Source organism: Oenanthe melanoleuca, chromosome 14 (genome assembly GCF_029582105.1).
Source record: "Oenanthe melanoleuca isolate GR-GAL-2019-014 chromosome 14, OMel1.0, whole genome shotgun sequence".
NCBI lineage: Eukaryota > Metazoa > Chordata > Aves > Passeriformes > Muscicapidae > Oenanthe > Oenanthe melanoleuca.
In genome coordinates, this window is record NC_079348.1 from 9,625,899 (window position 1) to 9,839,881 (window position 213,983).

At 38.0% G+C, this 213,983-nt stretch overlaps 6 protein-coding genes and 1 long non-coding RNA gene across 23 annotated transcripts; 3 read left to right on the forward strand and 4 right to left on the reverse strand.

The window, feature by feature from the left end:
- Positions 1-31,978: 31,978 nt before the first annotated feature.
- PARN (poly(A)-specific ribonuclease) lies at positions 31,979-76,481 on the reverse strand. Of its 4 annotated transcripts, none has more exons than XM_056503778.1 (24): positions 76,396-76,481; positions 76,034-76,111; positions 75,096-75,175; positions 74,679-74,746; positions 74,503-74,584; positions 73,783-73,843; positions 72,998-73,163; positions 72,720-72,785; positions 72,094-72,132; positions 70,206-70,248; positions 69,505-69,585; positions 67,652-67,708; positions 66,727-66,804; positions 65,696-65,739; positions 65,166-65,208; positions 63,659-63,734; positions 62,425-62,535; positions 62,270-62,339; positions 56,837-56,892; positions 53,701-53,787; positions 49,312-49,386; positions 40,705-40,894; positions 34,415-34,608; positions 31,979-32,879 (listed from the first exon to the last, which is right to left on the reverse strand). In XM_056503778.1, exons 1-24 carry the CDS (start codon positions 76,412-76,414, stop codon positions 32,827-32,829), a joined length of 1,917 nt encoding a protein of 638 aa, XP_056359753.1. In that variant the 5' UTR covers positions 76,415-76,481; the 3' UTR covers positions 31,979-32,826. The 4 variants fall into 4 exon arrangements, with proteins under 4 accessions (XP_056359753.1, XP_056359752.1, XP_056359755.1 ...); XM_056503777.1 differs by having other exon boundaries at positions 31,979-33,871; XM_056503780.1 differs by having other exon boundaries at positions 76,409-76,477.
- A 29-nt stretch (positions 76,482-76,510) lies between these two features.
- On the forward strand, positions 76,511-85,993 carry BFAR (bifunctional apoptosis regulator). 7 transcript variants are annotated; one of them, XM_056503784.1, is made up of 8 exons: positions 76,511-76,992; positions 80,327-80,654; positions 81,472-81,670; positions 81,992-82,161; positions 82,754-82,898; positions 83,119-83,289; positions 83,730-83,932; positions 84,795-85,993. In XM_056503784.1, exons 2-8 carry the CDS (start codon positions 80,392-80,394, stop codon positions 84,985-84,987), a joined length of 1,344 nt encoding a protein of 447 aa, XP_056359759.1. In that variant the 5' UTR covers positions 76,511-76,992; positions 80,327-80,391; the 3' UTR covers positions 84,988-85,993. The 7 variants fall into 7 exon arrangements, with proteins under 7 accessions (XP_056359759.1, XP_056359760.1, XP_056359761.1 ...); XM_056503785.1 differs by having other exon boundaries at positions 76,512-76,839; XM_056503786.1 differs by having other exon boundaries at positions 76,519-76,992; positions 80,380-80,654.
- An 851-nt stretch (positions 85,994-86,844) lies between these two features.
- PLA2G10 (phospholipase A2 group X) lies at positions 86,845-97,131 on the reverse strand. The gene is made up of 4 exons (XM_056503788.1): positions 96,263-97,131; positions 91,137-91,302; positions 89,637-89,743; positions 86,845-87,183 (listed from the first exon to the last, which is right to left on the reverse strand). The coding sequence occupies exons 1-4, from the start codon at positions 96,303-96,305 to the stop codon at positions 87,038-87,040; spliced, it is 462 nt and encodes a 153-aa protein (XP_056359763.1). The 5' UTR covers positions 96,306-97,131; the 3' UTR covers positions 86,845-87,037.
- A 6,799-nt stretch (positions 97,132-103,930) lies between these two features.
- On the reverse strand, positions 103,931-115,178 carry LOC130259478 (uncharacterized). Of its 2 annotated transcripts, XR_008841644.1 has the most exons (5): positions 115,119-115,178; positions 113,436-113,587; positions 112,653-112,751; positions 107,576-107,685; positions 103,931-104,171 (listed from the first exon to the last, which is right to left on the reverse strand). It is a non-coding gene; the product is annotated as an uncharacterized LOC130259478 (long non-coding RNA). The 2 variants fall into 2 exon arrangements; XR_008841643.1 differs by lacking the exons at positions 107,576-107,685; positions 115,119-115,178.
- A 371-nt stretch (positions 115,179-115,549) lies between these two features.
- On the forward strand, positions 115,550-142,605 carry ZC3H7A (zinc finger CCCH-type containing 7A). 2 transcript variants are annotated; one of them, XM_056503790.1, is made up of 24 exons: positions 115,728-115,761; positions 116,691-116,726; positions 121,912-122,015; positions 123,202-123,241; positions 124,006-124,203; positions 124,737-124,895; positions 127,109-127,189; positions 127,276-127,317; positions 128,108-128,135; positions 128,436-128,716; positions 130,426-130,633; positions 131,594-131,658; positions 132,323-132,515; positions 134,164-134,325; positions 134,938-135,134; positions 135,372-135,469; positions 136,456-136,637; positions 137,169-137,245; positions 137,788-137,921; positions 138,305-138,410; positions 138,855-138,963; positions 139,811-139,944; positions 140,257-140,420; positions 141,686-142,605. In XM_056503790.1, the coding sequence occupies exons 3-24, from the start codon at positions 121,948-121,950 to the stop codon at positions 141,873-141,875; spliced, it is 2,916 nt and encodes a 971-aa protein (XP_056359765.1). In that variant the 5' UTR covers positions 115,728-115,761; positions 116,691-116,726; positions 121,912-121,947; the 3' UTR covers positions 141,876-142,605. The 2 variants fall into 2 exon arrangements, with proteins under 2 accessions (XP_056359764.1, XP_056359765.1); XM_056503789.1 differs by lacking the exons at positions 116,691-116,726; positions 121,912-122,015 and having other exon boundaries at positions 115,550-115,761.
- Positions 142,606-143,926: 1,321 nt separating this feature from the next.
- On the forward strand, positions 143,927-169,771 carry TXNDC11 (thioredoxin domain containing 11). Of its 3 annotated transcripts, none has more exons than XM_056503725.1 (12): positions 143,927-144,158; positions 148,496-148,712; positions 149,441-149,538; positions 151,395-151,524; positions 156,799-156,892; positions 158,028-158,140; positions 159,095-159,295; positions 160,965-161,748; positions 164,045-164,190; positions 164,769-164,878; positions 166,308-166,388; positions 169,050-169,771. In XM_056503725.1, the coding sequence occupies exons 1-12, from the start codon at positions 144,013-144,015 to the stop codon at positions 169,675-169,677; spliced, it is 2,748 nt and encodes a 915-aa protein (XP_056359700.1). In that variant the 5' UTR covers positions 143,927-144,012; the 3' UTR covers positions 169,678-169,771. The 3 variants fall into 3 exon arrangements, with proteins under 3 accessions (XP_056359700.1, XP_056359702.1, XP_056359701.1); XM_056503727.1 differs by lacking the exon at positions 143,927-144,158 and adding an exon at positions 148,095-148,210; XM_056503726.1 differs by lacking the exons at positions 143,927-144,158; positions 151,395-151,524 and having other exon boundaries at positions 148,629-148,712.
- On the reverse strand, positions 162,417-178,388 carry SNN (stannin). 4 transcript variants are annotated; one of them, XR_008841633.1, is made up of 6 exons: positions 178,291-178,388; positions 177,299-177,419; positions 168,319-172,386; positions 167,866-168,044; positions 165,986-166,075; positions 162,417-163,104 (listed from the first exon to the last, which is right to left on the reverse strand). XR_008841633.1 is itself a non-coding variant. In XM_056503728.1 (3 exons), exon 3 carries the CDS (start codon positions 172,307-172,309, stop codon positions 172,046-172,048), a length of 264 nt encoding a protein of 87 aa, XP_056359703.1. In that variant the 5' UTR covers positions 172,310-173,127; positions 177,299-177,419; positions 178,291-178,364; the 3' UTR covers positions 171,948-172,045. The 4 variants fall into 4 exon arrangements, 1 of the variants encoding a protein (XP_056359703.1); XR_008841632.1 differs by lacking the exon at positions 167,866-168,044; XR_008841634.1 differs by lacking the exon at positions 167,866-168,044 and having other exon boundaries at positions 168,319-168,409; positions 178,291-178,364.
- Positions 178,389-213,983: the final 35,595 nt, after the last annotated feature.

Here is a 213,983-nt window from a genome sequence, read left to right on the forward strand (position 1 = left end):
AGAAAATATTTTTACAATAGCAGCGATTAAGCCTAAAAGTAAAAGGAGAAAGCCCTGAAAGGAAATCAGAAGTGAGTCAAAATCATTACTGGTTACTCTCATATTTGTCATCCAAAGTGAGTCAAAATCAGCAAGTGTTACTCTCACATTTATCATTATATAAACTGTAGTGTAAGAATGCAGTCAAGAGGAAAAGAAGAAATGATGAAAAGAGAAAATCCATCTTTAATATTCTTTCTAAAGAAAGAATATTTGAGAAGAGTACTGAAATTTGAGAAGAGTACTACTAAAAGTAGCATTAAATAGAAAATTTTTCTTTAAAGCATTCAAATGAGTGAAAAAGAACTAAAACCAGTGGAATAACATTCCAGTTTTCCAGACAAATCCTTTGAAATCAAACTCAGATACTCTATGTAGATATTTAAAATTTTTTAAAATGCATAAAAATATTATAAAGGTTCAGTACAGCCCTTTTTTGAGGCATAATTCAGTGACATACTTGAACAAGTGAGTAGCTGAACATGAGTCTTGTTTCCAAGGACTTGCATAATTTAGCACCCAGGTTCAGGAAATGACTCTAGGTAATACCAGCCTGATTCAATCAACTATTTGAAGGCACAGGGTACTGAGCATTGAATTTAATGTTTGCTATGTCTGTAATCAGATAAAAAGAATCTTGCTCAAGAATGAAGGTGTCTCTGCAGAAAAAGAAATATTCTCTAGTTCTTGCAACTGTTTTCCTGACAGGATACAGCATACAGAAATTGGGCAGAAAATCTAGCATCTGTGGGTAGAGATTTATGTCATCCCTGTCTTAAAATCATTATTTGTTAGGGATAAGCCCAAGCCACTTAAGGAAGAGCTACACAGAGATAATCAACACTTCTGGTAAAAAACTTCACTGTATTTTTTCCAGACTTAGTGAAAAATATTGCAAAGTCTTATAAGCACTTCATAGAATCATGCAAAAATTTAAATTAAAATTTTTGGATACCGTTGTGCTGAGTGTTTAGAGGAGAAGTTTAAAGTTTTCCAGAAGCTGTACTGTTTGATTCCTTACTCTTTTTGTCCTGTTCCTCACTACCTCTGAAAGTATTTTGGGGAGTTTTGTATGCAAGGGTACAAATGTGCAGAAACTGTTTCACAATTCATGTTAAAAAAACCTTAACTGTAAAGCTATGCTTTCAACAAAACACAGCATAACCTTAAGAAAGTACTGCCCTACTTTCTGATTTGTAGACCTCAAAAAAGGAATTTCAATATTTTACTTTGGCACTGGGGCAAAATTTCTTCCTAAGACCAAAAACAATTTTTAAAATTACCTTATCTTGGTACTCACTCCAGTCCTAGAAACTGCAGAACCAGAAACTGTTTCAAGATGTGATAATGTACATGATGCAGATCAGTAACAGGAGCCACATTCAATTACTGTTCTACAATGGCATTAAGTAATCAGAAAGGACAACAGAAAAGAAACATTTCCAATGCTGCTTTTTTCCTTTGGATGAAATGAGCTCGTGTAGAGTTACAAAAATGAACTAAAATTATAAGGCCAGAGTACAGGCATGGCATGCTGCTAAGAAGAATCTGTTTCTATCATCCATATGCTGTAAAAACACAAAAATAATGATGTATCTGAGCAAAAAGACTTTTTATTTATGAAGAGAAAATTATTAATAAAACTATTTTGAGATAGCATTAAAAGAAACAGTAAAAAAAAAAAGGTAAGTATATAATCTCACAAAAAGCAAGATTGTTTTGAATGCTAGACAGGTATACAAATGTTTTCCTAAAACTTCTATCAGTTACTATTAAGTGTGTCATTCTTTGTGGTTCATCTTTGCCCAGAGAGCTCCATCATTGATCCACTGCAGATTGTTGATTAAATCTTCATATTGTCTGTGTATGACTATATTAAGGTATAATATATATATTATATATTAAGGTATAGAAAAGTAAAGATACACAGGGCTTACACCATCTTTCTTTGCAGTCAGCATTTACTTCACTTATTTGTGTTGTTTAGTCTCTCAAAGGGACAAGGGAAGGAGAACAATAGATTTTCTCTGAAAAATTCTGCTCATAATATATGATATCTACTTCCAAGTATTAAATTCCACTTAATATATGCAGTGATCAATAGATATGAACTTCATGGGGCAGTGGGGTATTAAGGCTACAGCAATAAAACTCTACCATAAGTCATAAGGACTGCTGGTGGCTGTTCTCTTTCTACCCTACGGGTTTTCTCTTGCTTGATGTACCAATAGATTTACATTATAAACCTGATTTTTTCTTATGCATGTAATTATATTTTAATATATAAGTTCAGCAATGACAATTGCATCAGTTTAACATTCAATATCTATCTCTTATTCATGATCTTCATTTATCTACCTTATTTATTATTAGATAATGCATATGTATATGCACTGGATTCTTACCACATTACATTAGTGCTTATGATTTAAAAGCAAATTACTTATTTTTTTCTTCATACAAAGAATGCAGCATGTTATTTTATGTACCATAGGAGAAAACTGCTAAAGAAGAAATGAAGCAGGGGAACAGAAAAATAAAGTGAGAAATGAAATCCAAGTTTCTAATGCAGCAATGTAATGCCAAGAAACTGCTCCAGAGAAAATGACTAACTGCCAGCTTTTCTACCTGTTGCCAAGAAAATGTTGCTGTGTTCACTGATCCTGTAATTAAACTGAGTATGTTCTGAAACAACTGCTTCTGAATTGTGCCCTCTTCTGTGAAGGGGGAGGGAGCTTCATTCCTATAATACACCAATAGAAAGATGGTTCTTCTCTAAAAAATTAGGTAGAAGAGCAAGCTTGGTTTAATCATATACACACATTCTGTAAAGAAATAAAAAATTGGAAAGAGAAATCTTATTGCCTACAGACCTTTGGAGGGAAGCACAGAACAGTAATTTGCATTGTTCAAAATACTTATGTGCAGGGCAAAAAGTTTTAATAGCAATCCTTTAATGTCCTGTAAAAACAGCAGTCTTCCTGGCTTCTGCTGTATTATCCACATTTTAAAATGTGAGCTATTAATTGTAGTGTTTTGTAGCAATTTCTTGTTAGGATTTTTAATATTTAAATAATTGCAATTACTCATGCTAGTCAAGGTATTTGTATACAAGTATGTCAATAAACCAGATCATACCAGTATACTTCTGTTGCCATATTTTATCTTGTTCAGCCCAATGTTGGTTAATCAAGATTTCATAAAGGCTGACTATATTCTCTTCACTTCTACTATGGTCCTTTGGGATCTTCTGGTAAAGCTTTATGGTACTTTGCACAGCTTTTCTGCATTCCTTATGCTTTTACACCTGATGAGTTAATGAAATGTTGGCTTTTCTTAGCTGAGTCATTCTTTGCTCTGAGGCTGGCTGTGCTAGGCAGTACAGTGGCTCTCTCAGACATTTGTCACAGAACAGCTGGGGTTGGAAGGGATCTCTGGGGATCATGCAGTCCAACCCCCCTGCTGAAGCAGGTCCACCTAGAGCAGATTGCATAGGATCACATCTTTATTGGATCAAGAAATGTCTGGATCACCTAATAAAAGTGTCAGAAAGCCCTTGCTTCCAAAACAGTTCCCAGTCCTCTTCCCCACAGACAGCAACAGCAACTGTCCGAATGTGCAGGCTGATAAGTTCACTCTAGACCAAGAGCTGGGCACAGCTAGCACCCACACTCTGCTTCGTTTGCAACAGAATTGCTTTGTTTTAATTCTGTTGGCTTGTTTAGTTGATGAGTAACAGATCAGAGTCATTCACGATACAGAAAACTCTGCTACTAATCTACTCCAAACCAAAACTCAGAAGTAGAGCCAGGTCACTCTTACTTGCCTGGCTTGCATCAGTCCTGCTCTCTCTTGCTGATATCAGCACTATCCACTGACCTCAGTGGATATGAATACGCCCAGGTGATCCATTACTGATCATTGCTTCTAGTCCTGACACCAGCTAATTAATTCTTGTCCTTTTAAGCCAAGCTTTGGACAGTTTAGCAGAGAATGAACAGCTAGCTGGTGCTGATTCATAATCACCTGTTATTTCTCAAGCTGTCAGCATTGATTCCAAATACGTCTCTTCACATTTTCACTGCTGAGCAGTTCCACTTACTATGCACCAAAAAGCAAGAGGTTTCCACAGTTGATAAGATTATGAGTACTTTTCACTACTAAATGTACAGCAAGAGTAACACAAAACATATGTTTCTATTTTGACTTGCTTCAAGAAAGGCCCGAAGATGGACGCACTTATATTACACCTGTTCAAAGGAGACCACAATCTGTAAATATTGGGTTTCCAGCAGCCTCTCCAGTTGCCATCAGGAGAGCTAATAAAGCTGGCTAGCAGGCAGAGCTCAGCTTCTGGGAGCTATCGCTTGTTACAGTGCTCCCACTCTCCATTTTTGTCTGTCCTCATGCCTGCCCTGCCAGCAGGGCTCACTGCACACTCCCAGGGATATGTGGGAGAAGCCACCATCTCTGTAGAGGTGACATTACCAGCACAAAGCACCTTGTGTGAGATGTGACATCTCACAACTTGCACAAGGTTCTTAATCACAGAATTTGGAGAGGGAGTCTGGCACATAGCCCTGAATGTTGCCAATGTATGATCTAGATTGCATTTCCCTAGATGTTTTATGAGAATGTTATTTAAAACATTTTTCAAAATAGTTATTAAAATTAAAATATACAGCTGCCTGTCCCTCATTCACAAGAGCTGCTATCCTGTCGTAGAGGGAAATCAAACTTGGTTTGTTGTTCACAAATCCATCCTGTTACTTACTTCCTGCTTCTGGATGACAGCAAATTATTTTTCTTAGTTTGTACTTAAATTTCTTATATTTATACTTAGTGAAAGAGAAATGAGTTGGATTACTGAATAAAAGTAGTATTTGCAGTAAAGTTACAGGAAAATTCACCTGTTCTTTATAGTCTGCAATAGTAAAAGATGTCTAATTTGATCAAGCACTTAAATGGCTTTGTTTCTTAATTTTTCCGCTTAACCTTATATTGTCTTTACTACCCTTTACAACTCCAACAGGATAATGCTGTAGCAGCTTTGTGTTCTGCTGTCTCCTTCCTTTTAGACCATCCCCACAAAATTCAATTTCATATATCCTATTACTAACCATTTTTAAAACTTCCACTTTGTTAACAAATACATTATTGATGGCATTATTATTAAAATATGTTGTTAATATTGCTAATCTTCAAAATGGTTTAAAACCCCACAATCAGTTCATGCCTAAAATCCTTTGCTGTAATATTGGCATGTGAAAACTCTCTTTCTATTCCAATGTAGAGAAGGAAAACCTTTACAGCTGCACATGGATTTAAGAAATGAAAGAAATAACATCTTGAATTTTTTGTTTATGACATGTTTTGATAATTCAGTGAAGCTTTGCAACAGGTGAAACTGTCTTTGAGATTGAAGGCCACACCAAGCTCTTACAGAGCCATGAAGACATTAAATCATCTTTATGTGAGGCGGATTGCATACTTGCCATTGTTTTGCTGGTCTTATGAGATAAAATTAATTTCCAGGGAGTTTTGGATTTCTTTTTAACATCAATCTACAAACTATAAAAACTAAAAGTGGTTTTTCTCTATGGATGTTTATTTTATGTATCACCACATGCACCATTTGGGATATAATAGTAAAAAGTGCTTTTTATGTACTCAAATGCATTCGTTTATAGGAAAAGATTTGACACTTAGTGTATTGGTTAGTTCAGTTGCTTACTTAACTGCACTGATTGCAAAATGCTGAACTCAAACCAGCTCACACAGGATTTGTTTTAATTTATCTCTGTTGGAAGAAATAAAACATATAATTTAATCCAAATTCCAAAACTGTGCTCTGATTTTTACTAGTACATGCCATTTGAAATGTATTAATAATGCCAAAAAATGAAACAGTCAATGTTCTTCTATTTATTCTTCATGAATCATTTTCTCATTTTGGGAATCAGGCTCTGAAGTGCTGGCAATTGCAATAGTCTGAGCCATAAGTTTTTGAAAGCTATTCCTTAATATAGATCTTGATTACCTTTGTGGGTGGTGTTTCTTTGTACCTACATGAAAAAAAAAATTGTCATGACTCGGTTTTTTATGCCTCACCTACAAATCCTTTATTCTTACTAAAGGTTCAGATAGAAGGCTGTGTTTTTCTCCCTAGATCTCCTGATAAATACGACAAATTCATTTCATCTGTTTAGAAAGATGAATAGGCTTCAATTATGAGAAAGTAATATTGGCATACAATTTTGCTGGGCCTGAATTGTGAGGGATTAACTACTACATTTATAAAAATTTCTGGGCTATTACAGTAAACACTTCTTTGCTCAATGGATTTAGATGACAATTTACTAAGTAAATCTGCAGGCTCGTTCAATTACATTTTAGAGTGAATTTAGAGTGAAGCAAGGATGTGGAATTCTTTCTGGACAGTGCAAAAGAAAAAGTATTTTCTTTTATTAGTTTCTACCATGTATGCATATGTTACACAGGCTTTCCAAAAAGCATAAAATACTAATTGGAAAACTTTCTCTCATTTAGTGCTTTCTATCATTTTAAGAAAACAAGGCAGCAGAAGCAGGACCATGATTTGGGGAAACTGATCTTTTGTAGATATGCCAATAAAATTTTTCATCTAAATCTCCACTGTCTGTACAGTCTGGGGAAAGATGGAAAGCAGAAAAGCAGCCTTCCAGAAGTGACTTCTTTACAGGAAAATAAACACTGGCCTTTCCCTGGGAACTGACTCTTCAGGAACTCTACAGTAACTAACTGAGACTAAACAGCCAATATTTTAAAAAGTGGAGTGAGAACATTGTTACAGAAGAGATAGAAATTTAATCTCTGAGTTAAGCAAGGATGAGAACAATCAGTTTAGAGTAATTACCTGGGAACTGGTCCATCAGAAATGGATGTTTAAATAATGCTGGTTTTTGGTGTTTTGTTGTGGTTTTGTTTTGTGTTTTTTTTTTAAATAGGCGATTCCCTAGAACCAATCCTGCAGAACTACAGACAGATGCAAATCAAATGTAAGCCTACAGGCAGTAGGCCAATTTGTATGGTGTAGCATATCATGCAGCATTGAAGACTATAAGGGCAACAACATTGCTACTACGGAAATCTTTTTGTAAGCATAACAGTAGCAAAAGTTATTTTAAACTAACATTTAATCTTCAAACTTGCAGTTAAATGCAGCATTCATCTGAATGTATGTAGGGCAGTCATTTCACCTCCCTCCAAAAGTCATAAAGATACATAAAGAATGTATCTTGACTTACCAAAACAATTGCTGAGAAGTTTAGACTCACATTCTTCAAAAGCGAGAAATATTCCTTAACCTTAACATTAAAACTTTTTCATTAGGAAAATATATATGAAGAACCTAGGATATATACATGCCACTGTACAACTCTGATTTATATAAATAAATGCAACCAGAATTATTTGGAACAGTAATACCATGTTTTCACAGTGCAAAGCTTATGCCCAATAGTTTAGAAATCTCACATTAGTACTGTAAAACATGCAAATGGCACTGCTCATCATTACAGCCATATTCTTAGTCTCATTTGGTCTGCTGCCTTCAAACTCTGCATAGTCTTAAAGAGCAATTTTCATGATCTAAGTTCCTCTGAGAATGGCACTTCCTTTCTAGTGCTTTGCACTTTAGGGCTACAGTTGTTTGGCTTTAAATCACAAAGCTAAGTGTCTGAAATACTCTATGTCATTATTTTATCAATAAAGCTTATCAAAGTCTATATGCCATGAAGCCAGCATATCTGCTTTTAAGCACCAATATATCTCTGAAGCCTTAGGTGTTATTTCTAGAAATTACATGTCTGCATGATAACACTATTTTAAGAGGCACCACCTTCTCAAGGTAGCCCCAGTATGATTCAAGAAAATAATTGTGATTACTTATATATGCACACTAAAGGGTACCCAACTACCCTAACCTTGTCCAGCTGTGTCCATTTAAACAAGTTTCTTTTCAGCTTTCAGACAACACTGCCACTCGCCTCTTGATATTACCTTCCTGCTTTTGTAAACTTCTGACACCTTTTTTCCATTCTGTTTTCCTCTCAACAAGAGCAGCTCCTTCAGTCTGTTTAATAAAAGGAGAATGCTGTGACTGCTGAGCTTAACAGTATCCTCAGAAACATCAATTTCAAGGACTTTTATATGTTAATTTGATAATATACTCATTTTTAAACATATTGCACAGATTCAAGGACAAATAAGATTTCTATTAAGATAATGGATTGAACTACATGATGTGAAAATTGCAAACAGTAGGGAAGGAGCAATAATGGCAACTGGCCATCATTAGACAATGTAGAGTCAACAAAGAGGTAGGGATCGAGTGCCTGTTCAGAGACATATGCCCTTGAAGTACAGAAAGCCACAAAATAATAATAGGACAGGTAAAGAAACAGGGCAGATAAACAGGCCTGTGGCAGAAGAGCAAAAGTTACCTCATGGCATTTAGCACGGCATTTATTTCAAATTAGCCTAGATTTGTCAAGGGGCATAAAACCTGAGATTATGTAGTACTTCAGTCCTGGAAGCCTTCTGCACCCAAAAGCTTCATTTCCTCCTGAACTATGCAGGTTGGTTTAAACAACACAATTATTTGCCTAAGAACAGGATAAGCTACAGGGCACAGATCAGCTTGTGTAGCAGCTCATGTTTCTGACATTTCCTAGTGCCAAGCAAGTGCCTGGGAATCACCTTCATAAAGGTGTAAAACCCTTCCTGCTGCTCTGAGCATTCAGGATAGAAAAATGTGTCAAAAATCATCCTTTAATATGCAAATGCTAGTTTGCTGAAAACATAAGATAATAAAAGCATATGATTCACAATTGCTCCAGGTGTTCTTTGGATTACTGGGAGTAACTTGAACTGGTTTTTTAAGCAGCAAGTCAGTATTTCTCAGTAAGCATTCCTGATTAGAGTCATGGATTTGTTTTATGGTTTTTTAAAACTTTTTTGACCTTTTCTATCTGGGACAACATATTTGTCTTTCGTGAGCTTCCAAGGATGAAAGTTTTATTCCTTTTTTTCTTTCTCCCAATTCTTGTGTGAGTAGGACAAATTCTTTGGGAATGAATAGAAGCTATTTGGCCTGCAAAACTTATCCTTTTTTGGTTCTATCTTTCTCCCATGATGTCATGCAGTTATTTTTCTGAATGACTTCAATGTGTTTGCCTCAACAAGTCTGCTATTTTATAAGTATTATTGTACTTTTCACCTTTTTAAGAGGAAAGTTCCACCTTTTCATTAAAAAACCCCTCAAAACCTACAACAAAAAGTCCCAAACAAGAGCACCTTTTTCTTTTCTTTTTTTCCCCTTTTTGTTCATCATAATATCTGGGAATTGTAAGGGATATATAAGATGGTAAGTACAACATGTGTCCTGGAAATACCAACTCCTGCTACAATTTCTGTATTGAGAATCTCTGATAACATCAAGCTGACTGTAAATAATTAGTAGGACTCACATAATTTTAAACTTACAGTTTTCAATCTGTTATTGTTAATGCCTCTCTACTGCATTCTAATATTTAATTATGATAATGATGAAAGTATATTACATTTGATACAATTATATTAGTAGGAATTTTTAAAATATTCCATCCCGCTCCCTTAAAAAAATTAATAAAATTTCCTAAAAGAAGGGATTCAATAGAAAGGAAATTATAAAAGAATTATAAAGATTTCTGTAAAAGATTTCTATGGTAACTGAAAATATATAGATATCTCCCTCTCATCTGGCTTCAGAAGTAGAAGGGACAAATTCCAGGTTGCTAAAATGGAATTTGTCAATGTAGAATTTGGAGCAGCTAAGTCGGATAGCAAATCTGAATCTGATAAAAGATAATTTGTGACACTGACTACCTTTCCTGCCTAGCTTTTTGCTAAAACAAATTTGTATAATCTGATTGTTGGCCCATCAGTGCTAACATAAGTACAAAGTATTTCCTGAGAAGCTGAGGAAATTACTGTGCTCCTAGCGCAGCATTTTTTTATTACTAGTGAGAATTTATAACAGGACCTTGTCTCCCAAGAGTACACTGGACTTAAGTGGCTACTGTGTACACATTCTGGTATTTTAGGGTGGATACAGTCAGAAAAATCCCAGCCAGGTGCCCCAGAATGTGTGCCAGCAGCAGTTCTGACCTAGGGGGCAGAGGTATCCTTTCCACTGCACTTCCTGGCGTGGCTGTTCCTCAAGAGGAGATGACACTCACAGAGGGGACTCGGACACTTGCATGGCCATGGGCTACAGCATTGTGGAAAAGAACTCCCCTGGGAAGAGCATCAATGACTGCACAAATCTGTCCTGAATATCTCTGATGTACCCTGTAACATTGCTTCAAAGATGGCACATGATATTTACATAGTATTTAAAACCCCACAAATATTCAGGTGCTGTTTGCTTATTTCCCCTTTATCCACTCAAGTCCCTGAGATACCACAGCTGTTCAAAGATTCATTTTCATGTCTTAAAAATAAATTCAAAAACACACATATTCACCCATTTTTTTTTGTTGTTTCTCACCTTCTGAAAGGCTTATGAAACTAAAATATAACTATTATGAATTTTAATCTATTTTGAGATATATTCTTCTATACAATTGATCACTGACAAAATTACATACCTTTGCAAAGTCCTTTAACTAGCTTCTAGGTTTGATCAATTTGAAATAAAACCATCTGAATTACACACTCCACAAAATCCTGAGTAATTTCAGAAGTTTTAAACAAGACTTCTAATTTTATTTCCATAGTCCCAAATCCCCTGTACAAAATAATGCCCTTCGGTTAGAACCTCTGCTTTCTGAAACTCTTTATAGGCCTTTAGTGTGTGCTGTGCCTTTATTTGTATTATCTCACAGTGAGTGCACTTATAATACAGCAGGTAAAGGTAATGGGGAGCTGGTAATGAAACATGAGAAATAAAATCTTTGTGCTTCTCTCCTGTTCTTCAATACCTCTCTAGCAAAAGCCCAGAAGAAATCCACATTAGAAAGCCACATAGAAAAGCTGTCAAGGATTCAGTAGGCAAAAAAAGAACCAGAAAACCCAGTCATACAAATATTTGCACTATGGGAATGTGGTGAGTCTTTCTCTCTCTGGTTATCAAGATAAATTATGTTGTAACTGCCATTTCTCTCATTCTCCAAGTTTTCAATGAAGCTCAGCTGGTTAAAACCTAACCTTTCCAATCAAATCTCAGACTGTGGTCTCCATGAGTCTGGAGTTGCTCTATGAAATAAGTGCAATTGTTTTAGGGGGGATTTTTTGGGTGGGGTTTTTTTTTGTTTGCTTTTGCTTGTTTGTTTTTTAATTCATGCACTTTCGTTGCTACTCCTGCAAAAAAGAAAACATCCCATTCTCCAAGGGAAAACATAAGGAATGGAATTCAACACTTACACAATTTTTATTCATTTGCTTTTGGCAGCAATGCATGGGATTGTCTCTGTATTTCTTTTTTCACTAAACAGAGACATTCTGCTTTAGATTTTCTGCATATTTAAAATACAATTGTCGTCCTCACTACCATAAACTACCATTAACACACAAAAAAAATGCTTAGTTTCTTATTGAAATATATATCAAGCTGTTTGAATATTTGTATTGTGGAGCAGGGAGATCATGGAATAATTATTTGCTAACTGGAATGTTTAAAAAAAAAGCAAAAGCAAAGAAACCCTTCATTTTCTGTCTCATTAGTTGTATTTTTCTTATAGACTGCCCATACAGATCAGCTGATATAAACGACAAATTGTTAACTTCTTTTAAGGTAACATTATGTAAAAGTAATTTCCTATTTTTAAATTATAAATAATCTTGATGTTTTCAGGAAATGCACTGCTACTGAAAAGATGCTTTAAAAAAGGGTGGATTTAATAAACAGGATGCAAAGGATGCAGCAAACTCACTGAAGTTTAATCGTGGCACTGACTTATCAGAAAGCCAGTTATCCAAAATATTTTGAGTTACTAGAAAAATAGAATTTTCCCAAGACTGACAGGAACTGAGAAGCTTTTTAGCTCAGCTGGAGCGTGTTCTTGGCAGACAAGCCTAATATTGAGGAGCAGTCTAGAATCCCTGTACAAGCTTTGCAAAGATTCAATTGGCTCTGGAGAAAAAGTCAAAATAACTGTTTACATGTAGATTATTTAATTCTAAATATTACGTTTATGTCAATAAAAATGAAAGCATAAAATAAGAAGTCCCTGGAGTTAAAAGGAAGTTATTTTTGGGACCTTATTCTCTCCTTTGTGGCACTTGACATACATATTCACTTGTGTGCAAACTGTGTGTAAATTAAACAAGGATTTTGTACTTAGTATTTCTAACAATATTTTGCATTAATTTTTGACTGGATAAGCACAAAGTGAGCAAGCTCCACATGTAGTTTTACATGTGCACTTATGTGTGCTTATGAGATGACTGGAATTTTGTTGCTTGAGATTTATTTCACTGCACAGTTTTGTATGAATGATGAATTCTTCCAGCTCTCAGTTTAAGATATGAGCATCTAGACTGCTTAGTCATAGTGCAGTCAGGAGCCCAATATTTAAACAGACTAATCATAAAAAATTAGTCACCAAAAATCTTAATTAAAGATGATAAAGGCTTGAGAAAGACATAAAACTGATGTTCCCAGTGAATTATTTATTTTAGAAAATGCTTTTCTCGAGCACCTGGATTCTTAGAGAAATGCTAGATTACTTACAATTTCTGTAAAATTAAAATCATTACCCTTCATACTTATTTAATAACTACTACAAGGAATGACAGGAGATACAGAGAGAAGAATTAATGCTAAATCCTTGAAAATAATTACTTTATACAGCTACCAGTAACTCATATAAGGTGGTTCATTCTGTAAAGATAAATCTTTAACTCACAAAGACAAAGCAAGTTCAGAACTTTTGCAATTCAGTAGTTTTGCAGAATTCCTTGGACAGAACACATCCTTTAAACCATTATAATCAGATTTAACTGTCATGTCTCTTAACTCTCTTAGCAGCAGGTGAAAAGGTTGAGTAACTGCAACACTTTGTAACCTTTAACTGCTGGTAATATCAAATAAGGCCAGCCTTTCACATACCATTTTTCATGCTAGCCACATCCAAAATTTAGGTTCATAACCTTTTACGCTAATTCGTCAGGATAAAATTTGTGGGGGAGTGGGGGGCTGGGGAGTGGGGGGAGAATCTATAGTTCAGTGCTGAGCAAGTGAAATGAAGCCAGTATTTGTTAAATTTTAACACATAGATCCATGACCTGCAATGACCACAAAGCCAACATTCCTTTGGTTCTGCAGCCCTGGAATGGGATAGCTGAGCTGCAGAGCTGACAGAAGATTTGAACTCTGGAATCAAGAAATTCACCTATCTGGGTTGCCCAGCTGTGGTCCAACACTTCAGAGACAGTTGTGATAAGTCTTAAGATGTCAGCCCTTTTACTAACCTTTTATTATCCTCAAGCCCCAGTAAATGGAACTGCCTTCCTGAGACAGTTGTGACAGGTCTCAGTGTGATCTGTGAGGGGACAGTGTATCCAACAGCTCATCGGAGCTCATATGCACATGCTTCAAGTGGAGAGAGGTTATGGAAATAATCTGGAATAAAATTATCAAAGATTTCACTATTTAAATATAGCAAGCAGAGATCATACTAGGAGTTATGTCCAAAAGGGTTAACACTTGGTTAAATATTTAGATTTTTCACAGAAATAACAAAAAGCACATGCTCAACAGGCAGGTCATTTTCCTGCCAACATCAAATCTCAATTCCAAGCCTTTGGGTTATTCCAGAATTTCAAAGCATAACGTTGCCAGACCTTTGTTTTTCAATATTGACAGTACAGAGCACATGTCCCTAGCTTACTTTAAAAAAATTCTGAAGTTTACCATGTTGGTTTTCTAAGTTGTTTCTTCAGATTTTGTGTGTTTCTTTGTTTTAAGGATTGCTTTGATATTCATAGTTACCCTCTATCACAGGTGGATATTGGGTACAGCAGTGTAACTTCTAGGAGTAATCACTTAGAATTTGTAGACATTTGGACTGAGTGCCAAAACATTAATTCTTCAGAATCTGAAGATTAAAATTTCTTTAAATTATATTCTTCATATGCAAGAAATATATTTAACTTTACAAGATACAAGCAGACATAATATAATGTAAACTGATATAAACTCAGAACACTTAAAATTGTCTCCTAATAATTATTCCTTCTCAGTGCTTTTTCAATTTCTAAGGAGTTTTTAAGACAACGAATTTTAGTTAATAAGTTCATATGTCCACTAGTCTGGGAAAATCTAAGTAAAGAAATTTAATTTGAAAATGCTCAGCATGACAGAGAAAGTGGGGAGGATGGAGCTAATACAATGCAATTCCTTGGGCACTAACATTAGGGGCTTCCCTTGTCTCTGGTCACACATTCTTACTCCCTCACCCCAAACCTGCATGTCCTGACATGATGCTGGTCAGAAAGACCCTGCTCATCTTTTTAAGTGAGCTCAAGGAGTGAAGCAAGCAAGATGTTATCCTCACAAAAAGGGAATTATTTTCTGCCAGCTCACTTCCCTGAACGGGTATAACAGTGAGGTAGGAATATGAAGCCAGGATCAAGACAACCATTCCTGTCTGGACATTTATTGTATGCAAGTCAAAAATAATAGATAATGTTATTTGAAACAACAGCAGGAGGAAAAAAATGTGGCTTTTGAAGCCACAACTTCTGAAGCTAAAATTATGCTTCCAAACTTCTAGCCTTCTACATGTCTATTAGTTATTCTCATGTTTCTGATTCGTTACCAGTCTGAGATTCTTTTGCTCAGAGAAGTACTGGTTATATCTTAAGATCTATATAAAGCAGTTGCTGGCTTTGTAAATCACCTTTTTACTTAGAAGTTATGTGGTGTGATAATTCTCACTTTTCATATTTTATTCCACTATAATACCTCTTACATACTCTGCTCATAAGCAGAGAGGTGAATAAGTAATGCATGAAATAGAGAGTGCCCCAGTACAGCTTGTAGGTTAAATACTCAGAACTGTTAAGAAACTACCTTTGAAAAAGCATCTGTGCCGACATGGGAAATCTATCTGTGTACAAAGTAGGAATTGTGGTTGCGGTTATGAAACTGCTGTATCATTAAATACCTCAGAGGATGTGAAATCAGCCATATGCTGTCAGGACTGAGTCATCCATGTCTCAGACATGGGCCTGTGGAAAATGTCCCACCCTGGCAGCTCCCAGTTAAGAGGGAACATAAAAGGACAATGGGGTGTCTGAGCCAGACGGCAAAAAATTCACCCAAACTCTTCCTGCAAGCCAGGTCTTAAGCTATAGATTTCCCCCAAATTGAAAGGAAGATCAACAGCTACAACCAGACCTTAAAATATAAAGCATTTGAGTAATGCTGTGAATCACAGAAAGAAAGAAAACTTGTGCATGAAGGAACACTGAGGTGTGCTTTGCTAACTGAGGGCCAGCCAAATGAGAAGGAAACTGGCTTCAGAACTGTGACACAGACATGTATGCAACATAATTTAGCAAAGTTATGCACAGAAGTGGATGGCACAGAGTGCACAGACTATGCCCAAAACAACATTAGAACCGATGAAGGGAAGTATACACAGTATATCCAGTGTTTTCTCAGCTGTATGATAGACGCCAGTTAATACAAAGAATCATTGATTTAATGAAAATTTTACAACTGTCCTTGTCTCCTTCAACTATCACATCTTTCTAAGAGGTGAACTATAAACCCTGAGTGCACAAAAAGGGGGCAAAAGGAAAAGCTGTGCTTAATCTTTCAGAGAATACAGCAACACAGCTGTCAGTGCTCATCTTTGGGGCTGGGGCACACGTGCAAGCAAAGTCTCACATTTACCAAGGAATAGAAGACAAATAATCTAACTGGAAAGTGAACCAGCGAGAAATCTGCTTTCCACTTAGATCAAACAAAGCTCAAAGGTATATAGCCTTCAAGAGAAAGAATGGAAACAAAGCAATCTGATCCATTTCCAGCTGACTGGACATTATGAAGCCTGTGACAAGCCTGTTTCTTCTCACTATTGCATCAGTTGAAATTTGCAGGTCAGTTGTCAAATATTCACTTTCAATAAAAGTTAACATAATTGTGATTACTTTAGGAAACCTTCCATGCAGTCATACCTATAAATGGCTCTTCACTACAGAGATGCTCTTCATTAAATAACTTTTACACAATTTGAGCTCTTACTTGTCTATTCTTACTATGATTTTAGCCAAATGCCAGAGGAATATTTCCTTCCTGAGACAAGTGCTTGTTCCCAATTAAATCTATATTCTCCCCTATATTGTAAAATTAGACCCAAGCTACTAAACTGGAACTTCAAACCATTTGTAGATATACCAAAAATAGGATCAAGACAACATTCAGAGTTGTTTTCTTGACATTACAGGTAATTAATTCTGTTCTTGGCTTCTTTACTCATAAGAACAACTTATTTGTAAGACAGCAGTTTGCATTTTTAGTGTTTTCAAAGCCTCTTCATTATTATGTATTTCTTATTTGTTTGTAGAAAAAATGTATGAGAGTGCATTGTGATTGTCTTCTTTTTTTCTGGGTGGAGAACCACAAGCAAGAGCTTTGGAAATCACACATTAGCACAACATTCAAGTCAAACCATGTCCAAACAGCTCTGGCTGCCTGCACTTCAAAGCCCTGGCAAAGCCCCACACAGTGTTCTTCCAAGGTTTGCTCGATTGCCATAGTGGTGAATCATGACCATAAAAGAAGCTGTGTGAATGTTGGTTGGGTTTTTTCTCTCCATACAGGAAACAATAAAACATTAATAAAGAAGTGAGGTCAAGAGAGAACTATAGAACTGTTCTTCAGTGAGATCTAAATGGACAATTTTTTTCCCACCTGGGACACCCAGTCAAAACATTTGTTATTGAAGATCTCACTGTGACTCACATTTTAAAATTCCAGATACAGATTTAACTCACTCCTAACTTTGACAAACCGTGACAAACAAACATTTTATATCAATAAATCTGACAGAGTTGGGTGTAAGTCACACCAGAGCATTCTAGCTTGTTTTGGGTTTATTACTCAGAAAAAAATTAAAGTATGGCAAAATTTGTGTCACTTAGCTCATAGAAAATTTAATGTTTTGCAAAATTAGACATCAAAGCTAATGAAGGAAGCATTAATATATATTACGAATTTGCACTACCACTAATTCTGATACACAGATTATGAAATGTTTGTCTTTGCTTTTGAAAGGCATTTCAAGTTTAATAAAAGATCTGCATGTCCTCAAAAAAATATGCTCACCTGTCCAAACTTTCAAAAGCAAACCAATTTTTCAACTGTATGGAAAATCTTGCAAAGTCTTGCTTAGTACAATACTTCTCCAGAAATATTTCCTCTATGGTATTTCAATTTTTTTTCTTGCAGATACAAGCCTGATTTATTATTTCAGCTATATAAAGGAACACACTTATTTCAGTGTAGGATAGGATATGCACTATAAAATCTTTATATGAAAGAAATACTTTTTAAAAGAAAAAATGATTATGTAAAGCACATGTTCATCTAATTACAAATAAATAATTATATAATTCAAATAGTTAAGACCTGTAAGTAGAACTCTTAATAGTTCAGAATGCATTCTAATTTATTATCTCTTTATTAGTATCTACTAGAGAAAACATTTGAATTGGAGGCTTGAATCTCAAGGGAGAAGAACATGGAAAAGCAAAGCTAAGTGAAATATGAAGTTCAGATATCTTTTGGAACTCCATACTCATGTAGAAAATAGTCCTTCACTTCAGGATGTCAAAGTCAACATCGGAGATCATTCACTGAATTACCACTTTTGTATACCAAAAGCACACAGCAACAGTACAACAGCAGTTGCTGTGTACTGACTTTGAAAAAATCTGTCTTTAAGGACAAGCAGCCAAGTTTGAAAATAGCAGGAAATTTAAGACTTCTGTACAACATTAAATATCACTCATTCAACTGTCAGTCCTACTCAAAAACCCGGTTTCATTTAATAATTTTTAAAGTAAGCATTAAGCTAATAAACAGCTTTCAATAGACAAATTTTACAGCTTTGACTTTTGTCTAAATTAAGAATATTGAAATTTAAATAACATTAAAAAGTAAAAGTAAAGCTGTAACATTTCAAATAAAAGACTTCTTATTTCCAGTGATCATTTATCCGTCTGAAATGTGTTTGCTGTTGACGGGGCTGATGAGAGCCAACTGGATTCAGCATTAATTTACAATTGTTTCAAACATACATAATACAGAACATTATGCCAAATTCAGATGAGAACAGTAAAGCTCCTTTACAAAATAAAGCTATGTTTAACAATTTCCATTAAGTTGGTTTTTGGCACCAGAAAGATTCCTATGACCCAATTTCCACCTGCCTATTGGCTTTATATACCATCCAAAATAAAGTACCAAATGGGAAACTGCTAAGTAAAAGGTAACAAAACATGAGGTTTTTAACAGCTTGCCATGTGTATGACATTATATCTCCAGTTAACTTATGAAAAGTAATTATGGGTTAGGAAAGTGATGGAGACTGTGAACATTACAGTTCTTTAGGGATATGTGAGTTAGGAGACCAACTGATTGATGTTCCGAAAATTTATAGCAACAAACAAATAATCACAAAAACTGATTAGAGTTACTATATAAATCCTCATATTTTTATATCCTGTATCTGGATTTCATCTAATTATGAATAGAAGAGTCAACAATGCAATACCAGGTAATGCAGACACAAATATTACATTCCAAGTCCTAGATCTTTTTTAAACAGATGGCTTCCTAATGGTCTTGTTTATTGATATAAAATTCCACTTGAGCTTTTCAGGGGAAGTTTGTTTAACTGAACCCTATTTAATGATTTCTTATTGTATATGTACAAAATATTTCAAGCCAATGCACAGTAAGTTAGGAGATTTCATGCTGCAAATGTAACAACATTGGCAAGTGCAACAATGGCAAATTTACAACATTTCAAATAGAAAATATCCCCAGGAGGTAAAACTTACATCTTAAAATTCTGTGAGGAAACACACTTGCAACTGCCCCTTATGTGCAGGCTTTCAAAAAACTTTATCTCAACTTCTTTCAGCCTCCCAAGAAATGTCAGTAATCAAATCCATTCAAGCCACTTCAATTGCACCTGTTGGCACAAGGCTTGAACTCTAACTTGTCTGAAGTTGATTTGGTTACCAAATTTCATTCAAATTAAGAATATTATGTCCACTAGGACTCCACAAACTTTTAATCAGAAGTGTTAATTATATTATTTCTTATATATTATTATTATATTATTTATATTATATTATTATATTATTTACAAATATATTATTATTATTTACAAAGGTGATTTTCTGTTGCAGCAATCTAAGAATGCAACTTGGAAAAAAGCCAGTTGAAGGTCAGGAAGCTATAAATGCTAAAGTTAATTTGCACAAAAGTCCCTCTCATTACTGCATGCATTCAGCATTGATATCACAGCAAAATATTTTTAAACTTTACACTATAAATTTAAAAAAAAATTATAAGTGACTTATGTACAGTTCAACTTGGCTAAATTCTTTAGGGGATAATCAAGTTCAAGCTTGGGGTGCTTTTATTACAGAGTTAGATACTGCACTTTGCAGGCATTGTATACATTACATGAAGAGTTATATACTAAGCAAATTAAAAATATTTTTATAGTCTATTACCTTTCTTTGTGAGCCCCAGAGACTTCTTCTCCATGCTCAAAGAACTCTCTCTGCATAAATAATGCATTTTATGAGTTTCTACTCTGCGTGGTTTTTAAATCCCAGACACTTTCAAGCCACCTTCATAAGCCCTCTCCTGGAGATATCTGGCTCACCAGCAATGTGCTAGCTGGCAGAATGTATATGACCTTTTAAAAAAGCAACATTTCGTTTTTGCTTAGATGTCCTAATAAGTCCAAACACAGCACAAGAGAAAACACTGTATTGGAATAAAACAAAAGAAAGACTTTGTTAAAAGTAAAAAAATAACAAACTTGAATGTGAAATTAATGTTAAAATTTTCACTCAAGAAATAAAACTATATGGATACAAAGAGAGTTGAAATAAAAACTAAATTGAAGCATGCTTTCTTCTTTGCTATGCTCAGTCCTCCACACAAACTCAAAAGCAAAAAAAATTATTAGATTATTGAAATACACAAACAAAAATTCAAATTCAACTCACTCCCATTTGAAATACAGACAGAGCATTACAAATAAGTGGCCTGAAAATTAGAGTCCTGGTTTGCCTGTTACGGAAGAGGCACTGAACTGAAATTAGTGTGTCTCACAGCACTGACCACAGGCAACAGGATAAACCCTTCTCTTTGTGCTTACATGATGCTTAAACTGCACCAGGAAAATGTTTGAAGAGAACTGTAGCAGATACTAAATGTCACTGGAAAGTATTTTTGTGTATTTATTCAAGGAATTTAAAAAAAAACAACCTTGTGCCTTTTCCTACAAATATCAAGATGAAAAGGCTATGTTGTCCCACAGACCTCAATTTCTACACAAACACACAAATATTATCTAAGAAAACATGGACTATGATTTCGAAGAACAGCTATTCTAATTGTTCTTTTACTTCATTTCCCCTGCCTCCTCCTAGTACTGCATTATTCCTGTGTAGCATTCAAGCTGCATCAAAAAACAGCTTCTGTGTAGCAGTGTAACTGCCCAGGTTAGGTTTACAATGAATATTTATCTGTGAGACCTTGGGCACGATTTCAATGCCTACTGTTGTGAAGACATCTCAAAAAGTAAGAATTTGTCTTTTTTTTTGCCTAAGGCAACTGCTCAAAACAAACTTCTCTAAGAAATGTCTTACACAGTAATTAACATCCAAATTCACAAAGCCTTAGTACACATTGTTCAAACTAATGTCCTCACCCAATGAACACACATTTCCAACTCCATGCTCTGAGCTGGGATTTTACAATACCAGGAAAAGCTGCAGTTCAGGTCTTTTCAGGACAAGAAGGCAGTGTGGGGCAGGGAGCGAGATCACTGCATAAACGAAGACTCTATAAAACAACACTATCCCTATGCATCGAACTCGAATACAGAATAACACAGCTTAGTTAAATAACACTGTTTAGTTAAAACACTGCAGAGGCAGAGGGAAGGGGAAAGGACCAAGACACAAAAACATGGTATTTCTCATATTTTCTGCAGACAGATCCTGGAAGGGTTCCAGAAAGGACAAATGAGACAGAATATCTTTAGGTGTGTATGGTCATATTGGTAAAATGAAATTGAATAAAACTGTTATACTTGATTTTGTCAAACATTTTATAATAGATGTAAAACAAGTTAATTCACCATGCATTGCTTTCATGGAAAAAAAATTACATAATCCTGAGTAAATAAGTACAAAATTAATTTAAGCAATGATTCTTTTAATATGCAATAATGCCTCACATGAAAATAAAATATACTTATGGAGCTTAACTGAATTCAATCTCAGAGTAACATTAGATACATAAATATCACTTCCATTTTACAGATGGAGAAACCAGAGACACAGAAGGGTTAAAGTGTGCTGCCCAACAGCACCCTAAAATCTGGTGGCTAAGCTGACGGTGACAAAAATCAGATTATCCAGCGCCATCCTACCAGGGAAAAAAATTATCTGTCTCATAAATAACAGAGCAGCTCAGAAGTGTTTCTCCACTTTGCCAACATTGTGGATAAATGTTGGCAGTGCAAATGTGTGGAATTTGGCATAGAGCCTCTTTCCTTACAATGTGTCATTCATCCTCATTTTTAGCAATTCAGTGGCTGTTCCTTTTAGGTGGCTATTAACAGGAAGAATAACAGAACAAAACCAGACAATAGAACACATTTATATTACACTAATTAAACAGAAGTAGAACAACCTCTAGTAAATTTGTAACATTAAAACAGCTCTACAATAACCATCAGATTAAGTGTTTGAGCTTTTCTTGCCTTGGGATCTATTGAAATATTAATTTTTCTGGTTTGATTTTGTAAGAAAAATGTGAAATTAATTGTGACATGATTTTATAGTAAACTAAAAGAAGTGCCAGTAAAATTGACAGAGCAATTACTCTATCTAGAGCTAGCAAAGACAGGAAATAGTGTACAGATTCCCCTTACAATGCTCTAAAACTACACAGCTTCCCTGAAAAACTACCCTCAACTAAAATCTTCAGCTGAATACAATATTAAATTCACATTTACAAATCACTTTAAACCTCTGCAGGTTGATTCAGTGTGAAATCTCCCAGCTATAGTTACTTACATACAGTTCCAAAAATTAAGGATTTCTGTCTTTTGAGAATAAGATTACGTCACAAGAACAAAAAGCACTGTGAAAGCAAGAACTCCCTTGAATTGTATGTTATTCTACAACAAGTTTGAAAATACATCTGTGAACTGTTCTAGTTGTCTGCCACTGTATAACCCTCAAAAGAGCAGGGGAAATACAAATAAACTAAAAGAGAAGAAAAATTCATTATTCATGTTTGTTATAAAATATCAGTTAAGTTCATGTAAAAACAAAGATAAAAATGTTTGCAGATTCCCACCATTTCTGTGTTAAACTTGTGATAAACATCCCAGGGTGGAATAGAGACAAATCACTCTATGAAGAATTGCTTTAGTTTCAGACAAATGATTTCTAGAGGCTTTTTAGCTTCCAAGATCAGTATTCTGTAGAATATTCAGTAGCACGTATGGCATAAGAATTGGGCATTGTACAAGGAAACTCATGCAGCTGCTCAAACTCCAAGCCTTGCATTTGTAGCTCCCACTCAACTCAGTGCTAAAAGGAGAAAAACTCTTCCAGAGCATGAAAGGTGCGAGACAGTTGCAGCCACGTGAGAGTGAGCCGGATCACAGAAGCACATGAACTGGCATGTCTGAGTATGACTAAGTGCCAAGCAGTTCTACAGTGATTTAAACAGGGCTCAAACTTCAGGAAATGAAGGGGGAGTAGGGGACCGTGCTTTTGAATGTGGCATAATATTATTTAATCACTAAGCCATTACCTTCTTCTAATGAAACATAAGTAAAGCACTCATGATTTTAAACTCAACTATGTCAATTCTACAGTTATTCTTCTGTTAGGATTTTTTTTGAATTGTATAAAGGCTGTTAAGTCCCTGTGTTGGTTTTATTATTAAGCAGACACTGTGTATCTATGATTATGGATGCTTTAACTTATTTATATTACCCATTTTTTCCATTCCAATTTCCAGTACTAATTTCAGTTACGTAAAACCCAGCCAGAGCATGCTAAAATGGATCCACTCACCCAGAGGAATCACTGGCAGAGTTCAGATCTTCTCTCAGGACCATTCATACAGATTTCTACTCCACAGAAAAAAGTCTAGAGTACGGCAGCACTCTCAGTTTGTTATCGACAATAATAACTCTGTGCTGCTTACACTAAAAGCTTTGAAAATTCAGTGTGATGAGGATTTTTTTTTAGTCTGAATGTGGATAGTAGGGCTTAGTAGGGCTCTCCTAATCTATGGAGTAAACACTCCATAGATTCAGAATACACAAAGCAAGAGCAGCAATGAAAAAATATATAAAAATCACAAATCCCACAGATTTTTCTGATCTACTGCAAGTACTTATATTTACATCTCACTACAGTAAATATTTTTACTTTCTGTTTTTCTACATTAGATTACATTAAACTTGACAATACAACTCACTTCTCCTTAGAGGAAACAAAAACCATCTGACCTTTTTGCCAGATTGAACTCTATGTGAGATACAAATACATTTCAGCATTAAGAAAAAAGGACAAACCCCCAAGTTTCCTGAACATGAGTGAACTGGCACTTATATTACTCAGAACACTAGACAAGTGTCAGCTTCCTGCTGCTTTTTCCCAGAAGTTTCTACAGTTGGACTGTTAGCAAATATAACTCCAGTCAGATTTATAGGCCAGAAAAATCACTTACTCCATTCTGTTTCCCACAGTACTGAGATGCCAATGCTTGGCCATATTCTTCCTGTGCATATCATATACACATCTGCACTCATCACATACTTCCATCTAGAGCTACACAACATATTTTTGTATCTTATTTTTAGAATGTGCCTTGCAATATAACCAAGACTTCCCCAAACCAGGATGGAATAGAATTGAATAGCCTCTTCAAAGACTGCCCAGACAAACTTGTCTTCTTACAGTGATGTCTTTCTCAGCAAAATCTACTCACAGTCTTAGTAATTATCTATAAATTGAAAAAAATCAGCAGAAAGAGGAAAAACTTAAAGTTTATACAGCATCTTCCAGCTGTCTCAAAGAAACATACACATAGTAAAGCTACTAGGAATGCTCGATAAGAAAATATTTCTCACCTTTATAAACTAAAATTAAATTATTAAATGAGGTGCCAATGTTCTTCTTAAGGATGTAAAAAGAATCAAGTAAAGGAATTTGGACAATACAAACCATTTGTTCATTTTTCTGTGTCTATTTAACTATATGTTTGTGTTTTGTCTGCTAACATAAAATAGGTTCTTGTAAAGATTTGTGATGTAAATTCCATAGTATTGTCATTTAATAGAAGAGTTGTGCAAACAAGTAGTAGCAACCTTAGAGCTTGCTACACTATTAATGCATTTTAAACAGTAGTGTCAGTGACTATGAATTAATTGTCCCTAATAAGGACAAGACACATAAAGTTTTCCCCAGTGTGAAACATCTGTATCCTGTGGTCCAGCTGAGTACTCAACGCTTGCAGGCAGTGATGTTGATAGAGTTGCACACTATTCAACAAGACAGGAAAACAATTTTACCTTTTTCCACTCTAGTGTCACATTTGTCAAAGGGCATCCTTGCATGAAATTTTACCTGCACAATACTTTTCAGTTCTGTTAAGAAACATTAAACGTGAAGACACAAGCAAGAGTTCAACAAGTAATTAACTTCTTACTTTTACTGATAACCTCTGTTCATTTTCTTTCAGCAACTGTAGGATTTTTTTGGTTTTGGGTTAGTTCTTCAGCCTCCAAGCAAAACTCTTGGTAGTGGTTTTGGTTCATCAATTTGAAATTTCCCAGCCAATGCACAAAGTTATGTTGTGGGTTTTAGCATTAGCCACATTGCCAGTGCACCTACTAGAATTATTTACTCATTTCCCCTGTGAGATAGAATTAGTAGGAAGGCGGTATTACCTCCTAAGAGGCTGCAAGGGAAAGAGAGCTTTCCCGGGGTTTTTCATCTTTACATGTGTTTCACAAAGGGGCATAAACTCTTCCACTGGTGTAACAATGTGTCAGTATTAAAAACCAGACACTGATTGGTCTTTGTCAGGTTCAAAGGAGGCTGCCCAGGTTTCAGCAGGTAAAAATTCCAGGAAATCTTTACATACCATCACATTCTTGCACTTTTCTGTAGCTTTTATCGTGTTTGACAATGCACAGTTCTCAGGCTGTCAGATGAGCTGCTTGTCAGTGCCCCCAGCCTTCCTGCTTGCAGGAATCCCTTTGCACTGGTGGCAGCACAGCTGAACATAATCCTTGCAGTACATTCAACAGCATCATGCCAAAATATTCATTTTATCTTCAACTTCACATAAATATTCTGCACATGGAAATGTCGTGCTCTACCCATGAAACACTGAGATTATACAGGTTGCCTGAGTCACACAACAGCCTGCGAGAGGTAGAGAGACTGCAATTTCAAACACAGTGATAATTTCAGTTCTTGCAGAGAGAAACAACATGAAACCTATTTGTCAAAATGAGTAATGGAGCATATTATAATGGAGTAATAAATAGTGATTACAGTTCACAAATCTATCTTAAACTGTGTGACTATGTTTGAAATTGTACTCCATGTTCAATTCACAGCAGAACTTTTATCCCAATAATTTATTCTGTTTATTAAATAGAAAGGTAAAATACACACAAGCAAAACTCTGTGTAATGAAAACATTCACAAGTTTTTCAAAGTTTTTTTACAGCATTTCTAAATGCTGTGTTCATGTGTGTGCTTGCTTTTCAAAAACGTATTCAAGAAACAAGAAAGTGTTTGGTTTATTTAACATAAGTGAGCATTTCATATATAGAAATAGATAAGAATGTGATAGCCACTTTTAAATTTGTTATGCATTACCTTAAACTGTTGAAGGGATGGAAGGCATAATATAGTATCTTTATCAAATAAAGTATCTTTATTTGAGAAATTGGAATTCAGAACTTATCACAATTCTTCTCTTGTCTGAAGAACATTTGCTCCTGTAGAAGCAAAACAGAACTTTCCAAATTCCTTATATGAACTGAGAAAACATCTACACTAGATTGAAAAGCATCTACTGACAGAAAATCTGTTTCACCAAAATACATCGGCCTGAGTGGCTGTTTTGGCAAGCCAGAATAAGAAAGTCTGTGTGCTTTTTAAGATGCTGGGTGCATTTTAACACGCACAAAAGCTTCTAGCTCTTGTTCATAACACACATACCCTAAGATTAGGCATCATGTACACACAAAAAAAACCCCAGACAAGGTCCCTTCAAATACGAGTTTGCACATTCAGCAAGTCTCTGAAAACTGCCAGACTATACTGGGAATCCTCTCAGGACAATTTCTTCAGAAAATGCTACTTTTTACTGTCGCTTATCAGGCCTATTTTATATGTTGGGAGTAGCAATTTCAGATGCATGTCTTTTACAGATTACTTCCAAGGCAAAAAACAGCTCCACCTGCTAATATTTGAGTGCTACTAGTATGGAAATACATTAAATTGAGAATCATTCTATTCTTTAGACTTCTTAGAAATCCAACAGTTTTGTATAGCTGCTGCTATGATTTTTTTCAGGATAAACTACATTAATTTAGATTTTAGTATGAGTTAGTACTCATATGGAATTACTTTATTGCTACTGTCATCATGTTTCAAAATATCTTCCAGATTGGTTGTAAGAAAAAGAGGTATTTGCTAAAACTATCAGTCTAAAACATTTTCATATTTCATTTATATTTAGTCTAATTCTTCTAGCTCTTTCTTCAAAAAGCAAAAAGAAGGCATAAAAATGCCAAAAAGTGATTCTGCCACTGAATCTCCATTTTACTTTAACACATCCTCATCCCAAATTTCATATTAGACATTAATTAAAGGAACAATTTGATGCTAAATTCCTGTTCTTGAACATGATTAAAAGCAAAGGTGTGAGTCTCAAAAATTCCTGAGGGTAATTGCAAATATCCATTTGAAATTACTATTAAGTTATTATAAACACTTTAGAACACCTTTGAGCTGCACCCTCTACAAGACAGAAGAATTTACTTCAATTAAGAAACATGAATGAAGTACTAAAAATATAGTGATCTCTTCTATAAGAATAGAATGAGAATGTTTTGCTTTTTTGCTCACCTCCTAAAATTTGCCAGCTCCCATTAACTTCTTCACAGACTCATCATTTAGTACCATCATCTTTGAATGTTTTAGTAACAATTACTGTAAATTCCCAGGGGAGTATGACACAACCCAGCAAAAAGGGTTATTAGTCTATGGGTGAGGGAGTCCAGTAATACTGAGGGGAAATTTTCTGGCAAATCATCTCTTTGCAACACTGCATTATTCACTGAAGACAACATGCTCAGCACAGGAACAAACAACTGAACTATTATTTTCACTTTCAGCAGTTCTACAGCATTGCAGCAAGTTTCTAATGGTAACTGGCAGCTTCTCAACAGCACATCAAAAATCAGATAACTGAAATTAAATCTAGCATATGAGAGAATTGAAAAGAAAGTTTGAAGCGTAGACCTTTTCTAAACTGAATAGAGGGTCAATTTTAAATTACCGTGGTATTGTTAGCAAACATGTATCATTTATTGCAAATGAGGCAACCAAATTCCCCTAATGCAAAAATTTCAAATGGTAGAGACACATGCATATGCTAGGAGCAGACTGATTTTTGAAGTAAGAAGCATCCTACAATTAAGCCACCTAACATCTAATAAAAAAAAAAAACACAAAAAACCCCACCCCTGAATATATACATGAACTATACATGTTCAGTCATCTTTAAACATTTTAAGTTTATAATCCTATTTGAAAGAAATATTCAAAGTTATAATACATATTTAGAATCAAATAAAATAGCCATTCTTACCTCAGTAACAGTGCAAAGATTTTTAAGGCTTATAAAAGGAATTGAAAATTTCAAAACGTTTTTTTGAAGCAATTATCTTTAATATAATTGTATTTTCAGTCATTTGATGGGTTGAAAACAGGTCACAGATTAGGGTTCAAGTGGCTCAGCACAGCCACAACCTCAGACTTTCAAGTTCAGCTACGTATCACTACCAACCCCATCACTCAGGGTCACTCTGGTAATAAACAACAACATGGTTTGCAAAACTTGCAGACTGTAGACTTCTCATGTACAAATACAAATATCAGCTCTTTTAAGAAATAATATGAGTGCAGGGAAATCTAACTTGTCCCAGTTTGGCTGAATGTTTTCTATACTGCATTGCTGAATAGATGGGCTCCATACAAGTTTACCCTGAGCTGGGACTGACTTGTGATCTGCTATAGCGCTCATGGAAGCACATGGCTGCCAATAATTACTCTGATGGAAAAAAAAATTAAAAATGAGCTTCCTGTATGCCTATTAAAGCAAAAAGAACATCCTAAATATGAATACATTGGCCCTATAAAACTCAGTCTAACTCACCATCTATTGCTCCTCATCCAATGAACGTGGCAGTATATCTGTAAAGCACACATGGAGTGTTAGTTTAGTGTAAGTTTAAAGCTATAACAGTACAATACAAACAAGCAAATGTTTATTCATTTACTAAATGTACTGTTGAGTAACTCGAGGAATCTTCCTCAATGTACACATCTGCTCAGCTGGCAGTAGTCTAAACAGTCAGAAGCCAAGAACTTTTGACTGTCAGGAGTCTTCTTTATGCTCTGACGCTGAATTGCAGAGGACATTTTTGTCTGTATTGAATTTACTATAATTTAAAGACAGCGAACATATCCAGGGTACCAGACATTTTCTGGGCACCATGACAGAACTCAAAAGTTTAAAGAAAGAAAGAATTACAACATTTGGTTTTTCCCACAATCAACAGAAGTTTTAGCTTTCTGTCTCTCTCTTGGTTTTACCACTGGTTCCATAATAAAATTTTGGTCTCCACCTAAACCATCTGAAGCTTTTAACTTTATGCTCCAAACCATAAGCTCAAATCTGAGACCAAGAATAGATTGTTTCACTCATCTTAATTTTTCTGCAGTAATCTTAATTTCATATAAAATTCATTCAGTCTCTTACCTGTCCCCATTCATATCCATGCTTTAGGGACACTCACACTCTTCCCTCAGTCTACACTACACAATTATCTCTTTTGCTTGTTTACCAGCAACTTCCTATATCCTGTGCTGCAATCCTGGGCATTTTGACTTGTTAACACTTCTCGCCCATAAATACTGGAGGTTAATTTGAAAATTATTATTTCAAATGCAGTTTTAGTGTGCTTCTTGAGGTGAGCAATTAAGTACTCCATCACCACAAATAAATTATCACTGTGAAGTCTATGCTCAGCCAAATAAGCCCATTCTCATTCCTATGCAGTGGCAGGGTTTCAGCTCACCTACCTCACCTTACTGCTGAGCCAGACCTCTCTCCACATGTTTCTCCACACCATTTCATCAGACTCCCATGCTCAGGCCTACACTTCCAAGTGCCCTTTTTTTTTTTAAACACTTCTTACAAAACTCCCTCATTTTCTCAGGGCAATTCCTCAATTCCTTCAACACCTACTTCCAGCACTTCTATACCTTGTTGCTTGTTGCTTCCTACACCTTCCTCAGCGTCCCCTCAGCTCGGTCCCCTCAGAGCCGGCGGTGAGGACTGGCCGCTCCTGCCCCTGCCCCAAGCAGGAACGGGGGGGACCCACCGCCACAGCAATGCTGTGCATGGCTGCTGAGGGGAATGCTCCACGTCAGCACTACCGACCAAGGCCTTCCTTGCTCCTTCAGGCAGCCGCAGAACACAAGCACAACCCTCCGAGCTGGAGCCCCCAGCCCCACACGGCCGGCGGGGAGGGGAAGGGCGCTCCCGCCCTGAGGGGTGCGAAGCAGCCGAGGGCGAGGCGCCGGGACAACGCTCCAGGACACACGGGGGAGGCTCGGGGCTGTCCGGGGCACGGCCAGGAGCCGGAGTCGACGATCCTCAGGATATTCTGTGATTCACTGACCTCTGGATTCAGGAACAGCACAAACGCCAGCGACCAGGAAGCCCCAGAGCCATCACATCTAGTGATGACAGCTTTGCTTTCCCAAAACAAATTCTATGCACATATTTTAAACATACATTATGAAATAAATGTGGATCTAATTTAAGTTACATTCTTTCCCTCCTAGAATTAATGATTTCATTTAAGGCACAGGGAAGCGGACCAAACCCCACACAACAGAGCTATGGTGCAGGATGAGTGGCGTCAGTCCCTGCCTCGGACAGCACTAGCCGGCCCTGACCTCTAACACTCACCCACCCAAATTTAGTGTGAGAACTATTACAGCTCCATCCAGCAGAGTTTAGTACCTTACCCAGGTTTCAACTGCTAAAATCAAACACATATAAAGACTAGAGCATGCAAGAACCCTGCTTTCTTAAGTGATATTAATTACTGATAGAGATCAATAATATCCAGCTTCTCAAAATGACGCCTGAGAGGAGGTGCATAGAAATAGTGGGTAGAGCTGTTAACCTTTGTAGTGTAGGGAAGTATGTATGCAGACTACTCTGAAGAAACAAGTTTTAAGGGATTGTATTGTAATATAATTAAGACTTGTATTTTCCCTGCAGGTACATAAGCATTGCTGCTCAAGAGTAAAGAAGATCCTGGTAGCATCAGGGTACAGACTCCAGATGGATTCTCTATGACAGCATGGCTCTGTGTGTCTCTTGAGCAGCTAATTCCTAGCCCCTTAACCTGTACTTCTGACATTTCCTTCAAATGCTTCTCTAGCCTTCATGTCTCCAGCTCTGTCCCAAATCATGCTATGCCAGTTCTTTAGGATATACAGTTAATAACTGTATATTAATAACTCACTCTAACAGGAACACCATGTGATTTACCTGGATCACCTCAACAAGAGATGAATACTCCATACCACTGTTATTAGGTGTAGCACATATTCTGAGAACTAAATTCACAACTGGTTTGGAAGTCAAGATCAAAATGATTTAAGTATTTAGTCCTAAGGTCATGAGTCTTTGGGAAGAAAAGTGCCTGGATCCTCGAGAGCAGAAGAGTTCAGTTACTAATTTTCCCTTGCATCACCAATAGCAACTCTTCTTTCCCACATTTTAGTGTGAGAATGTGATGATAGAGCTGCCATTAAACAATTTAATTATAGTCCTTCTGGGAGTACTCTAAGGTTAGAAATGCAATATTTCATAATTAATATCTTGAAATTATTTTTCCCTTTGCAATGCAAGCTCACAATAATTTAAAAACCCATGAATTTTTACATACCTTCAAACAGGCTATTCCATGTTTAAATGACAAATTACATCCTAGTGTAGTAAATACAATATGGAGAAGCCTTCTTAATATTCTACTCTTCCACAGATATGGTTCTGAACTTGCTGATTTGTAAAATTCTTTTGTTTTCACCTCTCCAAGGGAAACACATACAATTTAAATCTTATGACAATAGGCTTGCTTTTCTTGGTTACATTTCACAAATATCTTGAAAACAGTCCATGGAATAAAGGGGCTGCTCACAGGATGACAAAAAAATATTATATTACGAAGAAGGGAAAAGAAACCCCAACTTTCACTCACACCATTTCAGATGCTAATAAATAAAAACAAACCAGTTCCTAAGAAAATGTCTTTAATTTTCATGGTATGGAAATACATATTTTGGTTTTATTTCCATGATACAAAAATTTAAATATCAAACATTTTCTGAAATCTACCAATGCAGATCCTTTTTTAAACAAATAAAGGGCTGGTGCAGTTAGCAGGTTTATCACAGGTACCAAAAAACATTTTTTACAAAGTCAGGATTTAAAAGTGGAAACAACAGATGTGAAAACAAAGAAAAACTACCTCCCACCAGGAAATTAATGTTTGAGAAACTTTAAAGTTACAGTTTTTTGAAAGGATAAGGTATGTGTAAGGCTGATATTTAGATGAATACCACCTGCACTGGGGGTGGGGGTAGAAAACAGAAATTCAAAAAATGTTCCCAGATAACGTAAGAGGTAGAAAGCAGTATGTGAAATTGCAGTTCTACCTATTTCCAGAATGCTGACAGCATACTGATGCTGCCTGAAAAAATAGCTAAATATTAGGAGCACTGTGGTAACTCTCCAAGCAAAGGAAACAGCCTAGCACAAAATCACAGAGTGCCAGTTCTTGTACAGTTCACAGCCAGCATGCCAAAGGAGGTGACCAAATGACACGGAGTCTTGCTTCTTAAACCTAACATCAGTTACAACAGCAAGGGTTTCACAGGATCAACGACAAGTCATATACTAGGTGATATACACACAAGTAAAACTGACAGTGATTGTTCAAGAAACAGTTTAAAATAATTAAACTGATTTTCAGGACACATACTGCTTTGTTAACACCACTTTATTTAAATAAAGTATGGCTTCCAAGAGGTGTATTCTTTCAACTGCTTTCAATCAATTCCACTTGTTAAGGCAGTTGTCTCCTACCATGTTTCAGGGACCTCAAAAATTCCAGTGGAGCTAGTTGTGAGGCTTCCTAGAAGACAGAATCATGGAATAAAAATTACGTCAAGATTTTTTTTCTGTTGTTGTTCCTTCACAGGATATTAAGACATATTTTCTTATAGAGGGAGGCTCTAGATACATTACTTGCAAGTCAATATTTACCTAGAGGAACCAAGAGACTTTTTTATGAATAGGTACTTACAAAAAATGTAAAAAGGGAAAAAATAAAGGTTAATTTCAGGTTTCTTACAAAAATGGTAAATACTGTATTTTAACCCTAGTAATTAGGTAATTTTGGTTTTGCAATTACTAGGATGATAAAGTTAAATACTATTTTCCCAAGTGTTATTTTTTTTTGGTGTGTTAAGACAGGGAAGAGTATTTCCATCCCAAATTAATTGGAGAATAAAGATGAATCACTAATACCAATAACACATATTCCCATAATGCCAAATACAGAACCTTTTTATACTCTGAATCACTGTAGACACTCTTGTCATTTCGCATATGCTTGCAGGCCCCAACTGCCCTACTGAATAAAAAGAAGAAAACAATTCCCAAGCACAGCTTTTGAACTAGCTAAGAAAGATTTTACTCTACCAAGTCAGGAAAAAGGATGCCTGGTATACAATACCACTTTCTGGATAAAAGCTGCTATAGTGCAGTTATTGAAATGAAGCTTTAATTATGAATATTGGAATATACTTCAATGCAGGCAGTGCTACAGATGACTAATATGGTATGGTCATCTGGATCAAATTAAGATATGATTTAATTTTTATTACAGACCAATTTCTGCAAGAAATTACTAATACACATTGAAACAGAATCAACAAGAAACAGATCAATAAAAATAAAATCTTTTAATGTTTAAATTCATGTGATCTAAGGTTAGTTATTTACTTTTTTATTGCAGTACAAGCTGCAATAACTCACAAAACAGCAAAAATTACAAGGTGAAACATCATCATCTGATTGTAACCTGCCTGCATTTAGGCAGATGTTCAGGTCCAAGTATCTTGGCTAAAAAAAAAAAATAGGTATTAAAATCTGAAAAACTTCACAGCAACCCTAAGTGAAAATTCTTCAGCTAAACAAAGCACAATAAAGGATATGGTAACAAATACCACATAGAACATTGCATGTATTAATGCATACAAAACAGAGTGCTTTCAATTTTGCTTATGATATGCAAAACACATTGAGTAACCCTAACTACAAAGTCACATTAAAAAAAATTAAGAATACCCAAAAAAATATTAAAAAAGCTTTATTTTAAGGAAGAAAGTACGCAAAAGTAATAAATCAACTACATTCCAATTCCTTTGGTTGGTGTCAGTTCTTTGCTTTTAACTGGAGTTGGTTGGGGTGTTCTTCACTTTTCGATGTTTTGGTTTGTTTGATGAGTTTTTTTACAATTTTTATATGATGCAGTCTTCTGTTTCAAGAAGAACTTGGAATGTAATGGAGTAAATTACTGATAGAAATGAAGATTTTTAGGAATGAATTTCAGTTCTGTTCAGACCTAGCAAATTTTCAAACCATGCGCATGAACATTCCACTTACCTGCTGGAACTTGTTCTGTCTTGATCTTCTTCAACTTTTTGGGTCTCTTCTTACCATCTGGAAGGGAATCTGCACAGGAGTCTGTCTGATCATTTTCTGGATTTTGGCCTTCTCCCTCTTCCATATCATCAGAACCAGTTTCTTCCTCAATAGGACTCATGCTTCTCTTTCCCACTGTGCTGGTACCTGTAAAACTGGAACAGAGAAGAAAGATGATTATGAAAAATCAGGAGTAACTATTACATAGGTACACATTGTTGTACATCTATTAAATGCATATGAAGGCAAAAAAATAAACTGTCATCAGTGGTGCACCATAAAATTATATTATCTGAAAGTTCTGGCTTAACTATAAAATTACATAAATTTGCTATCTAATCCAACCTTATGTAAATAATTCTTTGTACTATTGATGTCTCAGACTTAGCTGCTATTCTGATGAGATCACTCATCTGAAATGCAATTAAATTAGTTCTCTATCCCTGCACAGTTTTACATTTTATTCTCATAGTTATGTAAGCTCTTTAAAGCACTATCAATAAATACCAAATCATGCACAACTGAAGCCTCAAAACCACATCTTGAAATTGAAGGAATCTACATGGTAACTTCACCTCTCTCCTGGAACTACAGGTAGTTATAAAAGCATTTCTGCAGAAAGGTAGAGAAAACCATCAAGCTCCATACATAAACTTTAAATCCAGCTTTCAAGCGCAGAGTCGTATTATTCATGGGGCCAGTAAAATAAAAAGCACAAAAACCTGCACACTCATTTCATTAGCAGCATTTGAATGAAGTCTGACTAACACAGTATAAAGATGAACTCAGAGCTCCACTCCATTCAGTGCACTCTGAAGTAAACTTGTGTAGGCTTTCATTCCACTGAAATGCTCTTGCTAAATTTCCTTAAAAGTCAAATGACAATATTAAAATCAAATTAGCATGAGTATAAAAGAGAATGCAGTAGCAAAGGGGCTAATTAAAAACTAGTACCCATAATGAACTTCTAGATATGTAAACACCAGCTACTTAAATGTCTAATATAATCATTTTAGAACAACCAATTTTGAAAAGGGTAGTTTTAGGTTTATGGACTTTTATTTTTAATTAGAATGCAGTTCTTTTAATTAGAACTACACAACATGGCTGTATGCACCTAAGCCATGTTCTACTTTGTGAATTAAATAAATATTAATACTAAGTTATAAAACAAAGCTTTACAAGGTTCTTTTTTTCTTTTTAATCAATAGCAGTGAATTACAGTGTTTCAATAAGGTTTCTGCTAAAGGAAGACTGTTACATTTTGCAGTATAGTTTTGGCTTTGAAATGGAATTTTTTCAGCTGAACATTTTGCAACTTAAAACAGAGTCTGTCTGGGATGTCCAAAGGCAATAAACAAAGATGAAACATGATTACATCTCATGCTCTTACTTCCACTTTAGGAGCACAAACACCATTTACTTTGATGAATAGCTGGTTTTTCCTCCAAACATTCACACACAGAAGGCCTTTTTGCATGATTTCTTACAAATCATCATTTTGAATCATACCACAACCACCACCAATAAAAAGCTGGATAGAACTGTTAATCCTATGTACACACTTCAACACTGCAAAACAGGCAAAAACTAGGGTTATAAGGAAAAAACTCTAGGGAAGGAGGAGCATTTAGGAAATGAAAACTACTATTTTTTAAAAATATAGTTTAGAAAAGCTTGTAAGAATTCTACTTTGGGGAAAGCCATTCTGAAAAATACATTAGGAAGAAAAAACTCAGGAGCCATAAATTATGATCCCAGGATTTCTTCAGCACTTGGCTCTCAGAAAGGAACTTGCACTCACTGTAGTAAGAAGAACACTTCTTGAATCTCTTACGGCTGAATTTAATTTTTTCCAACTTAAGACTGCTGTAAAGTTATTGCAAATAAAGAGAAACAAGTTCTTGACCTTCAGTGTACATTTAGCTAGGTACCAAAGAACAACATAAAAATTAATTATAGGCCTTATGGTCCTCCTGCAGATATCTTAAGGGGGAAAAAATCTCCACCACTAGAAAGTGGCAGCACAAAATATAAAATAAATATATTTTATAATGAAGAACCATTGTCTTCCTTTCTCCCAAAATTATTAATTTTATTTTATATTAATTCATTGATTGCACGGCTTCTAGAGGGGAAAGGGTTAATTTTTTTATGTCTTGTACTTTTTTAACATTAAGAAAGATTAAAGGTTACAGTAACATTATTTATGCGCTTAGCAGTAAATGAGTGTGTTTGCATTTATGAGTTAGGTCACTACTCAAATCCAGTTTTCTAATTATAAGTGTTATTTTGGATGTGTCCACATATCTGCCTCAACTTCTTCATTCAGCTGAGGAACAACTGAACAAAGTTAAAGATTCAAACACAATAATAGCCTTCAGTCATTCATTGTCCAGCGCAGACAGACTTCTTTTATGGTCCTTATGACCATTTAGAGACACAGATTTACACCATCCTCTAACCACATAACACCTGGATTTCAAAACACACCTGGTACAACAGCTATCCAGGCAGTAACTCCATCTATTTTCTAGAGAATATATTTCAAGAGGTACTAAATAGCAGCAACTCAACTAGTACCATGGTAATTAAATTGAAAGAATCAGCAAGTGGAAGGGAACAAAAGGTAGGAAAACAATTATGACGATGCAGCATTAACATTTTCTGTTTTGGAAAACAAGTTTTAGAAGAAACATTTCATCAAAACCAGGCATTTGGAACCGACCTGGATATATGAGGACCTACAATTTAAAATAAATTTAATTTACACAAAAACGAAAGTTCTCTTGACAAATGAAATAACATTGAGGGGTGGGAGTAGACACTGATCCATCATAAAAATCAGTCATTTCAGCTAAAGAGCAAGTGAAATCACCCAAAATAGCACTACAATGAAGGAACACTATAATAATTTTCTTGCAATATTTGTTATCTATACCCTTAATACCTCAGCTTTTGCCAATTCTTACTCTTTAGTGGGTAATAAACCACTATAAAAAAAACATTTCTGTAATAAATAAAAAAAAAGAATCATCAGTAGAAACACTTGCACATTTCAAAAATTAGATAATCTTTGGCAAAATGAAGACATTCAAGGAAGTGGTGCCACAAACAGTACCCTGACTCAACAGAAGATGCAGCACTCATAGTTTTAGGCAGAATATCTGTAAGGCAAAGCGATGTATCCTTTGTTTGTACTTCATACAAGTGTTTTGCCATTGTCCTTATTCTATTTTATTATTTCCAGATGATGATCAGGAGAATAAGTAAGTACTAATAGAGCAGGGTACCTAGTTTTCCATAGAGCATACCCTATTTGACTTTTCCTGCTATGGTTTAACAGTATTTTGCTAAGGAAAAGCTCTTAAAGCCATGCATTTAACAGTCATGGCAGAGCTGGCAGGCAGTCATTTGCTAAGCACAACACAGCCAGTTCCATCTGTTTCCTAAGTGTGTTCTGAATAGCAACATATTTGGACAAGGGGATCTTATTTACTACTTGAAGTTTTGTCAAATGCAGCAGTTTTTCTTCTACTTTTCCATCTTAAATTAATAATTAGGCATATTTCCATTGAAATAAATTTTTATATTTAACAGTAGTATTAGATTGTATTAATTATAAATAATTTTACCTCGTGACTGCTATTAATACTATTAAACTTCTGAATTTTCTGAAGAGAAGCTCCTCTACAATACAGGACTACAGTTTTATCAACATGACAAGAATTAAAGAACCTTTGTTACATATTTTTAATATGTAACATTTAATATTATTAATCTGTCAATTTAAGACAGAAGTTCCTTACAAGAAATACTCAACAACTTCCTTACAGAATGAAAAAGTAGCCAGGACACATTGTCATCATGGAGACAAACAGCTATCCTGCAGCTGTGCTCCTTGGCAGAAGCTGATACAGCAAGCTTATTAAATAATAAATAAATAAAGGATGTAGTAACATGAAGCTATTATAAGGGATCAGCTGCTGGATACATCACAGTATTGAGAGCTCAGCTAGATATGACTTCAACTAATCTGGACAAATATACCTGCACACATAAATACTTGTCCTGATTGTTCATATAAATATTGATATGATATTTTATAGCAAAATTATTGTATACAATATATAAAAATATTTTTATATCTTTAGATAAAAATATTTTTATATACCATTGGGGAAAAAAGAAGTGTTCGTCTTGAGTGAAATGAAAGACCATGGTTTGGAGTTCCACATTCTATCTAACTATATAACACTTCAGAGGAAGCATTTACAAAATATAAAGTGACAAAAGAATTAAATATAACTAGTAACAAATAAAAACAAATGCAGAAAAACATGTCAAAATGCATGAAAGGGAATTTGGGACAGAACCAAATCACTTTATTAGTGACATAATAAGAGAACAAAAAATTATGTAACATCAATTACAAGAGATCTGTCAACAAAATAAAGGCTGCTGTCCAAGGCTATCTGATCATAGATAGCCTGATACTGATCATGTGAAAGCAAAAAGCTACTTCTTGTAGAATTTTACTACACAAGATTTAAAAAAATATATTAAAATATTTCAAAGAGAGTGAGTGCTTAGACAAAAAACTCATTGGAGTATGTCAAACTTTTACGGAAAGAATTCACTGAAGATTTTGTTCAGCAATTTTCCAAATTACACATTTGTGCTGGATCTTAAATTTCTTTGCAAGACAACAGCAAATCAGCTTTCTCCATTTCCTGTTCTTTACGAGCTGCCACGGTTCTGCCTGGACCCTGTGAGGTACCCAAACTCCAACATTCATTGAGAGGAGACACTTCCTCTGGCAGAAACAAAACTAAGTGTTTCTTTACAGCAATCTCAAGGTGTAGTAAGTATTTCCAGACTATTTAATATTCTTCCACCTTAGTTATAGAGTCAAGCCTTAGGGATGTGCAGGCTGGTGCCAGGACAATCCTTAAAGCTCCTCATCTCTTCACAGCATGGACTCCCCAGGATTCCTGAGTACAACGGTTCAATTAAACTAACTTCATTTGATACAGACTGTATCATTGGCTTCCTCCATATGTTTTTTTGAATCAAACTTGTCGATAACACATTTAGAATTCCCACCGTGACAAAAGCCATGAACATGTGACAGCTTGCCAAAATACACACCTGCAAAATCATAATGTCATGAGAAGATCAAAACAAGCTTAGCAAATTTGTTACATGACAGATGAACACTTACAGAAAGATATAATGAGAACTAGAACTCAATGCAGCATTTCCAAGAAAGATAAAGCAGAAATACCTCAGCACTGGTTTTATGACCACTAAATTTGGTTTGTGTAAACATGGGGCAGAGAGGAAAAGGAGAGAAAATCCCCAAAAACAAACCAAAACATCTACTTAGATAAATGTAACGTACACACTCCACTCAAACTTATTTTCATACAGAATTGATAGAACTGAGGGGACAGTGCAGGAGAAGGGAGAGTGAAGAATGGCAATGACTTGATAGTTTATTTATACAATTATATTAACACTAAAAACTCTTCACAAGCTCAGCTACACAGACTAAGAAAGAAGCTGCCTGTTACCATAATATCCAAAACCTGTCATTAATATCAGTAAGTAAATATGGAACAAGAAATACACACAGCAACATAGGAAACATACAGTACCAGAACCACAAGCAGCATGTCCTGATTTAATTTTGTCCTTAAATAATGAACTAAAGCCCTTTTCAAGTTTTATACTGAAAGCTTAAAGCCATGAAAGTATCATCACTTGCCATCCTATTTCTGAAGCATAAGGACAACTTCAACAGGACTGCTTTCGAAGGGAGTTGATACCCTTCTTTGTGGCATTATTATCACCATGGAAAGTCAGCCCAAAACCAACATGGTCTTTACAAGGATATAGGATGACAACTAAGTGTCCACATGACAAAAGCCATTCACAAGTATCATATGAATAAAGAAACTAATTTTTAAATTCTGGTTATAAGAAATGGTGCTACTACATCAAGCTCAGAAGCTGTGATGTCACCTGCCCTCAAGATCCCAGCATTTAAAAATCTGTCTGATCACATTTGTGAAATTCCCTCTGTTCCGTCACCTGTCATCTTGTGACAGCTGATGTACCACTACTGATTTATATGCAAAGAGATACATACAGAAAAATGTCCTGAATTAGTAAAGAGCTACCTGAGAATTGCTGGATTTTGGATAGAAATGCAGTAAGAATATGAGCTAGCAGCGCAGACATCTCACCTGTTAACACAGTAGTATCGACTCTGGGAAACATAAGGTGTGCACTGGGTTTTTAACCTCTTCCTCTCCATCTCCTTCCAACTATCTTCTGTACATTTTCTCTTGGCCTGTTTTTCTTCATGTTTTTTCTCCACATACTCTGCATATGTCTGGATCCTATAACTTTCAGCATACCGGCTGGTGTTTACAGCTGTGGAGAAGAAGAATGATATTATATACAAAACACTTAAATGACAGCATGCCCTCTACTGAAATAGCTTATTTTGAAAAGCAAAAGGCTGCACGCTATTTGTTCTGTTCATAAAACAATTTCTAGTTTCTTTGTTAGCAATTATAAAAACAAACCAAAAAAACCTGCCATATTTTCCAGAAGTCACAGTGTCTGAACTAGATGCTCAAAGCCCTTCTCAAAGTCAGACTTTGTGCAAAAAGAGTTAAATCTACTTAAGACATTTCTTTTAAATTAGAAACGATCAATTCTTCAGTCACAACCCTCTTCCAGATTGCTTGTTGGCAAGAAAAGACTTCCTGGATTTTTTCCTTTTTAGTCTCATTACTTAACCCAGCAGGTTTATTTTGCAAGTCTGCCAGGAAAAGACGACATTTGCAAAGCCTTTGCCAAAACTCTGTTTGATTGCTGTGAAACATAAGCTTATTTGAGCTGCATTTTTGGTTGCACAAGATATCCATGGAAGAAGCACTTAACTAATAGCCAGCTGTTCCATCCTTGTATCTTTCTAATGTCTGATCTCCCTTTAACAAAAAAAAAAACCAAAAAACTTCAAGTTCAAGGTAAAAAGATTTCTGTCATTGCAAAATTAGAAGCACTTTGAAACTAAAGAAAAAATTTTCACTGCTCCACTGAGTAACAATTTAACAACATTCCTTCAAGTCCCAGCATCTTCACAGCTCTCAGCCTTTAGTCTGTGAGCCAAGCTCTGGCCTGACGCCATCCCTGTAACAGATGAATCAGCAAATTAAACTGACTGTCAACTGGTGTCTTCTGCTGCTTTCAGCCTAACTCTCTGAAAGAAAGTATTGTAAACCAACCAGTAAACCAGTTTAAATGTAAACAAAACAAACCTCCCCCCACCACCCCGCCCAACCTCAGATTGTTTTTCTGCATATTTTAAAATACCACAATTGTGGTGGAGACAAAATGATTTTATTATGTACTTCCAATTCTTTAGAGCAATTTCAAATGCATATCCCACTTCTGGATTCTAGCTGAGCTGTTTTAAATACAGGTATTCTGAGCTACCTCTGGTGCAAGCACTAGAGATGGAAAGCTCCAACATCAAATTTCAGAAAAGGTGAAGAAGATGAGTGGATGTGTTTTTTTCTCCTCTTTCAGAATGGATCATCCATTCTGTATATTTGCTGTGTAACACTGAAATGAAATTCTATAATACCTGCCATGGTATATAGATGCTGCTGTTGCAACGTACATAAAACCAAGCAAGAGTGCTGAGTATTTCATTTTAATCCCAAGTACAGATAGCAATAGTTATGACTAACAGCCCCATGAGATTGTTGCACTAATCAACAAGTGTCAGACATACCTCCTTTCACCCCCCTTACATTTGTTTTGAACTGCAAAGTTACAGGATCTGTTTGTACAAATTAGGACAATATTTATTGCCCATGAAGTTATGGGGCAGGCATCATGAATGAATTAATAAGGCTCACTGGAGCTTACTGCATGCCAGCCAACATTCCTTGGGGTAAAATTTGTTTAGTTAAACTCAAGCATGTTTTCACTTGCTAAAATCAAGCACAGAGTAACCATGGATCATCTGATACATACTCATTTGTTAAAACACAATAACACTATTTGTTTTGCTACAAGCTGTGAACCAAAGTTACGGGTCTGCCATTTAATTCCCTGACAAACTCAGCCGTTTTTTAAGAAAGAAAAGCAAATCATTTGAAGCCTAAAGATAATCCTAAAATAAATCTCTGTAAGAGTCAGTATTTTTGTACAAAGACAACTCTGCTTTCTTGAAATAAGGCACATATTTTACAGCAATCCATTCATATGACACAAACACACACAAATACACACATATATGTATATATATACATATATAGCACATATATTTAATATAAAATGTTACATGCTAATAAAATGCTTCATCACTGAAAAACTGAAACGAAGGCATTTGGAGAAGTCTAAGGAGCCACAGACATGAAACAATCTTGCATGGTCTTGAATTGAAGAGCAGCTCCCTCCTGTAAGAGTTTAACACATTTTCTCTGATGCTTTTTTGGTGAACGCTGTCCATATTGCCAAACAAAGCAAATACAATTAGGTCATTCTGCACTCCCAATAGAAGAAATGCACTGCTAGAATCCTCTGTGAATTCTAAAAAACTGAAGAGAACTCAGAGGGGCTATTTACTTATTTCTTTAAATTTTAAGAAATGAGACAAATCTTTCTGTGAGAAACTTGACCTAGTAACCAACACCACACAGCTGCATTTCACATTAATTGCAGCCTTAAAGTTTTAGACTCATAGCAGAATAATAGTAATTATTTTAGGAAAAGCATTTCTAGAGGATGGCACCTTCCCTTGTTATAAGGCAAGGCATCCAACAGGCTGACTGTCACTGAGTGATCCAAGAGGAAAGTGTACAAAGATACTCTTTTGCCAAGTCCTTGCTTTTATTCAGAGCAACATTCTGACAGATGGCCACTGACAATATCAAGCCTCTTAATAAAAAGACATAATAAATATGTTGGTGAACGGTGTAGGCAAAAGAAAAGCCACAGTATATAAATACAATGAACACACAGAGCTATACAGATTAATGCTCAATACTAAACACTTAAGCTTATGAAACACTGAAGTAAAATTTCACCTGTGAAGCCTTTATAAGTGACCTCTGTATCAATGCTGCATTAATCTTATCTGATCATGTTCTACTTGAAACATGGGACCACTGCCTCAGCCAGAGCAACAGTGTGCAATTAGTGAGTAGCTAAGTCAGTATTTTGTTTTACTCTCAATACTCACCGTATGGTTCCACAGCCTTACTTATTGACTACTAGGGCTATTTATGCCACATTAACAACCCAGAAGTTTGCCATGATCCCAAAAGTGCACATGCATAGTCCAGTATTTCAAAGTAAAACTCAGGAGTGGAAGCAACAGTGCTGTGTGCCTATTTCATCAACAGAAAGCAGAAGACTCAACATCCAAAATTAGAGGGCATCTTTTAAATTAACCTAAATTGAATTAAATTGTCCTCTACAGAACATTCAAGGCTGCATTCTTCCACAGCAAACGTACAAACATATTCCCAGAGAAGCCATAAATCCCAAAGAAACAGTTCATGATCACATAACCATGGGCATTATCAAGGCGTAAGCAGAAATCAACTATATTTTGTTAAATATTAGCGAAATTGTCAATGTAACATCAATGGCACTTTTTCGTAGCCTATATACAGTTTTCAGTCTTTCAAGCATACCTGGACAATTTCTACTGCAAGGCATCAAAATGTTAACACACATGACTAATTAGTTGGATTGGACCAGAGTATACTTGATAAGAGCAGCTATCTGCAGGCTGTACCCAAACTGATAACACCAATTTGTATATGGTGCCGCCCATCCCTTTGTTTCCCTCTCCAGAATCAGCTTAAGATAGAAGGTGCCTATACAGGCTCTAAATAAAAGAGCACTGTACAAAGTTTGGCCTCTCTCAGTGTCTGCAGAGCAAGGAGCAGTATCAAAGCAGGGACACAGCAGCTCTTCACCTTGCAAAGGAGGATGGCAAGTTAGAGAGCAAATCAAAATGAGGTTTGATCCTCCATGTTAGAGAACAGGGCAAAATGGACAGATGATCTGAAAGAATATGGTTTTACAGAAGGAAGATAAAGTGCTAAGTACAAGGCATGACAAAGAAAGAGGAAGGATCCTTGTTGCATCTAAGGTGTTGCTTGGGGTGAAATCAGCAGGAAAGGCCTTTGCAGGGTTTACAAAGATGTTTATTTCAGCCACGCATGGATTCAGGGTTCTGAGAATAAAGGCAAAGATTCATCTGAGGGTCTAGGTTTAATACATGGGCTCAGCAGGGTGGGGAGAGCATCAGGGACCAATTATCAAAAGACACAGGGGGTGCTACCAGGGAAGGGCTAAAACAAAGAACCAACGGGGAATTAGGGTGAGAGTAACTGAAAGGTTAACGGACAGGGAGAAGGCCAAGGCTTAACTCAGGGAACAGAACAGGGGTTACATTTCTTAGTTAGGAAAACTTTTCTGGGTCTCTACAGATCCTTATGCAAAGCTTAAACTTAAAATATTTTCCTAAACAAACAGAGATGATAGTGTAAGTCCACTGAGACATTTCATGCTATGCACATATATGTAGGTAGTTATAAAGGATTTTAACTCCCTTACAGATGAAGTTATCCAACTACTGAAAGAATCCAAGCTACCCTTCTTTTCAGACCAGCAACCTGAACAGTCAAAATTGGATGACAACATTCAAGGAAACCATGAAAAAAGAGCTTAACATGGATCCAAAGCATTAAGTAAGGCATTACAAAGTTAACTGCACAGAATAGTTGAAGGAGAGAAGTGGCTGAAAACACTTCAGGTTATACCAATTTATTAATCAAAATAAAATACTGGGTTTGTTTGACAAGCTGAAGTCTCTCCAATTTCCCCCCACCATTTCCAGACTATCTGGATGAAGTCTAGACCCTTGTAAGTCATAGGATCATTGAAACAGCACCTATTCCATACTAATCTCTCCAAATGGAAAGCCAACTTTACAAATACACAAAGCTGAACAGCACCCCAAGGCAAACTTATCTAGCAATCCAAAAATCTTAAGAGCTAGAAGTTATATGCCAAAAGTTAGTTCTGGAATTTCTTCTGTTCATCAGCTCTAACAGTGCAGAGTGTTTATCTTTTGCCACACACGTAACAAATATGTGCTCCACGTTTGACAGAAATGCTGATGCCACTTGCACTGACTGCAACTTGGCAGCAGAGAGTTTTGTCTCCCACATGTCCAACTAAAAGAATACCAACCATTTAATAAATACTTATTAATTACCTACTTTGAACAGCAAATCCCAGCAGAACATAGACTGTGTTTATTGTCCATTACAGTTTTCAGGTGCTTTCAGCCTGGAAATCAGTTTACAGACAGCATATTGCAAAAAATTAAGACAAATCAGAGCCATCTAAACCACCAATTTCATAAACCTGTTATTTGCTCTAAGATGACATTGTGGCAGCCCAACAGTAAGTGACACAGATCCCACTGGAAGCCAAGAACCTTCCCCTGGTAAGGGTCAGGTCCAGCTTGCACCGACAAGCACAGCAGAGTGACTATGCAACTGTTCCCTAGCATCTGTCCTGCTGCAGCTTCCATTTCAAGCTATAGAGAGCAATATGATTTTATACAAGAACAAGCTTTTCTTCTCATAATAAATCTGAGAGACTGCCAATGTGTGAGTCGCCTGAATACCCAAATAAAGTGAAGATTCTTGGACATTATCATAAGCAGCAAAATGAGAAGTTTAAGGCATTTGACTCGTTTCCCAAGGTTTCTGGTTTGTGTGTTTTAAAGCATGCCATATTCACTTGGAAAGTTAGGAGCAGCTCCAAAATCGACTATAAAAATGCTGCCCTTTTCCCTACTTAGTTTTTCAGATGAAATAAAGTAGAAGAGGAAACAAGTCTTTGTATATTATGCAAAGATTTATAGGTCCTTCAGGATAACACTTCAACAATTAAAACATTGGAATGCATGTTCTCCCTGGCAACATAAACACTACTGATTACCATGAGAAATTTGAAGAGCTGCTTATCAGCTAAATTCACCTAATCAAATATATACCTTACAAACAGAAAATCTTATGGGCCAATGTTTTATCAATCAGTTTTGGACTAGGTTTTTATGGTTATCATCCATGATATTACCTAACTCAGGCACACAGTTTTAAAGAGCACTGGGGGATGAAGAGGTATATTTTATTTATATTTATACATATTCAAAATGGATTTTTGAATCAGTGAGAAATCAGGATGCTGTTGAACAAGTTTTTAGCCCATTTCAAATTCTGAAGCCAGTAGAGTCAGAAACAACAAAAACAGCACAGCATAGCAGCAACAGCTTATGCAAAGTGCCACATTTTGAGAGATCCGTCATTTGTAAAGGTTAAGCATGATAATTAATTACTTGAAATATGAAAGACACCTATCACAATTTCAATACTACCCTTAGATAAGTTACACAAAACCAGCCATCTAGACAAATTGTATTTCAAGTTGTCTTGTAACACCTATGAAGCTGAACAAAATTAAAAGGCACTGGAGCTAAATTGTTAAGGAACCAGGCAGATCCATCAGCTGGTTATGTTGAGAATGTGCATCAAGGGAGATTGGCAGATCCCTCTTTAAATGATCTGCTGTTCAAGTCTCTAACTTCATCTTAGTTCAGCCAAATACTCAGTATTTGAACCACTACAGCAACAGAAAAATAAAGAAACCTCCCAGATATGAACAGGGTTTCAAAATCTGATAGATCCAAATCAATTAACACTCCATGCAGATAATCACAAAACTAGTCCCATTTTAATCACTTTCACAAACAATTTCCTTATTAAAAAGGTGCAAAGCAAATCTGGACAATTTAACAGTACTTAAACTCCTTTGTAATGGAAATCTGAACACTTTAGGGGAAACTTCCATACACTTTTCATGTCCTTGATCCATTTACGTCCCATAGATGTTCTTGTTGCACTTGTGTTTTATTAACTATATGTGTGTCTTAGTACCAGCTCAAAGTCAGAACTCCCTCTAAGAGGTAGGCATAGAAGTATACCTGTAGCAACATCTTGCCTTGTATTCATATTGCTTCACAACCCTCTAAGGATGTGAAAAACAACAACTTTAAGCAATTTTACAGTAAAAATCACACAATTTTTGTAATTGAGGTTGCTTTAGTTTATCAGCTTGGTTGGCTGATTGCTTTCAGTATATGAATTTCTACTAACCAGCTTTCATAAAAATCTATGAAACACTATAATCACCTGAGCTTTCAAACAAATAACATGTTTTCTAGTATGTAGGCCACAGAACAAGCCTCCCTGTTTGTGAAAGCAAAAAAAAGACACAGAGCAGTGCCAGAAAGATGGAGTTTCAATATTCTGCAGACATTCAGTTCTTTCCAAAATATGTAGTTGCTATAACAAAAACAATCAAACTGAACAATAACAACAAAAAGTAGTGGTGATAATGTACACGCCAAGCATTTAGACAATGGGTAAGCAACTGAGGTGGCAGCAGTGGGGAATTTACTGTAGCAGCATCTAGGAAGGCTTTGTTTGACATAATTCTTTATCTGGAACTTCTCATTAGAAGTTATTTCATTCTTATATCTATATCTATCTATCTATAGGTAAAGAAACAATGGCTCTCGCTGCTATGGAGCAATTGCTGTAAGGAGGCTGCTGGGGAGTCCTCAAAATCCTCTGCAGAGTTATGAATATATGAGGAATTATAATAAACACTCCCAGGATGTTAACAAGGAATTAGAGAGATGCACTGATTATATATCCAGACCCTGAAAGCTTCTTTATTTGAGCTTAGTAAGGATAGATCATGGTAAATTCAATGGCATTTTCTAATCTGTTTTATTTCTTTTTAGAACTTAATTGTGGGAATTCTGCCTGGATAGCTCTTAAGTGCAACAAGATTATAGCCAGTTAATCAGAAGTGCTACAGATACTGCTGCTCTCACTGGCTCCACAGCATTTGATGCAAGTGTTTCAGTAAATGGGGATGACACTAACAGAACATATCCCAAATTAACATCTATAATGGCTACTTCCAGCCACTCTTCCCTGAATTAAGGGTATGGCTCAATACTCAAATATGTGCCCAAAAGAACTTGAGAAACCACTAAGATATTGTGGATTCAACTACAGCCAATCAAAAATCTTTTAAAAAGCCCACCCCAAAACACAAATAAAACCACCCCAAAACAATATAAAATCCCCAAACCATAAACAAACTCAATTCAAAATCCAACACACCAAGAAGACTGTTTTCCCACATAACAGCAATATTTTCAAATTTCAAATAAAAATTTAAAAATTTAGGTCTGGAGAGACTGCATATTGTTCACACACAGACACATTAGCAGTCTAGGCTCTTTGGACACTATTATTTTGCATATGTTCTACAATGCTTCTCACTGCATTTTTTTCTTGCAAATATAAGCCAAACTAAATGTGTATCAGTCCAATAGGTATTTGGAGGCAAAGGCCACAAAAGTTTTTGATAGCTATACTCTGGGCAAAGTAACAGTAAACAGCCTCAATAAATACTGCACCAAGCGAAGAACCAGCATTACTCTACCTACAGGTCTAGGTACTTAGAGGATATCACAGAATGAAACATAAAACTCCCAAAGAAGTCCAGTCTGAGCTTGCCTTTCCTGCCACATGTGCTGCTGCTATGGAAGACCAGTTCCTCCAAGAAAGTCAGTGGTTTTGCTATTAGAATCACAGACCCTGCTGGCTCAGAGCATTTTGCGGGAGTCAGTTAAATCTTAATGCTGAAGCAAATCCAGCAACACTTACCTATTTGTACTTGCTCTGGCTGGCTCAATGATACAAAGGCTGATGTGTCATCAATCCACGAAACCTGAATGTTACCTAGAAAAAGCAAAATAAATTATTATGACTATTTTTATTCTAGACTCAGTCACAGAGTTTTATCCAATATGCCATGACATAAAAGGCCAACAAAGAGTAACTGCACCTGAGCAGGCTTTTGTCCACTGTACAGGTGTGTAGTTCACACCCAGTTGCACAAGGGCCTGGAACTGTTCAGAAAGTCAGGGCTGCATGAGCATCCTGTACACCCCCAGACCCTCACATCCTCCCTTCAAGGCTTCTATATGAGTCTACAAAATAAATTGAAGTGATTTTCTGGGAATTTCAGCCCTTCACTCAAATAAATAACAGCTCTTTGAATGATGATAAATTCTAGTCGAAGGGGATAGGATTGATCACATCACTGGAGAACTCCACTGTTGTGACACAAAATTTTCGAACTCTGGTTTGAATCCCACTACACATTTCCTGGATGTGATATAAAAACTTAATTTGAGTCAATATGAGGACAAATGCACAAAATCATGGACCTCATTTGGAAGCTGTTACAATAGAACAGTGACTGGAAATAAGTTCCTCTATTCATCAAGCAGTTAGTGCATTTTCTATGTGAATGGCTTAAAATGTCACATTAGCACTAAAAGAGCACATAATCAAGCAAAAGCAGAGGAAAGGATTCCCATTCCAGACACAAGGTCTTATTATAGTCTGAAATCCATTTACATCTCCTGTCCTTATCTAAGTGCTTTATTGTTAGTACAATTCAGATATTCAAAATTGGTGCCATTTTTTTTACGTAGACTATGATATCAAGTTATATATAATGTTAAACCAGCATTTAACCTTCAGACATTACAAGGGCAAAAATGGTGATGCAAAAAGGCTTAAACTACATTTATTCTCAGTTGTTTAATCTATTGAAATCTAATTTAGTCTACAGGTTACAAGGTTATAGAAGTCTCTTCTGAAATTCAGCCAGATTATAAACAGATTTTCTAATTATAAACAAACAAAAAAAAAGCCTAGATAGATTTCATTTGCATGCTATACATTTGAATAGTCAGCTATTTAGGAGTTTAAATTATAATAGTTTTGATCATTGCCAAAAACATAATTAGTTCAGTATGGTTTCTGATATCTCCCTGTACTGAAGGGCTAAGGCCTTTTACGATGAGCCTACACCACAAAGTTAGAATTTCTTTATACATTTTTCAGGGCACATAAATTCAATTTCTAATAATTCTGTCTTTGAAAAACACAGAACTTCGCTGTCTATGAGTAAAAGCTCTTTGGTGTAGGGAGAACACCCTTTTGGCAGGACACTAACATCTCACAACACAAAAAAAGCCCAAGCTGACACATTAGTGCAGCTCAGAACTGTAATGAATTTGGTAGGACTATAACATGGATTTGCCTTTAAAGAACAGAAATTACTGTACAAATTCATACTGCTCTACATGCATTGACAAGACTTTGCTCTAAAACAATTCATGTATCAAGTTCTCCATTTCTGCATTACTAATTACAAAATTTTCTAAACAATCATTTCAGACATCTGAGACCATATTCTGTTGTAACTCTGGAACACAGAAATGCTGTCCAGATTGTGTTCCTTTCCTATATATACAGTTAATTACTTTCAATCTACCTAAGCAGACTGAAAGATAGATCAGAAAGAAAAATTGTCCTGAATATCTTGCAATTGTGCCCTCAGTATAAAATAAGAAAGACGATCAGTGATAGACAAAAAAAATGTCCTGAAGGAATTCAGCTACTATTCAAATGGACTTCAGTGTTCATATTTTCACTAAGTGGTAAATGAAAATAAATTAATAAAAATCCAACCTATTGATGGCACATTATTTCAGTATCAGATCCTTATTTATTGTTACAGAAAGACTGCTGCACTCTATGTGACTTCTGACTTTGTATTTTTGGCTAATAAAGGGTTTCAATACCTGCCAACATATGTTGCTTTTATACTCGATTTACACATTTTAAATACAGAATTTAAATAAAGTCAAAACATTAAACAGCAGTTACTGAGTTCCAACCTGAAGTGAACTGGAACAAATGCTCTTATGCAACTCTCCATGCTTAAGAGATGCTCTCTTCAGACTATGCCACATTTCATCATAATTAAGAAGTAAGAATTTAGGAGAGAAGATTAATAAATTAAATCATTCAGCAGTACGGCTAAGTACTCAGTAAATATTGTGCATTTCAAAAGTATGTTGAAATGCAAATAAAGATCTGGAAAGTAAATGCAGCTGCAGTACAATATTTAGCAATCACCAGAGCCCTGTGCCAGCTCACTGCAAGGCAGTGCAGATAAGCCATGGACAGCAATGTAATCGAACACAAGCTCTAGAGAAATAAAGCAGGAAATTTCTCTCTCTGCACTTCTAGAATACATCAAGTCTTCAACACTCCGAAGAATGCCACTGGTGGACTATGACATGAAGGTGCAAGTAACATGTATTTCTTCTATGAAGAAATTTGAAAATTCCCCATATATCAGCTCAAACATGCAAACAAGATTAAATCCACAGAATAAAATGATACTGATTGATTACGTCATTGAAACATTCTCCTTTTTATACTGTTCTTACACATTTCCTACACGACTTTTATTGGAAAGTATAAGTTTTAATCAAAAGCCCAAAGACATTAGTCTAAGTAGAACTTAAGGCTCTACACTAAAGTGGTATTCTAGAAAATCCTGTTTTAATGACTTTGTATTTCACATCAGCATGACCAACTAAACAATGCAAATTTAAGAATCTAAAGTGTTCTGTGAGACTGCACAGTGCTGCAAGTACTTGTACAGTGAAACTACATTCACCCCTGAGACTATAAAAACATCTTGCATGAACAGGTGTCCACTTGGTATGCAGGAAGTCCTGAAGGATTTCAGAATCATGAACACCCTTTCTAGAGTAGCAAATGTAAACGAGTTCCAAGTGTGACACTGCAGCCCTTTCAGCTGTCTCACCATATTTCATTAGCTTCATGGAAGATTATAACTCTGCTTCAATTAATTCTAAATTTTTTTTTTCTGTAAAATTCGACTAATAATGTTTGATTTCAAGACACTTTGCTCTAACTGATGTAATAGATTAGGATAATTCGTGTCTGTTACTGCCTTTTTTTTTTAAGCTTTTGGCAGATCACTCAACGTCACCACTCTGCCCCTATCCACTTACAACTGGAAATGCATGGGTACTTCTGTATTCCAGAATTTTGGAAGTAATAATCTGCAGTTTGTTTTGAGATACCATGGCAAAAATACTTAAATAATATATGGATTTATTATCGAACCTGGAGTTTGTAAATCTTAGTATGAAAACATGCAGCTCTAAAGCCCGGAGAAGTGTGGGAATTGTCAATTCCCAAAGCGAGCACGGAGCGGGGTGTGAGCGCGCCCCCTGGCGGCGGCGGCGGCCCCACGCACGGAACGCGACACCGGGAGCTGCGAGTTAAAACCTGCTGGGAACTGAGTCTGAGCCACGGGCCTTACCCCAGAGTGAGGGTTAAAAACTGCTGGGAACTGAGTCTGAGCCACAGGCCTTACCCTGGACAGCAGCACTAAGAGCACGCTGTCATTTCTACTTTCTTGTGTTCTGTTTCCCAGTCAGGGTTACTAAATCCTATCCACTACGCTGACCCTTGCTGCATGAAGATCGAACACTCACAAGGAACTGAGGGCATCTGATACAGCTCCAGAGACCCTGCACAGACAGAGGACCAAGCCACAAGAGACAAGGAGAAAACCATCAATTAGTTCAGCTGTCCAAGTACCAACATTTTATATTTCTCCTTAGAGCCACTACTGGTCCTTGGTTATTAATTACCCTTTTTGCTGTTTCTTCTCACTTGGATGGTGTTCACAATCTGGAAATCAAATTGGTTGTTTTCAAGCTTGCTTGCTTGCCTAGACTCATATGCTGGAGTTTGGCTTTACACAGACTGCAGGATAAACCTTGTTCCTAAAGCCTCAATCTGCCTCACACCAACCCCCATTCCCTTTATCCACCTATATAAACGCTTACATCCTTTCACAAGAGGTTGCAAATAAAAGGATAAAAGACCCACAATATTCAACAAGCACCAAGTAAAGATTTTTAAGTGCAGTTAATAAGAACAGTAATTTTCAACACATCATTACAAAGACCACAGGACATCATTCAAAAATTACAAAAAAAGATTCATCAATACCTAAACTAGGAATAAGTCTACACCCATAAACTAAAAATAACAAAACAAACCAGAAATTTAACCTGCTAATAAGAACAACAACAACAAAAAAAAACAAACAAAAAAAAAACCATGAAGACAAACTATATCACTTACCAAAGGCACTGAAAAGTTGGTATAGGTCACTAGTCTTCCACTCTTTGGGAAAAGTAACATGAAGAACATGATCTCGTTTGGGCTGCACTACAAAACAAAAATCCTTTTGTTAAATTAAGAGTCACTGCTAGTATATTTAAAATATCCTAAAAGAGTCATCTAATGTAGTCATGTAGCTTTTTTCTTTCTTTTTTAAATAAAGAAACAGGGCAAGATTTAGGAAACTACAACACATACAGTAAGAATGTGCCTGCACTTAGGCATGAAAGATACTAAATTCCTGCTAGTTCATCTATTTAAGAAATTGAAAGAGCATTTCCTGCAGTGGGAAATGCCCATAAATGTAGTCCTTCCCATCCCTTACACCAAACCAAGTTGAAAGACAGGAGGGGGGAAATATCAGCCTCTTCATGCTCTACCTTTAAAAAATGCAATGGCTCAATTTTTGGCAGTTTTCTGTTAATAAAAAACTTCCTGTGAAACAATGTTCAACTCAGTTTTCATATATTAGATGAAAGCTAGAATACACACACTGAATTTTTATTATTACTAAAAATTATACCAAGAAAAAAAGACAGCTCATCAAGGCTTATATCTAAAGAAGTGCAGAAGTCTTTAGTGCATACTGAAAGTGATTTTAAGATTTGTGAATTTGAGAGAGAGAATCCAAATCAAACTCATGGAAAGGCAAGATACAGCAGAAATTATCACTATATATCTTACTTTTGCACACTTCTACCTGAAGTTCCTTTCACTAGAGATGTGAGCTTTTATAACCTGTGAATTCCTATCATATTTTTAAAAGAAACAAGTGAAACACTGTAATTTCAGAGGCAAAGCTACTGAAATATTTTACATTTTTCTATGAAACTATTTGCAGATTATTAATTAAGCCTTTCCACGGGTATCTGCACAGATCTATTTTCTACTGTAGGACACATTGCTATATACAGGTGTATATGAGCACTGAGAGCTCAGTCAGGCTAGACAGAGAACCAAGTAGTTAAGGAAAACAATCCCTTCATGAGCACAGGTAAAATCCTGTTCCCTAGATCTGCTATTTAAACAAAAAGTACACAATATTTTTTAAGGATTAAAATTCAATTTTTTTTCCACTATACAAGTCCAACACCAAGACTCCACAAGCAACAGAAGATCAATTCATTGCTGTACAGCATACTGAACAGAGAGCAACTCAAAGTTTGATTATTTGTAATGCAGTAGTAGAAAATCATAGCATGAAGAATTCCAATTTCAGATATTATAGTCCTTTTATATTGATTAGAGAAAACAAACAATTCTTAACCTTCTTGTATCTGTTTATTCTTAAATTCACAGTGAACCTGCTGTTAAAATCTCTAACTTCTCCCTATTCGGGTGAAAAGTATTTGATTTTCTTCTGTTTTGCAGTCATTTTGTGCAGCAACTTCATTCTTTTAAATTACTTTTTAGCACACAGTAACAAAAGATGATGAAAGCCAACTCACTATTCAATATTATTTAACTTAGCACACGTTACTGAAATCTATTATTTCAGAAAAAATAGCACAAACTTGCTATTTCACTACCTGACAAACAGAAACATGCAACTCACAACAGTCACGCAGTCAGCTGCGCCTCATCTCTTTTTTAAAAATACAGACTCCGAGTGCACCTCCCACAGAAACCTAGCTGTACTCTTTAGGTGGCTTTGCTTCTCTGCAAAACAGTCCCCCACAGACAAGCACCAGAGAGCTTCCTCAATCTACACTGATGTTTACATCTCAGAACAGCAACAAAAGTGGCTAAAACATGCCACTCCTGCAATGCTTTCTGTTTTGAGGCTTAGAAAGCCTCCTTGGCTCAGGTTCTCCTGGAACATCTGCATCAGTCTGTTCTACAGGAGTGGCTTTCAGATAAAAGAGACAGACTTTCAGAGGCAGACTCTTTTTTGGCAACCCTTCTTGGCAAAGTATCAAAACAATCCTGTAAGTTGGCCAGCAAGTGGAAGTAGCATCTTTACAAATTAGTAGCTTTGGCACTCTCTCAATGACCCAAAGTATTTACCCATTCTTCCACTCAGTATCAAACAGTTGGGGAAGGAAGATGCAATGTAATTAGATTACCATTCCAGCAGAGCCAGAGCTCAGTGATCTGACCACCTAACTGAATTTAAAATTAAATATATGCCCTTACAGCATGTATTTTCCTTTCCAACAGCTACTTCCATCTCTCTAGAACTGCATTCTGTTACTATTACACTGGCATCTAATAGAGTCACACTCCAGTTTGAGCATTCCAATGCAAGGAGTGGAAAATGTGTCCACATCAGTGCTGCTTCCAAATGAGTGTAATTTCCAAGACACTGTGTATCTGACTCCTCAATATCAAATTAACCTTTTATCTAATCAAGAACCAGACTGACCTCCAGGGCTTCACACTTTCCTAAGTCAAGAAGGCATCAGTGGGAACTCTCATCCAAAGTTTTCCCCCTTATAATGAAACATCCCACAACAGTAAGGACATTTACTTTAGTAAAATCTATTTTCATTTAAATATATTATCAACTAATTACAGCTCTAGGTCTGGAAACTGAAATAACCAGAAAGGTAAAAATGTTTTAAGTAATATTTTTCCATTATCATAATCCCATGTGGCAAAAGAATCCTGACATTTAGGCTGAAGTTAAGGAGAGGTACTATTGCACTCACCTGAGAAACAAAGTGGCCACAAGATTTTTCAGAACCATTTGCTATTCACTAGTTTGCATTCTGTATTTACTGCTCGGGTGAGGGGACAGTGTTAAGATCCCTCTTTTTATGATGATATGGTACATAAGAATAGTAACCCAAAATAACAATAAAGCTGTTAATTTCAAACTCTCTCATTTAGTAACATTAAATTAATTTGTTCTCATCAGCCCCCTTTATAATGCAGATTATCTGGTCAAAGTTGAAGAATTTATGGGTTTACTATGTTGTTAAAGGAAAACAAGGGAGCAGATACACTTTAAATCATTTTGTAAGTTGCTAACCTAAACATAGCTGATAGATATGCTGATATCCTTGCTTTGGATACACATAATTAATCTTTACACTTCCTCCTCCAGGAAGTTTGTCAGAATGGTACTAAGATTACAATAAAAAGAGCTACTTACAGTCTGGTCCTTCCAAATTGAGATATGGTATGTCCATTACTCTCATAAGAAATAGCCTAGAAGTAAAATGGAAACCATTAGCAAATTTCTGCCTGAAGCCCTTTTGCTTTTTATAGTTTACGCATTTTTTCTGAGGAATCAGAATTAACCATCCTAAACTTATCTCAAGGTATGTTAAAACAGACAGATCCTCTAAACACAATCTCTTATCTAACAACCAGATTCAAAAGTTACTTGGCATCATGCCAGGAATTTTACTTATTCAAGAAAACAAGGCAAAAAAGGCCCAAATTGTTACTGCTGAAAACAATAAAGAAGTGAGAAAGAAAGATTTAACAAGTGGCAATTCTGTGCAGTAAGAGCCCCTTGCACAGTGGGTAGTTCAAATGCTGCCATCAGTCTAAATACACATAAATCTCCCAATTTTCTGAGCACTTCAACATGCTTTACATAGAATGGATCTTAAAACCCTAAAACTGCAAAAGCCATCATGACTTCTTTGGAGATAACTGGAATGAGTCTTTTCCTCTTTAAGATGTAACTGAAGAGTTTCTCAAAACAGTCAAGAAATGCTTCCAATAAAAGCTCTTATTCAGCTCTGAAAACTATTTCCTTCCAAAGACAGCTTAAAATCCTGTCATAGGTATAAGTGCCACATTGATGTTACAGAACATTTGCTGTGTATAGTGTTCATTAAAAAGCTTCTAAAATGCTTATCAGATTGCAGTTACAACATTCAACTAAGATGTAAATAGTTGAGTTTTTTTCAGTGTACAGGCTCATCTGTAATTGCCTAGAGATTCTTTGCGTCATACCACACTCACTTGCAGTTCCTAAGAGTTTCAATATCATGCCCTTATGATTCCCTGTATCACTGATAAGTCTACTGGAATGCAGTTGTTAACTTGATTTTGCTACAAATAAGAGAAAGAAAAAAACCCAAACACTGAGGTAAAATATACTGTATGGAAGGTTCACATGTGAGCCACAGGGTGTGAGAACTGGAACCAGTTGTGCCACACACTGTCCCACAAAATTTATCTTCTGAGTCTCAGGTAAGGTACAGTCTAATATGAACTGCATCCTCCTGAACAGTGCAGAACCTAAAAGGAGCTTTATCAATAAAAATTACAAACATCTGCATCAATTACCTTCAGAAACTTCACCCATTCCAGCACAGGACTGAGTAATGAAGACATTCTGCAAGGAAGCCAGAGTTTCTTTCTATGTTTAACCTTAGGTGCCGCACTCCTGTGGACTTGGCTTCAGTACAGCTGTCTGTCTAAACTGGACAGGAGTGGCTCCACCCAGAAAACAAGGAAGCACACCTCAGGTGTGTTACAGAAGTAACTGCATCTTGTAGCACTAATTTACACTACATGGATTATAAACACTGAATTCCAACATAATCATAATTAAGTATCCATAAGTATGGTTCTAAGATTCCTCATCTATCTGTAGAACATTTAAATTAATAAGGCTTTTCTGGATGACAGCATGAACTCTGTATTAAATTAGCTCGATTCATGAAGTTGTGAAAATCAGTGTCATGGCTACATTTCTTTAACAGCTAAACAGACCAAGCAAAAAAAAAAAAAAGTTATTTCCTACACTGTTTAGGGACTACAGCCAGATCACACAGTCAGAGGACAGAGATCCATTTCTCAAGAAGAACTTAGAGGTATTTTGAAGAAGCTACTTGGAAGACAATCGTTTCTGTGGCAAGTCAAATAAAATGAGGAGAGGAAGGCTATCATTGTGCCAGTCACAAACATGCATAAACAGTCTCAAGGAATCAACACTGCTCCTCTGCACTGAGCTAGGATGAAAGTTTTCACAGCTGTGTGGTGAACTGTGCAGAGAAACCGATCCAGCTGAAAAAAGAAAAGGCATTTTTTCAATCCCAGCTCAGTTTCCCAGTCCAGGTCAGTGACTACTTCAGCCACACGTGGCTGCACGAACAAGAACAGCAACTGTTTACACCTACACTGTGAGTGGGAAGTTACTGGTCAACTTGAACAACAGCCCACCGATCTCCTTTTGCAGTAATTTTGCAAAGAAAAGTAAATTAATATAGAAAAGCTGAAGGATTTCCAATACATGCTAGAGAACATAGCTCCCTATGAGAAACTTTCTACTAATATAGGACAAACCCAAGTGATTTGCGTGCATTTTGTTTTCTGATATCCATTCTACAAAAAAAAAATTCTAAGCTAATTTCTACAGGCCATGATGCTATTCAGCTCAATAAAACACGGTGTTCTCATTTCTCTACACCTCTTCCAGCCCCTGCCTCCAGCTACATCAAAAGCATAAAAAGCATTCAAACAAACCAAGGTGATACAAAAGAACATTGTCATTAAAAGTTTGTGAGGGGGTTGTGGGTGGGGGCAGGAAGATATGGAAGAACTGTTGCCCTAAATAAAAAAATTTCAAACCAATTGGAAAGTGTGAGAGACAATAACAGCATCCAAATTATACACACAAGAGTTTAGATACTGCAATAAAGAGTCCCATCATCTCAACTCATAAATGTTCATTGGGGATTACTCACAGCAGACAAACAGATTTTTCAAAGATGTTGTATATACAATAAAGATTACAGAAATGCATCTCTGGAATTCCTAGCTTATTGAGTTGTTTATCATATAACTTATTGCATTATGCCTAAAAGAGCCAAACAACCCTAAGGGAATGTCTGTTTTTAATCGGTTCCACTCTCACAAAAGCCCTAAAACTAAAGATTTTTACCTATGTTCATCATTAACCTATATCCTCACCATCACTCTTGAAAAGCCAGCCAGGAAGTTCCATAACTTTGCTGATATAATGAAACACTTTTTTCAAGAGTAATTTTGATGTATTACCTTCACTTGAAATCCAGTTTCATAAAAATCAAAGCTTGATTTTTTAGATTTTAAATTTACTAATTTAAATCATATTATTTATAAGCCCATGCAAACAGGAAACATTTCCAAAATCCTAGCAATGACATTAAAGTTTAAACACTAAACTGTATTTAAGTATATTATCATCTAATATACAGAGATCTTGTAATTAGGGCTTTATAAGCCACCCAAAGAATCATGGTCCATTTTAAAGAACATTTTCAAGACTATCTGGATAATAGTTCAAACTAAGAACATTGCTTCAAATAGCTGCCTTATAATTAACTCCTCTTGTCAGCTTCTTTCAGGAAAAATTTGTGACAAGGTATATACCATGTGTTTAGCTTACTGTTTGCATGTTGTAGTTTGTGTTTTGCTTGAAGAACATGACTACAGCACAAAGGAAAAGGTTTCCTTGTTCTGACTGCTGCCCACAGGATCAGGTAGAACTTCTGGAGGAAGGAGGAAGAGAGATTTTTTTCTTCCCAGCAGGAAGAGAGGATGCTCAGCTAGGGAAAGATTCTAGACCACAAACTAGAGACAAGCAGCTGTAGCAGGAAGCTGGCTAACAGCCTAGAGCATACCTGCCAAAAAGCCCCAGATGCAACACACTCACTAAGGGACCTTTAGGGAACTCTGAACTGCAGAGCCCTGGATATACTACAGGTGCTAAAAACACCACGTGCTGCAGAGACCTGCAAGGACTGAATGAACAGAGTAAACGACTTAATTCATTTAAACACCTCACAGCTCTGACTTCTGACATGTACCTAAACCTTCTTTAAAAAAAACCTTATTCTGGTTTGTTAGTTTGCATTATATGAGAAAGAAAACTAACTTTAGAAATACAAGCCTTGGCCTGTTCACTGTAAGGAAAAGGTGAGACAGTCTCACCTCTAAGCTCTGACTTAGGTGATGTGGCAGATGTTAGTTAGAATATGGCAAAGCTTTTAAAATCATGTGAAAGTAAGACATGGCAAGTCTTCCAAGTCTCCATGATTTAAAAATAATATATAGCTTTTCTGAACCAAGAAGGTACAAGTTCTGAATAATGGCAGAATGGATAAATGGATTATTTTCTGGCAAACAGTAATTTTCAGTTCTTGCTTAAAAAAGAAAAAAGGCAGCTGCTCTCCCTACAACTTATTAACTCTTCCTTACAGTCAGGCAGTGTTAACCCTGAAGCCAGAACAGACGTAGAAGGCTTCCTCTCACTCACTCTCACAGCACCAAAATGTCACTCCTAGAGGAACATCACATTTCAAGGACACAATTAATTTGAAAAGCTTGAATTTAATGTACTATTGTGACAGCTCTAGAAGCTGTTGTTTGTACTTGTTGCAAATATGCGTCTCTAGAAAGAATTTTGGTTACCGATTGAAAAATTAAACTGCTCAATTGGCACCTACTACTTGGCATGTGTATGTTGGTGTTTCTGAACACACCCTAGTGACAAATCCCATCTTAAAATGAAATTGTTGAAATTGTGCTGATCAAGTCTATCTTCACCTTCATCTTCAAATCAAGCAGTCACTGTGGGTCCATGTTTCATCTAGGTAATATTTGTAACATCTGCTAAAATATATAGACTTACTGCCTCGCCTGTCTCAGCAACAAGAGAATCACATAACTGCTGTCACTATAATAATGTCATTTTCAGAACAATGAAAGGTGAAAGCCACTGATCACAATGATTTCCTCATTTATGTGAGCGATCTGAAGCTAAAATAATTAATTTTGCCAACTCTTATATTACAGGTTTGAAAGGATGGAATTTCTCCCGAATTTAAACAGATAGAATAAGCACTAGAATATTTTTAATTTCAACTCCTTTTCCTTTATGTGACAGACTGCAGCATCTTGAGAAGTTTCTGAAGGTAAAACCTACAGATTAATTATGTAAAGGATCAACTCTGTGCATAAAGTATTCTAGATTCTCCAAGTCTTACTTCGATTTGTTTAAGGATTTTGCATGAAGATCCAATTCAAAAGCAAAATACTGCTCATAGCATCATCCCATAAATCATACATGTATATTTCTTACACCATCTTAAAAATGGGTTACCCGACAATGTTACTACCAACGCTTCGTGTTATTTGGACTGACATTACCATAGGGATATTTTAGTTTTTCCAAACTGCTGAGCACAGTCAGTTTTCACTATCCCCAGTTATTGAGCGTCCTACAACATAAAGAACACTTGACCAGTTTTTCTTCAGTTCCACTACTCCCAAAGCTTACTCCAGAAATTATTTTCTAAATTGTAAATATACCCTCAACAGTGGCATGGGCAAGGCCATTAAAGCAGTCCAGGTACTCTTCTAAGTGTCCTTTCCCAGGTCAGCAGGAAGTAAACCATCCTCCTCAAAAGAAAAGGTATTTACTTCATAGCCTCTCCAGCATAACCAGCATGAATCAGAAAGCAAAAAAACTTTGAGTTTAAAGAAGAATGTAGTTAGCTATTGATTCCAAGGCTAGAGGTAGACCTGCTAAAGCTGGTGTTGTACTCCCAAGTTTTAGCAGGTTTTTTATACAACTACTTACTTGTTAAAAAAAGGTTCAATGAGTTTTGATCTAGCAGACACATGGTTTTTCGGAGGACTGAGGAATGAACCTGATGAATGAAGAATAAATTCAGTATGTAATAAGCAGCTACAGACAGCACCAGGGAGAAGGTTTGGAAAAGACTTCACACGTACCTAGGAAATTAGCCATGGAAATGAAGCACAGTCCAGTAATGTAAGCATCATATCCTGCTTCATGGAGCTGTTCAGATGCTGTATCATAACTTGGAAATCCTTCTGCACTTTCTGAGGGAAAAAGACACTTATAACCACATTATCAGAGAAGATAAAGATAGTCCTGTATGCTTACCCACAGGCTTATTTTGTCAGAGCATAATATCATTTGGGGAAGTTTATACAACTTTCAGAATCTTTGAATTTTCTTAAGTTCTTAAAAAAGCAGTTTTGTTTGGCCTTTTTAAATAAGTAAAGGTGCATAAGATGTAAAGTCTTTCCTAGTAAAAAGCCCTTAATCCCCAGACTTAAAATGGAGTATTAATTGTAAGACAATGACAGTGGAATCCCTCACAAAGAGAATGTTTTTTCTGACTTGCATTTAAGACAACAGACAGTTAGTCTAATTGAAAGCTTACTATCAGCCTGTTTACCAGCCATCTAATTGACATACGGTCAAATTTTTCAAGATATTTAAATGAAGACTAAACTAAGTGATTTAAGGATGTCTTTATTGACAGATACATTTGGTGTTTATGGTCTGCACATTTCAGCAATATAAAAAAGTACTTCTCATCTTGATTTTGATCAAGCATTGAAAATTTCCCTTTCAACATACTCCTCTCTTCAGTATTGCTCTCCTTTTTCTAAATCAGCAGCTTAAGAAAAATTCCAGAATCCTGAGTTAAGCTTGCCCTTTGATTAGATATTCTTGTGCTCATCTCAAAGCAAAAAAAAACCTTTTTCTTACTAAAAGAAACTTTAGTAATTTCTAGAACACAGATGACTGATCACTACTGTAAGTTTTCTTGGTTTTGTTTGTCCAAGTGCCTCTTGGAGTGCTCTGGCTTTAATCTGAAGGACAACCACCAAATCAAAGTTTAAAAAAATTTCAAATTAATCCCCAAAAAAATGAACCTAGAAGAAAAAAAAATCCATAATTAGAAGAGGATGAAACTGCTGTTCACTGAACATATCCATTCTTTTACTGGCTGGATTCCTATTAAGTTCTAGGTATACTTCTAAATGTAATTGCATGTATGTACAGTGCCCTCATTTAAAGTCCCTTCATCAAAACACTAAGTATTAGCAGGGGAATTTATGTTTCAGACCAAGAACAAAAATAATAAAAAATAATTTTGTTTCCTTAGAAAAAGGAAAATATTTTTAAAAGAGCATTTTGATATATCCTTACCAACTTTAGGAGGGCTGAATGGAGCCTCTTTTAAACGCTTTTCCAGTTCTGCAAGTGATGTATTATTAATGATCTCCTGCAAGAAAAGCCACCATTAATTGCCAATGCCAAGCACATCCCTGGAAACTGAAATCAAATAGGATCAAAGGAGTATTTACTGCTGCCACCTTGTGTTCTCTAAGGATTTACACATAGCCCGATTTCAAACTAATGTACCAGAGGTGTGCCAAGAAAAATTTCAGTTACCTTGCCTCACTTGCATGATAATGAGTCATAAGAATTTATTAATACTGCTCAGAATTATTGAGAGATTATACAAAAGTAATATTTCTATTTGAATCTGGTTTCATGCGGGGTACGTGTGGCAAGGAAAAAGGCAGCACAAACAGCACGGTAAATATTCTAAATATTGATCATAATGGTTAAAGGCACTCAAGGTGAGTATTGAAATGTGCTTGCTGACTGGACATTCTTGAATAGTTTTACAAGTGTGAATACTGACGATTTAAAGTAATACAGAGTCAGTGGAAGAAGCCGAACAATCAGAAAGTTGCTCCTATACTTCAACTAAGTTGAGCAGCATCAGTGAATCTACTGATTAATTATATGCATAAAATAAAAAGTCACAAAAATGCATTACAGATTAATTCCTCACTGGAGTTCTTAATAAAATATATGTTGTCAATCAGTACAATGGAAACATGCAGAATCAACAGCCAGAGAAAGCAAAACATCCACACAATCTTTAAGTCTTAAAGTTGTCTGAGATCTATGAGAACCAGATTTCCTTTGGTTCTCAATCAAGCTTAGCTGTTTTCTGCAGACTGAAAAGTTATCAAGAACTAAGTACAATGAACAAGCTCAACTGATTAATTTGGCATCCCAAAGCAGGACTTCATAACAACAGCCTAAAACCCCAAGCATCTGCTGTAGAATTACAAATATCAACATAGCTGTACCAAGCATAAAATCAGAATGCCAAAGCCTCTATTTCAGAATGCCAAAGCCTCTATTCTTACCACAGCAGTGTGCAACACAAATCTGACAATATACAAGTATACAGTATACTATACTATAGCATACAATACTATACAATACAAGTATATTTAACAGCACTTCTTTATGTTATGCTCTGGAGCCCCAGAGCTATGCACAAAGAGAGATGCTGCTTCCACAGCATGTTCTTTAATTAGTTCAAAGGCACATGGGAAAACAAGAGCTTATGAACACTTATCTCAATACCTCTTTAGAGGAATAAAACTCATGCTGTAAGAGATTTTAAAAGAAACCTGTAATTTTTTTTCCTCCTGCTGACTACCCACTGAGCAAAGGCCACAGGAGAACCTAATGATGATAAAACATTTTTCCAGACAAATCTAAGTCAGCATTCATAATACTCTAATGCTTTTAATATACAAGTAGCTTCCAGATCCTATTTGTTCATGAACAAATTTATCTCTTTTTATCTCTTCATATATCTTCAAATCATTCTGCAACATTAATTTACCTTAAAAGGTTGTGTACTTGCCATCAGTTTAGTATCCAGTAACCTAGAAACAAAACAAGAGCTAAATAGATTGAAACAGAAGAATGCCCCTTTTGCCAAATTCTCAAAAAGTGTTTTAATGTATTAGCTGGGAAACAGCAGATACATCCTACTGAAAATTACTGTTGGATTTGGAACAGCCAAAACATCCCTTGGCTTTGTTCAGCACAAAAAACGACAGCAACCAAGGAACAGCAAGAGATGCAAACAACTAATAACATATAAATCTTGTTCCAAATGAAGTGTAGATTCAAAACACCAAACATCATGCGAAACCCAGGCGAGAAGCAAGGGTGCATCTTTTGCTAAGAAGTGAACCAATAGAACTGCTTTTCTGAAAAAAAGCTGCTCAAAATTACTTTAAAAATTGTATTTATCTAACTTGATTCCAAATTCTTCTCCAGTAACAGCCAGGGTAGAGGGCTAGGACAAAAAATATCAGCTTGCTAAAACTACACTGAAATGATTGAAAGTTTGAACTAAGAACTTACCGGGGAAAGACACATGATGTTACTTCTTTGAACTCACTTAGGTCCTAATTTAACATTAACCAGAAGATAAAATCCAAGTCAGTGAACTGTTTACAGTCTCAGGAGGACAGAGAGCAGTAGCTACAATTATCCAAACAGCCTCTAAAAGTGAGCTACAGTAAATGAATTCTCACTGTAAGAGATGTATTTGTCTTACTACCATAGACACCACCTGCAATTACACACAACTACAGAGTACATACCTCTGATTTGTCTGTCATTAGTAATGAAATGTTCTGTCACTGCCAACACCTTATCCTATTTTATAACCTAGGCTACTTCTGATTCCAGCCTAGCTAACAGTTCTTAAGTGTTTCCAGCATTTAGTATTTCAATGAAACATAAGCTGTCACACCAGGTATGCAGTGACTGCCTACATGTTTAGATTTGCTAAGGGTTAAAAATACAGGAACTACTGACAATTGCTTACATTCCAGCACCATCCAAACCAGTCCCAAATTTCTCTTTCCCACCTTATGATCAAGACTTTCACCAAACACCCATAAGCCCTTTAAGACTGCAAATAACAATGTCATGTGAACCATCCTTCCAATGAGACTTTTGCCTTCCTTTGACAACGTTTTTGGTGCCGATATACTGCTTAATTTAACTAAATTGTCCAGTCCTGAACTGTTAGGCTGCCCTGCTGCAGTCAAAGTGTGCTCCCTCAAATTATTCTGACATTGCACCTCTTCACCACAGCGAACATCACCCTGCTACAAGACTGCTTATCATTTTATTAAGTGTACTATATAATTTAAAAACACACATTCCCATTTTGTAAACTATAAAGGGGAAAATGCCATGTAATTGAGATGAAGCTCCACACCAATATCTTGTAACATGTCAGTCGTCAAATATACTTAATATATGCAAAAACCCAATTCTATCTGATTTGAACATTTTAAAAATGCAATGGAGAACAATAAGACTAAAAGACAAATACATTAAGGCATTTATTTAATCATCTGAACACTAAAAAGATTACTTACATCAGGTAGGGGACAATAGAACTGATGTATGGTGTGCATAACATCCAGCAGCATGTTGTGCCCAATAACAAGCTTGCCCTGTGAAAATAACATTCAATATCTGTTACACTTCCAGGCCCGGCCACAGCAAAGGGAATCTGTGAAATCTCCTATCCCGGATGCCAGTCAAGAGCATCTAGGAACAAATGCTCATGAAATCTCCCCATTTACTCTCTGCCTGCCCCACACACTCCTTGGTTCTCTCAGAGCAGCCACTCCTGTTTCCTCAACTCCCACCCATTTAACACAGACTTTCACAGCAGCTTCATATGTTGAGAAGATGCACAAGAACAGCTACTTACAACTTGGTTTCTAAATGTAATCTATTTAAGATTGAAGTCAAAGCATTTCTCAGTTCATTACCTCTTAATTTACTTATACAACAGCACACAATATATTCCTTATGGTTATAATATACAATAGTTATTAAGGGTATGGTCTGACTCCTCACAGTGCAAAATCTTTCATGCCAAATGTTGTAAAAGCAAGCTCCTTGAAAAAGCTCCAGCAGTTTTTTAAATAACTTTGATTCATCTGACATTACAACAGTTCTCCTTTGAGAGCCTTTAACTGCCAGGGAAAAAAAAGGAAAAAAACCCCACAGTGTTTTCAGAATAGAGAAAATAAGCCACCAAAGCTTAAGAGCCCTAAGAAATTGCTAATCTTGACTCTTACAGATAGGAAGATTCTTCACATGATTCTTCAGTTTGAGCTTACTTAACTTACTACACTCAACTACTGTAAAACATGAAGCAATATAAAGTTAAAATGTCACTTTAACTTGTATTTCATCTTCTCTTCCAAAATGGAACAGCAAATAAATTCTTTCTTTGAATTATTTATTTTTTCTTATGACAAAGGTATGTTAAAAATCACATTAACTTACAGAATTAGCAATGGCATGAACAACTCTGGAAAATCCTACAGCATCATTCAATTCTTCCTGTAAGCAAAGATTATGACATTAGTGAGACAAAAATACAAATACGGCCAAAACTGTAGCTGCAAGCTGCCAGATGCCCCTGGTTTGCCTCAATCTTTTTCTCAGACATAGCCAAGAACAGACCACAAAGGAAATGTCAATATTTGGAAGACACAAGAGATCAAAGCAGGATGCTTCTCACAGAATTCCCATTTTATATGTAGCTCTAGCTCACTGTCAAGTAGGAGTCTCAAGCTACTGTCCTGGGTTGTCCCTGGCCAGAAGCCAAGCAGCCACTCTGCCCTTTGCTCACTCCCCTCACCCAAAATTCAAAGACAGACAATAAGATTTGTGGATAAGGAAAATGACAGCCCATCCCCTCCAGCCGCCCTGCTTTTGGGGGAGGGTGGGAGAGAAAGCCTTGACACTGTGCAACTGCTGTTCAGCAGTAAACAAAACACATGGATGGTATCACTGTATGGTGTTTTAGCCACAAAGCAAATCACAGCAAAATACAGGCTGCTACCCCAACCAGAGCAGTAACACCTGCAGTCAGTTCATCCTCAGCACATGACCTCCAATAGTGCTCAGCAGCTATGACACTGCAAACAGCTCAGAAGGTATAAAAATTAACCTTCAGCTGTACTTTTTACATATATTGTTATACATGCAACAGGTTGAATCCTTATTGTCACTCTTATTAAATCAGACTGTACTTTTATGCTAACACAGACTGGGGAAGAAATACTCTTCATTATTTATATAACAAAATCAAGGAGAAACATTAAAATATGTGACTCACATTATATAACTGTAGTTGTATAAACTGACTTTTGATTAATTTGGAGGGTTCTGCCTATAGCAAAACCAGTTCTGTAACAGATTTTTCTTTTTCAGGTCTAGGGGAGCAATTTCTGCCTTGTTTTATTATCTGTCTTTATTCAACCAGAACTAAAATTCAGTAAAAACATTCACTGTCACTTTAGTTCAGCTCTGAACACTGCTAGTCAAAGCAAGTAATACCCCCACTAAAAACACTTCAGAAAATCCTACTGTACTAGTAAATTGTTCCTGACCTGCCTTCTGGAAAAAGATGTCACATGAGTTAATGTCTCTTCAGATATTTCTTTCCCTCCTAAGAGGCTTTCTGCATAGAAGTATTATTTGCTCTACCCAAACTGACTTTATCTTGATACATCAAAGGACAAATCACAACAGTTTGATCAGGAACCCCCACAATTCAAGTTTTATGACCTCCTGAAATTTGCATCACTCAGTAAGCAAAATACAAAGCTCAATAAACAGTGAGAGTGCCTGAACACACCAGGTGTGACCTCCTGGTCAGCTTGTTACCACAGCAGCAGTGGTTCTATCGAGCAGTGACACGTTCATTGTACAGGACACTAACTCGGACAATCAAGAGCCAGCAAGATTTGTAAGAGAAGGAGAGATTGTGAATCCAAACCATGTAACAACTTGCTCAAGAATTTCTGCAAAAAACTGATATTTCCTCTTACTAGGCCACACTTCTGTGACAGCAGAGATTCGCATAAGGAGGTAGTCACTACTCCAGAATACTCATTCAGTATTCCACAAATTCTGATTTAAAAAAAAAAATTAGAGTGCTTTGCAACTCCTTTTGCTCTGTTGCAAAGCCTAAGTTACCTGGTAGAATTTAGAACATCAAATTCAGCCAGCCACAGCAAATCAAAGGTAAATAATACCAAATCCTATCCTGCATTTTTGCATTGCTGAGTGAAGTCAGAGATTCTCACCCTTCCTCTCTCACATAAGCAAATCAAATTGAATTTATTTACCTGTTCTTTTGCTTGTTTCTGCTGCTCTCTTCTTTTTCGTTCCTCTTCGTCTACCTTAGTAATTGCAATGTATCTCTCCTTCTAAAACAAAAAGAGTACTTGGAGGAATGATTCTGAGAAGTTCAGATTTTAGGTTGCTGCAAGTTTTTGTAAATTTACATTGTAAAGAAAACTGTCATACCTCAGCAGTAGTTATTTGGCAACACAACTGTTTCTATTGTAAGGCATCACATTATCACCAACTCCCAGGAGCTTTAGAAGACTGTATTTGATTCATCTACCAAACCTAATTTTTCCTAAACTCACTTTTACTTTGTAAAAAATGTTATCAGCATTTCCTTGTAAATAGTTTGTTTCAAATACATTTTGAAGCAGAGATCTGTGCTAGGAAGTGAGGACACAGCACTTAATGCTGATGTTTCTCCTCTAAGCTCACAACCTGCTTTTCACTAATACTCAACATCAAATCCACTGTATTTTAAAATACCTTTTAGTATCTGTTTAAAGAGTAACATTAAGCCACACAAATACATGCCCACACTCCTTATGTTGGTCAGATATAAAGTTATTCCATTTAAAATGCTTTGCATTTGCATAACAAAGCTCAAGTTAGATCTAAAAATCAGAAGAGATGGTGAAATTGAGAAATTCAATTTCCTTTTAACAGAACAAATGTTAAAGGCAGTAACAATTCTAGTTACCTTATCTGACTCTAGAGTTTCCACGTGGATACCTTTTGGATATCTACATCAAAACAAATGGAAAGTAAATATTAATAGCTATTCACTTGGCCTTTAGCATATTGAAACCACAACAGTAATTTAGTAATTTCATTTTTATTTATTTCTGTAAGTCTTAGGTGTAGAAGAACTATTACAAATTTCTTTTTAATTTTAATAATGCAAAATTTGAAGCAATAGGCTAGTTTAACTGGCCTCCTTACATTACCTAACAGTAACTAGCAGTTACACAATTTCCCATGCTATGGTTGTGGAATCTGTAAGTCCTTATTATAGTGATATTAAGTAAACATCATTTAGGTATTTCATCACAATCTAGAATCTTTGCTTTCAAGAAATCCAAAACAATAATGCTAGTAAGAATGCTCCCATTTACTTGCAGTCCCAAGCTTCTCTGAAGACTGTAGGTCTTCACTACATCACTTATTTGAGGATTTATTAACAATCCTGAACTTTCTGCTAGCAGTAGATTTTAATAGGAATTATTAACTCAAATGTCATCACCTCTGCTACAGGGTTGCATCACACCACCACGATCACATTTAATTTCCAAAATAACACCATACACAGAGCCATAATCCAACTGATAGCAAAAGTAAGAGAATATTGCCTTTGCCTGCTTAACCAGTAACAATTACTCTCAAAATCTCATAATAATAAACTAACCATAACTGTGCCACCACTGCAGAATCAGCAAGTTTCCTTGTCCTCTAGCTACTCCTAAAATTAGTACCAGACAGCACACTCCAAACACTGTTGTGTCCTTTCCACCCTGACTCCTCACACAGTTTTGAGCCTCCATCTCACTTACAAGCTGCCTCATGCCACAAACCTTGGATGCATCAAAACACTGATGCACAAGAGAATACTTCAATAGAGAAAACGACCTGTGAAGAGGTGAGGACACAAGGGCAATCAATAACTTCACTCTTTTATTTTAATTAGCTCCATGCCACCTTCACAGCTTGGCTTTCTCTCTCCAATACACACACAGCGTACACAGATGTACTCACGTAAAGCAACACCCTGAATGTTAAAAAAACACAACTCAAGAAAACATTCTTCCACCCACTCAGAGAAGATGGAAAGGTAAGTCTCAGATAAACATAAAACTACATGCTGCATGAAGCTATAGATATTCTATAGATATGTTAAAAATAACACTGAAAAATTGTTGAAAACATGTCTGCTTTTTTTCAGATTAGTTCCTGAGCTCACTTGAGCTTCCATTTTCTAGAGACAAGTTTTATCTGCTTCCAGTGTAAGTAACAGAGTGCCAGACTCAGTGCTTCAAAACTGAATTAACTTAACACACAAAAAAAGACTTGTGTATTTTCAACATCTTACTACTGCACTCAGAACAATGAAAATCTTACTCCAAAGCCTTAGAGTTTCTCCTAAGGCCTTAAGGGATATATTTACACAATATACTAAGTTATCACATATGCTTATGCTCGGCATCCAACAGAAAACTGTAGCCATACTAGTACCTACTACAGAACTACTATTTTTTTTCACATAAAGCCCACAATCTGTATAAGCACATGCACTTTCTTTCACTAAAAACCTAGTATACTACATTTGTTACATAATTCTAGGCTCTGCTTTTCTATTCAGAGATTTTACACAGGAATGATGAAACAAATACTAAGCTTCAATATCTAAATTAATCATCACAAATAAGTAATGTAATTCATCTTCAGAACATTAAACATTACAAAAGTCTTCTTTTAAGAGGAAAAAAAAAGTCTAAATCAATCACCCCAAGGTTAAGTAAATCAGATCTTACCCAGATTTCTCATCAAAAGTACTAAAAATATACAGTAAAGCAGTATTACCAGTAACTTACTTCCAGCTCAAGGTCTGATAAATTAATTTCCTTTGAAATCTAAAACAAAAGAAACTTGTGTTACTAATAATCCTTTTACAGAGTGTCTCCTAGCAATGATTTCCAGTTTAAGCTGACTCTAAGGGTTCTTTTGTAGAAAGATTTTTTAAAGAGTCACTGCTAGCAGAATGGTAGACTAGGAAGAGATTTACTGAATTCTGACACTCAGCTGCCAAACTGTAAAGGCATTTACACTATACTTTACAGTTACCCATGCATCTTCTCATCAGAGAGTATTCTGTAGTCATCATCCCTCCATATAGATACAGTGATGGTACTTTATCCAGTGCATCTCCAAGGCTTATGGATCAGTTCAGCAGTAGCAAAATGCAGCTCACACGTACAAGACATTTCTTGGCTACACTTAAATATTTTGCTACTACATGCAGAAGTTACAGCTCAAAATAAAATTACAACACCCGTATATACATCACCACATTTTCTCAACATTCAAAAATTAGTCAAACATAGACTTTGCTTCAGTTAACCCAGTCTTCCCTGGCACTCCCCTAATTCTGTATGACCAAAAAAAAAAAAAAAAAAAAAAAAAAAAAAAATTTAGATGAGATGCAATTTCAGAAACTGACCCTGTACATGGCTCCAGTTCCAAACTTTCACTTTCTTCATTCTTTAATAAGTCTTCTATCTGTTCCCTGGAAGAAACAGATTATTTGCCTCTATATCCACTATTTTGTTTTTTGGAAGTTTACAGCTCTCTCCAAAAGACAAGAAAATGCTTCATAACAAAAAGAGCAGCATTTTACAAACAGTGAATTAATAGCAATGGTCTCAATATATGAAAATACCAGTACTGTTCACATTTTAGTTTTAACAACATCAGAGGATATTAAACAGTGTTACTTACACTACTTTCTCAACAAATTTTTTCTGATCTTCAGGAATTGTTACAGGGCACTTTGTGGAATTAGGAGAAATGTATGACAGAGATCCTGCACCATTGGCTTGAGAACGTTTTTCATCATACTGTTCCCTTAGCTGTCTCTCTTCTTCCTGATTTAAATATGGAATTCCTAACAAAAATTAAAAAGTAAAAGCTCATAATAATTAGAGACAAATTAGGGATGCGTAGGTATTCAAGCACTTGCCTCTGTTACACCCCTGCAGGCTGAAAGCAAACCCTTCCTTTCAGTGAAATACTGTAGATGTGTGTCTGTCCAGCACTACAGCACTACACTGTCCTCTGCACAGGGCAGAAGCTCCAGCACTGCAGAGCCTGAGATCACAACCACAGAAGTACTGAGCACTTCTGTCCCTGCTCTGTGCATCACGAGTCACAGACTGCAGCAGCCCCAACCACAAGTACACTGGGATCCCTTTCCTACACATTGCTGCTGATGTATTACCACACCTTGTTACTCTCCCTATTCATGCTTTGCCTCCACACAAAAAAATCCAACCAAGCTCTCATTAGTTACTGGGAATTGCATTCTGCTGAACTACACAATGAATTCTTGGAAAAGGAGTTACCATCAGCACAACAGTAGACTGGATAAGAATAATTCAACTTCATTATGTGTTAAGACAGTATCATGGATGGCAGCCTTTTTTCTTTTTGCAGAAAACAATGAAAGGTGTCATGATAAATTTTGCAGACATTGAAAGAATTGAAAAAAAACCATAACAACTCACCGTTGCGAAAAACTTTATTAAAATCAAATCCTTGGTTTGCTAAAAAATCTATACTTGAACTCTGCAACAAGAGAAAAAGGCTTTACAATTGATAAAAGTGGCTGTGGCATAAAAGATCAGTTAAGTTATTTTCACACTTTTTAAGAAATTATACAAAGTCCAAAGCCAAGAACAACCAAGTCTGTGACCCTAAAGAAGCCACTGAGAGTTTAGGCTATGCTACTTTTCTTGTTGATTTTTCAACTTCCATAAGGTACAAGAACAACTAATATGGTAACAGATAAAGATGAAAGAACAGACTATGTGGAGAGAAGAAACTGAAGAAAGCAAGATGTGGTTCAGGAGAACAAATCTGAGACCAGAAAAATGTTGGCAACAGCCTGGGAAGCAGTGAAAGTGAGATAAGCAGATGAGAATAAAGGATTAAAAAAAGCAAGGAAACTGGAAGTTCAATGAGAAAGGTGAAAAAAATAGAATCATCTTGCCAAGTTTGGAACATTATCTCAAATTCCAGAAACCACATAATGTAATGCATGACAAGATGTAAAAACTGAAGTCAAGGATATTCCCTTAAAGCTCATTTTTGGGATTGCTCTTAACTGATGCTTATTTATGTTAAAAAAAAACCCCAACCCAGAAACTTATATTTTTCTACCTTTTAAGCTGAAGTTTGTTTCAGGTATACTTTAACCAAGTAAAATTAAATTGTTTTCTACTAACCTGACAGACAAACTTGACATCTGGTGAATTTCTATTAAAGGGTTTTGGAAAAATATAGAAGTTAAATGACTTCATTATGTACCTGTAGAAAAGATGAGTTACATGTCAATACAGCTTATCAGTATTACTTCAGAAAATTCTCAGTTAAGAAAACAAGAAATAAGAGAATAACGTACTTTTCTTCTGTGTCATCATATTTAAAAGTGCAAAGGCCAAACTGAAAGAGCAAAAAATCCATGGAATGCTGAAAAGGAAAGGAAAACTGCATGAGAATAAAACATGTACACATTTAAAGATTTCCAGGGTGCATCCACATACAATTTCTCACCATTTTAAAATTACGTAAAGTGAATCTTAACCAATGCTTGTTTTGCTGGTAATTTTAAAGTAAACACACCAGAATTTCCCCACTAGTTTTCATCCCCATGTAATCATCCTTCTATTGGCCCAAGATGCACTTTTACTATGCACTTTCATTCCACAGAGAGACAAGAATTGAGGGAAGTTCTATGTCTCTTCCTGTTGGTCACAAACACAAGATGCTGCACCAAAAGTAGCTTCAGTTTTCATTTTAGTCCATGTAAATACTTTACCTTTTTAAGTTTCTGATACCTTTCTTCTGGAGTGTCAAAGCCATTTGTTAATTCACTAACTGAAGGCCCATCACTGATTCCTGAAAAAGTAGAACATATTTTGCTTGGGGTAAGCTTTTCAAAATTAACCACAGCAAAGAAATGCAGCAACTGGCAATTTAAGAAAAACGCTTTCACTTATAACATGTGTTACAATTATTTAATTTGAGAAAAATACTACTGCAATAAGCCACTCATTTTAGTAGTGGAACTCTAGAAGCAAAGCTCTTCTGAAAAAGCTCTGTCATTCAGGCTCCTATTCAACATGCCAATAACAGGCCAAGACCTACCAGTACGCTAATGTAAATGGGCTTCACAACACAACGCAGGATCAAAGCCAAATTAAAAATGGGAAGAGTGTTGCCCAGAGATTTATCGAGTAACTTAGTCACCTTAAGCAATATACAATAACTGTACTTCCCCAAACACCATGTGTAACAAAACCTAACCTTGCTCACATTTATATTCCATGGGTGAATGGAATTCTGTGTCCCAAAAGCAAAGCAACTACTGAAGCATCTCTCTGCTGCAAATACCATCGGGATTTCACACACACGTTCTTAGTGCTGCCTTTCCCTCCAAACACTTGCAGGATCTCCCTCACTTATCCCAATCCATTGCTTTCATGGCACATATAACACCTTGTTATTTTTACCTTGAGCTGCAACAACTATCAGTTGTCATGTTGAAAGGTTACTGTGGGAGCACAAGCAGCATGAGCACGACAGGTATCTTTGACCAAAGCCTGCTATCGCACATGTAACAAGTGGTTGAATCACTTTGGCTTTTTCAAGCCAACCCTGAGACACATCACAGGAGCGAACTCGAGCACCGACGTCAAACCACCCCCCCTCAGATACTGCCAACAGTTCACAATTACAGAATAGGTGCAACTGTACCTGAAAACTCTCCATCGATGGCCAGGAAGTCCGACTCTTCAATGGCCTCATACACTTTGTTTAGGTTATCCTTAAAATCTGTGGGTAAAGGGTTAAAATACACTTGAGACTGCGAACCACATCCTCCGGCAGCCTGGCGCCCCTCGCCGGGCAGGGGCGGCCGGGGCCTGCAGCCGCCCCCTCAGCCTCGGGGCCGCGCCTCCCCGCTCAGGGCTGCGCCTCATGGGTGAGCGGGGGAACGGGGACCCCGTGGCCATGAAGGAGAGGCTGAGGCCGCCAGCCCAGGGCAGGGACGCCAGCCACCGGGATATCTTAGCGCCAGCGGCGCAGAGCTCGGGACGCGGGGGCGGGTGATCACTCACTGCTCCTGATCACCTCCATCCCGCGCCCCCGCCCGCCGCAGCTCGGCCCGGCACCGCCCGGCACCGCCCGCCGCCGCCGCCGAGCGCTTCCGGGGCCGCCCCGCGCGCCGCACGTGAGCGCGCACGTGAGCCCGGGCCGCCGCCATTTCCTACCGGGGCGGAGCCCGCAGGGCTGCGCCGCCCTGTGCGCCCGCGGTGACGGGAGCAGCCTGCTGTGTGCTCTGAGGGGCCGCGGGACCTGAGTGACTGCAGAAGGGCTGCCGGGGGAAGGAACTCTTACACCAGCCGCAGTTCTGTGGGTTGTGGTTAAATGTCACGGATGTAGGCCTCGCCGTCAAAGGCAGAAACGCGTAACTAGCGCCAGCGAGGAAGAAGGGATGGGACTCTGCCTAGGAGACACCAGGATGATGGCGGAGAACTGCTAGCTACAGTGCCTTAATGATGGTAATTCCAAGGGGAACTGGACGTCTTGGCGTGTTACACAAGGAGAGTGTTGCTGTTAGGAGCGGCGCTTTGCCAGCTCGCTGTGGAAGAGCAGCGCCCAGCAGGATGGGCCCGCGGCAGCGCTGTGGAAGGAAGACCTGCCCCACAGAGAAGGTGCTGCACAGGGGCGCAGGGCAGGAGTTGTGGGCATGGGCGGCAGAATAGTTCAGAGTCTGTGCTGCAGGGCTGGGGTTCACAGGGCTCAAAGCGTCTTTTCCAGAATTCCAGCAAAATGAAAACAAAGGAAAAATTCGAATGGTGGGGGGGTGGGTAATTTCTGGATACAGAAAAAGATACATAATTATGCAGGGTTTAGTGGAGAGAGCTTTTAAAGATTCTTCAATATTAAGTGTCACCTTTTCAGTATAAGCAATTTATTCAACAGATATTCCCAGTAAATCATCTAGTATGATTAAATTGCTCTCAGTAAGATGTTAGTTAAAATGGGAGAGGTGTTTTTATTTTGCACTAAATTGGCTGAAGCCTAAATTTTTCATGTTACTCCTCAGTTTTTTAAGACGCATTTCTGCAGTTTCTACTTGAAGTGCTCATGGCACTTGAAAGTGGTTGATGGCTGTTTTAGGAGCTTGACTTTTTGCCCAAAAAAGGTGACAAATCTGGGAGCTCTTTGCTTCTCTCACCCACACAATAAACTGCAAGTCAGACAGTATGATGCTGTAATAAAGTACTTCAATATGAATTGAAGTACTATGTCTTACAGATTAGGTATTTTTTACTTTAGCATGTATGTGTTATTATGTAAGCAGAATGAACACCTAAAAAATGGGAGAGGGCAATCCAAGCAGTTAGTTCAAGATTCCATGGCTTTTTATATGCCAAAAGTTTTATATACTGGAACAGAAAGGCCCTTTTTTCACATCATTCAAGTCTGCTGCACAGACTATCAAACACTCATATGCTGTTTTACTTTACTGAATATTGAATGTGAAGCTAAGTGGAAAGATACAAAAAAGTAGTAAAAAACTATATTCTAGAGTAAATATTCTGGGCTGCATTTTCACCTTGCGTACCAAGGTAGATCTAGATGCACTTCCTCAGATCTAGAAGAGGTTGAATTCTTTCATGCTAGAGTAGTTTAAAGATCTGCTGATTAGTTCTCTAGAAAAAAGTTGGAAAATATGAGAGAGAAAACAATGAGAGACTATTTTCTTTCTTGAAATAGGCTGGAATAATTAACTGAAATGTAATTTGAACTAGACTTGTAGTTTGTATCAAACTAGAACAAAATCTTGAAAGAAAGTGTCACTGTGTTGAATAGTTGAATAAAATATATCTTAGAGATACTTTAAAAATCCACACTATCAATTAGGTTGGAAAAAACCTCTGGGATCATTGAGGCCTACCTGTGACCAAACACCACCATATCACACAGACTGTGGCACTCAGTGCAATGTCCAGTCCTTGAGCACCTCCAGGGACGGTGATTCCACCACCTCCCTGTGCAGCCCATTCCAATGCCTGATCACTCTTCCCTAATGTCCAACCTAAACCTGCCCTGGTGCAGAGTAAAGCTGTGTCATGTCACTTGTTCCCTGCCTGTCTACAGCCTCCTGTCAGGGTGCTGTAGAGAGTGAATCAATATTTTTTTGGACTAGTCAAAAAGAATTTCAGTAAGGGAACAGAGACTGATTGAAGTAATTGTGAATGTGTGGAGAGATAGACTCTTATGTGGTAAGAATAGTATCTGTGCAGGATGCGTTAGCACTGCAAATCAAACTATCACCCGAAAGTCTCATTTACGTCTAAGATTACACCTCGAGTCTTTATTTTAAAATCAACCTTGAATAGTTTCTGCGAAGGAAGGCTATCTGGCTGCGTAGTGTGTAGTAAGAAGCGTACCTCAGTTCTCACGAATATGGAAGTGCGTGTGTTCCCAGAACTGGCAATGTAGCAGTGCTCAAGTCCGGTGATTTTAAACGCTTGAAATCAAAAGGCTGCGGTGCTGGCCAGCGACTGTGGTGAGGGAGGAGCGCGGTGCTGCCGTGTCTGCGGGGCGGAAGCGGCGGGGCGGGCCCGGCCTCTCCTCGGCCCGGGCTGCAGCCGGGGCGCCGCGGTGCCCGAGCTGCTGCAGGGTATCGAACCGGGGCCCGAGCTTCTGTTGCAGGGTATCAGACCGGTGCCCGAGCTGCTGCAGGGTATCGGACCGGGGCCCGAGCTTCTGCTGCAGGGTATCGAACCGGGGCCCGAGCTGCTGCAGGGTATCGGACCGGGGCCGGGGCTGGGGCTGCTGCTGCCGGGTATCGGACCGGGGCCCGAGCTGCTGTACGGTATCGGACCGGTGCCGGTCCGGCCCGGCCGTGCTGCTGCTGAGGAAGCAAAGCGGAGTGCACGAAGCTGGAGCTGGGAAGAGACAGGAGAGGAGCTCGCAATCATTCTGCTGCTGGCTCTTATCTGGCGCAGACTGAGCGGTGAAATATTTTTCCTGTATTTTCCACAGAAATCCTGTTGCCTCTGCCTTTCAGGAAAACTAGAAGAATGTTTTTGGGTGCAAAATCTTGTTTTTCTTTCTTCTCTTAAAAGTGCTGTTTCAGGTTTGTTTTAGAAAGCCAACAGCCTGTGCTTTGCCAGGGAAGTACAGGTTTGGAAGTCTGAGGATTCTAGTTTCACTATTGGTTCCTGTTTCTGTACTTGGGGGGTTTTTTGTGATTTCTATTCTTTACCTGCTTGCGTGCTTATCTCTTTGTACTTGATCTGGATGGCAGGTTGGTTAGCTAGTAGTAAGCAGAAGCTACATCGTGGAGAGTAATCATATTTTGGTTTGGTAGTGCCTGAGGAGAAAATTGTCTGGTTCTTGGTATTTCTAACATAATGAGTGATGAGTGAGTGATCTGGATCAGTGTTTTTCTTAAGAAACTATATACTGCTGTCTAAGAGAATGGAGTAGGAACATCAAGAATTAGGTTTATATATTTTGTAAGCTTGGAACCATCTTAAACTCTTCTTTTTTTTTCTTTTTTTTTTTTTTTTTTTAACGTTGCCCGGCAATTTATAGCATTGACTTCTGTTAGTAATGTTTTAGTCCATATGCTTGGAAAGAAGAGGGATGAAGTAAATTAGATCATTACATTATACTGGAGTTTTATTTTTGTATCCTCTGATAGTATTTTTAATTATACTTCTTTTGATCGGTTTCTTTTACTAAAACCTTGATTAAAGCTACGGTCAAGAGTCATGTGAATCATAGTGAGTTGTTTTTTTTCACTTTCATGTATTTTGTAACGCAGAGAAGAAAGCATAGAGAGATTGAGCCCACCTGTTTACATCAAGAATCTGGTTTTGATTGTAGTTGAAAAAGTAGATCATGTTTCATTTTGGGGAGGGTTGAGTTACTTAAATTTAAAACCGAATGACAAAAGCGGTGCAATGATGAATCACATTGCTTGCAATTCTAAACTTCTGTAACAGCTGTTTTCATATTGCTTTGCAGAAGTAATGCCTTATCTGGTTTGAAGATCTAAGAGAGCTTTCTGTTTGTGTAAGTTATAAAGGAAAATGGAAGAAGATGAGACTTCAGGAGGAGAAACAGAGAGGGCAAAAGTTGAACCATGTGCTACTGCCCTGGGTCGGCAGATATCAGTCAGTGAGTTCCTGTGCCACTGCTGCTACGACATTCTTATCAATCCCACCACCCTGAACTGTGGGCACAGCTTCTGTAGGCATTGCTTGGCCTTGTGGTGGGTATCCTCCAAGAAGAATGAATGCCCTGAATGCAGAGAAAAATGGGAAGGATTCCCCAAAGTCAACATTCTCCTCAGGTGAGGGAACTATGTTGTAAATGTCTTTTTTACATAAATGAAACCATAGAGATTAGCTGTCTGGTTGCTTGAGTTTGCTGCAGATATTCTTAGATAATTGGTAATCTGTCACAAATAAATTTAAATCCCAGAGACCTTCAGCTTGTGCACTTGTAATGAACTGTTCAAGCACATGGAATTAAGGGGTGGTTTGTTTTGTTTTGAGGGAGGAGGTTTGTTTGGGGGAAGGGCTTCCCCCCTTCTGAATTTTTTCAGGGATGGAGAGGCGGGATCCTCAATCTTGTAATATAGTTGGTTGTTTTCTAATAATTCTAAGTTAGATTGATCTTGGATAATTGTGTAATAATTTCTGTAATAGGAATTATTTATTGAAAGAAATGTGATCACATTGCAGAACATAGCTAAAAACATGTATTTGCTGTCTTGAATTACCCACAAGTTGTTTTGTTAGTAATACTTTATCTGGGTTAATAATATTTAAATAAATAGATGTTAGGATTGATGGTAGGCTTTTATGTTGTCTTTTGCTTAGTAATTTTAATTGAGGTTTGCCAGTGGCACACAGAATTCTAATTTTATGTAAGAAGTAACTTGGGAGTTATGTGGTATTTTAGCTTTAGAAGCTAAGGAAAATGTTGTTTGGCAGTGACTGATATAATTCTAAGTTTTCTAAGCTTTAATAACTGTTTTTTTTTCTTGCTTTCAAAAAATGATAGTCTTCAGTAACTGCTGGAAAACAAAAATCAAAAAATTAGTCCCTTTTTTAAATATTAAGCTTCAATGGTTATAATACAATGACGAATATTTTTCCTATTAGGGATGTTATTGAAAAGCTATTTTCTGATGCCATTGAACAAAGAAAAGAAGATATTCAACAAAACAGTGATGTAGCACGCAGCTTAGCAACTTTCCAAAAATATGGGAATGACCAGATGCCTACAGTTTCAAACACAGGAAGAATTAATCCTCGAGGAGGGTTTTTCTCTGGCGTTCTGACAGCTTTAACTTGTGTAGCAGTAAGTTTCATCTGGTTGGTTTTCTGTATTTGCTTCCTTAAGCATGCAATCAAATATGCTTAAATTACACACACAGTAAAAAGATTGCGAGCACAGAAGAGACTCCAGTAGTAAGTAAAGAATAAGTAAGTAAGAGTAAGTGGCAGAGTAAGTAAAGTGGCCTTCAGAGCTGTCTTGTCAGGAGCTACAATTGCAGTGTACAGCAAATGGAAGTTAGTAGGTAACATACTTTCTTATAACCTGAATATTCTAGTCTCAATGAAATGGAAGACTCTACATGTCAAGCATCTTTTTTTATTTATCTTTGCAATCTACCTGTAGGTAGTTCTACTTGGCTATCACTGGAGTAGCAGAGAATTTGAAGATGATCTTCTTGTCCACAAGCCTGTTGCTAGGTGGACTGCTGAGGAAGTGATATTCTGGCTGGAGCAGCTGGGCCCGTGGGCTTCACATTACAAAGAAACATTTTTACTGGAGAAAGTAAATGGAAGGTGAGAGGCCTGATGGTCAAGGACAACTAGATTCCTTAGGAGTGGCTTATTGTGAAATGTCTGTTCTGTGTTATGTAGATTGTGGGAGTATTCTGTTGATGTATCAGAGTAAATTTCAGAAGTTTTAACAATTGCTGTTGAAAAATTTTAGTAGTAGATATTTAGCAAGCTACCTGAAAATTTTCTAAGAATTTTTTAAAATGCTGATAATACAGACTCAAATGAAACCAAGAGTAAAATTCTTCTGATGTATTATCCACCCCTTGCACCTTTCTTTTCTTGTGGAAATATGCATGGGCTATATGCATATATATTCCATCCGAGAGCCATGCTGAAAGCGGACAAGAAACTGGAAAAGGAGGAAATCTAAAACCCAGGCTCTGAGATGCCGTTGGTGTAGAACATTTGATATGCAATGTAATGATGATTTTTTGAAGTCCCTGCCAACCCAAAGTATTTTGCCATTCTTTAATCCAAAAGGTGCTACCTTGTATCAGTAGGTTATTGTTTCAGTATGCAGTTGTGTAGTTGTTCATCTTCTTTTTTTAGTGAATAGGCGCTGTTTACCTTTTTAGTTCTTCTGCTTTTGTAGACTCCTCCTAACACTTACTGAAGAGGATTTCACCAAAGAGCCTTATAGTGTAGAGAACAGTAACCATAGGAGAGCTATTATGGCAGAACTGGAACGTGTGAAAACTTTAGGTGTTAAACCACCACAGAACCTTTGGGAATATAAGGTAAATTTTTTATAGTGTATCATGTCATGTATATTAATTATTTTTAAAGTAATACCTTTAAAAGAAGATTCTCCTGAAGCCAGGAGGAGTGTTAAAGTAGTGTTTGCCTGTATAAAAACTGCTTAGTTTAATGAACTGTTATATTTGAAAAACAAGCCTTTGAAAAATGAATGTCAGAAAATCTAAGAACTGCATGTTTCTTTCATTTGATACCTTTTAGGCCATAAACCCAGGAAAATCACTCTTTCTTCTGTATGCACTGAAGAGTTCTCCAAGACTCAGTATGTTATACCTATACTTGTTTGATTATGCAGAAGCTTTCCTACCTTTCATGCACACAATTTGTCCTATGCAAGAAGACAAGTATGAAGATACTGTCACAAAACTGCTTGTAAGTATTCAAAACATTAAATATCATACTTGCTTTAGTTATAAGCATTTAAGACTAGCAGCATAAAAACACATGATGTAATTATTCATCATTTCATCTCTTTACACAATGACTTTAACAGACCTGCAGAGGAAGTGGTTCTTTGGTGATTGCATACAATAAAATCAGTGTTGCTTGCAACCATTACCTTTAATAGGATTGATTTTAGGCTTTCAAGACTTTAAATGTGTGAAACTGATTCTTCTGAAGTTCACATGATTACAGAAAGTGATGTTCTAATCTAATGGAAATTACTGCATTACAGTATTATTTACTAGCAAGTATAATAAAGATAAATTACTGCTTTCCAGCTTTTCAACAAAAGACTATTGGAAATAATCCAGTATTAATTCAGTTTAATAGAAAATTGATTAACAGTCTTTTTTTATCCTAATTTACAGGACCTTAAAGATCCTTCTTGGAGGCAATGGAGAGAATTCACTGTGAAGTATTTATTTTTGCCATACCAGTTGATAGCTGAATTTGCTTGGGATTGGCTAGATGTGCACTATTGGACATCAAGATTTATAATTGTAAATGCCATGTTGCTCTCTGTTCTGGAATTATTCTCCTTTTGGAGGCTCTGGTCCAGAAGAGAATTGAAGTAAGTCTTACTAAGCTTGTGGAAGAGGGTAGAAAGAACACGGCCTTATAAAGAGAAAGTAACAGCCTTATAATTTCACAGACACTCACTGAAATGAGTGTCTAACCCAAACTCTGAAGTTAATACAACATGTGAATCTGCAATCCCTACTGCTTGCTCTCGAATATCTTTACTTCTGTGCATGCTTCAAGGGTTTCCTAGAGGTGGTTTTACTCACCAGGTCTAGCAAATGTGGAAACAGTAACAAGCATGTTCTTAACCACTGGGAGATACTAAACTTTACCTTGAGAACTGTCTCTTATGGTGCCTGGTATTACTGTCAGCTGAGAACTAACTACGTCAGAATGTAGTCATGATACAGTGTAGTTATTACAGGATGAGTCCTCAGAATCATAAATAAGTTTAGTTACACTGATACTAGTTCTGATCATTTATCAGAATTTCTCTTTTCTGTTATTACCTCAGTCTTAATTCAAATATATTAACATTCATAGTTGGTGTGACCTTTGGAAATTGTATGGGAGAAATTCTTGTTTTGGTGTGTAGTGGGTTTTTCCCTTTGCCAGCCGATAGAGGGCAGAACGTGCCCAGAACAGCTCAGGGAACATGAAACGACCTGAAGCAGAGCTGGGATGTGGCACTGGAACCAGCTGGGCTTCAGCGCCTGACTCAGTGCTTCTTTTTTTAATCTGGAACTACTGGATTTTAGGAAAGTTCTTCCTGGAGTGCAAAATGGTGTTTTTTACAGGTACCTGAGTAAGGGCTAAGTAATTTAAAGCTGTGCACATATTAGCTTTTCTTAGAGCTGGGTAAAAACAAATCAAGAAAGTTCCTCTAAGCCTTTTGCTTTCCTTTTTCACAGGACTATTCCTCACAGAATGTGGAGACATTTCTGGAAAGTCTCAACCCAGGGACTTTTTGTTGCCATTTTTTGGCCTTTTATTCCTCAGTTTGTCTGCAACTGTTTGTTTTACTGGGCCTTGTATTTTAACCCAGTTATAAACATTGATCTTGTGGTTACAGAGATCAGGCGTCTGGAGACACAAGTGCAGTGATTGGCATTGGAACTCATGAGCTGTTTAACTTCTAAAAATGGACATTGTAAATAAACTTTGCTTTTTTTTGCTTTATCTATGTGGCAGTGAAATTGATGGATTATGTTAATTTAAACATACGAAAAAGCTTTAAGGTAACCACTTTAAGGTAAGTTACTCTTTAGCCAGCTGATTCCAAATTGGAGGACGAAGGAAAAAGGGATTTTCTTTTTGAAAAAAAAGCACATTCCTGTATAGCCATATAAAACTCATACAGTCATCTCACCTTATTTGTATCAGATAAATTTCTTTATTTTGTCCTCAGCATTCTATGTATTTTCAAGCCTGCCTTAAAATCAGTGTCTTCTGCACTGCTACAGTGATTTCTTTCTTCTTCTTTTTAAACTTAGAATTTCATACCAGCAATGTGTTCCTCAATTTCAGTTTGCCAAAGGAATGCCCTTCCTGGATAGGCTTGATGTTGAAAGAGCTTTATTTATTTCAGTCTTCTTTACATGTAGCATTGTGACTGCCCTATACACAGCCTCACAGTAGAGTTTGTTCCAAAATTCTTGTAGTTGACGGCAAAGACTACTTGAATTTTCTTGTATCTTGGAAAATGTGGTAATTATCATGGAAAATTTTTTTATTCAGATCAGTTAGGCTTCATCAATAGCTCCTTTCACTCTCTTTTCTTGAATTCTGTTGCTAATTCCTAAATTCGGGGTTATCTCTTAAAAAGGGTTATTTTGGCGAAGTGACCTGACACTGTAATTACTTATGGCAATATAATGTGTGTATCTATGTCTGTGAGCAAGTATTGACTGGAAAGTTATTTTATGTAAGCAGGATTGACATTTGTTAGTGTATGTTCCTTTGAATCAAAAGGTAAGATTTTTTTCAAGAACTTTGTCCCCTTGCATTCTGCATTGGTTTGCTGTTTTGTTTATTTCATCTGTGTCAGTAATGTGAACTAAATTTGGCTATGAATATTTTTCATTATTAAAGATCTGTCTTGAAATCTTCACTATTCCTATAGAGGTGGGTTAATTTGTTTGGGTTTTGACTTTTTTTTTTTTTTTTAATCTTTAATCTTTGACCTCTGCAAACCTATTCTTTAGCCCTGCACCTTTAAGTAAGTCGAGGTGGATGAAAGTAGACATAAAACACTCCTGGCTCTGTAACTGTTAAAATCAGTAGTTACAAAAACGTGTATTATTCAGCAGTTCAGGGTACTAATTTCTCTTCCCAAGGGTTAAAAATATCTATGAAGTCACCCTAGCTAAAACCAGCTTTACATCCTGACAAGGTATAAACCTCACTTCACTTCTGAGCTTCATGAACTCTTGCTGTGCAGATCAAACACTTGTGGGAAAGCCAGTTGGTCCCAACAACTTCTACATTTTTCTCATGTTTCTGTTTTGGTGATGGTTTGCATTTGCATTTTTAAACCTGGCTCTAAAGTTCTAAGGGTGGAATTCCTACCTGTGCTTACAGGTAATTCGGGGTGTACATAGAGTAAGGAGTTTGAGCATATCAAATAAGCAGCTATTTAGAAAACGCTATTTAAAACTTATTATATTGGGCCTTCTTCAATGCAGGTAAGATTACTCCAGGTGAATGAAATTCAACACCTAAATTAGGCTTTGTAATAAGTATTTAATGTAGATGAGAGAGTTCTTTGTGCTGACACTATCACTTCATGCACTTTTTCCACTCAGTTCAAAGTTAACACATGCTAAGATTTGTAAGAGGAGAAGTTTGATTTGTATCTTATAGCCCGTGGAGGTGGATAAAAAAGTTCACAGTGAATGTTATCAATCTGAAAAATCTGAGAATCTGAATATAAACAAAAAAATTAACACTGTCAGTTAATCCTTAATCTGATAAACTGAGATTTCTATTTAGACAGTAAAAGTGCATGGGAGAAGGTAAATAAGAGGAAAAATGTTTACTTTGGCCATTTTGGGGTAGAGAGTCTGAAGTGGAAAGAAAGGGGAAAATCATTTGTTGTTACTACTGTGGCCAAAAAAATGTCATTTTAGATTTAAATATATACAAGAGTCAGTATCTAATACCTACACAAAGGCTGAATTTCACCACACAGAAAGTCTGGCCACAAAAGGTATTTTCTATGGTAGGGAGCTTTAGAAAAGCATTTGGCAGCTTCACGGTCACATTCACATGCCATTTTTTGACATTTGTCTTCCAGTGAGTCTGAAAGAAAACACAGTAAGTTTGATATTAGTCTGAAGAAAGTAAAAATCACAAATGGAATCCTAAGAATTGCTCCCTCATGTTCCATATTTACCATACAAAAGCCTTAAATTTCAAGTGCAGTAGGAACTGTACTGAGCTTTGGTAAGACTGAGAACCTGTGGATCAATCAGTAATCACTGATCTTCGCAGATGAAAATACAACAGCCAGATAAAGACTTAAATACTCTTCTTCCAGTTTTTTAATAAAGGAGCTCTGATAACTGATCTCTCTTTAGAAAGTGGTATGGGACCCTCCCTGCCTTCTCTCTTGCATTAGTGAAACTTTACTTTGGGAAGATACTCCATTCACATACTCTTTATAATCTACTATAGGCTATAGCATTAAAAATAATGTATATACATGGCATGCAAAGGTGTTCCATGTCCAGCCTAAACTGCCCACCGTTTTTTTTTTAAAGAGTTCAGTAAGAAGTTAAGTAAAGTGTGTTTGTGTGATAAAATCCATGTCTTGTCATGTTTGTTTTATAATTGTAGTGTTGTAATTTAACAGATTTCCTGGCGTGAGTGTTTCTTCTTGGCATGAACATTTTCTTCTACAGCAACGTATTTTGGGTTCAGTGTGCCAACCCAGAAATGTGTGGTTTTTTTTTCTCTGTAACTGTCTGTAAACTGAAGAAGCCTTGATTACATTTTGTCTGAGTGTTTACCATTTTAAAAGCTTAGCCAGATCTCTGCTTGAGATTTGTCCAGGAGCAGAACAAGTGTTCAGTTTTGTGAATGAACTGAAATTCTGCCATGAAATGGAAGTGTTCTTAATGTATATGTGTTTATGCTGCAACTAGCTGCCCTAAGAGCTACTCAATAGCACAGGTAGAATGACAACATGATGGGATAAAGAATCAAAACGTGTTAACTGAGAACTATTCCTTCTTCTGGTATTGTTCCAGACTTTATCTTCTCCATGCTAGACCAGGGACTTGTTTCCTGACACCATGCCTGCTGTCTTGGCTAGTATTTTAAATACCGTTAGGAGCAGAATCTTTACAGCCAAATAAGGGTGGACTGTAATGTCATTGATTAGTGTGAGAGAGAAGATGCTTTGTACATGAGGGGCAGGGGAAGAAATGAGCAAGTAGAGATTCTGAATGAGGTAGACTGTTGGGCACAGTAAAGGTTGAACGTGAAGGAGGAAAGGATGTCCAAACTTTCCGTTGTTTTTAGGTCAGGCAAATTCTAAATTGAGTTGTGAAATGACAGGGTTTTGTGTTCTCTGTGAATGGCCAACTGTTGCCTTTAAACCATGGTAGTCAGAAACTCAGACTTGTTTTAAACAAGTTTATGTAAGGGTTTGTGCATTACTGTAGTGCAAATAATAACCAATTTCCAAGCTCATTTGCATTCTAGGTAGAAGCATAGAATTATGTGCAAAGTAACTGATAAGCACTTGACTTTTAAACAGAACAAGCAAACAAAATCCCAAACAATACACAAACAAAAAAACAATATAAAAATGTGAGAACAACAAGGGAAAAACCCTGTAAATATTGGGGACTTGTGAGAAGGTACAGTTTCAATGAGTCTTTGAGTATATTGGAAAGCATTTGCTAAAACTTTGTGAAGAAATAATGTAAAAGAAAAGCTTATTTTTCCTGATAACCATTTTTGGGGAGGAGTGGTTTTCTTTGTGATCATTTTGTGCTTACCTCAGCATGGCAAGTAATTTATATTTTGGAACAATCAAACAAAATTTATCAGGATGCGGTCAGCAATCAGTTGCAATTTTTACATTTGTGTTATGTAAATATTTTCAAATTAGTATTTGTTAATTTAACTTCCAGAAATAAACAGGCTCATCAAATATTTTATTACTTCATTGTTTGAAACTGTAAACTGTAATTATGAATTAATTCATAAATTGAAGCCATCAGTGCAACTGATCAGAGATAAATATGCAAAAAATATGTCCATTACAAACTTACAAATAGTGGGAAATATTTTCTGCTAAGTACAGAAAAGATCCTTTTTGAACTGTTACAATTTTCATGTCTCCTGTTTGTAGTTGCTCTCTGACTGGAGACTTGCAGGGAGTAGCATAACATGGTTCCTCAGCAAATGTAAATACTAAGTAAAGTAGGATCGTTGGGGTTATGCTTTCTGAACAAGTAATAGATGTGTCTAGATAACAGTTTTGTTTGCTTATGTCAGTCAGCAGGGTAGGATTAAGAAGAAGAAACTGCATTCAGTTGATTGGTTTAGTTGTGCTTTCTGTTGGCATAGTGTATCCTGGCAAAAAAATGTCACAAAAGGAAGGATGGTAAACTAAGAGTTTTACAGTTAATTCAGAAAATACCTTTCTAATGAGATAATTAGTAGAAGTAAGAAACAACCAAACAAAACAAATAACCCAACCCCAAAACCCAACATCAAAAATCTCCCAAGTGCTCACTCACCACACACAGCAGAATTGTCTTTGCATTCCCAGTGGTAACTTTCAGTCTTTGGCTGACAACCTGCTTGTTCTGCTCTCCCATAGCAGCAGTCATGGTGAAAACAGCACCTGAGAGGAACAGAAATGGTCATTTACGGTCACACAATCTGGGTGGGGTTTATCAGTGGGTTCCACAGCTATGAAATAATATAACAGTACAAACTGATGAGAAATTACCTGCTCAGGAACCAAATCAGGTTTGGCTTAATGGATCACCTGCAAAAAATTACTACTTTTGCACGTAGTAAGTGATGAGAAAAATGTCTGACATACATTGAGCTAGTTCAATCTTCAGAGCATTCTCAGTTATATGTGAGTATGCTTTTCTCCTAGCACCTTCCACAAAATGAACTGTTAGCTCATTATCATCAGAAAATTTGGAAAGTTGGTCAAAATTACTGTTTCAAAATTGTTCTTGTCATAATTGGCACAAAGAATTTATAGTATTTCTATGACATTGTGAAACTGAACAGTATAGGTAAGAATTAATGACATTTTAATGCTTAAAAAAGGCATTAAAATATGCTGATGTAGTGTCTCTGGTGTGGAGTCATTGCAAGCCCAGAAAAGCAAGCAGACAAGTTGAAATCAGGCAGCTTGTTTTTACTGCAAACTAATTACACCCTTTCTTTTTCACTTGCTGGAAGAACTGGGTATATCCACAAAACATTCATTCATTCATTCATTCATTTAGTTTCCTTCTGGTAGACTAAACCCATCAGATTACAGTAGGTAAATGGTGTTTAGGTTACCTGAGGAATTTGCGTCTGCACTAGGAAAAGTTAATGCTGTGAGCTCTCATTTTGCAATTACTGTTTTTCCTGTGCTTATTAAGTAACTAGTTGGTCATTCCCCACAAATCGCTGTGTAAAGATCCTGTGGTACATAACAGTTGAACAGCACAGCTCAGTAACATCATTTCATCCATAGAAATGTTTAAAAAACTCAAACCATACAATAACAAAACAAAGCCAGAACAAAACCCAGACAATTATCTTCTTGCCAGTTAATGTTCAATTATAAATTACATTAATGATAGTTAGTCTGCTGAGATTTAGAACTAAATGGAAAGGTTTGATTTTTAGAATAATTTTTCAGCAGGTTGAATTTTGCCTAATTCTTATGTATTATTTTGAATACTAATAATGTGGAAGATAGTAAAATCAAAAGATTTTTTAATTGCCTTTGTTCTTAATTTTTACTTTAGATAGCTTCAATGTTTGAGCTTTAAAGCTTCTCCAACAAGACTAGTTATTTAGCTTTTTGCCGAACAACAAAGAAACTCAGTTGTACTGTGAATCCTGTACTAATGCAATGAGAATTTGAGTCAAAGGCAAGATTGTGTAGATCTACAGAAACACAACTTGAATACCTCAGAGTTTCCTAGCAATCTGAGCTGTGTTTAAACTCAGTTCCCTCTCTTTATATTTTACATATTAGTCAGATAAAAAGTTACTCTCACCAGTCTACTCTGTCTTTGGGCCATCCTTTCCCTCCCAGGCCACAGTAGCATCCATAGCGTAGGTAGGCAAAAGGAGAGCGCCCTGTGGTGCATCTGATGGCTCCGGCTAATTCCAGAATTCCTCTCCGATTTCTCAAATGGGCTTCCCCAAAAGTGCCTTTATAAACTGTGGAAGAAAAACTGAATTGAATTCAACATGAAAATTAGAAAATATTTGGGATTGTTTGGGTTTTTTAAAGCATTCATAATAAATGACAGTACTTGAAAATAATCCAGTTTTATTTTTGACATTTTGGGGCCATGCTGCTTGACCCAGTCCCTTTGTTCCCAGTCCATAGTGAGCAGAACACTGAACCCTGAGAACAGCTGCACTGGTTTCCTCCCATGGAGGCAGTGTACAATGGCAGACTAGTCATTTCCAGTCTTTCAGCCCAGTTGCTAAGATTAGCTGCCCCAGGGTTGCAGTGTTTCTCTTTAACATAATGTGCAGTTTTGCCCATGTTATTTTGTAGAATGTAGTGCTTTACATTGGAACAAATAGGTCCTTTATGATAGGGTTTTGGTTTTCCTCATTTTTAGACAAAGCAGCCAAATAACTGGTGGGGATGGCATGGTGGATGTAAGGCAGGGAAAAGGATGGGTGCTTGGAGTGTTTTCCAGGCAAATTAGAAAGGTGGGGTTTGGTTATTTTCCTGTTTACTTCTGTTTGGGGTTTTTGTTTTACTTGATTTTCACTATTATTTCTCCAGAACAAAACTTACTTTAGGATCTATATTTTAACCATCCCATATCAGTACTAAAGCAAGAGGTCCCAAGCAGCACTAAGCTGTTGAGACCGTGGGTGACATTTTTAGGGATTCATGTCATCCTGAGAGGTTGAACTAACACACTGAAGACCCTGATGGTAATGGACAGCCTCTCTTTGCAGTGCAGGCTTCAAGCTATTCACAGCAAATTTTAAGAAGCTGAATGACTACAAAACAAATTAGTTTTAGAAGGCTTCTGATTAGAGTTTCTTATTAATTAAACTAAATACTTGTTTTGGTATGAAGAGAACAGTTTATAAACCTAAGCTCCAGTACTGGTTACAGATTCCAAAAGACATTAAGATTTAATAACTGATAATACCTGTGATGGAGACAGCAGAAAAAAAATAGTTAGACTTCATTGTGAAAGGCTTTGATAGTTACTTTCCTACAAAATAACTATGATTATGCAGTTTTAATATAATCTGCATAATCACATAAACTATTATAATAGCATAATAGAGAAATCTTTTGTAATAGATTATATCACAATAGATTATATGACTAACTGTAATCAGTTAATGGAAAATCTGACAGAAAAAATACCGGTCCCAGCACAGTTGAGTAACTTGAAATGTGTGGGATGGTGGTAAGCTCTGGCACTTGTCATGAAACAATGGAATTTAAACATCTCATGGAATCACCTCAGTAAGAAATTCAATTGGTTTCTGTGTGAGAATGGTAAAAAAAACAGTTTAGGAAGAATCCTGAGGCAGCATTTAATACTTTCCTGACTGGTGACCATTCCCAGATCTTGTCCCAGATCTTGCTTTTTGGGCATGTGATCTAGGGGCAGAAATGTTGCAACAAGGGTGTTTAAACTTGCACATGCAGCTTTGGCCATTGATTAAAAGCAATCATATCCTGAGGAATTAAGAAAAGCTTCTTTGCTATGTAGTCAATTGCAGTTTCATTTCAAAACTGCTGAGCTGGCACTAAACTTCCTTGCTAAGATAGTGAGCAGTATCTGTCGTGCATGGCTGCTGTTCCAGAACATTACCTGAACATTTAGTATGAAATTTTGGTTCTGGGTAGCAGAAGTATCCATTTGGTTATTAACAGATTAGTTTTATGATAGCATTGAAAGTGTTATCTTCATTATCAGTACAAGTTCAGTAAATTCTGAGCTGAAAACCCTGCAGCAAGGCTGCAGCATTACAAGTGACAACTGGTTATGCTCTTCGATGTTTAGTAATGGTTACTCTTGTAAACAGCCAGTCATTACTGGCTGCAGCCATGGTTAATGGCAAAGCTGGGTTTGCTCTGCATGACCTTGGAGATTCTGAAAAAGGTGAAGAATTTTTACATCGTGTCTCAGTTCCTGACAACTGGGGAAGGGTGGTGTAGGAGAGATACAAGTCAGGAAAAAGAAAATAAGAATTTCCAAGTCATATTCCTGGTTTCATCAGAGAATTGTTTGCTAACTTGGGACAATTCCCAGTCCCTTGATTTAAATCCATAACAAGTAGAAGTGATGAACTGTCTGGTACCTGAAGAGCTCAAGTGAAATATACCATGTGTCATAAAGAAAAGGACATAAACTTTTTGTCCTTGTAATATATTTGTGTTACAGCATCTGGACATCCAGTTGTAAACCAGCATGGCATAGATACTCCGAATATGATACTCTGTCACAACAGCTTATGAGGTGAGTTAATAAAAGCAATGAAATACCATCTGAGAATGCACAGAACTATGGAAACAATCAGAGTTTCAATATGTTGGTGATGATAATGATAGCATTAGTGTGTTTGCCATGTAACAAAATCTCTAAAGTGTTCTATCAGAAATGTTGTGGAATACAGTTAGAGAGTCAATTGACATTCTGTGTATTTCCAAATATTTTATGATTAAGTTCCTGAAATCTGTGTGGCTTTGTTTGTTTTTATGAAGACTTTGTGAATGGGAGGTTTGATTATGCATTCCTGAAAGAGCAGTGTTGTCCCTTGATGTCTAGTCTGCTTTTTGTGTTATGTGATGCAGATTGTGTGCAGCTGTGTCAAACACAACCTTGTAAGTAGAGAAAAGGGGAGTGAACCAGATTGAATTTATTTTAATTTCATTGCTTTATAAGGTATTTTGAAAATCCATTCCCTTAAATTTCTGTATGCAAAGAGGGAAAAAAAATTAGAAACACATTAATTTTTTGTGAAAGGTCATATTTCCTCTAATGTTTACTCTTTTCAATGGGCTCAATGATTATTTTTCCAGATACATACTTTCATTTTTATTAAGATGTACAGCTTTGCATAATTATGATACCTAACTACATTATTAGCATCTAATACAATGTATGCTGTTATGTGGGTTTAAAAAGAATTTTTAAGCCATTCTTTCAAAGACTGAGGATACAGAAACATTTTTTGATGTTAAATATGTGTAAAATTTCCTTTAAGGATTTCTCTATGCAGTCATAGTGCTCCAGTAGTTCAGAACTTGAAACTTGGGAATAAGGAGACTTTCTGATGCATTTCCAAGATCTTGCAAACAAGAACTGTGTATGCCTTATAGAAACCTTAGTTTTTGCTTAGGTTTTTACCTCGTTTCATAAGCTATCAGGAATGACCTTATTCACCTCATTTTATTGCCTTGACAACTTACATGCTATCTCCACAAACTCTGGTCACATGTAAATTTTTTGAAAGGTTAAATTTGCCTGTTTTGATACTTTGGACCAATTGGGAAACAGGTAGATTGCATTTCCCGTGCTCCTGACTGCCCACGGAGTGGGTGACTGAGGCACCTGACTCAGAGCTATCGGAGCGCAGCCAGGCTCTCTGTAATGAGCACTCCAAGCTGACAGAAGCAGTGATTTCATTGCTTTCCTTAATGTTCCTGCTGAGGTTTGTGCCATGCAAAGGATGAAATCTGGAGGATGGTCAAAATGCAGAAGGAATCACAGAGGCCATCTGAGGTGAGGAAATAGAATTGGGGCAGGGAGCTTCGTGGGGCCCTAAATTGGCCCCATTATGCAAGCACCTTACCTTATGGGCTTTAATCACACAACTGCCTTCCCTCAGATCCTGCTCCTTTCTGTGCCCAGAATCTGTTCTAGGAATGAATTGAGGCTCTTTTCTTTAGGATCCTATTTGCAAGATTTGGTGTGGTGAATTTGCAAGCTGTGTAGGAATGTATAAAAAAAAAATTCAAGAGAATCTTTTAATTAGGGCAGCTAATTGTTATTCTGGAAGATAGGATTTTATCCTTACAGCTGTCACAAAGGTTCAGCATAAGGTTAATTTAATCACTCTAAAACAATGCCTGTTGATGTTTACAAATAGTAGGCTCCCAGCCTGCTGAATATCCTGAGGTTGGAATACCAAGCTACCACAGCACTCAGTGAGAACCAAGCTTTGAGCAGTTGAAATTCCACATAATTTTATGTAGTTGTAGGTAAAATTGGGTTCTAACATATCACCATGGGAACTTAAAATTAGAGGATGCTTTTTTGTGCCAGCCCACCTATCTGAAAAAGAGTGACGACAATACAGTTTCAGAAAAATGAGTACAATCAGTTACTATACTGATGAGTACCTCAGAAAACCTATAAGGAAATGGACTGTGAATTGTTACAACCGGTCTTTTAACACTGATTAATAAATAGGATGTAGGAGACAAAAAAAAAAAAATTAAATATTTGCAAAGTGAGTAATTGGCTGTGTGAAGGTGAGAGGTAAGGGTCCTTTAATTACGTTCTCACATCATAACTTATTCATGAAGACTGATTCATTTTTCAGAATAACCCAGTTAGGGTTTTGTAGGAAATCTCAGTTCTAGCAATTCCTGCTCCTGAATTACTTAGAAACGCAAGTGCTCCGCGACAGCTCACTCCAATGCCCAGAGTGGGGGTAAAGCTACTGGCTTTATAGAAAGATTGTTATTGCACGTGCAAGCTGCAGACTGATTTAAAACACGGAACTTCGTTAGCAGAGCTGTACATTACTGATGGGCTTTACAAAGGTAATGTGCGCCCCGCCAGCCCCGCTCCGTGTGCAGGTGCCACTGTCGGGCCAGCTCCAGCTGCCACTGGCAGCGGCACATCGGGGGTTTCCGTGGGCGAGTTCCCCCAGCTGTGCCCGAGCACTGGCCACCTGTCACAGGGACTGCTCTCCGGCGTGGGAAGAAAGGCACTTCCCGTGAGTGTTTCTCCTAACACTCCTTTCTCTACCCCTCTTCCCACCTGCCCCCCGACGCTGCCAAGCCCCATCCGGCCGGGTCCGGGTCCAGCAGAGCCCCCGGAGGCGCCACCGGACGGGGCCGCTTCCCTGATGGGAAGGAGCGTGTGGATGGAGCCCCGGAGCGGGGCCCTGCTCTACTCACCGGCCGCCAGCAGCAGCAGCAGGAGCGGGGGCAGCGGCGCCATGGGCAGCGGCGGGCGGGGGTGCGGGTCCCGGCAGCAGCGCTGTGCTCGGCGGCGGAGCGTGTAGGTGTGAGCCGCAGCGGCGGCGTGCCGGCTATAAAAGGCTGCTTTCTGCCCCGAGCCGGGTCCCCCGGAGCCGGAGCCCAAGTCCAAGCTGTGCTGTCCATCTGGCCAGAAGGGAGGAGCTGCCGCTGGAAGAGCCGGCGAGAGCTGGGACCTGTCACTCGGGCAGCGGAGCGCGGTGCAGGCACAGGGGGTCACACCCCGCAGGTCTGGGATGGGAGCCGCCTCCCCGCTCCTCCACACCTTCCTGCTCTGGCAGCTGTATTTTCTTTTTGAATTGCAGCAGTTCCTAGGCAATTTAATCTAGATCTGAAGAGGAAAGCAGGAACTGTGTTGTAAATTAGTCTAGAGGCTAATTATAACCAGTGCTGAAGACATGCTCTATCTGCAGTCTGCATCAGTCAGACTTCATCTACTGATTGTTCCTTTCCTTGGATGACTAAAGGACAACCAACTCCTAAACCAGTTACAGATATTTGTAGCTTGATAAAAACTTTTAAATTGTACCTCAAACAAAGTAGACTCTCAAAGTCAGTGCTTCTTTGTACATTGTATTATATTTGCATATTTTTCCATTTCCTTTCCAACTCTTGTATTATTACAACTAGGTGTCTTATTACAATCAGATTCATTGCCTCTCTCAAAACACAGACAATACCACTTGCTTTTATGTGATTTTTTCTGTGCTCATACTTTCCAAGAATTTCTTCAGACCTTTTATTAATGCATTTCTATTAATGCATATTCTATTAATACAATTAAATGAAACCAGTACATTTCCTGTCAGTTGTTCAAACATTCAGGAGCCCTGACATTTAGGGTATTGATTTTGTGTTCTTTTGTTTTGTCTTGTGGTGTATTTTTTTTTTTTTTGGCACTATTATATTACCCCCTTAGGATCCCATTGAGGCCTACACTGCTAGAATATGGAAAGACAAATAAAACTAGTTTTATTTACGGAACTTACCAAGAACATTTTTTTGGTCATGTCATCTTACTATTGGAGAGCATCTGGTAGTTTGGTGGGTGGGGGGGTTGTGCATGGTTTTTTCATTGAAGCAATAATATAGCTTTTTCATGCACATACTGAGTAATAATTCTATTTTTGCATTAAAATGCTCTGATTTCTGTATTATAACATTCCTCTTTTTTCAGGAGAGGTAGAAAATCATATGTGATGTGATTCCAAGGACAAAAAGCATGCACAGACAGATCAGATTTGTTTTTGCTATGCTCTCATTAATCCAAGCTCTCTGAAATGTTTGTGTTGGCACAAACAAGTAAGGGTAGCATGGGATAAATGTGGAACATCGATCGGAGGCAGGATATTGATATGCCATTGTACACCTGGTAGGCCTTTGTGCAACCACGTGCAGAGCACCAGGAGAGGTGTGGCAGCTCAGTCAGGACTGTGCATGGCACTTGGCAAGGCAGAGGGTGCTGGTGTGAGCTCCACACAGCAGAAATAAGCAGGGTTCCAACCTGAGTGCTGGTGTTCTGCAGAGAGGGGAAGGTTTCTGGAGGCTTCCTGTGAAGCCCCAATGCCTGGCAGATCTGTACGGAGCAGCCACAGGTGCGGAGTGCTGGGATAATGCTGCCAGCCCGCCCTTCTCCTTCCACCCCTGTGCCTGGCTCTGGCCAACATGGGGAGCACAACTGCCACGGTGTATCCCAACACAGCTGGAGTAGAATACGAGTGAAGTGGGTCGTGTGACAACCAGAAAAATTGCTCATGGCCCTTATAATTGTTGGTAGAAAACCCATCTATTTGGGATTTTTTAAAAAAAATTTTTTTTAAGATTTCATTGCTATTGCCATCAACTGGGTCAGGGCAATTTTGCTATTACTCATGGAGTCACATCGCTAATTACTGTTACTCTGGTCTGGTACTGTCACTTATACTTCATTTGTTTACCGACTCTTCCGGTCAATAAGTCACACCTATTAGAACACTTTAATGGTGTCCAAGAGCTGCTTAATGAAACTTCAGTTGAACACTATCCCATCCAGCATACCATTACATATGACAATGAAAACAGTATCCAAGGGAGCAAGATGAATTGCATTTCATGTTGTTCTTCAGGACACTGACTGATGCAATGTGTTAGTGCAGCTGATATGTTTTTCTCTGAAGAAAGGAAAGTAACCTTATAACCACTGAAAAATCATATGAGACTGAAATTCTCAGACTACGGCTGCTTCTATCAGAAAGTACACAAAGATGTGTAGGAACAGAAACTGTATTTAGTGATGATATAAGGAATGCAAGTCATGAGTTATGATTCCTATGAGTGTAGTAACAGTTCAAAGAAGAACATCCAGTGAGATTGGTGAGAGGGGAGGAAATCTGATAGAAGGAAATACTTTTACTGAGGTAAAGCTAGATTGCCCAGTAAATTGCCAGGCACATGGCTAAGAAAATATACTAGTAACAGATTGGAAGTTCATATGGATTACAATGATAAAGTCACATTTTTTAAAATTAGATTTGGTTCCCTTTAAATTTATAATTAAAAACTTATGTGGCACTGTAGACCTGTCATATTTCTTTTTGTAGTTTTTCTTCTATTTGAAGCACTTGGAAACTGGTCTGTCATATGTGACAAATGGCAATTTCCCTCTTACTCATGAATTGCTTCTGTCTGTCAACTGGAGCTGTGTAGGGGTGGAGAAAACCATCTGCTTTTCAAATATACTTTCTCAAACAAGGCTGCATGTACCTTATGATTGCTTTGTTTTTAAATCTGAGAAATGGATTAATATAAGACACATCGCTGTAATGAGGAACATTCTCGCAACACTATTATTGACAAACTTGTTATATGAGTTCTAAAAGCTTCATTTCTCAGGGCCCAGGATTATGTACGTGCAGAAAAATGACAGAGTATGATAACTCAAAATGTTAAAATGTTTATGGAAAGTGCTAGAATGGTCTAAAATACAGTTAATGTTATCCACTACCCTGTGATCAGGTGAAGGTAGTGATCTAAATAGAAGTGTAACAGTAGATTTACTGCTGACTTAACAGCTGAAAAGCTGTATTTTTGTAGTAATAATAGTTCCATTAAAATTTTTCACTTAGAGCAGTTATTTTTCCTGAGAAATGAAAAAGCATGGCACCTACCTTGGTCAAATTTATATACACTATCCATTTAGCTGTTGTGAACAAATGTAGTATTGCTGCTGCTGAGTACAGAGGTACTAATGTCTGTAGGTGTCGAAGCAAAGTACTAAACATGGCTATAGCATCAAGCACATGGCACTTAAACCATAGGGCATACTTGCTGCCCCACTGAATTAATGAACTAATAAAGAATGGTGAAAGAAATTATTTTCCCATTGTTAGAGATGGTAATGGAGGCAGGATGATTTGCTTAAGGTGCTTTATGATTGCTCTAGCAGAGCTGGAAAACAGAAATTTTATCTTTTGCATCCCAGGTAAAGTCCCAGATTGGGTTCTTCTCCTGGGGTAAAATAAGGAAAGAAGCACATGCCTTACTGTGAGGGTATCAGAATAATTAGAACTGAAGAGTTGCTTCCCAGAAATTAATTCAAAAGATTGTGCTTACTTGTTGCTATACTTGGTAAATGTCTCTGAGTTACTCCACATCTTCTTAAACTCTTAAACATTGGGTTGGGACAGAGGTTCTGCTTATATCCTTATATCCTTTACAAGTGTATGTTCCTTCAGATACTGAATGTCCATGTAGCACACAACTTCTTTATCATCGTTGTCTTCATAAAAATACCAAGCTAAACAGCCTTAATTATCTGAGTGTTTGTTTGGAAACATTCAGTGCCTTTGTTCCTAGTTTTGGAGATTTGGCTGGGTTTCCTCACTTTCATGTTCTTCCAGCATCTCTTAGCTCCTTTTCACAACCAATGCTTCCTGTTTACCAATGTTTTATTCAGCTCATGTTATTGGAGATGTTGTCTCAAAGTGTACAAGAGTTATAAAGCCAAGTTTAGAGAGACAAGCTCCCTCTGGAAGATTAGAAAACATTCTGCTAAGCCATTTTATAGTATTTTGCAACGTGCATGTATTATCTCAAATCCAGTTCTATCACACGAAACAAAATCCAACTTCAAGACTATACCAGTCTATAACATAACTTTTGCAGCAATGTTACTCTGTCCATGCTGCAAAAACACTGTGTAGTGTGTCACTGCCCATAACAATGCCCATTTCCAGTTGTGTGCTGGAAAGATTGTTTATTACAGAAATGTTCTTGAAACTGCTATAATGTTTGCAGAGGAGCTGAATTACTACAGTTTTCTTTTCCTTCTAGTTTTGTTTATTTTCCTGATCCCTATTCTCCCCTCTGCTCCTTTAGTACAACAGCTGCTAGCACAGAGTCCATTCTGTCTATACAACCACCCAAGCAAGTAACAAGATTGCAACATCCTCAGAGCACCGCGTATCTACCAATGCAGTTACATCCATTTTTATGGCATGGAAATATATTGCCTGTCTTTGAGCAAAGGCACATACTGGAGATGCTGGGGAAGGATTCCATAAATAACTTCCAGCTTGCTTAGCTCTTAGGTTCTGACAGTCATCTCTGTCTTCGAGAAGATTTGTGCTCTCTAAGTCAAATTCTACATTTGGCATTTGCATAGAAAAAAGACTCACAGCCTGCTTCCTGTGGAACCCAGGGCTACTTATTTTTATAGCTTGAGAAAAAAAGACTTGGCAGTGCAATGTGAGCATGTTTCTATAATATGAAGACTTCAGCATATCTCTGGATGGATATTTGACTTGCTTTCTTTATATAGGTTACATCAACTTGGATTCTTGAAATGGCTGATGTAATGACCAGGATGATGGGATAGAGTGACCTCTCAGCACATTTGTGGGTGATACCAAATTGGGAGGAGTGGTTGATACTCTGGAAGGCAGGGCTGCTACTCAGACAGACCTAGTCAGACTGGAAAAATGAGCTCTTGGGGACCTCATGATGTTCAGCAAAGGCAAATGCAAAGCCCTGCAACGGGGTTGGCATAACCCCCAAAGTGGAGCAGACTAGGAACTGATTGAATAGAGAACAGCTTTGTAGAAAAGGAGTTGAGGGTTGTGGTGGAAAAGTTGAATGTGAATCAACCATGTGCTCTTGGAGCCAATGTGCCCAGCTGCAAACTGGGCTGAGTACCACTGGTAGGTTTGGAGGGAACTGAATCTTCGCCTCCATCTGACACTTGTGACACCGCATCTGGAGGTCTGTCTCTCATTTCAAGAAAGCCATTGACACACTAAAACAAGGCTACCAAACTGCTCAGGCAGCTGCACTTCATGACATGGAAGAAGATGAGAGAGCTGGATTTGCCCAGGTTTGAAGAAGATGATGAGTGGAGATCACTGTGCTGTGAAGCACTTCATAATGGAAGGGTGTAGAAGAGATGCAGCTACATTTTTCCCAGAGGTGCTTAAGAAGCAATGAGCACAACCTACAGCAATTTAATATAAAAAACAATTCTTTTTATCTTTTTTTAAGAATCAAATACTGAAACTATTTGCCCTGAAAGGCTGTGGCAACTCCATCCTTCGAGATATGCATAACTCAATTGAACAAGACTAAAAGCAGCCTGCTTTAATGGGACCTGCCATGAGGAGAATGTTGGACTACAAAACTTGCAGAAGTCCCTTGCCACTGACATGATTCTGATATTGTGATGTGATAGCAGGTACCTTCAAATTAGCAGTTCCACCCTGACAGGGAAGGAGACTCCAATATCACTTCCTATTGCCTAAACGTTTTTATGAAACCATGGCCTGTAGGCAGGGAAGGCAGTAGGCCTGTTCTACAATAATAAATTAATTTATAATAATTTTTTTCCACATATTACCAACCAAAAGATGCAAATGCACTGGGGAAATAATCTGTACTAAATTCAAAGAGACTTGAGATTTTGCCTGCTTTCATTATCTAGACAGCTTTGTCACAAACAGAAGCAGTGCCCTTTTCATACTTTCCTACCATTTAAACTCACTGTTATGAAATTCCATTTCTATGCCTTTGTCCTTGTTTACCATTTCTGAATCTTCTTCCAGTTCTATTTTTACTGAGACTGGAGGGAGGCTGCAGAATTGAATGCAATATCCAGGGTGGCGACAGAATATGGATTTATAGAGACTGCAGACTACATTTCATTTAAGAGAGAAGAGAAGAGAAAGAAATTCACAGTTTTGTGTAATTTTTACTATGTCTACTGGTTTTTCATTGTCCCTAAATGTTTTAAATTGCTTGAAAATAAAATGAAGATTTTTTGTTACCTGTTTATTTGTTCACCTCTTAGTTGTTTTGCTCTTCACCCTGTTAACAGTGAACACCCTGTTGGACTGGTCTGCTTGTCTTGCAGTTTTCTGTCAGGATCTGTCTTTCTTGTGCTCCCTCAGCTGTGCAGTTTTATGGCAACTGAACTCATCAGGATAAAATCCCTAAGTAATGCATCCATCAAAGGAAAGATAAGTAGAATTTAGCCCTTGATTGTTCCAGGCTAATCTGTACAAGGGCCCTGTATCTTTAAACACCATCCAGACTGTGGTGTTCCAGACTGGGAACCGGGAAGTTACTGAACTTATTGTTGAGGGTCAAAAAATCCCTGGAAATGGATTTCCCTACTGAGGGGTAGGGAACACGGGGATTAGCTAGAGAATTTAGGAGTAGGAAAAAAGTGAGTAGAGGAAAACTTGTATCCTAAGACATGTAAGATCAAACAGGTGATAAACAGCTGAAGAGCTGAGTATATATCACTTGGTTCTTAATCTCATCTCCAAGTCTCTGTGGGATGGACACCTACTTTTATTCTTGGCTTTTGCAGTGTGGCTGGGATGAGGAGTAATTGAACCAGAGAACTGTCAGCACTAACATCATGATTTGCTATACCTGAAATAAACCAGATACTTCAAATCAGCCAAAAGATGCAAGAGTCATTTGCTGAGAACATGCACAGCCAGTCAGTGTACAACAGGAAGACTGTTTAATAAAATGCTGTTTAGACACCAGCAGGTGTTTGATTTTCAGTGAGAAGTAGGGACTCAGTAGAAGGTAAGAATTTAAATGCATTCTCAAATCTGGGGCAACATGACAAAAATATTATGTTTTCCATGTAGACCTATTTTCCACTGCATTGGGAGGCAACAAATGCCATGGGTACTATACAATATAAACAAATTAGAACCATTTATATAACCTGTAATTATAAAGAGTTAAGCTTATGCTTCTTTGAAGTATCAATTACTGTCTTAAGAAAAAGTTTTCCTAAAAGTAAGGAAGATTTTATAATTCTATAGACTTTATACTTCCTTTAAAAAGATCAGTTATGGACAAAGGAAGACATATTCAGGACACTTATGAGCAGAAGAGTTGAAGACTCGTCACAAAGAGCTAAGGAAACAGTGGAGTGTGAAGGAAGCTGCTGCATTGAAGTCCTAGTACCTTGTATGTGTGACAGTGCTCAGGGAAGATGATATTTAACTCTTACAGAGCCCAATGAATCTTCAAAGATAAATAGAGGTGTTGCATAATTTCCATAGTATGGATTGAAAATTAGCACACAAAGGGTTTGGCAGTCTTCAGACTTCATCATTCTTTTTGATTTTATTTTAATACAAGGAGGATGGTCATTGGGTGACCAAGCACCAGAACAGAGCGGTTGTAGAGCTTCCCTCACTGGAGATATTCCAGAACCAGTTGAATGCAATCCTGTGCCATGTGGATGGACGCTGATGATGCTGCTTGAGCAGGGGAGTTAGGCTGGATGTCCCACTGGAGTCCCCTCCAATTACCCATTCTGTAATTCTCTGACCTGATCCAAATACATAAATTGCTTCCTTGGTTTAATATAAAACAAATTTCTCATGGTGATACTATATTTACAGAATTTCATCACGAGCCATCTAGACAAACTCTTATGTACAGGTCCTGTGACTAATAAAGTTCATACCATCCTAAACAAGTAGAGCTGTAGTCTTTAAAATAACATGTATGAAGAACATGTTGTACCTACATATAAAGGAGAAAAGGTTTTAATTGCATATGAAATACCATCGTAAAATGAAGAGACCAAATGCCATGAACTACCTCATTTGTACCAGCAGTGATGGAACCACCATTCTCTTTGCATTTACTGTACAGAACGAGAGGGTTTGCTGTATTGTGTGTACCTGGCCTTGCTAACTGACATCAGGATGTGCAAGACAGAAAGGAAAAAAGGGAGCGAGGACCAGTCCCAGTAAAGCTTTACAATGAATAGTTTCATCTTCAGCTGTTAGAGGTGTGAATCTTACTAAATGGATTTAAATTCTTCTGAGTACATATCCTACAATACATATGTGTAGCATCCAATCAAGGGTGATCTCAAACCAGCAGTCAAAAAGTGACTGGGAACAAAGTAAAGTAGTTCATTTCTCTGGCTCCTTCTTTGGTAGCTTTCTAGTTTCAAGTCTAGGTTATAGATTTCACTGATTAGCCTTTTAAATAAACAGACAGTTTCCCAAATAGCCATATTACAGTCTTCATGAAAGTCTTTCAGATGGTAGGTACTAAATATATTTTTACCTTTTTAGGGTGTAAACCAGCACATTTTGTGTCTCAGTTACTGTACCAGGAGTATATTCATCTAAATTATGCTGAATGATAAAAATTTTATCTAGCTTCTTTTTGTGACTATGATACCCCAAAAATAGAAGTTATATGGTGCATACAAAATTTTATGCTAACCATACTCAGATTACCTTTTACAATTAACAGCTTATACATACTTGACATTTTTACTTCACAGAGAAAAACAGTTCTGCGTACATGGGAGTATTTACAATTTTGGGTGTCTGCACACAGGATCTACATACTGAAACTTAATGGTGATTTGATGCTGTTGTGAGACTCACAACACCTAATTTCCTAATTCTGTTTGCAATGATTTAATACCACATTAATGTTTTAATGCTCCTCTAGTTATCTCCCCTCTCAGAAAAGATAAAACCTTATTAGTTTATGCACCATGTAATCCCTAGGAAGGATTTGCCTGGGACAGATAATCTTTATTTGTATTGAAGTCTTATTTAGAATGGAGGGTCAACTTAATTACATAAGCAGGCCTAATTTTTATTCTGTAAAATACTAGACTGAATTTTTGTTTCAATTGGCTCTTTCTGACAGCCACAAAAAAACCCACAAAGCCTGTATAGTTTTTATCAAAAACCCCAACAGCCAATACTGCACATCACTCTTCCAAATGCACAGACATTCACAGATAATTGTGTGCAGAGATGCTGCCAAACATCAATTTTCTTCCCATCAACTGGGCTTTTTAATTTAGTTATTTTTGTTGAAGCAACACATAGTTTGTCTATGAATGTGTGCAAACATGTTTTGCATACTCATACAATAAAGTAGAATTCAAATGTAAAGCAATGTAAAACAGTTAATTCTCTGTAATTACTTCATTCCTGTTCCTAGGGGAGGGAATGCATCTTAAGATCTAAATAATGCAAGCACTAAATGATCACTTTTCTATGTAAGGAGTATAGCACATATATTGCATCCCCCCCTCTCCCCAGTTTTCTGCAATCTGCATAGTTAGCTGATTACTGCACAACTGGAAGGACTGGAATTAGGTGGGTCCTTTTATGATCATTATGACAGCAAGTTGAAGGAAGAGGAGGAGCAGCAGCAGTCCTAATTTTACTTGAAATACAGGACTTAGAAACCTCTGTGAGAACACCGAGCACCACAGTCCCTTGGAGAAGGGCTGACCTCAAAACAAGTGTCACTGCTTACTGCTGTGCTGCTGCTTTCAAGTTTTTGGTCTTTGAATTTTGTCTTTCTGGCCTTTTTTCTGGCCTCTGCCCATCACCTTTTTATTTTTGGCTTCTTAAGTCACTTATCATTTGTTCAAGGAGCTGAAGGTCAGATCATCTGATCTGACTTGTATGCCATAGGCCCTGAAATTTCTTGTACCAGCCCAAGTAATTTCTCTTTGAGCAAGGTATATTTTCTACCTTCTTAAAGCATATAATTAAATTTGGAGTCACATAATATTAGAAGATAAAGAACTTCCTGTTCTGTTATCAGAAGAGCATGTTGTAAGGGGCCTGTGTCTGGAAAAAAGTTGAATGGCGTAGACACCAGAGGCAGAGGCAAGACAACCTAATTAGGGAAGGATTTATTTAAAACTGATTGACTTACAGTAAAATGGGATAGACTTTTGGAGTGTGTCATTTTTATAGTAAAAACAAAATTTAACAAACACAACTTTTTTTATCCCCTCAGAATAAAGGTGAGCTGTTCATTGAAATATTTGTTATAAGGAATAATTTGGACCTTTGAGAAAAGGAAGGAATGGTAGTAGGTTCAATACCAAAATGTTTCAACTGACAGTCAAAGAAAGTTTAGTCTTCAGAAAATATAAATAAAGTAAAAAGAGCATTACAGGTTAGATTCTGACCTCAGTTAAACCAGTACATACCTAAAAGGTAACAAAAATGTGTAAAATTATCTAATGCTGGATATTCAGCAGTTTACAGAAGAAAATATAATTTTTAGTATATAAATAATCACAGCTGCATAAGTACCATTTTACAAATTTAAGTAGTGAGACACAGGATAACTGAAGCTCTCTATAAAGTTAGTGGCAAGCTACAATTTTGAAGAGCCCAGCTGCTTGCCATTTTCTGTGCTAAACTGTGCTTGTGCTGCTTATTGATCAAGAATAACAATGCTGTGGTTTCAAAGAAAGATTGACATGCCCAAACTACATGAATTTAGAAAAAACTCAGAAGGCAGGCAACATTTCCTTTTAAAATAGCTTCTAACAATGCTGAAGTATAATTATACATGCTCCAGACTGAGGTTTGGAAGAATGTTAACTCTCCTGTCAGTTAAAAACCTCCTTTTGTATGCAGCCAATGGGTGGGGTACCGCATTTGAGAGTGCAGCATTCAACTTAAAACCTCAATCATCCAAGGTTTCTTTTGAGTCTTACAGCACACAAACTCAAACCTTAAATTTTGAGAAAGCCTACATTGTTAGAAACACAAAAATGGATTTATAAAACACATTGCAAAAGCCTGTAAAGAGTGAAAAGTTGATTAGAGTGAACTATGAGAAACAGGACTCTGCCTGTTGTAGCAGCTTCAATCTTAATGCCAGTGCAATTCTGTTGCAATTGCAATTGTTTCCTAAAAACATTACTCCATGTATCTGTCCTACCTTGCAATAGCTGTGTGAACGATCTTGCTGCTTCACCAGTGCCATTATTTGTAATGGCTATTGTCAACTGCATGTGCTTCTGGATTCTCTTCCATATTTCAGAACTAGAACTCCATGAAACCAAGGATACTGTGTTAGTCTGTTAGTCCACTGCCATGGGACTCTCATCACTTCTAATATTGCCTGTTTGGAGGTGTAATCTGTATATACTGGGATGCTTCTGATCCAGCTGACAGCTGCAGTTATGGCAGCACTACTAAATTAGGCAGTGCTAAAACAGTACTTCATACTTATTTCCCAAAGGTCTTGAGCAGTGTGCTTACTAGGGAATACTGACTCTTTAGAGGAAGAAGAAAATGAATACTGACTCTTTAGAGGAAGAAGAAAATATGCTAACCTGATTTTTAGATATATTGATTTATTCAGAATAATTCTCTGAGGAACCACTAATTTCCAAGCATTGTGTTGCAATTATATGGCAAAACAATTTTAGCCTGAGATTTTATAATTTTAGGGTCATATTGGTTTGAATGCAAGACAGAGGGATGCAATACACAATTCTTTATGGAAAATACTTTCCTAGGTATCTATGGCAGCATTCACAGCATCATGGAATGGTTTCGGTTGGAAGGAACCTTAAAGATTATCTTGTTCCAACCCCTTCTGTCACAGGCAGGGACACACTCCACTAGCACTGGTCATTTTAGGGATGCATTCAAATTCTTATGCTAACATCATTCTCCTTGAGTTTCTGCAGAGATATTTTCTTTGAAAGACCCTAGTCAAGTCTGGCCACTCCTTATTTAAAGTTTTATTTAAATTCAGAATAATTTAGTGTATATATAAAAATGTTAGCTTTGTAACATGGCTTTTGTTTCACAGCATTTCAGGAGACATTATTAAATTTTTTCTTTCACAATTTTCTACAACATGAAGCAGAATGATAGAAAACAAAAAGCAAACATTGCTGTTAGGGACTTGAAACTCCAATTGCTTGCAGAGTGTCAAAGTGTCAGAGGTGAAGCTGAAAAATTCCTTAAATATGTTTTTATACACAGACAGCTTGAAGATACTTTGCCATTTTTACTAGTGCTCATAAACCTGAGTTTTGGATGACTCCTTGACCTTCTGGAATAAGTGTAACAGTTAAGATAAGCTGATGAATCAATGTTTATCCTGTTTGTAGGAATTAGGGTATTGGTCTATAACTGAGCGTCATGGTGGCATTCTCTACAGAGGGCCTGAGCTTCCTCCATGGTACATGGAGAGAGCTGAGAATCCATAAGAGCCAATACGATCATTGGGGAATTTCTGTTTTAGCCACATGGGCATGGTTAAGCAAGGCAGAGAGGTGTAACATTTAGCCCCTTTGACCTAAGATTGCAGGGAAGCAGACTCAGTGCTGATGTGTTAATAGCTTTCAGGATATGAGAGAAACAGTTTAGAGGCTTTGAAGATGTTTAACCTACTTAGCTCACCTACGAAAAGGATAATCTGATTGCCAGCTTCAAGAGGATTGTAAGCAACCCTTAGCAGTCTCCTGCAAAACTTGCTTCAGAGAGATCATCCTTGATCAGAGCAATCTAACTCACCAAGTGTGTGAATTAGCACTTCATGTGGCTCAAAACTGAGCCAAATTGATTGTCTTCATGCACTGTGCTTTGGGTCATTTGATAGAGCTGTCTCAGCATGGGACTTCTTTAGGGGATAAGACAGAAAGGTGTGTTCCCACCATGATATTCAATCTGTGTGTTCAGACTAAAGCTATTCCAAGGTTAAACCCTGAAATGTGCCTTGAGGCTGAGCCTTTAACAGCTACACAACATTTGCTTTATGAAAGGGCTTAATTTGAATTAATCTGCTTGCACACAGGCATGAGCACATATCTTCCTCTCTGGTCTCTCTTGGACAGCTCATACTAAATATACACTCCTAAAAGGCACACTAATTTGCCTTTGCCATGAGATTGAGGTCTTCTAGATCTTGGCAAAGCTAAAAAACAAAGAAAGGTTTATTCTGGCAGGAAACTCCCTGTGGAGAGAGGTATTCCTCAGCTCTACTGTGATACTTAGCAAAGCACCATTCTTTAACTGAATCAGACAACAAACTATTGTTTCCCCCTCCTCCATCTTCTTTATGGACAGATTTAAACCTCATATATAACCTGTGATAGAAAAGAGATCAATTCACTTCACCCCATTTCATCTTTCCAGTTATAGCAGAGTTCTCTAGCATTAAAGACTTGTTGGAGCCAACCTCTAAATAGAAAGCAAAGCAAACATGGACAAGTTCAGGTGAAAAATCAAGATATTGAAGGTAACTAAACCATAGAGCTAAAGTACAGCAACAATGAGCATTATGCATTGAATAAAACACTTCCTGAGTTTCAGGCTAGCAGTGGATGCAGTGGTAGCCTCTGTCTTCCAAAGGAAGTAATCAGACACACCTTATATTGCTAAATTAGTCAGTGCAGCCACGAAAAGCAAATGATAAAATTGAGACGTGATGTAAACAGCTGAAGCTCATGATAATGGGTTAGCTAGTTACAACAGTGAGATAAATATTATATTAGCAAACAGGTCAGAAAATAGGTGTAATTTTCCTCGCCTTAATCTCCAAAGCCTGTTTATTACAGACAAAATAAGACAGCACTTCTGAGAAAATTGAATAGAATAAAATAATCAAATAGCATAGGACACAGATTGCTACATTTAATCATTCCTAAGTACAATAAATAACAAGGAAAATAAGGATACTTTTTAAAGGGTAGGAAAAGTTTGGGGCTTTTTTAGAGAAACTGAAAGACTAACATAATATTAACAAAATGAGAAGTGTCTCTGAAAGAAGAACTGACAAACTAAAAACTTCATTATGTGCTTATCCTGCACTTTCAGAAAGGATCCTTATCTCACAGTACATGAAGATAGAACTGCTCACAGAACTATCTGAACTTCTGACTATTCATTACCTATAATCAGCTAGGATAAATAAGTTATTGTTAAATCAATAACTGAAGCAATGTATATATGATTCTTAGTAAAAAACAGCCTTTTTGTCCACACAGATACATTTCTCCAATTGTAAGAAATTTTGCAAATGTATTACTCTCTTAAGCAAATAGTAAAGCACCTTAAAATATTTACAGATCTTAAGAGTTTGCAGTGTCAAGGCTCAGTAAGGTGGAAAACTGCATTTAATCTAAGAGCCTGCAGAACAGAACTTTAATTTGTATCAGCCTCTCAAATTTATTTACTCTTAGGACTCCTTGTTTGAATTAATATAGAATCTTCCGTTTCATTTTTAAACCACATTTTCAGAGTTTTGCGTGTGTGGCTCTGCAAACGAATCTCGAATTTCATAGCCTAGCAAAAAGCTTTATTTGCAAATTTTTACATACTTTGGACAACTAATTCTTAGGAAGGCTGTCTTAGCTAGGCACCTTGACTGTAATGATTAAAATATTAACTAGTGCATTTCTAGAACATTGTGCTTGAAGAGAGGGTTTGGGTAGAGACATTTTCAGGAATGGCTTGGGTTTTGTCACTCTTCCTGTCCAAGTGTGTGTGTCACCATCAGGAGACAGTCTGTAACACCACCCACAGACAAACGATTGTCTCTTCTCTTCCCCCTGCCAACGTGAGATGGTGCAGTTTGATTTGTTGCTGAACGAGAGGTTTGAGTAACTTTGATACCTCAGGGAGTAAAGCTTGCTAGGGAAAAAATCTGGATCCACCTGCCCATCATAACTGTTACCACCCTTTAAAGAAGGTTACACACAGAGAATGGCAGTACCCCACACCCTTTTTATTTTATTTCTGGCTAACAGAAGATCTCTAACCAGTCACCCATTTGAAAAATGGTTTTGTGTTTTTCCTGCTTACATCCTCATTAGTGCAGTCACCCGTGACTTTGTCACAATGCAACATATTTTATTCATGACTCTCCTCTGAGGCTATCCTGAGGCCTGAAGCTAATGCTCCTGATGGTGGCTGGCATTTACATTCCAGCTTAGGCCCGCTTAGTGTGTGCTCAAACACTGCACTGAAACGGCTTGACTTTTTTTTTTTCCAATTCAAGCAATCCTTTTTAACGTAGCACCTTCCAACGCAGAGGAATCGGTATTCCTCACCTGCCGTGGGCCGGGTCAGACACGCCTCGGGAGGGGCTCGCTCCCCCTGCTGGCCCGTGGCAGCCAAATTCCCCTCGGATCGAGGGAGACAATCCCCGGCGAGGCGGGACGGAGGGGCTGCTTGCGGGGGTTTAATTTTTGCCGCGGATTACAACTGAGACATTGAAATCGATCCATTATCTGTTGTAAAAAAACCTACAGGTGTTTCACTGCCTTCCACCTATTCCAACAAAATTTTAACATGCAAGAAATTTTAAATTAATTTTTAAAACGCTAAACCTCAAAAGTTATAGTGTAACTTGCCCTGTGACTTTTGTCAAATACTCTGCTCCACCTCCACCACGGTCAATCTCCCAGCGATTGCAGAAATCACGTCTAAGAATAGTATGCAAAAAGCAACTGAACTTCAATGGTTGTTAGACCGACAAGTCACAAACACAGCTTTGCAACACCCCATTTCTGTGGTTGGAAAATACTGTTTTACACTGTTTAGCTCAATTCTGAGGGTAACCAAGTTATAATATATAGATGTTTAAGAAAGAATAAACAAAAAAGTAAAAAATCAACCACAACCTCTTCATGCATACACAGGAAAGCGTGGTCTGCTATAGGATATTTTTTCTTCCACGGATTACAAAAAACATACATACTGATGTAGCTTCTGCTAAAGTAAAAGTCATCCTATTTTCATGGCTCAAACCCATTATTTGACTGGTAAGTGCTGGAAATTGTAATGTATAATTTCACTAGCATTTAAAAGGGAAAAGCTGTTGCTGTTTCAGTGATACAGTGGGTCAGCGTTTCCAAAAGCATGGTACACATGAGAGAATAAATAAAATACCACAAAGAGCATAACTTGCATGCAATAAGCAATTTTTTATCACAGAGATATTAACAATCCATCACTGCCAACAAAAAAGTAGAAAGAAAACCTAACACTGACAATACCTTTAGTGAGAGTCCTCCTCCATATGCTGGCCAGCCACAAGAATATGCCATAGATCTTTCTGTTCTGGCCAGAGAAATGCTCACTCACCTCTGGGCATCCTAAGCAAAAGAGCTGTGTCAAGTGGTAGCAGCAAATTGAACAATAGCCGTTAACTGCAAGTTGACTTTTAGAATGGATTACACTAGACTATATTTAATTTACACATGATTATTTTGACTAAACAGCAGTATTTTGGTTAAGTCACATTTGGAAGGGAGTTGTTCATACTCTAATTTAGTTCACTTTAATTCTGCAAGTTTCTCTTCTCATAAAGTTCTAATATGGTTTAAGGATTTCAGTTTTGTTAATTCAGGTCAATACTTCCAAGTATGACTTCACCAAAGGGGTTCTCCTTTTCATACTCTTGTTTTCTGTAAAGCTCTTTCTTGGTGAAATTTTATAGACTGTATACATTCTTTGTTGTGGAATATTTCCATGGATAATAGTCATAACAAAGTCATGTCTGATCACTACTGACTCTTTTTACAGATGTTTAAAGGAAAAAAATGGAAAATTGTTGGTTTAATTATTCAAGGTGATTTTTTTCCTTCCCATGACACATGCAGAGCTGGAATAACCATATATTCCATAACCACTGGTCGAGGAAAGAGAGTAACGTAACCATCCATATATTTATTATGTAATTCTTGTTCAATAACCTCCTAATTCCAACCCAAAATTTTGTTCTCTAACAGTTGAAAAGGCAGCATATTTATTAAGACAATTTAGTAATTTAACTTTACCTGATGCAAGCTAACATTTGCAGTCTGTATTACATCTGAAGTACTCCCAACGTAGTCAGGAATTCCCAACAGGCCATTCTCTCCGGGTGAACAGTATGCAGCAAACCCTAGCAGAAGGCTTGGAAAAATCAGCAGCATGATTTATGTAATACCTATAAATCAAAAAGATTAACAGCTAAGATTAATATTTTCACTGTGTTACTTTCAGCCAAAGGTTTTACCTCAGCAGTGGCTTCTTGTTCTGAATGAGAATGATCATAATGCTTACTTTCTTAAGCTGCTTAGTGCTCAAACAACTGTAATTTGGAATTGGATAAGCCTTCTTACCACTTTTACGGTCTATTTCATGGTTTATGATCCATGGATATAACTGTTGTTCTAAGCATGATCTTTTTTTCTGTTTCTCTCATGTCCCTTTATATCCTGCAGTAAGCAAAGGCCCAATTTCATCATGATTCTTAGGGATCCATTAAATGCCATACCATACACCCCCACTAACTATCTAATATCTGACTGCTGTGATTGAATTGTCTCACTTAGTCTCAAGAATCACAGGGCTAGGATGAGCAGGAGATAATTCAGGCTTTGGAGCTGGGAAAACCTCAAGGCAAAGCTTCAACAATTTAGATACGATCCCTCTAGGGTAATCAGACTGGAACAATGTTTAATACATTAATTTATTAATAATTAATGTTATAGGCCTCACCAGGTCAAGGAACTTTCTATCAGCATAACTTTACCCAATAAGCTACTAACTGGCTACATTCCTTCCTGTCTTCAGACTATACTGGTTAGAACTTCTAAGGATTTCTTTATGAAGTCCTACTATAAAGGTTACATCAGTTACCACAGTTTGTGGGGGCATCAGTACAAGACTGGTCAACTGCACTACTGACATTGCCATCAATAATGTTGCTAAAAAAAAAGGAAACAGAATCACAAAATCCTTTGTGATAAAGGACTCAAAAAAATCAGAGGGTCCAGCTCCTGCTACCACACAGGACAGCCCCAAGGATCTCACCACGTGCCTGAGAGCCCCCATCCAAACTTTCCTTGAGCTCTGTCAGGCTTGGTGCTGTGAGCACTTCCTTGGGGAGCCTCTCCAGTGCGCAACCACCCTCTAGTGAAAAACGTTTTCCTTATATCCAACCTAAACTTCCCCGACACAACTTCAGCCATTCCCTTCAGTGCCGTCACTGGTTACCAAAGCAGAGATCAGTCTCTGCCCCTCATGAGGAAGCTCCAAGCTCCAAGACCACAATGATGTCTGACTTCAGTCTCCTCCAGGCTGAACAAGCCAAGTGACCTCAGGTACTCCTCAAATGGCTTCCCGTTCAGACCCTTCAGCATGCTCGGCATTATACTATCAGAATACAATTATGTTCAAAGTCAGAAGGGAAAATCCAACTCTTCTCATTTGAGAGGGCACTGAAGAGAGCTCCAGTACGGCCGTTCCGTGGGCAGGGGGTGTGTGCCACCGGCTATTTCCTGGCCTAGGGAAGGTGTCCCCTCCTGCACCTGCCGTTGGTCAGACTAGCCACGGCTGTCGCTTAAAGGAATGACAGCACAGCACCCCTTGGGCCTCGTGCTCACTCAGGGGCTTTTATCGGGCAAAAGCGTTTTCATTTTGTGCGTTCCGACATCAGAAACCCCAGGCGCCACCGAGCCCGGGCACTCACGCACGCTCCACTCCGCTGAGCGCGGTCCCGCCACCTCACCACCCTCAGGGCAGCGGGGCGTGCGCACGGCGCGAGGCGCACGCGCAGCGCCCTCTCGGCTGCAGTGACGTCACTGAGCGGAAGGACTCCCGCGAGCTGCTCACGTCAGGCAGCTTCCGGGAGAACCAACCGGAGCCTTAAAGGGCCCAGGGTCTCACTACCCGGAGAAGCGGCTCCAGGTGGTGGCGGCCCCGGGCTCGGTCGTACCGGTGTCTCTACAACCAGTCACACGGCAGCGCCCACACAGGGCCACAGACCGGCCGAGCCGGGCTCCGGCCGGCTGAAGGGAAAGGCGCGAGGGGGCGGGGCCGCAGGCAGCCAACCAATCAGCAGCTAAGAGCTTCCCAGCCGCCCCCAATCAGAAGCACCGGTTCCCAAAACAATCGTGGCGAGCCAATGGGAAGCCCGCGCTGCTCGCGCTCTGCTCAGGCCGTCCCCGGGCTGTGCCCGCGGCCTCCCGGCAGCAGGGGGCGCGCGGGGGCGGCGGCGCTGCGCGGGCGGCGCGGAGGAGGCGCTGCCGCCGCTCTCGGTGTCGTTATCGCCGTCGCCGCTGTCGCGCCCGTCCCGCCAGCTCCGCCTCCCGCTGCGCTCCCGCGGCCTCACAGCAGGTACGGGCTGGGGGAGGGACGGACAGACCGCATTCCGGTGTCCCCGCGGCACCCTCGGCCCGTGCAAGAGTGCCCAGGCGCGGTGGGCCCCGTTGCCGTTCCGCCCCGCTCCGGGCGCGGGGAGTCGGTCCCACCTGTCCCTTCCCGTGCCGCGGGGCCGCCGCTCCCCGCCGAGGTGGAGCCGCGGGGTCGCCGCGCCCCTCCCGCGGGAGGCCGTGTGTCCTCCCGGCCGTGGCCACTGTCGGTGCCCCGGAGCCGCGGCCCCCCGGAGGGATCTCCCGGCGGCCGGAGCCGCTTAGCGCGAACAAAGGCGGCGGGCGGGCGGGCGCGGCGCGCCGGGGCAGCCCCGCCGCCGGGTTGGGAGCTCTCCTGTTGCGCCGTGACTGGAACAAACCCCGGGGAGCGCTGACAGTGGCCGGGCCGGGGCCGGTCCTCTGCCCGCATCCCCTCGGGACGAGTTTTCGGGGCTCTCCGCGCTAACAGGTGCCGTTCCTCCGTGCACCCGGGCAGCTCCGGCAGGCAGCGCTGGAAGTATTTTGTATGGCAAAGTCAGAACTGTCTTACAGGAAGTGGGAAAGAAACCCCCAACCAACCCCAAAACCAAAACCAGCAACTCAGATATTGTTGGTTGTAGTCACCAAAATCGAGTATCAAAGTTTTTCTTGGTTTAAATCCTGTTGATAAGTCTAGGTTTATTGGTAAGATGCTCCTCCTTCAGTTAGGGTTTTGGATCTGTTCTCTACTGAAATATCTAATTGAAACAGAAACTGAAGTCTTCCAGTCCCGCTTCTTAATTTCCTGGGAAAATTAAATGACTTCACAAAGCGTCTTTGTTCTGTTTCTTACATGGATTTAAAAAAAAAAAAATGTAGCAGAGCCCTGAAAATGGAAAATAAATCTTGAAAACTGTCTTATTATTTTGTGGATAGGGAAGAAGTGGGAGGAGATGCAACTAAATACCGAAGGTAAGTAAAGAGTGGGAAATTAATAGGTCTTATATTGCTGCTCTATGTTCTGTTTACTTTTATTCAGATATTTCGTTTTGACTACAGTCAAGTTCACTTTTTAGAAATAAAAAGTGGAACTGCATTATGTCTTTGTTAGGTGGTTTTTTTGAGCTGACATAAGAGTATTCCGTGATTTGGCCAGAAGTGGTAGATTAAGCAGAGGAGTTAACTCCGAACTAGTGAAATGTGTGTTGTGTAATGTGTTTCCTGTTTCTCTCCCAGCATCTTGCATTTTTGAAATGTCTCATATAACAGCTCAGTGATGCGTGAACATGAACATAAAATCTTTTGTGCTTTTGCTATCTGAGGAACACATTTGTTTTGTACAGATTTTGTATTAAGATTTCTATTTTCCCTTCCTTATTTTGATGCCAGTCCAAGTCTGATGAGCAGTTTACAGTCTCTGTAAGGCACGCTTGAGTTTGCTGTATAGTTTATTATCTGTAATTACACTTTTAATCTGTTAGTTGGTTGGTTGGGCAATAAAACAGCTTTGACAAGTCTGTTTTGGACAAGGCTTGTTCTGTGATGGCACGTGCTCGATGTCTACTTGGATCCTTGGCTGGGTTGCAGCTGGGGGTAGTGGAGATGTTTGTGTCAGTGGCATCTCAGTGGATTTGGGGATCTGCATGTGTGCCACTTCTCATTTGGCTCTGTGGAGGCAGAGTTCTGCTTTCCTGTGCCCCTGGGGTGGGAATTACATGTGTGTAGCTTTTGGATCCAAATGCCTGAATGTATTGTGCTTGTTGCTGCTGGTAGTGGTGCAGGAGGTAGCAGCAGAGATAGGCTTTGCTTCTCGTATTTATATTTAAATAGAGAGGGGTTTATATATCCTGCTTCTTAGTCATATCTTCACTCCTGCTGTTCTGTTTCAGTCTTGCTCTTCTGTTTGCAGTATTCCTTTTATTCTAGGGTGTAACTTCTTTTCTCTGGAGTACAGTTCTCTGTACTCCTCTGGAGTACAGTTTTCCTGTATGGAAATATTGGTGAACTGTGTGTGGTGGTGTTTTATACACAGGCTTCTGGTTTTACAGATTCTGACCAAAGTTTTGATATATGATGTTGTAGATGATGGTTAATTTCTGCCAGAATTGAGGAGGAGAAGGCTGATGCTAGAAGGGGTCTCTTCACTTGGCGTGATTTTATTCAGTAATTCATCTGAACCACTGAGGCTGGTAGAGTTCTATCAACTGCAGTAATGATAAAATTTTCGATGTGCTTTGTACTGTACAGAGGCCTAATTCGAGATTCCTGTGATGCAGTAAATGTGTTAATAATGATGCATGGCAGGAGGATATGCTCCTGTAATTTAAGAGAACACATCTATACACTATCCTTGCTTTGTAAGTTTTAGTTCTGTGGAGAGAGAAGTGCAGCAAGGATCATTGACTTCCAGTTGTTTTCAGAATTGAGGCCTGAAGGTGCAGAGACTTCAAGTATTTATAATAGTCAGAGCCATAAATATCTATAACAAACAATAACAGAACTGTTTGGTCAGCTGAAGGTCATTAATTCCCAGGGGGAGTAGTTCTGGTCCCCAGATGATGTTATGCATTTTCACAGCATTCTCCATTCACCTTTAAGGAAGCAACGTGCTAAATTGTGCAAGAGGAGAAGGGATCACTCCTTCCCAGTTCCCTGTCCTGTGGGACTGAATTTTCAACTGGGGGAACTTGTGTGCATGGCAAACTGTAGATAGCTGCTCTCTGGTCCTGCAGTTTAGAAATTGAAAGGCTCAACTCTCTATAGTTTTATTCAGTGAGGCCTTCCTTTTTACAGTAGCCAAGGCCTATATTCTTTCTACAGAAAACTAAATTTCTACATTATGTATGAATTTATGCACTTGTGTTCCAGAGATCTGCTTTGCAAAGATAGTCTAGTAATTTACTCAAAGCTCTAGTGCCTGAATATGGCACGTGGTATATGCTAGATAATGGGAATGTCCTTTAAAATGCATCTTGAATGCCTTAGAAGTGCTAAAATATAGAAAAAAAAAAAAAGAAAATAAACCTGTCTTGCCATGTGCTGGAAGGAAGGCAAATAACCAGAAGAGGCATAAGTGGCTTTGTATAAGAGAAAGTGGAGGTGCTCCTGCCTGCCTGCCCCAGCACAGCCCTGCTGTCCTTCACATCTCCTGTTTGTATGAGTGGACCAGCATCTGTCAGAAAAGGTGTCACTGGCTCCTGGCAGAATCCTTTCTGTCACTTGGTTTCTGCTTCTGGGAAACAGGATGAGTTAAAGCTTGTGATGAAGATAAAACAGTATAAACTGTTCTTTAAATTGTCTAGGCAGCTTTTTTTTTTCTTTACTACAATTGAGTTAGTGTTGGTCTCATAGCAGCAGTTGTAGAAATACTGCATTTAATGCAACAATTAATTCTGCCTGTGATGTTAATTAGTGATACATTAGTCTGCTTTTTTTTTTTCCAGTTCCTGTAGTATTTTTTCTTTATTTTGGGTTGTTTCTCTCAGTGATTTGCATGAAGAGTGAAACAACAGTATGGGGTTTGCTTTTCTTGTAATTTTTCAAGCAACAAAGCAACATTTAGACTGTTTACAAATATGTATATACATAGGTTTATTTTTCTTTAAATCCTCTCCCTGCAAGTGGAGAAGGGCTGTTGCTACACAGGCGGGTGTTTCATCTTGGAAAGTGGATGGATGACATTAAAGAGCAAGACATAATTGTTACTTGCCTTGTATATAACTGAGTCTTACTTAACGTGTTTCTGGTTGCTTCAAAGAGTATAAGGAAAATTTGGGTGGAAGAGATACTGTTAAAGGCGCTACCTGAAACAATTTTAAATCCTCTGCAAAATCATCAAATATTGGGGCAATTTGATTGTCACAGTATTCTAAGAAAAGATAATTTTTGCCTGAATATTTTGTGGATGCAAATGAGTAGGAAAAAAATAGAAGACTTCTTTGAATAATAAATTTCAGCACTCACATATGTTCATCATTTGCTAGCTATTCTTATATGTGTTGTGCCAGTTTGTAACATTTCCATTAACTTTATTGTTGTGGAGAACTTGGATCTGCACATCCTCAAGTTCTTTAATCATATCTTATCATTCTTTAATATTATGTTAGAGGTGATAAATAAATTCAGGTGTTACTGTGTTGGACTTCTCTCGTGTCTTTGCAAGTTGGGGTGGAACACTGGGATTTCTTAAAATTAGTAAAGCTGATTTTAATATCTGCCCAGATTGTGGCATATGCAAGACTCTGTGTGGCAAGGTATTACATTGTCAGCTGTTAATTCACAGGACTAAAATGTGTTTTTCAAAGCTTACTTCTGAGGGAAAGCATGCTAATATTCCTACTTTCTTTGGTTAGTGTGAGAATTTCTTATTCTTACAAGACTTTTTTTGAATTCTAAAATCTAATCCATGAGTGAGTAAATAAAAGCTATTCAGATGCCAAATATTCTTTAGGCATTTATATTTTGATTTCTTTGTGGATATGCTGTTATTTATTAAAACCTAAGCAAAAGCATAGTAGGTATTATTAACTTTTGGAAGAAAAGGTGATGCATAAAATGACATGAGAAACAGTTCCTCTCTGGAGAGTAGATTACTGAGGCCTATTTATATACCCAAGCAAGCAAAAGCTGAGAAATTCCTGTTAGTGAACTATCACAGCTGTCCATACTTATCTAAAGGCTGAATTTTATTTTAATAATTTTCATAAAGCTTGCTCTTACTGAGGTCGCAGTGAGAAGTGAGGCAAAATGGGGACCTTGGATTGCTTCCAATAATTTCAGTGACCTTAAGAAAATTACTCATTTTTATGCTCATTTGAGGAATGTATTACAATAGAACTAACTGGTAGTGACCTGAAGTAGTCTACATACATACATTCATTTAAGGGACTTTGAAAAGGTTTGTAAACATTGTTAGAACTGAAAATTCTTCAGTTTGTTTCCCTATTCCAAATCATTCAGAGAAAGTAGGGTATCTTCTGCAGTCTGTTTCTGTCCTCAGCTGGGATTTTGTGGAGTTTGCTGGAGGTTAGTTTGTTTTTCATTTTACTTTGTTTTCATTCTTCTGCCATTGATATGAAATGGCAACCTGGCACAAAATACTGGCTTTTTGAAACTTAGTTTCAAGTTAACAGAAATGTACTGCATGTAGGTCAATTTCTTTAAACTACAAATTCCTACAAATAGTAATTTTCTCCACAAAATATACACATTTACTACAGCTAAAAGCATTTTTCTGAACTTGAGTATTTTCAGAATAAAACTTTGTCCTACTGGTCCTTTTTTTTGAAAAATAAATTGTAATCTTACATCACAATTGGGAATAACCATGTACAGTTGTGACAGCATACTTCAAATGGCCTTATATTGAAGGTTATACAGATCATTTTAGCTTGTTTAACTTGAGCATTTGTAAATCTAGTCAGTTAAAGATACAAACAAAAAAAAAAAATTCACCAATTGAGACTAATTGAAATGTCGAGCTGATGATATGGAATTACTTTGAAGTGATTCAGTTTTACAAGTGAAGTAGGTAGTCTTTGCTACTGGTAACATGTCCAAGTATTAATAAAGCAGTAGTGTTTGTTTCTAATTTCAGATATTAATAAAGCAGTAGTGTTTGCTTCTAATTTCACTGTAGTGCTTGGGGGATGATGAGATGCTGTAGAACTAGACTTCATGGTAGCTTTCGCATCAGTTTGGTTTTTATTAATAATCATACCAGGATCTTGAATTTATTTCCACTTCAATAAGCAAATAAAAGAAGTGCAAAGTCTTAAAAGGGGACTGTGTGGAACTTGAGCTCAGTTTAGCAGTAATCTCTGAAAAGCTGGGCTTGTAGCTTGGTGCAGTTACACTGACAGGACTCTGCATCCTCTGGAGGAAGTGAAGGTAACCAAAAATAAATGAGAGATTGGAAGAAAGGTTCTCTGCAGAAATATTGTGTAGGTGGGCACTGACAGGGGGTGTTGGTTGTGACCTGGGGCTGCTCCCTCTGTTGCTGTGGGTGCTTCAGCTGTGTCAGGAGTTTCTGCAGTGCTCTCTGAAGCTTGGTGCAGAATCATCTTTGTACAATGTGTTGATGTGAAAGTGGATCCTTCTGGGCCAAATGCACACTGAAATGTATTATAACAGCCGTTTATCTCTCTTCCTTTTTGAGGAGTGACATATCCGAAAAGTGGATGTTCAGGATAACATGTCCAATGTGTCGGAAGAGAGAAGCACTAGACAACAGGACATTAAGAAAGGACTCCAGTTTATAGAGTATGACTTTGTGGTTTTTATTCTTGTATGTTCATTCACATGTGTATCTATATTTCAGTGAGATAGATGGCTCTGGGAAAGACCTTTTTTGTTTTTCCTTAGAGTATTTGCTAGCATTAACATGTTAAACAAGGAGCAGCTGTAAGGAAAAGACAGCACTTCTCTTTATTCCTAAACAGAACAAATTGAAGGTGAAAGGTTGTTCCCTTCCTGCCTTTGAGAAAAATTATAATTTAATTTTTTTATTTTTTTTTTATATGGGTAGAAAATGTTGCTAGCCTGATAATCCACCTTAAGAATCGCTACACCTAAAACTAGGTTGCTACTGAAAGGGATGGGTTTGCTCACCACTACCTAAATATTTTAACTCTCTGGAGCTAAAATTTAAGCTATTGAGAAATCAGCTGAGTATTTCATTTTCATTTGGATCAATGCCAAATTCTTTTGAAAATCCTGGCTATCCTAAAATAATTTTGAAATTTCATATGAGTTCACTGCTCATATATGGCATTCTTAGAAAACAAAAACAAAGAATCAACCAACCAGCCAACAAAAAACCCGACAACAAAAAAAAAACAAAAAAACCAAAAAATTTAAAAACAAAATCTCAGTTAACCTGTATGCAATAGGAAAGGATTCCTGCTTTTCTTCCTGAAAATGTAGAATTAAAGACCTCATTTCTGTCCTAGAGAAGATATCTGTTGCATGTCATACAAAAGAACTCTTAAAATTCCTGTTGTGTCATTGGTATTACTTAATTAAAATTATGTGGGTTTTTGACAGAAAATGTGTAATTTAATAGTACTTACTAGAAGATTGCAGTTCTCCTCATCTATAACATGGTTCTGCACAGGGTAGGAGAGGAAGGAAATTGCTTTTAAACAAAGAACAGTGATGTCTAAAACTGTCAACGCATTCAAAACCTTAATACATTTTGAACAACAGAGTTCAGATTGACCATGTAACTTCAAAAGAAAGTTAGCTATTAGTAATAAGAAAGTTCAGTTTTTAATCAAAACTCATCTACAACACTTTTCCCTGTTAAGTGCAGGCTGTGGGCAAAATTCAGACATTTGCCTGTTGCAGAAGCAAGGCTGCCTTTAATAAGAACCAGCATTCCTCAGTGTGATTGTCTTTTAAGTAGCATGTATAATAAGTAAAGCTTGTGATTTTTGTTTTTTTCTAGATCCACTTTGCCCTATCCAGGGACGCAAGAACAATATGAGGTAATGAAATGACCTTATTTTCCTGAAGGGTTTATGAATGGACCTATATTATTATAGTTAATCTTGATTTTAGTCATCACTTAGGTGATTATATAATATGAATAGTAATTTTAAAAGTCTCAATATTGGAACTGGATAACTATTAACATTATGATACATGTATTCAGATATTTGGATATCCTGAATTTACTCATACAGAAGTTGAGATGAAGTCTTTTTCTACTGAAATTGTGTATAAATTTGGGGGAATTAATTGAATAAAACAATGCACTATTCTGAGTAAAGCTCAGAGTTGCACTGCAAAAGTAAGATAAAAGGACTTCAGTCACAGAAACCTTCAGAACATATTTTGTTTCTGTATGTTTATGATTTTGCATAATTTTGGCTTGTATTTTCAGACTTGTCTTTTTAAAGTTCCTTTTCCAGTGGTAGGTGGTTTCATTGGATATGAGAAGATATTAGATAAAAATGCTGTCATTCTCATATTCATGAAAAAAACTTTTTGCAGAGCAGCTTTTGTTTCTCCTGCTTTGTCAGTTGCTATGGCTGCTGCTTGCTGAAAGGCTATATGGAGCATATATATACATCTTTGAGATAATCTTGGAAAAATGTCAGAGGAAAAACACTAATGTAGACAAAAGTCTTACATTTCACTCCAATTCCATGGAGTTACAAATATAAATTTTCTATTTAAAATTTTGTTTGGAAGTATGGGAGATAAACAAGCAACTGTTGTTGATGAGATTTTCCTTTCTTTGTTGCAGTTATTTATACGAGATCTTGTTAGAAATCTTTTTCATGAAGGAAATGATGTGTATCGGGAAGGTGATTGGAGAGGATCACTGAATCATTATACTGAAGCTATAAACATAGCTGATTATGCTAATTCAGAAGAAATCCATGTTTCTGATGATGTTCTAGAGAAGCTGCACGTGAACAGGATCGCGTGTTTTTCAAATATGGTAAGCTTCTGTTTAAACAGGATTTCTCCAGAACAGGATGTGAACAGGGTATGAAGACACAAAGTCTAGTGTGTGAAAAGCTCTTGATGGCAGTTTGAGGATTGATGTGTTTAAAATCATCACTTTGGCACGTTCTTTAAAAGCTTTTTACATGTATAATTGAGGTATTTTAGTTGCTAATACTAGAATTAACATAAGAGAATCATATTAGGCTTGAAATTTGATGGAACAGTGTTTTTATCCATTTACATTGCTGACTGCACTGAATTGGCTGCTTTCTCTGTGGAACAAGATGGCTCTTGTGAAAGAGCTACCTTTTCTTTGTGACTGTTACTGGATTTTACATAATGATGGCCCTGCTTGGTTTTATTTGCCTAATTTGATGACTTAGCAAAACTTACAAATGCACTGTGCTGTGGCCTTGGTGAATGTTTGATAGCGCTTCAATACCTTTGTCCAATACAGTTCAAATTCACTATTTCAGTGATAAGAGTTCTGATTTGTGGCTTTTTTTTTCTTTTTCCTCTTCCTAGGGATTGCATGAAAAAGTTCTAGAGGACTGTGAGATAGCATTAAGATTGAATGAAAACAATTTCAGAGCTCTCTATCGCAAAGCAAAAGCTTTGAATGAACTCGGAAGCTATAAGAAGGCTTATGATGCTGTAGCAAAATGTTCTCTTGCTGTGCCACAGGTGGGAAAATTTTATATTGGTGATTATTTTTAAAGTTTTGAGACAAACACTTCAAGACCAAGGTTGTTTCTTCTGGTTTGGGATTTTTTAATTAAATAAAATATTTTTTATTCCTCTAAGCATTATTTTTTTCTTGTGGAATTGCAGACTGAATGCAGAGATTACAGTCCTCAAGCTCAGTTTGTTGTGTTAAGAAATGCAGCAGGGGTCAAGTGCCATGAAAATTTGCAATAAGGGCTAGAACCACGGAATTAGTTGTTTAAAATTCTCTATGACGTGAAGAGAACCCCACCATAATTATAATGTACATTTATTCATTTGATAACTGCATTTTAGCCATTGCTACCAGTGCATTGTCCTAGCTGTGAATCACTTGCTGTGCACCCTGAATCTTGGGCTTAGTCTGTGTTAGCAGGCACTGTGTGGTGTAAGAGGTGATCTGTAGACTGAAATGCTGGTCCTGAGGATCAGCTTTCCATGATTGTTTGTGTGGTTGGGTTGTGGTTTTTTATTTACTTGGGTTTTTTAAGAGCTGGAGTGTGTCAAGTGTGTTCTTGCAGGGCTTTAGTTACATCCAAATCCAATTTTGTTCCCTGGGACCCTTCATAATGCAAACTAAAATGCTGTGAGTGAGGATGATTAAGAGATTTCATTTCAGAAATGCATTCCTGATTTGAAGTTGTATGCTGATGGAATCTTTACATGCTTTGCTCAAAATAGACTGATCACAGGATAAAATACTGACTTGCTGCATATTCACCCTGCTGCATCAAAACTACAGTGAGACACTAGACAAAGTGTTGGATATAGGTTTTTCTCTTGATAGAAAGTTTCAGTTGTGTTTCCAAAATCATAAACAGTTCATCTTGAATGTGTAACTTTGGACTTTGGATCCTCACTTTGCACCTCCAGATCTGAATGTTTTTGCTTAAGGTTAATATGCCTTTATATAAGTTTTATAAATAGCATTTTCTAGCTGTAGGACGTGATCTGAATACTAAATCTTAAAATTATTTAACTACGTAGTTATAACTGTAGGACAGAGGGAAATACAATGACATTTTTAATTTTAGTTGCATGATGCTGTCATGGTTTGAAAGACAGGTGTTTGTTAAGGAATGCAGGAGCCTCTCTTGAAATGGAAAATGCAAACCCCCTCCCTCCAAATTATTGTAATTTTGAAATTAAGGAACTCTCGGGCAAAGATATGGGAATAGGAATAACAGTTCTTTTACTAGGAAAGTTAAAATGAAAATACAGTAATACAAAAAAAAACCAAAACACTGACAGAGTCAGAATACAGCCTGACACCCTGTCAGTCAGGGTGTTGGCAGCAGTCCCATTAAATGGTGGCTGCATCCTCCTGAAGTGGCAGATGTGGTTCAGTTGAAGCAGTGCTCCTGTAGAAGGTGCAGTTTCCTCTGAAGTCCAGGGATGATGAAGATGGGCCTGGTCTTCCTCTGGGAATCCAGGCTGCTCTGATGTTCCAAATCCCAGATTTTATCTAGGTAGGAAATGCTTGGCTCCTCCCTCTGGGTGCAGCATCTCCCAATGGGATGATGTAATTTTGTCAGTCACACAGTGAGGCTCAATGGCCCATTAACAGGAGATACTTCCCTGGAGGGAGGATGGGTTGTGGAAAAGATAAAGATGACTGCCCCACCTGGTTTCAACAGATGGTGATAGAATACATACCTCTGGTTACATCCTGCATTGCAACCCAAGACAGATGCAATGCCTCCTGAAATACGGAGTGCTCATTAAATATTCATCAGTGTCATGTAGTAGCTCATATCAGGAATATGGCCCACAATCTGTGTAGAAGCAAAATGACAAAATAAACCCCTCCCCATAAAGAACAAATGCCCTCCTCAAGCAAAAGATGCTCACATGCAAAAAAAATCCACTCACCACAAAACCCCCCAAAACCACTTCTCTGAATTTCTCTGGTTTTGGAAAACCTTTATGTTATTTTAAATCCAGATAAGAGGAGGAGGAGGAGGATACTGTCCATTTTCTGTCAACATAGTTTTTGCTTGAGGGTAGCTGTATTTTCAGATATAGGTTTCAGTTCAGTGTTTTTGAAAGAATAAAGCTGCATTTTGAGACATGCTGCATATAGGGATCTTGCAGAATACAGACTGAGATATAAACAGATGTCTTTGCTTGATTACAGTACGTGTAAATGATGAAATTTTATTTATGTCTTTTAGGATGAAAGTGTGATTAAGCTAACCCAAGAGCTAGCTCAAAAACTAGGGTTAAAAATAAGGAAAGCATATGTTAGAGCAAAGGTAAGATTTTATTTTAATGTTTTATGTTAAGCTTTTCCTCTTCTGATATCAAATTTATATTTAATGAAAGTATCTTTTCTTTGTAGCCACCTTCCTCAAATTCAGTTTCTAGTGATGTATCAACTCAGGTAAGGTTTTACATGTTCCAAGCGCAAGCTGACTGTAAACTGCAGGGAATAATTGTTTCATAATTTCATAATGATAAAGGGACAGTGATGCAATTGACATTTTATATTAGAGGCTGTTATTTGGGACTTTAGCGTTCTGTTATGTTCAGTTTTGCTGTATACATATGGCAGATTAGGACATGAGATTATTATTCAAGTTATCTTTGTTCAAGAAATGTTAGCTAAAAGATTAAGTCCAGTGCAATGCATATATTTATTTTTCATGTCCTGAGGCAAGAGTCAAGTTAAGAAAGTTTATTTTTTATTTTATTTAATTGACATTTATCAAAATGAAAGGTGCTGGGATAAAATCCCTTTTACTTATATGCATTTGTCCAAATTAGATCTTCATTAGCAGCTGTTTTTTGTAAGCTGTCTGAATAGCAGTAGTGAAGAGGAGTTTATTTTACAGGCTTCTTTCACAGGAATATAGACAATTTAGCTGTAAAGCAATGAGGAAATGTAAGACCAGGTCATTTAAGATATCGTGTAGACCCTTTTGTTCCCTGAAGTGTTGCTCTCTCTTTGGTTGGTTGGTTGCAAATTTTTAGTGATACCATGAGTGGATTTCAGTCTGCAAATGGATGCTTTATCTAAAAAAATATTTGACCTTTACATTACATTAGACTTTATAAATCTGAGATTTTATAGAACCTAAATTTGAGAGGGCTTACATTCTTTGTCTGTAAATGTGTATTTGAAAATTTTTAATGGCTCTTGTGGCTGAGAGGTATTTTTTTCTCATTTACAGAATTCTTCTGTAGAAGATATTGAGTTAGGTGAGTCTTGTGTTACATTACTAATGTTAGGGAGCTAGAGATGCCATACATATCTCATTGTATTTGAAAAATTCAGAAGAAAATTCATCTGGTCATTTAAAAGTACTGGAGTAAAAGTCTGATCTGTTTATCTCTAACACTGCATGTTTTGGAAGCTGAAAACATTTAATTTGTTTTTGCTTAAACATTCTTCACATTTCTTCACTCCCTCACCCTCCTTGTTGTCAGGGTAAAAGTTATGCAAGTATTTCTCAGATCTTTGAACAAAGGTTCCAGTCATTCTCATCTTACTTATTTCAGATTTATCTGACCAGAAACAAGAGATGGTTTCTGCTGTTTCTTCACCAAACTTTGTTTCTGAAGTGTCTAAAGTGTCACCAGTACCTGTACCACCTTTACCTACTGTTATGCCTCTTCAGATGGAAAAGGTTCCTTTGCCTTCTACAGTGCTGGCAAATGGAGGGAATGTTTCTTTCTCTATGCCAGAAGCATGTTTAGATTGTGGAGATGGAGATATAATTATTGGAGAGGAACTTGATGAGTTACTTGATTCTGTGCCTGATCCAGATGAAAGTGTAATGGTAAGACTTTTTTGTCTGTTTTTGTTCTTGAAAGATTCTTTATGAATGGGATCTTATATATTTTTCAGGTGGACTAGTGGTGAAGTTTGTGTTAGTTTTCCTAGTTACATTGAGCTGTCTTCGGGCATAGTCAGGTTGATTGTGGGGTTTTTTAGGTTCAGATTCTTGTAAATGTGGCTGTAAAGATAACATGACTGCTACAACTTCAGAAAGAAATGCTGTTAAGCTACTACCAGTGCTACCTACAGGAAGTACTGTGAAAAGTGAATTGGATGTTTGAAGTCTGGGCTAGTGTGGTTTTTTGGGGTTTTTTTGTGCAAATAAAATCTCTTAGAACATGAACAGTGTGTTGGAATGTTCACCATCTAGCTGTAGAAACTATAGTTATAACCAAAAGGCTTTGCAGCAGAGTAGTATTTGAGTTGTGGCCTTCTAGGATGCTCACTGGTACCTCTGCAGTCAGAATTTTGTCCAGGTCCACCAACTGGCCGAACAGAAATAGACCATTGTGAGTCTGACTTTTTGCATTTTTAAAAGAGATTTTTGAGAAATTCAGTTCTATGAAGTGTTGTTCCTACTTACACCATTATGCCAGACCTAGAGCAGACTGTGAAGCCTGCAGTTGTTGGTCAAAATGAGAGCTCTGGTTGATGAACAGACATGTCTCAAAGGTTACTGAGTCCCTGCCCTGGCCCTGCCAATCATTTGGGGTATTTATTTTGTATTGCATTAGTATTGCAGTGTTAAATGAGGCTGTGACATATTCAGTTCTTCAGTTAGTTATGATTTTAATTCCTCATTCAACTCTGATTTACAGTTGCAAATCTTTAAATCAAAAATGCTTGAGTTTCTAATTTTCTATTTTATGCACTTCATATTTTAGAAAATACATCAGAAATAGAGAAAATAATTATTTTTAAGAGCTCCTAGGATGTTTGTGATAGTGAAAGCCAGGAGGAAGTGCAGTCTTGCAAGAGAGACTGCAGTCTGGTGGAGTGCAGAATTGAGTGAGCTGTTCAGCTCCTCTGAATGAACTGCAGACTGGTAACTGGGGGGGCATGGAGTTTGCCATTGGGCAGACTCTGTGCAGACCTGCTCACTCAACATCCAGACAAGGAGGTAACTCATTGGGGTGGCAGGAAGAAGGGAGGGGAAGCTTTCCCACTTGGTATGCCCTTAACAAAAGTGTACAGAAGGATATGTGACGTTTCATGAGAGGAAGGAATGTGACCTGGCCTTTGCAGAACATGTTATCGTTTGATTGGATCTCAGGATTGCCTCAAAGCCAACTCATACGTCTTTGCTGTGCTGCATTTTGAATTACATTCTCTTTATTGAGAAACAAATACTGTTGATATCTGACTCTTTCTACTCTTCCCTGGTATCTATGTTTTTAACATAATTTGAAAATTCAGCTATGATCCGATGGATAAAAAAATCCAAATCTCTTACTAACTTAGTAAATGTCTGGTAACTGAACCTTTAAAGTGTTTGATCAGTGGATAATGCCTTGCACCTGGGGAATTGTTTAGGGTTTGGTTACTGCAGCTCTGTGCAGGACTGTGTTGTATCTGTCATTGATGTTTTTCAGTAGGTTTATAAAAACTTCACAGAAACATGACTAAAAGAAATACTGTGGCAGATTACGTTCTTGAGGCCTTTCTTGCTTGGTCTAAACATTCTTTTTAATTTTTTATTTTTTTTTCCAGCAAACTGCAGGAGCCAGAGGACCTATTCCTGCAGGGAGTGTAGCTCCTAGTGTACCTTTCTCTGCCTCTTTGTTGGGGACACTGCCAGTTACTGCAGGATTTGTTCCTTCAGCTTCTCTTTCAGAAATCTTTTCACAGCCTTTGGCTTCTTCACTGGAAAACTTTTGTTCGCCATTAAGCACTTTTTCAATCAGTGACCCAAAAAGAGGTAAGAAATGAGTCTTAATATTTAACCTTTTATGATGATGAGAGTTGTACATGAGCCAAGTGGCTTTCCTTTTTAACAAATTAGTTGCCACAACTATTAGTTATATTTAACACATGACATTTGAGCTTTGCTAATAGGTTTTGAGTGTTGGTTGTATACAAGAATTCATAAATAAAGCTTTTCTTTCCTTGGGATCTGCATAAGCATGCTCCAAGCTCCCTGTGTGTAGTTTTTCTGTATCTATTATGCAAATTTATTTGTGTCAGGTAAGTAAGTTTAAAGAAGAAACACTATTCCCTCAAACTTTTTTTTCAAACAAACTTGCTCTTACAGCTTGAACCATTTATCATAATTTGACAATAAACAAGAATTCTAAAAGGGTAATGTAACTGTGTACTCTGTAAAGGTACCAGTATCACATGCTTGGATTCAAACTGCACAGACTGTAATTATGTAGTGAAATCAGGTATGTGAAATAACAAGATACAAATAATGAGCTATGAAAGATAAAATTGAGTTTTATCTTTAAATTACCAGTGTTACAGGACTATGCTGTCTTCAGAACAAAGCCAGAATTACAAAATAAAATCAAAAATTGAAGAATCCTCTTACCCCTCTTTCATCTCCTCATTTGTTCATAGTCAGATATTGTTTATCTTCCTGTCCTTTTTGTATTGCGCAAGTATGTTGTTTCTGCCTGTGAATCTGCCTTCAGTGTCTGTCAGTACTGCTGATGGTAACCAGGTGTATATTTTGAAGAGGATTGCCTAATAACTTTTAGCTAACTTTTAGCCCAGATGTTTACAAGGGGCTTTTACATAATTAAAAAAAAGCAACAAAAAAACTTTGGTTTTTGTCAAAGAATCGAAACCTCTGATACTTCTCAGGAATGATAAATTATTTTTTTCATGGGATATTCTGGGGAACTCATTTAATGAAAATACCTTTTTATTCCTTTAGATATCTCAAGTTCAGCTTCTAGAGATGGAACACCAGCACTTAACAGCAATAATTCCCCATTGTTTGTACGTATTTTTCATGGTTTTGTTCACATCGGTTCAAATGTTAGCACCTTGGAGGCTTTACACAGATCTCAGTTTTTACAGCTGAACTTTCCATTTTTTAAAAAATAGCACTTCTACCATTAAAAGTGGATTCTGGCTGTGGGACTTACAGGGACAGTAACAAAAGAAAAAATTTATGGAGGTTGTTTTATGAATGCAAATTTTGACTTAATGCCACAACCATTAGTTCATTTTGAGGACCTTGCTGTAAAACACTGTTGAATTGTAAAATAACCTATCTAAATCCCTTATGATCTGAGTACCAAGCACTAGGCATCCTGAAGAGCTGTCCTAGTACAGGAGCAGAGCAGATGCCGCTGTGTGTCTGGGGATCTGTCTGCTCTCTGTATTGCAGTTGTGCTGTGCATTTTCAGTCACACTGCTGGCATTGATTGCATGGGGAGAGGTGGCATGAAGAGATTGCATCCTCAGGAGCCAGGAGGGAACCTGACAGAGGCTGCTGTATATCTGGTTGGCTCTTGTTTTTAGGCTTAGTTTGTGCTGTGTATGTGGCCTCTGTAAAATCTCCATGTCATTGGTTTTGAAGAAAAATTTCAGTGGGTTAAATTTTAATTGTAGATAAATAAGTTCTGTGTATCAAGTAAAATACACTTTCTTTCAACAGATAAATGGTCCTAGTAGTTTGTTTGGGTCCGAAAATTACATGGGAATTGCAGGCCAAGCTAGAAATGACTTTTCCAATGTTTTTAGCAGTACAACTGCTAATATACCTGTATCTCCGGCACTGGCGGGAAGAAACCCACTGGAAGGCACACATGAGCTAAGACAGGCCTGCCAGTTATGTTTTGTCAAAAAAGGTAAGGAGCTGTTGGACTTGATGAGGTTGTTGGGTTTTTTTAAATAAAAAATCATACATTTAAAATCTTCATGTTCATAATTTAACGCCGTTGGCTTCTAAACCATGTTAATCCTGACTTGTTCTTTGCAGATGTAGCACAATCTTATGATAGGTGAAATATTTCAACCACTATTTTATCTTTTTTCTTCTTGTCTTTATTTCTTGTCCTAATAGATTCTTGGTTTCTAAACCCAGCAGAAATCACCACACGCTTTCCCTGTTTGTAAGGTCATTCACATTCTGTATCCGCTTTCCTCCCAAACCCCAGGGTACTGTGAAGAATGACACCTTTACTCAAGACTAAATAAAACTTGCAGTACTCTCTATGATTGGCCATGGGGAATTGAACTGCAGTTCAAAGTACCTGGTAACCTTCACATCCCATCTGTTTTATTGTTCTTTCAAACTAATTCTAAATCATAATCACAAGGCTTCCAAACCTTAGTAATAATTAACTCCACTGTATTGACTTAAAGGAGCTTAACCAGTATTGGTCATTAATATAACTAATCTTTTAGGCCTGGGCTATTGCTGTTAAACAGAGCCATATTCTAAAGGCAGCAGCTTCTATTAAAACTAATCTTAAAAATAAGCATTATGTTTAAAGTTACAGGTATCATTGATGTTGATATGCTAATAAAGAATCATATAGAGACCTTTAGGGAATGATTATTGTATCCTTAGAACTTCTGTGCTAGTTTAAAATTATTTTTACTAAAAAAATCCACAAAGGGAAGTTTGAAAAACCATAGAACATGTTTTGCTGAAGCTGGAGCTATAACATATTGGTGAGAGTACTTAGCATGTTCCTAGCTTCACTTTTTGTGTCAATGCATCTACTTCCTCTGTTTCTCTCCATCTCTATCAAAGCCTTTAAGTGTCTCCTGCTTTTACTGCCTTTCGAAATTACACTGTTTCATCATCATCTAGTCCAGAGAAAACTGGGTCACGCTCTTGTTTTTCAGTCTTGTGAATAGGAAAATTCACTGGACATTGCTCATCTTCAGATGCTCTTCCTGATGTCTTCACTTAGTACCATCCTAAAGACAGAGTTTGAAGCTAGGCGTATTTTTTTTTTTTTCCCAAAATCACAAAGTTCTGGGATTGGCATCTATTTTTCTGGCACGTGTGAACTTACCGAGTGTTGTTTTGTCTCTGAACATAGTATCTCTAAGAAAATAAATGTTGAAGATTAAGAGAGCTATTTACTGATCACTGGAATTCACCTGCATTGACTTACTATAGATAAGAAATTTTAAACTAGAATGGATTTGGAATTTGAAAAAACGCAGCAATTTGCTGACCCAAAGCAACCTAAAGGTTGTAATACAGCATCCCTCCCCAAATATAAAATAACTTGTGGGTTTTTTCTTGCTGAGACTGCCTTTTATTGGTATTTGTTGTTTTTTGTTTTGTTTTTTTTTTAAATCTTGCTTAACATGGTGTTTAATGATTTTTGGTTCTTCAGAGCTGCTGGTGCAAATAGGAATTCTGTACAGCTTGTTTGTGTACTTCTGCTTTTGGGTTTCTGTTCCAGTCTGTGTATGGACATGTTCATGTTTGATGCAATTTATGCAAATACAAGCAATTTTTTGTGATTGTTTCAGGTCCTAAGTTATTGGATTATGCATACCATCCCAATTTAGAACATAAATGTAAGAAGGATATTTTAATTGGCAGAATAAAAAACTCTGAAGATAAATCATGGAAAAAAATACGTCCAAGACCAACAAAGACACAGTATGTGGGACCATATCATATATGTAAAGGTAGGTGTTACAGAGAGTAAAATGGTAATTCCTACACTCAAAGTAATGCAATTTACCTTTTCCATAGTGAAGAATAGAAAGAATTTTTATTTATTTTTATGGGAGGTGGAGAAGGAAATTCTGGGTTGTTTATTTTTAATTTCAAAGTTGCAAGGAGAGGCCTATTGTGACCACTAATATGATTATTTAGAGGACAGGCAGTGTGCTTCTGTACTGTTCTCCACCAGGAATAATTTTGTATTTGGATGATTACTGTTAAAAACAGCAACAAAGAAGCACTTTTGTTAGACTTTTGTAATATGAACCTCTACTTCTGATGTAAACAACATGACTTGTGGATTAATGAGCAGCTTTATTTGAGCTGGGTTCTCAGCATTGTTGCCCTAGATCAGTTGATGGAAGTGTGCATTAGCTGTTTTGAGGAGTTTTACATTTTCACCCAGTCATTTAGCATAAGATTTTGCTTCTGGTTAGATTTAAGTGACAAATTTACAGCAGATCTCTGTAATTTCTTTATTAAAAGTATTTGGAATAGATATAGTGGAAGTTTTAAGATGAATTTCCAAAACAAGTTGTGTAACAGCAATGTCATGTTGGATGCTGTCCTTTGAGATGTGGCTGCTGAGGAGGAATGCAGGTACCCAGGCCATTGCACCTTTGCCTATTGCCAAGAGGAGATCGATGTGTGGACCCTGGAGCGCAAGGGAGCCTTCAGTCGAGAAGCTCTTTTTGGAGGACCTGGAAAGATCAACTTGACCGTGTCCCAACTTCTTCAAGAATACCACGGATTATTTATGTTTCTTTGTGAGGTGCTGCTTTATTTCTTGTAACACAATAAAAATGGTAATAGATAATTAAAACTGTGTGGAAAGAAATGCTTTGATTCTTACATGACTGTTTTGTAACTTTTGAAACAGATTTTCAGTAATTATCTGGCTGCCTTTAGATTAGAGACTAAAAGAAGTATCTGTTAAAATCTTTAAGGTATGATATATTTTTAATTGTCTAAAATATATACTGTAAAATTACTTGTTTTTATATTCCAGAAATGTTTTGATCACAAGCCCAGAATAATAAGCAAAAGGAACAAGGATAACTCATCTTCTTGTTCTCATCCTGCTATGCATGACTTTGAAGATAACAAGTATGTTTGAAATACCATCTCTAGAAGTAATTGAAAAGCAAAGGCAGTTTTTAATACCAACTTTTCGTTTCTTACCTGTTTGTCAACTTCTCTTCACTGCTGACTGTTAGGCTTTGGTAGTATAGGCAAGACAGACTTAGAGTAAGGTTTGACAAATGTAACTGAATTTAAGTGAGCGATTTCTTTATCAGTCATTCAAAATTACTAGTGTTCTACCCTAATTTTTGAATCTTATGGGATTTGGAGTCAGGTTGTTAATAGCTTACCTACCTGGTAAGCTGTATTGCTGTAAATAGATGTGTAATGTTAAATTAAAACAGGAACTCCTAAGTTGCTCTTTCTTTGATATATTTTGCTGTAGTTTTAACTCAAGTTTAGCATAATTACAGTGTGTAAAATAGACCATAGTCCTTATTAACTCAGTTGATAAAAAAAGAGTGTAAGGAGTATCTTCAATTATTCTTGGAAAGTTAAAAAAGTTTTTATTGTTGTAATAGTATAAAATAAGTTTTGTAGAATTAAGAGACTTCTGTCTCTGTATGATGTGAAAATAAGTGGGAGCACTGGAATTGCTTTGTTTGTATTGCTGTATTGAGGAAGCACTGCTGCTCCAAGGGCTAGGCTGTTCTGCATCACCTCTTCCTTGAATGGTGCTCTATAAAGGAAAAAGTACATGGGTTAGTAATTAGATCAGGATATATACTCGAAAGTGGACATGATCTGCTTTCTTTCTTGGAAACCTGTGGTCCAGCTGGATTGAATTCAGTAATGCTTTGCAAAAGAGAGACTCTGGATTCCTAAGAGTTCTGTTTAGTGCTGTTTAGTGAGTTTACTCAGACTGGAAACGATGCTTAGATGTGACCTCCTTCTGGGAACTTTCCTGACTTTCTGATTTTAAGTAAAAAATGTTTAAAGGATATTTGAACAAGCTGTGGTGAAGGATGGTTATTTTAAAGAACATCTAAAACTGACTGTTTTCAAAACAGGTGCCTTGTCCACATCTTGCGAGAGACTATGGTGAAGTATTCCAAGATCCGCCCTTTCCAAGTTCGGTGTCAGCTTGACCTGTGCAGACATGAGGTGCATTATGGCTGCTTACGAGAGGATAAATGCTTTTATGCTCACAGTCTGGTAGAGCTTAAAGTCTGGATTATGCAAAAGGAATCAGGTATGTTTAGTTAAATACTCACTTCGCTCTTCATTTTATTGCCACTCTTTCCTTTTCTTGACTCCCTCTGAAATTAGCAGGTTGGAATCAGAGTGGGAAGCAAGCAAAAGCAACCTGGTGCCTCTCAGCTTGCATTTTGGAAAGGTTTTCTGTGGTACATACAGTGTAGATTTTATAATTACATTGGCATTAGAGCTCTAGTACATGTTCAAAAAGATGCACCTTAAGTTACGTGAGCAATCTGTAATTTAAAAACCTTGTATGCTTTCCATTGGGATGGTACAGACAATATCTCTGTTTTGGGTGCCCTCATGATGTTCTTAAGTGTTTGTGTATTTGCGTGTGTGTATGGACATATAATATCCATGATGTAAATGTATATCATGTATATCACATGTATGTGAATACTTACACAATATACAAAAAGAAAAATGCATATAAGCTTTGGGGCTTCAGTAGTATTCCAGTTTGAGCTGTCTGTAAGGCTGCAACAGTCATAAGTACTCAAAGACTGTTTCCCTTCCTTTACAGGTATTTCACATGATACTATAGTTCAAGAATCAAAGAAGTACTGGCAGAACATGGAAGCTAGTGCACATGGATCACAGGTATTTGCATTTTTCCATTCAACTGATTCTGCAGTGACTGTAGTGATAATACTTTTTTAATGTGTGTATATAATGTAGCTTATTTTAGAAATTACTTTTTTAATGACCTCCAAATAATCTTTCAGTGTAGACTTTCTTCAGCTTGCTCACTTAGACTAAAATGCCTGCTCTGCTGCTATGCAACTCTTTTTTTGCTTTGCTTGTTCTGTCCCAGGTGGAATATAAAATGTAAATAAAAATTCAAATTCAGCTGCTCTAGGGCAATTAATTACCTTTTCAATATGTAGTGCTTTTATGTGCTTAGTTTGTACATATTATCACAACTTCAGGGTACATACCCTAAATCAGAAGTAAGTTCAATAAAAAAACCGCATTTGTTCAGAAATGTCCAGTTTGAAATGACAAGCTGACTATTACAAGCATGCAGTGTAATATCTGCTTCCCAACATATGTTGAAATCTCTGCCATAGGAGGTAATTAATAATTATGTATTATTGCAGATAAAAATACCTTTTATTGTTGTTTTTTTGTTTTTGCTTAAGATTCTTGGGAACCAAATGAAATATGGATCACTTAATTTGAAGATGAAGTTTGTTTGTGGGCAGTGCTGGAGAAATGGTCAAGTTAGTGAGCCAGACAGAAACAAAAAATATTGTAGTGCAAAGGCAAGACACCCGTAAGTAAGATCAAGCAGTGAAAATTCTACTGTTTTGTCAGCCATTTAAAACCTCTTTTGGGAAACTGTTGCTTCTTAGGAAAGAGTCATACAAGGAATTACAAAAAAACAACCATTCTGAAGTAGGACAGAGTTACCTCGTTGTAGTATGCTAATAGTTGGTACTGAGAAACACTTTGATGGCTAATAAAGTGTTTGTGTTTTGGAGGGTTTTTTTTAATTAAGAGTTTTGGTCAAGTTTCAATAGAACTTCATTAAATCTTAAATATATAGTGAAAGTTTTAAAAATACACTCTTTGAGCTTTCCTGGTTCTGCTTCTGTGCAGAAATTGTGATTTTTTTGAAAATAGTATTTTCTTTCATTGGATGCCTGTGGTTTCCAGATGGAGCAAAGATCGCCGTGTGGTGCTGGTAATGTCTAATGAACGTAAGAAGTGGATGACCATTCGTCCTCTGCCTGCAAAGAAACAAGTGCCTCTGCAGTTTGATGTATGTTAACCTAAAATCAACGTTATTGTTAAGAAAATAGAGAATAGTCATTGGAAAATACCAGTAATTGGGCTAGTTTTGTCAGTTCTGCAGAAATTCCCATGGGTATTGGTAAGCCTTAGAAAAGCACTGATCTCGGGTTACTGCTGAAGTCCTTACTTGTCAGTGGATGTCAGTATTTCTGAAATATTTTATACATATCTGGGATCTGGTAGTGTGATAGGAGGCAAAAAGCACTCACAGTACTGGCTCCCAGCAGGTCTCTTTTTCAAACTATAGTAAATGAAGTTTTTTGTAAAAATAAGCATTTTTATTTTTCACATTATATAAATGTTTGACTGGGAGGGGAAATGCTATCCAAGACTGAAAAAAAAATTTAAGAATTGTACTAGCATCCATTCTGCTTTATATTCTTAAGGATTTTTTTTAAAATTCATGTTCCAGTTGTGCAATCATATTGCTTCAGGCAAGAAATGTCAGTATGATGGAAACTGCTCATTTGCTCACAGTCCTGAGGAGAGAGAGATGTGGACCTATATGAAGGAGAACAGCAGTAAGTAGAAGAGTAAATCTAACATGTTGTAAATCTAATATGTTGTAAATCTAATTGTTCTGCTTTTCATTCTTGTACTTCAATTACTTTTTAATCTAATTTCTTTCATTATCATTTGTAGTAAACCTTGCAGATGCCCTTGTCTTTGAATTTAAATACACCCAGGCCAGGCCTTCAAAAATAGTATTAAATAAAAATAGATATATTGTGTATTTGTTGCTTGATAAGTTTTCTAACAATAGAGTAGTTTGTATTGTTTTTTTAGATGTCTTAGAAATACTGATCCTTGCAGCAACACTAGTTGGTGTTTGTACTGCCATGTGCACACACATGGATTCATGGAATTACATATGGGGGAAACCATCCTCCCCCCAGTGTATTTACTGGGAATCACCATTCACTTTCTGTTGCTGACTTTACTGTTCCATCAGTTTTATTGGGAAGAAAGCATCAAAAATCAGAAGTAATAACTGAAATAAATTATCAGATCATGATCTGCAAGAAAGAAAACTAAATTTAGCAAAAGCTGTAGCACACATGAGATTAGTTCAGGTACTGATATGCAGCAGCACAGTTGCTATCTGTTCTTTGGGTGCCCATTCAGAAACCTGTCACCTCTGGCTGTCTCCTCAAGGGGCACAGAGGGCTCTTGGTGAGTAGCCAGAGATGCCTCTTCACCTTGGCTCTTAATCTTTGAACTGTGTAACTGTCTACATTTGTTTCCTTCCCTTTTTCTTCATAGAATAGGTGGGAAATGAATTATGCTCACAAACTCAGTCATTTATCTCGTGTTTTCAAACTCCTGCCTTAATTGCTAATTACTTATTTTAGCTTCTGCTCTCATTAGTTCAAGACTTGGAGCAGTTGTATGACATATGGCTAAAAACTCAGAAACCAGAAAAAGGAGATGATACAGCTGCTCAGGCAAACAAAGAAAATGGGAAGCAAATTCACATGCCGACTGACTATGCTGAAGTTACAGTAAGTAATCATAAGTATAATCCTAAATCCAAGCATCTGGGGGTTTGTTGGGCTTTTTTTTTTCCCAGCTAGTAATTTAGGTTGCTTTCCTTATTTTCTTGGTGCTCCCTTAGACCATAGATTGCTACAGTAAATGGAACTGACACTGTACATCAGTTCTTCTAAAGCTAGTGAAGATCATAAACTTTAGGTGATGGTTTAAATAATTCTGTCTGTTTAGGTAAACAATATCCTGCAGACCAACATAAAGAAAACAAAAGAATTTCAGAATTGAATTTGCATTGTTATGTTTTCAAATTCCTTGTAAAACAGGTGGATTTTCATTGTTGGATGTGTGGGAAGAACTGTAATAGTGAGAAGCAATGGCAGGGTCACATTTCTTCTGAAAAGCATAAGGAGAAGGTTTTCCACACTGAGGATGATCAGAACTGCTGGCAGTATCGCTTCCCAACTGGATATTTTAGCATTTGTGATAGGTATGTCTTTTTTTAAGATGGTGAAAATGGTGAAAAATGACAATTCATAGTTAAGGCAGTTACTAGTTCTGACAAAGTTTCTAGTATTTCTCAATTTCATATGTCTTTGGACAAGAAATTAACAGTATTTTAACATGTTAGAACTCAGGGAGTGTCTAGGTGCCCAATTTTGGAACCAAATTAACTGTCTGTGTGATGTTAATGAATGGTAGACAGTTCATTGCAGCTGTGTGAAGTGAATATTGTTGGTATTATTACAAGTGTACTTCGGCATCTGCGTATTAATTAGAGCCCAAGAACAGTACCTAGCTGGGCAGTGATACAGGAGCTTTTTAAGCCAAGTAGAAATGTTGTTAGCATCAACCCAAATTTGTTAAAATTGAGTGTTACCAGAAGTTGTTTATGAACATGTATAAGAGACCTTCCAAGATCTGTTGGTTTTCCCCAGCATTCGGTGCATGTTTTGCTGCTCCCTTTAATTCTAACTGCAGCCTATTTTACCTAACTTAATTAGATTTTTTTTTTTTTTTTTTTTTTTTTTGTAAATCTGTTGAAAATTCCTTCCATTGTTGGAATCTTTTTGGAAGCCTAAAAACTTTTGAATCGAGCATTCTGGAGTTTAAGGTTCAGTTTGCCTGGTGCAGATGCCTTTGTTACTCTGTTTTCAGTTGAAGATTTTGAGTTTCTTGAAGATCTTGAGAAACTAGAAGAGAAAGAAAGTTAGTTTTCATTTGCAGTCTTTGCATGGAAACTTACATATCCCTTTACTAAATTTTTAAGTACCATTCTAAATGTATTTGTTTTGAACAAATTCAAGAGACCTTGAATATGCAGCATAAAGTTGAATGCAAACTGACATGTTAAGGTGTTCTCAGTATTCTAACCTCAAATTTAGTTAACAAGGGTAATCAGTTGGAATTTTTAAACAATAATTGTTCCTTAGCTTAGTGAGTTAAATGATAAGGTATTCATTAACATGATGAACTTGATGCTTTCAAGCATTGTCTCAATCTAAGTAGGGACATGAAGAATAGGAAGAAAAGAGCCACCATTTGTCTCCTGTAAATATTTGACAGCTGGGAAAGAAAAACACAACCAAATGCTAAACAGAGTTAGTGTCATCTAACTTTAAAAAGTCTATACTCTTCCAATTTTTTTTTTCCTTACCGTGTAGTGTATTTGAAAAACATGACCTGAAGAAAACATAAACAGAGTAGTCATTATGGTAATTCTGTGAAAACACTGTTCAAAATCTGTCTTAACAGATATATGGCTGGTACTTGCACTGAAGGAAGCAACTGTAAATTTGCCCATGGAAATGCTGAACTCCGTGAGTGGGAAGAACGAAGACAAGTTTTAAGAATGAAGCTCAGCAAAGCAAGAAAAGACCACTTGATTGCTCCCAGTGATAATGACTTTGGAAAATATAGTTTTTTGTTTAAAGATTTAAACTAATACTGAGATGACACATACATGTTATCAGCTGGAAGCATAAACCAGAAAATTTGACAATAATCAAAAGCATGTGACAGAAAAGCTGCAGGTTTTCTGCTTTTATTGGCATACATTGTTCCTCCTGAACAGCAAAGTATGGTAGATTTAGGGGGATTGAGCAGACCTGTCTATGCTCTCATGAAACAGAGTGGTGATTAAAAAAATCTGAAGTATTATGTGCTTACTCACCTCCTGTTGGACAGAAAGTTAGGAAATAGAAGGGGGGAAGAGTGGTTATAATATCTAGGAAGCCCCCTAGTTTCAAACCTTCAGTTGAAAAACTTTAAGGTATCAAGGTATTGCAAAAGAGTGTTAGTGGGCTAAGAAAATGATGGATGAAAATTCTTCAGATCTTTTAATGGAGAGGATTTGTTTAAAACAAAGTTTGCTACTTATCTATATGTAGGTTGCTAAAAAGGATTTTCTTATTAAAGATTTTAAACAAAATAACCATTTAACTACAATATATGTTGAATGGGTATTTTTTCTCTATTTGTATGTTTCAATATAATTTACTGAAAAAGGATCTTGGGAGGAAAAAAGTATTAATTTTTGAAAATGAAGTAGTTAAAATTCTGTTTCTTGGTCTTTGCTGTTTAAATAATGATTTTGAAAGATTACACTTGTATGTCAGTATTGTGTATTATTGTATGGACTAATGTTGCCTGTAATAAAGAGAACTTTACATGAAGCTGTTTTCTGCATGTAGCCTCTCAGGACTGAGATTTTGTAAAAACAATGATTTGCCAGTTAGCAAAAGCTTGAGTAACTGTAGCTGAACATTTACTGAGTTGGTATTTGTGTCGCTAGTGGCTCGTTTGCAGTTTTCTGTATTGTCATTAGCTCATGGCATCACTGAAGTAACAGAAAGGGCCAGTAAGTTGTGATCTAGACAAGCAGTTTGGAGCTGTGTGGTGCTGGGACACGTTTGCAGCCTTGGACATGGACATGAACCACTGCCTCAGCTGCACGGTGGATGGTGCTTCCCATTGCCTTTCCTGCAGAGCAACAGGAAATGGAGAACAATTTGCGGGCTGAGGTGACCCTGACTGCTGAGCCTTTGGGCTTTCCAGTCACTGGAGCTTCTGCTGTGTTTTGATTTCTCTGCAGATCCTGCTTTCAGCTTTCTTTGTGTTTGCTTATTTCCTTCTTCTATTTCCAACAAAGTTTCTTTTAGCCATTCATGCAAAATAACTAAAACTAGGTTTCTTCTTCCCTCCCTCCTCTTCTCCCCCACCCCGGGTAGTTTTTTGTGTTCCTGACTGACCTTACATAATTAGAAGAGCTTTAACAATGACCTCAGTAGTTCGAATGTAGTCACTGGGCATACATCGTGTATGTAAAAAGTGTTGAACCAAAGTTCAATGATACCCATAGATGACATGGATACTGTGTCCCTTTCACTTCACAAAAGCACAACAAATTTGAAACCAACACCTTATGTGTGCTTCAGCCATAGCTTGGGGCTCTTGCGAAGTGTCTGCTCCTCCCAGGCTGGGCTGCAGTACGCTGGAGTACGAAACTAGCTTGGTGCTTGAAATGCCACAAGCTGCAGTGCTGATTTTTTTACATTGTTTGTAATAAAGTGAGCGTGAGACAGAGTACTATGGACACTTATTTGTGTGACAAAACCTGATTGTATCGTGTGCCTTTCTGAATTGTTTTCTCAATTTTATGCTTTCACTGTTTAATGTAAGTGCTCTGTAAATCATTGGAAGTAATTCTAGACAAAACATGACATCCTTGTTCTGTAAGTCCGTTGTGAAATCTTTCCTGGCTGCGGGGCGGGGAGTAGGTACCGGGGGGGCTGGGGGATCATTCACCCGCTGATCCCGGCCACGAGGCGGGTAACGGTGCCGGTACCGAGCGCAGGAGGCGAGCACAGCACTCCCGCTCGCGGGGTCCCCGGTGCCGCGGGCCGGCTCTGGAGCTCCAGGGCCGGCTGTGCGCCTGCTCGGGCGGGCGGACGTGGCGGCGGCGGGTTGGCCGGCGGAGCGGCCGCCCCGCCCGGCCCGACGCGCCTCACGGGCGGGCGGTGGGAGACGTGTGCGAGCGGGAGCGGCCGGGGGCCCGCGGCCCTGCCCCCCTCGGCCGGGCCATGTCGGTGTGCGGCGGCCCTGGCGACGCGGCTGCCCCGCGGCTGCGGCCCCGCGTTGCCCTAATGGCGCGGCGGCCCGAGCTGCTGTGCGGCGCGGCCATCGTGCTGGGCTGCGCCTTCCTCGTCGCCCTCAAAGTCACCTGCAGGTAACGGCGGGTTAGGAGGCGGGCCCGGGGCTCGGCCAGAGGGAAGCAGCCGCCGGCCCACCGCCGTCCCCAGAAGCGGTGCTGCTCCGGGGCCTGGGGCAGAGCCGCCGGCGGGGCCCGGCGGGCCGGGGTCGCCCTGTACCGCTGTGTGCCCGCTGAGGCCGGGCCGCGTCGGGCAGCGGTATCCCCGGGCTGGGGGACGGATCCTCCTTCCGGGCCCCACCACGTGCGGTCCCCAGGGCAACTGCGTGTCGGGGGGCGCCGTGTCCCGCTCTGCGGGATGGCAGCAGGGCCGCGGGGTGGGCAGGGGCGATAAGAACGTGGGTGGGGAGGGAGCGGAGTGTTTTAAAAAGACATCTGCCCCATGGGGGTGTCGTGCTGTGGCGGTGGATCCGCGGGGCCACCCGCTCCTGAATGCAGTGTTGGGATATGCAGGGCAGTGTCTGAGGGTGAGCCGGGCTCTGCTCGGTGGGATAGGAGGAACGGGCAGGAGCTGATGGTCAGGAATTTCCACCTGAACACGAGGAAGAACTTTTTCCTTGTGAGTGACCGAGCACTGGGACAGAATGTGCAGAGAAGGTCCGGAGTCTCCCTCGCTGGAGATGTTCCAGGACCTTCTGGACATAATCCTGTGCCATGTGCTCTGGGATGACCCTGCCTGAGGGGGGAGGTGGAACCAAAGGACCTGCTGTGGTCCCTGCCAGCCTGACCCATTCTGTGGTCCTGTGACAGGCACATTATTGGGATGGAGCTGCTTTTGCTCCTCTCCAGAGGTAAGCGGGACCTCGCTCTGCTGCAGAAGGGCCGAGGGGGCTCTGGGCTGCAGCCCTGCCCTCAGCGGCGGTGGGGGCCAGAGCAGTGTGCCTGGCTTATGTGCTGTCATCACCCCCCTTTGCCTGCACCTGCTTCGGACAGAAATGTTCCGTAGTTTCCCTGCCAGTCTGGTGGTGTTTCTCTTGGGAGTCGGAACTTCCTTCTTTGCGAAGGGCTCTCCAGTTGCTGTTTGCCCAGAGCTGGTGTACGTGGAACCGGGAATGTTTGTACTGGAGGGGCGGGGAGGGCCGGCAATGAAAGGTGAGCACAGGCTGCTTTGTTCTAGAGCCTAAACCAGGGCCTAAATTTTCTGGATGGGTTTTAGGTCAAGGTGACTGTTACATGCTCCAGGTCATGCTATACTAATTTTGAGATTAGGAGAAGGCTACAAGGTACTGATTATGTCCCTGTCCCACAGCATCTGACAAATTTTTGTTCCATGAAACACTTGATTCATGGTAATGCTTCTGAAAAATGCTAAGGCCTTCTTTGCTTTCCAGTCCACATAGGAAATACTACTTGAATGAGGGTGAATTTTAAGTCTGTGAATGAGTAGCTGTACCTCCGTTCCAGGAGTCTGTATTTCACAGTGACCAGTTAATGTAGATGAAATTGTAAAGCTCTTGCTATATTTCAGAACATATGGTGAAGGATTTCTGAACATAATCACCTCCCTGGAGTTACATTACTAAGAAATTAATACTTTTTTCTCATATTTGCAGTGATGCTTCCTGCTCTCCTCTATTTAAAATCTGCATATTCCTCTCATTTTACTGCTAGCTATGTTTGAAAGTTCACAGATGGAATGTGATTGGAATGTGGTTCTCACCACCCTGTGATCTAGAAGTTTGATTAAAGGGATTTGGCTCTTCAAATTGTAGTTAAATAGACAAACTAATATCAAATAGGTGTTCCCTCTTTGGTTGCTGTCAGAAATACAGAAAATTCAGGTGTAAAAATTGTGCAATTGGGAGCATGGTTAATTCCACATGTTAACTATAAATATGGGACATAGTTTCTCACCACATGTCAGTGGGATTTACAGCACCAGGGCATATGTACTACTACTGCTCTTACAATATATAACTTTTGAGATCAATGGATAAGAAGTACTGAAAGAGAAAATTCCTATACTACAAGGCAATCCATCAGTGACATTTGAAGTCTTGTGGGTTTATAGGAACTCAGGAGTAGCCAAATGAGACCTGGCCTAGCATGGGTTGTTACAGAAAGCCTGTGGTCTAGAACCAGAATTATTTCTGGCATTATGCAAATATCTTTGAGACAACCCCACTCTCAGGACTGTGCAGTCAAAGGAGCTGCTGGTCCTGTTGGTACTTGCAGGTGCTTCCCTTATTACCAGGGTGTTATCCTGGAAAGTTTTAAGTTTTTGTAGGCTCTTGCAGCAGCTAAGTAACACAATCAGTGTTTTAATCAACAGTTTGTGATTATTATGTTTGTGTAATAATTTCTTACGTAATCCTCAGTTTATATGTGTCTAAATTGTAGGGGTTTTCTTAAGGAAATAAATCAAGATATTCTATTATATATTTGGTATTGCAGAGGAAGACACTACTCAGCAAGTCTCTGTTAGCTATTGATTTATTATGTTTTGGTTTTTAATAGTTACTGGAGTTTTTATCATATTTGAAGGTAGTCTTGTAGTTTATGACTCATTGATGTCACAGGATTTCTGCTGGTGTGTTCTACCCATTCTTGCAATTTGGAGCCATATCATTATCATTTTAAGTCTTATGCCATAATTCTTGAACAAATAATCCTCATTCAGTTTAATTCAGTAGAGGAAGCAGAGGTTTTAAACATATTGATGTTGTCTGTTTTCATTAAACTAGATGGAGAGGAGAAATTTTAGCTGCTGTCTCTTAAGTGTTGTGCTTTCAGAAGCTGATCAGTCTGTGTGTGCCAGAGCTCCCTGGAGCTGTGTCCTGTCCAGCTGGCAGGCAGAAATCATGGCAAGAAGCTGCAGTTTGGATTAGCATGGGGTGTAGGAATGGCAGGGAGCCAGAGGTGTTGGTTATGAGGTGGCTGGAGAACTTAAGGGTTGAGAAGGAGGTGCTGAGTTGGTGGTTGGGGGGAGGAGGAAAGGAACGCAGGTAGAAGTCCATAGAAGAAAGTAGATTTTTGATAGTCTGTGTAAAAACATAATTTTGTGACTGGAGGAATTAATGAATTATGAACAGGAGGAACCATTTAATATTTTCAAAAGTCTGATTTTGAAGATTTAATTTTGAAGCACTCTTATCTTATATACAAATTAAGATTGTCCACAGCTTGTGAAATTAAACCAGGACAATTCTAAAATGTTAAAGCTTAAGTGAGTAGCCTGGAAATGAGAGAAAAGCAATAATACAGCTTTTTGCTGTATTATAAAGACAAAGGTACTTCTTAAAAACCAAATGGATTGTAAAGTTTGAAAGTGTGGCAGAGTTTTTAGGAGGTTGCTTAATATATGAATTTGACAGTGTCTAGGGCTCAATAATTTTATCACAATTACTAAAGTTTGAACCTGAGAAGGATCAAATATCAGATAATATGAATTTTGTATTAGTTTTTTATTGCAACAAAGTAAAGAAATGCAGTCTTTCCTAAAACTTTCAGTCCCATTATGAACCACGGCCAAATTGAGCATGACAGTGTCCAGTTTTCAGTCTGGCTTACTGTAATGTAAATATAGCTAGTGAAAAATTTTTAAATGAAGACAATATAAAAAGACAGTATGATCATTCCACTTGCATTTAGGACAGATTTTGCCCTAGCAACTTCTGAACACCTTGGGAGTCCCAAATTCTGGATTGTTTGATTGCTGATTGGATAGGAAGGGTTTCTTGAGTATTTGGTTTATGTTCTTCTTACTTACTGGCCAATCTAATTTCTCTTTTAAAACTTCATCTGTCATAATCTCTTTAAATTTAGACTCTCTTTTAGTTGATACTGTCCTTGCATTGTTGTGCCCTGAACAGTTTGCAGTCCCTGCTCTGATAAGTAAAATAAACTAGTACACATTTATATTTATTTTACTAATACAATATAAAAGAATGGAAGTATAGAATACTGTAAAACAAAGCATAAGGTAGGGTAATAGGCTCTGTTTATATAAACAATGCATCACAAGATTTTATGACCGGTATCTCTTTTCTTATCAGGGTGCTGTTACCTAAAGTACAGGTGTTAAAAGAGGATAAGGCCAGGGAAGAAATGAAAAGAAATCACTCTTCCTGGTAATTTTAAGCTCTGCAGCAACCAACCATAAGAGTGTGAGCTAACATACCCGTAAAGACAGTGCATGGTATCAGAGTGTGACTTTCAAAGCTTGTGAAGGGTCATCTTTAGTTTTTTATAATATTTTGTGAAACTAACTCAGATAACATAAATGGTAGTAATTTTGTATCAGTTTTTAAAGTTTTTGCATGACTTTTGCTAAGAATAACACTTAGTGTTTTGGGCACACTTTTTTACCTGCTGCTGCACAGTCTCAATAACCACTCTCAATTTTCTTCCTGCAGCCGAGCAAAAGATGTGACAATGCCAGCAAAGCTTCCAGTGAATTTTTTCTCCACAAGATCTCCAGTCATTGATCTTTTCCGGGGGCAGTTAGACTATGCAGATCAGCTCCGGCAGGATTCAGAAATTGTGCTGTATTTCTTCTACGCGCCGTGGTGTGGGCAGTCCATTGCAGCAAGAGAAGAAATAGAACACGTGGCCAGCAGGTTGTCAGACCAGGTAACTCCAGAGAAGATACCAATCTTAAATACGACCTGATAGCTTTTCAGAGTTCAAGCTGATGCTGATTTCTGTCTTCCCATGAGAAACAGTAGGACTTGAATGCTCACATTCTAGGGAAACTCATCAGTCACCTTAATTTTAATTTAGCATACAGAGTGGTAGAATAAATGGAGACCACCTGTGATTCCTGCTCAATTGTCTGTTATTTCTGCTTTTGAATGGGGAAGCCGACAAGTTTCTTGTTGTAAAGTGTTTTCAGATTTATTCACCTGCCTTCAGACAGAAATTCTATGGAATTTGCTTCCAGTTCTGGGATCCTTGGAGACACTGGTAATCATATAAAGATTGTAACCACAGCACTGCTTTCAAACAGTTGGGTGCCTGTGAACACTTCACAGGTATAGCTGTCTTAAATCTCTAGTTGTTGAGCTCCACTCTACAGAAAAAGTAATTAATATGAGTTATGATTAAATTAATAAATTTGAAAGATTTAGATTAAGAAGCATAAAAGCTAAAAAGAATAGTGACCAAAAGGATTGTTATTGCAAAATGACAAAAAAATAATAAAAAAAAAAGTCTGTCTGTGGCAGATATGGAATACTGAGTTGAAAAGGCCATGAAAATATCAGATTAAATGGATTGGAAAAAGTACATCAAGTACATCTTGGGTAAAGTAGGTCACAGTAATATACTTTGTTAGCTGTGAATTTTTACCTACTTTGCAGGTGCTGTTTGTGGCTGTAAATTGCTGGTGGAACCAGGGGAAATGCAGGAAGCAGAAGCATTTCTTTTATTTTCCCGTGATACACTTGTACCATCGGAGGTAAGATTTCATATATGCAGTCTAGGCTTTTTATTGTTATTTTGGGAAACAGAGGTATCATATAAAGTGCTGGATTTTGAAAATGTTACATTTCTGGCTTCAGTAAATAGTTTTTGGGTAGATTGTAGGTGAGCTCATCCTGTATGCTATTCAAGTAGGGCTGTAACTGTCAGTTAAACAATATGCTGGGCAATTCTTCATCCTTATGGAAATTTTGGGTTGCCTGTGCATCTCCTGGAAGTTCTGCCTTCAGTGAAAATAATTCAGTTACATATTAATTTCAGATGTCTACTTGCTCTGTGGACAGATTATAACAACTGGTCCTAAGTTATGACAGCATTAAAGAATGTACCTAAGGGTTGTTGAAATTAGTGAAATTTAAATGCTTATTTAAATAGCACTACGTACTGAAGACCTTGTTCTAATTTTGAACTTTATACTTACTTTTCCCCCAAAGCTAAGATATCATGATATAAAACTTAGTATAACCTCACTTTTATTTTTTAGTATTTGTATGCATTATCCCTTTTTTTCCTCTGTGTGGAACAGAAAGTAATGAAACACAGTTTCTAACACTACATAAAAGCATTTATCCCTTGTATTTTACTTTTTATTTTGCTAATCTTGAACTACAGCTCTCTTTCATTACAGAGGCTGATTTTGTTTTTTGGGAGGAATTTTATGCATTGAGGAGGAACAGTCCTGGTCTTTGTTAGCTGTATTTGTAGTAGACACGAGACACTGGCATGATTTGAACTGTAATGAAAGTACCCTACAATCCTGCTTGGATGTACATTGACTGAAACTTACTTGACCTTGAAATTACAAACAACACAGTAGATGGTTGCACTTGGTATCATCAGTAACCTTAAACAGAGTTGTAATAAGATGAGGTGTAAATCCCTATTGATACTTCATAAAATCTTGAAGGGCAATGCGCCCCGCAGGCCTGAGGTACTAAACCTCTCATGTGGTGCCCTGGGCATGTGACATAATGAACAGTGGGTATTGCTGTGAAAACAGAGGTTTGTGATAAACTGATGTAGGCTGTAAAATGATCTAGTGGGCTCTAGGAGACCATTTTGAAGCACCTTAATACAGGTGTCTCAGTGTGAGTTGGGTATTTTCTTGTGTGTATGTACAAGCTATGTTAAAAATTCATCACATCAAATTCTTCAGTGGAAATGGACTAATTCTTTATGCTCTTTGTGTTTGATTTCATTTGGGACAATGATGCTTTGTCCAATCCAGTGATAATTAGGAGGAGAACCTCTGGAATTTGTATCTGCAAGCCCCAGCCCACCTTATGTTTTAGCACTGCCTAATGTTGTGTGAGCTGTTTTATCTGATGACTGGGGGGGAAGCTGGAGCTTTGCTGAGTCTTTTCATCAGCAGTGTAACTTAATTTGTCCCTGCTTTACTGATTGCTGCTCATAAAAGCCTGTGTAAAAATATTGCACCTTTTCAGATTGATACTGTTTGAAATACTGAAAAAGCAAGGGAAAATAGTGACATTTTTCAGATCTGTGTTTTTAAGTCTTGTGTGTTTACTTCAGAAAAAGTGGAAAGATACATAGATGGTCATGTAATTTATACGTGAGTTTTACCAAGTTCTTTAATGGGACTCAGAAGTTTTCTTCATCCCTCCATGCTCACCAACACTGCCCCTTCCATAGACACTCTGGTGCTTCCCTCTGGTAACACAACTCCTCAGTTACAGAACCACTGGTAATACACAGAGAGCAATTCCCTAGAGGCTGAGCATGCTGTCTATGTAACTCCTATCTACCACCCCCAGGAGGGACTCTCTACTGTTAATTTAAGTCTTAATGTTTTATTATTTTTTTTGGTACTAGTTTTGGACCAATTGAATACAAAGGCCCTATGAGTGCTGTTTATATTGAAAAGTTTGTTCGCCGGGTGATGACACCACTACTCTACATCTCGTCTCGATCAAAATTACTAGATTTCCTCTCAAATTATGAGGTACTTGTCTCTCTTCTCTAGCTTTACCACTGTGGTTCAGAAAGAGTTTGACTTGTTCAAGGATTAAATTTGATCTGCTCCAAAGTACTAGTTTATTTTCAGGATCCTGAAATCAGTGCCCTGTAAATTTGTTGAAATCATAAGAATATGAAATAACAAATTCATAATTTTGATTCCCTGTATAGTTAATATTATGATTTAGTGATGCTCTTACTTTACATTACATTAGTATGTAGAGACAACAATCAAAGTTGTTACTTCACTAAATTGTAACATACAAACAAAAAAGGGAGAAATCTTTTCACAAAAATCTTGCATTCTAAGTTGGAACAGCATTTGAGAAATAGATAATCATTACTTTAACTTTTAAAGAATCATAAGCTTTTCTAGTAGGATAAGTCTTTTAAGTAAAAAAAAATGTGAAACCAGTTGAAGCAAGGGTACCTAATCACTTGTATGCAGTAACTTGATTTTAATCCACTGGTACAAGTTATTTTATTCATTTTGGTCACTTGTGTTCAGGGGTGCCAAGATTGGTAGCAATACTGGTGGAATAGTAACTTCTAGCAAGACAAAATGTGCCATTTAAAATCCCTTTGTTACTGTTCATTTCATTCTTGTAGTGCACAGTGCAGAAGTACCATAATCTTAGTACAGCCCAAGCTGTTAAAGCACTGTGGAAATTCTGATCAACAAATCAGTGTTGTTGCAGTAGGCACAACATGGGAGGGACCCTCCAGTATCTGGGGCTGGAGCAGATGCTGTGTGAGTGATGCACAGTCAGTGCCTGGTTCTGCTGCAGAATGGGGCATGACCTGGTCATGTAAGAGACACACACTGGGAGTTCCCCTGGGTCGGGGCTGTGCTGCTCACGCCAGGAACTACTGCCGCGTTTGGTTTGCCAGTGTTTCAAGTGGGGACTGTGAGTTGGAAGTGGTGAGTTGTGGCCTGTCTCTGATGCTGATACTTTCTGTAATCACAGGCAGTTCTGTTGTCCTTCCATTGCTTCAGTTTTGCTGTTCTAAAATTCTAAAACATTCCTTTGCCTCTTAGAGAGATTTGAAAAAAGCCATGCTTGGTTTTTGGTTTGTGTTATGTTATTTCTTGGTAGACTGCAGAAGGTAACTAATGAGCATATTGTCATTAAGCTTAAATTTGCTTTACAGTAAGAGGTGCATTTCCACTGGAAAAAGACTAAGATAAAAGACAAATTTAGGGGGCAATGATAAGTATTTTAAAATACCACTTAACAGTTGAACAGATATTTTTGTTTCTGCATTCAGACTTTCCCCCTTCCTGTGCTTGAAATTCTGTGGCTCCAAGTGCTGAGTTGCTGTTTGTGTTCAGCATTTGTTGGGTCTTTTTTTTTTTTTTTTTCTGAAATGGCCCAAGAACAGAGGCTGTTCTGCTGTGTTGCCTTGCAGTCATTCATGCCTGAGGTTCTGTCCCAGACCATGGCTCCAGGTGCTCAATGTCTTTCTTGCCTTTGTAAAGTTATGCAGGAGGGGAAGGAGAGGATACAAAAGCAACAGATACAGATAAGATGAAAGAAACAGAATTGTTTATGAAGATGGATGCAGAGGAATCCATAGACACAAAGAAAAAGTTAGTTTTAAACTAGAAATAGGTTGTTCCATCACTTCAGTCAGAAATATAAACGTTTTACAATATTTTCAGAGCAAGTCTTAAAATCGATACCTTTTGTAGGAGAAGATACAATCTAGGGATTAATCCTGTGTTTAAGAAGTGAGAAAGTTTGGGCAATAGAGTAGATTATGGGAAATTGGGAAATGGGAAATGAGTTGCTATTTTGAGACCCTTGGCTACTGTCTTCCTCTGACTTTTGATCTGCTCTGTATAAAAAATATTAATTTTTAGCAGAAGGGAAAGGACAGAAGACTGTCAAAGATTGCTATTGGGCGCTTCGGTCACTGTCTGCTTGTGGATCATCATTTTGTGATTTCACTGAAGAGCTAATTAATTTCAACCTCAAAATAATTTGAAAGATTTTTCATCATCACTGTCTAATTTTCAGTCCTGTGTTTTGATAGGAGATGGGTTCTGCAAACGAGAAGAAATAGTTATGAACAGAATCCAGTTAAATGTAAAAACAGGTGGTGTTTGTTACTTGGTCTTTGTTCCTCGACCCAATCACGACTGACATGACATACTGTGTTGCTCTCACTAGAGGGCACTCAATCTCCATTAAAAAAAAAAAACCTGGTTGAAGACTCGAAAGTTGAGATCCCGCATTCTCTGATATTTGAGGTTGGTTTCTTAGGGGTTGTGGAAAGATACTAGCGTAAAACTAGAAATTGGTAAGAGTTAATTTTTGAGAGCAAGAAAAATGTGCCATTTGGAAAGCAGTTAAAATCTTGGAATGTTAAGAAAATCTCTGTTCATTCTTAAAGTTTCCATGAACTTGCTGTTCGTAATTGTTGAGTTGCTTGGTAAATCTGTTACTTGATTTAATTGCATCCCACATCACTTTCCATTTCTGTGGTGTAGAGACCAAGCAAGAAACAGGCTTCACTACAGTTAATGATTTTGTATTTCCATATATGAGTTTCATCAGGAGATAGCACTAAGAAGTCTTCACTGACATCCTCAGGCTTGCTCCAAAACCCATCCTACAGACACTTGGTTTGAAACAGGGACTGAAAATCGTTTCAGGGAAAGAAAAGCTCCAGCAAGCTCCACTCTAGCAATGCCCATGCACCTAATGCTCCTGAACACCCCTGTGCCACGTGTCAGTGTTTATTCCTCAGACTTTAGACAGCAGCAGGTTTAGCTGATTACTTCTAAGTGCCCACATGAAGATGGGTACCCAGAACTGCACGTGGTGGTTGCCTGGAAGCAGCTGCTCTTCAGTAACAGATTGGATGTTGATGTCCTCCTAAACTGTTTGTTGGCAGCTGTTACTGAGTATTGGAGGGTCTTACATGAAAGAAGTGGGAGTTGTAGCTGCCCAGCACTTCCTGGCCCACTTATATTCCAAACCAAGAACCTCTTGTTCACATGGAGATACCTCTTCTGTGAGACTTGAACCTTGCTTGTACAGAGCAAGAATTATTCTTAGTTACAGTACCTGGAAGCATTCATTCTTCTTGAAAACTTCATTCTTATTGACATAAAAATTTTATTGGTACTTGAGAAGAAATACAAGGTATTTTAGTCCCTTTCCTCATGTGTATAATTGCACCTTGTAGCAGGGCAAAAACTTTAACTGGTCTAGGATGATGATTAAAAGGACATTAGTTAACCAGATTACTGATTAGGCATAGAGTATTAGTAAATACTAAATAGTATATGTAATAGTGTAGTATGTGTTAATGTATAGTAGCATATATTCTCCAACTTTTTTTAATTGAAAAAACACTTTACAAAAATTATCTTTGGGGAATATTATTCACAATCTGGAAATCTTCTTTAACTTCTGTCAGTGTAAAGCCAGAACTGGCAGTCTGAATCAGAATGTTTCCTTTCAAATAATGTTATAAATATGTCTGCATCTGACTTCTGGCTTCCTGCCACATTTTACTGTCACTTTTGACTCTCCTTTCATTCACAGTTTGGTGTCCTAAATTCACTTGGTACAGGATTAGTATTCAAAAATGGGTCTAGGAAATGGGAAGCTAAAATTTTGCTTATCTTATCTCTCTCCTTATTTTGGTTCAGTTGAATGCATTCAGAGTTTTTTTAGAAGGTATTGATTCTTTTTACTGTCTTAGTTTTGAACTAAGAGAAAAAGATGAACATTAATTACTAACCTGTATGTTGTTTAAAAAATAATACTGACTGCTATTATTTTGCTGTGGTTTTTTGCTACCATTTTAATTCTATTTTTATTTTCTTCATGGTAATTATTGCTGCAGAAATTTCCCTAATTGCTTGCAACTCATTTTTATTATTGATAATTTTCTTGGGGTACCTCATGAAGAATCTCTTTGAACAAGGGGTTTATGCTTAGCATTCATCCATGAAAGAATTCCTGCCTAAAAAAGAGAAGTCATGAGCTGGAATGACTTCTGTTGTTATTGGTGAACATCTTTAGATTGTTAATTCATACTGAATTAGATCATTGCGTTAGACTGATACGAATAACTGAACTCATATTATTAATAATTGGTAAAATGTATGTTCATGTTTTAAAAAGGAATTAAAATTTTATATGTAGAACTCAAAGGAAAAAAAAACAGCCTCTGAAGTACCAAATGAAAATCCTCATGTGAGGGTGTATTTGCCACACAAATGGGTGCCACGTGAGTCTGGAATCGTCTGTTCCACAGCAGTCCCTGGAGTGCTCTTGTTTGTGTGTCAAATGCCTTCAGTATGCACTGGTGCAACTGAGAAACAAATAACACCAAATGCCATCACTTATTCTGTCTAGAACGTTTATTAAGCCAGTTTGAATGATAATTACATAAAGAACCCATAATTAATAGTAATTTTTAACGGATTATATTTTGAAAAATTTAAAATCAAAGCTTAACTGAAATATTGGAACAAGAAAAATCTAGAGTGTGTACCTCTTTTTTTCCAAGTCAGCATCTCCCAGGTTCTCTCCTGAATTTAATAGGAAGTTATTCGCCTGGAAAAATCAGTAGGCCTGTTCTGGGATGAGTCTTAAATACAGAAGTGTCTGTCTGGCAATTTGAAGAGCTTTATGGATATGCAGATGGGATATGGAGTTCTCTAGATTTTTGTGCAGTTGGTCTCTCACTGACTCTTGCAGGATATACTGAAAGAATTTACAGTGACTGTAGCTTAAAGATGGGGTGATCACTTATCTTAGCAGTTCAAGTAGTCACACACAAAATGTGTGAATTCATATGTAAATACTAATTATGTGCAACATAAGCAATTAAAGTGTTACTGCTTAAGCCCTTTATACTCTGAAAAATTATATTTGATATTCCAGTTCTAAAAGAAATCTTTATGATGCATATGGTTCTTATCTTGGTGCTGAAACTGGTTCAAAATATAGTGGCAAAGCAAGTATTAATTGTTTTTGGTGAACTTCAACATGGGAAACACACCATGAGAAACTTAGCATCCATAAAGCCCCTCTCTCTTACATAAGCTTTTGCATGACAGTTTCATTGTTTGAATGAGAACTGATTTCAGTCTTTTAATATTAAAATTTTTGTTGCAGCATAAAGTGACTGCTCTTCAGTAAACATTGTTGTCTTTTAAGAGTCTGTTGTGTTTACTGTAGTCCTATATATTTATACTGGAAACTAGCTTAATTAACTCTAATTCTTATTGTTTCAGCCTGGAGTTGTGGGATTTTTTGAGTTCAATGCTTCACCTCAACCACCTGGTTATTTAACATTCTTCACATCAGCATTACATTCATTAAAGAAAGGTAAGAGCTCCATTTTCATAGTTTAAGGTGTCTGTGAATGAGTTATGTCTGTGTGCTTCAGTAGTTTTTTTGCAGTATTTTGTAACTTAGGAATTAATCCCTTTTGAGTGTTCCTTGGTGTTGATCTAACTGTGAGACTGTGAGAGCTGAGGATTTCTTACATAAAAAGCCTACTATGTGATCAGCCTGGATACATTAGGATAGAGTTCCTCAAACCCTGACATGTGTAGCTGCAGTCCATCCAGGACCATAATCAGACTCACTGTTGTTTAAAGTGAATCCAGGAGCCTTTGTCCTGTGCAATGTCAGAGTCATTGGGATGGACTGGGCTGTGTCAGCCCTTGGTCACTGAATTCAGTGATGCTGTCTTGACTGGAGTTACAGAGCTGCTCTAAGGACAACAGTGCAACAGCTCCTCTTGTTTTGCACTGATAATCTAAAATACCAACTCTCTTGTTGGTGTTTAAACATGCAACCTTTGTGATGATTAATACCTCTTTTTTGGGTTGTGAATTTGGGATCGGCCTTTCTTAAAGTTAAAAATAAACATATCAGGAAATGAAGGAGATTCATACTTATTTTTTCTTATTCATACTTATTCATTGTTATTTTTACTGTGCCACGGATGTGATAGAGCCTGTTCTATGTTTTGTTCTGTGATTTTCATATTTGTATGTTTTATTAGTTCTTTACAACATAAAGATAAGCAGTCTGTCTTTGTGTACATATTTATAAATGTAGAATTTGTATTTATAAATAATACATATTTACTGTAAATGTGCATCACTTAAACAATGTTCATGCCTTTGCTTTATGTGTATCATCTTGGCTTTTAAGATGCCATAAACCACAGCACGGTGGATCTGTGATACCAGATACTATATTTCCTAAGAAAATGGAGAATTTGGATAATTGGGGTTACAATAGACAGGACTCTATACCTGGAGTGCAGAAGGGGAACACGTTTGTGCTTCTTGTCATCTTTCTTTTGCCTTAATCACCAGTATTGGCAGTTGCTCTACACAGATTACTGTGCCTTTGCACAGCACTGTTGTGTGTTGTGGTTTGAGAGTGGTGTTCCAGGGGAGTTCAGTGTGTGTGATGGTATTCAAAACTTGCAAATGTGCCCTTTCAGATTACCTTGGGACGATCCGCTTTGGAGTGGTCACAGATAAACGTGTGGCAGAGGAGATCTCCCTGGTGCACTCTGGCAGTGTGTATTTGCACAGACATGCCAACACATCTCTTGTGAGTATTGCTTTATGCTCTAGGGACTCTGATTTGGTACAGGGATGCTCAGGAATCAGAATTAGAAAACTACTTGAATGAGGATATTGACAAAGATTTTGTGGAGGGATAGTAGGAACAGTGAAAACTTCCATTTTGGCTTAAAGGTATAACATGGCACTGATTAGAAAAATCACACAAATTAAATTAATTGAATTTATAATAACTCTTAATCCATGTGCCCTGCTTTTTGAAAAGTTAAGGCTGAAAATTCTAACTTTCAGATTCACTATTTGGCATAGACACACTGCCTACCCACACTGGCACCACGAGTGTAAACTCTGTGAGGATAGGTATTGAGATGTGTATTTTATTCAATTGAGACAGGGGAAAACAGAGATATTTTGGGTGAAATAACATAAAACACATTAAAATTAGTTTTTAATGCTAATAGTTTAAGATAAATTTGCCTTAATAAATTAAAATTGATCCTAGAACCTGTGAGCACATTTTATTATATGTTGTCTTTGCAGTCAGGAATGAAAAATACTAGTTTTAAATGTAGCCTTGATGTTTGAATCTTAAAAGGCTAATTTAAAATGAGTTAATATGGTGACTGAATAGTGGGAAAAGTGTTATGGCATTCCATAAATTAAAATATGTGATGATACCAGATAAGAGCTCTTTCATTTACAAAGAAAATTTGTACTATTGAGGAAAGTCAAGATTATAAAGATGTAGTGAAAGAAAGAGGAGCTTCCATGGTAGAATCCTTTTTGCTTGTGGATATTACTATAACCTGAGGAGCATTTGCCAGTTTCCCAAAGGGAAAGAGCGTATGAAATGCTGAAGTTTGCTGACACTCACTACATTTAGAAAGAGAGTTCTAGTCACTAGAGTAACAACGCATGCCATACTGAAGAGCTGCATTTTTACTAAATCAACTGAGGACAAAACTATTTTTCCCCCTCCAAGATCTATCCAAAAGACATCATGAACTTCACTGCTGAGAACATTTGCAAGTGGGCCCTGGAAAATCGGGAGATGCTCATACGCTGGCTGAGACCACATGGTGGGAAAAGCCTTCTTCTAAACAATGAACTGAAGAAAGGACCAGCACTTCTCATATTTATACCTTATAATCCCCTAGAAGAAATTCATCCTCTTTTAGATGAAGTAAGTGAAATTTATTTTTTTTTTTTTACTTCAAAAATACTAAAATTTGCGAGCTGTAGGCAATTGTAACAGATACCTCATTTTATCTCACTGTTCCAAGTATCTGGTTTTGTTCAAAACCACTTTCTTAAACCATATTATCACAACTCCCTTACACTGGTTTGCATCTCACACAACATGCCTTTGTCTCACTCAACATCTGCTTAGAACAAGCATCTAACTCTTCCTTGACCTCTCCTTTTTGTGGTGGGTGCAGTGTAAGAGATGCAGATCTTTGCCACCCGGAACTGAAGACATGTGTGTTCTGTGCACCCCATTCTGTTTCTCCTTTCCTGTCTTTCCAGAGGTGCTCGTGCAAGGAAGAATGGATCTTTTGTAAAACCAGACAGTATTACTTGTAATACAGCCTAATCAAATTAGTCAGAGCCAATCTGATTTTTATATCCTGTGTGTTCCGTCATCACCTTCCAGTTTTGTCTTCCTCTGAACTGCCTAGGACAGGAGTCTGTGGTGCAGAAATGAAATAGGGAAACTAACTTACTTGGCTGAAAAATAGTTTTTTGTCCCTGGGCTATTTTTCATCTGAAACTCATCATCCCATTTAGTATAACACAAAGCTGCACATCCCAGTGTGATCATGTAGCTCTAAGCAGTGTGGAACAGAGAAGCATCTGTGAAAGACCAAAAGCTGGGCTGAGTTTTTGTAACAATGCTGACTCTACTTATATGGCACCTGTGTCCTGCAATGTGTAGTTTCCACAAGGAGTCCTAATGAATATTGCAGTATCTGAAACAATGTTGACATTTCAACATCCCTTTGATGATTTTTACTGTTTCTGTCAAAGTGTTCTTCTGTAAGCAGTGTGTGTTCTGTATTTTGTTTAGTGTGTTACTAAGGATGCTGGGAAACGTCCTCTTTCATTTTTCTTTCTTGCATGTTACTTGTCTCCCAGAAAGGGAATTCCTTGTATGGCCCATACACGTGCCTTTTTCTCTGCTTGTTTACCCTTGGTTATGAAAAGCAAACTTATGATGTAGCATAGGAATGTTTGCATGGAGGGACAGACAGGTTGGTTTTTTTCCTGTTTTCTTTCTTCTCCTGATAAGTTACAATGTGCAGAGTACATTTGGAGTATTACAACTACATGCCTGGGAGAATACAAACATTGCTTCAGCACTCTCAGTGATTGTTAAAAAATCTGTGCACCACCTATGCCTGAAGAAAATTCTTTCCCTTTTCATATGGGAATGCTTTCATTTATTTTGTTCTCCTGTTGGAAAATGAGGGAAATTCAGGAACCTCTTCTCAGTAATGCTTCATGTAGTGAGGTTTAGCCATAAAATGTAGAGTTATTGCTCTATAGTATGTTGCATAGAAGACCTTGCAAGTGGTGTGGTGGACTGAATAATATTTTAAAGTGACTTGGTTGTTCTGTATATTCAATGTTTATATGCTGAAATATCTGAAAATTTAACTTTGTTGTCAAGTCAGAGCCCCCTGTAATTTTTTGAAAGAGCAAAGATTAGTCAGCTTCATGTTTCTGAAATTCCATCTCTAATTGCACATAATATTGTTAAACCTGCAACAGATAACTGTATTTGGGTGAACTATTAATTTTGAACAGTTAATTTTGATTTTTTTTCATCTCTCTTTTATTCCCCTCCATAGATTACCAAAGTGGCCTTGGAATACCACAAGTGTAATAAAAGCCAGGCAGCTGAGCCAGATCTTCAGCACATAGGAGACTCTGATTCACCAGCTTTTGATTCCTCTGTAACAGATGCACATGTGAAGTTCTCCGAAACATTTCCCATAGCCAAGTACCCGTGCTGTAACACAGTGGTGCTTCCACAGTGGCACTCCATCTCCAGAACTCACAATGTCTGTGAGCTCTGTGTTAACCAGACTCTTGGTGTCAAGCCAAATAAAGTCCATGTGCCACACTGTAACTTTTTAGAGATAGAAGCAGCTTTGGACTCTTTCTACCTCCAGGAACATACCTTTTTTCAAGTAATATCAAATACCATAGAATGCAGCAATTTCTTAAGTTTCTATAGTCCCTTTAGCTATTACACTGCATGTTGCAGGACAGTAAACAGGCATTTTTTAAGTCTCATTAGTTCTGAGAAGACCATCTTTCAGACCCCCAAAGTAGCATTTTCTTCCCATGGGAAGAAAGATAACACTCAATTTTCTATTCCTCACATTGAGGATAGGAATTGTTTTATTCCTGACCTTAATATTAGTAGCACGAACATTACTGGTCTGAGCTGCAGGACCAACAAAACCTTGAATCTCTATCTTCTGGATTCAAATCTTTTTTGGATATATGCAGAGAGACTAGGAGCATCAAGATCTACTCATTTTAAGGAATTTGCTGCCATTGTTGACCTGAAAGAGGAAGTGCACTATGTCCTGGACCAGAATCAGTCACTTATTGGACCTACCCTGGGTACAGTATTCATTATACAAATGCTTGTATTCAGAAAATTGTGTTTCCAAGCAGGACTGGAAAACTTAATGTGATTTTGAAAAGAGAGACTAGTTTGTGAAGTGAACATGTGAATTGTAATTTATTTTATTCTATTCAATAGTTAACTAAGCGTTTATGAATGATTCTGTTGGCTAGAACATGATCATGTTCTAAGAGACATAACAACTAAGTTCCTTATACCATAAGTAATTTGCTTTATAAGAAGTGAGCCTTAAAATGTGTGATTCTTGACTTCCTGATGCATTGGTGGAATTGGTAAAATCTAAATTAACTTGTGTATGGAAAAAAATTCTGTTCTTCTAGAATACCTGATTACAGAAGACATACGTATATTAATGGTAATTTTGGTGTTTGACAGCTGTTCGGTGTACTAAAATATCACAGAATTTTAGGAGATACTGATCACTTAGCAGAAGCAGAGACTTCCCCATCCTCTTGTCCTCTGAAACCAACTTAAATTGATTTAAATTTATTTTGAGAAGTGTGTCTGTTTTCAGGATAACAGGGTGGAGCTGTGAAGTGATTGTGGCCAAATCTGCCAATTACTGTTACTTCTTGTCTGAAGTGGAGGAAAAAAAAAACAAACCTAGAAAAACAAACAAACAAAAAAACCCTGACAAAACAAATCAAGGATTGCAGTTCTGATTTATTTTCACATTTGTGAATAAGACAAAATATTCCTAACCATGTGCATTTGCCTGTCATGCTGATGTGCAAAAACTGAGTCTACCTTCAGAAAATACTGGGTTTCCTAATGTTAGCTATGTAAGTAAACATGGATGAAAATTTGGCTATTAAGATAAATTGCTCAATAACATATATCACTATAATTCTTACAGCACCAATTACATTTCCTTTTTGCCATAAATCGAAGTACAAAAATATGCACAACATAGAATAAATAACCATGTTCTTTTTAAGGATCACATGCAGCTCTGTATCCTGTCTCTATCCCAACCCCCAGGAAGAGAGTCTGGAAAAACAAACAAAAACCTCAGTGACCATAAAAGGATACTTAAGAAATATTAAGATCAGAATGAGAACATAAAAATTTCCTTCCCCTTTGTGCTTCCAGTACTTTCTGTCTCGAACATTTTTTAGGTCACAGGATTTCCTGAGTATGATGAGGGTTTCTCTGCAGAGTAAGACTCAGTACATTTCTGTTCCATCATTTCAACATCCAGAAAACTTTTGCTTCTACATATATTATCAAGGAGTCTCTGATTTATTGGGTTTTGTGCTTTTTATTTCAGTTACTATTACTATCCTTTCAGTTACTATTTAATCATGCATATATATTCCAAATCTGGAGATCTGAAAAGAAAAAAAAGCTTCTTTTTACCTGGTGTGAGAATTAAATGAAATGCTGAATAGTAAATAAGGAGTTAAATGTACTGCTGTTTGCACTTCAGAGATAAACTTGATGATCTGGTACTCTGTATGTCTGTACAAAAGTGGCAGTTTTACTTGGGCCTAGTTTTATGCCGGAAATATGACAAAGCTGTTTCTATTTGATCAAACTATTATTTTTATTATTTTTCATATTTTGCCTTCTGTCTTGATTATTAAATACTCATTGTTTTTATGCACAGAATAATACTTCTCTATTCAAGTTCAAAAGAAGGATATTACTGATACCTTGCAGCAATTTAGAGAATGTGGTTCAGGCTCAGAGTAGTGTAGCTGAAGTTAATTGAGGGCTTTGGAGCTTATTTTAAATTGTTACCATTGGCCAGCTACTTGTTAAAAATCTTAAGGAGAAGTAGAACAAAGAGGAAGGTGGTCACTGATAGACAAAAGGGGATTGGTCATATTGGTATGGGAATAGCAGATATTTAAAGGTCAAAAGAAAAGAATTACAGAGAAAGTAATTAAAAATGGAACAAAATGGAGCCTTTCAATAGAATGTAGAAATTGAAAAATAGAGAGGTTACTATATATGACTTAGCAGGTATGTGGTTAGGAGAATAGAATATTATTATTATGGCATATTGACACAAGATTAAAGTCTGGTGTGGCTAGTGACAACACTGTAATGAGCAAAATAAAAAAAAAAACCCAGTGAAGCTTTATCCTGTTTTCAGATCAGTTGTGGTTACTCAATAGTTGATACCAAACTGTCAGAAATTAATGACATGAAACCAGATTTCAGTTTGTATTTTCTCTGTAAGTTCTTCTGAATTCTAAAGCAAAAAGTGCCAAAATCACCTCAGCAAAACTGAAATAACTTTGTTACGTATCGATTTCATTTCAGAGAACTTCATTAAAAATTTCAGTGTTCTCTACAGTCCCTTAAAAAGGCATCTGGTCGATGACCCTTCAGTCCATTTTCATGAAGAGCATGTGGTCACAGAGGTGACTACAAACACCTTTCACGAGACTGTTTTCCTGAGTGCCAAGGTAACACCTCGTCCCTCAACAGCTTTCTCACAGATAATGGCACAGATTTTAAGGAGGGGGTGTTAATATTGATACGCTTTTCTTACTTGTGACATAAAATATGGTATTTTGTAAGAATTCAAAAGCTTTCCATCAAGTCTGCATGAATGTCTGTATCTCCAGTTGGTTTCCAGCAGCCCCAACCCCTGCTTTGCCAGTTAAAGGCAGAAAGCAGAAGTAATTTTTTTCCCCCATATGAAGTGTACAGTCAATGTTATATATATAGGAATTTAAGACTGCAAAAGAATCTTGGGAAGTCTAGTAGAGTTTGGTGCATTTTCACTTAAAGGGAATGATCCTAAACTAAATAATATTTTCATTTTGTCTTCATGGAAAGAGAATTCCCCAAGAATTTGTGTGTGTGTTAACTCAGTAGTCAGAGAGCAGCAGTGAATAACTTACAATCAAGTTCATTAATATTAGGAAAAAATTGCTTTCACATTTCAAGAGTTCCCATGCAAGATGATGTGAAAACTAGTCCTTCTTTCTGCAGATTACCTCCAATAAGTAATCAAACTCTTCTCCATTTCACTTTCTAGAATGTCTTGCTGCTGTATTATGCACAGTGGTGTGGATTCTGTGCTTCTCTTAATCACATCTTTATTCAACTTGCTCGGCTTTTGCCTCCTGACAGTTTCACTGTGGCAAGGTAAAAAGATTCTAATTTCATCTTTCCAGAATAATGTAAGATCGCTGAGGTCATCAGCCTAGAAAATAAGTACGTTTTTCTCTCCCTACAACTGTGCAATATAGATGTGATTGTAATCTGCTTAATTTATCTTTGAATGCATTGTTTTGTATATACACAAAACAATGAATATATGTATTCCTTTATATATATATTCGGTGGTTTTCAATCTCACTGCCGTAGTTACCCACTTTTATTAAAAAAAATTTTAAACTCTGCAATTAACCTTGAAACTTCCTAATTTCAGGAAGTGAATCCATAACTTTGTGATGATTTGTAGCAAATAGTATTATGTTGTTTGTATATATATATATTTGTTAGCAACACCGTTTTTATCACAAATCTAAAATGGCAACCTATATCCTATGCAAAAGAAAATTAACTCTATCTCATCCAAACCAGTTCACAGAAATATATCTATAAATGCATGTGTGTAATGTATATTTTAATATATATATTTAAATATATGTAAAAAATACATTGTTTTCTGTGGTGTTTCCAGGGTTATTAATGTTTCTGTGCAACTGAAGCATTCTTGTTCATGTGTATGATGCATAAATACTTAAAACATTTGCTCTGATTGCATCTTTATTTGATTCTGATTGACCTTACTCCAGGAGACAGCATGGGATGTAGAGAAAATATAAATTAATTTAAAATCTGGGTTTTCATCTCATGTTTATAATTGTGGCTTTACTGCCACAGATGTGATGCTATTCTCAAGGCTACACCCATTCTCTTGCCTGACTTTGAAGTTCTCTCCTTTGCTCCATTATTTTCAGAGCAGTTGATGCAATTGTCTGTTTTGTTCTATAATAATTTGTAATTACTAAGAATTTGATTTGTGAAAAGAAGCCCTAAAATGCAGAAGAAAACAAAAGCAAACAGTTGAACCAAGTGTTCCTTTCTACTCACAGCTTTAGGAAAAAAAGCTTTAAGAATGTGCTTGTCCTTGGAAGAAGCAAAATCACTTACTAACAAAACTACTCGAGGGGACAATATTAAGAGATGTACCTGAGGAACAAATTAATGACTAAAAATAACTTGTCTCATGTTTGGCATAGTTACCTCAGAAGGAATGTGTGCACTGTGTGTACGCAGTGAGCAACTGGGGGTTAATTGCTGGTTGAGAGCAGTTGCAGTATTGAATGTATTTTTCTAGAGAAAAAAACACACACATATTTGTCAAACTGAGAGTCATCATCTTGAATATTGGTAATTAATTCTGCTGACTCATATGCACAGTGTATTTCTGGCAGAAACATTTAGACTTTATTTCACAGATACTTAAATTTCCTTCTTCCCAGTCCCTAAAATGGCGTTTTACAAGAAAATGCAGATTTTCATTTCATTTGCTTGTTCTCTTCATCAGTGTGTCTCTTCCCCACAGAATTGATGTGACTCGAAATGACCTTCCCTGGGAATTTATGACAGACCGTCTCCCAACCATTTTATTTTTTCCTCATCAAAGGTAATATAATTCTTTCCCCTGTGAATTTTTTACTTCCATTTTACTAAGCTGCAGTAATTATCTGGTTACATGTCTTAATAGAGAAAAAAGCCAAAGAGTAATTAATTTCCATATATGCATTCTTACTTTATGCATATTCTTATGAAAAAAAATGACCAGCAAAGTAACAAAATAACCCAACCAACACTCACAGATTTCCACTCTTCTCCCTCACGGGGTCTTACCATCAGCAAATGGGAATTCAGTCTCTTAGTACTGGGCAGTTACCTACCACAAAATCTTTAAACCTGTACCTTAAGTTTTGCCATTCTTCATGTTTTAATCCAGTACAGAAAGTTTTGTTTCTATCAGTTCTGAGCTACCCCAGCTTCCAGTTGATGGTCTCCCTATTTCTTTTCATAGGTACTGATTTTGTCTCAGCCTCTGTAATGCTCTAGGCAGTCTCTGGAGGGACAGACTGAGTAGTTTTATTAAGATTATTTTGTAATGCTCCAGCTGGTTTTATTAAGGTACCTTACCTCTAGGCATTACTTCCCCTCCTGGTTTTCCTCTCTACTGTTTTTTTTTTATATTTTGCTGCATGTAGGTAATCAAGAAAATTAGGATCTGATAGTCTTTGTAGTACCTGTAGCACTACTAGAGTAGTCATATATTCATCTTGAATATAAAAGTGCCTCATATTAGGGCTTTTTATGCAGCTTCTTACCCACTTCCCTTAGGAGACAATTTTTGCAAATTAACTGTTCTCAATTTCTTTCCACCACATGCTGTTAATATTTTGTTCTGCTATTTGTTTTAAATAGCCTTTTAGCTTCTTTGATACATGCTGTGGTTTTGATCAATAAAAATGGATGATGATGTAGTAAAACATTACCACAATATGAGTCAATTTTGATTTAGTGTAGACTATTTTTTGCCTAAATTATGTCATGATTCATTAATCTGGGATGGGAACTGATAGTCAGCTGAGCAGCTGCTGATGGTAATTACAAGAGTAACTTGGTCCATCAGCAGGAGTCTGCAGGGGAGGAAAACTCATGGTGCTCACTCTGCCACAAATAGCTTAATCTTGATAAGCAGGAGCTTCATCTGACTGAAGTTCTTGAATTATTGATAAAATATGGTATTTGTCTTCTACGTGATGTACAGTAAGTAGTTTTCAGTAAATGAAATTAAATGTTTTTATATCCCACATACTTATGAGTTGGATTTTATAGAAGGCATTTTTGAGGGAAGTGTAATTGGTAAAGGAGGAATTCCCTTGTTCCAGATGCACATTGTAACCAATTCAGGACGTAATGTCATGCAAGGAGACACAAAAGTTGCTTGTGGTGTGTGTTGTACAGGAGTACTAGGAGGCTTTAGACATTATACTTGAATCTGGCTTGCTTACTTTGCTATCATTTTTGTTTGGGCTTATTCTCTGTCCTTTTTCTCGCTTATGTAATTAACTCATATCTGAATGTGTGCTACTTACCATTACTCTAGTCATGAATTTGACAGCCAGAGGGAAGCAAACTGAGCTTTTCTTCCTTGTTTTGATGGCTGCCTCAGCAAAGAGAGAATAACTGCTAACTGGCAAAGCTGGAGCAGATCCAAACTGTTAAACTATTAGCTGGCTTCCCAGTTGTACAGAGTGAGGTGGAAGTGGCTGTGCTGCAGGAGGAAGTGAAATTGTGTTATATGCTGAGTGAAAGGATGAAGATGGAACTGGTTCAGAAACAGAAGAGCAAGTGTTAGTTCCAGTCTAGTCGTTAGAGGACAGTTTAGCCTCATATGTGTGCACAGGGTCCACAAAGGGCAGTAATTGTTACATTTGTCACAGCTGGAGGCAGTATTTTTTAGTAGCTGGTAGTCTTGAAAAAATTTAGTACTTGCTGTTCTTGGCCTCTCTTGCCCTGTTGCTGTTGCACAAAGCAAGGAAGCTTACCTGCTGGTAATATGCTGGGCTTAGTATTCACAGCTTCAGGGGGGAAAGCACCAACAGAAAACCCTTGTTTGGTTTGCTTCCTTCATCACCTCTGAAGTAAAGACAAAACAGTAAGAGGAACAAGTAAAGAGTTGTTTTGTTTTTGGTTTTTTTTTTCCTAACAGCAAAAGGGCCTTACTTCTGACTAAAGTGACTTAGTCTTTTAAAGAGCTCAGTTGCCATGGCTTTCAGGTGCTGGAACTCACTAAGCTACTGCTTCCAGGAAAACAGGTTCCAAATAGTCATTGCACATGGGATAGCTTTATATACCTGGACTTAAATTCTAATAATATATGTAGACTTAGGAACATTTAAATGTCATCCTTCAGTTACAGAGACTAATGGCACTGTGCTCTGATCTCACAGTGATGCTGCCCTATGTACTTGAAGCTCATAACTCATGATCATTTTTTAAGAGTAAAATGTATTTTCTGAGATTTAATAGAATTTTTTTCTTCAAATACCAGTCCCATGCAGAGATGCTTACAGCACCCAGACTGGAACACAGGAAAAAATGTTCATCAGAAGAAAATCTGTGTGCTTTATCTTTTATTACATGAGTTTAGGTATCTCCTAGCTGTTGTACTTAACCTGATAAAAAAATAACGTATCAAGTTGAACAGCACATGCTTAGGTAAAATTATCCTTAATCTCCCTGAGTATTTTACTATTAACTTGTTCTGTCCTTCTAGGAAGGAGCAAAGTGTGAAGTTCCCTGAAGACTTTTCAGTTAACCTTCCTAATCTCCTGAAATTTATTTTACATCACTCAAGTCTTTCTTCATCAGAGCCTTGTACCAAAGAATGCCTACATAAAGAGTCAGTTCTACAGCAAGGACACATCTCACACTTAGAAAGAGAAATTCAGAAGTTAAGATCAGAAATCAGTGCCCTTCATCAGGCCCATGACCAGCTTGAAGCACAGCTTTCTGAAGCCAGGAGAGAGGAGCAGAGACTACAGCAGCAAAAACACACACTGGAAAAGCAGCACAAGACTCTGCAGCTCCACAGTGAGCAGTTACAGGCCACATATGACCAGAAGAATCAAGAATTGTTAGAAATGGCTGAAAAGCTTCAAGAATTAGCTGATGCATCAGAAAACCTCCTTAAAGAAAATGCTTTACTGAGAATTCTGGTGGCATCAAGAGGAGGAAAGCTACAAAGCAAAGACGAAATTAAAGAATCCCTTCAATCTGAGCAAACACTTTCTGAAGATAATGATATATCACTTTCAACAGCTACTGCTGCTTTAGAGGAAAAAAGGATTGATAATATTGATACCATAGAGACAGAGCACAGTAGTGGAAATAGGACAGACTAATTCTTACACAAAGTCAAATGATGCAGTATTGGGTAGGTATTTATGCAAATTTTATTGACATTCATTGTAAATAAAGACTTCTTCCCCCACATGATCTGGAAAAAGAAAAATCAAATGGAATATTTTTGTATACTTGAACAACTTATTAGATAGCCCCATCTTAAGAAAAGAATGGAAAACACTTTCTGCACTTTACTATTGCACTAACTTGCAAACACCTATCCATTTAAATTAAAGATACTGGTTTGTAGAGGCGCTGTACACTGCTGCCCCTGACTAAGGACCAGTTAGTTTTCACTAGTTTTCTCTTACAGCTGCTAGAAGGAAAATCAGACCTTTGATTTATACTTTTCCATAATTTCTGAAGTTTGCCCTTTACACTGCATTCTCTTTGCTGAATTAAAATAGGTATTTCATCTGTGTAATCAGTAAACTTGAATGGACAAAGTCATCTTGCAACTACTGTTCTGTCCTAGAACTTCAGCACTTTGTATCACTTTTGTATACTGGTATTCTGACTGTCTGGAAACCACAAGAGCTGTGTGTGAACGTTCTCTACTGAAAACTAGAGGAAGTCTCACTGAATTAATCTTTTTTTCTTTGCTTTTAAGACATGTCAAATACAGCAATTTAAGTGTACAGGTCTGACTATACATGCAAATCGCTTGAGAGCAGTATCTTAAAAAGCATGTGTCAGGGTAAGAACATTACCAGCTGTACCCGATATGTTGTACTCAAAAGGCAACAGCAGGAGCTTTTTGCTACTTTTTTGCTTCTGACAGCATTTCTTTTGCTTCAAATGACAGCTTTCAATTTTAAAAAAGCAAATGTACCACTAACAAAGCAATTCAACATCTTAGTGTAGAAGAAGGGGACGACTTTTTGTCTAGACAGTTCTTGTCTTGCATATAGTCAAGCAAGCTTGCTAGGCCTTAAGTAATTCCATATGTACAGGTACAAGAAGCAAGTCTAATGCTTCCTCTGGAATTAAGGCTAGGCAATTAAGTGTTTAAAAATTTCAGTATGCAAAGGAGGCCATGTATCAAGTAATAGAAAACAGGCCAGTGACCTCTAAGCAGGTGTGCCTACACAGTTTTGGAATATGTAAGCTGCCATTGGCTGCTCAGTGTTGTTCCTTCTCCTCCCCCCCAAACCATTGCAGTCCAGAACTTCCCATTCGTCACCTTTTTACAGTTCCCATAGCTGAACTTCAGCACAGAGCAGGAAATGCATGTTATCTGGAAGGACTTGGCCATTGCTAGCTAAAAGCTTTTACAAACTGACCAGCAATAACCTTGTCCCTATCAACAGTAGAAAAGACTGAAACTTCTCCTGTTGTAGAACAGTTAAACCAAAAGTTATATACAAGGTACATTAACTGAATTCTAGAGTTGTCTGGCTGTAGACTAAAATGCCTTTTTGTAACAGGCTGTTAACATACACCCTAAGTACACAAACCAGGGTTCTAGGAAGAATTCATTCTACTTGCACTTAAGCCAGTTTTGCTAAGTAAACACTTCTGCAGTTTTAGCACACAGACTGGCCTATGGAAGACAAGCCTGCTCTACTGCCATTTCAAACACCTGGAAACCTTCTGGACATTCCCTGAGGGTTCAGTATCCATCATAAGTTCCCAGGTTGGAACCCATCAAAATGGCAGTTTCCTTGCAGTAGCTACACACAGAACTCAGTTCTAGCAGCCAAAAGCTTAACCAACATAGCTGCAGCTAAAGGAACTCTTCCTTTCTTGTAGCTCCTATGTTTCTTCATTCAGCATATTACTGAAGGCTTATCCCTTCTTTTCAAATTAAGTACTCTGCATCAGCCCAATAAACTGCTTAAAGGATGAGTTCTGACTTAGTATTTGCATACTCAATCTAGTAGCAGAAGAAAGTTTTAACTGCAGATTCAGTTTTGATGGTCTGGAGTCCCCTGTGTATTATATGTAGTTGCATCATATTCCCATATGCTACAGAACACAAAGCAAGAAGTTTCTGGCAGCTATATACAGTTTACAGTTCTGAAGTAGTTCACATTACAGTAGTAGCTCTATCAAAATAGGCTCAGCTAAACATTCAAGTAACAAAAAACAGTAGTAGTCTCTTCACACAGTATATTCCTGTGCCCATTGCCAGCAATGGACATTACACCAGGCGAGTCAGCTCCTGCCATAGAGGAATTAGGATACGCAGTCGATGCAAAGTGCAACCTCTCAGTGCATGCAGTTGCAAACAAAGCTTATTTAATTCTCATCAGGGTGTTTTCTGATGAGTAATGTGCACATGACCAAGTTCTTCACAGTATTGAAATGCTTCTGCTAGTTACACATGTCACGAGCATATAGTCCATCTGCACATGTTGCTCCAAGTTAGCTGTGTACTTCAGGGCTGTTTGGAGTTAGCTTTGCTTTCCTCTCCACACAGGGTCCTTTAGCAGAGTACTGCACCAGCAGAAAGGGCTCTTTGGTTTCTCCCTCACCCACAATGCTTTCCTCATCCTCAGACTGGCTGAGCTTCTGCAGCCGCAGGTAGCACCAGCAGCCCTGGATCAGGGCTCCCAGAGCCGCGATGGCGATCAGGATAACGATGACAGTCACAACTCCGGTGGTGGGGCTGTGATCTGTGATAGACATGGCCAATAGTTCAGGCTGTGCTCTTCTTTAGGAGATTGCTCTGTCCTCACTATCAGTCTCGATGCATCTTCAAACTCCTACAGGGTTAAAAATAAATAATGAACTTGTGCAGTTTTACTGCACTCTTCCACAAGGGCATGTGGATCTTCTTGCACTGCAGTGCTGTATGCTGCTCAGTCACAGAATCACAGAACCATATTTTGGCTCCTGACATGCTTGAGATAGCACACAACCTACTAAGGGGTAACAATTTGCTCTAGGATATGCAAGACAAGACTGAAAGATCCATGGAATTCATAGAGTTTAGTAGAGGGGGATTTAAGATTGTTGGTACAAATGCTGTATCACAAGTAAAATCTCAAATCCATGACAAGGTAGCAATTCAGCTACCTTTACTTTTCCTTAAGGAATCCTATAGGAACAGTATATTTGAGTGTCTAGCCCTTTTTAAAATTTAATTTACAAACATCCTTATTATATACTAACAATTCCAGGATTGGTAAGCTAATTGTGAAGGTAATTGTAGTGCTAATGCATTACTCTAAGTCTGTCCAGAACACTGGTCTGCTTACAAGGGCTGGGTAGATGGTAATTGTTTGTTCATTGAGCACATAAAACATCTGTTGCTTTTTTTCATAAAAAGCAGGTAAAGCTGTATTTAAGACTAATGAAGCACAATGGAAATAACATTTTAAGCTTCTGCTCCTCTTGGTGGCTTTAAAACTTATAAGAGAAAGGTAGTCTGTTGGGACTGCAGCTGGAATTGGAAGAGAGGCTGCAGCAGGAAACCTGAAGAGCTCCAAGACTTCCTTAGTTTCCTGTAGTTTGAACAGGACAAAAATATATAGGTAATGTCTTTTGCTACTTTCAAATTCACAACCCTATTTAAAAAAGTCACGTGAGTCTTAAGTTTCAAAGTTACTGTTTACAAAGCTGATAGCTTCACTTTTCTTCCTTAAACTAGGACATAAAAGGTAATTAATGATTTGCTTCTTTCCTATTACCCCAACTCTTCAACAAAACACAAACTTTATAGTAAGGACTAGAGCCAGTCCTACCCAGGAACATCTCTTACCTGTGTACTACTGCAAAAAGCAGACTAGGTTTCAGTACTGCCATTTAAGGTACAAAAGATGCAGTCCCTAGAGGCTCTAAGGCCATCTCTAAGGCACATGTGCTTTTCTCCTCACCTGTACCCACTGACCAGCAGTGGGGTAACAGGAGTATCTTCTGGCTGCCAGTCTGTTGAAGGTCACATACACCTGTCCAGGAAAGGCTCTTCCTCACTATCACTGCTGCAGTCTCAGCTGCAAGTACAGCATCTTTGTACAAAAACCCCTCAGGAGAAATCAGTCTTAACCCACCCTGAGCCAGGACCACTGGGTTACAGTGAGTGTCACTCACCGTGCCAAAAGCCTCATCCACATTTCGACACAAGTCAAGGCAATCACAGTGCAGTATCCTTACCAACACAGCTCAAGCCAGAGACTTAAGTTTGTTCCCTGATGTCTGTCTCATGGAATGACAGACCCATGTGTATCACCATTTCAGCAAGGACACCTCCACTACAGAGTTCAGCACGTGTTACTAGAGCCCTGTATCACATAACTTGCAGACGCTCTGGTTACATTTCCAGCCCCGTAAACTACAGCAATCAATAGCTTGTCTGATACAACCAGACAAGTTCTGCAGACCCAATTTTTCCTAAGTAATAAAAGCAAACCTGACCACACTACACACCCTCAGCAGGGCTGTGTGCTCACTGCAGCCAGAGAAGTATATGATTTGCCATAATCACCTTGGTTCTGCAATGCTTATTCAACACAAGGGTGATCAGCTGAGGGTGATTAAGAGTGACTTTCATGTAGTTCATTCTCCTCAGGGCTTGTCTAAAGAGCAGTACAGTTTGATCCAGCCAAAACAGTACAGCATCAGCTTAAAAGATAGGTTACCTTGCTTCTCCTGCAGACACTCCATGACCACATTGAGGCCTCTTCTGCATCTTGCACTATTGCAAGCAGCAGTGACAGCCTACTGTTCCTCTCCAGCAGTTTGGGTTAGTACATAGCCTTATATTAAGCAGTTACTAGAAAACAGTTTTTTGTAGTTGGAATTATTGCAGATGATACCCCCTCTGCCAGTCTTTGGGTAGACAGCATCCACTATATAAAGTGTGAAACTTTGCACATCACCAGGATCTTGTTTCAGGATCACCAGCAATCTTGTTTCAGGATGCACAAGACTGACTTAAGCTGACTAGACAATTTTAAGTCCAAATTCAAGTGCAACACAGCAACTTACAGATTCCTCTTAGAGATCTTTCTTGGCCAAATCCATACGTTTTTACTTTTAAAATTCCAAATGTTCTCTATTTGATTTAGAATCCAAAGAACTTCACTTCTCAATGACAAAGTGTAAGCATCATTCCTTCAGGCATACCCTCTTCCTACTCAGGGACTTGAGAGCCAGCACCCTACATAAAGTCAGGTATTAAGCATCTGTACAGATGGCACAAATAACTAGTTAATAGTGTGTGACAGTAGCTTTAGGTAGTTTGGAAGCTATAGTTATTGCTAGCTCACACTGCAATTTTTGTGGCTTTAGATCACTGCACAGCTACAGATAAGTTCTCCTGCAGTCTTAGTTCTACCCTTAGCAGAGTACATTTGCATGTTGTAACTGTAGGAACTTCTAGCAAAAGCCTTGGGATTGTGTTATTTTCTGGACACACAACTCCAACCTTGCTATTCTTTCCACCAGCAACTGATTGGAATCCAGATTAAGCTGACTCCATATTCCTCATCTTGAGAGGGGAAATACTGCATTTTGTAGATCCCCTTAAACTGATTTAAAGGCCACAAATAGTTCAGATTCACTTTCCCCTTAAAGCATATCTGAGCTAAAAAGCCCCTATGATTATACCAGGAGCAGCACTGCCTTCATTAATCACTTATACTGGAAGATATTAGGCTGGAGGCTGTAAACTCCTGATCTTCAAAGGGATTGTCAGCACCATCCATATATATTTGGTGGCACTTGTAGAGATATGTCCCTTCCCACCACACTTGTTACCAAATCAAGCATCTGAGCATATTTATTCATTAGCAAGATTAGTCAGATCACTGGTATGAGCTGCAAATAGCCTATTTCAGTTTTTACAGCAATCAAGCAGTGAAAAAATCAGCTAGAAACCATTTTTCCATAAGTAACTTACTTTTCTTTTTTTTTTGCCTAATACCAGCTTCTACTCAGAAATTCATTTATGAAGTTTTATTATCCAATTCAGAAGCTATAACTAAAGGACAAACAGGCAATTTTAATTGCAGAAGGCTGCTAGAGGACAAATGTGGTGCAAGACTGGAATTAGTTTCTAAACCAAGTTTTTCATTATTACAGGCATTATGCTGCTAAGTTCAGTATTGTCAATGTCTGCAGGCATGTTTCACTGCTACCATTTGAGCCAAAGCTATAGGAAGAGGCTTCAAAAGCAAATTTAATATAGTTCACCCAGACATACTGAAGTCCTCATCAAGCAGTTATGCTCAAGGTTCAAGTATTTGGGCTTTTTTTGGGGGTGGATGGGGGTGGCACCTACTGTGCTGTATTATAGTATTCCACCCTAAAGTAAGTTAAATGAAGCACAGTAAAGAAATGAGAATAAAATTATCAGTGACCTTCAGCTTGTTTTTTTTTTTTAATCAGTAAAAACTGTTTAGTTAAAAAGCCTCCAATAGCAGCTTGTAATCAACATGCTTCTAATTGTGATAAATGCTTTTTCCTGTTTCTGTTAGTAAAATCCCTTTAGAGGAATGCTGCATACTCATCACAGTAACATCCTTCTTGCCAGTGGAATACAAGGGGAGAATCCACTGGGAAGATCAGTGCTGTACATTTACCATTGGCACACAAGTGTATACAGCACCCACCCAAAGCAAGGCCTTTACAATACAAGGGTGCAGGCTTCACCACTTGCACATTAAAAATGGCATCACTGTTATTCTTCATTAACTCCAGTTAATACCACCTCCTGATAGTGCCAAGTTACCTTGCACAAGCCAGGGCTTTGCCAGAGGCTATTTTAGAAACAGAGAGCTGTTCAGTAGAAACCTTCAATGCAAATCATCTTTTCCAAACCCTTATTATAGTTTTGATGAGGAATAAAAGAACACAGCTTTTCTGTGGCTAATTAGCTGTGGACAGTATTCCAAGAACTTAGCACTCAGGCAACTGTTAGATACTCTAGAACAAAAGCTGATACCAACAGCATTGGCTGAAACAGCAATTAGCTCCCACGTGAGGTGTAGTGGTACCTTAGACTTAATCAAGAATCACTTTTAAAGCTTTGCATCAAGCTAAACCACACAGAAGTTGGTAGTTTACAAAAGACAGCAAGATAGAGAGATGAGAAAATAGCAGTCTAAGACGTTTTCCAGACACGACAACAGTTGCAAGAGCAGACACTTTCTCAGCAGCACAGCAAGTGGAAGAGGTTTATGCTGCAACTGCCTATCAGGCAAGTCAGCCCATTAATGCAGAACTGGAAACAGGCTTACAGTGTTAAGACCATGTTAACTTCCTAGGCAATTGCATGGCTGGGAAAACATCTGCCGGACACCAGATTTTTATCTGTCAGTGTCATATCCACACAGAGCTCTAATGAAAAGTCTGTCCTGACATCATAAGAGTCACTTCTGATATTCCATTACCAGAAGAAGTATGTTGTATATATTCCCTGGCATAGCTTAATTTTTGATATATTAGAAAAATTACTGAGATACCATCATTAAGTTTGCTGATAAAAACAAGTTTCTTTTATTTAGATTCAAGGTAGCTCTCCAAATGTGTTGTTTTGTTTTGGGTTTTTGTTTGTTTTTTTTAATTGGCTTTGTCTAACAGCAGCTACACAGCACCCGAGATTTCTAACAGTCAAACAGAGTATATACAGCTCAAATCTTTAGACAGCAAGCATGCCAGGAGTCAGTCACATACCTTGACCAAACAGCTCTGGCTAGGAGTCCTCTACGCAGTGTTTCTGAGTCACCGTATTAGAAAGGTGAAGGTCACACTGGTTTTGGATCTTGTCTGGCAAGTCTTCCTTCTCGCTCTTACCCTGTGGAGAGGCATCACATTGGTTTCTAGCTGCTACACATCCTGAGTGCCTTTCACTTTTGGCTATCCAATGACATAATCGTGTTTAACTACTGGCTTCTGGCACAAGCTGTCAGGGAAAGAACCCTTACTGTTTCACCTGCCTGCTAATCAAGCAAGAGTCTCAGAAGTGGTTTCAAGTTCTTTACGTTTATTCAAAGGCAACATCTACTGACAAGTGTAATGTCTATACCTACATTTGTGTCAAGAAAAGGAAGAGCATGAGACGGCGCCGTATACTGCAGATACTCAGAGAAAGAAAGAACAACATTCAGTCTGAACAACTTGCGTTACCGAAAACTCCCGGATTGTCATAAAGGTCGGTTTGGACATATGCTGCAGCAAGTACCGAACTCCTCACACTGGGCGAGCAGGAACGAGCCTCTCCAGCCGAGAGGAGCCCGGCGCCCACCCCGAGCAGCCGCCGACGATCCGTGAGACATCGCCTTGTGACTGCATCACGGCAGGGCGGCTGCAAACCGCCAGGAGACGGGGCCGAGCCCCGGGGCCAGGCAGCGAGGCGGCACGGGCCGCCCGGGCCGGGGAGCCCCGCGTCACCCACGGGGCCCACGCGAGGCCTGCGGGGCGCCCAGCACCGCTCGGAGCCCGGCAGGGCTGAGCGCAGGCCCTCCCGTGGGCCGCTGCTTACACAAAGAGCGAGAACGGGCGGCCCCGGCCCAGGGCGGGGGAATTCGGGGGGAACTCAGGCGGCCCGACCCTAGCGCGGGTCCCTGCCCGCCCCACCGACACTCGCCCCGCATGGAGCCGAGCCTCCCCCCGCCTCCAGATCGCTCGCCCGCGGTCACCATCCCACATAGCCCCAAAGCACCCACCAGCCTCGCCGCGGCCGCAGGAGCTCCTTCCCCGCCCGCGCCACCGCCTTATACCGGGGGCCGGGCGGCGCCGCGCGGCGCCAATCGGGGCCCGGGCAGCAACAGCTGACGGGCGGGGCCCCGTGGCCCTTCCCTCCCTTCCCGCGACAGCCGCCGCGGGTCCCGCCCCGCGCCACGAGGAGCGGGAGTGGAATCGCGGAGCTAGAGAATCATTGGGGTATAGAATCGTGGAGTCATGGATGTTGGAAGAGATCTTCAATACCGTCCAGTCGAACCGTCAACCCAGCACCACCACAATCACCCCTAAACCTCTAAATCATATCAGCCAGCGCCACATCCAGAGGCCTCTTCCTCTTAAACACAACCAGGGATAGTGCCGCAACCACTTCCCTGGGCAACCTATTCCATTGCCTGACTACTAGAACATGCCCCGTCTCAGCTTAAAGCCATCTCTTCTGGTCCCCGCACTGTGGGCGCGGCAGGAGAGACCGGCCCCCAGCCCACTGCAGCCTCCTTTAGGTAGTTGCAGAGAGCGATGAGGTCCACGCGGATCGCGTCGGGACTAAACAAGAGCAGCTCCCTCAGCCCCTTTGCATAGCACGTGCTTTCCAGACGTTGCTTGGCGGGTCTCGGCCGCGGAAGACGAGGCTGTGCTGAAGGGCTCCCTCGAAGGGCCGCGCTTTTTCCCCTCAGCCCTCAGGCCTGTGCCCCGCGCAGCGTCCAGCGAGGCCGTGAGGGCACCGCCGCCCCGCCAGGGACTGAGGCTGTGCGACGTCGCTGACCCGGCCCCAGCGCTCTCCTCGCCAGCCTCGCCGGGGTAAAAACTCCGTAAGACACCTCCGTGACCCCGCAAGAGGGGCCTTCTCGGTTCACCGGGCGGCCACAGGACAAAGGAGCGACTAGCGGAGCCCCGCCCGAGCCCCGCGGTTCTGGTGGCACTGACGGGGCCCGGCCAGTCCTCCTTCCCGAGCGGCCAGCGCCGGCCTCCCTGAGGGCCTCCCTTGCCTGCAGTAAGGTATCATTCCCAGTATACCCATTATATTTGGTAATTCATGCTATGATGCTGCAGTTAGGAAATTGCCCAATACATGGGTTTGTTCACCCTGTCACCCTGGCTGAAGTTGGTCGTTACTGGAGTAAAAAAGAATTTTGCGACTCCTCTGATGTGGTATAGTTCTGGTAACACAGATCCCACCTCCTCTGAAGTCTGGCAAAATTAATTTTGAAGGAATAGACTGTGACAGAAGATCAAGTTTGGAAGTCACCATAATTTACAGAAAAACTTGTTTTAGAACACAGTTTATCTCGTGATTTAACCCCAGTCAGCAAACAATCTCCCCATTAGCAGGATAGGGGAGAGAATAAAATTATTTGATTTTATTATTCACTTTTAATTATCAACCCTGCTTTCAAGGAAGATCCAAAATGTAGCGCTACACTAGCTGCTATGAAGAAAACTCGCTCTATTCTAACTAAAACCAGCACAACTGCAAAATTTTCTATGGAGTAAAACTAGTTTTTCCTTCCATAAATGCAGTGTCCACCATAAGCATGAGGCAAGGTGTGTGGTCTCTTTCCATTCTCATTCAGTGGGAAGCTAAATATGGCCCAGTACCCACATGGATACCTCAGCTCCTCTACTTGGTCTCTAAGCCATCCAGACACAAGTCACCTTTTGCCTGGGAGCTGTACAGCCCCCTTCACATATGTTGGTGTGTCAGGAGACCTTCCCAAGATGACAGGCAACTCTGGACTGCTCCCGAATCCTATCTAGGCATTTTGCAGCATTGGCAGAGCAGTTTTTCCATGGTACACACTGCCCCAAGCACACCATCCTTGTGTAGCTTGTTTAATCAAAAATGTATGGTGACACTGAATATCTGAGATACCCCAGCCAGTTAAGAACATTTTTATAGAAGTCATTGTTTATTGTAAGATTAACAGTTTAAGCTTTGGATCTAAGTGCAGTGCAGCATCAATTTCTACTGTCTTTATGCATCAACTGCTACATAGAAGAGATTATAAAACGCTACTAAACCTTAAAAGCTCATAATCTTTTTTGGAAGGAGTAGAAGAGTAAGCACAGGCACTGAGTTACTTTCACTGTTGGTAACTAATGGTCTGGATTTTCTGAGAAAGCAGTATTGGCCATGGCACTAAGCTTCTGTCAGGTGAGCAGATGCAGAGGTAGCCTTTGGGCCAGTACTTTAATAAGATGTCTAAATCTCATTTTGATACTTGGATATCTCCAGAGAGGCCTGTTTTAGTTACGTAACCATGGATGGAGTCTGCGCTGTATGTAAATGTCCCAATCCATTTCAGTGAGAAGGGTCATGTCCTTTTGTACAAAAATCATGAATGCAATTATGACAAAGCTGACTGGTAAAACCCATCCAATAATAGTACAGCCTTAAGAGAAAAAGACCGGCAGCCTCTTTTGGTATAATTTGAAAACTTTTTGCCTTTGATAAAGTTTTAATTGTCATTTTGTATCTCATATTTAATAAATGGCAGGGAGAACAAAGCAGGTTCATTCACGTCAGTTTCTTATCTTTGTAAATGGACTGCTTGCTCTACCCAGGCTTGGATGGCAAATTTCCTGCCTGCTGTGGAGAAAGCACAGGGCTGTTAATCCTTCAAAATCACTTTAAAACTCCTCTTACTTTCCCACCTTCACCCATCCCCAGTTAACACTTAAGGCTTTTAGCAGGGGCAAGGGTCTGATGATCTCAGATCCACACATGGGGAGCAGAGAACCTACTGTATTCTTCACTAGGAGCTGCTGAAGCACACTCAGTTAAAGCCATTGAGTAATATGGTTTTCAGCTGTGTAAGGATGAAAAAATGAGTTTTCTCTCATTTATTTACTGTTGCTCCTTAGTTGTGCACGAGTAATGTACAACTGTGAACATGCAACACGCTACTGCAGGAGATATTTTTCTCTTCCTTGGAAAGGAATTACAAGCTTATCAGTAATATTTCTTCTTGAATATTCATAACTTACATAAACAGATTTGACAATTTTCTGAATTTATACTATCATGTAAAGCACACACTTCTGCTTTGATGTTTTCACATCACAAGCACTCAAGAGTTTAAACCATTACAATGTGCTTATATATTTCACTATATATATTTATTCTTTCACAGAGAATTCTGGGGTCAGTTGTAGTAGCCATTGTCACAGTCATCTGGCTCTCTGCTGGAGCTACTCTGACCCAAGCATAGTTTCCAGCAGTGTTGATTTTAAGTGTTACTAATTACAGAGATTATTTTGTTTCTCTTCAGGGACTATACCACTGTCAGAGAAATAAATGACCAGATTATGATATGCCTGTTTTGGTTTTTTTGTTAGAAATAAATTGTTTCCGTTGCTGCAAATTCACATCACTCACTCCTTGTCTAATAATTTGGGTATTTAAAAAGTACTTATTTTTGGAGTTTCCTTCCATCAGTTATATCCTGTGCCCTCTAAGTATATTTTTTATATAGTCATTATACTTTAATTTTGAACAATTACCTTCAATATTTGTTCTTTTAGTTAGGGGCATATGTTGTGTTACTTCTGAAGTGTTGACCAGTAAAATAAACCATGTGCTCCCTCCATTTCCATGTGGAAAGACAATGAATATGCAGCAGATGCATATTACACCTCTAATATCTGTTCCATTTCCTGTTGTTCTCTAGCACTCCTTGTTATAAAATGTGTTCAGTAATCATTATGCACTCTGGAAAGTTTATCAGGGAAAGAGACCACGTGGAACAGTTTTGCAGGTTTGTAGGGGGGTTGTTAAGGAGGACAAAGCGCTGCTGTCTCTATTTGAGGAGATCTAAATGACATCTTGCGCTTTTACTTACAGGTCACTGGAGAGCACATACACAGAGAAAATGGGACCAAGCTGACCCTCTCCAGCAGCTTGAGCTTCTTATTTCTTCTGGGAAAAAAGTGTATGAGAAATTACTAATCCAGCTCAGAGAAATGGAAGTATATGAAGAGTTTGTACAGGTCAAAATTTAATTTTTTTTAAGTTTTGCAAAACCTCAGGTAATACTAAAGCAGGATTTGCTTCCTACCAGAGCATGCTGTATATGCCCCCAAAGTTTTTCTTGCATTCTTCTGCTGTGGAACCCTACCAGCTTTCCTTAGCCTTCTGCTTAAGAAAGCATCTGCTGGGTTTTGTACTCAGCTATTTGTAATTATGGGTATGACTCATAAGCACTTTTAAGATTAGTGTGAGAATAGAATCACTGTATGTCTGAATAGCAGAATCAATCCACTTCTGCATTAGTGCTAGGAATACCCACCACACCTATTTAAAAGAAAACCCTCAAAAATAGTTTTTATATGACAGCATGATTGAATGATGCATCCTCTAATTCTGATTAGTGCTGTAAGTGGTACTTCATGATGAGAGACTGTGAATCCAGGCCAGGAAAAATGGATTGTTTAAAACTCATTTGAGCATAAGCTTCAATTTAGAATTCTGAAGGCTGTAGCCCTTTTTTGGCATAGAACCAGAGTTGGGACAAGAGGTGTTTTTGCTTGGATGCTTTACATTCTGCCCTGAAAATACAGCTTTTATATGTAACTCCAGAGATGATAAAAGGTGAAAACAGTGCTATACATCATATTCACAATGAAAGATATAATCTTTATTTTGTTGCAACACTAGGAGATAGCTGCAGCTATCCCTTATTCACTTCCAAAATATGCAAAAAGATGAATTTGCTGTGTTGTACGTCTTTGTCTTATGCTTTGGAGGCTGTTTTTGTACCTGAAAACTGATGAACAAGGTACAAAGCATTTCCTTTGTGCAGCAGTTATTTCTACAGCTCTCTGCCAGAGTTGTGAAGCCTACTGAGAAAAGACATCTGATGAGAGTGCCAGCATCTCAGGCTCACTCCATGGATCTGGGTGCAGTCAGTTACCCATTATTCCAGGTTATTACTTAGCATCCAACAGTCATTTTAAAAGATTGTATTTTAAACTTGACACAAGACAGGTTTTAGTAAAATCAAATGTTGCTCTGTAATTAGGCTGCAGGCCCAGTCTGTAAGAGACAGAAGGGGTGATGGTTTCCTAGTTGAAAGATCTGGCAGTGTGACACTTCAGTTTACAGGAGCAGTGTTTGCTTGGCACTATAGGTAACTCTATTATGCTGAAAAATAGATTCCTTGATATACATTTGGAAAGCACATTTGGTAGAGTGGTTCAGCATTTCCTTCAATTTTACTTTGCCACAGAGCTTTACAACAAAGCTGTTCCCTGTTGCAAGTCTGGAAGAAGAGGCAAAAAAGTTTTTATTTTCATTCCTTCTCTCATACATGGATAAAACCCAACATATTTTATGTTCCTATGTGTAGCAGCCTTTTCCTGCTCTGGATGAACTTAACATGCTCTTATTTCCTTCTGTCATTAGTAGTGTGGCCCAGAATATGCTTTTCATTTGGCAAAGCAGTCTCTTTCTTTTAGGACAGTCTGCAATCAGCTTCTGACTGGTTTCTTAGTAGGAAGCTTAAGGACTGCAAAAATGGAAAATTAGATAAGCACAAGCTTAGTAACCTTCATAGCCTGGGGATAGTCCAGAGGAGCAGGGACCAAAATATAAAAATTGTCTTAAAAAATGGCATTGCTAACCATTATGTGTGTGGTTAGGTTTTTTGTTTTCTTTATTTTACGAAGAAGTATATATATAAGTACGTATAGACCTTGGCCAATTTGGAGATATGGATAAGTAAGTACTCCATCCTGTACACTGAAACTGAAGCTTTCTTTTTCAAGTTTATAATTTTAAATTAATTTGATAAAATAAAAAGTGGCTTTGAACATCTACCAGATTTTTAGCCCTCTCCTAGTTTACTGATTCCCCTACTTGAGCCATATTTCCTGTCTTCAAGACATGGTACTGGGCACGTTAGCTGGGGAAACCCAAAGAAAATCTGTTTAGATTGCAAATTTGTGTGTTTACAATGCCTTTTTTTACCTTTTCAGCATACAGAGTAGAATTTGATCCATATGCTTCACAGTGTGCTTGAGCTACCTTCACATAGAAGCAGACATTCAGATTGGAGTAGGAGTATTATGAGACTGAGTAGTCAAACGTTTAGGAACTTCTTGATAGTCGTATTAGACTTTATTACCGTAGCCCTGCTTTGTACAGTATTTGCTTCCTGAAACAGTATAAGAGCAGTGGCACAAATCACAGTGTCCTCCAGTGCATTGCATTTACTGTGACAGATTGCATTGCAGTGAAACATCTCTCCAGATAAAGCCTAATTTGAACCTTCCCTATGGTAGCAAAGAGAAAAAGAAATCCCTTGTTATCTCAATATTTGTGCCAATTTGCTTGACTTCGCTTTGAATTTTAGGAGCACTTCTGAAAACAAATCACAGTAAACAGTTCAAACTGGAAGTGTCAGCTCTTGGGGAAACCAGAAAACACTACACGACTGATACCTACCCAGAATAGAAATCTAATGAACACTAACTGCCTGGTGCTAGAGAGAAGCTAGGGGTGGTTTGGAGATAAGGTGGGGTTTGAGTGATGTAAAAAGGGAAGATGGAAATAATCTGAAAACCTAAGCCCAAATTGACAAATCAATTCAGACAGCTTCATTTAGTGTCTTCATAACTCTGGTCATATTTTTTTTTTTTTTCTGCATGTTTCCTCATAAATTTTGCCTGGATGTTGTTGTTTACTCCTCCTGTTTTCCTGGGAGTAACACAACCTATGAAACCCAGGACAGGAATATTGCACCAGAGCAATCAGAACATTTATATATATTTAGTATATGAAGGAGCTGTTTTATCTACTAGTAGGGAAGAGTATTGCAGCAATCTGATTATGAGTAATTGTTTGAATTGCAATTAAGATCTCCAGATTAATTTCCTGAATGCCAGCAATTACTTGCTATACTACAAGCTGAGCCATAAGCTGTTCTGATGGTGTTTGTTCAAAGGCCTTCACTCTCCTTTGGATTCCTGCAACTTAATCTATCTGTAACTTTCCCTTCTTCCATTTACTTCCATTGTTTCAAGTGTCAAGTAAAGATTTTTTTTTCTCTTTGTTAGGATTAGGTGTACTCTCCCTCTGAATATGTGCAGCTAGATATAATTTGGGCTGATCTGCTGCTGTAGCTGCGTTAAGCTGTGTCAAATCCTAAATGTCAGAGTATGTGCTTTTTGCTATGTTTTAATTGTTGGTAGCATTCTGTGACCAGTTTAGACAGAGGTAGCAGAGATGAAGAACATATGAAATGGAAGTTTGCAGTGGTAGAGAATGCTGGTCACTAGGTGAGGGTCACATCTCCTGAAGAAGGCCACAAAGCTGCAAGGATCACAGAATTCAGGGTGTGAATCTAGAGAAAGTACTACAGCTACCAACATATGCAAATCCTTAGTGAAGGGGGAGTTTGAATACTGAGGAATTCAAGGTGTTAACTCTGCATGGTGAGCAGTGCACAAGAAGTCAGCATTGTGCTTGACTATTTTGCAAGTAAAATTTTACATCCTTCTTTCATCAGCTATGATGCTTATTTGAGCAGTGCCAAGTCCCTCCTGGGAGGGCAGAGTTATGAGTGCCTGTAAACTGTTGGAAGGATCAGAGCAGCTTTTTCTCTAGCAACCTAGCTGTTTTGTTGACTCAGCTTTTAGAAAATTCCGTTTTAATAAATTTTTATCCTGAGAAATGTGGGTTAAGTTGTATATCAAAAGTTCAGTATAAATGTGATTTTTGTGGTGCTTTTGTTTGGAATAGCTCTAGTTTAGAAAATCCTTTATTGCACAATTTATGCAGGGTAAAGCTGTTCCTACAAAACAGTTTACAGTAGCTGTCAGCATCAGATGTTTTCTAGGCACTACATTTGCCACCTAGCAACCACAGTATGGTAATTGTGCTACAAGTTATTCCATGTGTGCAGCCCTGTCAGATAAAGAGACTGCTGCAGGATTACCCACCAGTCATTAGTCATTAATGACAAGATGTCTTTCTCACAGTACAAGTACTCTGGAGATTCCCCAGGCTGAATGCACAGGGCTTCAAAACAGCACTGCATTTTTCTGTAAATGAAAACCTATATGGTATTCCGTATGGTGTGGTCTCCAGTCAGCACTTATTCCCTGCGAGGCAACTTTTGTAGGAAATATTTGAATTTTTTTCTTCCACTGCATTTCAGAAATCCAAAAGTGGAAGTCCATATTCTTTGAAGCTTATATTAATTGTAAGAAATCAGATTCACTGTGCTACATGGAAAAAGATATAATCCTTTAAATAGAATGACACTTTTTTTCCCCCTCCCTATTCTCTAGATGCTGTTATACCCCCTCTGAATACCTGCTCCCGATTTTAGAGACCTCTTTGTTTTATGAAGAGTCTCATGTCTACTGGACTTCCCTGTGAAGCTTCTCTGCCATTACTCATTACTGCAGCTATACTAATGGTGGATATTCTGGGCAGCCTAGATGTCCAGTGTTAGACACTGTAGCTGTTCCCATTTTGGCAGCTGGCCATGGCACTGGCTGAGTGCTGGCAAGGACAGCATGCTATATTGGGGCTTGTGGGATATTGCAAATTGAGTAACAGAATTTACAGTGAATGCTGCTGCTGGAGAGCAGTTGCTTATGATCACAGGGCAATTCCCTTAATTCCTTTAGTCTTCTGAAGAGTCAAAGACCCTATGGTAAGAATATTAGCAAAAAAAAAACAGAGAACAGGCAATCTGAAGGACAAGAAAAATGCTTTACAAGTCAGGAGAATACAGAGCACTAGGAGGCAGTGTCAGTATCACCCCATAAACTTGAGGGAATTATCACAAACATTGCTCCTCTCCATTTTACTTGTTGTTGTAGCTTCAGGTGGGGTATAGGATATCAGACATGAAGGGATTCTGGGAACAGTCTTACGGATTTAGGTGCACTTTTTTTTTGACAGAAAAATCAAGAAAACATGCAGGTATTCAAACATAAAAGGTATTACTAGGGTGCAATTTAGGTCTGCTTACAGTTATAACTTGTGAGCAGTTTAGCTTTATATAGTGTGTGGCTTCTCTTGGAGCTTGTTATCAGATATCTGGATAGGGATGTGACTAGTGTGATTATATGGATCTCATATTTCTATTTTATTTAGTAATAGTTACTTCTGTTTGCTGGAGTGTCAGTGCATAGCCAGAGTTTCTTTTCTTTACTTTAGTTTCCATCTCTGCAGATCTGTGTGTTCCTGGCAGAAATACTTTTGTTCCAGTGTAGGATGGTGGTGTTCCCTCAAATAAGCTGACTTCTTTCCTTGCATACAATTTTGTGTGTGGCAGAAGGGTGATAAATGTAGAGTCTTTGTCTGCACTGTTTTAAAATAAAAGAGGGATTTTCATGTTTTCAGAAGATTAACAGCAAGATTGTGAAAGCTTTTCATGTATTCTGGTAGAATCCCCTTTCCTATTGCATTACATTACTTTTGGCCATGTATGCAGTTTTAGAGATTTGAATTTTTTCTTCTCCTTTCCTCCAGAGCTATCCTTCCACTGAAGCAAAACCAAATCTACATTTGTATTCTGATTACATAATACATAGCCTAATAAAAATAAACACCACCACCTGTCACTGTCTACACAGCAGCAGCTGCTGACAGAAACTGTGGCCCACACTCATATGTTAGCTAATTTACTGTACAGAAAAGGAAAATCCATGAGTGGAAATCATGAGAGGGTATTCCAGTGAAAACCACATTTAAAATGGGCTAGTATAAACCTGTTTTTCCTTTCTGTCTTTTTTCCCCCTCTTTTTTTCCCTTTCCTTAACCAAAAACTTTACTCTGACGTCGTGAGGCTAAGTAATGATGTCCATGCAAACAGTAGAAAGAATTCAAAGCTTGTTTGACTGAGCAGTGGTGGGTTTTTTACTCACAGCTTTGCACTGTCTAGGTCACTGCTTGTGGCCCAGGTTTGTTCAGCTAGAGATGCTGAACACGATGCTTCTTCAGGTGGCGTTTGCAGTGTGCTCTAAATCTCAGCTGCCAACTGAAACCTTGGAGCTGTGTTTAAGTAAAGGTACAACAAAGAGATTCCTTAGCAGCATGGAAGAGTCAACTTGAAACACTTAGCTGCAGTTACTATGCAGCCAGCCATCCTAGCCTGGTGTACACAGAAACTTCATAAACATTTATCAACTCTTTTATAGGAGGAAGCTTGCTGCTACTATGTTATACTCTTTTCAAGGCAGACTAAACATATTTGTGTTCTAAATGAGTTTTTTTTCACTCTTCAATTTCCAAATTCTAAAGGGACTTTGTCGTGCCAATGCACTAAAGGCATTTTCACTCTTAGTAGATACTGCATTTGCCCTTCCTCCTAGTTTTTGCTTCACCTCTCACTTCCAATACATAGAGAAGTGCCTACAAAAAAAAAGGAAAGAGCTGTAATTATTATTCTTACTCACCTGTGAACTAATGTGGAATTGGTTTAAAATAAAATTTGTATTCATAAGTAATACTAAGAAAAGGAGACTGTTTTTTGTGAGTCTAAAGTATATTTTTATAGGTAGGCGAGTTATAAGACGTCTAAAAGAGGAGGTTTACTTGATTTTTCTCTCACTTGTTCTGCACTCAGTTCTACTCAGTCTCTAACCCTAGACTGCCTGCAATGACCCATAGCTGCCCTGGATAGCTGCTTACCTAAATGGCACTAGGAAAAAACTACATAGCATTCAATTCAGCGCACAAACTGCTGCTTGTTAAATTAAAATAAGCAGTTCTATTATCTATGAAATGAAGAAAATCATGCAAGAACAGAAAAATTGCAATCTGCCAGATTCTCTAAGAGCATCCACCAACTTACTCTTGCATATTTCTGCAGCTAGTGCTCTTTGAGGTTGGCATGGCAGCCCTAACCATTCATCTCTGCATTTTGGCGCTAATCAGATGGATACCACTTTTTATCCCAAAGTTGGACAGAAGCTGATTGCATAGCTTCATAATTCCAAATTATAATTACATTTCAATAGGCTGTTCATTTTGAGGAAATACTAAAATCCTCATCTTTTACTCTTCCTGGCTGTACTGGTAGCTACATAGAGTAGTGGATGTAACTAGGTTAAAAATAGTGTTGTGTCATGATGTTTGCAGAAACCTTTAGGGTGTCTGTTCTGTGTTGGATCAACAGTGTGCAGTGAGCCGGACAGACAGTCTCATGTGCCTGTGGTTGTAGTGCAGTGTCTGATTCTGTGCATATGAGCAAGTGCTTCAACAGGCATTCAGTTCATGTCAGACATTCAGAGTAGCAGGAGGATTTTCATACTCTGGGCACCCTTTTTGAAGAATTGCCTAAAATATTGCTGCTGGCAGAAAGGGAAATGCACTAACAATTTCTAAGCAAGGATTAGAATTCCCTTTCCTGTGTCTGTGAGTCAGCTTTAGCTGACTTGACCTTTCATTCCTTAGTATGTGCTTTTGCATTTTCTTTGATGTTGAGCCCTCAGTGGGAAGAGACAGTGATTAAATTCTTCCCAAGGCTCTGAAGTGGGATATGGCAGTTGAAGGATGATAATTCAGTGAATGGCTGTGCAACTCAACCAGCCAAGGGGGAATGCAGATGCATTGTGGCAGCACTGTATGGTACCCTAGAATCATCTCCACAATAAACAGAGCTTTTTTTTTCAGTCCTTTACTGGTAATGCAGATACCCTGGTGGTTTTGATGACTGTCAGATCTCATTCACAGAAAAATTAACTATTCCAAAACTCAGTATGGTAATCTAGGCTGTATCTAGGCTGACAATCAATGGAAGGATTGTTCAATGAGAGGCATTTCCATCCTTTATATGTATAAGAAATTGTCAAGGCTGAAACCTTTTTCCTTTTCTTAAAAAAAAGTGCTAGATGCTAAAGAAAATGTGTACTTGCTAGCACAGGATGTAAAGCTAACCATTTTTAAGAGACAAAACCAAAGCTCTTTTTGATTAAATTCAGCAGAAGTGACTCTGCTTATTAGCCAGGACAATGACATACATTCTTCCTTTTTGGCCAATGTGAGCTTTGGAACCTCACCATTATTTCTAGTGAGGGTTAAACATCCTATCACACATGGAGCTGTTTTTTAGTGCACTCCACTATGGGAACCCTAAGGAGAGCTTTAGGAGGTGAAATCTTTGTGGGTTTGTGTTTTGTGATGGAATTCTGAATAATGTGACAGCACTTTATACAGATGGGCAAGAATGGGGAATTTCAACTGCTGCTTCTTCTGCAAGGTTGCAGTTGAAAAATTGAATGCGTGTCCAAAATGACATAGTTGAGATAAAGCTGTGTAGTGTTCACTATTTTGTGCTTTTCTCATTCTTCTAACTCCTGCTTTCCCTTTGCCCAAACCCTTCTGATGGGCCAGCCTTCCATATCTTCCTGCTTTAATCTCTAATATCCCTCTAGTAACCTATTCATGAGAAAAATTCTTTATACTTTCATTTCCCTGCCACATAAAACATCTGCAGTTGCCACCTTGTAAAAATTCTCTGGTACTCAGGTATTCCATGTATGAAAGACAAGAAAGATTTTCTTGAAAATCGCTGGCTGATCTGTATGATAAAGACATTTATATCCTTACTGTGGTATGACCCTACTTTAGCTACCATCTTCTCCTGTCCAGGTGTAAATGGTCACCCAGATCCTAGTAATGTCAACTGTTTAGTCTTGAACAATAATAAAATACCTTACCTCTGGTATTCTAGCACAATTAATTCTGCTTTTGTTCTATTGTGTAAATAGTAGAAATGAAGGTATCTGGCACAGCAGGTTAAAAACTATGCTTCTAAACATGTGCAAATGGGAAATTTCTGAGACAGTAGAACTGCAGAGAAGGAAGATGGGGCTGTAGTTTGGCATAAGCTGAGGGAATAGAGAATAAGTGATTGTAAAGACAAATTTCAGTCTAGAAAATATAAAAGAGTATCATAAATCAAACAGAGGAGGTGGTTCCTTCGCTCAATAACAGGCATACAGTGGCAATCATTCATGCTGTGAGGTAGCTCAGAAGGTCTCTAGTCCAACCCACCTCTGAGAGCAGGGCAAATTTCAAGATTAGAGCAGATTGCTCAAGGCCTTGTCCAGTCAAGTTTTGAGTATCTTCCAGGCTGGAGATTGCACAGCCTCACTTTCAATATGTTCCAGTGTTTCCCCTCATTGTGAAGAAAAAGTTGCTGCAACTTGTGACTGTTAATTCTTGTCTGTTTTTTCTGCCACTCTCACAGCTGCATGAAGCGTTTTACTTTGGTAGCATCTCACAGCTCCATAAGTAGCTCTGTGCAAGCAAGCAGCCTATCTCCAATTAATATATCCACTGCAAACCCTTAATTTTTATTAATCTTACTTACCATGATCCTTTAGAAGAATGCAAAACAGCAGGGAATAATGGACTCAATAGGTTTCCAGAAGTGTGCTGATCCATTTCAAAGGCTGAGTATTGTAGTTATTATTTTGACAGATGTTTCCTTGTTTTGTCCCAGACTAACCATTTGATTGCTGATTTTTAAAGTTTCTCAAGTTAATAGTGTGCTGACAACCTCAAGGGAGGAAGTGAGAATTGTGCTTTCTCTTTCTTTGACAGGAAATCAGTCAAGGTTGGCATACTGACAGTTCAATATAGCACATGCTCTGGCTAAATACTGCTGCTTATTACTGCTTCTCCTTTGCATGCCTCTGTAAAAGGCCCCAGCAAGTATACAAACACTAATGTTCTCAATAACCCTACAGTTATTAGTAAGCTATTAACTGATTTGGTACCTTCTTTGGAAGTGAAAGACATGTTTATGTGCATAATTTGCAGGTTTGAGCAAGAGTTCAAACTATTGGCTGTCTCTGAACTCAGGTGGAAAGGCAGAAGGAGAAGCTTGGTTTGAGATTCTGTTCAAAAGCATGTCTTGTTTAATCTAACATTAACTTCTTCTGTACCAAGAAGGAATAGCAGGGCTATTCTGTCCTGTGTTATTTGCTGTGTTTCTGATGGCTTCAGAAGGTACACATCTGAATCTTAAATGCTGTAAACTCACAGCTGCCCCCACCTTCTTCTTGAAGGCAGGAGGCAACAGAGAATGATGAGAAAAGAAAGATCAGCACAATAGGCAGTGATTTGGGTGCAACAGCAGCAACTATATAGACTGGCTGTTTTTTAAAACCAAATGGTAGAATTTTAAGTAAATATTTGACAATATTCCATTAAATATTTTTTAAGAATCCATTGTCTTTAAGATAAGCATAGGGAAGGAAACAGCAGGCTGCAGAGTTGAACAGTGGAGCTTGCTGAACAGCTTGATATGAACAAACAGCAAATCAGCTCTAGGAGCACATAAATTGAGAGTAGGACCTGAAAATAAGGTAGGGGTAGGTTAGGAAAGGTTTTGGAGAATGAAAGTAGGAGAATCAAAAGAGGATCTTTCAAGCAGTTTTTGACGGAATAATTTAAAAACCACCAGAGTAAAAAGTGTTATTGAAGCAAGTCAGTAGCATAAGGAGACTGAAATGACAGTTTTAATTATACCCTGAATATATATGGTGAAAAACAAAGGTAAAGAAAAATTCAATAAAGTCCAGAATGTAGTAAGACCACTGTGCATGGGAGGTTTTTATAGCACTACTACAAGGGACCAGGAAAAGAAAGTGGGAGAAATGAAAACATTTAGAGCAAGGTGATTTCAGTGTCATGGGTTTATCAGTAGGAGCTCTAATAGTGAGATAATTGCACATCAGTATAGCTTAGAGAAACTGTGGAAGCTCCTGTAGCAACAAAATAACTGCTAGAAGCAATTTAAAATGAAATTGATTGCACAGAAAAAAACAAAACTCAATGCACAGAAGTCAGTCCAGAAGAAGGACTGAGTTGTGAGGGGGGAAAAACCTACACATTCCTCTAGACCTCATTAATCAATTTCCTTCTTTTAGTTATACACATAAAATATTATGCAGTTTTCTCTGGGGCTGTAGCAGTACTTGCTGAAGGGAATAAAGGCAGCATCTGGGCTTGAATGTCCAAGCACTTGTGTTGGTGTATAAGGGAGTGTTGAGGAAAACTTGTTTACCAGCATTTCATCTCCCTTTCCATTACCTTTTTTTCCCCAGGAGGTAAATTAGTGTAAGTTTGACCTTTCTTCTCAGTGGCTGGTTACAGCCAGTCCACCACAGGAGTTGGAGTGCCTTCATAATTTCCTACTGAACAGTATCTGGTGATATATTATCATGTATCCAAAGCAATCTGATTAACATGTATCAAAATTAGCAATTTTGAATTATAAACAAATAATGGCCAATACAAAAGCATTCACTGCCAACAACTATAATATTATTTTTGAAGCCACAAGAATTTCCTCAGGATTTAAATTTATTAATGACTTATTTCTTTCTGCTGAGACAACTGGATTCAGTTTGTCATGATCATCTAGCTCTCTAGGTAAAAAGAGAATGAAAAATGAAGAGAAGCAAACAAACACTTTTTCTTTCCAGAAATCTGATCTATGTATCTAATTTATTTAATGTATCCTTCAAAAATGTTTATAGTTTTTTCTCACTCCTCTGTGTAGACTTTTTACAATGATGGATTTTTCTGTCCTTATTAAAATAACAGCAAATGTATTTTAAAAAATAGGAAAGTCTATAGGAGGAGCAAATTTATCCAATCAAAAGCCGCTGCTTTGCAATCTGAAATTTCATTTCTGTTTTTCGGACTATTCGGTTCAAGAAAGGAACTGGATTGGACTTGGAATCAAATAAATATTGAGCTGTGTTGTTCTAATGTGCTTTCTGGTTGTATTCCATCTGCCCTACACAAAGATGGTAGGTCAAGCTATATTGGCTCTACCAATATAGATACTGTGTTCAATAGACCTTCATGCACTCAGGCAATGGAGATGTTTTTAATTAAAACATATAATATCTCAATAGTAAAAATAAAATGCAAATTTACACAGTTCTGTAGTTCTGTTAGTTCTTTTTTCAAGAATGTATTTTAATTCCATCTTTTACAGGGTTATGACTTTGAACAACATATCTTAAAGATTAACTCTTTTCCCCTTTCCTCTCTTGGCTATATAATGTTTAATTTCAAATGTACTAAGAAGTCCAGATCAAAAGTAACTTGTATGAGATCTAAAATTCTGTAATTTACAGAAAAATAACTACTTGGTTCCTAATGCTTAGATCTATCTCTGCTGTCATATTGTCCTTCAGTTGTAAAGATTTATTTTGCCTGGACCAGTTCCAAACTAAACCTTAATGCTGCAGTCTCAACAGATGCTGATATTTTCAAATAAAAATGATTCATTTGTATTTTTAGAGACCATCTCTCTCTAGGTTTAATATCTAAGTTTGTAAATTGGGAAGGAAGACTGTCTTGTGATGATAAGTTTCTAAAATGCTGCGCTGGATCTGACAATTTATTTGCAGAGTACAGCTCAGGTCACATCAGAACTGTAAATACAATCTGCATTAATATGGCAAATAAGCAGATCTGAAATGTTATTAATGAGTCTGTGACTGAAGACAGTCATCACTACCCTTAAACTAGATGGAGAGGAGGGAAAGGTGGCAGAAAGGAGGAGGAAGGAACAACATGGAGTCTACTGCTGACATTGTCCATGTGACACATGAAATAGTCTGATTTTTCCATAAGATCTTAGGAAAATTTGGACTTGGCCAGTGTAAAAGAATTAGCTTTCCTTAGCTTTCCTTAGCTTTCCTTTTTTTGCCAGACTAACCTTAAAATATGTAGCAAACCCAAAAGAAATTACAAAAAAATATAGGTGTGGAAGAAAAAAGATTTAATTTTTAAAATTTATCTACAGAACATTTTTAAGCCTGCTGTATGTCACTTTCGCCTTTCAAGGACTAGGATAATAAAGCTATTTTTATTCTCTTCCCTTTCCTCATCCACTGCCTGAAATATCCCAGCCAGCAGAATGGATTAGCATTCTCTGCTCCATAGAACTTGATAAGAAAGCATTCGGTCTGCAGAAGGTGCCAAGAACTTGCCTAGCCCTGCTTTACAGCAATCAGAAGTTTAAGACCAGAGGATTAGGCAGTAGAATCAATATATTTGTTCTATTTTTGCCATGCTACAAAGGAGTCTAGAGTCTTTGAAATCAAGGAGATACTTCGCTATATATTTTTGGTACTATCACTGTGTAGTTTGCTTCCCGTGGAAAGTAACATCAGCCGTGCACTTTGCTTTCAGTCAGTGCCTAAAGGGACAATATCTTCATCTGCTCCTTTCTATTTATGTCATGGCTAAGGGCAGCCCTTTAAACCAATTGGCAAATTGTTTCTAAAGGTCACAAAAGACCTGCTCAGCTTGTTGAAGTTTCATTTATGAGTTTCTAATTTTTTGAGATGTGGAAAGAAAATTAAAAATTGGGAGTCCGCTGTATTATATCTTCAGCAAAAGAACTTTTCTGGGTAGATTTTCAGTGTTTTTTTCCATTAAAAACATTTCAAAAGTATATTTTCATTTAAATGAGGCCTTAATTTTTAAATTATGTACATGGATCCATCATCATATGCATTGCTTTTAAAAAGTTAATTTCTCAGGATGTTCCACCTGTGGCGGTGCTTCTGGTGCAAACGCTGCCCCAATGGACTTTGGAACCTGCCAAGGTTTATCCAGGATGGGCCTCTGCTTGAGACCCTGTGGCATTCAAACTGTGAGGTGTTTGGAGGCTGTAATCAGTATGCCTGGAGTACAGACAAATACACATTGAATTTGGAGAGCCTCATCTCTAGTCTGACTGTCCAAGATCAGGGTGGAGCCACCTTGAACTTCAGATATCAGACAAGAATTTTATAAATTATGAGTATATATCAGAAGTGCTGGTACATTATGGTATCAACATGATTGACGTTTGAAATACTTTTTCATCCAAACCATCATAGCCAGGTTATTGTGTATAAAGTATAAATATGAACCATCTTGAAATAGATGTATTGATATAAATTTACTCCTCAGATAATATGAAGAACCACAGCTCATTTAATGCAAGAGAGAAAAAGTAATTGGTAGTTCTTTATGGCTCCCAAGTGGCAGCTAATTTCAGCTGATGAAAGCAGATAGTGGATATCTCACAGATGGGCAAAGGATGTGAAAGTATGCTCCCCCTTTTGAAGAGGATAACCCTCATACTCACAGCTGGAAATTAGTAACTTTTGGCATTGCTTTGCTTCAGTGAATAAGCCTTTGTAGGAATGCAACAGATCGAATCACAATGAACGACTCTAAATTAGACACTTTGTACTACTACACTGAACATGTAATTACAAATAATAGCTCTGCTGCTGTTTGAATCTTTCTCAGATAAAGTGCATGTGCACACATTGTCATGGGATAATTACATATAACATTGTAAATGTGCAGCTGCTCGTGGGATAGTCTTCCATTTTCTGGGTCTGTTTCTCCTCCATCTCCACCGAAAACTAAGTTTACCTGTGGTACAAGCATGTTATGCAGCATCTGTATACAGCCAATGCCATTTTGACCATCTTATACTTTGGAGAGTATATTTCACTAGTTTGGTTTAATCCACTACTCTGTGGAGAAAAATGTAAAGCCAGAAAAAAAAATAGCATTTGCCTTTGAATTAAATTCTTACGCTTCCTTTGTTTATCAAAAACTGCATTTCAGGCTGGGTAAAACAATTGTCTTAGTTTCTTCCTAATTATCTTGAACTGATTGCAACAGTTTTTAATTTAAAGTGTAGTTGCTTTTCTTCATCTTTTTTAATGTCCTTGTTCCACTCCTAGAGGGAGATTTTCTCTACTCAACAAGCCTTAAAAAAACTATTGTCAAAATCAGATTGTTGAAGATAAGCAGTAAATGGCAGTGTATGTAGCTGCAGCTTGCAGTGCCCTGTGAGCCCAGGCTGGTGTGTTTGTGCTGCACTCACAGACTGCCTGAGGCAGGAGCAGGATTGTCTCTTTGACCCAAAGACTGATTATTTTTTCATGCTCTATCCTGCCTATTTTTGCTGTCTGGCACTAGCCCCAATGGCTGGAGCAGTATATCATCACAATGTCTCAAACTCAAGTATTGATGTTAGTTCTCAGCACTTTTAAAATCTTCTGCCTCCTGAATTTGTCACTGCACAGAGCATGAAGCCTATAGGCAGCTGTTTCCTTTAGGCAGGATGAAGTTTATCTTGTGCTGGTAAGTCTGATGTTGGCTGTAGCTGTAGATTTGGCTCTTGTCCTCAAAAGAAGGACAAGAGTAATTTTGTGACAATGAAATAATTTCCATGAAAGAGAAACTAGCAGCTGGTGTAGTGCAACAAAGTCTGTGCTCACAAGATTTTGTTAATCTCTAAGATTATATTAGCATTCTGTTCTATATATTTTGGTGATTTTCAGTGTGTGAGAACTTTCACCTGACAGGTACTGAAAATACTTTGTCAGAGTAAAACCAAATTAAAGGGGAAAGAGGGGAAGCTCTGTCAACTTTACCTGTACTTAGTGTGAAGCTTCTAAAGTTTCTTGCTTGGCAAGAAATTAAAAAAATTCTCCACAAACATAAGGATAGGATGATATCTAAGTGCACCAAACAGCTAAGTGCAAATCCATCAGGTTTTTCAAAGCATTTTGAGGGAATTCTGAGGCAGTCTGTCTCTAATACCATCTCTTTGAGAATACTCTTCTCATTACAGCATTAAGCTGAAGATCTGAGCAGTTGTGCAGGAACTCCTCAGGGAGAGGACCTGGGAGCTGCAAGACCCCATTTTCTAGCTTCTCTCTCCAATAGGTAGCAAAGATTGAGGCCTAATTTAGTGCACTCTGTCATTGAACTAAACTGCTCTTTTAGTATTGATTTCAGTGGAGCAAAACAAGGCCCTCACAGTTCTAACGGCAATAATAATATATGGAAACTGAGTATATACAGCTGAGGACAAAATTAATTCCAGTATTTGGAGAGAGAGAGAAAGTTGTACATTTGCAATTATGAGGAGCCAAAAATATTTTGAATTAGTCACAGAACATTCAATGTCTTAATAGCACAATTTATGACTCTAACATAAATAAGCTCTGCTTGTTCAGAAACTTGTATGCAAGACTGCAGTAAATAGGCTGAGCCAGCAATCCTGTAGAAATATTTGCAGTCTCGCTGGTTTTAAAGCATTGGTCATCTACAATTATGTGTTTGTAATAAACCACTATTGAAGGCTGAATTGAAAAAATAAAGTAGAAGATTATTTCACTGCTGACACAGGACTAGTTGTATATCCAAACTTGAACATCTACTTTCTGTAAGTGCATCAAGTACCACTGCTTTAGTAAGAAAGGTATATAGAAGTTTGGTATTGTGAGCAAACCTTTAGCAGCATTCCATGGCTGATTGCTGCTTTTGTCATACATTTTCAAGCACAAGATGTAAGAAATACTTCTGAATTCAAAAGTACTCTTATGCAAAGAGAGCTGTGTTTGTTCTATTCATCACACAGTTCTTATGTTAGGGGAAAACTCATGCTGCAGTTCTGTGGAGCTCCAAATGCAATGATTTGAGAAAGCAATTCCCAGCATAGTGAGTTTCTTGCACAGAACTTATGTTTGTTTATTTACTTTTATGATTTTTTATATATTCAAAATTTCTGCAGTTTTGAAATATCTCAAAACTATCTCTCCAGTTTTTCAATCACAATCTCTACATTTAGGCACTAATGCTTAATTGAGCATCTTGTGGTGGTACTTCAGTGATTTAAATGATTGCACACAGAATGTCAGCATGCTGCAATTGCTTTGAAATTCACTTCCCATAAATGTTTTTGCAGCTAAATAGAGTTCTTGGTCTTGCATCTATATTCAAAGGGCATCTGATCTCCCTCTAGCCTGTGACATAGAACTCCAGCTGAATAGTCACAGAATTATTTAAAAATAATTATTTGAGCAATCCATTGTATGATAGAGGACAAAATAGGATCAGATCAAGAACTGAATGTGCAGTTCCCCAGTGTCCTAAAAGCCCTTACTAACAGCAATTAGAAACTCTGGCAGCAGCAAATTGCAAATGTGATTAACCTTAAATGGAAACAATTTTATTAAACTAAAGATCTGATTAGCAACTGAATTGCACAATGCAGATTTTCCAGCAGGGGTTACAATACTACCACAGCCTACAATTTAATGCTGATTTAAGTTAGTTTGTTTCTTTGCATAAATGCTGTGGTAAAGAAATTTTTTTTAACAAGAAATGTCCATCCTTAAAATAATTCCTAGTGGATCTATTGTTGTTAGTCAGTGGGCTGTGTTGGAAATTACTTACCAGAACATTAGGGGGAAAAAAAGGAAGATGTCAACTTATTTCCATTGATGGACATCTCTTGTTTTCTGGGGTAGATATAGCAATAGGTATTGCTGCCTCCCTTCCACTCTCTGTAGCCATATTACAAAAATGTTCACAGTTTATTTCCAGTATCTTTCCTTCCACATTGCCCAGCAGATTAGGGAGCAGTCCCTGTTTGAAAGCTGTAAGAAATTCTGAGGTCACGTGCAAGTCATAAATTCCTTGCCTGTTTGTTTTTAAGCTGTTTTTGCACTCAGAACTACTCAGCCAAGGTGTGACAAACCGAGGGAGACAGAATGTCTTAGCCAGTGTCTAGTGCAATCATTGCTTTTATTTGTTCAGTTTGCATATCAGGCTTCTCCAGAGAACTCATGACACACCTGGAACCAAGCTCTTATCTAAGAATCCCCACAGACCTAAACCCACCACGGTCAGTTTTATGGAAGCAGGGCATGAAGGCACAGCTCACAGATAGGGGAACACCACAGCCTATGTATAAAAACCAGTAAGACAAGACCTCCTTCATTTGTAATTTCTGGGGATGTTATTTCTCAAGTCTTCTTCATATAGCCATATTCTATACAATTGAAGAAGAGCTCTACAAAGAAAAGATTTTACCATAAGTTGACCCATCCTCACTTTTCCTATAGCATTTGGCCAGTTTTCTGTGGAGTTTAGGTAGCACAACATACCAGTCTGTATGAATGTATGAGTGTGGGTGGAAGCAAAGTCCTGTTTAGCATTTCATGTAGGAAGTGAAATGTTTCTTCAATCCATCAGCAAAATAAAATATGTGTGCCTTTTGATACTTCAAAGCTTGTTATCACAGTGCAGTAATGTAGACTTTGACATACACTGAGCTTGTCTTGTAGGGAATACAATTTTTGTTTTGTGTTTGGGTGAGAGTGGTTCATTCCTTCCAGAGAAATGAATGGAGCATTGTGAGTGTGGTGCAGGGATGTCCAATCCTCACTTTTGAGACTTCTGGCATTATAACAGCCTCTTTTGTGAGGGGAACAATGCTCCTCTTCCACAGCTTTCCCAAAATCCTGGCCAGTGCTGCAGTCCATGCAGTCCTGCCACTGCTGCCATGTGTCTGCTGCCTCCCGATTCCCCAGCATTTTCTGTGGGAAAGGAATCTTGTTCCTCATTCAGAAAGCTGGGAAGGCAGCTCATTAGAATCTTGGCAGCATGAATGAAGCTTGTCATTTAACATCAGATATCTCATTAGGGCTCAACAGAGGATATAAATTGTCAGGGAGCAAAACCAGTACATTATGGATTTAGTAGTCTCTCCCCCCCCACCCCAACATTTTAATATGCTTTATGGAAACGAGGTAGAAGAGTTTAAACCTCTCACTGAAGTGTTTTTGAAAGTGATCTCATTTCTTCTAGATCTCCAATATTACTGTGCTGCCCTCTTTCTGCCAGAGAATCCAAAGGTGCTTAAGGAAATTAAATGCTACGGATATAGTGCAAAAGTTGCTGAATGGCAACTCCCTTAATAGGGGGAATGAGTTATATTTATACATTTTCCTTCAATTCCTAGAGTGTCTCCAGGACATCACATAAAGGATGCCACACTTCCTACCAATTCTGGGGCGAAATTCTCTGAGCCTTAAGGAATGTGACCTGTCAAAATGCTGCACACATTCTGGAAAAAGGCACAATTTGCTCATTTCCCAATTTATAATTCTGTCTAGTACATTACTGTTGAATTACTTTGATTTTGAATTATTCCATGTTACAGTTTTAGGCCTGTTTTACACCTCTGTGTGATGTCATTCCTACCCACGTACTCCCACTCCTTTAGTCAGACCTGCTGCTTTTTTGCCATCGTTTCTACAAGCACAAATTCTCTGTATATATAACTATATATATACACTGCAGTTACAGTTGGGGAAAATACTTTGGTGGCTTCTGTATAGTATTTTTTCCTGATGAAAGCTAAGAAGACTGCAGTTAGGTAAGTTATTGGTAGTGTCAGAAGATTCTTATGGTACAAACATTCATTCCCTCCCTCAATCCACACAGATCTCCAGGACAGTCTGGCCCTCATTCCCCAACAATTCCTGCCTGTGGTGGGAGGCAGGCAGCTCCTGCCTTGCATGAGTTCTGCAAGGATAACAACACAAGGGAGGGAAACAGAGGCAGGTCTTTTTGGCATTCCTTTAGTCTTGAAAGCCTTGTTGATGGAAATCTGCAGCAATACCATCAGCACTAGGACTGTGTCATTTACATCGATGTAATCAGGCACAATCTTTCTCTTCATTCCCAAAGTGAAGGAACTAGGAGAGAAAAGAATCCTGACACAATTTGCTATGACCATTGCAAAGGCACTGGTACAAGGAAGAAGGTACTCACTACCCCTTTTAACCTCTGTTGCAGCCAGTTCACTGAGTTTGAAATTAATACGAAGAAACAAAATCACAGTCGAGTAAAAACAATCAATGACATGGTAAAAACTAGCAAGTTGAGGTTATGTTATTGAGAGAAAAGGAGAGGAGGTTTATCCCCACTGTTCAAGTTGCAGATACAGCTACATAATCTATATATAGATTTTAATTTCCTTATAACTCTGTCCATTTCTGTGATATGTTCTATTTTAGCAGATATTCTTCTGCAATTATGCTGTACATGAGTCCCTGTACTGATGTCATCCATACTTACAGGTACAAAGTTCCACTTTCACAGTAAATTCAAGTACTGAATGAGTCAAGTGACACAGCTTCACTAGACGTGTTTAAGCTAGTGTTGTCAGAAAAACTGAAGATCTTTTAATGAAAAACCACCAGTTATGATTTTATTACAAGGAGTAAACTGTTTACACTTTTTCAGCTTGTAATTTTTGAGCATTTAGAGTACCAGAAGATGTATTGACATCTATAGCTTAGAATAAATAGAATTTTGAAATTACTCAAATCATACTGAAATTCATTTTTTAAGTCTGAAGCAGGTTTTAATGTTTAACCATGAGTATCTGCAGTAGCTGAGCTTCAATCTGTAGAAATTAAATTAGTATTCTTGAAGTGATTTCCACTGATTTAACTAGATTGGATATGATTAATTTTGTTTTAATTTAAACTGCAGTTTAGACACTGTAGCTTTCCTGTCTGATCGAGGCCTCAGAACTGAAAGTACAGCAGAATGCAATCTCACCCTGCCCAGCACATTCAACATCAATTGTTTTTAAATTGCATCTTTCTTCTTATAGGAGGAGGAGGTGCTAAAGAAGTGCCAAGTCACAACACAAGACCCGTGGTTAAGTCATCTCTAGAGTCTGGCAGGAATGAAACTGGCAGTGTCATCTGTCTTCCTTTGTTTCTTTGCAGGAACCTCTGGTTTTTCCCTGAAGTAGACTGTGCTCTGAGTTTAAGGCTGGATGTACTTTTTTCAGGGCACTTTGCACCAGTGTTTTATTGGAGCACAGACTTCAAGTGCTTTCCAAACCTGCCAGTCATTGATGCAGAAAGCTGTGACTGCAAATAATGGAACTGCTGTAGAAAAGTGTGGCTTCCCTCCTTTATTTAACAAAACACAGAAGTACAGAGTTTGTTAAAGGGAATCATAAATTACAAAGCCGAGCACTTGCTAAAACATGCTGTCTCTGGGCACTTGTTTTGTGAGTTTGGGTGACTGTATTAACAGCTCAGATGTCTTAGATGCCTGAAGTTAGGTGGAATGAATAGGGGTCTAAACCAGTTTCAGCCAATTACCTGATCTGCTATGGCTTCTGCAGCTAACAGTGCATAAAATAACTGTAGCAAAGATAGAGGCTCCGACAAATAAGCCGATGTTTAAGGTTTGCGTCAAATAAAGAGTCGCTTCCATTTTCCCTGCATACTGGATCATTGCCTGAGGTCCAAGTATTGGTGCAGTGTGGGCACTGCAGCAAGCTCTGTACTGTCAGCATTAATTGCTGTGGGAGGGGAACGAACAGTGAGTTCTGACTGAACAGGAACTTGAACTGACAGGAGAAGCAGAGCCCTGCCATTACACTGAGTTCTGTTAGTAGATAAGTAAGTGCTTTATATAAGTGCATGCAGAACTCTATCTATACAGTGGTAGTGGTTGTGTGAATGGAGACTGACACAGAGAAGCTTCAACCTTTTAATGAAAAGCTTAAGAAATTTCTCTAATCTGAAAAGTACACCCAGCCAGCAATGCAGCCTTGTGATTTCATCATATGCCATGCTCCTCAGCTATTTTGGGCAGAATCAAAAATGTTTGCAGGCCATAACTAAGATGTGGGTTTATACATATAACCTGATCATTAATAAAAAAAAAAAAATCTGTAAGACCTAAATTGATTTCGTTCATCTACAGTCCAGGGCTGTAGTGCTATAATTTGTTTTTGTTAGGGCATCGCTAAAAAAGCCGTGCTAATAATTTAGTAGAGTGGATAGGTTGTTAGGTTATTTTAACTCTTTAGGCTTGAGTCTGGGTTTGGAAGTGTAGCTCTTCCTTCTGCTTTCAAATTTTTGTTGGGCTATTTCATGGAGTATTAGTGTTCTCTAACTCCTCTGTTCAGAAAATGCGTATGAAAACATTAATTTTGTGACTAAATATCTGGAAAGGGTGAGGTATTAACCTGTATACAAACAGCTGTATGAAACATAGCAGAGAGGTATACAAGATGTCTCTGTAGTGTTCTGGTTTTCATATTTGAAAGTGTCAGCTGAATGCTATGGGTATGAAAAGAGACAACTCTAAAGGGCTTTGAAGTTATTTTTAAAAATTTTGTCAAGTTTCCTGGGTACCAAGCAAACCTAGTAGCAGATGTTGCTTTTCTAGTCTAATATGTATCTAGTATACATTTTTGTCACTACTAATGGCAGCAGAGATTCCTCATGGTGTGTTGCTTTCAGTGAGGTAGAGACAAAGGATAGGATCCAATAGCTCTGCTGTAGGGTTGACTCATCCACATTCCTTGAGATCCTGGAGATTCTGCCCTGGGATTTGCTATCACAGCTCATTCAATCCAGTGTTGTCTCCTGTGGGAGGAAAGCAAGGCAGGGTCTGAAATTTAACATACATATTATAAGGTATTCAGAGGAAATAATTTGTCAATGTTTTGTTAAATTTAAAAGAGATTGTGGCTCTCTGGAATTTTCAAGTTTAAAGAGGCTTTTAATACATTAAGCCTAGTTTTCAGTTTATGGAAGGGTTTAAATGTTATTTAAAACATTAAAAAGCAATTATGTCCCAGATACAAACTATCCAGTTCCCTCCTTATATGCGAGCGCAGCAGAGCTCAGTCTGTTGAGGTGCTGCTGGCTGCAAGACATTATCTAGGCGTGTTTGATGGGGAATTGCATGCCCTATAAAGAAAATTAATAAAGATATCTGCTTTCAACTCCTAAATTTCCTACCTAGTTCTTTCTGTGATTAAAAAGCACATATTTTAATATATGCAATCCTAACACTAAAAATTACACAGTCCATTTTTTTTTTTTTTTTTTGTGTCCAGGACTTCAATAATTCAAGCAATTCATGGAAGAGTGGGAGTATTTGTATTATCTTGTCTTTTCCAGATGAGCTGGAGCAGAGTAAATAGGCTGTATACAGCTCTGAAAAAGCAGCTTGTTTCAAAGGGATCCTTTCAGCTCCAAGTCATTATGTCATCCCCTCTGAAGAGCTGCCCAGGCCTGCAGCTCTCTGAGAGCTCAGATTGCTTGTTCTGGAGCTGGCTGGACAGACTCCAGTATTTGGCTATAGCTTGGGATGCTGAGCGAGTGGCATATTCACACTGGAGCTGGAGGTGAGAAGCAGAGTTGTTAGTCATGCTGGCAAGGTGGCTATGAAAAAAAGCATTTATATTACATCCTTTAAGAATCCAAGGTGGTTTTATGCAGCTGTTCTTTGTGGCAGTACAACCAAAGTTTCATAGAATACTGTGTTCTCATAACTCAGAATATGTCTCCTGCAATCATTTGTTTGAGCACTCACCACTGGAGTGTAAAGCTTGCTTATATTAAGACCTGTGATGAAGTGTTGCTTCCATTACTTTTGATACATGGGCTTCATCCACTTTGTTTACTGTGGCATGGTTTTGGTAAACATCCATCTGTGAGTGATGCACAAATTCTTTCCTAAACTGCAAAATCTGCAGAAGCAAACTTAAGTATTTTTGACTCCTGTGTTTCTTAACCCTTTCTTGTATCTCTTTGGGTAAAACTTACTTTTTTTTTTTCATTAACATCTTTTATGATCTTCATTTTAACTGGTTATTTCTCTTTCATCTGTGATTGTTACTTGGTACATCCATAATAATTTTAAGGTTCAAAACACTGGCAATTTTTTTTTCTATTGAACAAAAAGTTTAGTTTATGAGAATGTGTATTTTTAGTAAGTTGCTGTGTCTATGCGTGTGGTGTCCAGATTACCCTACAGATTTCTAAAAGGAAAGAAGAAGGAAGATATTTGTATGTGGTTTCAGGAGAATATAAATAAAAGATTAATAAACTGAGATTGAATGCCCTTAGTAAACAACTGCACATGACCATGCTTAAACCCATTTGTGACTGTTACATTCCTCTTCAAACTATTTTTTACCTACTGGAGGTTAATCACTGAATTAAAGTTCAGTTATATGCTAATCAAGAGAAAAGCATAGTTATAAATTAGCACTGTGATTAGATGTGGTCAGGCAGCATTCTGAATTACTCAGAAGCATCTGATGAGCTTCAACCACTTTGGAGGATTGCCTTCACTCTGAGATTTTCAGGTTTGGTCAGTCCTTTAAACTCTCAGCCCTTTCCACTCTTGCCTGCTTCTCCTAGGCAGTAGGCTGGTTAAAAACAGATGTTCAGTAATGTTGCAATATTTCTTCCTGCAATGCCTTTACCTCTTGTGTATGACTTAACTTGGTTCCAGCCACCTGAAATCTCAAAGAGAAAAACTAATTCCCCTGGATAACAGACATTTTCTGTTTTCCATTTGAACTGAAGTCTGCTTATCTCTGAGGCAAGCAGATTTTTGGCTCATATAAGCAAACTAAGAAAATAATTACAGACAGGTTTTGGTCTGTGCTTGCCTACAAGGATATAGAAATTAAGAAGAATAATTACCATGAAGATTTTTTGCCCCACAAATGTTAATAAAGCACATTTCTGTGTCAGTCCCTTCTGGATACAGTGCCTGCCATCTTGTGGACAAGTCATACTATGTCTGAATCCTTGCGACAAATACTTAAAGACCAAAGTATTTTGTGTGTCTGATAAAATTGCTTAGTTATTTGTTGCTCAGTGCAAAGAGTCTTTCTTCTTGGGGTCTTACTTTTCAATTGAAGTTACTTGAGTTTTCTTGGTTTGCATACTATTGAGGATGTTTGATTTCCTCTGTTTCATTTGTTACCAGCTGTAAAACTGCCAAATTTAAAATTCTCTGCAGTTTTCTATTTAATTAAGTTTAAATCAATGACCTAAAATGTTCATCTGGGAATCAATCAGAAGTAATTCTTAGAAATGTGTCAAAGAAGCATAACTGCTACATGCAAACAATAAGGAGAAAATAATTTTAGAAATTCCTTTGCTTCAAATCTGAAAGCAAAAATACTCTTCTTATTACAGACATAACCAAATTGTGCAAATATATTTATTTTTAATTAAGATATCAGCATTCTTTATTGACCTATAATAGCATGATTCTTTCTTGCTAGAATGCAAGTGACAACTCTTACATCATTCTTTAGTGTGTGAAAAATCCTTTCCAATTGCAATAAGGATTCATTTTTGCGGAAGGCTCTAATCCTTAAATATTATGCTTGCTGAGATTATTTATCTTTTGTAAAAGTCCTTTGGAGACAGCCCACTGCCTATTTTTCTAAAATATATGGTAAATGTTCCCAAAAGCAAGTATGTAAAATTTAAAACAAAATGGTTACAAAGGTGATGTTTTTGATGTTACGTTGAAATTACAGTTTAATAAGAAAGAGCCTGACCTGTTAGTCTGACTTAAAATCTAATTTGGACTCAATTTTTTGTTTAAAATAAAAAAAAAATATTGTAATTTAAATTTGATTTAATTAATGAAAGTTAATGGATGAATTGTCACTCCCATCTGACTAAAGAAACACTAAGGTTCATTGTGCTGGTAATGTGTCTGCCCTATAGGTATGCAAAGCCATTCCTGGCTTTAGGGCAGATATTCTCTATTGTTCCTGCAGAGATATTGGAAAGGTGGCCAATTACCAAGCTCTCCCACTCCCCAGGTGGAACAGAATTAGTGCCACACGGATGGCAGCTCCTTATGATAGATTTGTGAGGCAGCTCTGGAGTGCTGAAAGGTATCAAGGAAGTGGCAAAGCAGCTGGGTCAGATATACAAATGAGGGTAACATAAACTGCTCAGAGAACTGATGACTTACTAAACAATCATCTGGGACTAAACCCAAGTGTTGCAAGTGTTTGAAGGTTCTAAAATAGCTGGCTGTAATGACATTACATTAATGTCATTAATGAGGTCATGCACAATGTCATAATCATAAGGTACTGTGTTTGCTGACCAGTGCTGGACAGTTATTTATGAGCTGGACTAAATAAACCATAAATTTTCAGAGAAGCAGTTTATTTTTAGTTCTGTAGATTCTGTTGTGATTGTGTCACAGAACACATGATTTTACTGCAGGGCAAATTCAGGAGGAGCTGTGCATACAATCAAGATTGCAGAATCTATGCCCCAGCAGCTCTCACCAGCCTGTGTGAGGCTTTCTAGTTCATTTATATTTATTGCTAGTCTTTGTTGTTTACTGATTGCTTTGTTTATCATAAAGGATCAGTCTGAAAAGACAAAGGTTTCATTTCAAACGAGGGCTGTCCTAAACATTTGGCATCCAGTGTAACAAGCCACTCAAGGCTGCACGCAAATTTGAAGTGTTTTCTTACTGTGTAGCAATGGCTGATAGATTGCATTTCAGCAGGATTAGTCATCTCTTTGGTAAATGGCTGTTAATGCTGGCATTTGCTGTTGCTGTTTTAGCTCAGTAGCTATGACACTTGTGCCCACATGATAAGCTTCCTGGCTTGCTGCTCCCTACAGACAATCAGTATCAAGTGACAAGATAAGACATATAATGTCTGAGTTTCTGAAACAGGAACTGACCCATTCTGAGCTGAGACTTGAGATTCTCTGAAGCAGCTTCAATGAAGGCAGTCCTGCCAGAGGTGGGGAACTGAAATGCTAAATATGATGTCAAAGCTATCCTGAAATCATGTAGCCTAAGTAAAAACCCCTAGAAATTATAAACCAATATATAATTCAATATCAATAACTCATAAAGTGAGAGGAGCATAAGAAAATAAATGCTTATTGGAATCTAGCTTTGCACATAATGTATGAGTAATGCTAGAAACAGACTTTAAGACAAGTGGATATTTGAGGAATGAAGGAAAGCCTTATTGAACAGCTACAATTTCTTTATACATATTTCTGGATTTCTTGCCTATATCCCAACTAGATCACAATAATTCTGGTGTCCAGATGACAGCTGTGTGAATATTCTATCAGAATTATTCACAAGAGAATACTGTATCATTCCTTACTCACTTTAGATCCACACAGCTGGATCAAAGCACTTCAGAAAACATGTCTGGCTACTGCCTCAAGCAAAATAGCAGGAACTTCACTGTATGATTTAGATCAGTGATTTCAGTGGTCAGATACAAGAGTTGGCAAGGCTGATTTATGCCAAGATTATACCAGAGCTTGGCCAAACAGCAGGTCAGGAATTATTCTGGAGGAAGGGTAAGAAGAAGGGATTTTTGCACCACTTCATTCAGCAATGACATCAGAGCAGAGGAAATCACGCTTCAGTTCTGTCTACAGGAAAAATAATCAGGCTTTATTTTAAAAATCACATCCTTCCTGTACTCTGCCAAGGGAGTAGGAAGGTGAATGGGAAGGGTAAATGGTTGGAGAATCATAATTCTTCCTCTCTGTTTTGTCATGGCATTAATAGATAATCCATCAAATAATGGATGCCTTAATCAGGACAGACCTTCTGTTTTTAAAGGTGAAGCTTTTCTATCATTACCATTTCTTTTTGGTTGTTCATACTAGGAGAACTATTATTGGCAGTAAGTGGTTATTCTCTTTGTAATTCTTTACATGAAGTGCCAAGTGTTTTGAGAAAAAAAAATCTATCATTATCCCTTTTGACACCACACTTCTGTCTCACTCTCTAGGGGAGATAATATGATTTACATACTTAAATATTTTGCTGTACTTTGTTTTGCAGGCTGGCAGCTGTTATTAGTTGCTATGATGATCAAATAACACTATGGGAGTCAGTAATTAAGAAGGAAGCAATACTAGAAGGACAACAAAGTACTAATATTTAGATTTGGATTAATTTCACAGTTCTGTCAGTCAGTTGCATTCCTGGGGGATCATTTGCAGTTTTAGACTTAATATATTTCTTCTGTTTAACATGATAAATCCATTAATACTCCAGTCCTTCACAAGCATATTACCCCACATACTACCAACTTTTGCAGATGAAATAAATGAGTCAGGAAAGCTCACCGTCAAGCCCAGCTCACCAGAGAGCACGGGCAGATGTGTCTGAGTGGCTGTTGTGAAGGGCATTTATCTTCACTAAGTAGTTTCTGAAAGGGAGGGTGTATATATGGTTTATCTATTCTCTCTCTCTCTCTCTCTTTTTTGTTTTTTCTTTTTCCCCTGCTCTATCACAGAATTTATTTGGGGATAGTCTAAGTTGAAGTTATTAACTCCCAAATGAACACTGTGAAGCCTCTATCACAGCTGTTTGGTTTTTTTTTTTAAGCCAAGTGTGGAAACCAGCATTCAAGGTAACCCATCTCCTAAGCTTTGACCTCAGAGGCTGCTCTCATTCACACAAGCAAACTGCACCACACTTTCCCATGAGTTTGGCACCTCTAATGCCAGGCTGTTTGACAACAGCACATGTGGGTAGAGTTGGTTATATTGGACAGAGCTCACCCAAGCAGAAACAATGCATCAGTGTTACCCAGGCCTACCTCTGCAAGCTGTTAATGATTGAGTTGTTACCTCTGAAGTATTTTTTGATCAGGAGTTTTGCAGTAATAATACAGGAGAGGAAATATATTATGGTTGTACTTAGTTTTAAATATTGCAGAAGGATTTATATTCAGAAGCAGCTTAGAGGATAAAACTGTATTGTCTGCATAGTACAATCAGAGAGTGCTGAAGTTACCAGAGTGGGTCTGGAAGCTGATGAAACCCTTAAACTCTGAGCTCAACAAAACCCCTAAGCTCAAGTGGTTCCTTTAGCTATTGCTCCTCTGCCCAACAGGGCTGGAGATGACCATGTGGAAGTTGAAATTAATTTATCCTGCACCAGTATCACCAGTGCTTTGAGGACACCTCAGCAACATGAACATGCATTGTACACTGAAGTGTTGTCATCTTGGAGGTTTCTCATGTAAACTTCAACTCTTGTATCATTATACTAACTGTTGAAATTGTGTTGGAGTTTTTGTTCTGTTTCCTTAGCAACTTGAATCAGCCATTGCAGTAGCAAAGGAAAAAAAAACATTCTTTCAGATTATTTGGCTTAATGTGTCTACCTTACCTCTCTTTAAATCTGTCATTGTACACTGATCATTGGTCTGAAACTAAATATTTAGTATTGCTGAAATGATCAAAATGATCAAAAGTCATACAAATTCTTATCTAACTTCAACAAATCAGTATATGCAAAATGACATATAGATGTAAAAAAAGATTTATTTGTATGTGTGCAAGTCCTGTGATTTCCAGGCAGGAGAAATTTAAGATAAGATTACGGATTTACTTATTTTACACATTATTGAGAACATATTACATTATGTAAAATATGGCTAACTGGCTTTTAAATGTACATCAACTTTTGAACTTCATTTAGCTTCTTATGCAGAAGCCTACTGCTCTAAAAGCAAAGGCTAGTAAATACAGCATGTGATTATTTTTGGGGCTAAACTGACATCTGCTGGTGTTCTGCAATAGTGTGTGTGCAATCAGTGTGATGACAAAACATTCACTATACTCTGAGTACATTTCCACGGTGCTGTTAGCACCCCTGGTGATGACTCAGTAAAGCAGAGAGCGGCTGAACAGTGAATAGAGCAGGTAGGGCTGCTGATCACACTGTGCCACAGGACTGGAGCAGAGCTCTCGTGCTTACATCCTGCTTTGTTTGTATGTCAGGCCTCTGAAACTGCCACGGGGCCCTTTCTTCTTATGATTTTTTTTTTTAAATGAGTTATGTTTATAATCTCCAGGTACACAGCTCATTGGGAAGGGAGGGAGATAAAAAGCTGTATCAGTTTCTAGCCACATTTCCTCATGCATGCCTTGAGCTGGCACTGGCTGTGTCCCCACCCAGTCACCTGGTCTGCTGGAGGAAGAGAATTTCTGTGGGTGCCAACATGCAGGCAGCAGCTTCGGGGAAACTCTGTGGGTTTCCTGGGGCCTAACCCAGGTAGGCTTTGGTCTTTAGCTCTGTTCCATTAGACTATGAAATTCAGCACTAAATAACCCCACTTGTCTTGGAGATCAGAGAGACTGAATGCAGCTGGCCTTAATTTCTGATTATTATCAATTTGACACTGTAGTCTGGTTGTGTTTAATAAGAACATCCACAATCACAGATTCACAGATAGTGCTACTTATTGAAGCAACAGGAATATAGATATGGAATTGCTGTTGATAAATGCTGTTACTGCATTAGCACCAGCCAATGATTAATCAACCTAAGTTAACTTCAAGCTAAATTAAAAATTCAGTTTTTCATTACACTTAACTTCACAGTTAATTAAGCTTAGTTTCACCCAGGTATGGCCTGACACAGAGACACAAAACTTACTAAAGAGGCATCTCTCCTTTGGGAAGGAGAGAGGAGCAAAACCATCCACTTGTGTGTGAAATGGGGTCATATTCTCATCCTCTACATGGAGGATTCAAAAAATAAATTTTATATTTTCAGATAAATGGAGGTGAGACTATAGTCAAATATAATTGATTACCTGCTGCTTCCATACTAGTGGGGAGGAAGGCACTTTCTCAGTTGCATGTTGGTGTATGTTTCGTATGTAAATGAGAGATAATGAGGGTTTCAGTTACCTTTGGTCACGCTGAGTTAGTATTAATGGTTGAATCAAAGGCAGAGCAGAACCATGATACTTCAGTATTGCTTCCTCCTGCACTCGGCTGAGGCAGCAGTAAGGCCATCCAATCTTTGATCATCTTTACTCCCATTAACATTTTACAACTGCACATCATAGAACACAGAATCATAGAACAGTGTGAGCTGGAAGGGACCTTTCAATATCATTTAAATCCAAGGCCCTGCAATGAGCAGACACACCTTTCATTAGACCACGTTGCTCAGAGCCCTGTTCAACCCAGCTTTCAATGCATCCAGGGACGTCCACCACCTCTCTGGGCAAACTGTGACAATGGTTTACCATCCATATAGTAAAAGCTTCCCTTTTTATATCTGATCTAATCTAATCTAAATTGACCCCCTCCTTCAGATTAAAACCATCATATTTTCTCCTGTTGCAACAGGCCCTCCTAAAGTTTGTCTCCAGTTTTCTTATTGCCCCCCCTTCAAGTACCGAAGCCCTACACATTACCCCAGACACCATGCAGTGCTTGTCTCACTCAGGTTGGGTGTAATATAAGCAAGTGCCTCAACCCATGTCCTTGCTCAACCAGCCTCATCAATTCTCCGTAGCAAACACGACAATTTCCCACAAGCTTGTCAGTGAGAATCATGAATACAACTCCTTAATACCAATGTAGTATTAAGAAGCAAGGCATTACTTTTTATGGTGTCTGATGGGCAGGATAACTCTGCCTAAAGTGCAGGCTTGGCTCAAGGTGGTACAGTATTTATAAGAAAGGATATACATATTCCTCAGAAAAGTGTTACAATTTGTTGTTACTTTAGGTGGCTACAGAGCCCATCAACTGGATCGGGCTGATTTGTTCCACTGACCACTACACAGCATTCCATTAATTGTGACTTCTGTGTAATTTTCCACACACTCCCAGGTGCTGTGGTGACCTGGCCAGCCACAGACTGGTTAAAGCTGATTTTTCTTTCAACCAGTGCCATCCAGCAAAAGGACTGGAAAGGCAGAATTAGCAAATGGTGAGCAGGATGAGAAGGAGGATGGACAGCGAGAGGAAATACACTCACATACCAGTAAATGCATGTCAACCGCCTATTTGGAGATTTGGTGGAAATAGTAGCAGGGTAAAAAAGGAGAAATGCTACTGGTGTCCCTCAGGAGGGGCACAAGCCAGCCTACACTAGATGCAAAAAACAACACATGAGAAAGCATGGCAGCTGGTGTAAGAAGGCTTTCAGTTGAAGGTCATGCCTTATTTCACCCTGGGAGATGTTCTGTCATGGTTTCTC

Excerpts from the sequence above, each read along its gene's own strand:
- ZC3H7A (XM_056503789.1), top strand. The coding sequence starts at position 115,550 with ATGGGAAGCCCGCGCTGCTCGCGCTCTGCTCAGGCCGTCCCCGGGCTG. Across the intron at positions 127,190-127,275 it reads AAGCATATGTTAGAGCAAAG|CCACCTTCCTCAAATTCAGT; the intron begins GTAAGATTTTAT and ends TTTTCTTTGTAG. Across the intron at positions 127,318-128,107 it reads CTAGTGATGTATCAACTCAG|AATTCTTCTGTAGAAGATAT; the intron begins GTAAGGTTTTAC and ends TCTCATTTACAG.
- TXNDC11 (XM_056503725.1), top strand. The coding sequence starts at position 144,013 with ATGTCGGTGTGCGGCGGCCCTGGCGACGCGGCTGCCCCGCGGCTGCGG. Across the intron at positions 158,141-159,094 it reads GACATGCCAACACATCTCTT|ATCTATCCAAAAGACATCAT; the intron begins GTGAGTATTGCT and ends TCCCCCTCCAAG. Across the intron at positions 164,879-166,307 it reads GACAGTTTCACTGTGGCAAG|AATTGATGTGACTCGAAATG; the intron begins GTAAAAAGATTC and ends TCTTCCCCACAG.
- PLA2G10 (XM_056503788.1), bottom strand. The coding sequence starts at position 96,305 with ATGGCGCCGCTGCCCCCGCTCCTGCTGCTGCTGCTGGCGGCCG. Across the intron at positions 89,744-91,136 it reads CCCAAAGACAGAGTAGACTG|GTGCTGTTTTCACCATGACT; the intron begins GTGAGAGTAACT and ends TGTTCCTCTCAG. Across the intron at positions 87,184-89,636 it reads AGACAATTCTGCTGTGTGTG|ACTCACTGGAAGACAAATGT; the intron begins GTGAGTGAGCAC and ends GTTTTCTTTCAG.
- BFAR (XM_056503784.1), top strand. The coding sequence starts at position 80,392 with ATGGAAGAAGATGAGACTTCAGGAGGAGAAACAGAGAGGGCAAAAGTT. Across the intron at positions 80,655-81,471 it reads AAAGTCAACATTCTCCTCAG|GGATGTTATTGAAAAGCTAT; the intron begins GTGAGGGAACTA and ends TTTTCCTATTAG. Across the intron at positions 81,671-81,991 it reads CAGCTTTAACTTGTGTAGCA|GTAGTTCTACTTGGCTATCA; the intron begins GTAAGTTTCATC and ends ATCTACCTGTAG.
- PARN (XM_056503777.1), bottom strand. Across the intron at positions 74,585-74,678 it reads TATGATGACACAGAAGAAAA|GTACATAATGAAGTCATTTA; the intron begins GTACGTTATTCT and ends TCTTTTCTACAG. Across the intron at positions 49,387-53,700 it reads CCAACTTTTCAGTGCCTTTG|GTAACATTCAGGTTTCGTGG; the intron begins GTAAGTGATATA and ends TGCTTTTTCTAG.
- SNN (XM_056503728.1), bottom strand. The coding sequence starts at position 172,309 with ATGTCTATCACAGATCACAGCCCCACCACCGGAGTTGTGACTGTCATC.